The sequence below is a fragment of the Ictidomys tridecemlineatus genome, chromosome 4 (assembly GCF_052094955.1).
Source record: "Ictidomys tridecemlineatus isolate mIctTri1 chromosome 4, mIctTri1.hap1, whole genome shotgun sequence".
In the NCBI taxonomy this organism is placed as follows: Eukaryota; Metazoa; Chordata; class Mammalia; order Rodentia; family Sciuridae; genus Ictidomys; species Ictidomys tridecemlineatus.
The window spans coordinates 159,329,606-159,586,836 of NC_135480.1; the positions used below are offsets into that span (position 1 = coordinate 159,329,606).

Genomic DNA, 257,231 nt, shown 5'->3' on the forward strand with positions numbered 1-257,231 from the left:
TTTTCTCCAATTCTGTAGGTTCTCTTCTAGTTCTTGATTGTTTCTCTTGCTGCAGAGAAGCTATACCATCCCATTTATTGATTCTTGATTTTGCTTCTTGCACTTGTTTTGTTTAGGAATTCGGTTCCTAAGCTGACATGGTGGAGATTTGGGACTACTTTTTCTTCTAGTAGGAGCAGGGTCTCTGGTCTAATGCTTAAGAACTTGATCCACTTTGAGTTTTGTGCAGGGTGAGAGATAGTGGTTTAATTTCATTTTGGTGCATATGGATTTCCAGGTTTTTTGGCGCCTATGTCTAGTATGAGATAACTTTATTTATGTGGATTTGTCTCTGTATCTTCTGTTTTGTGCTACTGGTCTTCATGTCTGTTTTGATGCCAATACCGTGCTGTTTTAGTTATTATTACTCTATATAGTAATAAGAATGTAATTGGAATTTTAATAAGAATTGCATTAAATCTGTATAGCATTTTTGATAGCATGGCCATTTTGACAATATTAATTCTGCCTGCCAAAGAACATGGGATATCTTTCCATTTTCTAAGTTGTTCTTTAATTTCTTTTTTTAGTGTATTGTAGTTTTCATTGTAGAGGTCTTCTACCTCTTTTGGTAGATTGATTTCCAAATATTTTATTTTATTTTTTAGATTATTTTTTGGTGAATGGATAGTTTTCCTAATTTCTCTTTCAGTTGATTCATCACTGATGTATAGGAACACAATTGATTTATGGGTGTTAATTTTATATCCTGCTTTTTTTGCTGAATACATTTATGAATTCTATAAATTTTCTGGTGGGGTTTTTTGAATCTTCTAAATACAGAATCATGTTATTGGCAAATAGAGATAGTTTGTGTTCTTTTCCTATTCATATCCCTTTAATTTCTCTCTTGTTTCTAATTGCTCTAGCTAGATTTTCCAGGACTATGTTGACTAGAAGTGGTGAAAGAAAGCATACCTGTATTGTTCCAGATTTTAGAGGGAATGCTTTCAATTTTTCTCCATTTAGAATGATATTGCCCTTAGGATTAGCATAGATAACTTTTACAATGTTGAGATATGTTCCTATTACTTCTAGAGTTTTGAACATGAATGGTTGTTGTATCTTGTCAATGTTTTATCTGCATCTATTGAAATAATCATGTGATTCTTGATGCAAAGAATTATATTCATTGATTTCTGTAGGTTGAACCAATTTTGCATCACTGGGATGAACCCCACTTGATCACGGTGCACACTTTTTAATATTAAAGTTTTTGTGTGCAATTTGCCAGTATTTTATTAAGAATTTTTGCATCTATACTCATCAGGGATATTTGTCTGATTTTCTTTTCTTGGTGTATTCTTGTCTGATTTTGGTATCAGGGTGATACTAGCTTCATAGAATGAGTTTATAAAGGTTTCCTCGTTTTCTATTTCATAAAATAATTTGAGGAGTATTGGTGTTAGTGGGCTTTTCTTTCTTGGTAGGCTTTTGATAGCATCTTCAATTTTGTTGCTTGAAATTGATCTGTTTAAAGTTTGTATGTCCTCCTGATTCAATTTGGGTAGATCATATGTATGTAGAAATTTTTTGATGTCTTCAATATTTTCTATTTTATTAGAGTATAGATTTTCAAAATAGTTTCTGATTATTGTCTATTTCATTAGTGTCCTTTGTGATAGTTCCTTTTTCAACACGAATTTTAGTAATTTGAGTTTTCTCACTCTTTCTCTTCATTAACTTGGCTAAGTGTTTATCAGTTTTATTTATTTTTTTTAAAGAACTAACCTTTTGTATTGATCTTTTTGGATTGGTTCTTTCATTTCAATTTCATTAATTTCAGCTGTGATTTTAAATATATCATGTCTTCAACTGCTTTTGGTGTTGATTCGTTTTTCTTTTTCTAGGGCTTGTGATGTAATATTAGGTTATTTATTTGTTGACTTTCTATTCTTTTAATGAATTAGCTTAATACAATGAACTTTCCTCTTAGCATTGCCTTCATAGTGTCCAAGAGATTTTGATATGTCGTATCACTATTCTCATTTACCTCTAATTAAAAATAAAATCATTCCTGATTTCTTCTGCTATCCATTTGCCATTTCAGTAGCATATTATTTAGTCTCCAGGTGTTAGTGTAGGTCCTATTTTTATTTTATCATTGATTTCTAATTTCATTCCATTATGACCTGATAGAATGCAAGATATTATCATTATTTTTTTGGTATTTGCTAAGAATTGCTTTGTGGCATAAGATATGGTCTATTTTAAAGAAGGATTCATGTGCTGCTGACAAGAAAGTATATTCATTCATCGATGTATGAAATATTCTATATGTGTCTGTTAAGTCTAAATTATTAGTTGTACTTTTTAGTTCTTTAGGTTCTTTATTTAGTTTTTGTTTGAAGAATCTATCCAGTGGTGAAAGAGGTGTGTTAAAGTCACTCACTATTATTGTATTCTGGTCTATTTAATTCTTGAAATTGAGAAGGGTTTTTCTGATGTATATAGACTCTCCATTTTTTTCTGTTGCTCTCTTATTTTCAACTTCATTAATTTCTGCTCTTTATTATTCTTCCCTACTTGTTTTAAGTCAATTTTGTCCCTTTTTTTACTAGTTTCTTGAAGTACAAAATGCTATAAATTTTCATTCCAGAACTCTTATATATGTAGTCCACATATTTTGGTGTATTGTATGTTATTTCTCATTAAGTGCTATACATTTTTACATTTTCTTTTAGACTTTCTGTGGACCTAGATATTATTTAGAATTATGTTATATAATTTTCACAATGTTCAGAAATTTTGCTAAATATCTGGCATTGATTGCTTGTTTGATCAAAAATTATACTCTATGATTTTATTCCTTTTAAATTTATTGATGTTTATTTTATGGCCAAGGATATGGCCTATTTTGTTGAATTTTCATATGCTTTTAGAAAAAATGGAATGTTATGCTGTTGTCTGGTGGAATGTTCTATAAATTGTCAATTAGAACCTGAAAATTGATTGTGTTATAGATGTCCTATATCCTTGCTTTTTAAATTTTTTTTCTGTAGTATCATTGCTGAGAAGGGACTATTGAAGGCCCAAGCTATAACTATAGATTGTTCTTTCTCCTTTCAACTTTATTAGTTTTTATGCATGTGTTTTACCGCTCTTTTGTTTAGTCCAAACATGTCTTCCTGGTGGAGTGAATTTTTTTTATTATGCAATATCCCTCAGTTTCTATTAATTCTCTTTACTCCAAATCAACCTTGTCAAATATTAATGCTATCATTCCTGATTCCTGCCTTTAAAAAAAAAAACAGATTGAATCCAGGGCCTTTTGCTTACCAGGCAAGTGCTGTACCACTGAGATACATTCCCAGCCCTCCTTCAATAGGGTCTTGCTAAGTTGCCCAGGTAATTTCAAACTTGTGATCTTCCTGTCTCAACCTCCTAAGTAATTGGAATTATAGAGATGTGCTATCACACCTGGCATTTCTGCTCTTTTAAGATAGTTGTATGACATGTATTTTTCATGTTTTTCTTCTCAATCTACATGTCATTGAATTTGAAGTATGTTTCTTGTAAAATCAACATATAATTGATTTGTGAGTATATGTGCATTTATCCACTCTGCCTACCTCTGTATTTTTGCTAGATTATTTACAAATTTAGGATAGTTTTTGGCAAATGAGCGTGTAAGTGTGCCATTTATTATTTGACTTCTCTTGGCTTCTACTCTTTACCATGCCTCCATGCTTCTTCCTTTCAAATGCCTTCTATAACTCTTTACTCCCAAATGTAATTTTCAACCCTGATATCTCCCCTGGACTACAGATTCATCTTCCTTCCTAGTGAAATCTTCACTTGATTATCTGTCATCTCAAATTTCATGTCTAAAATTGAACACTGCATTTCCACCACTCTTGTATATCTCAGCAACTGGCAACCCAAAACTTCTTTTTTTTTTTTTGGTCAGGTCAAAAAAATATGAGTTGTCCTTGTCTTCTCTCTTTACTACAGTCCCATCAGTCTGTCAGCATAATCTGTTCCTCTTGCCTTAGAATCCAACAGTTTGTCACCACTTTCCCCTTTTTTATGATAGTTCAAACTGCTAACCCAAACTCTTGCACTCACTTTAGCTGGTCTCCCTGCTTCAGTTGTTGCTCTAATACAGAATATTCAGCATTTTTTAAAAAACACAAGACCATGTTATTGCTCTGCTCATAATGCCCCAAATGATTTCCATCTTTCTCAGAGTAATAGCCAAAGTCCTCCCTGTAGCCTTCAAGGCCTCATGTTTTGGACATGAGTTACCTATTACCCTTCTCCTTCCTCTTCATTTGCTCCCTCTGCTCCATGTAATACTATGTTTGCAGGATGGGCTAGGCTTTTCCTTAATAAAATATCAATGGATTTTCACAGCAAAATTTTGGAAGATACTATTCAACCTACAACACCTGTAATACTATAAATGTGACATTTTTGTTGTTGGGGTCTCCTTATTCTATGCTCAAATCATGGCTCTATGCTCAAGAAACAAAAAAATTTTTGCTCATTATGTATTTAGTTAGTCCCTTCTATATGACAGGAACTAGGATTATAGCCATAATACAAAATGAACAAACAAAATCAAGATCAAATTCTTGCCATTGCAAGGACCCAGAACATATTATCCCTAAATATGGCACTTTGGAAATTGAGAAAATAGAAGACACAAAATGTTTAGTCTCTGACCATCTCCTACCTTTCTATGTGAGAACTGACCATTAAGGAATTCTCAGACCTTCCTTCTCTGAAATCAGGACATAAGACCCTCATGTGACAGGTGTCCTTCCCTGTACTCAGAGGAAAGTAATGAAAATGTAAGAAGCACCTGAATTAACAGTCCTTTTTGAGCTCCCTCACTCCACTTTATCATCATGAGGTCAGACTCTCTTTTTGTTCAGTTGCATTGCCACACAACTTTTCATTCTTTATTAAACTGAAGCATAAAAATATCACTATTTTTCCAGGATCTTTGGGTGGTTTTTGAAGTCTCTCATGTCATGCAAAATTTTGGCTAAATAAATTTGGTATAAATAAATTTGGTAGACTTTTCTCTGTTAATCTGATTGTATTATAAGGGTGTTAGACATGACTCTTGGGATAGCTGAAGAAAATATATTACTTTTTCTCCCCTACCATGTCATGTGCATACACTCAACTCCTCTCCCCATTTTAAATTTGAACTTAACATAGTCTTCACTATGAAAAAAATTCCAACAATGTTTTAAAATATAATTGAATATAACTTTTCTAAGTGTATTATTTAAAATTTTGCTTCTTACAGGTCTTACTATATATTAAATTAGAACAGATATAAAAAAGAGGTCATTGTTCTAGAATGCTAAAATTTTAATTCATATATGGATTGACACATGGTAAATGTATGGGATGAAAGGAGACCTGCCAGGGCTCTCTGAGGGTCAGTGTTTTTCTACGCTTGCCAAGGTATATGATCCTGGATCATGGACTTCATCATAAAAATAAAATTATGTGTTTATTGGATTTGTGTGACCTTTTCCTCCAACAATTTCAGGGCACCAAACTTTTAGCATGTTCATTCCTTAAGTAATTTTAACATGCAGAGAGGATGAGAAGGTCAAACAATTACAAGAAGTCTGCTAGCCAATGTCAGCAAAATGCATTAGGTGTCAGTAGAGTTTCTATTTCAGATAATAACAAACAAGACATAACACTTCAGTGTAGCTGGGGTGAAACAAAAGGCCTGCCAGAGAATATGCTAAATGACCCTCGGGAATTGAACATTGCAACTAGCCTTCTTAGATTATAGGAGAGAAAGCAGTAAAAAGGCAATGCAATGTTTTCCAAACTAAAAACTACGATTTTTACTAGTAAATATACCTCACATAGTGTCCTTACTTGCTTTCAAATATTTTGCTTATGTGAATTCAGTCATTCATAAGGATAGGAAACTATTTTTTCCATTTGCTTCCTTAATTACTATTGTCCCCTTTCCCTGAATAAATTTTTGCAAAATTTTATGAAATTTTTCTTGGTTGGACCTTCTGTAATAGCCACCCACACAGTTTTTCGTACTGGAAGTGTATTCATTCCAGAGAACAAAACTACTGTGAATATTACAGGGACAAAATGATTTAATGAAGGATTGAAGCCATCACATAGGTAGGATAGCCAATGGAAGGAGGTTCTGAATGGCTTCCAGGAGAGCATCAGAGAACTGTCCCCTAATGACTTCAGCCTGCAGAGCTGGAACAGGGAGGGAAGATGTTCTAGTCACAATGTCCTCTTGAGAAGAATAGTTTAGCTTTCCAAATCCCCCACAAGTCCCTCTCATTGGAAAAAATCAAACATGATTCCCACCTTAGGTGTGGGAAGTGATACTGCTGAACTGACCAGAGACAATTCAGCATCGGCAGCTGCACAATGAGAAGGGAGCCCTATTTATTGAAAATGAGCCTGTTTATTTTAACCAATAACTGATGGACAGGCTAAAACCACAAATTCAGTTCACTACATTGCTCAGTTCAGAGCAAACTATTAACTTACGTATTTAAATTATACCTGAAATTATTTCTATCAGATTTTAGCCATGGTTTTGCAACCAAGGAAAGAATATGGAAGCTCCCTAGCCCTGCCTTATGGCCTTGGCAATGGAGACCAGGCAATGACAATATTTTGAGTGATTTTTTTTTTCAATAACGACATTAATTGTTGCCTATTCTAGTGGTTCTAAAATGTAATTTAGGTCTGAGGCATGAAAAATTCTGTAGACTGTTATTTGCCCTAGAATTGAAACTGGATTATAATACAATCTTGTAAATGAAATGAACCTTTAAACTATCTGCAAACAATTTAACTAGAGAAGGCATAAGGTGATTGTCAAGGTGAAATGAAGAAGAAGGAGGAGGAGGAAGAGAAGGAGGAGGAAGAGGAGGAGGAGGTGTCCACAAGCTTTGATTGTAGGTTCTGCAGCTTTGGCATTTGAGTCCCAAATCATCAAGATTTCCAGAAAATTAAAGAGGCCTCTTGTGTTTAGAAAAGCCTTTTGGAGTGAGGATATGAACGATTGGAAGGGCTCCTGTGGTATGGTTGCAAAGAAAACTGCAAAGGCCCAAATGGAGCAACTTAAGTTATAAGGGGGCTAAGAGAACAACCCTATGACCAGGTTCTGTGAAAATCTGAACAGAAATGTGATTTGTCTGGTTCCAGTAATAAAGACTAGCAAGATCTTGCCTATTGCATAATTTCTTTCATACTTAAGCGTAGTTATATAGACAATACTTGTTTAACTTAATATAGGTTTTAAGTCATTATTTTAAAGAGAGAAGCCTGTTCCTTGAATAAAAACCAATCACTATTTTTGTGTCTCATTTCATATTTAGGAACAGCTTTTTCTCCTGAATGATATGGAACTCTGCTATCACCAGGTGGCAACTCACAACTTTGCAGGTAAGAGAAAGAGTTAAAGGAAACCATTCCTTTCAAGCACCAAACAGCACTACACTTATGACTGTCTTCGATATTGCAAGCCATCACTGTCAGGACAAAACATGTTTCAGAGTTTAGGGTTGCTTTGATGAGACCTGAAAAATTAATTATTGACAGTTTTTTCTAGAGTTTCTCTAGATAACTGCAAATGATTACTCACTTATGACTATAGCATTTCAAAGGTTTAATTTTACCCTTTAAAATTCCTGTCACCACTAAGAAAATTGGCTCTCTTTCTATATTATTTTTATCAGATTGCACTGTAGAATCATGACCTCTTAGTTGAAAGATGAATTAATAAACATCTGTTTACAACGAGACAAAACCCTCTCCCAATTCATTGCATTTTCTACTACGATTTGCAAAGTTGTCTTAGTTGCTATCTCCTGTCTCCTATGACATAGAAGGCCATCTGTCTCCCAGGGATTGTATAAGGATTAAGAAGATAATGCATGAACATGTCCAGTACCATCCTGTCACATAGAGATACCATTTAAATGTCAGTTGTTTTCCTTCCATACCTGCAATTCTGAGCATAGAAATAGGGATGGTATCCAATTGCTGAGCTATGAACCAAGCATTTTATCAACTAGTTTAATTCCTAAAACAGCTCTATAAGGAAAATGAGGCTCAGATACTAACTTGCCTGAGAATATACAGCCAATATATGCATGAACAACCTCAGGACTTTCAATCCCTTTACCAGTATGCCATCTTAGCTTTGATTCTTCAAATCAACATGAAATTCCACAGACCTTATGCAGTCATTAAATCACTTGGGGAACTACACTCCTGTGGAAGAAAGATTCTCTGAGAATCTTTAGTGTTTTAGTACCTTAAGCTTTTGAAACTACAGTACAACATTGCCAACCTATAAAGCTTGAGATTGACTCTGACAAGCAGTCCTTACTAGCACACAAACAAGAATGGGGCTGCAGAGGCTTCTTTTGATTTTTCAGTGAAAAATGAATTTGAAGATTACCTTGTGTATTACTTGCTTTGTTTTCTTTCCTTATGCTGTAGAGTGTTCTGTGTGAACTTTTGCCTCAGATGATCATTGTCTGGCATTTGCCTGTAATATATGAGACTTTCAGAACTTTTGCACTTACATGCTAAGAATTGGTTTATCTGGTCTCTTTTTAATCTCTTAAATGGGACCCCATAAAGAAGCTTGGGCCTAAAACAGGAATCGATTAGACCTTGCATTAAGAAGCATTCATCAATTGAACAGATTCCTCCATTATAGTACTGACCCCTGTGGATCTGTGCAAACTTCTTTGGTTAAAGAACATTAACAGTAGTTTTTACTAAAAAACAACAACAACAACAACAACAAAAAACACCTTTGCTTTTCTTCTTGAAAATATTCCTTTATACTTACTTCAAGTAAGTGTGAAATATTTTCCTAAAATGAGAAAGAAATAGTTTTCCTAAAATTAAAGAAATGGTCTTTGTAATTCTTTTTTTTTGTAATTGAATTGTCTATATATGATTCATATCAATCAATAGTAACTGGATATTTAATTTAATTAGAACCAAATATATGTGTGTTTGTACTTATTTATTTATCAAAAAAGGGTTGTTTCATGGTGTTATGAAGGCTGAGAAGTCCCCCAATCTGCACTCAGTAAAATATAGACCAGGGAGAACTGATGTTGTAGTTCTAGTTTAAAAGCAGATGATGTTTCACTTGGAGTCCAAAGGAAGAAGACCAGTGTCCCAGCTCAAGGGAGACAGGCAGAAGGGGTTCCTTCTTCCTCAGTCTTTTTGCACTAATCATGTCTTCCTTTGAGGTCACCCACATTAGGGAAGTCAATCTGCTTTACCCAGATCCAAATGTCAATCTCATCCAGAAACAATCTCACAGACACACCCCAGAATAATGTTTGACCAAATGTCTAAGTGCACCATGGTGTACTCAGGTTGATACAAATAAACCTTTGCAGTATTCCATTACCAGTAACATTTAATTCATCTTAAACTTTGTTCTCAGTTTCTAGTAACATCCATAAAAACATGGACATTAACATATTTGTATAAATTTTAAATCTCAAAACTAAAAAGTTTTTTCTCAGCAAAAGAAACAATAAGAGAGATAAATAGGGAGCCTACATCCTGGGAACAAATCTTTAATCCACACACTTCAGATAGAGCCCTAATAACCAGAATATACAAAGAACTCAAAAAATTAGACAATAAGATAACAAATAACCCAATCAATAAATGGGCCAAGGACCTGAATAGACACTTCTCAGAGGAGGACATACAATCAATCAATAAGTACATGAAGAAATGCTCACCATCGCTAGCAGTCAGAGAAATGCAAATCAAAACTACCCTAAGATACCATCTCACTCCAGTAAGATTGGCAGCCATTAGGAAGTCAAACAACAATAAGTGCTGGAGAGGATGCGGAGAAAAGGGCACTCTTGTTCATTGCTGGTGGGAATGCAAATTGGTGCAGCCAATTTGGAAAGCAGTATGGAGATTTCTTGGAAAGCTGGGAATGGAACCACCATTTGACCCAGCTATTCCCCTTCTCGGTCTATTCCCTAAAGACTTAAAAAGAGCATGCTACAGGGACACTGCTGCATCGATGTTCATAGCAGCACAATTCACGATAGCAAGATTGTGGAACCAACCTAGATGCCCTTCAATAGATGAATGGATAAAAAAAATGTGGCATTTATACACAATGGAGTATCACTTTGCATTAAGGAACGACAAAATCATAGAATTTGGAGGGAAATGGATGGCATTAGAGCAGATTATGCTAAGTGAAGCTAGTCAATCGTTAAAAAACAAATACCAAATGACCCCTTTGATATAAGGGGAGTAAACAAGGACAGGGTAAGGACGAAGAGCTTGAGAAGAAGATTTACATTAAACAGGGATGAGAGGTGGGAGGGAAAGGGAGTGAGAATGATATATAAGAGGAAAGGAGGGGTAAGACAAGATAATACAAATGGAAGAAATGATTTACAGTAGAAGGGGTAGAGAGAGAAAAGGGGAGGGGAGGGGAGGGGAGGGGGGATAGTAGAGAATAGGACTGACAGCAGAATACATCAGACACTAGAAAAGCAATATGTCAATCAATGGAAGGGTAACTGATGTGATATAGCAATTTGTATACGGTGTAAATTTGGGAGTTCATAACCTACTTGAATCAAACTGTGAAAGATGATGTATTAAGAACTGTGTAATGTTTTGAATGACCAACAATAAAAAAATAAATAAATAAATAAAATTGTATCACTTCAAAAAAAAAAAATGGCCTGAACATACTCCCATCCTGGCTAATGACTGACTGCTGCTTTCTTTACCAAATACATACTTAGCCTCACTCTGATTTTCCCTCTTTCTAGAAGGCACTTATTAAGATACTCAATCATAGATTTACCCCATTTCTGATAGAATTCAATCCAGAGCAAAGCCCAACTTCCTTATACTTTTGATAAATTCTATAGTAAGTTCTTGTGACACTTCTAAATGTGATACCCATGGTGTGTGTTATCCCTCACTGTAATGAGTCATAATCCACTATATTCAATTATAGATGAGGTCCTTGTGATCCTTGACAAAGATGGAACTTTGCTGAGCTTCATCTGAAGACTCATTAGCTAGGTAGGGCCTCAAATCAGTAATAGTGTATACATTGAAGTTTTTCTTCTCTCTCTCTTCTCTACCTTCCTCTGCCAAAAAGAGAACTTTGCTCTGACTTGAGCTATGTTATTCACTAAAGCCTTTTCATTTATTTTATATTCCTGGGAATAAGGTCTCTTTTTATTTTTTATTTTTTGTCACTTTTTTCTTTCTGGATTTTTTGTTGTTTTTACTTGCTTGCTTGTTTTTTGCTTATCTGGTTGAATTTTAATTTTTCCTTAATGCAATTATTTTCTTACTTTGTGTCACATGGCCTTTTGTCTTGTCTACTTGTCATGAGTATCTTGAGGGTTGTTTGCCTATAGGGAAAAAAGTCTCTTTAAGTACAGGATGGACATACATCTGGTAATTCTTCCTTGACCCAGCCATGGGTACTGAAGAGTTTAGAAGATCTCCTAAGACTTGTGTTTGGACTAATTGCCTGACCTCATCAAATCAAAACCTTATAAGCACTTCTTCTTTGTCAAATCTTTGTGTCCTTATGAATGGCTTTGCTTATATTTGTCTATTACTGGGTAGTTTTTCTGGTCCTTTTGGTCAAATTCTGAAGACACAAAATTACACAAACATCAACCTTATAGAGAGGACCAATCAGTCCTTATGGAATCTCCTCAGTGTAAAATAATATTTCTTCCAGCTAACATCTGCTTCCTTCATCATGTTGTTTCACTATAATACTAACTTGTACACGGATGTTCTTGATGGAACTCTTTGGAATTGCAGTGGTCACTTTTGAAAATTTTTGACATTAACACGATTGTTCATTTGAGAGGTAGCTCGGCAAAAAAAAAAAGCAAAGAAATCTTCTAATAGGTGTCTTGCTTATTTTATTTAACATTGGTATTATCCTTTTGTTTCCACTCTTCAAGAATTAATAAGTGATGACTTTAAAATTTTATAACTTGACAACTTTGATAAAATTGTCAAGGGCTCAAATTTTGTCAAAACTAAATATATGTTACTTTTTTTGTTCTATTTGCTTTTCTCCTTTCTCACAAACTGTGAAGACTGATTAAAATTATATATTCATTTTTAATGTATTGTAGAAATATCTAATATAAGTATTTTCTAACAGAAAGAAAAAGTCATTATTTTTATAGGTACTGGAAAATATCTTTATACAATATTTGTTTTTATAGCTATAAACCAGTAAGAAAAATTTTAATTTCAAGATAAAAGAGGAATTTTTATGATTTAGAGTCTCTAAAATTTTTGACCCTATAAAAATACTGTTATTACAATATTATGATTGGTTCAAGACTAGTGTTAAATTTCTCATAATTCAAATTGTCCTGTATTGATTTTATGAGTTAAATGAACTATCACTATTTCCATAGCTTTCTTAAAATTAAAAATCACTTATTTTTGCACTAAATATAATATATAATGATAAATAATTTTTTAAAATTCAATATTATGAAAACTTGCAATGCTCTAAATAAAAAGGTATAATTTGGCTAAATTGCAATTTCCAGATATAGCATTAAATTTAGGATCATAGAAAAATGAGTAAGTACAGTTAGAAGTAATCTTTAAATACCTGAGCAGTTCATAATATACAAAACACTAATTACTGAATGTAATTTGACCCAATTTCTTAAAATAATAATAGATTAATTAAATATTTGGATAACTATATTTTGTGTACCTATAAGACATATATATGTATATATGTGTGTGCACGTGCACACGCATACACACACACACACACACACACACATATATGAAGAGAAAGAGATCTTTTTTGTTTCTAGAAATGGCCAAAATGATATGAAATAAATGCTCAGAGCAATAAAAGACAAGAATAGTTAATTTTGTCTAAAATTTCCCAAACTTTAGCTAAAGTGTCATAAAAAACTTTATTTACCAGGCTTGTATTTAAACTGATAAGTTATAAAGAGAGTTTATCTTCCTAGGTTAAATAACACAAGTTAAATATTCTGATACAAATGTCTTTCAGTTATTGAATATATTTATACATTTTTTTTTGGTACTAGGTATTGAACTCAGGGGTACTCAACCACTGAGCCACATCCCCAGCCCTATTTTGTATCTTATTTAGCTACAAGGTCTCACTGAGTTGCTTAGCACCTCACTGTCACTGAGGCTGGCTTTGAACTTGAGATTCTCCTGTCTTGCCTCCGAAGCTGTAATTACAGGTGTGCGCCACAGAGCCCAGCTATTGAATACTTTTGAATTAAAAAGAATATCTCATGATCAAGCACAAAGACTAAAACAATAACTGTGTAGCAAATGATTTTCTAGAATTCTGGATTAACAAATAATTTTGTTATAAAGGTTGTGAATATATTGAGGGATTCTAACATATGGGGATCATTAGACATCTATTGTTTCAGTCTTTCATTATTACCTCCAATAGCTAAGTCACATACATCTTCTTCAAGAGCCAGCAATGGTAAAACATGTAAAAATTTTAATTAAGTTAGTTCTAGAATCTCCACTGGAAAAAAACTTAATGATTCTTATGCTTTACAAATTCTTCTACTTATAAAAATGTTCATAGTTTTTCTGCTGGTCACTAACCTCAGGAACTGCTGCTGTTACTTTTTCCTTTATGTATCACTGCCTATTGCTATGATACTTCAAATCCATTCCCTCTTCTTTCTTTACCTTCAGAAGAAAAAAAATTATCCCATTGTTTCTTACCTCTGTTGGGGAACTAGCCTTTCTTGAGACTCCCCTTTGATAATCTTTATTTAACTGTTTGTTAATTATTTATACTTTAAAAAAACTAAAGCTTTCCAAGCAGTTTATATTAATCAAAATTTAAACTTATGCTTAACATATGAAGTCTCACTGAACTTAGTTAATAAATTGTTTTCCATGGGGACATACATTAACAATTGTGATATTACCATAAATGTACTCTGGAACTAGAGAATTAGTAAATGGATGGCAGTTGGTGGGAACCAGGATTCTCACTATTGGAGTGGGAATTTACATATAGTAAGGGAGGAGGATAGAAGGATCCAAGGGTAATGAAATAGAGTTGGAGACATAATATGAACCCAGATGAGAGAGTCAAGAAACAATGATGCCCAAGTAACATAAAAATGGCCTAGCCCCCAGATCTTGGTTTGCAATAAAAGGAGCCAGTGCTCTTGGAGGAAACGGTTGATTCTAGAACTCAGGCAAGAAATATACAGGATGAGCCTGGAGCACTGTGTAGCAGAAACTAAGGAAGTGCTCAAGAAAGAAGAAAACAAAACAAAAAAGGTACATCCATAGAGGTACATCAAAGAAACACAGGAACCAACTTAAAAAGTTCCTGGAACAATTCAATAAAGTATCAGATAATAATCCAAAGTATAAAATAAATAACCGTAAATCCATATGGACAAAAATAAATGATTGAGTAAATAAAAAAATGAATGGGGGAGATTAGACCAATAACACATGTAGAAAAATACCAAATAATTTATATAGAATTTCTGTCATACAGAAGTGGGGACAAAAGTTTCTCCTTATGTATGGTCCATAGGTATTTGACTTCTTTCTGAAGAATACAACATGGAAAGTCGGAGGAAATTGTAGTTTTAGAGTGGAGAAACCTGACAAGAACTACCTCAGCCAGGTGATGGAGTCAATGTCAACAATAACAAATCATGTTGATGGTATTACCTCAATATAACAGGATGAAAGTGGAGCTTCATTTCTGTGGTTTGCTCCCCAAAACCCATAATAACAGTTTAAATGAGAGGAAAATGTTAGACAAATTCCAGCGGAGAGGCATCCTACAAAACACTTGATCATTACCCCTCTAAACTGTCATTAGTAAACAGAAACAAGTTTGAGAAATTGTCACACCCAAGAGTAGCCTAAAATGGTATAATAATTAAATGTAGCATGGTATTTAGATGGGATTCTGGAATAGAAAAGGAGTTAGTGTTTGGGATGTAGCTCAGTGGTAGAGCTCTTGCCTGGCATGTGAAAGGCCCTGGGTTTAATCCCCAACACTAAAAGAAAAGAAAAAGGACATTAGGTAAAAGGCAAGGAAATCTGAACAAACTATGGACTTCAGTTAATGTTGATACATTAATTTCAATGAATGCTCCATACTTCCAATCCAGAGCAAAGCTCCTTTTTCTAAATCTTGAATACAATACTTCCTTTTTGACACCCTCTATTGGGACACCCCACAGTTCCCTGTGAAATACGTTCTTCCTCACTTCAATGTAAGTAACCCAACTTGTTCAATTTGGTGTATTTCTAGTGATCTTTAGCTGGAAGACATTGGCAAACCCCTCATGACCATTACCATGCTGATAGTGGCAAGTTTTAGATGCATACTTCCTGAAATAAATTTTTGTTTTTTACTTTGTATTGAAGTATTTGCTTTTAAAACTTCCTTCCCCCAAATCATGGTCTTTTTATATGTCGTAGATTCTCCAAAGAGGCTAAGTGTTTCTCTAATTGACCTCAAGATGGCAGGCTTGAATAAAAGATATTTCCATTTTTATGTTTTGGGCTTCTGAAAAGTTCTCTTTGAAGTTGAAATTACAAATGGCATTTTCCTCTCATTTCTTATGGGCTTTTAAAAAACTTATCTATGTTTTTTTTTGCTATTTGTTTCTTAAAGGGTTAGGGAATTTTGCTCAATTTTTTTTTCATAGAACATTAGAGCCAGTCATGACAATCTGGAAGGTTTTTAAAATGGAGATAAATGGAAAAATACATTTAGGTAAACATTGTACTAAACCAGTGATGTGCACCCCTACACTGTTCCCTAAGAGTGCTACTTTATTCTTGGTAACATCTTTATTGCTAATGGTCTTACAGTATTAGTTCTTGGTTACTATGATGCATTTACAGTAGTTTTATTCTAAATTTTCTTTTGGATGAATTTATCTGCTGTACCAGCTTGCCATTGAAAAATTAGGCTGAGAATAGAACCTAACCAATGGTTTAGTATCATCATAGTGTCTATAGTTCTACCAAAGTAAGTAAAATATGTTTTGATTTGACTTAGTTTTAGAAAATTATAGGATAGTATTTCTTCCCCTCTTTTAATTTTATTAGAAAAAGCAAGAAAGCATGGTAATTAATAGGTTTTAGAGTCAGAAAAACTAAATTCAGACCTAATTCTGACTCTTATGGACACGCTATTTAACTTTTTTGAACTTCATCTGTAAAATGGGGAAAATAATTATTTCTCATAGGTTTGATGTAAGGATCAATTCAGACTGTGAATACAAAGCCCTTAGCACAGCTCACTAAATAACAGGCAATATTATTATTTGGCGGGGAGGAGGGAAAGGTGAGGAAAGACTTACTAAAACATAAAAAACAGAGAATAGTATGAATTATGAAATCAACTCCAAAAAGATTAATAAAATTAATCTGATTCTTTAAAAATATGTGAGTTTTCACCTGGCACACACCTGTAATCCCAGTTACGAAGAGGGTTGAGACAGGTAGATGGCAAGTTCAAAACCAGCCCAGGCAACCTAATGAGACTCTGTATGAAAATAAAATAAGAAGAATTGGGAATGGAACTCAGTGATAAAGTGCCCTGGGTTTAACCCCAGTACCAAAATAATAATAATAATAATAATAATAATAATAATTATTATTATTATTATTATTATTATTATTATTATTTTCACGAGCAGTCAGAAGACCCAACTTTTAGCAATATTCTACTAAGCATTTACTGTGAATTCAAAGCAAATTATTTAATGACTTTATTATATATTTTCCTCATCCATTCCCATAGTATATCTATGACCACAGATTTGGATCAGAGACCAGAAGGATTTTGCTGAATGTTCTGGTCCTTAGACCCTCAGGCAATGCTGGGGCTAAATTTGGAGTGGGGCTTATTGGAAATCTCAATAAAAAGCCTGATTCAAATCCCCAGCAGCCTAGCAGAAGAAGGACTCAGAAACATTAATTTATAATATATATGTTTACACATATACATATATAACATTTATACATCTAATTATTGTACATTCACACCCATACATACAGACTCAGATTTCTTTTATAGTCTTTTTACAGCCTCTTATGTGCATAAGGAATAAAGAAGGGCATTGGTCAGTTGAGTGTATTGTGGTGATTCAGCATAGTTGAAGGGGCATATGCAGAGAAGTGTGACGCTTTTACATCTAAACTGTATCTTTGGGGGATAATTAGTGTCAAAAATTTTACACAGGAGTCAGAAGAATCTAAGGAAATACCTAATTATTATTTAGATCTATATGTTACTTTTTCTTAAAATAAGCATTGTTGGTGAGTGCAGCTCACCCTCTACCTCCACCAGATCTCTCACCAGCCATGCTAACTAGTGATCAATCCATGAACTGTTCATTTGTTTTTGTCAACTCCCAGAGCAGAAATGCTAACATCCAAGAGCCATGTAGCCAGAGAAGAAAGACAATTAGACCTTCCTTGTAGAATGGTGCCTGAGAAGTTTTCACAGGGGTACTTTTTCTTTTTCAAATATTGCCAATTTTGGAATACCCTAACAAGACTTAATATTCAGAGCAACCCTTGAGGTACCTAATACTCATTCCCAGGTGTGCTTTGTTGAGTTGTTGTTGTTACTCTTGTTGCCTTGATTTGTAGATTCACTATTCTGAATACTAAATTTTAATCTAGGAATACAGTGAGAACTTATTGAACATTGAACAAAACAAGCCATCTTCATCAAAATTAAAAGAAAAGAAGGCATTACTAGAGTGCTATTCTTTTAAAATAAAATGCACTGTGTCTCCAGGCGTGTTGGTGCATGCCTGTATTCTCATCTCCTTGAAAGGCTGAGGCAAGAGGAGCATTTGAGCACAAGAATTAAGAGACATCCTGGGCAACAGAGCTAGGTCCCTGTCTTATAAAAATAGAAAACAACAAAAAAGAAACAGAAACAGGAAGGAAGGAAGGAAGGAAGAAAGGAAGGGAGGGAGGGAGGGAGAGAGGGAGGGAGGGAGCGAGGGAGGGAGGGAGGAAGATGTGAAATATCAAAAATGGCAATGAACACTGGGGGGCAGTAATACATAGCATATTCACCATTTTTTTTTTTTAGTTGTAGTCGGACACAATATCTTTATTTTATTCATTTATTTTCATATGGTGCTCATACATGCTAGACAAGCGCTCTGCCACTGAGCCACAGCTCAGCCCCTCCACCATTCTTTTCTTTAAAAGAAAATAATGTTTTTCTAAATCCCCACTCTGAAAAGAAATTTTCTCAGTAATTGCTGTTGTTCAAAAGATACTACACAATGTTCTGTTGCCCCAAATGCTCCTCTGGACCTTAAGTGAATCAGAAGATCTTCAGTTTGTGAATTCAGTAGTTATCCTGACAGTGGATTGGACTTTGTAAATTAAGTAATAAAATTGTTTGCCTTTTTAATTCTTAAAGATGCAAACTTGAGAAAGACTTTTTAAAATTGGCTTTTTTCTTTTTTTCTTTTTTTGCTATTTTGTCTCACTTCATGATAGAATGACCAAATACTCTGTTTAATTGTTTATATCTGGTCTGAACATCAGACTGTCCTGGTTTGAGAGGGATGGGATGGACTGGGTCTGGGATTGTGTTCAGATGGTTTCCCTGTGTGTCACGATGGGCTGGTGTACAGAGGTGAAGGGGATGGGGCTTCTGTTTGACAACTGTTTTAGGGTTGTGGTCACCCTGTAGCAGATGTAGCCCAGGCATCATACAGAGGAGAGGTAAAGAGACCTAGAGGTGCCTGTGATTTGTGAACAGATGAAGGATAGAAAAAGTCTGAAACTCGCCATCCTTGGAACTTTGACAAGGTGGAAAGGCAAAGGGTCCCTGTGAAGAGCTGGCTCTGGCAGGACTCCCCAGGGCATCCATGTCCTGGCTCTCCTGTCATGGTCATGCCCTGGAAATTTCAGTAATTCTCAAACATGACTGCTACCTTCATCACTCTACCAATCGCTGGCTTAGTTTTTCAGACTCTAAGGACCTAGAACAGAGACTATCACTAAAGTCCAGCCAGAAAAAGGAGATTATGAAGGTTCAACCTTTGGGAAAGACTTTGGCTTTTACAGAGTACAGATGAGAAAGTTCCTAAGTATCTGATACTGTTTGAAAATTAATATAAATTGCAATTTTATCCTGGAAAATAGCTACATAATGATAGTTGCCTGTACAGAGGCTTAATGGGGGTCAGGCACTGTTCAAAACTCATTTAATCAGCCAGGCGAAGTGGCGCACACCTATAATCCCAGTGGCTCAGGAGGCAGAGGCCTGAGGATCACAAGTTCAAAACCAGCCTCAGCAAAAGCAAGGCACTAAGCAACTCAATGAGACCCTGTCTCTAAATAAGGTACAAAATAGGGCTGGAGATGTGGCTCAGTGGTCTAGCACTCCTGAGTTCAATCCCTGGTACTGACCCTCCAAAAGAAACCCTCATTTAATCTTTACAATTTCCCTGTGTGGTATGTGTCATAATTATGCCCATTTTCTAGATGGGGAAGTTAAAGTACACCAATGTTACATGTTTCAGTTAAGGACACACTAGCTGTTAAGCACCAGAGCTCAGATTTGAACCCATGCAGTCTGGCATCAAAGGCCACATTGAACCATAATGGCTGAACCCATTATGTTATGTTTGCAAAATGAGGGATTCAAAGTCTCCTATGAATGAAAGGAAACTCTTATTTTGAATTTCAGTAGCTGGATTTGAAGTTAAGTAATGTTACATATACTATAAATTATCTTAATGAAAAAAATGCTATTTTATAGTGAATTACTAAACTCTTATTTAAAATCTACAATGGGACTTCTGCCTTTATTTAAATCCCACTCCGTAGTCACAGACACTATTTTGTTTTGTTAGCTTTTATATAACCTCTGTTAAAAATCAGACATCTTTGGAGAGAGATTCCATCTTTTTCATTACCTTTTTAGCATCTGTCATATTTATCATGGGATCTAACCCAGAGAAAGTGTTCTGGAAATATATACAGCTGGCTGAACAACTTCATAAATGTTTTTTTTTGTTTCAGTAAATATTCATTATGGGTAAAAAGTACACCTACCAGAAATATTCCTTATATTATACATCATTATAGGAAAAGAAACTTGACGAATTTTCTAAAGGATGAGAAAATCTATCAGCAAAATAGATCTTAATCATTAACACATTTTTAGAAATCATTGATAGTACTTTAACAGATTAGCATACCTAGTAGTAAAGAAAGAAGTAACAATTATTAAAATAATAAGTTCAGGATTCTTTTTTTAATACTTATTTTTTAGTTTTAGATTGACACAATATCTTTATTTTATATTTATGTGGTGCTGAGGATTGAACTCAGTGTTTCATGCATACTAGGTGAGCACTCTACCACTGAGCCATAACCCTAGATCCAAGTTCAGGATTCTTAAACGAAGACAGCTAATGCTGTATATAAAGCAATAGGTGAGGCACCTTCCTAATTACCTTGTTTTATTTAGTGTTTCAGGAATTCTAAAATAAGAGGCTATTCTATTATTTCCATTTTACAGATGAAGAAATTTAAATTTTAGGTAGGTCAGGTAACTTCCTTTCTAAGTAGTCACAATGTCTAGTTCCAAACCTATTTTTCTTTCCATTCTGTGTTATGTAATCAAATATGCATTCCTCAGTAGCAGAAATTATTGAAAATGGCTTGAAACAGTAGGGTTTATTTTATCACCTAAAAGATGTCATCGTTGGACACAGTCATACACACTTATAATCCCAATTACTTGGGGAACTGAGGCAGGAGGATCACAAAGCCAGCCTGGGAAACTTAGGGAGATCCTATCTCTATATGAAAAATAAAAAGGGCTGGAGATGTACCTCAGTAATAGAGTATCCCTAGGTGATTCAGTCCCCAGTATGCCCCCCACCCACCCACACACAGAGGCAACTGGCTGCTGGCCTTGGCCCAGTGACTTGGAGATTTCAGGTTAATGGTGATCTTTTCCTGGCCTTTTTCCTCAGGGTCACAAGATTTAAGGGAGGGAGGGGAAGTAGGAAGCCCTTCCACCTCAAATACAAAAGCTTTTTTAGATCTCCATAGCTGACTTCCATTTAGACCCCTGAGAGGGAGGCCGGTGAGGGCCAGGCAAGCCAGTGAACAGTTTCTGCACAGACACACCATGTTTTCATATTAGATTATATGAAGTTATCTCTGTGGAATCATGCAGAAATGATAAAGCAGCTGCTCATCTCTAGGGAGGAAGTCTTTGTCATAGAACTGAGCTTCTAGGGGGAGACTGGGCTACCTGGTCTACTAACCCCTGCCAGCAATAGTCTTGTGCAAGTGTCACAGAGAGATCATGCAGTTAAATGCTGCTTCTACTTTTCATATGCTTTCTAGCAAGTTCCATGTCTATAGCTCAACACTGTAAAACTGTGGGCCACTGGGCTTTTCTTTGGTCTGACTCTTGGTTTTTCAGTGGACTGGAGACAGCATCAGATAAGGAATCAGAAGACTTGGATTCTAGTCCTGTGTATACTACTACTGAGAGAACTGGAATAAATTCTTAAAACCCAGGAGTTCTTAATAATTTTTTTTATCTGTACAAGGTAGTGATAATTTTTTCACCTGTTTATCAAAGTTGCAGAATATACAAGTAAGCACTCTGAGATTGCTGAGTTCTTATATAAAACAAATTGTCATGTCATTGATATTGGAAGGTGCAAAGGGGCCTTCTGGATTCAAGGATTGTGATACCTCTTGGGTCATGTATTTTATGAAATAAAGACCCTGTGGATTATATGATTTAAACAATGTTCAAGTAAAGCACTGAAAAATTATGTGCTTGGTTTGGATTAGGGATGCCTTTTCACTCTCACCATTTAAAAGTACCATCTTTATTAAGATAATTCACATACCATTCAAGTCACCCATGGAAATGGACAATCTGGACTTTGCACAGAGCATATTCACAGAGCTGTGAATAAAAATGAGAACTCTTGGATCACCTTACCTTTTCCATGAAAAACTTACTCATTAGCTGCTTCTTCCCTTCTCTTCTCCTCGTCTCATTGTTCCCCTTACTCCAGCCCTTGAAAATATCTAATCTACTGTCTGTCTTGATAAATTTGTATATTTTGGACATTTACTATAAATGGAATTGCATAAAATGTGGTCCTTTGTGACTGGCTTCTTTTACTTGTCATGATGTTTTCAAGGCTTATCCATGTTGTAGCTTGTATTAGTAATTTGTTCTTCAATTGCTGAGTAATATTCCATTGTATGAACACATACCATTTTACTTATCTATTCATTAATTGGTGGATATTTAGGTTGGTTCTATTTGGAGCTATTATGAACGATGCTGCTGTGAACATTGATGTGCAAGTTTCATGTGAACATATGTTTTCATTTCTCTTGGGTAGATAACTATGAATAGAATTACTGGATCACATGGCAATTCTATGTTTAATCTCTTGGTGAACTGCCAGACTGTTTTGCAAAGCAGATGTACTATTTTACAGTCTTTTAAAAACTTGGAATCATTTTTAGTGTCATAATACAGGTGAGCATGTGAAGTAAAGGTGGTAATTGGCTTAAGATTTAGACATGTGAAAAGAAACATAATTTTATCTTATTTTTAAGTAGAGTGCATCTAAAACTCATGTACCATCAGCAAATCTTTCCAGAGATGGGACTACATGGTGCCAACTAGCTTGCTAATAGCAGAGATAGGATTCCTTGCATTTAAAGTTGCCTTCACCAGAATGTCCTTTTGAGCTGAAATTACCCTCTGTCAACTGTCATGCTTCTTATGAGGAGTTTGAAGGATGGTAATGACCTGACTTGGTCCAGCCACTCATGAGGCCTCTTTGTGTTGTTCTGCCTCTGGAGTCAATGCTCAGCCCAATTCTATGCTCATTGATTTTTTTTCCCCATAGTGAATGACTGTAGTAGTGAATTATATCACAGGGGAAAATAGAGACAGACAGACAGACTATGCCAGGAATAGGGCACCTTATTCAGAGTGGTTAGAAGGAGGGGGTAGAAAGAAAAATCCATTTTCATAACTTTAAGGTTTTAGATCTCTGAATATATAAACTATAAATGCAAAATTCTGGGTGTCATTATGTTGGCTTGCTTTCATAATTAAAAAAAACAGAAAGAAAAGAAAAAGATATCATTTTCAGTTTAAGCTCAATCTTTTTTTAGACTATATATATCTCACCTCTAAGGATACTGAAAGTAGATGAATTGCTTATTTTAGTAAAGAGGAGAAAAAGTGTTTTTCTGATTGTTCTGTCTCCTTAATAGTATTGGAAATTACTTGGACATGGCTTTAGGAAACTGATAATATATTTTAAGACCTTCAGAATGTTAAAATTACAGCTGAGGCAACTAGGAAACTTTAACTCCCAGAGAAATTAAGCATGTTGTCCAAAGCCCCCTGGGCAGTAGCTCCTTTGGAACCATGTCCAGAGCTTTGACTGTCAAGCCCAGCTGTCCTTGACCCTGACTGTGTATGAAGGGTGGCAAGAAAGAAGCCTGCCAGGTAGAGTGTGCATGAGCCTCTGTCCTCTAGTGCTGGCCGCTGTGTCCACACATGGTAGGACCCACAGCAGTCATTGAGTGCAGAGATATGGGGTAGGGGTTCCAGGATCATCACGGACCCGTGGACCATGATGATCCTGGCTCATCTGTGGACCACATTTTCAGAAATGTTGCCTTAAAGTCTTCCATGTGCCTCAGCTGTCTAATCACTGTGTGAGGGGCCACAATTTAATCTATTTCTAAGGAATAGGGTCTTATATCCTACCCTCTACTTTGGGACCACTATAGGCATAGGCAATGCCTTTATGACAGAAAAACCCATCATTCCTTAGGGTGAGGAAAGTCCTGTGCCAGGGCTTGGGAGTGGTGGGTGCATAGGCTTCATCTCAGCCCACTTGTGCCTTTGCCTGGGAGTTCTTATGCAGGGCCTAACCCATACCACCATGCAGTAAAAATCCATTATTTTTCAAAGAAACTCCCTTTCCTCATCTATAAAATAAGAACAGTAATAGGAGTTCTCTAGTAAGGATTTGTGACAATTGATTGAGACCCTGTTGATGAAAGTGCTTGGTAAATCAGAAATGATCATCAGAGGATAGTTATAACTGTTTATACACACACCCACACACACACCCAAACACATATTAGTTGGCTTTTGAAGTTTTAAAATGCCTAAAATGGTAAGTTCTTCAAGTTCTGAAGCCTAGTAAATGGACCTTTGTAACCAGTGAAGTGCTGTTGGTTCTCAGTATAGAGAAATTCTCAGTAGGTATCTCAGCAAAACATAAAAAACAAAATGAAATCATGTCCATAAATCTCTTTTTATTTTTCAAGCCTGAGTGTAAATTAGAATAATCTGGAGAATTAAAAAACACCCAGGTCTCAACCTAGAGATTCTGTTTATTTGGGGGGTGTCAGGGATAGAGTTTTGTATTCTGAAGTGATAATAATGTATACCCAGGATTGAGAAACAACATTCACTATTCATTAATCATCGTAATTCCTGGATTCTTCCAAGGAGATTTTGTAATCAACAGCCAAGCTCAGTTTTCTCCTGATGCTTCCTGAAACCTGCCCTGTCATCCTGTGGTTGAAGTGTGATTAGATGATAAACTTAGACTCACAATTAAATAAAGGGCCAGGTGTCATTTGAGATTTTAGCCATTGATAATAAGATAATTATTAACTATTAATTAACTATATTAGTTTATAATTAACTATATTAGTTTATAATTAACTATATTAGTTTGCTAGGGCTACCATAACAAATACCACAGATTTGGTTGCTTCAACCACATAAATTTTTTTTCATGGTTTTGAAGTTCTAGGTTGGATCCCCAGGATCACATAAAAAAAAAGTAAATAAATAAAATAAATGTATTGTGTTCATCTATAATTAAAAATAATTTTTTAAAAAAAGAATATGCTGATAAGAAGGCCCTGATATCAGCATTGCTCTTGGGAAGACTTTTATAATTTATATAATGTAGATCTTGGATTTTCAGGACACTTCATCTACTAAGTGTTAACAAAATATAGCTGTGGTTGCAATGTGTCAGCAAGGATGCCAAGGAGGAAGTAAGAGAGTTGAATCTGCTGGAGCTCAGCTTTTTAACTTAGGCAGAATTGCTAGAGTCTTAGTGGTTCATTCTGTTTGGCAGCTTAGCGAGTCATTCAAGTTCAGAACTAAAAATGTGTGGGCTGAGGGGAAGGTGACAGGGAGAGGTACCAATTGGGAAAACCAAAGCCTGGAAACTTCCACATGTATCTCTTTATGTGATTCTTGGCTAGAGTAAGAAAACAAAAACAAAAGTCATCTCTCTAGTGTTTCTTAAATGACGTTTATCTAAGAATCACTGGGTGCTTGTTAGAGACTCACAAATTGTTTAAGCCTGTGCCCCTTTGCAGAAACCAACACACTACTTCCTGGGGTTGGGCCCAGATATCTGCAGTTTTACAAGCATACCAAGTATCCAGGGGGTCTGTGGACCACATTTTCAGAAATGTTGCCTTGAAGTCTTCCATGTGCCTCAGCTGTCTAATCGCTGTGTGAGGGACCACGATTTAATCTATTTCCAAGGAATGGGGTCTGGAAGTAGTTGCTCTCCTCCCACATTCAATCTGTCATCTCCTTCTGCCACACTGTTACAACGTTTTCTTCTGTTCATACCCCCTCCTTCAGCTGCTCACCCAAAATCATTATCTACACTGAAGGCATTTCCCATAGGGCTCCGCTCTACAGGAGAAAGATGCAGCAGGGACCTGGGCAACACTTCTCTCTTGGCCTGAGTCACTGCATCACTCAGTTGGCCAGAAGTGCCAACATGATGAGCAAAAGCTCAATCTTACATTTATTTTCTTCTGTTTTTAAAGTATGAGTTTCTTGCCAGTATTTAAAAATGTGAGGACTGTTCCCAAAACATACAGGTGTCTGGCTATTATTTTCAAAAGATATGGCCAGTTTGGACCCTTTCTCTAAGGTCCCCTGCAGTTGAGAAGAGGTTGCCTCCCACTCTGCATAGGCCCCACCCAGCAGAGGTAGGTGTATGGTAAAGATAAGGGGCCTAACACATCAGGGCCCTGATCTTCCAAGGCCTGCTGCCTAATTTCACACTTGCAATTTTGTGAGGTTTTCTTAAAGAGGCTCACAAATTGTTTAAGTTCAAGATTCACCTCTTCCACTCTACTCTATGTACTTCCCACACCGAGGTCAAGGTTTTGTTACCATTTATCACCAGTCTTGTCAGTAGATTTTATAAAGTGGAAGAAATAGTTCTCTGAACTCATGGGTCTATAAAACCAGAAGACAAATAGAAAGGGCCTCGTATTTCAGAAAAAAAGTGAGTCTATCTCTTGGAGGATGTGATCTGGCCCACATCCCTGGCATTTATTTCATGATCCTTGGCTGCATCTAGTCCTCCTTCTACAACTTGTGATTCCTTAAATTCCCCATAGCTGAAACCATTTTTGTACATAGTAATCATGTGTGCTTTCTTCTCCCTTTCTTCAAAGATATATTAAATCCTATCAATTTAATCCTCATGGTAAAGAAAGGCTGCTCAGAATCCCCATGTTAAAGAAAAAAACAAAACAAAACATAGTATCTGTCCATAGAAAGAGAGTGAGCTATATATATCTTGGTCTTTGAAATGGAATGTCCTAGGGGGAAAGGACTGAATCTTTTCTGCATTTTTTACTGCAAGTGTTTGCAGGCATGGCTAAATGCTAACTCAATAAATATTCATTGACACTGATGATAAGACATGTATGGAACAGAGCATATGTTCTCCAGTTACCTTCTAGGATATGTGTTTTCTGTATTGGTCACTGTTTGGAACAGATCCTTTTATCCCATGGTATTAGAGCTCTGTGGAGATATAAATATTTTGTTGTAATAACAGGCTGTGATAGGGAATTCAATCATTACATTTCCCCCTTCCAAGATACTCTTTGCTTGACTTTGATATTTTTTGTGTTGTTCATGATGCATTTTATAGCCCCATTTTTCACTCTCAAGATTGTTAAGGATTTGGTGATGTTTTCGGTGACTATATTTATTACTTAGCAGACCAGTGCCTCTGCTTCTCCCCAGGAATGGGGGGAGAGGGTGGGGAGTGGTAAGGAGGCATGGATTATAGATCATCTGGCAGAGAGTTTTCCCTGAACCATTTATTTGAAGCTCATTTTAACATTCCCCTTTGCAGACTGTTAGTCTTCTTTTTTTAGACAATATCTTTGAAGATATACAAATAAGACTAAATACAAACAATAGGGCATTTAAAAAATGTGGCTCTTGCCTTATCTATTTTCTAATTCTTCCTGGCTAAAGAGTAGAATGGGGGAAATGTGACATATTTCTCTAAATCTAATCCATTAGCTATTATTACTATTATTAATTTACAAAATAATAGTTTCGGAGCCAGTGCACATCAGCCATTGTGCATATTTGTTGGTCATGACTATGGAGAAATTTTGGTGGGGGCGGTGTACTGGGGATTGGACTCAGGGGCACTCAACCACTGAGCCTCATTCCCAACTCTATTTTGTATTTTATTTAGAGACAGAGTCTCACTGAGTTGCTGAGTGCCTCTGAGTTGCTGAGGCTAGCTTTGAACTTGTGATCCTCCTTGCCTCAGCCTTCCAAACCACTGAGATTACAGGCGTGCACCACTGTGCCTGGCAAGGATGGGATATTTTAACATTAATTAATGTGAGCCTATTTTTTCAGAAATTTTCCATTTTACTTATATTTTGCCTACACAAATGTCAATCAATATTTTTCTATATTTAAACTGGTTCCCTGAGTAACAGCTGCCCAGTTTGAAATCATCTCTAATCCTAAAATTTAATTAAGATGATTCCAGAATATTTGAATCCTCTGATGTCTGAAATAATCCAACAAAATTTCTGAAAAGGGTATTATGAGAAAGGAAAGTGATTGGCCAATTATTCTTATAAGCATATATACAAAAATCCCAAGCAAAATAAAATCAAATCTAATCAGTTTATTAAAAGTGTATATAAAATGTGACCAAGTTGTGGTTTTCCCAAGACTGCAAGGTAATTTGGATATCTGAAAATCAATTAACCACAGAGTAAAGAAGAAAAATGATTATTTCAATAAATAAAGTATTTTAATGGGATTTTACCAAGTTCATAATAAACTCTTAGCAAACAAGTAATAGACATGACTTTCTTAAACAGAATAAAAAATACATACAAAATGAACTCAACATGCTGAAAATATCCTGAGATCAGGAAAAAGAAAGGATGCTTACTATAGCTACTACTCCTGGACATGGCACTGAAGGTTTTAATCCTGTAGGTTAAGGAAAAGAAGTAAGGTATTGGAAAAGAATTGCCCTTCACATGGCACAAATTTGCATATAATATGTTTGCATTCATAATCCAAGGATTCATTAGAGTATTATAATTAATATATAAATTTATAAAGGTCATTTCATAAAAGTATCATATAAAAATCATTATATTTTATATATTACCTCAAATAACTGATAATGAAAACTTGAACATAGATAGGAATGTAGCTAAGAAAAGATAAGACAGAAGGAAACCTAGAGAGAGAAGGAATGAAAAATACAAAGCAAAAGGTAAAATACAGAGGGAATATTCTGAAAAGGACTAAGCCATGAATAATTGCAGTCCCAGAAAGAATGTGGCATAAGTAATGACTGATGAGATAATGGCTGAGAAAATTCCCATGCTGGTGGAAAAACCTCAAGGTATAGATTAAGAAGTCTTACAAACTATCAACAAAATAAATAAGAAGAAATACATACCCATGTGCATCACATGCCAAAAATAAATGACAAAGACAAAATCTTAAAAGCATCCAGGAGGTGGAGTGAAGGAAGACTGAAGACATATTACCTTTGAATTATAAAAATTACACTGTGAGCTGACTTCATAAGAGAAATAATGGGAGCGAGAAGAAAATGGGGAAATATAAAGTACTTTAAAAAATAACTGACAATTTAAAATTATATTTTCATCTTTAAAGAATACAATTGAAATGGAGACATTTTAAGAGGAAGGAAAACAGAAGATTTATCACGAGCACACCTATTTTCATGAAAATCCCAAAGGATAATTTTTTTTAGGCAGAATAAAAATGTTCCCAGATGGGAGAAGCAGGAAGAAAGAGAACTTTATGAATATATCTAAATGAATATATGGCAATAAAAAACAATACTAAAAGTGTCTTTTGATTATAAATCATGAGTTAGGTAAAAGGAGTTAAAGTATTCTAGGGTCCATGAATTGTCCAAGAGTGGGGTGAGAGTATCAATAAACTCTATATTCTAATAAGTTCAGAATGTATATTGTAATCTCAAGGGTAACTAAATGTTAAAGAAATTGAAGAGGATTTATAATTTTGAAACTAATAATGGGAAAAAAATGGAATAATAAACAACAAGCAAATCCAAAACAAGTTTAGAAATCAGGGACAAGGAACATAAAGCAGGTTAAACAAGTAGAAAATAAAAGGTAATTTTTTTCATTTGAAATACATATACACCATTGTGTAATGGTTAGCAATCTGAAATACAAATACGTCAGCAATTAAATGCTTTAATTAATAAGAAAAAATCCAGAATAAAGAGATTTATGAGGTAGGTAAGAGACCTACCTAAAGCATAAGGGTTTAAAAAGGCTGACATGAAAACTTTGCCTAACCAACACTGAATACATTCTATGTTTTTACTATAATTCACCATATGCTGGTCCCTCAAGCAAATTTCAGTGAGCATAAAAAGGTTCACATCAGAGTGTGTTCTAGATCCACAATGCAATTAACTACAAAAAATATATATATAAAATTTTCATATACTTTTATACAAGCCTTGATCAAAGTAGAAATAATAGAAATTAGAAAATATTTTGTACAGAATAATTATTATGTCTTAAAACCTGTTGGATACAGCTCAATTTTTTTATAGACAAATTACAACTTCATTTGCAAGGAATAACGTCTGAACATTGACGTATTAACAACTCATCTCTAGAAATTTGCCATGCTTTGAATGTGCCCCCTAAAATTCATGTGTTTCCAATGCAACAGTGTTAGGAGGTAGGGGTTGAGAAGTGATTATGTCATAAGGGCTCTGCCCTCACTGATGGATTAATATCATTGTCAGGGGGTGGCTTACTTATGAAGAGAGTGGAGAGCAAGTCTATCACCCTCTCTCTTGCTTGCTGTCCTACAGGTTCTCTTGTTCTTCAGCCTTCCATCGGGATGACGCAGGCTGAAGGCCTTCACCAGATGCCAGCACCTGGATCTTGGGCTTCTCAATCTCCAGCCTGAGAAATACAAGCAAGATACTTATTTCCCACAGTAAGGCAAAATAAGTATTTTGTTTGTGTAAATTATCCAGTCTATGGTATTCTGTTATAATGACACAAAATGAACTAAGACAAAGTTAGTAAATAATATCAAGTCAAATTTAAAGCAAATAATAAAGATAGCAGAAATTAATGAAACAGAAAACAAATAATAAAAATTAATAAGCAAAAAAATTGAAATTCCTCTTTTAAGAAACTAATAAAATGATAAACCCCTCTGAGACTGATCAAGAAAAGGAAAGAAATAAAAAAATAACCAATGTCAGGATATAAATTCCTTGAAAAAATACAGAATAGACTTTATACAAGAAAAAAACAATTGTTCTGAAAATATCAAATATATTAATTCTATAATTTAAGTTTGCTTTAAGGAAAGTTTTGAGCCTTAATGGCATCAGCAGTGAATTTTACTAACCACACAAGGAAGAAATAACACTGATATTACAAACACTTTTTAGGAGAATAAAACAAAAAAACATGCCCAACATAATTTATGAAGCCAGCATAATCTTGATACCCAAACCTAAAAGCACACTATGAGAAAGGAAAACTATAATCCAGTCTCATTTTTTAAAAAAGACAAATAGGCTAATGAAATAGAGAAAAACTTTCCTGTGACATACATCACTGACAAAAAAGTTGATTTTGAAATATATAGAAACTGTCTACAAATTGACAAAGAAACCTTGATAGGAATATAGGCAATACCTCTGAATGGTCACTTCACAATAGAGAACATTCCAATGATTAATAAAAAATATGAAAAGATGCTCACAACTTCACTACAAAATACGAATTAAAGTCACAATGAGAAATTAACTACCTATTATTGAGAACCCAAATGAATAATGGCACCAAGTGTCGAACACTGCTGGTGAAAGTGTAAATCAGTACAAACAGTTTGTAAAACTATTTTTGTTATAGACTAAAGCTGAACATGGAATTGTGATTGAGTAATTCTACTACTGGGTAAATACAGGACAGGTGTGTGTGCATAAGTGTGCCAAAGCATTACATATAAGGATGTCAGCAGCATTATTCAGAGTAGTCCCAAGCTGAAAGCAGCCAAATGTTTATCATTAAGAGAATAGAAAATATGAGATTATTGAATACCTAAGAAATAGGATTTTCTCAGTACAAGTATTTTTAAGTACTTTTTAGTTGTAGATGGACACAATACCTTTATTTTATTTGTTTATATTATGTGGTGCTGAGGATTGAACCCAGTGCCTCATATGTGCCAGGCAAGCGCTTTACCACTGAGCTACAACCCAGCCCCAGAGTATAAGTCTTTTTATCTCTGAAGATTTGTTCTTTATAAAATTTTCTCTATATAACAAAATTTTGTTATATGTAAACCAGCAATAGATCTGGAATAAATCAATACAAGAATGTGATCCTATGAAAGTTATAGCTATTCAGATAAATTTTCTGGGATATTACCTTAAGCTTAAGATATAACCATGATCATATTCATACATATAGTAAATTTTTTGGTTATATAGATTCTCACTGGAGATACAGAATTTAGATAATATCATAAATATAATCAGGATAGAAAGCACCCATAAAGCTTGCCACTCTCAGATAAGCACTAGTCATATTTTAAAATATTTTCAGCTATTTTTTGTATGCCTGTGTATGTATATATTATTATGTGATTGGAATTATAGTGACTTTTCACTTTTATACATACTTATTGTCAATTATGATATTCTGAAAAATTTGAAGCACCAAGAAATGTTGTTCAGAAATTTTATATTCCCTAATTTTGGATTTTAGATTGTTTCATTATTTTCCTGTTATATAATGCTGTGATGTTTTAACAACAATTTTATTGAGATCTAATTCACACCTCATACAATTCAATCACTTAATTGAATGACTTTTAGTATACCCACAGCATTGTGCATCCTTCACCCCAATTCATTTTAGAATATTTTAATTACCCCAAAGGAAAAAAAAAAGTCACAAAGTCTACTCCCTTTAACCATGATCACCCAAATTCTTCCACTCCCTGTCCAGCACTAGGCAACAAGTAACCTGTTTTCTGTATCTACAGGTTTGCCTATTTAGGAAACTTAATGTAAATTGAGTCATACAATATGTAGTCCTTTGTAATAGACTTCTTTCATTTAGCATAATATTTTTAAGGTGATCCATGATGTAACATGTATCAATATTTCATTTCTTTTTAAAATTTTTTTGGTTGTAGATGGACACAATATTTTTATTTTATTTATTTATCTTTATATGGTGCTGAGGATGGAACCCAGTGCTTCACATGTGCTAAGCAAGCCCTCTCCAACTGAGCCACAACCCCAGCCCACTTCCTTTCTTTTATTGCAAAATAATATCACCTGTGTGTTGATACCATGTATTATAAATCTATTCATCAGTTTATGGACATTTGGGTTTTCCACTTTTGGCTATTCTAAATAATGTTGATGTAAACATGCATAGATGTTAGTGTAGACATATGCTTCTATTTCTCTTGGACACATAATTGGAGTGAAAATTGCTGAATCATATGGTAATTCTATGTGTAATTATTTCGGAATGGTCAGACTATTTTCCAAATGACTTAATCACTTTATATTCTTACCAACAATGTATGAGTGGAACTTCCTGTTTTACTACATCCTTACCAACACTTGTTATGATCTACTTTTAAAAAAAATTATAGCTGACCTGTTAGGTATTAAGTACCATATCTTTGTGGTTTTGATTTGCATTTTCCTGATGGATGATTGCCTGAAATTCTATTTGATAAGGACATGTTTTGGATGTAAAATTACTGAAATATGGGGATAATTTTTAAAGGTTGAGATATAGTGCCAAACTGCTTTTAAATAATAAAATAATTACATTGGTTTTACTCTGCCTAAAAGTATGTAGTATTCTCATTCCATAAAATTTACATTAAAATAGATATTTAAATCCTTGCTAATTTAGTCAAATTGATAGAATTGTAGCTCCATTTCTTGTGACATGGGGCCTTTTTATACACATGATAATTATCTGGAGGCATTTGTACCTCCAGAAGGCCCAGTGTGAGAGATGAGCAGATACTGAAGTACTAGTCCCATCTTTCTCTCTGATTGTTTATAATCAGGGGTCAGAAGTTATTTATGTAACTACAGTGAGCAGCTTATACACTTTGTACATTTCTCTATTGGGTCTAAGTTTTTCCTTGTATTGTGTTACACAAACTTCTTATGTTAGTCATATTTTCCATAAGCTATTTTTAAAATATCTTGGTTTGAGAGATTATTTTTAAAATACCTTGGTTTGAGAGATAATTTTTAAACTAGCTTACATTTATCTTAAATAATTTTTGTTAGATATGAAATTTTTTGAGTAAATTATCACTTATAAAAATACTTTGAGAAAAACTAATGTTTGAGAGTCCTTGTTTTAACCAGACTATTTTCAAAGTTTTAAAAGAGATTTAGAAAATTTTTAAAACTATATTTATTAGTTTAAATCATGAAAGCAATTAGGTAAATGGAGACTAAGAGAGAACATTTTGGTTACATAAGACATATTAATGCTTCTCCCTGAATCTAATTGAAAACTAGATGATAGTTTATATTCAAAGAAATGTCGAAAATTAGAAGTGGTAATTATTTTGGGGTTAATCCTTTTCATTTAGTTTCTTATTCACTTTTATTACATCTCTGGAAACAACCATAGGTTTTGTTATATGGCCCAGAGTCAAACTCTGTTTACTTGTATTTAAAAGAATTTCATGACAAAAATCTAGGTCTGAGCACTCTTTCACTTTCTGGTTTGCAGCATTTTTACACAGAAACCATTGAACAGTAAATGCATCCTCAGGCACTGGTACCTCCAGAAGGCTGAGTGTGAGAGAAGAGCAGATACTGAATTACCAGTCCCATCTTTCTCTCTGATTATTCATGCTCAGGGGTCAGAATCATTCATTAAATTATTACATACATTGTCAGTTTTTCTTTAGGAAGTTCTGTAAACCTAAAGGGCTTACCTAAAATTGTAGAGTAGTTCTGAATTTATAATCTGAATTAAGTTCTGTCTTTTCAGGCCTAATGAATCTCCCCTTCTATCCACAGTGTTTGTATGTGACTTAAGCCAGAAGGGGCAAAGAGTAATGTAGGAGAGGTGCCAAATATTATCTTCTTTTCCGTAAACTATATGTTTACATGGTTGGATACTGATTAAGTCAATAGGAAAAACCTATTATGTTTAAATGTGTCAGAATGGAGAAGAAGGGTCCCTGAAAATTTTCTAAGTGAATGTGTGTAATCATTATTGCTTCAGGGGGACACACTGTGTGAAGGAAGTAATTTATTCTTCCTTGTTAGTTTTATCATCAGTGGCTTGAAATGTAGAAATCTGTGGAGTGTCTTTGTGTTGTTGTCTTTGGCAAGGTAACTTAAGAATGCTAAGGAATGAGAAGTATAGATACTCTTTGATGAAGGTTACTCCCTCATAAACCCACTATAACTGGAAAACATCACAAGTATAAAATGAATTTAACACACCTAACCTACTGAAAGTCATAACTTAACCTAGTCTACCTGAAACATGCCCAGATACACACAGAGAATAAAGACCAGGGGAAGACAGAGGCAGAGATGCATCTGTGAACTAAGGAATGCCACAGATCACCAGATGCTAGGGGAGAATCATGGGACCTATTTTCCCTCTGAGCACTCAGAAGAAACCAACCCTGCAGACACTTTGAGTTCAGACTTCCAGAACTTTTTTTTTTTAATATTTATTTTTTAGTTGTAGTTGGGCACAATACCTTTATTTATTTTTATGTGGTGCTGAGGATCAAACCCAGGGCCTCGAACGTGCCAGGCGAACACTCTACCCCTGAGCCATAACCCCAGCTCCCAGGCTCCAGAACTCTGAAGTAATAAATTTCCATTGTTTCAAGCCATCTTGTTACAAAATTCCTATCAAACTAGAATAGTCCCCAAATCTCTTAATAACCAAACTGCTTAATAGCCTTGTTTTAATTGCTTTACTTGTGGAAAAGAAGTAATCCCAGCCGATTGTGAGGATGCACAGCTTCTTCACAGGGACAGTTTTTATGTTTGGTTTCCTGATGCTTCTGGTCCAATCCTCCCTCTCAGTGCAACCTCTGCAGTTTAGAGGCCTGTGGCTCTTGAACCAGAGCATACTTGGAGGTCACACTGCCTGGAGGTTGGTAAAGCCTGAAGAGCTTGTTAAAACAGATTGGGTAGCTCTTCCTCTGATGCATGGTCATTCTGTAGGTCTGGGTGAGGCCTCAATGATAATTTGTTAATCTAACATGTTCTCAGGTGCTGCTGACACTACTGGTCTGGGGTCCACATCTTGAACACTATGGAATCAGATGCTTGGAGAATATTTATAGGGGAACAGTAGGAAAGCAAGTTTTAGAAGTAGTCCTGAAAGTTTTGAGGGCTTTGCATCATGTGTAGATGACCCTTAAAATACATTATCAAAATGGGTCCCAGCTACCCACCCTTCATCTACACTATAACACCTGAAAGTCTAATACTATCTTATTAATTATAAGTTTTTTTCTCTGTCTTCATTCTGAATTTGGAAGTTATTTCCTTTTACATTATGGGCTTGGACTTGAATGTCTACCTATTTTGTCATCTTGAGCTTCTAGTTGGTGAAATTTGAGATCTGATCCAAAGTGAATTTCAGGATCTATTTTCTCACTTTCCCATGAAGTCTTTTCACCATGACTACTTCATTAGCTTCATAACCCATACTTTCCATATTTCTTATTAGGTTTTTAAAAAAAATTTAATATCTATTTTTTTAGTTGTAAATGGACACAATAACTTTATTTGTTTTTGTGTGGTGTTGGGGCTAGAACCCAGTGCCTCATACATGAGAGCTAAGTGCTCTACCACTGAGTCACAACCCCAGTGCCACTTATTAGGTTTTTAATCATATATTTCATTGGTGGATCAAGTTTTAATGTAGCGGTCATTGAGGTCACTGAATGACTTTCTTGTTGATTTATGGGGCTCCAAATAATATTGAAGATTTAGGAAGCTATGCCATTATTTTTCCTCGGAAGCACCTGGCATTTCTCTTAAGTTTTACTAAATTTGTCAAAACTTCTCCACCTATTTATTCATTCGTTTAATGCCCCTTGCAGCACCTGCTGTATGTCAAGCTCTTGTTTTCTGCTGGGTAAGCAGTAGTGAACAAAACCCAACCTCCTGTGTGTGTTCCTATGGAGTTTGCAGAATAGTGTGGTGGGGGTTGGGGGAGACATTTAAAAAAAATTAGTAATATATGCAAAATCACAGCTGTGAAAAGTACATTAGAGGACAACAGCACTTCACTCTAACACACTGTAATGGTGAGACTTGACCCTATTAGGGAGATCAGAGAATCTTTTTGAACAGAATTGAGCTGAAGGATGTGCATGGAATTAGCCAGGTGTAAAGCAGAAACAAGCAGACAGAGAGAACAGTATGTGTGGTCCTGATCAGATGAAGAGGTGCACCAAGGACTGATCTTTGAGTGCAGGCATCAGGGTAAATCCGAGGTGCTGGGGAAGGACAGTAGGGAAGCAACCAGAGGGCATGAGTTGTGTATTCTCTGTCTGAGCAGGTGTGGGTCATCAGGCATCTCCTTTGTTTCCACCAACTGCACCCCACTTGTCACCAGACCTCCTCCCCTCATCAATATGGTGCCATCTTTCTACACCTTGCACCAATATTCTGTATTAGGGGAATATACATCCTTTTCCTTTTACCAGGTGACTTCTTCCTTTGGCTTTTCTTCCTTCCTTCCTGCATCCTCCAGTGACTGAGCCTCTAAGTCTCCAGCACAACTCATGTCTGTTATTTAACTGGCTTCTTTCTAGGGTTCTTAACATGCCCAAATCTCTCTAGTTGAAAAAGGAAGGAAAGAAAAGGAAGGAAGGAAGGAAGGAAGGAAGAAAGGGAGGGAGGAAGGAAGGAAGAAAGATAGATTACTTATCACATCCCTTGCTATACCTGACCTAACAACTGGGTTGTCTCTTCTCATTGTGGAACTGGAGGGACATCTGCCTTTGCTCTCTCCTTTTCCTCTCCTTCTCTGACCTCTTAGTTCTGCCTGGATGGAGAGAAGACTCTTTTCACTGGTAAGTGTGTTCATTGGTCTTGATCTTGCAGGCTGCAATGGGGTCTCCTCCCTGCTCACTGTAATACACCTTTAAAATTCAGGGAATCTTATGATTTGCGTTTCAAATTTCCCCAATTCAACTCTACCCACAGGGAACTAAAAAATATTTTCAAGATCTTTATTTAAGGAATTCCCTACTTGGCAAACTTCCTGTGACTGGACCTTGGGGGAAAATGATATTCCTTAGAAGGGGGTGTTTCAATGCTAATTTAAATGTTTTAAATGCAGTTTTAAAATGGTGAGTTATATCAGATTTGTTGTCAATGAAGTCAGATTTATATGTGTGGATAAAAGGCAAGCTGAGCACATTTAATAAAATGGCCTATCTAAAAAATAGTTGAAAAGGAAAAACAAAAGCTCAAAACCAATCAAGGATAAATGATCTATTTAAATAATTGTACATTGTGTATCATTTCAACGTATATTTTTGCCTTTTTAAAAACATAGTAGAGGGGCTGGGGATGTGGCTCAAGTGGTAGCGCGCTCGCCTGGCATGCGTGTGGCCCGGGTTCGATCCTCAGCACCACATACCAACAAAGATGTTGTGTCCACCGAGAACTAAAAAATAAATATTAAAAATTCTCTCTCTCTCTCTCCTCTCTCTCACTCTATCTTTAAAAAAATAAAATAAAATAAAAACATAGTAGAATAAATACATTACTATTATTTCCATATATAAAGCTTATGGTGATAGAATAGTGAAGGTTGTACTCTAAGTTCTTAGTTTTGTTGACAGGTTTGTTTTAAACTAAATTATCTCTCTTTTATCACCTGGACATTTCTGTAATCCAGAGAATGCAACCTTGACATGACAGGACAAAATACTGTGACTAAGAAATAGTTTTTCTGTGCATAGCTAACTAGCTACTAAAATAGCAATAGAAGTTGTCCTCTTTAACACAATGCTTTATCAGGCTGATCCCATGTTCAAGGTTAACAGCATGTCTTCTGCTTCTTTAATGGTAATATATTCATGCAACAATCAAATAGATAAGCCAGTGGTAAGGCTGCCCTAACAACTTGCCCCTAATTAAGGCTATTCTCATTCCAGAAGTGGGCACTGTCATGTCAGAGTCCAGTTGCTTGGCATTTATTTACAAGCAATCAGCTGTCAATTCCCAGGGGCTGGGGAGGTTCAGGCCCTGGCAGCCTGACACATACTAATCAAATAAACAAAAGGTTTGGTTTGTAAATCAGAATGTCAATGTCTTACAGGGAGAATTGACACTTGCTAAAAGACTATATTCCTTGTCACTCAATCTGCCTACCCTTGTCTGAGAGGGAAGCCTAAGATAGTGGTTAGCATGAACAATGATTTCCTAAATCTCTGTAGTTAGCCAAATGAGAAATGGAGCTGAGATTAGAATATTATTGCAGGGAGGGAGATGGGATATGCTTCACTAAGAATTAGTTGATTACAAACAACAGAAAGGAATATTGCCTGACTGAAGCCAAGGGGTTTCATAAGAAGGATATCAGGAACTCTAAAAGTTGACAGAGCATTGGAGACTCAGGCTACTGAGAGAGTAGCAACCATAACTATTGAACAATTTGCTCAGATGGAGAGAAGCCCAGCCAGTTTCATTCTGGACTGCTTTATTGATTTTTTAAAAAATAACCTTTACTTTTTATTTACTTGTTTTTTTTTTTTTAATTTAGTGCTGAGGCTCGAACCCAGTGCCTTACCCAGCTAGGCAAGCGCTCTACCAATTAGCTACAACCCCAGCCCTGGGGTTAGCTTTTAAAAGTTCATTAGGCTTTTCAAATTTCAACTGGTCTATGACAAGTGGGTATCTCTTATTTGCTAAGAGTTAAAAAAGTAAAGATAATACCCTGTACTGGAAGAGGTAAGAATCTAACTATATACAAATTCTACAATACACATTAGACTGAGAACAGAGCACATGTGCACAAAAGTGCAATTTGAGGGCTCCAAAGTGAAGACTAATGGGGAAAGATTTCAAAGCAAAGGTACTGGCGGTGGGTATTACAGATGACAGGATTTTGCTAGGGAAGTTGGAAGCATTTCAAACTGGGATGTAAGTAATGAGCATAGTCCAGATGTAAAAGGCTGTGAGTCACTCATTTAGCTAAATCCCCTCCTCTTCCTCTGTGACTGGGTTAATAGGGTTTAGCTAAGTGAAAAGAAAGCTTTTGAAGAAAGAGGCCCCTGTGCTTTAGAAGAAGGTGGCCTATGTTGGAAACAAAGAAAGGAGGCATCACTAGGAGAAAGACCTACATATGCTACCTCAAAAAGAAAAAAAATAATATACCACTCCCTATGTATGTGTTGGAGGGGGGTGATTGGTGATAAATCTGGAAGCAGAGAAACTAAGGTATTCTTTCCTTTGGCTTCTCACCTCTAGGAAAGGGCTTATTATTATTATCCCTGCCCATGCTGAATAGGAACCAGTGCACCTGGTAGCATCCAAAGACACAAAATGTTAAGTGCCACTCACATCCAGAATAACTTTGGTTCCTGCACAATTCAAATTTAAATACAGGATAATCTGATGAAGATTTTTGAACATCAGATTCAATGTGGTAGGAGGACAACATTGGTGACACTGATGTATTGTGCATCCCCTCTCCATTGCTTCATTCAAATCTATATTTATTAACACTGACTAGAGACTCTGTCCTGAGGTGAGACTAGAGGTTAAAGTATAAAAAAGGAAGGATGAATAAGTCACCTTCTTGAACTGCCTTTCTTTTCTCATTTGGAAAATAGCTTGGGATGCAATACCTTTGCTTTGCTCTTTCCTATGCTTGTGAAGCTTATACACAAGTCTGGAGCAGTTTGCCCTGTACCAGTCAGATGGGTGGGCCTGATGGGCAGAAAAACCAATGCTTTTCTTCTACTCTTTGGAACTAGGAGTCATCTGAAAGGTACCAGAGACACAGCAGCTCTGAGCAAACTAGTGGTCTGTATGTGCCAGGAGATTTGGCATAATGCTAGGAGAAATAGTGCATGAATGATGTGATGGAATTATAGCTGACCATAAATTTACTTCCCATTATTGAGATGGTGCTTTGTAGGGGTTTCATTTAATTGGGACTTTCTTTAGCAGATCTAAGTTTATTTACCCTTTTACACTGAAATTATCACAGGAGACTATAGGGCAATATGTTGAATCACAACAAGTTTTGTCAAAGTTCTTCCTCATTGACCTTTGATTTCCCTTTCCCTGCAGTATGCTTCTGGATTTCTCTGAAGTCTCTGTTGCAGATTGTTTGTTACCAAAGAGGGCACCTGTATTTGGAATTTTTTAGTGCCTGCTACATTTGTTCCTCTGTATTCCAGTCACAATAAATGTCCATAGAAAGGGTTTTCTGAATTATTGGCCTGGAAACTCCCTGTTGTGGCTCAAAGTCCAGTCTTGCTCTACCATCCTCCAACACCTCCTACTATGATGCCTGTTAGTAAGAAAAGCCAAAAAAATCTCTTCAAAGGTAATATCTGAAAGATTTTTATTGGTATAAATTGCAGCTTCAATAGAAATACTGAATTTAGGTGAGATCTAGGAGATACCCAGCAGAATTAACAGTGGTTACAAAAGGATTCAAAGCTCTTTAAGTAGTTTTTTCTCCTAAGGTAGTTCCTTTGAAGTTTAGCAGCATAAGCCTTCTAAGTTGATGGATGAAGAACCAGGGAAAGGGAAAGTCCAGCTTTTGTTTAATTTAGGTTCAATCAGGTATTAAAAGTTCTGAGGAGACTCTTCAGGTCTCTATTTCACACCTTTCATAGTCAGAAATAAGAGCTCACAATCCCATGCTCTCCACTTTGTAGATTAATTGTTCTAACTCTTGGCAACTTCAATCAAGGCCCATTCTTATATGAAAATGCTCTGCTGTTCAGATCTGAGACTATGTGGTAAAATCTAACTATAAAATCTTTCTTCTTTTGGATAATAGGAAAACATTTTGGAAATTGGAAAAATGGAGAAAAATCTCATTTCTATCAACCCCAGCCCCAGTGGATTAAAATTACTCAGGTTTATTTCTTGTTCATGTTAATGTCCATTTAATGTTAACTTGGAACTTTGCCCTTATTTGTCCTCACTCTGAATCCTAATTGACAAACTACGACCATCTAAAATGTTGTTGCAGAGGGGAAAGAGGGCTTTGTGTGTATCTTATACTGATGGTTAAATTCTCTGCCAAGAGCAATAGTCTTTTTCTTTCCTTACCTACTAGCCAGAATTTGTCATAGTGCCTCACTTAAGGGGTTTGGAAAGTGCACTGGAAGGTGTATGCACATAAGAACTAACACTGCTGGCCTACCTTTCTGCTTTTCTCTGCAAACTGGGCACATTAGCTCTGCTTTAATATCCACCACTATCTGTTTGACTTTGCCTTTATGTGTTTTGTCTCTCACTAGCAAGGACTATAATTGAAGAATAGAATCCCTTTGCACAGGTGTTCACCCTGAGTCCAAATAGCAATGGTTAGAAGGGTGGGGTTGGTGGGTGAAAGAGGGAAAGGTATTTCTAGGAATCCCATTCTGCTATGCTTCTTTACTCATCCTTGGCAATTACTCTCATTTTGGCTTCTGTCACTCTGGCTTCTCTTCCTATCACTTTGGTCCCTATGTGGAGACAATGTTCAAGTTCTTCTCATAAGCTCTTAAGTACTAGAAAAACTAGAGGAAATGGATAATTTCCAGAACGTGGAAGGTATCTGATGAGGCTCTGCTTCCTTCACCTAATTCCATCAGTTTCCCTTAGTCCAGCCATGTGTACTTAATTCCATATTTAGTATTTGACAATTTAGTATGATTTTTTTTTGAGATTTTTTTACATTAAAGATTATTTCAAATTGGAAACCCTAAATCCATTACCATAATTGCATCAAGGCCAAGTTCACACTTTGGGCCTTTTCATTTCTGTAAACAGAAGATTAAATGCTATTATTATAACAATGTTCAGCTTTAAGTGTTTTTCTTCTTAAGTCGTTAACTTGTATCAGACCAGATAAAAAAAAGCCGTTGGTGGTTTTCCCTGAGGTAACATAGGCTTAAGAGATATTGAAACCAGGGCAGATAAGTGTTTTCTGGGACAATCCAACCGGGGGCAAGGCATAAAAGGAGCAATGACTTATTCATTACTCCAGATAGACCGCCTCTCCTTTTCAGGCTGCTGAAAGGCCGGGCTCAAAGGGCGGGCAGGCTGTCTGAAGGCAGCGCCGCTGCGGCTACCTGGAACCCCAGCAAGTCACCTGAGTCCTGCTAGTGCCTGGACTGCGGAGCTGCAGCAGCCTGTCGGCAGTTCGTCCGGGGTACTAAGGAACACCCTTGTTCCCTGGGGGAGTACGCCCTCAGCCGCCTGATCACCGAGTAGGTGCCAAGGAATCTATAGTCCGCAGCGGCCATCAGCGCCCAGGTACCGTGTGCTGCAACACCTGCCTGGCCAGCCCCGCGCCTGGGGCGGGGCTTCCCGCGTCCCCTTTAAGAGGCCGCATCACCCGCCCCTGACGTCAGGGTGTCTCTCCGCACGAGCCCGCGTCCGGCTCCGCTCCGCGCCCCCGCGCCCACAGCCCCGGCGGCTGCACGAGGAGCGGCGGCCTGGCGACGGTGCCGCCCCGCTGAGTCCACCGGTCCCGCTCCATCGCCGTCTCGTTTCCGTACCCGCAGCTGCCCCGCCGGCGCGACCTCTTGCACCATGTCGGTGGCCGGGCTTAAGAAGCAATTCCACAAAGCCACTCAGGTAAGGCGCGTGACAGGTGCGTCGAGGAGCGGTCCCTGTCTGAGCCGCGAGGGGCGCTTGGGAGCTTGGGGACCCCAGCCCAGCGCTGAGTCCGCGTTGGCCGCGCCCCGAATCTCCCGCCTCTCTCGCGGCGGCTGCGGGACGGTTGATGCGGAAAGCCGACCCCCCCCACCCATTGACCCCGCCTCGGTGCGGCGCTGCAGGCGCCCGCGGGTCCCTGGCGTTCCGCCTAGTCTTCCTGCTCGCCGCCCCCGCACCGCCACTGGCCCGTGCTGCAGGGAGGGGACCGCAGCTGCACCGGAGCGGCGCTCAGGTGCCCCGGCGCCGCGGCAGGCGGGGATTATGTAAAGTCGCTCCTTCCCCAGTGACCTTGCGGTGTCGGTGCGCCCGACTGTCCTGCGATGTGCTGGCACGAGTGGTTGTCCGCACCAGGAGTGGCTACGGAGGTGCCCGCGGGATCGCTCTTCTGAATTCCTCCCCTGCCCGCGTCCTCAGGCTCCAGGGGAATGGAGGATGGGGGCTTTCTTCAGTGAAGCATTCATTAACTTTTCCGTGGAGAACTCCCTCATAAAACTTCTTTGAGGCCTTGACTTGACCAACACTGTACGTGTCTTGTAACATTTCCCATGAATTTTGCTGTCATGGCATAACCTAATTGCTGAAACTTAAAATCAAATATTTTGAAGTATTTTTAGTGAGCCTTTTACATCACAGGTGTGTCCATTTTCCCTTAAGTTTCCATCATAGTTTAACTTATTTAATTCAAACTCTAGTAATTTAAATCATATTGGGCCCAGATGAAGAATCTCACAGAAGGAAAAATAAGTGAATACTTACATGATGTGACCTATTTTTTAAAAAAAATAATGTATAGGATTACCCTTTAAAAAAAATTCTTCTGAAACAGAGTCAAGTTTAAGGAATCTTTAAGGACTTTTTTGATTTACCTGTAAATTTTTTCCATGCTTTAAAGGCGTTTTCATAGTAAATTAATAGTAAATTTCTCAGAAGTAGTGACGTTTTTCCCAGGCTGCCATAATAGCAGTGTATGTAGGAACTACCTACAGAAAAGGTGAGGATTGTGTTTTGTAGAGCATTTGTCAAGTTAGGATGACAGATGCAACATGAAATTCATCTGGGGTGTGTGTGTGTGTTTACATGCAAGGTGTCATCTCTATTATCACTGCCTTTATAAATATAATTGCCTTTATAAAATTAGCTTTGTCAGTTTTAGGAAGTCAGGAAAATCCTTATTTTTGCTTTTCTAAGGAAGCTTTCTGTGACCTCTCTGCCAGAAATGTTTGTAAGCTTAAGTGCATTGATGATTTAGATAGGAAGGCATCTAAGCTTTATATTTTAACTTCCTTCAGATTTACAGGACCAGCATATGTGCTGCTCCTGTTATCCTTTCAGCAAGACTTCTTTGATGTTACTAACCTTTTTTGAATTTCAGGTACTTATCACCTCTCTGTCAGACCTCAACAAGGCTTCATTTTTTTTTTTTTTTTTTTTTTTTTTTTTGCTAAAAGGCAATTAGAAATCCTGGCTTTGGAGTGGATAAGGCTAAGATTTGGTATCCCAACTCTGTTGCCTCTGACCTTGAATGAGTTAACTTCTGAATCTGTCCTTCCTAAAATGAAGATAATAGTCATTGCTCAGGGTTGATATGAGTATAAATGAATTTGTAGAACATACACACGCACAGTCACACACACACAGACAGAAAGTGCCTAATAAACAATAGCTGTTAACCTTGAGGATAATTTCTTTAGTATAAAATACTGTCCCTTATACCAGTAATGAGACATGAGGAAATTATTGAAGCTATAATTTTTAGCTTTATTACCTTACAAAATAATGACATAAGTCCTCATTTCAGCCAAATCGTGAGGTCGTGTGTCACGCTAAAATTTGGGATAAAAAAGTTGGATTACAATATGTATGAACTTTTACATGGTTGGAGGAGGTCTGCTTGTGGTAAGATTAGCATTTTATCATACTGAATCCAAATGAGGAACTACTGCATTATTTTCTTTTGCTGAAAAGTCTTTTATTTCAAAATTGAAGCAACATAGTCTCTTGTTCATAGCTTAATGTAGAACTGTAGAAAACTTAAGGCAGAGATTACTCTTTTCATACATGTATGTGTATTTTGGAGGGTATGTAAAGGGAGTGTTAATGTTTGTATGTGACAAAGATATTAGGGAAACAGTTGTGTCTTATTTTTGTAAGACATTTTTCCCATATAGGTTCATGAACCTGATCTTATCTACCAAGGAAGCTTTAGACCTAGAATTATTTTCTTTTGAGAACTGGCATGCTGAATTATGTAACCTGTGTGTATAAATAGAAGGCAAACATTTTTAATTTTTACAGAACTGAGATTTTTGCTTATGCTAATGAGGGTAGTATTTGTATTAATAAAGCAGTGTACTTTTAGTGTTTGAAATATTAATTTGGAATTTGTTTACTAAAATGTGTCATAACTATGGTCTTGTATTAGAACTGATTATTTCTGTCTTGTTGTCAATAGTCATTTTAATACCTTTGCCATTTGGAGATGAAAAAATGCTTTTGCAATAAACTATTTCTGCATGAGGATATACTAAAATAGCAAAAAATCACCATCTTTTAATATGCCTTATTAAGTTCTCATAAATATATAATTAATTAAACTAACTTTTAAAGCTATATAATAGAGCAAATCAGCATCTGTTAGTCTGTTCATTCATTTTGAGATTTTGTTTTATCAAGAGTAATGTCAGATTTTTTCTGTGTGTTTTAAACCTGTAGCAGTTTAGGGGGAAAATAACCTCAGTTAACTTGCTGCTTTTACAAAACCTGTACTTTTTTTCCCTTATTTTTTAACTTCAATATACCATGTATTTTATGTGTATGTATCTGTGCATGTATCTTACTTTATAGTAACATAGGAAATTCTGTTATAGAGTAAAAAAATATTTGTTCATTGTATTAGTTTGCTAGAGTACCACACACTGAGTGACTTAAATAATAGAAATGTACCACCTCATACTTCTTGACTGAGGGATGCTAGATGTCTGAGATCAAGGTGTGGGTAAGGCCACACTCCCTATGAAAGCACTAGGTAAGATCTGCTGCAGGCCTATTTTATAACTTCTAGAGCTATATTTAAGGCAGTCTTTGGCCTTCTCTATATTGTAGATACATCACCTTGATCTTGCCTTCATGTTCATATGGCATTCTCTCTATATCTATGTCTTACTTTACATATTTTATAAGAACAATCATATTGGATTGGGGGCCCACTGTCCTCCATGTAACTCATCTTAACTTCAGTAATTATATCCACAGTGTCCTTACTTCTAAATAAGGTCACTTTCTGAGGTGCTGGGTTAAGACTTTAACATATACATGTTTTGAGAGACAAAATTCAATTCATTACACTTTTTTGCACTAATGGGTTCATTGCAGAATCTACATGTTGCATTTGATTCAACATTTAGAAGGACGAGTCAGTCTATAAATATTATATAACTTTACTATGTTGAATGCAGTATACTTTATTTTTAAAAATTAGTTTGGTAGGAATATTGCTATGGTTTGCATTTGTCCCCATCCCAAATTTTGATTTTGAACCTGTATTGCTAATGAGGTAGTATTAAGAGGTAGGGGCTTTAGGAGGTAATTCATTACTGAGGGCTCTGCCCTCATGAGTGGAACTAGATGAAGGGAGTGCCCCATCCCATTTTGCCATGTGAGGGTATAGAAACAAGGTGCCATCTTTGAAACAGGGTGAGTCTTCACTAGACATGAAGTCAGCTGGTACCTCGATCTTGGACTTTTCAGACTCCAAAACTGTGGGAAATAAATTTCTATTATCTTTAAATTATCCATCCTAAGGTATTTAGTTATAGTAGTCTGAAGTAAGGCAGAAATATACCTATTGTCGTAGTACATTTTCTGTTGTTATAACAGAATACTTGAGACTAGGATGTTAATGAAGAGGTTTATTTTGGCTCATGATTCTGGAGGCTAGGAAATCCAAGATTGGGTGGTCACTTATGCTGAGGGCCATTCAGCTTAGAATGGCATGTGTGTGGTATGTGTAAGAGGCATAGTACAAGAAGTGGTCTTGCTTTTTAACAGTTCACAGTCTCGAAACTATCCTGTCTCTGGAGAGTGACAACTCCTGTGAGGAAGATATTAATCCAAGTGGTTTTGGGGCTCCAAAACCACTAGGCTCTACTTCCAACACTGCTGTCTTGAAGAAATAAACTTTCAATAAGTGAACTTTGAGGGGACACCCTGAAACCATAGCACCTATTGTAGGCTATATCTCTTTTGACTTTTTAAAATGATAAAACTCATTTGGATAGGTTGTGTATTATGATACAGTTTTTATGCATTTATTATCACACTCAGATTCTACACCTGGGAAACTTTAATTACATTTATGTTCCTTGCCTTTGTGTTTCAACTAATTTCTTCATGCTTCCATTACTTTTAAAATGCTGTATTTTTCTGGATTCTCTGCTCAGGAGAATATTATATAAATCTATTCATGCATTTGTTGGTTATTAAAGAATTTAATGAAATATATAATTAATTAGTTGTGATTGAATCAAGTTCTCAATTCCTTAACTGTTTGTTCTAAGCACTAAAATCTCCTGTGCCTTTAAAATCTTGAAGTGTGGCTTCTTTCTGGACATTTCTTAAGCCTGTTTCCTTTGCCAGGTCTGACAGTAGTAGGCTTCAGGGCCCTATATATTTTCTGAAATTATATGCCGCCACATTTTACCTATCATTTTTCTGAGGGAGAGGGTCTGTAGTGTATCACCAGGTTCTTAAAGGAATTTCTAATCACTGCTGTCCCTTATCAAGTAAAAATGTAGTGCAAGTAATTGATCATGTAGTCTAGAGGAAATAGTGTGCTTCTTACAACAACTGTCACTCCAGCCATTCTGTTACTAAGCTCGAGAATGTCTCATCAAAATGCAGCCTTCCCTGAACTATATTTAGGGGCAATCAAATATTTAAAAACCTCTCCAGAGGTGTAAGGATTGAATGAGAATGCTTGTGAGAGTATCATGTGTGTACAACAAGAATAGATTGAACCATGTTAAAAAAAAAGTTGTTAATATGCTAGCTCACTAATACACTTGGCAGTGGACTGGGGGTGTGTGAAAGTAAACGAGTGACAGAAAATAATTTCCCTCGAAACTGAGATTCTTCTTGCCTGAAGGTTTGGTTGTTGATACAGTTATATTTTTGCAACTTCCCCCCTGCTGCTCCAGTGATTCTTTAAAGTTTTAAATTGTTTTGATGAATTTTGGTTTTAATCTAGTTGGAACATTTTAATACATCTTCCAATTTAGTTAGAGGTGTCATTGAAAATGGCAAGATGTGGTTGGGGGAAAATGGTGACGGTTTTGAAGACAAATGTCATGGAGGGAGAGAGGGACTTAATATTCACGGAAAGGGACCTGAATCTTACAGAGCACATTCTATTCTTTTAAACCTCTTGTATGGCATAGAGTCCCATATAGAGAATCCTAGAGGTAGCCTGAGAAAGTAGACTGAGATGGATAATGAAAATTGGGCAAGGAAGTGGTGTTAAAGGACTGATTAAAGGGAATGCAAGTAGGCAAGATACTGGGTGGGTAAGAAATCAGTGAATTTCCTCGAAATCAAAACCACCCTAAGATACCATCTCACTCAAGATTGGCAGCCATTATGAAGTCAAACAACAATAAGTGTTGGCGAGGATGTGGGGAAAAGGGCACACTTGTACACTGCTGGTGGGACTGCAAAATGGTGAGGCCAATTTGGAAAGCAGTATGGAGATTCCTGGGAAAGCTGGGAATGGATCCACCATTTGACCCAGCTATTGCCCTTCTTGGACTATTCCCTGAGGACCTTAAAAGAGCGCACTATAGGGATACGGCCACATCAATGATTATAGCAGCACAATTCACAATAGCTGGACTGTGGAACCAACCTAGATGCCCTTCAATAGATGAGTGGATAAAAAAATTGTGGCAGCTATACACAATGGAGTATTATGCAGCACTAAGAAATGACAAAATAATAGAATTTTCAGGGAAATGGATGGCATTAGAGCAGATTATGCTAAGTGAAGCTAGCCAAGCCCTAAAAAACAAATGTCAAATGTCTTCTTTGATATAAAGAGAGCCACTAAGAATAGAACAGGAAGGAAGAGCATGAGGAAAAGACTAATAGTAAACTAAGACGAATGGGGGGAGAGAAAGGAAGAGAGAAGGGAAAACATATGGAAATGGTAGGAGACCTTCAGTGATACACAAAATTATAAGAGGTTATGAGGGGCAAGGGGGAGGGGGAAAAAGGGGAGAGAATTGAACAACAGCAGAGGAGGTAGAGAGGGAAGATGGGAGGGGAGGGGAGGGGAGGGGGGATAGTAGGGGATAGGAAAGGTAGCAGAATACAACAGTCACTAATATGCCATTATGTAAAAATGTGAGTATGTAACAGAAGTGAGTCTGCATTATGTATTTGGGGAGTTCAAAACCCAATTGAGTCAAATGTATGAAAGATGATATATCGTGAGCTCTGTAATGTTTTGAACAATCAATAAAAAAAAATGGAAAAAAAAAGAGCTTCCCCTTTTTAAGTTTTTTCTTCTATTTTTTTTTTTAATCCTTTGCATCCTTGTTCTTTGCTCTTTTATAAGGTGGTCAGTCAGGTATGTCCACTGGAGGGTATATAGGACAGGCTCAGGAAAACAAAGGTCGTTATACTCTCAGGTCCTAGAAAGACAGAATCACTGTATCCTGGAAAGGGGGAGGCACATGGTGAGCAGCAGGGGAGCAAGTCATCTAAGCAATGGGGAGCTAAGAGTGAAGGAAGACTCCTGGGCAAGTGTCTTTAATGGGGATCATGGTGGCATAGACAAGAGAAGGCAGGAAGGAATTTCTTTTTTTTCCACAAAACATTGACTTAAAGGCCACTTATCTGCATCCTCCAGCCCCCCTGCTTTTTTTTTTTGTTGTTGTTGTTCTGGAGACAGGGCTCTGCTAAATTGCTGAGGCTGGCTTTGAACTTGGGATCCTCCTAAGTCACTGGGATTACAGGTGTGTGTCTCTGTGCTCAGCACAGGAGGGAATTTCTTTGGTATGTTTGTTATCAGGTCCGGGAGGGTGGGAGGGAAACTAGTGGAAGGGGTCAACTTGATCACATTTGTGCACCTGGTCACCTGGATAGGTGCTTACAGCTTATTATATGTTTGGGGATGTTGAGGTAGCAGAAGAAAAAAATAAAAGTTTTAAAAGTCCATAGCACAGACCTTGTCAATGTTTTGTTTGTTTGTTTAGTTTTTCTGTTTCCCTAATGATTTTGAGACCTAAATACCCCAGGGGATTTATGTGGTCTTTATGATAAAGCCTAAGAAAAGAGCTATATCGCTGTTTAAAAATGTCATAGTGGTGAGACCCAGTCAAATCATCTTGCAGACTATCAATAAATTCTTAGTTAGGATACTAAATCATTAGATGATGTCCAGTGGTTCAGGAAACAACATTTTACATTTAGTATACCTTCTAAATTCCAAACATGATGCACTTTTCCTGCCCCATCTCAGATTGCATGTGGCCTACATGAGTGTGGAGACGCAGCCTGTGATACTCCAGGAGAACCCATAGCTTTTAGCAGGTTTGCTTAATGTTCTGAGGCCTCTGAAAGATTTTGAGGCAATATGTTCAGACCTCTTTTGAATTGTGATATATGAAAGAAATAGAGATATCTTCTTTTTTTAATAATTTATATTGAACTTTCCCTTGCTGGCAACTTTCCCATAGATCCTAGCTGGAGCAGTTTTAGGTGGCTAAGAAGTATCTCAGTATCAGGTATAATGCTCATTAGTGCATGTAGCAAATAGTCTGTTTATACTTTAAAGTGAAATGTACAAGAAATGTCCACAGTGCACATCACAGTGAAAGACAAGAATGGGAGTCATAGGCAGTTATGTCCCTTAGAGTGCTGCTACCCTGCTCCATACACATTGTGAAGTCCCCAATCCCTAAAGCAGATGAAGTTCCTTGATTTGATCTTCACTCTGCAATCCGGGTAGAACTTTTGTTCTTATATTTGGCCAAATCTAATGAAAGTGACAGATTTTGGGCTCTTTTGGATCTACATTACATTTGCATTCAATTTCTTATTTATTTAAGAGTTGATTTACAGTTACAGGCTTCAGACTACTCACAGTTTAAGGCTGACATGGGCAATACAATTCTCTCAAAAAGGCTTATGAACTGTTTTCTTCTTGTCAGTACTATTAACCAATTATCACAGTGGAAATTGTTTTTTGGATCTAGTTTTCAACCAGTAGACTTGGTTGTGTTAATGTAAACTTTGTACAACTTAGTTGTAGTTATTGAAACTTCTTGGTTTAAACAAAAAGTCTTAATGGAACTTTGTTGCTCAAAGAAAGCCCTTTTCATTCTTAATTATTATTATTTGTGTCCAGGATCTAAGATGAATCTGGATGGGTTCTGCTGCCTTTAACACTTAATTTTCAGAGTTGCTGAATGGAAAGAATATGCTGGGAAAGCATGGGATATTTTCATGGATCAGGTCTGGAAGCATGTATAGGCAGAATGCTAAGACCCTCAATGACTCTCGTTTTTTTACAGGCCCTGCCTTTTGAGTGTGGGTGCAACCTTCATTATGAAAAGATGACATTCCTGAGATTGTTATTTTATAAGGAAAAAGAGAGAATATGTAGTTATATGAGTTATTTAAAAGCAGGGGATTTTCTCTGGCTGATAGCAGAGGAGGAAGTAAGAGAGGGTGAAAGAATGACTGGTCATGCTGTGGTTGCCTTAAAGAAGGAGGGGACTGTAGGAGCAGAGAGCTGCTCTTGGATAAAGGAAAGTAGCTTTCAAAAGACTGGATTCTGCCAACAACCTGAATGGAAAAAGATGCTTCCCCAGTGCCTCCAGACAGCAGCCCACTCCAGCCAACACCATGATTTTGGTGCTATGAAAACCTTAACAAAGAGCCTTGTTGAGCTGGCCCAAACTTCTGATTTGTAGAACTGTGAACTAATAAATGAGTATTGTTTTAAGTTGTTAATTATGTGATAATTTGTTATGCAGCAGAAAAAAAGTCACTTCTGTTTGTTTCATTGGTTGGGACTTGTAACATGGCCACTGTCTGTCTTTCATAAGTACAAAGGAATAAAGTGGAAGAAGTTCAGCAGTGTGCTCAGAACATAGAAGTGGGTTTTGGTGTACACGTGTACATACATATGCAACATGAACATGTACACATATGAACCTTAAGTCCATTTTGCTGGATCAACCTTTTGTAGGTTCAGTGTTCCATTTATATTTTTAAATACATTTTATGTACCTTATAGGTTTTTTTAAAAAAATATGTAGATGCTTGTGTTTGGTGAAACACAAGTATATTCTGTGTTCCCTGATCAGTTTAAAAAAAATTTTTTTTGTAATTGTAAATGGACGGAAAGCCTTTATTTTGTTTATTTTTATGTGGTGCTGAGGATGGAACCCGGTGCCTCATGCATGCTAGGCAAGCGCTGTGCTGCTGAGCTACAGCCTCAGCCCCCCTGATCAGTTTTAAACAGTGGCACTATTGAGTTCTTTTTGAGAAGCCTCTTAGCTTGGTGGACTAGCAGACAATGACAACCTCATTACCTTGGAATGGAGATACTGAGGAAATGCAAAGAGGTTTTTTGAATTATTAGTCTTCAACAGTACACAAGGAATTTTTACCAGGAAGGGTAGAGTGGTTGTTCACTGGTTTTGTGCTTGAGGAAGGCTGATGTCAACAAAACACATGAAATGCCCTTGTTTCAGTCTTCCAGAAGGCTGCATGGCAGTTTGAAGTTGCTCATGACATTGTTATTGAGGATTACAAATCTGTGCAGCACACATGAACAGTGCAAGTTGTGTAATCAGAAAGGGTGACTGCAGTATTGAGCTCTGTAGCCTGTGGATGTTATTGCCATGCTCTTTGACATGATTTGCAGCCCAATAGCTCTGAACAGTTTTCTGGGTGCAAATGGTGGAGATAATTCTGAAAGAATGAGTTCTGGCACCTTCAGATGTCACTGTTGAACAACTCGGCCAGGAAGAGAATAGTCAAGCATGGTCTGTGTAATAAATAACCTTAAGGTGAAGTGTCCTGTAGGAATTGATTACAGAGTGGGTACAGCGTTCACCCTTGTCATTCTCTGCATATACTACTCACTGAGGTGACCTTGGTATGCCACTTCTCTTGAGTACATGCCCTGTGCATTGGCTCGATGGCCATATTTATACCACTTTTAACTGCTTAAGTGGCTGCATCTGGGCAACAGAGTCCTACAAGGTCAAGCCCTTTGCTGTGGCCATCCCCCATCATTGTACACCAGCTGAAGGAAGTTTTTTTGGTAGATGTTCATCATCAATACTGTCATCAAGATTTTACTCATGAAAGTTAATATCCTTTTATCCAGAGATCCAGTTCTCTTCCCTACACTCAGCCCCATACTGGGTTGTCTCCAGGTTCACTTTTTAATTAAGTTTAACAGGCATAAAATGGTTTTCCATTAAGCTCTTTTCCATTCATGTCATCCAATATGCTCTATCTTTAGACCCTTTGAAGGTCACAAATCTAAAATATTTTATATGGTCATTCTATTCACATTAAACCCAGTCCAAATTTTCCATAGAGATATGGTGCTTATTGTCCATTTCATCTCCAAAATTCTTTTTTTAAAAGAAATTTGTAATTGTAAATAGAGAGAATGCCTTTATTTTATTTATTTTTATGTGGTGCTAAGGATTGAACTCAGTGGCTCACGCATGTAAGGCAATTGCTCTGCCACTGAGCTACAGCACCAGTCCCAAAATTCTTGATATAAACACAGATAAGTTCTTTTTCCTACCTTCATCAGAACCTAGGAAAGCTTCTCATTGTTTATAAAACTTGAATTGTTCAAGTATTTAAGATGCATTCAATTCCTTTCACTAGCTATTTCAGCTACTTTCGGGAGTCTCAATGTATACAGATTTAAATAATGCCGACTAATTTTTACCATAAACTACCTTACATGAAAGGGCGGTCAGTTTCTGTAGGCTCTTTCCATATGGTGGAGTAATTGGACTGTTTCCTAAATCTGTCACTCAGTTCTGTCTTCATGACTTTTCGGGCTCTTGTATTCATTTTTATATTACTAACTGTATAACTCAGGGTTCTTTAGCAAAACAGAAACCAGTAGGATATAGGTATGAAAAAAGATTTATTTTGCTTATTCTCTGCAAGCTGAGAACCAGGAAATCTGGTGGTGTAATTCAGTTTGAATCCAGAGACCTAAGATTCAGGGAAGCAGAGGGTATAACTTTCAGTCCATGGCTGAAGACCTGAGAACTTGAGGGATGCTGGCATTTAAGTCTTGGAATCCATAGGTCCAAGAATCCAGAGTTCTGATGTCTGCAGGCAGGCAAAGATGCAAGTCCCAGCTCAAGAGGAGCTGCTTGCCCTTCCTCTGCTTTTTTGTTCTGTCCATACCCTCAGTGGATTGGATGATCTTTGATTAGCCTAATGATTCAAATGCTAAATCTCTTTGGATACCCCCAGAAAATTGTAATGTTTTACCAGCTGAGTGACTCTTAACTCAGTTAATTTGACATATAAAATCAACTGTTTTAATTTAAAATCATTTTCATAAGTGGAAAAACCACAATCATTTATATAAAAAAAAGTTAAAGTTCTAGCTGATCTTGCTTAAAATCTTGTGAATTTAAGGTTTATTCTGCCTTGGTTAAGTTATCAAGTAGACTTTCAAGAAGAAATAAAAGGCAGAAGATAGATTAAGTGAACGCTATCCTTTTTGAAGGATCTAGTATTATTGAGGACTGTGATATTGTAAAATATATATTTTGCCCTTATTCTAGTTTCCTGGCAAAATAAACTCCCAAGACTCTTGAAATCTCTGGTTAATAGGAATGTCTCTTGTATGTAAATGTCACATGACTGGGGACCCTAGGTATCAGGATGAGACTGGTCCAAGGCATGATTAGAGGGTTGAGACTTTCAATACTACCCCAGACTTCCAGGTAGGAGAAAGGAACTGAAAGGTAAGCTGATCACTAGTGGCCGGTGATTTAATCAATGATGCTTGAAATCTTAATGATGCTTGAAATCTTGAGAGGCCTTCCTGACAGTTAGACATGTGGACATTACTGGAAGGCATGTTGAGAGAGGGCCCGGAGGCTTCCTGTGCTCCTTCTGCCATTCCAGCAGCACTGAGTTATAGGTTCTGTGCTTCCTGTTCAGAAGGGAGGTAGGGGTGTACTTTAAGAGAAACTCTTGGAGTAATGTAGAGAATAGAGCCAGGCCATCCATCATCAGGCCATGTAGAACATCATCAGCCAGAGCCCAGAGTTGGAAGCCCACAGGTGAGAAGCCCTATACATCTCTTCCATGTGTGTTACTATTCTTTATAACAAGTGAATAAATGTAAGTAAAATAGTTCCCCAAGTTAGTTACTTAGTCCTAAGGAAATCTATCAAGTTAATTGAACCCAAGGAAAAAGTAGTGGGAATTCTCATTTATTGCTGATTGGCCAGAAGCATAGCCATAACCTGAGTTTGTGATTGGCATCTGAAGAGGGGGCAGTTTAGTGGGACTGTGCTCTCAACCTCTGGGATCTGATGCTATTTCCATGTAGATGGTGTCATAATTAAATCAAATTAGAGGGTGCTGAGCTGGTGCCTGTGGTAGAATAAACTGCAGAACTGATTCTTAGGGGTGTGTTACCGCTTGAGCCACATCCCCAGCCCTAAGCTTCACATTTTTGAGGGAGAGAATTACACTTCTTTTGGTGTGGATCACATGCCTATCCATGTACTATGAAAATTTCCCATTGTAGTTCTGCAAGCATAGCACTTGGCCCACTTCTCTTAAAGCACCTGTTTCCTTCTTAACATCCTCCAAGAGAGGCATAAGGAGAGAGATCTTTGTGTAGTTCATTGTTTCTAGTGTCTGTGCCATAGTGGGCATTCAGTTGATGCTTGTTGAATGAGTACATATTTCCTGTGTGTGTATTGTCCTAGGCATATATTTTTGAAGTGTATTTCTACTTAGGAATATGTATTTTAAAAAACTTAAGTTTTTAACTAGAAGTTTAAAACATTTTTTCATAGAGTTGTAAGTTTACAGGTTTAAAACTAATATCCTTAATTGTAAAAATGGATGGTTGGCTAGGTACTGTTTTAACTTTTTTTTATTACTCACACTAACCCCATAAGTCTGCAGCATTATTATCCCCACTTTTAAGATGAGGAAACTGAAGCCCAGAGAAATTAAGTTGCCCATAGTTACATGGCTATGGTGACATAATCAGGATTTGAAGCCAGACCAAATGGTTTCAGATCTAGCAACTTTCAGTAATTTTCAAGCATGAATCCTGTTCTAGCCTTAAACCAACAAGTATCCCAAAGCTTTTAGCAATCGGTAAGAAAAAGATAAATACGTTGTAGAAAAATCAGCACAAGAATATGCAAAGGCAATATGTGAAAGAACTATGAGACACAGATGTAAAAACTATGAAAATCAAAGGATAGTATGTTGCATTTTTGATTATTTAGATAGAAAAACATTAAAAGATAATTACATTGTATGTTAACAAGACAGAACGTGGGTTCTCATTTGAAGCATCAATTCACTTCCCTGTAATTTTGTATTTAGTTATCTATCCATATAAAATAATTGTACAAGCATGTAAAAGTCATATACAAGATTGTTCGCTTTAATAGTTATTGTGGTAAAAGATTAGAAACCACCTAAATGCCAACATTTAGGGGATGAGAACTAAATCATGGTAAGTCTCTATAATGGAATTTCCATACCTGTTTTACACATACAGCAGTATTTATTGATTTAGCAAACATTTGTAATTATTGCTAAGTGGAAGAAAGCAGGGCAAAAAACATATATGCAATATGCCTAACATTATAAAAATATATTATGAAATAACTAAAATACTAAAATATTATAAAATAATATATAATAATATAAAATAACTAAAATACATGGAGACTTGATATGCCAGCTAGTATTCTGTATTGCTACTATAAAATTATTTTTAAATGAACATTTAATTAGTGATTATTTTTGATCAGTGGGTTTATGAGTAAGCAGTTTGTTTCTACATGTGTTTTCTTGTCTTTAGTAATTAGATCTACCAACAGATTTTCTTTCCAGTTCATTATCTTATTATTCCTGCCCCAACTTTTCCATGTTAAGTTGAAAACAAAAGTAGCAGAATTTTAGGAGCCACCACAGAGATGGGGAGCAAACCCAGTTTCTAGCCAAGTTTTAGAACTATAAGTAGATGTAGGTTTGCTCCATTATTACATATTGAGCTTCAGTCTACTGGAACACCTGTCTTGCTCTTTGTAGAGCCCTGAGTTAAATTGTGCTATTGGTCTCCCATCCAAGTACTAACCAGGCCTGACCCTGCTTAGCTTCCGAGATCAGACGAGATCGGGCGCGTTCAGGGTGGTATGGCCGTAGACTAAATTGTGCTATTGGGATTTCTTCCGAATGTATGGCTGCTTTTCCTGTTTCTCCAAGAAATGTAGATACATCGTAAATAAGCTGCTAGTGACTTCTAGTGACTTTTGTTGGTTTTAATTTTAGATAAAGATTTTATTTTCCAGATCTTTATTTAGTCTTATTCTGAAGAAAAAGTGTCACAAAACTGACCCTGTGCTTTGCACACAGGGAAGGAGGGCAGTTGGGACGTGCATAGTATAGAGCAGTGCTTCTGTGAGATTGTAAGATAATGATGATTTGGGGTGAGCTGTTCCACCTCATTCTCTTGTTCTTAAATGGGAGTCTTCTGGGTATTGTCATGTCTAGCTTATTTTCAAAAGACCTATTGGCATTGCCTATCAGCAAAGAAGAGTGAAGTGAAGACACTTTTAAAAAGTAGATAGATATTCCCAGGGATCCCTTTTGAAGGTGAATGTAGAGTATTCTTAGTAGCCTCTGTGGGCTTCTATTTAGAAAATTCAAAGTTTAGGGAGCCATGAATAGAAAAATGCTACCCTTTCTCTGCACCTCAAACAAAATGTAAAATCACTCCTATGAAACATAGCCACTTTCAGCTTCCATCCAGAGAGGACACATCTGGCAACATCACCCAGAACACTGAGGTTTCTGCTTGCTGGGCAAAATTGTGCCTTTATGGATGGTTTGGCTTTTTTCAGGGCCTTAATGGCTTCAATGACAAGTACTTTGAACTCCAAGACAAAAAATCCATGAAGTTGTTTCTGGAGTAAAGCTTATTTTTCCAGCTTCTGGAGAATCTCTTGAAATTTCTGGAGCCAATATTCACTTGTAAGTCAAGAAAGAGTTGGAGACTCTATTTTCAGAATTTTGTTTTTCTGAATAGTAATTTTCTGGAAGCTTATATTAAAAGGATGCTTTATTTTATACAAAACTTAAGATTTTGACCCTTTTAAAGTATTGGAAAATAATCCAGTGTTTAACATAATCACCAGATAAGAGTGATTTCTGAATTGAGGTAGAGGCGGCATAATAGAACATTGTTGCCTACAGACTCTGCATTGTGTGCTTCTTAGATGGCTCCTATGACAAAGGGAGGGTTGTGTGGGATGCTTCTCTTATTATTGGCATTGCTGGTGGGAGGTGAGGTGTTAGATTTGTGAGTTTCTTTTAACAGGTTATTTAAGTATGCTTTTATGAGCTACTTTATAAATTGTTTTGATTTTAAAACTCTCCTTAGGAAAGGTAGAGTTGTAAATGTATTGTTGTTTTACTCTCCTCTTGCTCTTAAGAAGACTGTTGTAATCATAAAGTCCATCTTGATTTGTGGCAAGCATACTGACTGAGAAAACATATGTGATTGTGTTTCTGTGGATTAAACTCCTTCACTTTTTTTGCATTATAATTTTAAATATGTTTCACCTTTTTCTCATGCATCATTTGGCAGGGGCTCAGACCCCAGCCCATAGTCTCTGCTAGTAGCTTAAAATCATGTCGGCTGATGCAGTGACACCCCAACTGAGCAGTACATCATCATACTCGGTTCCTGCCATTTGGGAGGCTGGGGAGGGGCACAGACACTACACAAACAAACCCCCAGCTCCTCAGCTTCAAGCAATGCTCTCCAAAGAGTCTTCTATAATAGATAGAGTATGGAGAAGATATATGAACAGAGGCCAAATAGGTTTGTGAAATACCAGAGTAGATAAAGTTGAGCACATTTCTATACTTCAGGATTTTCAGAAGCCCAAACATAAAATGTTCAAATTCTTGAAACAGGATATTATTATGTATAGTTTCCTAAATGAAATTGGTTGGTAAATCCTTTTTAGACTGACTCTCCTTCTCTTTTTTCCTCTTCTTTTTCATTCATTTTTCCTTCCTAATTCATCCTTTTAAAAAACTTTCATAATAGATTTATTATAGATCACCTATACATCAAATGAATAGTGATTCTCCCTGAAAATTTTTTAAAGCTTGGTTTTTATATTCGTTTCTTTAAGTGGGAGCATTACCTTTATTTTGAAACAGTTTTAGGGTCTTTTTTTTTTTTTTGTTGTTGTTTTTGGTGCAGAGGTTAAACCCAAGACCTTGCATGCTAAGTATGCAATCTGCTATCCCTAGTTCCACTGTTAGGGTCTTCTGAGCAATCTGTCCTGCCAAAAATAAGTTCCTTATTTAATATGTCAAATAATGAGGCCATTGTGATTTAACTCTCCCCAGTGGCTGCTATGATATATGCTTCTCTGACATTCATCTCACATAGGAAACTCATATTAACCATTCCCTCTTTGTTGATGAATGTGGAGCAACACCATATTATCTTATGGGGCGTATATGGTTAATTATTGCTATAGTACCTATCTAGGGAGAAACCTTGTTAATATTAAATCATCCCTATGGGAAAAGAGAAGGTGAGGAAGTTGGCTGAAGTGATAGAATTGTGAGAGTCTGGAAAGATCTTATACATTCTTCTTGGGCCCAAAGATTACCAGCAGTGCCTGATGTTCCTATGGCAGCTGTGAGGAATAGGAAGGGAAAGAAGTGCTTTGCAGGAGGGTAGTGGAGTGCTTGATGGTGTGCCCCAATGCTACATGTGGCAAGGAATTTAGGTTGTATTTCCCTGCCAGACAAACCAATCACAAACAGAAATTTGTGTCCTCATATTAGAACTTAGTATGTAGTAGTATCCAATAGCCCTTAACTGCTGGGTTGGTTCAGGTTCACTTTGCCATGGTTTGTGATTGCATGTTAATTTTGTGGCCATTAGATTAAATGTCTATTTCCTGAAGGCAGGGATCAAGTCTGTACCTACTTTTGGGTCTGATGACTAAGAAAAGTGACACATACATAGTGCCGACCATTTAGCTTGATTCTTGTAATAACCTATTAACCAATGAGGAAGGCAGAGAAGTTAAGAGCTTCATTCAAAGTACCATAGCAGTTTGTTACTGTGTTAACAGAGGCAGAATTTGACACTGGCTGTGGATGGTGGGATAGGCTTTAAGTGAATCATTTAATCATTAACTCAGTCAATGTAACAAAATTGAAAGTCCAGTAGTGTATTTGTGGCGATTTGGTATATGATAAAGGCAACATTTCAGATCAGTGGAGGAAAGAATGGATTATTCAGTAAATGGTGTGTGGACAGTTAGCTGTCTGCTGGGAAATAAAAATGGATCTTTTATCATACCTTTTACCAAAACATATTTTATGGGTTGTAAAAATATGAAAATAAAAGATTATAAGGTAGTCAAAGGAAAATATGGGTTCTCTTGAGCTGTAGAAATACTTTCTGAACTTGACTTCAGGTATAAGGACTCTAGAATATATTGGAACGATCTTTGATACTTAAAAATGAAGAACTGCTGGCCAGCCAGAACATCCTAAAGGTTCTGGAAATGACTAATGGAACTTAGGGCTTTGCCACATGGAACTGAAAAATAATACATAAAAAATCCCATGTGTTCTATGTCCTGCAGGTCCTTCCTCTCTGGGTGGGCCATGTGTGTAGATTCCATTTAAGTCACCTTTAGGCTTTCATCACAAGTAGAATACCTAGATGTGTGTGCACAGACATTCCAAATATGTTGCTGTGTTAATAATGCAGCATTATCTGTTAACACGTTGGCATTCTGTGAGGCAATTAAAGTGATGTATCTATATCCCTGCGAAAACCTTTGCTAGATAAATTTGGGGCAGGGGACAGATTTTAGCAAGGCATTTGTAAAGTGAACCTGGATGTAATATTGTGAGTGTGGCCTGTATCTGTTCATGAGCATAAGTGACACTGTGTATCTTTATTTTTTTCCTTATAGGAACAGTTATCTTGCTTATGAAGTACAAAAATTAAGATGTTTTATTGTCCTTTCATGTTTACATTTCTTATTTTTATTTTTTTGCAGTGCATGGATTTTGAACCCAGGGACTTGCTCATGTTGGCAAAGCACTTTACACTGAGCTAAACCCTCAGCCCCAGTATTTACATTCTCATAAAACTTATTTTTGCTACTAAAAGTGCTGTTCTCACTTTTGGACTTCTTAGTCACTGCATTAGAAGTGTTTGAAATATTCAGGACACTGAGCAGCAGTTTCAACACAAAGAAGGAAGCAAGGTGCAGGAGCATGTTCATTAAAATTGCATGAGTGCTGGAGTTTATTCCACGGCACAAAGCCTTCCTCGATGAACTGGATCAATGTTTAATAGAAACACAGCCTTTTCAGCATCCCTGTTCTTAAACCCTTTTGTTTTTAATTAAATGTCCTATGCTCTTCAGCCTTAAAAGAGAAACAAAGACAAAGGAGGAGGGGGGAAAAAAAAAAGAAACCTGAAAGCATCAATGATAGTATAATGTTGAAGGAAGAATTTCACATCACCCACCTCCACACATACCTCCCTCCAATATTAAGCTGCACAGCTGGCTCAGGTTGCCATCTTTTCTCATCAGCTCTTCAGAGAACAGTTTAATAGAGTACTAATTATGGAGCAGCCCTGCACGCACTGTAGACAGGGTGATCTAGCTGCATAATTGTGCTAAGGATATATGTACCGGATGTGATTTCTATTCTGTTTTGAGGTATTTGTTTGTTCTGTATTACTAGGGGAATACTGATTTCTGAACTACAAAGAGCATTTTAATATTCAACACATTATCTGGTTCTATGAATATTTAGCACTATTTTGGATTTTGTGGAGAATGGACTTTAAGACCAGTTTCATGGTAATCCCCAATGTGGGGACTCATTTGGGATTTAAAACAACCTCTTGGCCTAGTATTCTAGATGAGATTTTTGGAAGGCTGAAGAGAAGGAAGAAAGGGATAAAGTTTATGTAGATGTGAAATGTCAAGTGAATTTGGAGTTTACGGTTTCGGGTTTGGTGATTGTAGCAAGAATTGGAACTTTAGTAGGTAGTGGAACTCTATAAATTTTGAGGTTATTTTCCCTATATTAACTCTGTGACAATTACTGCGATCCACCCACTTAGTCCAGGTGGCCTCAGCGTTTCTAACCCTTGTGCACTTGTGCTGCCCAAGTTTTTCCTTGGGATGCCTGCTGTTCTCTCATGTCTCCTTATTGCACAGCTCGGGTCTTGTTGGGGCTGGGTGAGCATGTCAGGCACAGGTTCATCTCTCTGGGCTTATTGGAGCTCACATTGTCTTATGTAAGTAATGTTTTATTTTTTAATCAGAAGAGGTCTGTTACCAAAAGGACATACAGCAAAGTGGAGAAAGGTGGAAAAACTAAACACGGGGCTCAATGTTCAGAGATATTTTTAGACTTACAAGCAGCTTGCTGCTTTCCATGAAATAGCTGAGTATAATTAATGACTCACATCTCCCATTTTGGTGTTTTTCCTCTAAAGGGTGAAATACTGGTTTCAGCTGCCTGTGTGTATTTGTGTGTGTTTCTCCAGGTCCACAGGAGTGTGTTTGTTTTGTTCAGTGGCCATGTGGATGACATTCCCTTTGTCTTTGTAAAATGTCTTCTTTAGTCATTATGGAAATCAAATAATCTTCCCAAGTACGCTTCAAAAAAGGTGAAGTTACATGTTAAAACAAACTATGACAGTAACTTAATTTCCGTATTTTCGGGGGATGAAGGAGGAAGTCAGTGAGTGGTTAAATGAGATTGTAAATTTTCAGTCCCATGGAATGCTTAAGTGGAGCCAGAAGTAATTTTTAGGTCATTTTAAGTTGCTACACTTTATCAGGCTACTGATTAAATCCCCTCTGGGAACTTGGAATGTGGCCATTAGAGAGAGAATCTCAGTGGTGGGAAATCTTCATCTGCCTTCCTCTGTAGTGGATTCGATTCTATCAAATCATGAGAAGTAATTATATTCCTAGTGGTTATAAAAGAGAAATGATCAAACTTGGGAGAAATCTTACAAATCATTCACATCTGTAACCACTATTCTTAAGGGCATTACAGAAGTCTGGCATAAGGTAATAAACAACTTTTCCTCCCCAAAGTGCTTTTCCTACCACTTGAAAACCACATGGGCACTCTTTATAAAACGTCTAGAGAATGATCAATTCTATTTATTGGATAGATAGATTTAAAATAGGAACAATGTCAGTCAGACATTCCTCTTGTTTGTTTCCCTTTGAACTCAAGGCAGAATCCTATTGGGTCCCCAGTTCCTCACAGAAGTGATCTTAATTCATGGGACCATACCCCACCTGGGGCCTTTGGGCTCCCATCCCTCATGCTTTTCATATTTTGTTTGCAATATCTTTGATTTTTAGCTCGGTGTGAGATCTAACAAGCCAGCCCTGTCCTCTGTCCCTTCTGACTGAAGTCTGTCTTGTTTACAGGCTGCTTGGGAACATACAGGCTATTAGAGGTGGTCCTGTACCTGATGGGCCTGCCTCTCCAAGGATTCTGCATCATATACAGGGTTATTTTTTACTTTAGCTTGTTTACCTCAAAATCCCAGTCAATGGAGCACAATTTTAATTGCTATTGTCTAAAATTTTGTTTTACTTAGAAAATCGATATTAGATCGTAGCTAAAGTCAGTACCTTTTAATGGCTGTGTGATCATGAAACTTAGACAGAACTTTTTCTTACTCGGCACATTTTAGCCAGAACATTTTTTAAGATGTATGTTTCTTATTTTGCAAGTGTTTTATAGCACATTCTAAATACAGAGGCTGCCAGACACCTTACCTTCTCCAATAGTCTCCTGGACATTGGTCATAGTAAATCATGCCTTCCAGGTGAGACTGATCCCTAGAGTGAGGAGCGGCCAGGTTCCCTATAGGCCTAGCAGGGAAAAATCTTCTGAATTATTGATTTTCAAGAGAAGGGCTAAAGTAAATGTTAACAAGATAGTTGGTTGTCACTTTTTCTCTTTATTGTTCTGTTTTTGAGGATAATGGGGTGGAAAAAAAGGTAGGGAACACCTGTACCAAAATGGAAAAGTTTCTTTGTAAAAATAACAAAACATTTTTAAAAAAGTTTCAGCTAACGACAGGATGGTTAAAAGAAGTACTATTAAGAAAAAGCCACCTTAAATCCCCTGCAAAGTGCATCCAGATCTTCCTCTGTATAGTACTTTTTAAAGAGATAGTTTTTTTGGGGGGGTGGGGGGTAATGTGTTTTTATTGTATTTTTTAGTTATAAAGAGCTCAACTTAGAGGAGCCTGGCCCCACTAAGGGAGCAATGCTGTGTGTGCCTGTGTGGCATGCTCTGTTACTCTGAGCATGTGCCATCAAGTCTCCAGGCCTCTGCTCATGGAGGCCAGCTTAAGTCAGGAATGGCAGGTTTTGATTTGTTTATAATAAATCTCTACTTACGTTTTTTTTTTTTTTAAAAGAAAACCCTTTAAACATGAATTGAATTTATTTTGTCTCATTCATTACCCAGAGACATTTGACACCTGTGTTCTGAGCAACATTATTGTCAAGAATCGAAAGGTAGAAGCAGCTTTCAGTGTCCACAGATGAGTGGATAGACTGTGGTGTACACACACAGTGGAATATTATTCAGTCTTAAAAAGCGGGGAGATCTTCTCACATGCTACAGCATGGATGATCTGTGAAGAGATTATGCTCAGTTAAACAAACCCATCCTAAAAACACAAATACAGTGTGATTCCACTCATGAGGTACCCATTTATAAAGATAGGAAGCAGAACAGTGGCTGTAAGAAGAGCATGAGGGCACTTTGCCGTTTAATGGGTACAGAGTTCCAGCTGGAGAAGCTAAAAGTTTTAGAGATGGGTGTTGGTCATGCTTGCATAAAACATGAGTGTACTTTTTGCCAATGACCTGTATACCCTTGCAGATTTTATGCTATTTATATTTTACTACAATTTTAAAGACATACAAAAGTAAACCAATCTCAGAGTGAGTCTGATTTTTAAAAAAATTTTAATGTATTTAAAATATTTTGGGCTGGGGTTGAAGTCTGATGGCAGGGCACTAGCCTAGCATATGTGAGACACTGGGTTGGATCCTCAGCACCACATAAAAATAAATGAATAAAATAAGGGGATTGTGTCTATGTACAACTAAAAAATATATCTAAAAGTATTTTTAAAATTGGCAATTTTTATTCTGGGTAAAATATACACAATGTAGAATTTACTATTTTATCATTTATAAGTGTGATTTGGCATTTCTATTTCTGGAACTTTTTCATCATCTGAGACTAACTCTGTACCCATTAAACATGAACTCCCTTCTCTTCCGCTCCCTAGCCTTTGTTAGCTTCTTTTCTATTTTGGCTGCCTCATAGAAGTGGAATTGTACAGTATTTGTCCTTTCATGTCTGGCTTACTTCACCTAGTATTTTTTAAAGGTTTTTATGTACCATAGCATGGATCAGAATCTCATTCCTTTTTATGACTGAATATATTCTGTTGTATGGATGTATACCACATTTTATCTATTTACCTTTGATTGGATATGTGGATGGTCTCTACCTTTTGACAATTAGGAATAATGTTATTAGGAACAATAATGTACAAATATCTGTTTAGGCCTTTGCTTTTGATTGTTTTGGGAATGAAGTTGCTTGATTGCATGGTAATTCTTTTTTCATTTTATTATTATTATATATATTAAAACATTGAGGATATAAGTTAGTGGACTTCACTGAAGCACTCCATATATGCATATATCATGCTTTAATTATGCATTCCCTCCCTTCTCCTACTCTTTGTTGTTGTATCCCCTACCCCTTTTCCCCATGATGCCCTTCCCTAGACTCTAGTAGTCTATTACTTTCAGGTCATCTTTGTTCATTTTTTTTTTCAATTTCCACATGAGACAAAACATGTGATACTTGTCTTTTCTTTGTCTGGCTTATTTTACTTAACACCATGTCTTCCCCTTTCATTTATTTTCCTTCTAATGGAAGGATTTCATTCTTCTTTATGTCTGAATAATACTCCAATGTATATAGATACCATATTTTCTTTATTCATCTGTTGAGGGGCACCTGGGCTGATTCTGCATCTTGGCTTTTGTGAATAGTGCTGCAGTAAACATAGACATGCTGTTATCTCTTTTGTGCTGGTTTGATTTCCTTTGGATATATACCAAGGAGTGGGATAGCTGGATCATGTGGTAGTTCTATTTTTAGCATTTTTGAAGACCCTTCATTCTGTTCTCCATAGTAGCTGTACTCATTTATATTCCTTTCAACAGTGTAGAAGGGTTCCTTTGTTCTCCACAACCTCTCCATAATTTGTCATTTTTTTGGTTTTGTTTTTAATAACTATTATAATTAGGGTGAGATGGGAGCTCAGTGTAGTTTTGATTTTCATTTTTTGGATGGCTAAAGATTTTGAGCATTTTTTTCCTATTTGGTGGCCACTTGTACTTCCTCTTGTGTAAAGTATCTATTCAGATCATTCAACCATTGATTGACTGGATGATTTGTTTTCGTTGTGAAGTTTTGTGTGTTCTTTATATATTCTTGATATTAATCTTTTGTCAGATGAAGAGCTGGTAGAGATTTTCTCTCATCTTGTAGGTTGTCCTGTTGATTGTTCCATTTTCTGTGTAAAGTTTTTTTTTAATGCCTTCAGCCTGTAGCTCTTTCCCCTTGTTTATTCTGATTGTGGACACAGTTGGTCCTTTAATGGTGTTCCCGAGATCATATATGTTCTGTTCCTTCTTTTTTTTTTTCTTTATTGTAGTCTGAATGTGCTATTTGATCAGACTTGTTTTCAAACTCTTAATATTATTTCTTCTTCTTGATCCATTCTGTTGGTGAGGCTTTCAACTGAGTTAGTTTTCTTTTTTAATTCTGACTCATTGATTTTATTTTTAATTTCCAAGATTTCTGTTTGGTTCTTTTTCAAAGGCTATATCTTCTTATTGAATTACTCACTCATATCCTGCATTGCCTTCCTTAATTAAGCTCCTTTTTTTTATTCTCTTGAATTTCATTGAGCCTTCTAGAAATCATTTTCTGTCATTTTATCCACTTTGATATCTTTGGAATCTATTACTATAAATTGATGAACTTTAGGAGGTGACATTTTTACCTAGCTTTTTCATATTTCTTGTGTTTCTATGTTGAGACTTGCCCATCTTTTGCTTTTTGGTGGCCTTCATAGTATGTGGCTTTCTTCTGCCAGTGTGTCTTGGAGTACTGATTTCTTGTGTAATGTAGAGTTTATTTCCTGCTGGTCTCCTTGGTTTAATCTCCCTGTAGCTTCTTTGGCTCTAATTTGTAATTTGGTCTTATTGTGCCTTATTGGGATTGGAGTGCCCCACTGTCTCTGTAAATCTGGAAAGAATGGGGACACTCTGGTACTTCAGGATGATGTGTAGGAAACAGTATGTAGGGGGTGCCTTCTGTGGTTACTCCTACCATTTCCACAGGCACTGTTGACAGTAGCTTCGTTTCTTGAAAGAAATTCTGATGCTGGTTGCTCCAGTCATTTTGAAGGGCCTGAAGCTTTTGTCTTCTGATTGGAGACAGGTGGAAATCTAGGTACTCTGTGGGGAGGGGCAGGGACTAGAGTCATAACTTCCCCCTGTAGGACTCCCATTTAGACCCACCAGCCTTGTTGCTCTGACCTGATGCAGCTGTCATCACTGTAGAGGGCCTGTGTAGATGTGGTGTCATTACCATCATGTTCTTCCTCTCTGCTGCTGCTGAGGGGTTATCTTCCCAGAAGCAGAGCCTCAGAATTCCTCAGTCTGTGCCACCTGGGGACCAGTTGACAGCTGAGAGCCTGTGTTTCCCCTTTAAGGGTGGCAAATATGCAAGCCTGGAAGAATCCCAGAATGTCTCTGAGGGTGATGGGAACCCTCGAACTAGAGTTCTGTACTGGAGCATCAGTTGCAGGAGGCAAATGATTTGTAGTCTCAATCCCTGCACCTTCAGACCTGGCCTACAAATGAAACCACATGTGACTGGTGTCACTTCACATCACAGAAGGCAGGATCATTAAACTACTGATGTACCTTCCACTCCAATCCATTGCAGCTTATGCTTCCTGCAGTCTAAACCCCTCAGTGAGTTTGTGTAAGAGATACACCCAAGACTCGCCTGTCTCATGTGGCTACCTTCTAAGTAGCTGTGCAGCAGGATTTCCACAGGGACCCTGAGACATCATTCGGCCAGGTTTTCTGATCCTCAGAGCAGTGTAGTCCCTAACAATAGGACACTTTCCAAGATGGCACGTGGTTGTATCATGCTCTGTGTTTGCTCAGAGGTACACTAGATTTCTTCTCTAAAGCCAGTTTGTTGTCTAGATTCCAGATCACCTATTTGTTTAGGATATTTGACTTTGGGGTACACCCTTCTGTGACTTCTTCTTTTTTATCCTCTTGGAAGGGATAGTCCTGACTGAGGTGCTAGGAGCTGGGGTATTTTGCTTCTCTTGCTTTGTTATTCTCTCTAATCTCTGGAATCCACCAGGTTTCCATTTGTGTGTCATCTGTTTTCAGTGTTATGCTACCCACAGCCACTCACCTTTAGGAGCAGTTACTCACCTGTTGCTTTGTTTCTCTCCTATGAAGGAAAAAAAATAGTGCTGGGGGTGTCAGCCATCTTGAATTTCCCCTCATTTTTTACTTTTTTTAAAGCTTCTCATTACAGTGGGATGAGGCTTTCTTGGTCCTGTGCATGATGAAAAGTTATTGTTTGGAAGGGATCAACTGCTCCAGTGCCTTCATTTTATAGATGAGAAAATTGGATCTCAGAAGTGAGGTGATTTATGCCCTCATTGGTGTGAGCAGTGCCCACACGGGGCTTACCCAGTTTTCTGTAGAAAACACTGTGTGATGTGCAGTGTATAGTGCAGGTGCAGGAAGAATTCTGCCTGGGCTCCACTGTGGATCCACTACTTGCTTGTCAAGTTAACCACAGGTTAACTTCTTTAACCTGCTTCTCCATCTGTAAAATGAGAATATCACTGTCCTGTGGGGTTGTTAGGAAGGTGAATTGAACTTATCCATATCTGACACCTTCCATAGTATTTTCTCATACAATAAATAAATAATGTTATTTTTATTATTGTATTATTGTTGCTTTTCCTGGTATGTGCTGCAAACAGGACGTGGGGACAAATCTTGGAATTTTGAGGCTCAATGGCAATCCCTTGTTAGCTCCCTATTCTGAACTACATGTTCCACTTATCCCTATTAACCAGCTGTGGCACAAGAGTCAGTGAATGCCTGTCTTACTGTGGTGGTTGTGAAGGAAGAGAGTGAAACATCCAGCATAGGGGTCAGTTTTAGAGGGTAAGGGTAAGTCGCTGCAGGGAGGAGGCTAGGCATCTACAAAGGTACAGTGTTCTTGATCAGTGCCAAGAACAGAAATGAGGGACTCTGGTCTCTAGCTGCATGTGTGGGGATGTTCTCCTGCATCTGAGGAAAAGGTCAGCTGTCTTCTCTAGGTTAGTTGTCCCCAGAAGCCAGACAGGGGTCTGGAGGTAGAGCTTAGTTTGAGGTAGAGACAGAAGTATCAGTATTATTTTACAAGGACTTTTTTTTTCTTTTTCTGACTCCAGATGGTAAACCTCCCTTAGCTGCTGAATCACTATCTTGTTGGCTCTTTCCTAGTTGCTCTTACCAGCTTCTGGAAGAAGACTTCTTCCTGTTGACATTTCCAGGAAGGCCGTGTGTGCTCGGGAAAATTCATCTAGCAAATGTGCTGAGCAATGTGCTGAATGGGGTAGCAGGCTGGAGATAAGAGCGGGGTGAAATGATCCTGTCCTGGAGGGGCTCAGCATCTTTCAGTATGCAGTCTTGTACCTGAGAGCTAGAGAGAACTAGGCAGAGGTGTCAGCCTAGGCAGCGCCTCAGTGAGCAGTCATACTGTTTGTTATTTAAATGTGTGTGCTTGTGTTGCATGTAGTACACATGTTCATATGTAAATGAAAAGTATGATACACTGCATATCATACATATGATACACTGGAATTAGGTCCATCAAAGTCAGTACATTTTTATCTGCTTTAAAAGATCTATGCTTGATCACACGATCACTTTTATTAATGACTTCTTATTTTATATATGTAGTTAAATTCAGTTCAACTCAACCATGACTACTCATTAGCTTCACTTGGGTGAGTCTTTTTCAAACAAAACAAAACAAACCCCACTAGATCCCACTCCTCCCCAGACCAAGTAACTTAGAAATTTCTCAACTGATGCCAACATGCAGCTTGAGCCTAAATCTATTGCCTGTCCTTTGCTCGAGTAGCATCTGCTTTCTGTTGTGATTGGTGTCAACTCTGCCAATCTTTGTTCCCGTATCAGTTTGGTGTCTTCTCCATCCTGAAAGGTTTGAACTAGGAAATAAAAAGCTAAAGCAATTTTAAAAGCTTTCATCAGATTTAATTGGTGTTCTCTGGTGAAGTGAAAACTTGATATCCTCCCCAGATCTGAGCTGCCTAACATTTTCTGTTTGACATTTTCCCCAGCTCCTATATGGGAGTTAAGGAGGAATTTAATGTCAGGAATTTCCCACTCATGTCCTAGAATGCAGGAAACCACCACAACAGATGAATAAAATTAAATAAAATTTCCAAATTCAAGCTGTATTTTGAGTAGCTCTTTTTTTTTTTTTTTTTTTGTCAAGGCAGGTCCTTGTCTAGTGGTGAAATGATGATTTAGAAGCAGAGGGTCAGCCGTTGAGAAGGGGCCTCCTGTGATTTCCCATGAGTTTAGGTGAAAGATGGAAACACCCCACAAATAATGATTCAAAGAGCATGTTCTCCGAAGGGAGCCCCTTTTCTCCTTGCAGGGGCTGCTGGAGAGAAAGGCTGTGTGTCCACGCAAGAACTACTTTATGATGGTTCCTAAAATGATGGCATAGTAACAATTAAATCACAGTAAGGTTTTTCTAAAGTATTATTTTTTACAGGCTCACTGTTTTATTGTGCATGTAGATATTTACATCACATGCTTATAATTGTAGTTTTGACTTGTTTCTTCAAATTTTGAGCGGCTATAACTTCCAGCAGGCTCCAAGAGCTTGTCTTCTGTGTTTGTTTCATCTATGGCAGAATTGCCTAGGTTGAAACTAAATGAAAATAATCTGTAATGACAACCTGATCAAACTCATGAACCAAATGCATTTCATTTCATGATTTATTGAAGATTTTCATCCCAAATACTGGTGCCCATGCTGGAATATGATGATATGAAATGTTCATTATCTTGGAGAAGTTCAGGATTTTTCTTTGCTTTTAGCTCTTCTGTTGAAATTAAAATGGAATCTTTATTTTTGGGAGGCCAGTTTGCATTTGCATGTAAACAACTGAGAAAGTTAAGTATTTGGGAATAAAATCTTTTTTTTTGAATTTGGAATTTGTAGGCTGTCCCCTTTAGGGTCAAATGTTATTGCAAAGGCCTATTTTTTTTTTTTTAGTTGTAGGTGAAAATAATACCTTTATTTTTTATGTGGTGCTGAGGGTCAAACCCAGTGCCTCAGACTTGCAAAGCAAGTGTTCTACCACTGAGCTACAACCACAGCCCTGCAGAGACCTATTAATGGAAATTCTGATGAATAAAATTAACAGATTTGATTCTTTCTCACCCAAATAAGTTGGAAGCAACAAGTATTTTGATTTTGACTTAAGTGAAGTGACAATTTGTTGATTCATGAAGTACAGTGATATTTTAAGCTGCTTTGACATTCTCTAAGCAGAGTGTTGTCAGGAACAGAGCCCTGAAATTTGAAAGAATTGCAAATGCTTTTGATTTTTTTTAAAACTATCTCCCCTTACATTATTGTTTCAAGAAAGCCAATGAAATTATTCTTCAAGGCTCAAAGCAAGGAGTTGTCAATGGGATTTGAGGTTGAAATTAGATGGAGAAATTAGATGATTTTTAGTAACAAGTGGAAATATGACTTAATCAATCTTTTTAGTTTTGGTGAATGTGGACATAAAATTCCACGTAGATGGCTGCATGGCTCTTTAGGTAAGTATGTTTTTGAGTAAAGCAGCTCTGGTTTAGTGGTTGGAAACCTGTATACATATAGTAGATCTGCTTTGTCACTGTCTGCATGCACAGTGGTAAACTGAGCATTTAATGAACAGCAATTCTCATAGCCCAGTGAAATAGTTATTTATGGTGTTCCCATTTTTAGGTGAGGAAATGGAGGAGATATAATAGCTTGCTGAAGATCATAGTTTGTAAGAGGGAGTATTAGAGCTCAAACCTAGGTAGTCAGGGTTGTTCAATGCAAGCATCAGATAAGCAAAGGTTGAAATTTTCCTGGGATGTCGCCAAAGAGAGTTGAGACTGAAGAGGAGGAAAGAACAAAGATGCTCAGCCTGTTCAAGAAGATTATCAAAGGCTGTTTGGTTTATCGTCTCTGTATCCATAAAACTCTGGCAAGTGCAGAGGCTGTAAATCAGATGCCTGTGTAAGCTGAGCAGGTAGAGAGAAGTCTGCCAGACAAGATGGGCTGTGGAGAGCTGGGGACCTTGATGGGTGACCTCTGCCAGCTGGAGCCAGTGGGAAGAGGAGCCCAGGGTGGATGATGTTTAGTAAAGGCCTGAAAATACCTGTGTCCTAAATGGATCTTCAGGTCTTATCAGGTCTGTGAATACCTAATGGGCAACCTCTGAACATACCCTTGATATGAGTTTGGGGAGAATTATTGAGAATTATTGGGCCCTGAAAAAATATTGTAAGTCACATTAAAGAGCCACTGTGGAGCAGAGGCTGCCTCAGAGAAGGGCCCAAGGTCATCTCTGATGAGGCACATTGATGAGCAGGGTGGGGTTGGATGTTCTTGGAAGCCCCAGCAAGATGCACCATACCTATGTTCTCATGGAATCATTTTTGTGGCTTGTGAGAGCTCCAGACATATGATTGGCCACTGTCAAAGGCACTTTCTAAGGCAGATGAATTGCTGAAGTATTGATTGGCTACATTAGGGCAGAGTCCTTGATACCACCAACTTGTGTTTCCCTAACTTGGTCAGTCTATTAAATATCACCTGTATATAATTTTAACTCTGTGGGCCTGAGTTTGAATTGAGGACCAGCCTTATTCTAGCTGTGCAATTGTGGGAAAGTTGTACCTTCTCCTGATTTGTCCTCCTCAGGGTATTGCAAGGATTAAACACCAAAATGAATGCAGGTTAAGAGTCTGGTATATAACAAATGACAGCTTCCTTTGTTTTCCTAATTTTAATTGATTGCTTAATTGTAAGGAAGTGATAACAAATGAGCTTTGTGGAGATCAGTGCTGTGTGTGAGCATAGGGCTCAGATTCCTTTCATGTATTTAATGAACAATATTAAATAAGCACCTGCTCTAGGGCATTAGGGTATTGAAGACCTGTTTCTGTTCTCAAAGAATTTATGGGTTAGTGCCAGAGTCATGAAAAAGCCGATATCTAAATGTTAACTTGGTTTAGGTGGTTAATACTGTGGAATGAATGACTATTTAATGTAGGTGAGTGCTTACTGTAATAGGAAATTCATATTTTAAACAGGGTGTAAATAGCACAGAAATTGAATGATGTTTAGATTATTTTGTTGTTGTGTGGAACAAAATTTTCAAAGTAAAGCCTAAGAAGTGTAAATTTTCTTAAGTTTTTTTTTTCTTAAAGCTTAAGTTATGTTCTATAAGTTAATTTTTGCTGACTTACAGGCAGAATAAAAATAGGAGAGTGCCCTCTCAGAGTGAGATTTTCCCTTTTGTTATAAGAATATCTTTTTTAATATTTATTTTTTAGTTGTATTTGGACACAATACCTTTATTCTATTTATTTATTTTTATGTGGTGCTGAGGTTCGAATCCAGGGCCTCACACTTAAGTGAGTGCTCCACCACTGAGCCACAACCCCAGCCCTGTAGGGATACTTTTTAATGAATATATTATACTTATTTTATTTTTAGGTTGTAGACTCTCTAAACTAACTCTAATACAGTTAAAAAATTATTGCCTGAATAAAGAGAAGAAAGATGTCAAAGCCAGTGTGTTAACAAGGCTCTCATTACTTTCTAGTGAAGGTTCTTTTTTGAATTTGGAATTAAAATTGTATTTTCTCTGTTTCTGTAAGATTTATTTGACAAATTTCAATTCCTGAAAGATGTAAAAAATCTCTTTAATTTTTGATGTTCATATAATAACCTTGAAAATTAGGAAAATATAAGTGTTTCATTTCATAAAAATTAACAGTTCTTTTGCTGTAAGAAAATGTTTTCATCAGCTTTTTCATCACTGTGACCAAAAGACCTGACAATAATAGTATAGAGGAAGAAAAGCTTATTTGGGATTATGATTTCAGAGGTCTCAGTTCATAGGTAGTCTGACCATGAACAAAATGTAAACCTCAAAGGTACGCCCTCAGTGACCTACCTCTTCAGCCACTCTCCACATACCTCAGTTACCACCCAGGTAATCCGTAGCAGTGCATTAATCAGTTGATTGGTTACAACTCTCATAATCCAATCATTCCACTTCCAAACAATTCCTTTGTTGTCTCACACTTGAGCTTTTGGGGGATACCTCATATCTAAACCATAATAGGAAATATATAGGTAGAGTAATGTTATCTGATTTTAAGACTGTCCTGTAACATTTAAATGCATCATTCTTTTTTTAAACAAGTCTCTTAAATCTTGTTTATGAAAGTAACTTCCCTTTTCATGGGATAAACATGGGTACACAATAGACACATAGTATATTTTGGTTTCTTTTTTCATCTTTTTGATGAGGTTGTTCATGGAAAATAAAATTTATTCTATATTCTACAGGGAAACAAGTATTCTATTCTCTTCAGAGCACTACAATTTAATAGAAAGTGAAGCTCACATAGAGCTTTATTGGCTTCAGTTCCTTCTGGCTATAGCATAATTCTCAACCTGAGTTATATTGTCATTGTGGTAGTGTGTTTCATCTGAGTGTGAATCAAGCATGGACGCGTCTGAGACTCCATGGCTGGTAACAGGAGCTCCTCATTATTAACTTTATGATCTCACAGTGACTTTGACTCAGATTTTAGTGGATCCCTGAGACGTGCACTAAGCTTTTATTGCTTTTCAGAAGGTGCTGGTTATCTTTGGCCACTGAAATTCTCCTCCTCTGCAAACTGGGCTTATCCTCACTAAACCCCATGGGGAAGGCCCATTGCTGTGACCTCCATCTTCAGTGCCACAAAAGTAGGCATTAGGAATTGCCCTGCAGAATTTGCCTACTGCTTTGTCTTTTGTGTCTGGCAAGGAATGTCTTGAAAACTTGCCTTTGTCAATGCTCTTCTCTTACTACAAAGCAACATACTGCTTTGTGCTTCTTTAAGCTCTTTTGCATCTTTTCTCACACAGAAAACAACTCTGTAAAGTCAGTAGCTAACAGTATTAGGTTGGGTTGTACATCTGAGGACATTCTCAGAGGGAGCAGGTGCCTGGTGGAAAGTCTCTCAGCAGCTGAGCAGGCATAGAACGTATCTGGAACCTGCCTGGGTGTGGAAAGTCTGGCTTCCCAGAGTAGCATTACCTCTTTTCAGGTCTGTGTTTTGGAAAACAGGGAGGAAAAAATCCTTCCCAGGAGTGTCCTAGGTGAGGCTTATGGGTAGTAGCTCTGCTCAGTGCTTAGCACTTAGGATTTGTTACGATCCTGGTATGTGGTACAACCTTTGGGTGTGGGACGACCCATAGCTAGGAATGTAGACTGTCAGGCTCCACCTCAGAGATCAAGAATCATTATCTGCTCTTCAACAAAATGCACAGGTGAGTCTTACATACAGTAAAATTTTCAAAGCACAGTTCTAGAATTATAGAGAACAAGCAATCCTAGAGAATGAGGTAAATAAGTATTCTGTTCTCTTGAGGAGAGAAAGGGAAGCCGGTGTGTGTACAAGAGAATGACTAAGAAAATGTATTTTGTTTGCGTGTATATTTGTAAGTAGGCAAATATGTTCTTATTTTTCTGAAATTTTATTGAGACATAATTCACACACCATACAATTCACACTTAGTTTGCTTTTAAATAGTACCCTATTTCCTGGCTTTAAATGTATTCACGGACTTGTACAACCATGACCAGTCAATTTTAGAATTGTTCAGTTACATGCAAAGAAACTCCATACATATTAGCAGCCATATGTCATTCCCCCCGCAACCCTCCCCACTTCTAGAAGCTCTTGACCATCATGGATGTACTTCTGCTTCTGTGAATTGGCAATTAAATGTTTATTCTGGACATTTCTTATATGAATGAGATCACACTGTATGTGGTCTTTTCTGTCAGAATTTTTCACTTAGCATAACATCTTCAAGGTCCATACTTGTTTTAGTCAATTTTTTCTCTGCTGCAACCAAAAGACCTGACAAGAATAATTTTAGAGGAGGAATAGTTTTATTTGGAGGCTCATAGTTTAAAGTAATCAGTCCATAGACAGCCTGAGGTGAGGCAGAACATGGTGGAAGAATGTGGCAGAGCAAGGTGAATGGGAACACGCTACCAGGAAGCAGAGAGAGAGGTTCTCTCATGAACAAAATATAAACTCTGGGCATGCCCCCATGGACCCACCCCCTCCAACCACACCCTGCCTGTCTATAGTTACCACCCAGGAGGTTAACACATTGATTAGTTAAGGCTCTGCTAACCCAGTAATTTCACCTCCAAACTTTCTCTCATTTCTCACACATGAGCTTTTGGGGGCACCTAATATTTAAACCATAACAGTTCTGTAGCATGTATCAGTGCTTTGTTTCTTTTCCCTGCAGGCATTTTACTTGCCTTATGCTTATTTTGAGCATGAATAAAGAAAATTTTGTCCTTTTTCTTAGCTTCGATGAAATTGAGGCTGTCTTTCATTGTATGGTAATATTAAATGAGAGAAGTTGCTATTCTAATGCCACATGCTTTAGGCTCTTGAGAGCTGTGTCCCAGTGAAGGAGTAATGGCAATATTAAATGCATTCAATTGAAGAAATAAAACATTGCTATTTTCCATTTTCTTTGCATGAGAAGTTTCAGCAACTTCATTTTAACCACTTTTTGCATAAAAACAGTGATGTGCCATCCAAGCTCTGGCTGACAACTATGTCTGCCTTTACCAAATATCCAGCTTATGTTGCTGAAAATTTAAATGACAAAATATTCTGTTTAGATAAATAACAACAATGGTTATATTTTTGGCAACAAACCACAAATCCCTCCCCCAGCAGTCTGTTCCCTGCAGTTCTGAATATTTGTTAATTTAATTTGTTAGTGCTGCCCCAGAGAAAGGCAGCTTCCTTTGCTTTGCTGAGCTCTCAGATTTTTGTCAAATAAAGAACAAATTAGTTTTCTTCTAGATATGTAAGTCCTTTTTAAGACAACAACAACAACAACAAAAAAACCAAATCTGACCTGCTGAATACCTTACTGATTAGAGAAAATCTTGGCTTGTTTCTTGGGGTTCCCAATGGTCACTTTGTAATGCATGTAATGTGAGGTGAGCAGGAAAAAAGTGGTCAGTTAGCAGATGTTTTCCTGTGCACAGAAGTATTTCTTTCTTTTTAGCATTTCATTGCTTTGATGGCGTTGACATGGTCATTCGGAAATTCTTATTTTGGTTTTTGCAACATGAAAAGCTTTCCTTTTCCCTTTTCCCTCCTTGCCAACTAAACTCATCTTAATGGTACTAAATTGCTGGCGCCTTATTTGGCAGGCTGCCTGGTAAATCAAATGAATGACGACAATACTGGAGATCTGTGTGGTCACTTTCTAAAGGGTTTTGTGCTTCTTTTACACTCTTGTCTCCTTCTCCCTCTTTGGTGGGTAGACTCAGTTATTTGACTCTTTTTTGAGAAAGCTCTGGGCAAAATGCCATTTATCTATCTTTTCAACCTTAGGGGACATGTTTTCTTAACAGATTTCTTTGGGTTGTAAGGTTCTTTCTGTGACCTGATTACTATATTTTTAGGTGCTGCAAAGTGCTGATCATTTGTAGCAAATCTCATGCTTTTCTCAGAGTCCTGACAAAGTTGCTGTTGTGTGTGTGTCTGTGTGTGTGTGTGTGTGTGTGTGTGTGTGTGTGTGTGTAAGAGAGAGAGAGAGAGAGGGAGAGAGAGAGAGAGAGAGAGAGAGAGAGAGAGAGAGAGAGAGAGAGAGAGAGAGAGAGAAATGCATGGTTTCTGAAAAGAGAAAATAATTAAAATTCTTGCCCCTTTAAGATTTGGAAATTTGACTGGGCTAGTAAGATCTCTCTGTTGGAGGAAATGGGAAAGATTGGATTGAGCCCTTATGTCAAGGAAATTGACTTGGCAGGATTTCAGAGAGCAGGAGGGGCTGGCCCACTAAAGATCTGTGTCAGAATCTTTAGTGGTTCTGGAATTGGGACAGGATAGCTGTTTTCCATAATAGGGCAAACTCAGGGGGAAAAGGGCAGGCAGCCAGCACCCAGTGGGAATCTCCAATGTATCAGAGAGTATTACATTAGCATCATGCACATTCTTGCATAGAGTAGCAACCCTACAAATTGTGTTTGTTGTTGTTATTACCACCACTGCTTTGTAAATGGAGAAGCTGAGGTTCAAGGAGATTAGGGAAGTTTCCTAAAATTTAGCAGGAAAGTAGGCTGTGGAATTTGCTGTCCCCAAAGTTGATATTGTTTCCTATGAAGTGAAGTTGTTCTTTGCTGTTTTTGCTCATATGGGGCAGTTGTTACAACAGGAATGTGGCTGGTGGAAACACAAATGGACATGGGCAAAATTACAAAGTCTCTTAACACACTAAACTTTTCCTAATAAAGGTGATTTCACAACAGCATTTTCCAACATCCACGGATGCACAGAAGTGTCCACTACCACCTATCAGTATGAGCACCCCATCCAGTCCATCTGAGGATGTCCTAACCTCCCTCCTCTATGTCCCTCTGTCCTTGGCCCTCCCTACTACTATAGACACTAGTTGTGTGCCACCTGCTTTCAGCTGCTAAGGGACCACCAGTGAACTACTACTGAGTGGTTATTGAGGGGTTTGGAAAATCAAAGGTCTACCTCCTGGCGAGGATCTCCAGAAGCCTAGGCTATGAAGCTGCGTAGGTGTGTTTTCCATGAAGTGTTTACTAGGACCTTTTAGCAATTCACAAATAAAACCAAATGATGGACCATGTGTATTTTCTACAAATAATTTGATCCTTTAAAAATATATAATATTTTAATCTATCAGTTTTCCCTTATTTTTAATTTTCCCCTATTAATTCATGTTTATTGTAAAAAAATTAAAAGTTAAATAAGTGCTGGGGTTGTGGCTCAGTGGCAGAGCACTTGCCTTGCACATATGAATCACTGGGTTTGATCCTCAGTACCACATAAATAAAATAAAGATTGTGTCCATGTATAACTAAAAAGAAAATTTAGACAAAGTTGAAAAAATTTTAATGCTAACCATTATAACTTAGTAATAATGGCAGTATAATTATTTAAATCAGTTGATAATTTGTTCTAGTAACTTAAAAATAGTTTTGTATCATTGATTTATTGTATGAAAAGTTGTAGATCTATATATAAGAAATTTAATATTAGTGCTCAGTAGTAGGTATTTATGGGAATATCCAGAGAGTTATTTATGGGAATCATGATTCTGAGGAAGCTGGCCTTCTGCTTTCTCCGGATCTCCCTGCTTAGGAGGCTCTCGGTAGTGGAGAGTTGCCCATTGTTATGTTTAGCCTACATCAACCTTATGTGTTATGGAAAATATTATTGAAGCTATTTTGTGTATATTGGATCACACATTGGATAAACTCTTAGATTTCAGGGAAAAGGATAAACTAGGAAGCTTGTAGATTTTTATTAAAACAAACACAAAAAGGGACAGGGGTAGGGGGAATAGCTCAATGGAAGAGCATGTACTTAGTATGTGCCAAGCCCTGGATTCAGTTCTCTGTGTCAAAACAACACCAGCAACAAAATAAACAGAACAAGAGCTACCAAGGTAGCAAAGACTACATGATGTGATGCACAGTGAGTCAGGGACCATCTATCATAAAAGTGGCAGCTGCATTTTTGTTACATTGAGGACAAACACAGCATATGGGTAGAACTTCCAACTCCAGCTCATTGGTTGTAGCAGCACTTTAAAACATTGGAACCAACAAGGAGAAATTTGCCAGAACTAATTCTGTATGCACTGAACTAATGAAATAAACTGTTGTGTTTTTTTATGGAGGTGTTTTATTTTATTTTTATGAAATAGTATAAGAGGGAGAAGGGAGATGTCTGCACGTAATAGAACAAATTAATAATGAGATTGTCTTTATGAAATCACAAAGCAGAATAAGTAGTTACAGCTTTATCAAAAATTATTTTCTCCTTTATTCTTAAAAAACAAGAAGGTATCAGTGTACAGAATCATCATTGATATAGTAAAGTTCTTTGACATTTTTACTCATAGCCTATAGAGTATTACATTCTAATGTTTTTGATTTTTATTTTCCAGAGATTGGTAAAATTAGTTTATATACTTATTTTAAACTTAATTTCCAAATATATAATACAGTTAGGCTAGTGTAAAAGGTTAAATGGTGATGTCTGTTCTGCTCCTTCCCTTGTTTTCTTCCCTGGAGGTAACCAGTGTTACTGTCACATGTTTCCAAAGTCTTTGAAAAATGCTCCCCCTCCTCTCCTTTCTTACACCAGCAGTGATGATCAAATATGATATTCCATGTCCGCCTGTTTTTTTTCACTTCATGCACTGTATAGACCCTTCTGTTTCAGCGCTCGAAAAACTTCCTCAACGTTTCATGCTTGGATAATGGTCTTGTGAATTAATATGTCATGATTTACTTAACAAATATACTACTAGTAGATGTTTTATTTAATATGTTTCCATTTTAATCTTTTGACTAATGCTATAGTATACACATGTAGTAGATATGATGTATAGTAGTAAAACTATACACATAGTAGATTTGTTTAGAAAGAAATGGAAACCAATAGCTTCAAAGAGGGTTCCAGAATTGCCCCTGAGTTTTCGTCTCTGTTCCCCAGATTAATGCTCCTTTCCTCATCAGGAAAATAGACATTGTTGGAGTAGAAGGAAGATGGGATTTCATGGCTAAATAAATTGGTGAAATGCAGTGTTCTTGATTTATCTCTCGGGCTGTCATAAAATAATTAGAATGTTAAAGACTTAAAGTATTCATGTGGTGTACTGGGGCTACACTACACCAACACACCAATATGCTGTCAGATTTGACTTTTCAGACCTGCTTGGGCATCACGTTTTCAAGGTGCCTCACTGGCATGACAGTTCTGGGAAGAGCTGACCTTTGTGATTCTTCCTGTCTCCTGGAAACTAGCTAAACCTTTGATTTTTCAGCTGACAGATGTCCTGCCTTTGGAGGCATGTTCCTGTTGTCTGCAGCTTATTCACTCACTCTAGTGTGAGAAATGGCCTATTAGGAAGGCTGCATATCACAACCATGTTCTGTGAGCATGAGAGAATGTGGGATCTGATATTTTGGGTAGACCCTGGTGAGAGCTAAAACAGCAACTTATAAAAAGAATGTTTTGATAATTTGGGGCAAAATTAGAAAAGTCATTTTGGTGGCTTGGAGACTAGCATGGAGAAGAGGAGAGGGGTGAGACTTTCTGAAGTAAACAGTATTCCAGCAGAAATTTGCAGTTTGTGGTTCTCTTGTGGAATCTGGAGCAGAAAGTGGTTGTTTGTTTGTTTACTTACTGTTTTGCAATAGGGCCCCGATTCTCAGTAGGGATAATTTTGGCAATGTCTAGAGACATTTTTGGTTATCATGACTGCAAAGGTGCTATTGACATCTGATAGGCAGAGATCAAGGGTAGTTCTAAGCAGTCTTTCAGTGTACAGAACAGAACACCCCTATAAAGCTTTATTCAGCCTAAGGCATCAGCTATAGCCCCAGTACATCCTGCTTCAATAGAATATTACTAGAAGTGAGGACTAGGAAATGGTCATCTTTTCTCCATGCATCCAAGGTGGCAGAAATAGCTCATGTGCTGCAGACATTATCTAGAATTGATAGGATAGATTCATGACTCCTAATTCATAGTTGAATTTATAAATTCAAATTTATAAAGCTCTGAGTAGGTAAAGTTTCTACATACAGGAATCTTTGTTGATAGGTAGGTATTTATAGTCTTGATTTACTGGATTTTGTGTAAATGTTTATATGTTTGATTTTAGGGTGTTAGCCTAGACCTAGTGAGGGATTTCATATAGCATGGTCAATACACTGTTATCATTGTTGAAAAATCTGAAAAATTCTGGTGGTTTGCTTGTTTTGTGGTACTCGGGAATCAAAAACAGGGCCTCATGTTCTTTTTTTGTGTTCCAGAGGTTTCAGAGAAGTGATTATGGATTTATATATTGATTTGCATTCTTGCTTCATTTAGTTTCTATTAAGATATTCAGAACTTTTATTAATATGTATTAGTTTTTTAAGCTCCCAAAACAATTTAGGATCATCATGAAGAATCTAACACAGAAAGGTAATAATATTGTCAACACCTGTGCAGTGTATTTGTGTGCCAGACACTGTGCTTGGTATTTTACGGGTGTTAATTGACCCTTAAACTTCTGTTATACTTACAAGTTCGCAAATTGTGGAAGAGCAATTTGCCCAAAATCTGAGATCGATTAGATGGCAACTAAGGTTTGAACTCTGGCATAGAGAAGAAAACCATCTGGATCTGAGTGGCTAGAGAGAGCTGCCTTTGTTCTTGAGTGTATTTCCTTATAGCTTTTATTTTTTTGAACCTCCTTCATGTTGGAAGAGTATTTCCCTTATTATGTTACATATTTTTCAAAAATCTCACTGTTAAATTGCTGCTTAAAAAATTACAAGAATAGTTGAGTGAACCAGAATTTATTTCATTCATCTATTGGCATTTAGATTATTTCCAATTTTTTCATAATAGAACATTGGCATGAACACATTTATATATAAATATTTGTCCTCTGATTGTTTATTTTTATTTTTTTTCAGTGCTGGGGATAGAACCTAGGGCTATGTATATGTTAGTAAACTCTCTATCCCTGAGCTATACCCCCAACTCTAGGGAGTATTTTTAAAGGGAATCAGAGTATATAACTTTTTATTGACTCTTCATATACCCAACAAAATGTATTGGTTATTTTCCCACTAGAAAGCATGGGATGTTAAAAATTTTCCACCCGATTTTTGAGTCTGTGATGTAGTCTCTTGATGTTTTCTGGGAAATTAAGCAGATGGCTGGACATTTTTTTAATTGGTCAGGAAACTAAGAGTTAAACATTATAAAAAAAAATTTAGGGTAAGAATACCCAAATTGAGTAGTCGGAACAATCTATTTATTTACTTATTTATTTTTAAAAATATTTATTTTTTGGTTGTAGTTGGACACAATAACTTTGTTTTATTTATTTTTATGTGGTGCTTAGGATCGAACCCAGGGTTTTTCACACACTAGGTGAGCACTCTACTGATGAGCCACAACCCCAGCCCATGGAACAATTTATTTTTTAAAAGTTTAAATTAAAAAAATAAATTTTAGAGCCATTTTCTTTACATCTTAATCCATGAAGTTAAATTGAGGCTTCATTTCACATTTTAAAAAGCTAGCAGATATACAGCATTAGGGGTTACTTTTGCCAGAATCTTATTGGCATGTGATTAGTGCATGCCTAAAATAGCCATTCAGTGAATATTTATGAAGTATCTTTTATTTACCACACACTATATTGTTTATTGCAGATCTAATAAGGAATAAATTTATAAAAACAATAATTGGAAATGTTTGTATGGTTCTTAAGTGCCAGGCACTGTTTTAACTTTATATATGTTGCTCATTTAACCACCCAACAGCCCTGTGGGTAGACACATTATTGTCTCCAGGTAATTGATGAGATTGAAGCACTGAGAAGCTAAGTGATATGCTCATGGACATCCAACCACTAAGTGGCAGAGCCAGGTTCTAAGTCAATTCCTGATTCCACACGGAATGTTGCCAAGAAGTTTTAGAAATACAATCAGATAAAAAAAAGTGGGGGGGATTAAGATCATTGCTCTTTAACTTTAGACAAGTATTGATGCCTGAAGGATGTTTAAAGTGACTTTGAGATTAAATCTGCCTAAAACTGGCCAATAGCTAGGAGGGCACTGGACCTATCAGGTGTGTATACTTTCTCTGATTCTGTGATAAATCATAGAGGATTAAAGCTATTATGTGCGTAATTCAGGACAAAACCAAATTTTACTTTATTCCTTTATTTGGGGCATAGGTAGGATGAGTTTTGAACTGGAATTATGCCAGTAATTGCCCCAGTTTTCTACTTTATTTTCTACTCTGCTGTGCTCTCCAACCTCTATAATGTTTCCACTTTGGTTTTCCATAGCCCTTGTCTCTCTAGAGCCATGGAATCTTTCAATTTTTCACAAACGTAAATTTTGGTCAAACTAGGAGGAGGCTATTTCTCTATTTGTCATTTTGGCATTTTCTGCAACCTTTTAATGAATATGCATTATGAATTGATTTGAAAGTTTATTGTTTAGGGATTATTTATTAGCCTGGTTACTCGCCAGAGTGACACATTAAAAAAAAAAAAAGTTTGTCCACCCATCTGCTTCTTCCCATAATGCCCCCAAACAGTCATCAACTGGCTGAATTAGAATATGCAAATAAGCCATCTGCAGTGTCCAAAAGGGAGGATTGCTTCCAGTTTTTAGGCAGAAATTTGCCAGGGCTGGGTTGTAATTTCAGTAGCATTCCTAAAAAGGGATGCTCCCTTTAGAAGTTTGAAATGCTCCCTGGTAACTGGGACACTGGAATTGGGTGCCTAGGTCACTTGTGAGTGAAAACCTCCTGTTTCCAGATCCAGCCCCACCTGTGAGCTATCTAAGTTCCATCAGAGGTGTCCTCAACTTTATTCTTTTTATCCTCTACAAGACAAAAAAGTGATACCAGGTGTTTCAGTCAGCTTTTCTTGATGCTGTGGCTAAAGGACCCAACCAGAACAACTATAGAGGAGGAGAGGTTTATTTGAGGCTCACAGTTTCATACTTAGTCTATAGTTAAGCTGGCTTCATTTCTCAGGGATTGAGGTGAGGCTGAACATCATGGCGGGAGAGTATGGCAGGGAGAAGATCACATCATGATGATCAGGAAGCAGAGAGAGACAGAGACAGACACAGACACAGACACACACACACACCACTCACCAGATACAAATATATACCCAAAGCTATGCCCCAATTTCTACCTCCTCCATCCAGACCCTACCACTTTAGCTATCACTCAGTTAATCACTATCGGGGGACTAAATCATTAATTGGGTTAAGACTCTTACAAGCCAGTCATTTCTCCTCTGAACCTTCTTGCACTGTCTGACAGGTGAGCTTATGGGGGATATTTCATATCCAGACCATAATACCAGGTAAAAAGTTGTCAAAGAATATTAATTGGGATTGGGCAATTAATATTAATTGGGATTATTGTTTTCTGTTGCAACCCTGGACCTGTCCTATTCCCTGATATAGTGAACTAGCAGGAAGTCCCAATATTCTGAATTTTGAAATGAGGGAGGTGAGAGGCAGCCTTGATAGTGAAGAATAATGGATCCCCGAGTCTCACCTGCTGGGCACTCATTTAGCTGGGTATTTGCTTGTGACATGATAACGAAAACTTGAAAACTATGACATTCGTTGCTTTGGTTTCTTAGAATCTAAGAACTTTACTTACTACAGCATAGAAGAGTGAAATTATACTTGTTCTTTTTCAATTCTTCCCTTTATTTTGAGTAATTTAAAAAATAATCCGTCCTTTCATTCTAGCTTGCTACTGTTCCAGGTGTGAAATACAGCATTTGTTTTCTGGCCCTTCCATCTGAGTGGGCCTATCAGTCATAGGGGTGAGGAATGAGAGGGTTCTTTGGTGGGGTTTCTTTGTTAGGTACCCAGATTTGAAAGCTGAGTCTTGTCAGTGAGACTGTGGATCTGAGCAAGATTCTAGGATCCTGCATAGACAAGAGACCCACTAATTTTAGGAAATGAATTGAACAGAATTTACTTCTAGAAGTCAGAGAGAATGTAGGAAATTCAGAGGAGAATGGTGTGCTGGAAGGTAAGCTATGGAGATATTTCAAGAAAATGTAATCAGAATATGAGAGAACAATGTATTTTTGTTTGATTTTACTTTCATTTAGAAATAATTTCAAAGGTACACAAAAGGAGTACAAAGAATATCTATGCATTCTTTCCTCAGACTTACCTGTTGTTGTGTTTAATCTCTTTGCTTTATTATTTCCTACAGACACACATGTATAGATATGTGTGCATGTGTATGCACACACACAGTATTTTGGGAATTGTTTTGAGGATATATTAATATATCATAGCTCTTTACCTCCATATTACTAAGTATTTATTTCCTAAGAATTGAGATATCCTCTTATAGAACCACAGCACTATTTCAACTCCAGTAAATTACATTGATATAATTTTTAAATATAAATCAATTCTCACATTCATATGACAACTTGACCAGTTGACCCAGTGATGTCTTTTATTACACTTTCCCCATAAGTACAGACTATGGCAGGCGTTTTTATATCATTGATGAGTTTCTTTTAAACGGAATCAGTTGCACAGCCTCACTTTACTTTTTATGACATTGATAATTTTTAAGAATTCATTCTTCCCATTAAGATCTACAGTGGTCTTCCATTGGGGTTGTTTGATATTTCCTCATGATTGATATAGGTTATGTATTCTCAGTTGGAATATTGTAGAGCTGACATTGTGTCCTTCTCAGGGTCTCACATCTGCAGGTAAGGAAGCCTGATTGATGGGGATGCCTTTGATCATGCCATCAGAATGCTGTTCAGTGTCTCTACCATTTAATTGTTATTATTTTTTCTTCACTTGCAAGTCTATGGGAGATGCTTTAAAATAATGCAGATAACTCTGCTTCTCATCAAAATAAGTACAAGGTTTAACATCTATTGATGATTTTTACTAGATCCAGTATTTGCTGTGATGGGTACAATCAGGGTTTTCTATCTTAGTACACCTTCCATGTGCACAGCTGCCCTCAGTGTTCTGTAAGCAAGAGTCCTTCATTCATATTTATTTAGTTATTAATGGCATGGACTCATGAACTCCCATCTCCTGTTGGTTTGCGATTCATTGCTGTACTCATTTGTGCCATGTAGCCTGTTCTCATGCCCACCCCCAGATAACTTGTTAGTTTTTTGAGAACTCTCTGGTATAGCAAGATGTTCAGGCTCATCTTGTATATACTCTCCCCTGGCCCTGGAATCAGCCCTTTCTTTGAGGAGCCTAGATTCTTTTTAGTGGAGAAAAAGTGAGGACTGGAAACTTTTATATTTGAAGGGATTCTCCCTGCTCTATGAAGTAAGAGACCAGACTTGAGAAACCCTCCATTTTTTGGTTGGTGTTTAATCAAATAGAAACCTTGATGTAATGAGGAAGAGCAATTTTGATTTGCAGTTGTTCAATTAAGCATATATATTCAGAGGATGCCTGAGATGAAGATTGCTTTTGTATTTAATGTCTTTGTAAGCCATGGTTAGTGGTGGTCCGATAGGTTGTGTTCCCTCCCCTCTAGTCATCCTCCTTGGGAAGGGCCTGGCATGCACTTTAATAAACATGCATGTTCTGGTGCTCTCTTGGGTTTTCACTTGTGTTGTTACCCAGTTCTTTAGCTCCACTTTAACACTGTTCCCCATGTGTGAATGGGGGAGAGGAGGAGGTTCTGACTCTTAGCAGGAACAGCCTGCCAGGGCACTTCAGTCTTCAAGCGGTTGAAGCAGGACTGCATCCTAGCTATTGTGTCTCTCAGCTCAGTACTCCTTAACCATGGTCTTGGGCACTTGAAGACTGAGGAGTGCAAGCGAGCTTCTAGAAGCAGCTTAGGTTCAGAAATTGGGAGTAGGAGGTGGGATAGACGTCTTTATTCTAAATCAGGTTCCTATGTGGAACTTCACTTATTAAGGGTACACTTTTTTAAAGTGAGAGATGAGGTCACTCTGTATCCTCATGAGGAACCTGCCCCAGGAAGTCTGTCCTAAGCTGTAGGGTCACCCCAAGGGAGTAAAGGAAAATGTGCATAGTGGCATCAGCTTCACTGCCTAAAATCAGTGGAGCAGGGCAGAAAGCTGTTCTCTTCTTCTTTGTTTTAGACTTCCTCATTGGATTTCCTTCACCTGAGCTAATGGACCATCTTGTGGGGGTGGAAAGGTGTCATCTTGGCTTTCTGGTTATGGTTCACAGAGGGGGCTCTGCCACAGCACACAGCAGATGGAGCCTGCGGGAGCCTGTGTTTGTGTGCTCGGCAGGTGCAGGTCTGGGATGGTTTCTGACCTCTACTTGGCACCAGTTCTTTTTTGCCTCCATATGTCAAGGGAATCTCAGTCCATGTTAGGATTTTCAGATTGCTCTGGCCTGAGCCCATGTTTGGGAATGGACAGTGCTGTAGAGGGTGAGCTTTGTGAGGGGCAGTTGGGGAGATAGCTTGAGGTTATAGAAACTCGAGGGTGCCCCTTGCAGAAGCCCCTCTGAGCTTCACACAGGCCTTAGTGAGTCATGTTCTCCTCTCTCATATTTCCTCCTTCATGTTTGTGTTTGCTGTTTTATTAAGGGCTTCATGCTCATGCATTTTTCAAATTGTAGTATTGTTTTTTTTTTTTCCATTTGTTTCTTAAAAGTAAAATAATGTCCAGCTAGTGCAGTTACTACAAGGCATGTACAACTAACCTCTACTAATAACACAAAAGCAATTACCTAAGAATTCTTTGTGGTCCCTGGATATCCTGGAATTAAACACAAAATATTATTTTCTACATGAATGTGTTTTTATGAGGAAAGGCCTCCACAGCCTTCTGCAAATTTTTGTTGACAGGCATTTGACAACCTTTCAACTGCAGCATGGCCGCCAGTACGTCTTCTTCACCTTTCTTTGAACGACTGGCTTTGCCTTCCACATTTCTCCCTCATGGGTTTCTGAGCACTTTAATTTGTGGAAGAGTCAAGGGAAAGGAGGACTTGAAAAAATGACCTTTTATTACTTCAGAATTCTGGGGCTGCCCTCCCTCTTCAGCCTACTTCCCTGGGCCAGGATGATCTGCTTTAACTTCCACTGTATGTCAGATCCTGGATTATATGCTGTATGTACCTTCTCGTCAGCTAATTCTCAGGACTTCCCTGCAGTGTAGGTATTAAAAGTTAAATAACATGTTCAAGCTATTAAATAGAAGAATAGGAACTACCAATATAATCAGCCAGATTCCAAAACCAGCCTGTATTCTTGCAGTGCACTCAAGGAAGAAAAGGATCATCTGTCATGTTTCTTAGCACTCACCACAGAGACATCCTTCTGTCTTGCTCATGCTACAGAGCTTCACATCACCCATAGCATAGGTAGTGACCCTGGCTGCTCTCAGCTCACCTTCCTGTGAGAGGCAGACAATCAGTTTGCACTTTGGGGAAAAATGGTGTAGTTCAGAAGGTCCTTGATCCACAACAATGTTGCGGGTCATTCCTGTCCCTGATCAGAGCTCTTCTGGGCTGAGATTCTGAAACTCTGGCCTTCTCACCTAAAGTGATCTCAGTTGGGGAAAGAAAAGTAACAAGGGAAGTTTTAGCAAGCAGATTCTGTTATCTGACTTTAAAAGTTAGAAATAGTACCGTCATCGTAATTACAAGGGGTTTTAGATTTTACACTGGCATGAAAATTTTTATTTTTATTTGAGAGTATAATTTGCATGTAATGCTATGAGTATCAACAATTAAAAAACTGGAGTGCCTGTGCTCTGATGAGAAGATATTTATTATTCTACCATGTCCCTTCATCCCTCTGTGATAATGTGCAAACAAAGGGTAAAACCTAGGTAAACCTTCTGAGATAGATGTTCCAGAGGCATTAGCAGGAAAGAAACCTGGGGTCCAGGGTGGCTGTGTGGCTCTTTATACACAAACTGCAAGGGTTGTTGATTTTTACAGCTCTGGTGACTCAGTAATGTCATAGTGATCTGGGTGATTGGGCTTTAGATTCCCCTGCTGTATTTTGACCTCTTCACATCTCAACATTTCTTTCTTGTTCTGTTGTACAGGGTGGTTTTGAAGAGGAATGTATAAGAAACTTAAGAGTTCTGAGTTGATTTTGGTCAAAAGAGTGATGTTCCTTTGAGTTGGTATTTTGCACTATAAAGCACAAATCACTGAACATTAGAGATGTGACTGTGTACACAGCAAAACTTACCCTCTCCTCAGACTCAGTTTCTTCTTTTGAGCATGATTCCCGTCATTCAAACCAATATATTTATTTAAAGTGGAGCCAAAATAGATCAAGTATTTAACATTGTTACTAGCACATGGACATTTTACAAATATGTAACTCTTCTAACCCCTTTACCTCCCGAAATGCTCCCCCAAATTGAATAGAATTTTTTGATAGAAACAGAGTAGCCTCATTGTTTTTCAAATGAGGTTCCAAACTTAAATGCAGCTCTAGTTCTGGAGACAACCCAGTGTGTATATCCACATTTATCTATTGATGTAAATATGTGTAACTCTGGGTCCCACCTAATGCAATGCAGCATGCTTTGGTGACTTAAGACATTTTTAAAAAAATATTTTTTAGTTGTCAGTGGACCTTTATTTATTTATATGCCGTGCTGAGAGTTGAACCCAGTGCCTCACACATGCTAGGCAAGTGTTCTACCACTGAGCCACCACCCAGGCCCTTAAGACATCTTGACTGATGTGAAGGTCTTAAGGTGAGACATGACACAGTAACAACATATATCTGTAGCTGGAAGCTTTAGTAGCTTGGAAGTTTTTTTTTTTTTTTACTATAAGGGGTAGCTCTCCTCTCTCCCTTCCCTACCAGTTTCCTTCCCCACCTTCTTTTTTTGCTAAAGTTCTTAGGACCTTGCTAAATTGCCAAGATTGGACTCAAACTCACAGTACTCTTGCCTTAGCCTCCTGAGTTGCTGAGATTATAGGCATGTACCACTATACCCAGCTTTCCTTTCCCGCTCAGCTTTAATTTTAAGCTAAAAGTTCTGGTTAGAATTGTCCAGCTCAACAGAGAATTGTATAATGGGCTCTAACTATTAAGGGGTGAAATCCTGCCAGCTGCATTTTTATAGATCTTCAGAGTGAAGCAGGCTTTGTATAGGTTGCCAGCTAAGAATCGATCTCAGATCCAATTCCATCAGAGAAGCTTTAATATTTTTAGAAGAAACATTCACCCTAGCACGACATATGGTGGTGTGTAATACCAGCTGTTTGTAAAAAATCCATGTTTTAATTATTTCTAGAAAATTAAATTGCCCTTTTTCCCCTGATGCTTTCTGTCCATCAAACTGTATGAAGCTGCTTCAAAGTTCCGAATGTGGCCTTTGTTGAGGACTCAGAGATGAATTGGGACATTGACCTTTAGATGTGATGATTGCATGAAGACCTGGGTTGTAGCTCCAGTTCTGCCTTTTATGACAGGTGTGATCTAGGCCTAGTCATAAGGCTTTTCTGGGCCTCAGGTTGTGTGGTTAGTAAGCCAAGGGGTCCTATGATATCTATAATCCCATTGTTATAATTGCAGTGAAGTGTTGTTATAGCTTTGTTATAAAAATGAAATACTTGTTTGAAATCTTTTTCCTGAAGTTGTGCTGTCATCTCTGTTAGAGCCATGCCACTTAGTGGTTCTGAAGGATAGTTTGGGTACAGTGATACTTACAGATCCAAAATACTGGTTTTGGGCAGTCTAACACTACATCCTGCCCTGTTTAGTAGGTCCTATTATTTTATATCCAAAGAGCCTTTTTGGCTCACCTTAAGTCTATTTCTTTCCCGTCTGTCTGTTTCATTTTCACCGATGGTCTTCTGAAAGATCTACCTTCTGTATTTGCTTGTGTCCAGGTGTCTTAGTCCCCTGAAGTCCTATAATTTTGTTCTGACTACTGATTTAGACTTTTAGGTGCTTCCTTGAATATTTCTTTCTGTATAGATTGTCCCTTTGTTAGTCTGCTGTTTAAGATGTGTTCCCAGGCAACCTGCTGTGGAGTCACCTGGATGTGCTGAAGAGAAGAGTGGATTTCAAGTTCATGTCCTGTTCTACTGGAGCCAAGTCTCTTGGGGGCAGACATAAAAATCCTCATTTTTGACAGCCTTCCCAAATGACTTTCAAATTTAAACTGGCCTCAGCATGCTTGTCTTTGGGAACTGGGACTATGCCTTTGATCATGTTTGCTGGATCTAACACATAATTGAAGTTAAGTGTTTTTTTTTTTTTTTTTGGTAACTGGATTAGTGCATTACTGGGTAGATTTGTGGTAATTAATTGGAAAGCTGTAATATATATTTACCAGCCTTTTTAAAAATGAAGCCTCTGAAATATTTAATGAATGAATAATGCTGATAACAAGATGGTGGAAGTCTTTCATTCACAAATTTCTAATATTACCTTTCATTTCATAATACTTTTCCAAAACAGTATGTCCCTGTAAGACTATCATTATTATTGTTCTTGCTGCTGCTGCTGTTCTTTATTTTGTGGTCTGGGGCTTCATCCCAGGACCTTGTGCATACTTGGCAAGCAATCTCCCAGCCCTGTGTTAGACTATTGATGAGTATGTATTGGACACTTCAGAAAGTAGCACAGGTTGTAAGACCTTGAGTTCACACACATTTGTCCTTGTGAGAAGCTCTCAGGAGAGCACCTCACAGGGTTTCAGTGTCAGAAGGACCACCAAGTGTACTGGAAGGGAAGGGCAGACTGGTGGGTAAAAAGAAAAAGACACATGCTTTGACTCCTTGCCTTTTCTTGTTAAGACCTTTGTTATAGTTACATTATTGTAGTGGGGCTGGAAACTAGTAGAGGTCAAAGATGCACTGATTAAAGACATTAATGCTGATTAACATTCTCTGGAGCTGAAATATTCTTCAGTTTATTGTATTTGATACCAAGACTTTCCAAATTCCGTTTGCAGATTGGGAGTGTGAAGTCCCATCTATGCCTGCTGCTTTGTGGGCATGGTGGGGCTGGACAAGTGATGAGTTTTTGGTCATGGCTTTGTCTTCTGTAGACTATAGAGGATTAGGACACTTTTAGAAACACTTGGGCACTTATCATATAGATCCAATCAGAATGATGAGAAGGAAAGATAAGTACCAGCTGATTTAATACATGATCCTTGATTGCATTAGAAAGTGTCCAGAGCCTGCCTGTGTATGTTTATCCTTTGAGACTCCAGTTTTGATTTATGGCATAGAGGTGGTGTTTCTGTGGAAGGACTGAGAGGAAGAATTGAACTAATCTTTGTCCTTCACCTTTATTCTTCTGGTAATAAAACAAGCCCAAGAATGTGAAACATGCAAACTTAATAGGTAATGATGTACACATAGCAGATTATTCACTGTTCTCACATTTATTTTTAAGTAATTCATTTTTTGGCACAGCACAGAAATCCACACTGGCAGTTGTCATGGAACTGGCGAAACTACAGGTAGCCCAACCTTCAGATACAAATAATGTTTCTAAAATTCAAGTTCCACCTATGCCCAGCACCATTCTATAGCAAGTCAAACAGCCGAATCTGTCTTCAATAAATATTAAAAGGGGGAAGGAATAGAGACAGGAAAATAAATTTTAAAAAATTAGTTTTTAAAAGAGAAAAATGAAGGGATTTTAGTAATTCATTATTCAGAGAGTAGGTAGTATCTAGCTCTTTCCCCGCTAGAATTCATGATAAACCTCTTCACACAATCACAATTGTTGGTATTCCTAATATATATTGTTTTTCTGATCTTCTGGAGATCTATTTTCTGAACTCTTGAAATCAGATTTTTATACAGAAATGTGACCATAGTGGCCTTTTCCAGCTCTAATAGATTGGGTAAAAGGCTTTATTTTCCAAGTGGCTCATCACTTTAATTAAGGTCAAACTTTACTTTTAATATCTTGGCTTTCTTTATATCTGTAATAGGTTCCTGATTTCTTTTTTTTTCTAATTTATTTTCCTATCTCTATTCCTCCCCCCTTTTAAATATTTTTTGACACCAGGTTCTGCTGTTTGACTTGCTGTAGAATGGTGATGGGCATCAGCTGGAACTTGGATTTTAGAAACATTATTTGTATCTAAAGGTTGGGCTCTCTGTAGTTTCACCAACTCCATGACATTTGCCTGTGTGGATTTCTGTGCTGAGTTGTTCCTTGCACTCAATTGCACTCAGGTTTCAGTGCTGTGACTGCCTGCAGGGACAGCAGTGCCTATTCACAGGAATGGTGAGGACCAGGAGTCTGGACCCTCAGCTACAATTCTTTCTGGTTTTGTGCTGGATGGCTCCTGTGACCTAGAGTAGGTCACTGTCCCCTTCCTTAAACTCCTCAGTGTGACAGTGTGAGTGTTATAATAGGTGAACATTGAAACAGATCCTTCAGTGCTCAGTGTGGGTGCTTCAAGTCACTGAAGTATCTTCTTCATTGTGAAGGAAATCATACTAGCTATAGTTTGAGTGTAACATGAAGTTTTATTCTAATTCAATAAAAACTTCTCATTCAGTTGTGGCATAGAATAGATCCACATTGAACACACAAGGAAATATGGTGATTTGGGGAAAACATTAGAATATAACATTTCTATATTTTTTTAAGCTTAGAAAGTTGTATTTTAATTAGTAAGATGTATATTACTTACAAATAAAACTATCAGTGGCCTGCTTACTGAAGTTTTCTTTATTGATTGGAGTTTATATTCAGTTAGGAGACTACAGGAATAGATTATATGCTTTTTTTATCCAAAAAATGTGTTTAATTAGGACATTCTAGTTTCTGATTGCTAGGGAACAGGATCTTCTCCTTTCCTTGGGAAAGATGATGACATTCAATAATTCTGTGGGTGTGTCCAGTTCAGCAAGCTTTTATTTGATTGTTGCATACCTTGCTGCTGAAAGAGGAGTGGGTTTTCAGAATGGGTTTCTTGCTTTCACAGCATATAGTTAAAACAGCAGCCTAGTGTTTTGATACTCGCTCTTGTTCATATTTTCATGGTCATGTTAGCATAGGATGGATTTGATAAAGCTTGGCCTTTGTAAATGTCCCTGCTGCTGTCTCTCTTGGTGTCCTTTTCTGGATTTTGTTATAATGTAAGCTCACCAAATACGACTTCTGGCAGTTCTATAGATGGGAAATGTGAAGGCTTAATTTTTAGTCACTAGCTTCTGTCCTAGAGAAAGCAAATCCCAGCACACTGGATAGTCACATCAGCTAGGTTGGATAACAGGGTTACAAGTCAGCACTTTAAATGGGTTAAGTGACTAGAGTTAAATGTTTGGAGTACAAACCCTGGGTGTAGTATGAAGTTCCAAGGGACCCTAAAACATTTTTCATTCTCTCTACTTTTCGTTATCCTTAACGTCATCTATGCTTTTTTCACAGTCTACAGCTGTGGGAGACTCACTTTGAAAAGTGGAGAGTTGGCTTATTGATGGCTTGAGGCTGTTTCTGGCTTACATGCTTATGTTTATATTTTTGAAATCAACCTGAAAAATATTAATATTTTGTTAGTTTTGAAATTAATCTGATAATTCTTTTGTGGGCATGTTGAAATCTTAATTTTCTTGGCATAAGCATTTTCTTTTTAGGGCTGAGCTTCTTTTCAGGGTTGTTTCTAGGAAGCTTTCAGTACAGCTTGAAGGCTTTCTTAACCATTTGTGACATTATTTGCTCTCTAAATTTAGGGGGAAAATTTAGTGAAAGGGTTAATGTGACACTAACAAGTGACTGTTTCCAGTGAAAGAAGCAGGAAAAATGACTTTGCACACTCTGTCAAGTCACAGAGTTTGAGCACCAGTTAAATGCTAGGTACTTCTTTGGCTTTGGGAACTACAGGATCAAACAAATAGGTATGCTTCTGGCTTATGGAGCTTGCAGCAGGGGTCCTGATAGGGAAGGATCAGCATCTTTATGCTATGGTATGGTGACAGCTTCTGAGGGGGAGACAGAGTGTCCTGTGAACATATTTATATGAATGCATCTAATTGGAATAAAGTGGAAAAAGAAAGGGGTGGTCTCCAGAGGTCTGGGTTTGAATTGCTCCATCTGTAGGAATTCGATTTTATGCAGAGTAATGTGCTTAAAAAATGGGTCTAGCTGGATTCTCACCTGAGTTCTACAAGACCTTCAAAGAAGAATTAACACCAGTACTCCTCAAATTATTCCATTAAATAGAATAAGCTTGGAATGGTTCCCTCCTTTTCTATCAGGCTAGTATCATCTGATACAAAAACCAGACAAAGATACATCAAGAAAAGAAAAATTCAGATCAATATCCTTGATGAACATAGATGCAAAAATTCTCAATAAAATTCTGGCAAATCAAATTCAAAAACATATTTAAAAGATAGTACACCATAATTAAGTGGGTTCATCCCAGGGATGCAAGGTTGGTTCAACATATGGAAATCAATAAATATAATGCATCACATCAATAGACTTAAAGATAAGAATGATATGATCATCCCAATTGATGCAGAAAAAGCATTGACAAAATACAGCACTCCTTCATGTTCAAAACACTAGTAAAACTAGGGATAACAGGAGTATACCTCAACATTGTAAAAGCTATCTGTGCTAAACCCAAGACTGCCAACACTCCAAATGGAGAAAAATTGAAAGCATTCCCTCTAAAAACTGGAACAAGACAGGCATGCCTTCTTTTGCCACTTCTATTTAACATAGTCCTTGAAAGTCTAGCCAGAGCAATTAGACACATGAAAGAAATTAAAGGGATACGAATAAGAAAACAAGAACTCTAACTCTCATTATTTGCCAATGATATGATTCTATACTTAAAGGATACAAAAAATTCCACCAGAGATCTTCTAGAACTAATAATAGAATTAAACAAAGTAGCAGGATAGAAAATCAACACCTATAAATCAAATGCATTTCTATTTGTTGATGAATCCTCTGAAAGAGAAATTTAGAAAACTACCTCTTCACAACAGTCCCTCCTCTGCAAAAAAAAATAATAAAATAAAATACTTGAGAATCCACCTAACAAAAAAGGTAAAAGATCTCTACAATGAAAGCTACAGAACAATAAAAAATTAAATTAAAGAATACCTTAGAAGATGAAAAGATCTCCCTTGTTCTTGGATAGGCAGAATTAATATTGTGAAAATGGCCATAGTACCAAAAGTATTATATAGATTTAATGCAATTCCAAGTAAAATCCAAATGACATTTCTCATAGAAATAGAAAAAGTAATCATGAAATTCATTTGGAAAAATAAGAGACCCAGAATAGCCAAAGCAATCCTTAGCAAGAAGATTGAAGCAGGAGGCATCACAATACCTTATTAAATTATACTACAGGGCTGTAGTGTAAAAAAAAAAAAAAAGCATGGTATTGGTATCAAAATAGACAGTAGACCAGTGGTACATAACAGAAGAATAATATAGTTATACTAGACAAAGGTGCCAAAAATATACATTCAAGAAAAGATAGCCATTTCAACAAATGATACTGGGAAAACTGGAAATCCATATGTAGCAAAATGAAGTCAAATGCCTATTTCTCACTCTGCACAAAACTCAAAGTGTATCAAAGACTTAAGCATTAGAGACTCTGAGCCTAATAGAAGAAAAAGTAGGCCCCAGTCTACATCATATTGGCTTAGGCCCCTGACTTCCTCAACAAGACTCCTAAAGTGTAAGAAGTAAAATCAAGAGTCAATAAATGGAATGAATTCAAACTAAAAATCTTCTTCTGAGCAAGGAAACAAACAATAATATGAAGAGAGCTTACAGAATGGGAGAAAATCTTTACCACATGCACATCAGATAGAGCACTAATCTCCATGATATCTAAAGAACTCAAAAAACGCCAAAATAATAATAATAATAATAATAATAATAACAACAACAACAACAACAACAACTCAATCAATAAATGGGCTAAGGAAATGAGCAGACACTTCACAGAAGATATATATAATCAATCAACAAATATATGATAAAATTTTCAACATCTCTAGCAATTAGAGAAATGCAAATCAAAGTTTTCTAAGATTTCATCTCACTCCAGATTGGCAATTATCAATAACACAAGCAGCAATAAATGTTATTGAGGATGTGGAGGAAAAGGCACACTCATACATTACTGGTGGGGCTGCAAATTGGTGCAATCACTCTGGAAAGCAGTATGGATAAAAAGGCACACTCATACAGTACTGGTGGGGCTGCAGATTTGTGCAATCACTCTGGAAAGCAGTTTTCCTTAGAAAACTTGGTATGGAACCATGATTTGACCCAGCTATCTCCTTCCTCAGTCTATACCCCAAAGACTTAAAAATAGCATACTATAGGAGCACAACCACATCAATGTTTATAACAGCATAATTCACAATAGTTAAACTGTGGAACCAACTAGATGCCCTTTGTAGAAGAATGGACAAAGAAACTTGGTATATATGCACAATGAAATATTACTCAACCTTAAAGAAGAATGAAATTATGGCATTTGCAGGTAAATGGATGGAGTTGAAGAATATTATGCTAAGTGAACTAAGCCAATCCCCAAAACCAAAGGTCAAATATTTTCTCTGATAAGTAGATGCTGATCCATAATGGGGGTGAGCAAGGGAAGAATAGAAGAGCTTTTGATTGGGCAGAGGGGAGTGAGAAGAGGGCAGGGTTTGGGGTTAGGAAAGATGGTGGAATGGGATGGATATTATTACCTTATGTATGTGTATGATTGCACAAATGGTGTGATTCTGCATTGTGTACAACCAGAAAAATGAAGAGTTGTGCTCCATTTGTGTACAATGAGTTGAAACACTCTTTGCTCTCATGTATAACTAATTAGAACAAATTTTTAAAAAATGGGCTTAGCCACCTGTGTTCTGGGGCTGGGAGTGCACATTTCCTGCCTCTCAGAGCATCCACAGGCTGAGAGGGCAGGTGCATGCTGAGAAGGACACAGGGTACTCTGAGTATATGTGGTAGAAGAGTCTGGTAAATGTGTGTTAGCTCCTTGAGATGTCTCTTGGAAATTAGCTGTGCTGCCCCTGGGTGCTTAGGAATAAGGGAGAAAAGCAAGTGGACTACTAAAGACTCTCCAAGGAATTCGTGGTTGCTCTGGTGTCAAGGGATATTATTGAAAAGTTTGGAAGAACAAAAGCCACACAGTGGCAGTTGCTATTTTCTCTAGCTGTCATTTATCAGTCAGATAATGACATTAAGTAACAGGGTGTCAATTAATTAGACTACATGTAGGCACGTGACTTACCAAGGCAGGCATAGCAACACTGAAGCTTTGCTTCTTTGGCACAGGTTTGGTTATCTTGCCTCTTACTTCCTTTGTGAGTTCTTATGAAGTTATCAGTTTGCTATGGTGTGGGGTTCCTATGTGTATACATACATGTGCAAATGCCCATATATGGCGTATTAATGATGGTCTTTAAAAAATTATAGTTCCTTAGAAGTACCTAGCAAGACAGCCATGGAGGGAAAAACCTTAGCTCATTTTTATCACAATACTTCTAGATGCCCACATAGCACTTGCTACTGTAGTCAGCATGGAAGTGTTCATGAGCAACATCGATCTATGTGAAATCCACAGCATTTTATCACACACCTAAACTCCTATCCTTATAAACACCATTGTATTGCCTTTTCAGCTGACTATTCATTGTGTGAGGAAACCTTATTATACAGCATTCAGGACACACAGCCTGACGTATCCTGACTCATTATTCCTTTCTCTATGCTAATCATAACTGCAAAGTGACCTTTTTCACTACTGGAATCATGCCACAGTTTAGATATTTTGATAATATTAAAGAAAAGTAGACATCAGGGTTTTTTGGTAAGTCCATGAAGATTATTTTCTAGTTGTTGAAGTTTTACTAGCCATAGAGTTAATGATCTTTGTCATACATCAAGGCAAATATTTAACCTATACTGGGCAAGAATTTAAAGTAGACAGTTAATTCAAATAGTTTCTTTTGTGTCCACTGAATTGGCTCTAGTTACCTTATCCTTAACACAGTCTTTAAAACCAAAATCAAAACCAAAGTTAAGGCCAGTTGTCTCCTTTTCTTTTTTCTAACAATTGCCTGCATTATTTTTTCTGGATGGTTTTCTTAGTGTTTTTAATTTGTTATGAATGGAGATATTCAGTTCCTTTATGCTTATGAATGTGTTGATATTGATAAATATTTCCCCTGTTTTTCTTGTAGTATAATACCTGTCCTAACCTGCTAATTACCTGGAAGTTTCAGACCAGAATAAAAAAAATATGAACTAAATACATGGAGAATTTGTTGCTAAAATGGTCTCTTTTGTAGTAGGCTTGTTTCCTGAGAACCAAAATTGTTGGGTGGAATATGGAGTAAACTATAGAATTTTGGTTTGATAGCTTTTGGACATGAGAGTTAACATTTATGTAATGTCATGCTATATTTTTTGCCTAACAGTTAAGACCTTATCAGCCACTTATTTATTAATGACAATTACTACTTAAGTCAGTGTAGCTGGTTGATGGAAACTGGTTGGGATATGGCTGTGAGAGTCAGGCCCAGGCAGACAGTTCTCTGGTCCCTCACCTTGCGTAACAGTTGCTTTGAGACTCTGGGACCTTCCATAAAGCCTCTGCTCATAGCTGCCTTATAGCACCTGTGCTGTATATTATCTATGGATGTGTCTGTTTCTAACTCAGTTGGGAAGTCAGCAAGTACTGTAACATCTTTGAATGGATAAATTGATAAAAAAGACAAATTCCACATTGGCCTTTGTCCACAGGATTAAAAAAAAACTGGAAAAAGCATTCCTTTTGGACATACAAGTTTGGATTGAGTCTGGTCTCATTTTTTTACTACCTGTGTGCCTTCAGGCAAGTGTCCTGTCCTTTCTGAGCTGTATCTTCGTCAGTTAGGATAATAAAATCAGAAGCTATTGCTGTGTGTTCAAAACAACTGGAGTCATTATTTCTAACAAACTAGATCAACTGTAAAATTTTTACTCCTTCATCAAGCTTACCTTTTGATCCTAAAACATTGATTTCATAGGCCTGATTGTTTTTCAAGATGTCCCACGAGGCCCTTAGAATTTTCTCATTTCTCAGCACATTTTTCAGCTCAGTATCAAAAAACTCCTTATGCTATTGGATGTTCATTTTCAAATTCTTCCATTATGCAAACATTTATTATCATTGTGTTTTTTTTTTCCCCCTGCATTCTGGTCCTGGACTGGGAGCTACAGATATGTAAATCAGCAGAACACATGAGGTCCCTCTCCAAATGAAGCCTCTTAATTATAGTAGAGACACAGAAGTAAGCAAATAAATGAAAATGAAGTCAGTTGTGAAGAATGTCTTACAGAAAGCCAGATGACGAGATGGAGAATAGTTGGAGGTGATGGAAAACTGTTTTTGACAGGGTGGTGATAGAATGTCCCTTGGCAAAGTGATATGTAAGCTGAGATGTAAAGATTAGATAGAAACACCACACCCATCTTCTCTGTCGTCTTGGGAGATGTGCAGGATAAGGCCCTCTGCTGTGTGGGCTCAGCCTGAACCACCAGCCTCCATGTGGCCACAGCACCTGCCTTTAAGCCAAGATCAACATGGAGGTGGACCTCCCTTCAGCGCAGTTGCCACTCTCTCCAGGTGGAGCTGTCCTGCTAGATGCCCCTCCCCAACACCCTGTAGGCTCCCACCTCCAGACTCGGAAGTCTGACTTCTCTCCATTTCCCTGGGTCTTTTTTCTTTTTTGAAAATATTTTTAGTTGTAGATGGCTACAATACCTTTATTTAATTTATTTTTTATGTGATGTTAAGGATTAAACCCAGTGCTTCACATGTGCTGGGCAAGCGCTCCACTACTGAGCCCCAGCCCCAGCCCTCCCTGGTTCTTAATGGACATCAAAATCCCTGGGGTTTGTCAGAACCATGTTGTTGGACCCACTTCCAAGGTTTCTGACTCAAGTAAGCTTGAGGATTTTCATTTCTAGCAAGTTCCCAGTTGATATTGAAGCTGCTGGTCTAATAACCTTGTTTGAACAGCCACCAGTGGCTTTGCCCTTAGACAAATAGGTTTATGTCTATCATCTATTTTATCTCCCTATAAAATAAATATGGGAGAGCAGAAAATTACAGAGTTTACTGTATGGCATGTGTAACCTAAATGCTGTACGTATGTTATATCATTAATATTTAGAGTATCCTTTGAGGTAAATATTAATATTTTTCTTTGTGTTACCAATTAGGAGATGGAGAGATAGATAAGTGACTTCAAGATCACATAGCTAGGAAATAGTGAAGCTGAGCTTTGAACAGAGATAGTCTAGTTGCAGAGTCCATCTCCTTAAACACTAGGCTAAGCAAAAGTAGCAGTACTAGTATACCTCCTAGGGCTTTTTAAATTAAGATTATATGAGATAAGCACTGGGCTGGCACATGTATTTTTTTAAGGTCTCCTTTTCTTAGATTAGCCTCCACTGTTATATGTGGAATAAGTCTATCTCAGTTATTAAACCTCATGGTACTTTAAAACACTGATTAGGAAGTGAGTTTTGGCCAAATAGGCCTCTATCAAGTATAGTTTATTTGATAGTTGCTTTATGATAGTAGATTGAATGGCCAGTAATCAGTGAGTTGGGAGGTTGAGGCAGGAGGATTTCAAGTTTAAGGCCAGGTTCAGCAACTTAATAACATAATAAAAAATACAAAAAGGGCTAGAGATATAAGTTCAGTGGTAGAGTGCCTATGGGTACAATCTCCACACCGGGAAGCAGGGTGAAGTATGTTGATTGAATATCTGAATTCTGAATTGTAAGAATTGAAGTGAAAGCCTTGTCATTTTCTCTTGTGACATACAATATTTAATTAAGCAGCAATGTCTTAAAAAATATGCAAAAATCTTGACCTGTTAAAAAAATGCTAAAATGGGCTTCATCAAAATTTAAAACTTTTCTTCTTTGAAAGATATATCTGAAGAAAAAAGGCAGGCCATACATACAACATGAAAAATATTTATAAAATTAATCTGATATAAAGCTTGCATTCAGAATATATAGAGGACTCTTAAAACACATTTAGTAAGACAGCCCAATTAAAATAGGACAAAAGATTTGAAGGGACACTTCATAACAGAACATACCTAAGTGACCAATAAGCACATGAAGAGATGTTAACCATTACTAGATGTCAGGAAAATGCATATTCAAGCCACAGTGAAATACTACTACATTTCCATTTGATAGTGAAAGTTAAAAAGATGAACAGTATTAAGTGTTGGTGACAATGGCGAGCAGCTGGAGCCCTTGGATGATGATGGTCGGAATGCAGATTGGAAAACAGTAAGGTACTGTTTATAAGATGAACATAAATTTTCCATGTAAACTTAGCAATCCAACTCCATGGATTTTTGAAGAGAGATAACCTATCCATACAGACTTTTATGTAGAAGTGCATATCAGTGTTATTCATAATAGTTCCAGCTGGACACAACGTGATCATGGTATATCCATGTTATGAATATTGCTTAATACTAAAAAGAACAAAACACTAACATGTGAAAATATCTGTTGAATTTTAAGAAAACTTAAAAAAGTTATGCTGCAGGAAAGAAGTCCAACTCCAAAGACCAAATGTTGTCTGAATCATTTCAATGAAATTCTGTAATTTTTAAAATTAGTGGTAGGAAGAAGATCAGGGATTTCCTGGACTGGGAGTTTGGCTGACAGTGTAACTACAGAAGAGTACCAGGAAACTTTCCAGTGATGGTGTTGTTGTATCTCAAAAAATGTAGTGGTGGTAACAAGATTGTATCAATTACAAAACTTAAACTTTACAGTTAAAATAAATGACTCAAAACTTATTATCTTAATTGCACTTAGGTTGTGAAAATATAAATTATACCCTAATAAAGTAAAAACTTCTAAAAATATATAGCCTCTTTGTGGTTATCTCATTTGCTTCTACTAATGAAGCATTCTGTGGTGTTTCTCAATTAAATATGATAAAGGATTACTTTTCTAAGCATTTTTATACTCTTATTTATTTACTAGTCATTGTGTGGCTAGAGAGTTTGGAGAGAGGTTACATTTTTCTTCTCTGTTTTATAATAAATCCTATTTACCCAATCTGTATACTCTTTTTCCTTTTCCAAGAGAATTATTTCTGCCTGTCACCAAAAGACTGAACAGATTTATAGAGTACATTTCCTGAAATCTTTATAATGTTAAAGACAATCAACATTTGTTTTTATTTTAAAGGATCTCTCTCATGTGCTGATCCTTAGACCAGCCTGTGAAATAGGACTGTGGTGCCCGTCATGCATGGCTGTTGAGAAGACAAATTGAAATGATCTGTGTCGGACAGGACGCAGCTGTGCTATGTCCAGTGTTGTGCTCTGTTGGCTAGTGGCTTTTCTGGGCTTCTTCTATGGTTTTCTCACCACCCCAAGGACAAGGAGTGTTTTGAATTGTTTACTTGAAAAGTTTTATTTACTGTGGCTATTTTATTTTTTCTTTTATATACTATTGCTGTGTCTTTAAAATGAAAGTTCTGTTATGCAAACATGCAGATAATTTTTAACACATCATTGAGGACTCATTAGAATATTGTTTTCCTTTCAGTATTTTGCCTCTTATAATTGATAGTATTTTAATTTTTTTAGAAACGATTTCTAAGGAAGAATGTAAATAAAGGAAAGCTTCCTTTTAGAGGTTTATCTAAATATGCACAAATTCTAAGTAAAAGCCTGCATTTAAATTTAGATATGTAATTATAGAATCTTATAAAAATTACAAATTGAAAAATATTTTCGTTTTTTACCTGGAGGAGATTGTTTAAAAAATGTTATTAAGCTTCTATAAGGGAATATTTTTTTAAGTTGACTGCTGATTATTTTATCAGTTTTCCAATATTAATAACTCTGTGCTAGATTTGAATGAGTATTACATTTTAACTTTCTAGTTCCCACTGGTGTGTCCAAGAAAATAGCTTTTCCAGTCCCTCTGAACATAAACTCAATCATCATTTCCACAGTGCTTCTGCAGTATGTTTGCTTATGGTAGCAGGTAAGGGAAAACCAAACATGCTTTGAATTTAGTTTCGTGTTTTCTAATGATCTGAAGTTACAAACTGCATCTCTAAGTTGACTTGTAAAAGAAACTTAGTTTTTTAAAATAGGGAATATTCTCTAATAAGCAATATATTTTTGTTTCTCCTATGTGCAAAACACTCTGCTAGATGCTGTGAAGTAAGATTAACAGTTGGTACTTAGCAAGTTCTCATTATATATCAGATGCTATGCTTAATGCTACATATGGTTGATTTCATTTAAGGCTACCATAGCTCTATGAGAGAGGCCTTGTTTGTTGCACATACCCATATACACACATTTTAACATTTGAACAAACTGCTGATTTAGGAAGATGAAAGTGGTAGAGCTGGGATTCACATTCAGACCATAGAGGTGTTGTTTTTACCTCTCATAATTAACACTCCTCATCTGTATAGAATAAGCATAACAAAATGGTTGGTGGCAAAGGTTAAATTAAGTGATGTTATAAAGCCTTTGGCACCATGTAGAAGCACTTAATAATAGTAATTAGTGTGGCTATCCTTGGGGAGGGATTGCAAAGATGAAATATTGCATAAAAAGCATTTAGCACAGAGTAGAGAATTCAGAGTGTGGCATTTTAGCACTCAAAGAGACATCTTTTAAAATTAGACCTTGAAAATTGACTTCTTACATAGATCAGTACTTGGAAAAAAGAGCATGATCAAGATGAGGAGAAGGCAAGCTTAGTGGAATTGAGATGGGGTTAAGGACTAAGTAGTCGGCTTAGCTACATTAAGATGCACAGGAAGTTGGAAACTGGGTTTGAAAGGAATTGGAGGCACATCTTTACATATCTGGAGTGCCAAGCAAAGGAGTTTGGTTTTGTTCTTATGGAAAGTAAGTATGCTGATCTTTAACTCACTCAGTGATACAGTATTAGCTTTTTAGCATAGGTAGATTAATCTTTAGAAACTTGAGAGCGAGTGTTCCCTTGGAATATTTTATTGTTGCCATTATTATTTAGTAAATTCATGTCCCAAAATGTACTGAGATATAGTGCCTCAGAAAGTTGCTTAGAAAAATAAGTCATAGTCTTCTTTCAGATAGCTTCTCAGGATTTAAAATTTTTGTGTTGACAGATTTCAGATATTATCGTAAGTCTGTCTTTTGGTAAAGGTGGAATGTTCAGAGGAGTTTCCTGTGATGCATGATGAAAGCACCTTCTGGAAAGGGCTGGCAGTGTAGTTTGCATCCTACACCCAGAAGCAAAGTGCTATAGAATTTTCATCACATCAGTCCAGTTTTTCCAAAATCACTGCAGTGAGATCTAGATGCAAAGAGCACATCTCTCTCAAGGGTTTTGATTTATTGAGTATAATCGTGCTTCCTGATATTGTATGTTAGCATATGTGTAAGAATAAATATGTTGGGCTGGGGCTGTAGCTCAGTGGTGGAGCACCTGCCTAGCATGTGTGAGGTACTAGGTTTGATCCTTAGCACTGCATAAAAAAAAATAAAGGTACTGTGTCCATCTGCAACTTAAAAAAAAAGAAGAAATATGTCAATATAAGCTTTTATTCCATTTTTGCTTAACTCAAGCATTCATGAGGCTCTATAGTATACATTTTTTTCAAAGACACTGTTACAAACTATGTTTTGGATTAAACTCACTTTCCTTCATAAATATTGCATCCTGATTCAATCAAAATGTTTTTATTTTCAGTACAATTTAAATGAAAAAGTAATAATTGTATGGTAAGTAACCAAGTGTATGATATTTGAAAGGGCAATGGGAAATGCCATGAAACTCACCTTTTCTACTTCAATTGAAAAATAAATTAGTCTACCAAATGGTATTTAACTAAGTTGGCTTGACTGGACATCACTCAAACGATGCAGTGTTTCTTCTCTCCCTCTCTGCCTCTCTCCCTCCCTCCCTTCCTTTCTTCCTTTTTTCCTTCCCTCCCTCTATTCCTTCCTAGGGTGTTTTGTTACTAGCTATATTCCAGCCCTTTTAAATATCTGGGACATTTCATGAACTTGAGTGTCTCCTTGCACTGTGGCCATGTTCATCTTTTATGTCATTCTAATTTTAGTATAAGTGCTGTCAAAGTAAGCACTACATTTTTCTTTTAATAAAAACATATATAAGTCATCATTTTGAGGATGGGGAAAATAGTCAGTGGTATGAGTGTTAATATTCTTTTTCTCAGAGAAGTCATAATACATTTTCTTGCTATGCCTAGATATTAAATAAACATTTCAAACCAATTTGTTATACATCTGTTGAAACAGAAATTAAGAAGAGAAATCATAGTTAATAGTTTTGACAGGTTTGTTGTACCAAAATGATATTTAATATGTCCTGATGTTCTATATAGAAAAATGTAGAATAGTGCTCATGATTTAATATAAAATAAAAATCTTCATAACCACCAGTTTTTATTTAATATTCCATATATCTCTAATATACTGACAAGGACATTTTCCCTGGAGAGAGTAAAGTTGATATCATACCAATTCTGATAAGAAGTTAAACTAAAAACAACAGTTGACGATGTTATTTTCATTTATATTCTCAACTTAGTTATAGAATATTTCAGGTGTTATATATTAATACATAATAAGTACAGTGTGATCAGTTCCAGGATTTTACTTAAACTAGGTATAAATGACATCTTGTGACAATTTGAAATGTACAGTGGAAAATGGCCCACATTTTCCTCAGACCTTAATTAATAATCATGTTGCTCTTACAGATTGGTTGAAGAGTATTGGAGGTGAGATTCACTTGATGTTTTCATGGCCAATGAACTGAAGCATATTTTTGTAAAATCACAAGTAAATGGCAACATGAAAGATAAAGAAGTCCTGAATCCATGGAAGATTCTCTCTTGTTTGGAAATATTATTAATATGTTAGATTCCTTATGGTGCTTCTTTCTTTTAGAGTGTTTGAGTCTTACACTCCGGGTGTCCATTACAGAGTCCCTTATCTGGTCACCCTAATGTCCTAGTTATAGAACCATGACTTCCCTTAGGCCTGAATTCCGACACCTGTAACTGACCTCAGACATTTTCTCTGGTTCACTCCTTTTCTGTGTGCATGTGCCCATGCGTGCATGCATGCATATGTGCATGTGTTGTGTAAGTGTATGAGAAGGAAGTAGAACATGCATTCTGTTTCTTGACTTTGCTTCTTGATACTTCTTTTAACTGTTCTTAATTACTGTAACATAATATCTGGCAGGATAAGCTCCTTCTAACATTGGCTTTATTTTCTTCAAATACTGTCTCAGCTATTAATTCCCCCTCCCATGTACATTTTTAGAATTAACTTTCAAGCACCATCAAATTCCTAATGAGATATTATAGGAAATGCTCTGAAGATATAAATTAATTTTAGAGAGCATTGGCATCTTTAAAATGTTAATTTATTCTGTCCATAAGCATCTTCTCTATTTATTCAGGGATTTTAAAATATCCTTTAAGATTTTAAGTTTCCATTGAGAATTTTGTGGAGTCTTTAACAGGTTAATTCCTAGATACATTTTTTTTTTGCCATGCCTGAAGGATTATTTTTTGTTTTTATTTTTGCTTAGTGCTAAATTTTCCTGATTGGTTATTATAATACAGAAAAATTGTATTGATTTGATGTATATTGGTTGCGTCCCTGATAACTTGGCTAAACTCTCCTATTAATGTTCTCTGTTACCTAATTGGCTGGATTTCTTTGTTTGATTTCTAGCAGTCTGTGGGTAATGAATTCTTTCAGCTTTTATTTTCTTAAAGAAGTCTTCATTTTGCCATAGTATTCGAGGATTTACTGCTGGGTAAACAATTCTAAGGTGATTGTTTTTCCTATCAGCACTTTAAAGGTGCCATTTTGATATTTCCAGCATCCTTTCATTTTATTATTTCACTTGTTTTAAATTTCTAAGAATGTTTTCTCACTCATTACTTTCATAGTTTTATCCAATCTCTTTTTTTAAAAAAACTAATAATTTTTTGAACCTTTATTTTATTTTTATGTGGTGCTGAGGATCAAACCCAGTGCCTCATGCATGCTAGGTGAGTACTCTTTCTCTGAGCTGCAATCCGAGTCCCCAGTTTTATCCAGTCTTAAATGGTGTGAGGCAGTGATCCCTTCCTCCTGCCCTGAAATCCTGCCTGAGGTTATTCTAAACTATTAGTCTGTCTAAGCTCTACTTGGTGGTTTAGTAATCAATTCAGTTAATTGGTTTTCCTGTTCTCTGATATCTACCTTTGTTTTTATTCCCTGAATTCTCATTTCTAATTCTTCTCTTGGTGAGTATTTACTTAAGTTAATGGCTTATTATTTTAGTCATTATTTGCTGGGAAACATTTAAATTCTTAGGTTTTAGATGAATCTCATAAAGTTTGGCATTCCTTCTCATCATACTTTAAGGATTTTGTAGTTTCTCTTATTATTTCTTCTGTAAGTCATTATTGGGCATTATTTTTACATAGTACATATCTAGTTTTTTAGATTTCAGATTATAGAATCTTCCATTTACCTTTTATTATTTGTTCCTGCCTTTATTATATTGAAATAAGAACATAATCTGATTCATGTTTTAAATAACTTTAGAGATTTCCCTTTGGGTCTGTGAATGACCAGGTTCATGAATGTTAAGAATAAAAATAGGTTGTTTTCTAAAATTCTAAAGAAATCATTTGAAGTACATCACTATAAGTAGGATATTTACATCCTCATTTCTGAGAGGAGTGTCTTCATATTATACCCAATAAAACATTTATTTAAATCTTGTGTTTCTATGGGGAGCATAGTAAATTATCCAATGAAAATAGTTTATTTATTCTAGTAGATCTGTTATTTATTTTTACATTTTGTGGTCACATTTTTATGTACACATCCTTCTGTGAGTGTTGTATTTTTGTTTCAGACACAGTTCCTTTTAAAAGTACATAAATTCTGTTTGTTCTTTTTTTCTTACCTGGGGAAGTGAACCCAGGGGTACTCTACTATTGAGCTACATCTCTACCCCTTTCCATTTTATATTTTAGACAGGGTCTTGCTAAGTTTCTGAGGCTGGCCTCAAACTTGTGATCCTTCTGCCACAGCCTCCTGAGTTGCTGGAATAACAGGCATGTGCCATTGTGCCTGGCCCATCTGTTCCTGATGATGTTTTTGGTTTTACATTCTATTGTCTGATAATAAAATTACCTCACTGTCTTTCTTTGATGAGTTTCTTACAAAATATCTTTCATGCTTTCATATTGACTGTTTGAGTCATGATTTTTTTAAGAAATCCTAGTATTGAGGAGTGGCTCAATAATAGAGTGCTTTCCTTATATACATGAGGCCTTAGTTTCAATCCCCAATAACATTAAAAAAATAAATAGATAAATAAATAAAATAAGATTCAATTTGAGAAATATATTGGTAGTATGTTTCATTCATTTACTTTAATTGTGATTTCTGTTCTACCAGGCTTGTTTTTGCCATATGATTTTATGTTTTCTAATTACTATACCTGTTTTATTCCTTGCTTTCTTTGATTTCTTCCTTTCTCCCTTCCTGTGGAAACTCTTTAAATCAGATGTTATTCTTTGTTTTCCTCAGTTCTGGAAAAATTTGGGGGATTATTTGTTCAGTCCTTTTTTTTTTTTTTTTTTTTCAATCCATGTGTTTTTCTTTATTCTTTTGAGACTCCTTGTCCCACTCCTCTAGCCTCCACATCTCCTACCTTGAATCTCCTTCTCCCTCTTCTGGGCACTCTCTGGAACCTTCATCTACCTCCATGCTCCAACACTAGCTAGGCTGTTGGAGCTGCCTTCTCTGACCAGTGGTGTTTGTGCTCCTCTGAGGCCTCAGGCTTCTCTGAACTCCTGTTTAATCCCCTAGAACTTTGACCTGCTGCTGTGGTTTGAATGTGTCTCCTCCTAGATTCGAGTTTTGCCAATGTGATCGTATTAAGAGGTGGGCCTTTAAGGGGTGATGAGGCTGTGAAGGCCCCTCTTTTCATGAACAGGGTTAAGACTTTTATAAGACAGACTTCTGGCAGTTGGTGGCAGCACATGATAATCCCAGAGACTTGGGAGGCTGAGGCAGGAGAATTGTTAAATTTGGAGCTAACCTGGGCTACACAGTGAAGCCCTAGCTCAAAAAAATGAAGTGAATATAAAAAGGGCTGGGGATGTAGCTCAGTGGTAAAGTGCCCCGAGGTCAATCCCCAGTATGAACTAATGAACAGATGAGTGAATACATACTTATATACATAAGATGGATTTTGAGCTTGTTCTTCTCTGTTTTCTACCTTCTACTGGGCAAGGATGCAGAGTTCCCTCCCCTCACCCCAGGGATGCAGCACTCACCAAATGAACCTACTGGTGCCTTGAATTTGGACTTCTCAACTAGAACTGTGAGAAGATAAATTTGTGATCCATATAACTTAGCTAGTCTCTTGTATTCTGGACTCATATACCTTTCTTTGGTTATTATGTCTGCCTGGGACTAGAAAACTTTGATAGAAAAAAAAATACAAGAAAATCTGGTTGATTTTCATTATCTGTCATTATAGGATAGTTCATTACAGATCAAGGAGCAGAGATATAGAGTATGAAGATCTACGCAAGACATCAGAGAACAGAATCCACTGTGTTAAAAATGGATTGTGTTAAAAATAGTAAAAATAAGAATACAACCTGACCATGTGGAGAGCTGTGCTGGAGAAACATGTTTTCATATTATTTTCTCACTGGTGGCTGAGATTGAGAACCACTTAGCCTTTCTCTAAGAGAGAAATAAGGCCTTCTCTGGAGCAAACCTGTGTGATTATATGAGAAAATTAACTTGAAGTAAGTTAGGTGTCTCAGGTAGGAAGAAAGGACATTCTCAGTCACCGAGTTCTTTCTGTGTCTCGCCCTCCATGGTGGGCACCATCCGTGGTATTCTTACTGAGTTCCTGAGGTGTAGGTAGCCACTGTGCTCATTTCCCAGCAGGACTAGAGAGAGGCTGACTGAAGGTGGCAGCAGCAAGGTGCAGCCCCTCGCCAGCTTCTGGATGCACCAGGCCATGATTGTAGGAGTCATGCTGTTGGAGAGGGCACACTCCCTGGGCCATGCTGAGTGACAGGGCTTGAGGAAAGACCCATGTGCTGAAATGACCTTTGCTCAGAGGAACTTAACTAGGGGAAGCCTGAAGGGTGCTAGCAGTTCATTTCAAGGGTGGTTGAATTGGGTTGTCTTACAAAAGAAGACAACAGATACTTCCTTTGTGAATATTCATGGGGACATTCACAGGAGGCTGACATGGAGGGCTCATGATGATCCGGATTCAAATGGGTAAAAAAGATCAAATTTATAACAAGGAAATGACTAGAAAGATTTTTTTTAATGTTGAGAAAAGTCATGCAGTATATTTCCATAGCAGCCTTCTGTCATTATTCATTTCGCATTTTAAGCTTTGACTTTACTCTGGATTCTAATTAGCAGCTAGCTTCTAGAAAGTGTCATACCAAGGAGAGATTCACAGGCTGCAAAAGGGCCAAGGATTGAGAGTCAAATGAGAATTCTCTTCCTAGTCAGAGGAGGAAAATGTTAATACTTCCCTGGATGCTACTTGCTGACCGCTGCTGTGCTGCTGAAGAATGAGCCACCCTTTCTCTATCTCGTGCTTATGTATTTTTTTAATATGTCTTTATTATAACATGTTACTATTATGGGTTTCTGCGCTGTTGCCGCTGAATAACTGCACTCCTAGAGAGAAGGGGTCTGCTGTAGTTTTTCCTTGTATTCAGTGAAGCTTTGTTAACCAAATGAATGGATCAGTCCTCATTGAAAATGTAGCAGTAGATATGAATCTGCCTCTTGGCTAGACAACTGAGGCTTGATTTATTTATAGAACCCTGTCCCTGAGCCAGCATGCCTGTCAGTAAGGCTAATCCGAAAGCATAGCTTAGGGCTTGGAGTGGATAGAATTTAATGATGAAAGTAATAGGTGTCATAAGAAGACATTGTGAAAGAGAAATGTATGAAAATAAAGATGTAGGTAAAATTAATTTAATCATCATTGTATTAACCAGTAGCTAGTGTGAACAAGAAATAGTATACTGAAGGGAACAATAATATATTATTATGTGACAAAAGTATGATACTCTACTGCAGGAGATTTAGACTGCAGTGTATAGAGGAAGTGAGGTAATAGTAAAAAAGAAAAGTAACACAGACATTTTCCATCTAAATTCTTACCTTACTGACCATCATGATGCTCATGGAGGTTGTGATAGGAGCTCTGTGGGAAGATTAAATAGGTCCTGGAAGAAAAAAACATGGACTTGGTTCAATGTTCTTCAGATATTCATATATCTCACTGTTCTGTGCTGTTCTGTGAAAAATCCCTCACCAGAGGGAGGTGATGAGGAGGAGTTAGATAGGCATACATTTTCCTTTCCCTCTAGAAATGGTTTGTGCACCCAAGAGGTGTCAAGCCAGGGTCCATGATTGGAAAAGTGAAAAGTGATAATCCAGCATGTCAGAAGACTGTAATTTCTTTTGAAATTTCATTATCTTGTCTTTCTTAATTCACACAGCACTTGCTGTCTTAAGGAGCTGTGGAAGGGTGGCCACTGAGCTTCACTACAGGCTTTCCCCTGCTTCCCTACGCTTGACCCCTAGTGACATGATCGGGTGTTTTACTGTTTCCTCTGGGCTGCCTCCCTAATTTTACAGCTTGGGAGGTACTGATATGCACTGAGTCCATTCTACTAAAATATACAACACCGACTTACTATTTCACAGTATATTTTATGTACCTTGTAAGTTGAGTCTGAATAGCCAGAATTACCTCAAGGGATTTATTTATTTATTTAAATGTATCACTTTAAAATATAAGTGTTTTGAACCTGTGCCTGCAGCATTTTTTTTTCTTTGTTTTACACATGGGCTAAGGTAGTTGCTGTCCTTTCTTCTGGGCCTCCTCTGGTCTTCTAGCCCCATGCTTTGTTTTTGAGTGCTTTGAACTTATGTGATTAGTATAGTCTGTGGTCACCACTCCATCCCATGTGCTTGCCTTCAGCCAGAACCCCTCCTGAGTCAGTCCTAGCCTGCTGTATCTGGGGAAGAGGGCAGAGGTGGACCCAGGCTGCCTTTCATAGGGATGTGCATTTCTTGACCTGGAAGAAAAGTGTTTTTAAAGCCCAACCTGGCCATTTTAAGTCAGCATTAAACACTTGGTGGTTGGCTCATCTCTTAAATTCTGTGTTGGTGTCTTGAAATCTTTTATGGAGAGAAGTATGGGTATGTGCTGGTTTCCAGTAAGATGCTTTTATTCAAATACAGTTTTGGTTTAGCGGCCATATAAAAATGCCTGTGTGTGCTCTGACCAGGTCTGAAAGTGTGCATGTCCAACATGTGAAACTGCAAATTGGTTTGTAGTATTTTCAGATACTCAGTTATAAGCTCAGCTTAATTCAGTAGCAATAAAAAATTATATTAATACTTTATAAAGTTCAGCAGTGGCTTCGATGTAATATTTACCTTAATTTATGAGCAGATGAACTACTTCATACTAATTCTAATGATGATAATTTAATGGTAATTTTGTTCCCTTTAAGATCAGTGCTTATATCATAACTTAAGGTAAGAAAATGAAATGGGAAATGTCTGTGGCTAAGATAATAAAAAAGTCTCAAAAATAAGTTTGAATTATTTGAATAAATGGTTCTTCTGTCCCACCCAAAAGCTTCAGTTGCATGATTTTTATGGTCATTAACTGTAATTCCTTTTCTAATTCTTTTTTTTAAATAAAGAGCTGTTATTTTAAAAAATTATTTTCCCATTTTTTTTGAGGGGTATTCTAATTGTATGGATGGTGGCCTTTGTTATTACATACATACATGCATTAACTATAATTTCTTTTAATGTGGTATCTATTGGAATACAGTGCCAGCTGAACTCAAAATTTCTGTGATTTGTCTTCAGTTAAAAAATAGAATGCAAAATAAAAACTCGTTGTGATGATATTTCAAAGAGAAAATTTAAGAAACTCTGATTAAAAAGAGGGTGAGGGGTTGGAGGAGAAATGTGGTTAAAGTGCAAAGCCACACTCTCTCCCTCCCTTTCCTGTTGCTCTTGCCCAGAGTGCAAAGTGGTTGCAGAACTGAGAAGTGTGGTTTCACTTTTTGGAGTAAGGAGCTAAAACTGTTTAGAAATCTTTGATGGGCTTTCTAAAAATAATTTATTATTTAGGCAGTACTGTTTTCCATATCAATTTCATGATTTTTTTTATTGGAACATTCTAAAAATTATTTTGATGGACTGGTTTATAATAAGAAAGTTAATCATATAGTTACATTAGAGGACATGTTAATCTTCTGTACTATGTAATATTCTTCAGATAATTGACTAACATGTCATAAAGTCAGTTGAGTGACTACTGGCCTTATGAAATGTCCTGTTGGTTGAAAATTAAAGTTTTTCACTAATGGCAGATATTGAGAATTCCATAAATTAAAAAAAGAGATAATTCTATAACATTGCTTTGTAGATTGCAGTGACAAGGATAACCTTGCCTCTGATGTATTGGTAAAAATTATGTGTTGTATTTGCAATATAAACATCACAGGTAGTCAATAACAGATAATAAATTGTTGAAGTATATACCTGTGATTGGTATCTTTTATCATAGTTATATCCATGCTATTAGTCATGAAAAGTAATAACTTCTAGTGTTAGCTATTTAAATTATGTTCAGCTCTCTTGAGAAACATATTTGAACATATTTTATGCTTGCTGAAAAAGATTTTTCAATGGATTTTTTTTCTTTGCTTGAAGAATATGTTGGATCACTGATAAGTTAAATAGTACACAATTTAGTTAAGGAAAATAGAAGTAAAAACCAAATATATCCCTATTTTAACTTCTTATGGTAAAAATTGAAAAACTCAATTCATTTAATGACTTTCAAGAAAAGAAAAAAATATTGAGTGGTACATAAATGTTTGAAGTGTAAAGTAACCAAAGCACTCTCTGATATTAAAGACAGTTGGCTTCTGTGGTTGCTTTGGATTCTGATGTCAGCCCCTGTGATTACTTGACCTTTAGGTGAGTCTGTTTTCTCATTTATGAATTGGGGTCAGTAGTAAAAATACCTGCCTCCAAAGGCAGTTATGAAGAAGACAAGATGGGATAATGTGTTTGAATAAGCTTTGTAAACATGGTAGACATGTATACAATCGGTTAACATTCTTGGCAATCATTCCGTAATTTGGGGCTAGTTACTTTATTATGTTTGGACTATTAAAGAGGGATAACAGTAGTTGCTCTCACATAGGGTAATCATGAGGATTAAATGAACTAAAATATGCAAAGCCCTTGAAACAGTATCTGACCCATACAGGTAACTTTGGCTGTCATTTTAGTGACCATTCTTAGAGAAGAAGAGGTTGACCCAACCTCTCCGTTAACCTGGTGGAAGGTTTTCATGGTACTCATTCTACAGTGTTTTGAATATTAAGATTCCATTGGGATTTTTATGGCTTAATAAAAATTGTATGTTCTTAAACAGCTGTTGTGGATGAGCGTCTAGAATTGGATTACGTGATTGCAAGTAGGAAGTAAAAGGCAAGCAGGCACTCCCTGTTCACTCGTGCTTAAGGCTGAATTGTTGGAAATGCCTCTTTCTGGTATTCAGGCTATATATTCTCTGTTTGTAGATACTCCATTTAATGAACACTGATTAAGATACTGTCTTTTTGACAGTCATGCAAAATTATTAATTAAAAATCTGTGTCTGGAATGTCTGCTGCTGTTACCTCAGATGCTGAAAGGAGAAACTGCTTTTGTTCTCTGTGAGGTCTGTGTAGTGTCAGCACCAGTTTTCTCTAAGTGCTTTTTCCTTTTACAGAAAAAAGTAAAATTCAGATCTATTTTTTTGCTTAGATAACTAAAGCAAACAAAATAGCTGTTTGATACCTCATATTAGTAATGAATTATAATGTTTCCATTTGTTTGATTTCTTGTAGTGACATTTTATATGCCCTCTCTTTGGGGACTAAAAGCTGGTGAAAATATCATCTGAATTTCACTAGGTCATTGCATTGGGTGTGTAAAAATAGAATAGGAATTAATAAGATCAGTAACAGATAATATTGCTTATTAAACGTCTGCTATATATGCCATTCATAATGCTAGGCATATGTAATGCGACTCATTCATGAACACTGAGATGTTCACATAGTGTTTTTTTAACTTGAACTGAGTATTTATTTGAAGGTGGCTTTAAGTGACATTTGTAAAGCAAGTGTTTTTGCAGTGTACTTATTAGTTGGGATGCTGTGGGAAATGATTGGAAGGATGTGCTAGAGTTCTTTCAAGCTATCGCCAGAGATTACCACCACTTGCCCTGTCAAATACCAGAGCATCCACCATGAGAAACGAGTCCTTTGGGTCAAGTTGTTCATCTTTAGGAATCCATGGAGTTGTCCCTGGAGGGGTAATGGATTAAATCACTGAACACCTAAATTAAAATTCAGTTGGGAAATTATTTTCCTCTGAGCAAGAAAGGAGCTGAAGTGGTGTTAGCCTCCCTGTATGATTTTTCACAGTGGACTGGCCTCATATGACCCAGGGTCCTCATCATGGTATGTCCTAGAGAAAAGAGGAGTTAATGTGTTGGTGAGATTAGGTCTTGAGATATTTTCAGGCTGCTTGGGGAAAACTATTAGTGGGAGAAATAGAAAAAGGTAATGGAGGTATTAATTAGATAGTCTTGCATTATAACTCTACCTGCTGTTAGCTTTGTGGACAACTTTTTTCTTTGAGTGACGGTTGCCTCATTCATTAAAACTATGGCTATGATAAGATTTAATGAGAGGATGTGTAGAAAATGCCCTTCACAAGAGTGAAATTGCTGTGGAGATGTAGTTTCTTTGGTCAGGGCTCCGTTGAATTTGTTCGCTGATACATTTCACTGTAATAATGTGGTTTTCAGAAATGAGAAAATGAGCAGCCTTGGCCCTCACCTCTGGCAGCTTCTCTGGGTGGGATGCATTCACTTTTCCACATATGGTGGCTCCCTACTGTCTGAATCTTACCTCTTCATTTGCTTTTGTTATCTAACTGACATTTATTGTTTTGTCAGTAAATAAGATTTTTCATTAAAAAAAAAGAAAAGCATGCAGCACTGGGCACGCAATAGAGCTCTTTAAATATTTTCTTCCTTTTTTCTTTCCTGTCAATGCCACTGATGATGTAGTAAAGGGAAAGTTTAAATCCAAGAGATTTCAGACCCGAAATATTAAACAAAATAGCTGTTTCATACCCCGTTTTTGTCTCTGATAGCCATGTGACTAGAGAGAACCACTTAATTCCTAAATCTCACTGTTTTCCTAGGGACATTTCAGGGTTTGGATTAGCTCATTCTCAGGATTTCTTCTCGTGATGAACTTGTTTGAAAAGTGATTAAGTACCGCACTTGAAAATATTTTATTTGTGAGATATTACAAATAAATAGTCAAGTATGGATTATAAAAGCAATCTTCAAAGTTATAGGTTATTATAATCTGATAAGCTGAAGAGTTTCTTTTATTCCTGTGCTGTTGAAATTTTTGTTGTTATCAGGATAAAGTTCCTAGGGCAGGCCTCAATGTAGCAGCTCTGTGAAACTGAGAGGGAGACTCATAGGATGGATGACAGCCTGAGGATGTAAAGATATTTTGACAAAAATGGAGCAATGCGCCATAATTGAACAAATATCAGTGTGCAAGACTGTAATTTAGGTTTGAAATCAGTGGTACCAGTAAAGGTAGGGAAGGAAAAAAAATCTTAAGAGTAGGTAGAAAAAAAGAGCTAGGCTTTTAGTTGCAATGTTTACTCTCAATGTGCGTTCAGAGCCATCACCATGTCACATATAGAAAATATTAGGACTTCCCCTTATTTAGATAAGCAACTTTTCAAAGTAAGTTTTTTGTTGACTTGCCTAGCAGGATGATTGTACATGAATAAAAACAACACTGGAGGCATTAGGGGTGCAAAATTAACTTAAAAACTTAATAGGTGTGATTAAAAGTTTTGGAGACTGCTGGATTGGAAGTTCTATTGTCAAAGAGGTAGCATGATATAGTGGAAAGTATACACTTTGCAGTCAGACAGTTCTGAATATAAATTTGGCTTTAACACTTAATGATTATCTAACACACCTTTTTGAGTCTTGTTTTCATTAAATGTGGGGTCGGTGTTGTGATATTTCTCTCATGGGTTTGTTGGGATTATTACATTGAGATGACTTTCCTATTGGCTTTGGTTAATTTCTGGTTTGATTCCACTATAGTTAGAGTATAAACTCTGTGTCATTTTATTCTTTTAAATTGCTGAGGTTTGCTTATGTCTAGGTTGTGATGTATTTTGGTGACTATTCCATGATCCCTGATGAGAATGTGCATTCTGTTATAGGGTAATGTGCTCTATAGATGTTAAGTAGACCCAGATGGTTGATGTGTTCTACATGTCTTCCATCTCCTTGGTGATTTCTATCTTGTAGTTCTATCAGTTGCTGACAGTGAGATGTTTAGCCTCCTTGTATGATTTTTTTCACAGTGGACTGGCCTATTATGACCCAGAGTACTCAGCATAGTATGCCTAGAGAAAAGATGAGTTAATCTGTGGGTGAGATTAGGTCTTGAGATATTTGTAGGCTGCTTGTGGAAAATGAATGGTTGCCTCTCTTTATTCTGTCTAAAGATACAACAAACGCAAAGAGACTGTAGGGGAGAATATTTGGCTTCAGGCAGTAGAATGTGTTCTGATCCTATGACTTCCCATAAATTTAGTAACACAGTATGTCACCGTGACTTCTTGGGGTTTTGGGAAATTATTATTACTCCTTGGGTATATATTCTTTCATCTTCCTCACAACTACCAAGCAAGTATGCACACCAGACCTCCAGTTTGGTCTCAGGGTGCATTCATTGGGCTGGGACTCTGAAATTTAGCTTCTCTTTCACTCAGATACAGATATAAGTGTTTGACCCTCTTTTTTGGCATGTTATCATCCTGATTTCACATTTTGTAGTGACACATATAAAGTTATATGCTTTCTGTTCTTTGGCTAAATCTCTTCTTAATAAACCCCTTGGGGAAAATATTTTCTAGTGGAAAAGAAAGGAGTTCCCTGTTAAGTGACCAAAAAAAAAAAATTTGCTGTAGGCTATATGTCTTAACAAAGCTACATGCCTTTACCCCTCATATTCTGGAGAAAGTTATCACATTTGGGGGCTTCCCCTCCCTTCTAGACTAGCTCTCTTTAGGAAAAACTGTTAATAGCTAGGATTCTTTTAGTGTCAAAAATACATAAATGTGATCTTCTCTTCAAGATCAGTATTTAGTAATAACTGGAACAAAGAGCCATTCTATTTTAGATGTCTCTTTTAAATAGCATATTGCTGGCATTAAAAAACCACTCAGATTTGATCTCAGCTGTTAATTTGAGTATAGAACAGAACACTGTGATGATTGTATGTTGTTATTCATATCCTATATCTATAGTTTTTTCTTCCATTTTTAATTAACTTTTCTTCTTTACTATTTATTTTGCTGCTTTAATCTCTTTTTATTCAAAAAATTTTCATTATTTTCCTTCTACTAGTTTGGACATTATACATTCCATATGTTAGAATTAAATTTTAACACATACACTGGTTTAATATCACAAAAATATATCTGTATTTTCATAATTTTGTGAATCAAAGGACTATTAATTTGTTTGGGAATGAAATAAATCAAAAGACATGACCAACTCAGGATTCTGAAATCTAGATGTGCTATTGTTCTGTGATGCTAATCTGATATTTCATAGCTACTTGCTAATTATATTCTTATTAATGGCTCTTATTAATGATCCATCCTGTAGATGTCAAAACTGAGGTGAATCCGGTATTCCACAATGTAATCCAGGTATCACTACTGTAGCTTTACTGTGTGTGGTTCTGTAATTACAGTGAAGTTGCTGCCAGTGACTGAACTTGAGTTAGGATCTAAAATCATAGCAAAAAAAAAAAAAAAGGTAAAAATGAACCTCTTAAGATGAAATTGAAGAATATCTATTGGAATAACTAAAAAACTTGCTGCTTCATCAGTGAAATTATTATTACTTCTTGGGTATGGAGAGGGACACTTTTCTAATCATTATCTCTTGATTATTTTACCACCAGTGTCAGTTTAAATTTTAAAAATGCTGAGGGAGAAAAATAGTGAATCAGAGAAAAAAGTTAAAAAAAAATTGTGCTTTATAAATGGTCTTTAATTTTTTTTTCTTAACACAAGCTTTCATTGAGTGTAGCTAAATTAAATTACTAGCTGTAAAGGCACAGCTGTTAGGTGTTCTATTAGGCTTAAATCTCTGATTAAAATATGGAAATTATTTTTCCTAATTTCCTTTGGGTAAAAATGCATTACCATGAATATATTAACAAAGTGTGCTTCCCATTATTATTTCTCTTAATATATATAACATCCAGATATATGTTGATGAGAAAGTCAAGCCAGGGTAGTTGTAATGTGGACACTGGATTAGACTTCTGGAATCTTCAGTTCTTAACTTGTTTTGAATTATTCACTCTGAGATATACTCACAGTTTTACATCTCTTTGACTTAGTTTGTTGCTTTTCAGAAATGAAGGCATAAATCTTGATTTCACATGGTTGTGAGAAAGTTAAGAAATTTTGAAAAAGACAAAAGTTTTGCATTTAAATATATGTTAAAATGTATTAATGTTCAATTAGGAAAATGATATTGTCTCTCTGATTGACAGAAATACACAATTGTATAGAAAATTCAGGAGTGCTTTTTGTAAGAAATCAGAATATTTTCCAAACACTTATACAAATAATGTTTCTTTCTTACCTCCTCTTCTTTTTTCCCCCTTTAATTTCCTCAGCTGTAAAAGAGCATAGTGACATTTCATTTATTTAAAACATAGTGCAAGGTTTCAGAAGATTTCCTTGGCTTGAAAAAAATGTGTGTGTGTTTTTTTTGCTTCAATTGTATTTTAAAGAAAATGACAGTTTTTGCATGACTTTTTTTCATAGGAAAGGCAGCAGCATACAACAGGCACTAGTATAGCAGTATGCATAAACATGGCTGTATAACCAATGTGATGCTACAATCTGTACACATGGTAAAAATAAGAATTCATACCCCATTTGAATCAAATGTATGATATATGATATGTCAAGGTCATTGTAATGTTTTGAGCAACCAATTTAAAAAAAGATGTCAAATACAAAAATTCCAGTAGCATAAAAAATTTCCGGATGTGCTTCTTACCCAGATTCATCACTGTTTCACTGTTTGCTTTCATTGGCTTTATTATTAGCTCTTCTCTCTTTACAAACATATTTTTCCTTGAATCATTTGAGGGTCATAGACTAACCTGACACTGTTTCAGTGGATATATCATAGGAACTAGAATGTTTTCTTATATAACTTCTGTGGTAAAAATCAGAATTTAAAATTAGTTCAGTCTGAACTTGAATTTTGTTTATTGTCCCAATAATGATGTTTATATAGAATTTCTCCCTTTGGGTCCAGGACCTACCTATATTATGTTGTATTTAATTTTCATATCTCTTTTGTTTCTTTTAATCTGAATCCAGTCTTCATCCTTACTTTTCTCTTTCATGACCTTAGTGTTTTTGAGGACAACAGGCAAATTTACCATATACAACATATATTCACAGATTTCTCTAAAGTTGTATTTGTTTGCTTAGTTATTAACTTACTCATTTACATTTGTTACAGACTCAGCATTTCTTATTCAGTGGATTATAAACCATTATCATTAATATTTATTTTAATGTACAAGCTTCCAAACTTGGCCAGTGGGATCCTCCCCAAAGTGGCTCCTTCTTTGACATGCCACTGTCAGTCTTTCTGCATTGCCTTTCTTTCAGACACAGTATTATATTCCGGGCTTCTCTTTCTGCTGTGGGTTCTGCAAGGAAGTCTGGTTCTTTTTAGTCAGGAATGGTATTTAGATCGTGGTGCTGGGGTGCCCTTTGCTATCAGATTGCCATAACTTTTAGACCCTCTTTGAGGTTAAAGCCAGGGAAAAGAAAAAAGTACACAAATAAATCCATGTCCATTCATTTTTCCATTGATCTATCCATCTGTTCAAAGTGTGGCTTCTTCCTAACACCTTTAGTTTCAGTTCCATTCCACAGGGTTCACACTAGTATATCTCCTTTCCATGTTTGTAACTAAACTTACCATCTGTGAGAAGGTGACATTTATTATTGTCAGTATACTTACTTACTTGTTCAATTAAACAAACATATTTTTAGAATTTCTTGCCTGTACTACTGTGAAAAGAAACCTACTAACTACAGTTCAATGTTATTTATGGTTCTTTTTATCTAATACTGAGAGTACAGTCCAAAGTACCACATCAAATGATTTGGGTTAGTTCCTTTTATCCATCTCTTTGATGTGATTATGTTCTTTATCTGCAATAGTTAGGTTCTTATGTTTATGTTATATTCTTTTTATTTCATTTCATTTATTTATTTATTTTAGTCATTGATGAACTTTTATTTTTTTAAATTTATTTGTGGTGCTGAGAATCAAACCCAGGGCCACACATTCAAGGCAAGCACTCTTCCACGGAGCCACATACAGCCCTATGTTTTATTCTGTTGTAGCATCCTTCCACCCATGCTTGCTGATTTTACTTATTGGTTATATAAAGTAATATGGTTTCAAGACTAAGATGTACCCAGAAATGCCATGACTCCAGTTTTTCCTACCCAGTTTTCACCTTGTTATTAGTTTCTGATTTATCCTCCTTATATTTCTTTTGCAAAAATAAACCTATTGTATGAATACAAAAATTTTTCTTATATTTAATTAGCTTTTATTTTATTATGTGTTAACTTGAACATATTTTTTCACATGATTAAATACCATTTTCAGATCTTTTTGTAAATTATATTTTTCCCATTCTTTCACACATAAAGGTAACATGAAGTGTGTGTGTATGTGTATGTGTGTGAGAGAGTGAGTGAGTGAGCACATGTGCAAGAGTGCTTTGCCTTTTTTCCCATATGACAGTATATTCTGGGTGTTTACATGTCAGTTCATAGAGACTGACCTCGTTTTTTTAATAGTTTCCAAGTATTGGACATCAGGTAGCTTATGTAGCCATCAGCATTTAGATTGTTTCCAGTATTTTGCAACTAAAAATGTTGCTGCAGTGGATAAACTTGTGTATGTGTACACACACACACATACACTCCCATACATTCATAATGTTGGAAGTGTATATTTAGGGAAAATTCCTAGAAGTGGGATCACTAGGTCAAAAGGTAAACAGAAAAGTGAATTTGATAGATATTGTCATATTCCTGTCCATACAGACTGTACCAACTTTAGTTCTCATCAGTAATGAGAAGACCCATTTCTTCATAGCATTCTTAATAAACTGTATCAAATGTTTTTAAGTTTTACTAATCTGAAAGATGAGAATGGTATTGTGATATAGTTTTAATTTGCTTTTATTTTATTATGTGTTAATGTGAACATATTTTCATTTGATTGAATACCATTTTTAGAACCTTTTTGTAAATTGTCTATCTGTGCCTTTTGGTTGTTTTTTTTTTGAATTTTTAAAATCTCTTTCCCCTCCATTTGAAACATTCTTGATACGTTAGTGATAATAGCTCTTTAGCTGTGATATGTAGTACAAATTTTTTCTCATGGTTTTTCATTTGTCCTTTATTGATGAGGACATAATTCATATATCATAAAATCCATCTATTAAAAGGGTACAATTCTGTTATTGTTTTTTAATTAAATTTACAAAGTTATGCAACCATCACCACCATCCAGTTCAGAACATTTTATTACCATAAATAGAAACCTTAGGCCCACTGGTGGCCATTCTCCCTACCCTTTAAATAGCCTGTCAGTCACTAATCTTTCTGATTGTATAGATTTACCTATTTTTTGTGCCTGGATTCTTTTAATTAGCATAATGTTTTCAAGGTTCATCTATGTTATAGACATATTAGTACATCATTCCTTTTTGTGGCAGAATAATATTACATTGTATGGATACAAAACATTTTCTCATCTGTGAACAGACATTTGGATTGTTTCTACTTTTTTGGGTATCACCAGTGATGCCTCTATGAACAATTGTGTATGTGTTTTTGTGTAGACAAAAATTTTCATTTCTACTGTGTTTACGTGAGGAACAGCCAAGTCACACTGTAAATTTGTGTCTAACCTTTTGAGGCTCTGCCAGAATATTTTTCAAAAACTTGTTAAGTAAGATTCTTTGAAGCACCAAGATTTTGAATTATGATGAAGTACAACTTACTAGGGTGTTTTTGTAGTGGTGATGGTGGTTTGGTGTCATATGCAAATGCTGTTGTTTAATTCAAGTTGACAAAGATTTATATCTATATTTTCTTATAGTTTTATATTTGGGTCTTTCATCTATTTTGAGATAAATTTTGTATAAGGTATGAAGTAGTCAACTAGCTTCAGTCTTTCACCAGTTATCCCATCACCATTTGCTGAAACTGTCATATTACATTTGTTGCTAAAAGTAAATTATTCATAAATGTATGGGTTTGCCATTTGTCTTTTGAATTTGCTTCTAATTTTATAACTTTGACCAATAAAGATTTCCTTATACATGAACAAATCTGTCAGTCTCTCTTATTTGGATTCTGAGTCAAAGGAAGTCTTTTCCTATACTTAGAATTCATACATGTTTTTCTTTAATAAGAGTATCTCCCCCCCCAATCAATGCCTATTGAATCAGAACCATTTATTTTTTTTAATTTTATTTTTTCAGTTCTGGGTATTGAACCCAGGGCCTCGCACATGATAAAAAAATGCTCTGCTACTGAGGTACAAACTTAACCTTTGAACCATTTATTAAATGTCCATCTTGTTCAGTGATTTTATGTACTATTTAGATGATACACAGTTTTCATGTAAGTAAGTCTATTTCTGGATTTTTCTAGTTTGTTCCGTTGATCTGTTCATGTACCAATATCATACTTTATTATTTTTTTGTGGTACTGATAATTGAACCCAGGGCCACTCGCACACTAAGGGAGCATGCTTTCACTGAGCTACATCCCCAGAACCCTATACTTTTAAGTTGAAATTTTAATTTTGTACAAGTTCAGACTGTCATATAGTTGTGAGAAATAATAGAGATTCCTGTGTCCTTTGCCCAGTTTTCCCTTATGGTAGCATCTTGCAAAACTGTTGTATAATATCAAAACCAGGATGTTAACATTTACAACAATCAGATTATTTTCCATTTTCTTGAACTCATTGTATTTTTTTTGTGTGTGTGTTTTAGCCATTGTATAGCATGTGTATGTTCCTGTGTTCACCACCAGTCAGCATGCAGCCCAGTTTTATCACACAGGGGTACTCACGTTGCCTTTTTATAACCACACCTACCTCCTCTCTCACCCTCTCTGCCAGCCACTAATTTGTTCTCCATTTCTGTAATTTTGTCACTTTAATACTATAATTTGCCTTTTATAATACTATGTAACCTTTGGGGATTGGCTTTCCCCTTCTTTTCTCAGCATAATGTCTTAGAAATTCATACAAGTTGTTGTATTGTTCATTCCTGATTAAGTCCCAAGCTTGTCTACTCAATACTGATAATTGAAATCTTGTCATAACAGAAGCAGATCAAAAAGTAACCTCATAAATACTATTTCACATATGTTCATTGTGTGTGTGACTTTGTTTAACCATTCACTTGTTGAAGGACAGTGGGAATATTTCTAGTTTTTTTTACTTATAAATCTGCTATGATAATTTATATACAAGATTTTTCTAGAGTAAATGCCCATGAGAGTGATTGCTGAGTTGGGTGATAATTGCATGTTTTGTTTGTATAAGAAACTGAGAAACTGTTTTAATTATAGAAGCTTTTTAGTATGTTTTCATATCTGGTGGACTAATATCCCCTGATTGCTTTTGTTTTTAGGTATTTTTCAAGCTTGAATGGGGAGAAACAATAGCATTACACCAACATGTTTTTGTCTAATTTATACTGTTTATTAAATTACAAATAGATCATCAAATAGTATTTTCTCTATTTCTCTTTTCTAACTTCTACTATGACTAGGTTTAGTGTGATTTACCTTGGCAAATTATCATTTTAGTATGCTGCACATTTTGTACCTTTTCTGAATTTTCCATTTGTTGATTTATTTATTTACATGCGTGACAATAGTGGAATGCATTACACTCATTATTACCCATTTACAGCACAATTTTTTGTAACTCCGTATATAAAGTATTTTCACGCCAAATTATGCCATTATACATGTACTCTTTTTTTGCATTACAATTGTTAATACACATATGTACCACATTTTATCATATCTCTGTTTGTTATAAGGTATGTTGACACCAAATTCAAATCTTCATACGTGTATTTTGTATAATGATGACCATCACCTTCCACCCTCCTTGCTATTCCCCTTCCCCCTCCCTTTCCCTCCCACCTCTCTTCCCTATCTAGAAATAATCTTCCTCCCATACTGTCCCTCTCTACCCCACTTTGAGTCACCCCACTTATATCAGAGAAAATTTTTAAGAAAACAATGTTATAGAATTATTTCTCTTCTGTTCCTTTTTAAATCTATTTGAAACAAAGGAATTTTCATATATATTAATGATTCTTAAACTTCATTGGGTGACAGAATCACCTCCTTGTTAAAACACAGATGACTAGGCTCCACCCATAGAGATTCTAACTCAGCAGGCCTGGGAGGGGACTGATTGCATTTCTACAATTCCAGGCCAGGCTGAGGCATTGGTCTGGGGATCACAATTGAAAAAAATCACTGGTCTGTATTAATGAAATGGAGCACAAGTTATCTCAGGGAATATTGCTGGGCATTATGATTGGTATTCTATTGATGTTTATAAGATAGGAGTGATCATTTCTGTTGCAACACAAGAAAGTTTGATATTTAAGTCATAGATCTGAAAGGAGATGGAAAACTCTAGTTTTAAATCTTCTATTTATTGAACCCTTCATTTATTCATCAGATTCCTTATCTTCAACTATATTTTCAAGGCAGGGAAAGGGAGTATCTTATTTAGAAAAACTTAATATTTTCTAAGATCCTATATTCAATTAACAAAAAGCCCTTGACTTCAGAATTCATTGAATAACATTTGCATCTCTGTGTCTCTGTTCTTTACATAATTAACTGTAGTGAAACTGAGAGTTAAAGATGAAATTTAGTTTTATAAACTTAATAATGGCCTTTATAGCTGCCAATTACAACTTGGTTGCCTTGAAATAATAAAACTTTTGGTTGAATTAGTATTTTTTTAGGTGTTTATCTTGTCTCATGACAATCGTGTTACCTCATCACAGATTGTATGCATATCTTGACTGAATTGAAACTATATCAGTAAATTAATCCCATCTATTATGGAATTGACAGGGAGATGCCTAGTGACTAATGTTGGAGCCTCATATGTCACATGAGACTTAATTGGAAACTGACCTTGGCAACCTGATGTTTTATTTTGACCTAAATCTACTGTGGTATGTGAGATAAATACTGTTATTTAAAGATCTTGAAAATGTATATGCTAAATTTGCCCATTATATAGTTAATTAAGGTGATACATATATTGAAGTTTGTGGTTTGGCAATAGTTAAAATTGAGAACAGAGAAGGAAAATTTGAAAATCTTGGTTTCCAAGCAACTGAACACTTGTCGTCAGATGTGTGTACCACTTGCTTAATGTTAAGATGCCTGGGGTATAAATAATTGATTGAGCAAGGACTACAACAGCATAGGCAGCCGAATTCTAAGCTCCTTGACCTAAGCTCATTATGATCAGATTAGTGAATAGGGTGACTGAATTCATCAAGAAAAGGAGCCCCTATGCATATATCTGTCATGTATACATTCTGAACATTCCTTCATTAACACAAAAGATCTGGGGGGACACCTCACATCCAAACCTAATGATGCCTCTTTTAATTCTTTTGCATTTAAGGCTTTGTGCTGGCTGTTTTAGGATGCCTTCCTTGATTTGTGTTCCCCACCCACCTACTACCATCTCTATCATGTTAGCAAAGCTGACTCTTATCTCCTTGTCTACTTATTGAAGTCATCATTTAGGTTCTTAGAATGGGGAGTCTGTATTTATTTCTGTTTTTTATCATTTTTGACCTTACCCTTCTTGCTGTTTATCTTAATTCCAGATATTAATTCCTGATCTGGCATCTCACTGTTATTTTTTTAATTTCTTTCCTTTCCCACCTACTTTATTATGAAAGCACTTAAGCATGGATTATGGGAAGAATTATTTTTGCCAAAACTTGAGTAAGTATGTCACAAATGTCCTTACACTTTCTGCCTTAATACATAATTGTGCACCTCTAAAAGTCCCGTTTTTCTACACAGCCTCAATGTGATTTTCACAACTCAGCTTTGTCCTCTTAAAACAAGAATGATTATACCATCTTCATCAGGTAATTAAACTTGTGGCTAAGAAGAGACCAAGGCCAGTCTGCATGAGAACCTTTCGGAGAAGTCTCCCTCCTTTTTTGCAGTTACTCTTTCAGACTTAGGGATTTCTGCAGGGGCAAATAAGGTCTTCTGTCCTCAGAGCACCCACAGATTCTGATTTGTTCTGTGTGAAAAATTTTAAAACAAAGATGAATTTGTGCCAACCTTATAACCCATTCATTGCTTTCCTCTTTTCTGCCCAGCCTCATGTTCACATTCCCATGCAATTTTATTTTTAACTTATGTTTGATCTTTGTAATAAGACATGGATTGTATAATTTTTGTAGTGATGTACTTTGACATCACAAGGGTGATAGTTCAATATTAATTTTATTCTGAATGCTTTGAGATATCAACTGGAAGCTTTTAGTATTTTATAATCTTCTACTAAGCATGTATTTTGAAGGTCAGAGCTTTTCTCTTAATGTGTTAAATGATAAGTTTTTATTGCACACAATTCATAACAAATCTTTTAGCTATCCATCTATCTATAAGCCTCAGAGGTGACTACATTAAGATGGGAAAACTAGGCAGAAGTTTATGGAAGGTACTGTAAATCAGTTTTAGGAAATGTATTACTCATAAGCATTTGGTTGGGGGAAAGATAAGTGGAAAATAAATGTCTTATAGTCAGTCTGAGGATTGCTAGTGGCACTTTTTAGTATTACCAATCAATGCTGGTATTTTTGTTACTGTTCCTTTCTTTTTCTGTGACCTCATCATGTTGTCCTTTATCTACTGCTAAAATAGAACCACATTACTAAGTCTGCTGAAGGGTTTCCTATGACATAGTCATATGTGACCAGTAAGTATTTAGACTCCAAATTAAGAAAACACGAAGTCAAATGAGATACAAGATCTATTCCTCCTTTGCAAAACCCATTTAGTTTGGATTCATTCTAAGAGGTAATATTTTAACTAGAGTCTCCATCACTTGCTTATCTATTTCTAATTGACAAGCTGGCATGATACATGTGCATTCATATATTTCAATCTCTTAAACCTTTTGTGTTACTAAAACCAATCAAAACTCTCATATGATCAGGATTCTGCTAGGTTGTATAAAGCCAGAAGAGCGTTGCCTCATTGTTTACAATAGTAAAAACCCCGAATAGTCTACAAAATTGCAACTTTTCTGGAATACTCAAAGAACTTAGGTTGCAGGACAGTCAACTAACCTGTAATCTAAGGAGAAATAAGAGCCTCCAAGTAGACAGGATGATATACGTACCTGGAGCAGAAGCTGGATGTCATATAAACTGGTAAGAAAAAAATTCAGCTACATTTAAAGTAATGAAAGCTGAGTGACAACATGGAAAGAGCAGTGTGAGAATTCAGTCATGGGTGTGCAGGCCACAGACTTTACCAGGGGCTCTAGGGAGGGAGTGAGCTGGTGGCAAGGCAAGTGACTGAAGAATGCCTTTCTTGTGAACAGAAACCACTGTAAGAAAGGCAGGAAGCCATTCTGGGACTGCCCCACCCCATCCCATCTTTGGAACAAAAGCCTTAGGTTCCCAAGGGAAGGGCAGGCTTGGGGTACAGGGAAGACCGACTTCAGCAGGGGAAGGAATAGGCAAGTCCCTCTATCTCTGGAGGAGGATGTATTACCAACCCTGACTATTAGAGCTCCCTAATATTGGAGGAGGGTCAAGATCACTGGGAAGGGCCGGGAAGGGCCCACCCCCAACCCTTCACACACAAATCCCGTGTAAGACTGAGTTGAACCAGGATAAGAAAATACCTTCTGTACACATACTGGGTTAGCAAGCATGGAGTGACAGTAGGGACTGTCTACTGCTAGGTGACAGGAAAGAACATGGAGAGAGGCCCTTCGTGAGGTACAGGCATAAAGGGATAGAACAGAAGTTGAGGAAAACACTCTGGCAAGCCAGTCCAACTCTAAGCATGGGGTAACATTAAATCCATATAAAAACCTGGGCTGAGCAGAGGGTAATACCCATAGCAACAATAAATCCCAATTTGAATTCTCAACTTCCAACTAGATTCAGTCAATTCCATAGAGAAGATGAGCAAAAGAAGACATGTGTTCATTTTTAGGCACTAATACTACTTATGTCAGTATGCACAGGATGTGTCTGGCTTTCAGCCCCAAATTACCAAGACATCCAAAGAAGCAAAAAAACACCATACATACAAGAAGCAAAGCAGTCAATAGAACCAGACTCAGAGGTGATCCAGATGTCAGAACGAGAAGAGAACTTTAAATAACTGTGATCCATATGTTAAAGGTTCTAGTGGAAAAGGGGATAATATTTTTGAACAGATGGGGAATTTCAGTAGAGAAGTGAAAATTATAAAAAGAAAGAAATTGAAAATGCTAGGAATGAAAAATAGTAACAGAGAAGAATGATGTCTTTGACAGCCAAAGAAATAATAAGAGCACATGAACACAAGTAAATAAAAAAACTTTTCCATGTTGAAACACCATGGAAAAAAAAGGGGGTACCAAAAACCGAAATATTAGAATCTCTAGGAACCTTGAGAAAATATCAAATAAATATTTCATATATATATTATATACTGTAACATATAAATAATATAACATATAATATAACATATATATATATAAATTAGAATCCCAGGATGAGAAGAAATAAAAGATACAGAAAATATTTAAAAAGATAATGGCAAAGAATTTTCCAGAATTAATATAATCAAGTAACAGATCAAAAATCAGTAGACAGCGAATAGGATGAATAGAACGCAAATACCATATTAAAACTAAAAAAACAAACAACCCTCCCCCCACCAAAAAAAACAAAAACAAATTTAAAAAACTCAGAAAACCTCAAAGGCAGCCAGAGGGAACAAAGACATTGTAAAAAGAAAGAATCAAAGCAGATTTCTCATCATAATTTAGGCAAGCCAGAAATGCAAATCATAAATTGAAAATCCTTTGTCCAGCAAAAACACTTTCTAAAATGAAAGAAATAAAAAAAGCAATTCAAAGTCCTTATTATTCTTCATTTCACTGATGACATTAAATGTCTATGGAAATGAAGGTAAGAGCCACGTTGAACTTTACTATTGTGACAAACCAACTATTGTGTCTCAACTCCTGGTTGCCTGTGACTTTTTGAGATTTGTCTGATCTTAGTTCACTGTTGTAGCTTTGATTGTTTTAAGGTAAAGTGCTCGGTATCTGTGATAGTTCTCAAGAGAAAAGGAACCAGTAGGATGGCTAGGGGAGTGTGTATAGATACCAGGAGATTTATTTAAAGAAGTTGGCTCATGTGATATGGGGACTGACAAATCCAAACTCCATGGGGACTGGTCAGGATGGAATCTCTGATGCTGCAGTCTTGAGACAGAATTTCTTCAGGAAACCAGTAGTGTGCCTTTAAGTTCTTTCAGTTTATTCCATGAGCCCTATTCACATTACTAAGAATAATATCCTTGACTTAAAGTCAACTGTATGTGTTATTATCCACACCTTCACAGCAATATCTGTGTGCATGCTTGATTGAATAACTGGTACTATCGCCTAGTCAAGAGGACACCCTAGTCAAGAGGACATGCAAAGCTAACCATCACAGGAGCCATTCATTACTGGACACGTGGGAAGATTAAAAACAGACTCTTAGCAAAATGTTGGAATCACAGTGGTGAACTACATCATGATCATTTGTATTTTTAGAGAGGCAGAGAGAATGATCTGAGACCAAAGATGCACATTAAATAAACTTTCTGCCTCAAGACCATTGTTATGCTGAAAGCCTCATAATTTTTTTTATCCTTATTGAACTAGAGAGAAACAAAGATGTGAATCTTAAGGAGTTATATGGAAAGGTCTCAAGGGCTACTTATTTGTAAGAACCGAAGACAATGACTAGTATTCAAACTTATTAAGCCTTTAAGTGTGCTTTCTCATGTAATGTTTGCTTTTCATTAATTTAATGTCTAGAACCACTTAAATATATTTTGAATGATTTTAGTCCAAGAACTGTCCTGTCATTAACTATGTTGATATAAGACATTGAGAGCTTGAACTTCACTATGACTCCATCTGCGAGTTAACAAGTATTCTGGGATTTCATGGGGAAAAGGGCCTTAAAAGTCATTGTAGTACAGTATTGTTGCAGTGTTGGAGGGAGATTAGGCTAAACGATGACACTGAGGCTCTATTTGAATATATGCATGTTACAGGGTACATAGTTTAAAAAATGGACTTTCAAAGCACAGTAAAAAAATTTAAATTGTAAACAAAATTATAGATGTAAGAAAGTAGTTAGGAGTGTGTGTGCTTTCTAGCATAGATCTGAACTCACAATGATAAAAATGAGTTTTTAAAAAGAGAACTGTTGGAAGTCATGTCCTTGTAGAATATAATGGTATTTCTCAATTCTGATGATAATAAAGCCTAAATATTCTCATAAATGAGGATTTTTATTTTTCCTGAAACCATTATTATACTGAATATGTCTTATAATTACTTGTTAAATTAGAGAGAAGAATGTGACTTTTAAGGATTTGTGTGGAAAGCGTCTCCAAGACCACTAATTATCTGGGATCTGTAATTTAGAAAGTAACAATATTTGCGACTATTTCAAAGATTGCTGCCTAAAGCCAGTTTTGTTATGTTATAGAATTCATTTGAGAGGTGACTGATAGTGTCTCTATAATTTTAATGTATTTAAAGGACACAGATCAGATGTATTACATAGTTCAGCATGGGAGCAGCAGATTTTCTGTCAGGTTAGAGTTAGTTTTCTGCTCCCTGAACTCACCAAATTCATCTGTTCCAGTCTCAATCTACTTGTGAATTCAAATACTCCTGAACATGTTTTGAACTTGTTACAGTGACTATAGATGCCTGCCTTATGTAAATGTTACCAAGATCATTTGTATTATTTGTCTTTCTACTATTAAGGTAGTACTGTATTAGTCAGCTTTGTATCATAATAATGAACTAACTGAGGTGATTAACTTAGAAAGAGAAAAGGCATTTTTGGCTCTTGATTCTTGAGGTTCCAGTCCAAGATCGAGCAGCCCCATTGTTTTGAGCCTTTGGGGAGGACAGTATGTATCAGCCAGAGCATGGTGGCAGAGCAAAACTTCTCATCTCGTGAACCAGGAAGAAGAGAGAGGCAGGGAGAAACTGAAGTCCTAAAATCTCCTTTGAGAGCATGCTCATAGTGACCTGAGGCTCTCACTGAGCCCCACCTTACAAATGTTCCACCACTTCCCAAAGCAATACCCTGGGGACAAAGCCTTCAATACACAGGTTTTGTGTATTGGGGGACATTCAAAATCCAACCAATAGTGTTACCAAAATTATATAGTTCTATTGAGCTTGGTTTTATGGAAGACACTGCAGCACAAGAGGTCAGCATTTTTTTCATTGAAATTTTCAATCAGTAAAATTGCCTTTAGAAAACATGTTTTTTAGTTATAGATGGACACAGTGACTTTATTTTATTTATTTTTATGTGGTGCTGAGGATTGAACCCAGTGCCTCATTTGCTGGGTTAGTGCTCTGAGGCTCAGGCACAACCCCAGCCCCTAACATTTCCTTTCAATGTGATTTTCTATTGTATTTAGTATTATATATGGATTGCTTTAATTGATTGTTGAAAATATCACATCAGGATAGAAATTGGGTGAAAGTATAATATTGGTTATAAGAGGAGAAGTAACATTTTCTTTAAAAGGGGAAATGTATAACTTATCAGTAGAAGAGAAAAGAAGGTAAAATCCACTGTTTAAAAAATAGCAGAGATCATAAGTACACTCAATGCTCAGATCTAGTTTCTAATAACATTCTCCAGTAAAGGGAGCCAGGGCATCTTGGGGAAATGGCTGATTCCAGGACTGGGAACAGGAATCATGCAAGCTGAGTCAGCATTTTGTAGTGCTGGAACTTAAGAAGTCATTCAGAAACAAAACATTTTCATGGGAATGTGTCAGAGGATGCAAGACCAAGCTTAAAGAGCTCAAACATCTGATGTGTGTGTGGCAAAAACTTGCCCCCAAAATGTGGGCTCTCTCTCCTCATTGTTGCTGAGAAGAAGTTTTTTAGTTTGACTACATCCCAATTATTAATTCTTGATTTTATTTCTTGCGCTTTAGGAGTCTTGTTAAGGAAGTCAGTGCCTAAACTGACATGATGAAGATTTGGGCCTACTTTTCCTGTTATTCACAGGTCTCTGGTATGATTCTAGTTCCTTGGTCCACTTTGAGTTGAGTTTTGTACATGATGAGAGATAGGGTTTTATTTTCACTTTGTTGCATATGGATTTCCAGTTCTCCCAGCACCATTTATTGAAAAGGCTCTTTTCTCCAGTGTATGTTTTTGGCGCCTATGTCTGGTATGAGATAACTGTATTTATGTGGGTTTATCTTCATGTCTTCTATTCTGTACCATTGGTCTACAAGTCTATTTTGGTGCCAATCCCATGCTATTTTTGTTACTAGGCTTTGTAGTATAGTTTAGGTATTGTGATGCCTCCTGCTTCACTCTTTTTGCTAAGGATTGCTTTGACTATTCTGGGTCTCTTATTTTTCCAAATGAATTTCATGATTGCTTTTTCTTAAGGAATGATGTTGGGATTTTGATTGGAATCGCATGAATCTATATAGCGCTTTGGGTAATATCGCCATTTTGACAATATTAATTTTGCCTATCCGAGAGCACGCACGTCAGATAAGAACTTAAAAAAACTTGACACCAAAAAACAAACAACCTGATTAATAAATGAGCTAAAGAGCTAAACAGACACTTCTCAGAAGAAGATATACATTTGATCAACAAATATATGAAAAAATGTTCAATATCTGTAGTAATTAGAGAAATTCAAATAAAAATTAAGATTTTATCTCATGCCAGTCAGAATGACAGTTATAAAGACTACACACAACAATAAATGTTGGCGAGGATATAGGGGAAAGGGCACACTCATACATTGCTGTTGGGACCGCAAATTGGTGCAACCATTCTGGAAAGCAGTATGGAGATTCCTTAGAAAACTTGGAATAGAACCACCATTTGACCCAGTTATCCTACTACTCAATCTGTACCCAAAGGATTTAAAATCAGCATATTATAGTAACACAATCACATCAATGTTTATAGCAGGTTGATTCATAATAGCTAAACTGTGGAAGCAACCTAGATACCCTTCAATAGATGAATGGATAAAGAAACTGTGGTGTGAAAAAAAAAATATATATATAATACACAATGGAATTTTACTCAGCATTAAATGAAAATAAAATTATGGCATTTGCAGGTAAATGAATGGAGTTGGAGAATATCATATTAAGCAAAGTAAACCAATTCCAAAAAATTAGGACAAATGTTCTCTCTGATAAGTGGATGCTGATCCATAGTGGGTGGGGGGGCATGGGAATAAGGGAGGAACTGTGATTGGGCAAAGGGGAGGCAGGTGAGGGAAGGGGGTTTGGGGGCAGGGAAGTTGGTGGAATGAGATGGACATCATTGCCCTAGGTACATGTATGACTGCACATATGGTACTCTGCTACATCATGTACAACCAGAGAAATGAAAAGTTGTGCTGCAGTTATATACAATGAAACAAAATGCATTCTGCTTTCATATATACCTAATTAAAACAAATTAATTCATTAATAAAGAGCTCAAACAGAATAATTTGAGCAACAAAATAAATGAAATAGTATCATATCAAAACTTTCAAATAAATATCCATGAGCCCATGCCAATATAAGTAAATGATTGAATGCTTTAGTAAATGGAGAAGAGACAAGTTTTCTGTGCAGAATAATTCTAAGTAACCCATGCACTCTTTCCTAAAAGAAAGGGAGTATGACTCTGTATGTGTTTGGTGTATGCTGCTCATAGAGACTTCTGTCAATGAGTACAGCATGGAAAGGGGCAGGGGACAGGAAAGAGTAGCTTCGTGGTGAGAAGCCTGGAAAGCACTGTCCAGCCAGGTGATCCAGGTCCACATCAATAGTGATAAATTGTGTTAGCATTTTTGAACTTTTATACTACTAAACCCACAATCTCTAATCAAGAGGAAAACAGAAGGCAAACTCCAATGATAACATATAATACAACTGACCAGTGAACCTTTAATTGTGAAGGTCATTAAAACAAAAGTGAGAAACAGTCACAGCCAAGAGGAGACTAAGGAGATATGATAAATAAATATAACATGGTGTCCTAATGGGATCCTGGAACAGAAAAAAAATGGGTAAAAAAAGGAAGCAAATACAGATAAATTACACTTTAGCTAATAATGTCTCAATATTGGCTCACTAATTGCACCAAATGTGCTATGCTAATGAAAAATAGGATCAAAACATTCTGGAGCTCACTGCACTGGCCCCTCCAGTGGAGTGTCTGTACCATGGTCTAGGAGGCCCTGCCTGGTCTGGCCACTTCTCTCTAATTCCATTTCTTACGCACTGCCTCCCTAGCACTGCTCCAGCCACACTGGGGTTGCTGCTGTTCATTAACTTGTCCAGGCTGTTCCTGCTTTTCCTTTGCTGCTTCCTCTGACAGGAGCTCCACAGGTATTGCTCAGCTCACTCCAGGCTTTTGGCAAATACCACCTCATTAGAAGGGTCTTTTCCTAACCATTCTGCTTAAAATGGAATCTCTACAGTCTACAACCACCAAGCCTGTATTCTTTCTCTTTATAGTAGTATTTTATGAAATAATTTATATGTATTTTTACTTTTCTATCCATCCCACTAGAAATTAGGTTCCATGAGATGAGGAACTTTGTTAGTTCTGTTTATTCTTAACATCTGTAGCAACTCCTGTCACATGGCAGATAGGCGCTCAGTACATATCATTATAATTATTCAGTTCTGCTTCCTTCCTTTATTCTACAAGCTTACAGCCCATTCTCTTTGCCTCTCAAAAAGTTGTCCTCTGTTATGCATTAGCATTTGTATGTGTGAAACTTTGTTTCCCTTCTAGACTGCTAATACTGAAGCAGTTGTGCTTCTTTGATTTATCTGTGTACCCCACAGTGTCTAGCTCACTGCCTGGCAGGAAATTACATAATGGCATTTATGGGATAAATATTTGTGTCTGCTTTGCATCTGTCCTTTAACTGCTGTCAGCATTCCCTAGTGAGAGGCCTCAGGCACTGCATAAAATGCTGGATGCCTCAGACTTTGTTCAAGGGACTCCTCCAGGACTTACCTCCCTATCTCCATCGTCCCTTGATTCTGACTTGCTTGACTTTATCTTGGTTTCCTCTGCGTCACATGTCCTCTTTACAATTTTGTTTTTCTGTTAAATATTTTCCAAGTCCCTGGCCTAGAAACTTTGTAGGATGCCCCCTCACTTGCCCAGTAATTGTGGTTATGAAGCACCAAGCTCCTGTGGCCAGCCAAGCCTAAACAGATGTTAGCACAGCTGTCGAGGGATGGAGTGTAACCTCAGGAATGTACACTGTGGCTTGCATGAGGCAGGCTGCCTAACAGCACCCTGATGTTCTCCTCCACCTTTGCTAGCTCTCACATTTACTAGGAATAAAGGCAAATTGCCAGGTACTGTGGGCATTTAGATAAATAAATATAATACAAAGACATTGAAGAACTCATACTATGAGCAAATGGTCCTTATAATGTAGATTTCGCCTGAATTAATTGTAGACATAGTGATTAGCAAGAAGTAAACAGACATCTGCATCCCAACCTCTCAAAACCTGACTCAGTACCCCACACCTGACTCCAACAGCAGTGACAAATTTTACATTTTTAAATTAGCCCCTTCTATGGAGAAGGGGGTATTCTTTGTAGAGTGGAGACTTTGAAAACCTTGTGTGACCAGAGACTTAGCAAACTAGTTACAGTTAATGATCAGTGCATTCTTGGTGGATGTAGCATGCTCCATGTTTTCTGCCATCTAATGTTTATTTTTTTGCTTTCACTTTATGCTAAGGGGTGACAAGTTCTTTTGAGGTTTCTGAACGAAAAGTGACCAACAGATTAAGATTCCCGCACACTTACCTTCCCTACTTTAGGATGAATTTTGATAGGGAGATTTATTCCAGAATTTCAGTGAATTTGATACTGTGTTTTTTCATCATCTTGAGACCCAGACATTTTTGAGAACATTTCTGAACACAAGAAGTGCCCCTTCAACCAAGAGGCCCTGTAGTTAATGCTATCCCTGTGTTTTAAGACTGCTATTAGGACTGCAAGGTGCCAGGGTTGGTTCATAATAATTTTTGCAATTGTAGAAAGCAGCTTCAGTATAACACAACTGCATTTTTTTAAACTGGGAATTACCCTTGTGCAAGAGGCGGAATTCTGTTCAGCTCATTCTTTTCCTAGGTAATTTCTATATTGGGATAATTACTTATTTCCAATTTATAATCTTAGTTCCTAATTCCCTAGGAACTAGAATCTTTTTATAAAATACAGAAATGGCAAATTTGACCTTTAAAAGAGCTTTTCCTCTCCTTATATCTTTAGCAGAGAAACAAACCTCCATTTCTTTTGGTATCTCATTTCTTCAGTTCTCCTTTAGTTAATGAGAGAACTGTTTTCTCCAATAACCTCTGGTAGAATAGAAATGGAACTTGAAGAGTCCGCTTAAAGTCCCTCTTCACTGAGACAAAAGCGAAGCTGTTTGGATAGGGAAGTCAGCATCTCCCTTTTTTCCAGATATTAGAATTAATCAGCCTTTGATTATTTTCTAGGATTTATGAATATCTTTATTTAGTTCAAAGGGACAAGACTTTAAACTCCTTGAAAGTTCCTACCATTTTATGACAAATTGATTAGATTTATTATCTGCATTCACTGGGTGCTGACGCAGCGACTTTCTGATAAAGAAGTATGATTTGGGGCTGTGGAATCATGCTTAGTGAGTGAGGATGATCTGCTGGGGTTCTGGGAAGATACCCAATTCCTTATTCAGTAATGATGAGCACCTGCCTGTGTCAGGTATATTTTGGATCCTCTGCCACAGTGAAGAACCCCACCCCCTAATATCATGGAACTTCTGTACCAGAGAAAGTTAGGCCTGGGAGAATACCTTATATTTCTTCATGTGGCCTTAGACTCACACTGTTTCTCTCTTTACCAGTTTTGCATGGGATGTTAGATATTCTAGTGCACACACTTCATTAAATAGAGGCAGAGAATGTGAAGGTTTTTTAAGTGGAATCATGTCCAGATACTTTTTGATTTTCTTTATTCCCTTCTCTAGGCATTGCTTTATAGCTTCTTGCCACACCTTTGACCCTTATCTTTAAGACCTAAATTGCCCTTTAAATTCCATTCAGTCCATTTGTATTCTGCTTATCATTTCAGAAAACACTTCTGCTAATACCAATAAAATATTGTTTATCCCTTTAAATTTGTTGAACAAATAATAGAAAATTGGATATTAATATATTACTTAGAAAATGTACTTAGAACATTTTTAAATAAATTTTAGTTTTTGAGAGTAGTTTACAGATGAGTCCCTTTATTATAATTGGTTTTTCAGGGTTTATCACATTTTAAGTCTCTTCTTCAGTTTGTTTGCATGTGACCTCCTATTCATGAACAGAAATACATAGTTTATTGAATCTATGAAATATGACTGATTTTAAAATCTACAAATAAACTGAGTTTCTTTATCGGTAATTTAATATTCCTTCTCCTGACAAAAAACAATGGGATTTGCCGTTAGAGAAGATTTTACACTAACACAATTGGAATTTTATTAAAAGATACAAACTTGTGCTAGTACAGTCTGGATTGTTATTTAGACTTCCCTCTTTCTGGAATATCACATTTCACATTGTCATTACTTGATTTGAACTTTCAAATTAATAGTTTTGTATGCTTTTGGCAGTTGTTATAAAGTGCTACCTCTTCCACATAAACAGCCTGATGTTATTTGCGGGTTTGTCCTGAAGAGCTATTTATTTCAGTCATTGAAGAATGGAGGAATAGAACCTAATTTGGTAATATTTATCAAAATTACAAAAATAGTCTTTTTTTGAGAATTCATTTATGAAGTATACTTATATGTAAACTAACCTATGTTCAAAGTTAATAAATACAACATTTTTGAAATGGCAAAACATTGGAAAGAGACGAAGTATATGCATATTAATAGGGTACAGATTGATGGTGCATTTATTCAGTGTAACACTGCAGATGTTAAGAATGCAGAGTGGGTTTGCTATGTATTTATGTAGAGAAAAGCAAGGTATAAACACACTTATGTTAGCTTTTGTGTAAGAAGAGGAGTGGCACATTTTGATGTTTTAATTTGTTGCCTAAAGAAACCCTTGAAGGATATAAAAGAAACTGAAAATGTGATTGCTTATAAATATTACATGGAGAAAGTAGGGCAATTGGAAGCAGAGAAAAGTGAGAAACATTTTTTACTACGTACTTTTTAATACCGTTTAGTTTCTTTGAGCCATGCTGTTTATATTGCCCTTTGAAAATAAAAAAAAAGGCTTTTTATGGAAAGTTTGGGAATTTTCATGTATACTAATATTGATCTTGGGTTTTTGGAAATTTACTGGATATTTTTTTAGCAATAAAAGGTGATATTTGCTGTCCTTCTTCTGAGGGATTTGGGTGATGGCGATATTTTTTCATTGGCAAACACTAGAGCATATCTTCTGGCACAGAAATCCTGCCGGCAGGAAACATGATGGATGCTCTTTCAGTTATATTAGATAGACTAGGAAATGGAGAGGTGAACTGAAATACATGGTTTCTGCTTTCCAGGAGTTGCCATTACTTCTGTCTAAAATGGGGGTGGAGAAAGTAATTTTGTTTGCAAAACTGAATGGTGTAAAATGCTCTACAAACACACAGATGCCCACACAAAAATAAATGGAAGGTTGCTTTGTACTTTACCATTTTTTACAAAGGCCTTTCTACAGACATATGAAAAGATAGCAGTATTTTCACCTGCAAATTTGTAATTTTCTCTCTAGTTATATTATTTTGTAAGAACAGAATTGGAGTTACTAAGAACTTCAGTTCTCATCTGGGTAAACCAAACAGGGAGTAGAGTGCCTGGCAAAGGCACTGTTGGGAGAGGGTTCTCATTTTGCTGTCAGAAATTATACGTACATCAGTATAGTTAGAATAATAAATATTTGTATCTTGGATAGAAGTTTCCTGGTAATAATTTCTGTTGGTAGAAGAGTTTATTGATGAAATCTAGGAAATTTATTAATGACTTAAGTTTATATGAAATACTTGCTAGATTTTATTTTTCTACGTTCTTTTGTACCTTTGAGTATTTTTCAAGATTTTCATTGGCAATAGTTTTTTTTTTTTTTCCTGGTTGGAAACTTCCATTTATTCAGAAGGGAAAAATCCTGCTAAGGAAATTGGAGATGGAAGCATATCGTGGAGTATACCAAGAGTCTGATTTTGATTGCCTGATTTTTGTTTGTTTGTTTAATACTAGCAAGAAAGTGTTAGTTCTTTTTCCTGGAGAGATGTTTCAGTTGTTCTATTCTAAAAGCAACTATTGCTTTTTTAAATACTCAGATCACTGGGTTTTTTATATGCAAGGTATGGTGTGCCTGTAACAGCTAATAGTATTAACTCTCATTCATCCTTCAGAACTTAATTTATTAAATGTCATCTCCTACCCACTCTCCCCAGTCCATCAATTGAGATAGTAGAGTTGAAACAAGGGAGAAGAAAGCAAACATTTGAGGGTCTGAACGTTGTAAGTATGGGACAGCTGGCAGTGGAATTGTGGACCTCCGGATGAAGTGAGAGAAGCCATCATTTTCTCTTGATCACTATGTACCAGTGACATGGGAAAGGTGATTTTCTTAAGGTGTTTCTGTTAACTATTAACATAATTGGGTTAAATACCAAACTTCATAGAGCCTACTAAGATCTTTGTAACTGAGTGTTTATAAACTGGACTTTGTGGTTTTTGTTTTTGTTTTTTTGGTAAGGAACAGAATGGAGGAGGCATCACCATTCTTTGGTGATTATCTTCTTACATTGTAACCACAGGTTTGAATTTTAAAGAAACCTAGTAAAAATTATGAAATTTCATAAGATGAATAAATAATTAAGAAAGAATAGAAAAGAAGCCAGAGATTGCTGTAAGGGAAAGAGGCACTGTGAAGATTATTAAAAGGGAATATGAGGGAACAAAATAATTTCAGATCTCACTCCTAGCTGTTCTTTTTGTGGCTCTGCTCAGTGGGTACAAATTGTGGAGTGTTCAGTGGTTACCTCTTAGCTCAGCATCTTAGGAAGATGTTTTCATTTTCTTAAACTGAAACACAATCCCTCTGTCTCCTTCAGATGACAGGCACATGGTGAAGGATAGGAGAGGAACTCTGGGCTCCTGCAAACTTGTCCCTGCATGACACACAATAGATTAGATGCCTGAGGTGTTGGCAAATATTGGAGATATTTATTTCCAAGAGGTTAGAAACTTTACCTAGCTCCTCTCCTCTGTGCACATAAGGAGTAATTGGATTATATTCACTGAGTCAATAGGTTTTTGGTGTCACATAATCTCAGGGCAACAAATGTGACTGCTTAGATCTTGGTGCACTCCTGCAGATGGCAACTTTCAGGAGGTGACCAGGAGGTATTGAACTCCCTATGAGCTCGCCTGGGGACTTCTGACCTTCTCTATAAAAAGCCCTTGCTGTATTGATGCTCCCGGTGGTGGTGGTGGGTCGAATGGCAGTTACATAATCACAGTCCCTTTTTCTGTCAGGGTGGCCATTATGCAGAGAGCTAGGGCTGGATTTCTTCTTGGCAGGAATAAGCAAAGAAAAATCTGGTCACTTTTTTTTTAATGGAAACATCATGAAAAAAAGCTTATTGTCTCTGAAATTAGAGAATGGAATTGTATCTGAAGGAATTTGTGGGGAACATTGGGGTTCTGCGATCTGACCTTAGTGAGTAATAGAGACCTTTTTGTACTGATATTGCATTTTAAAAAGACATTTGACATAGTGGGGAGAGAAGATACTAGGCCAGAAGAAGGTAGGCCTGCTACTCCTAATTCAGGCTGTGTGTTGTGTAAGTTTTTCTACAGTCTGATACAGACCACATGCCTTCCCTGAGCTTCTCCTTTCTGATCCCTTCAGTGAAGTTCTTCTGTAATAACCAAGTTCCTTCCAGTTTTGAAACCTGGTGTTTTAATTAGGGAGCTGCTTGAGGGCTCAGGAAGACCCACGTTACTGACATTTAGGACTTTTTTTAAATAGGAGGACATCTTTTAAAAGTATCTTTATAACTGAGAGAAGAATATTTTCAATGCAAATTACAGTTAAATTTGAATTCTCTAATTATGCTTTCACTTTTATGTTTGTGCCCTGAAGCAAATTGACTGTAAAGAAAACAGTTTTATAAACAAAACCAAAGAGAAAGAATATTTGCATATTTTGCTGCAGAAAAATGATCACTTTACTCTTCAGGGTTTTGGGTCCTCCCTCCTGTTTCTGGTTTTTCTTACCCCAACATATTTTGTGTGGATGCTAAAACTAAACGTGACTTGCACATACCTTGGCACTGGATCTCTGTCATCCTCCTCCTTCCTTTTTTTTTGTAGACTTGTATTCATTGAAGGGTAGTTTGGGGCAGACTGGACACATGGAAGGCTTCATGCTTCTGGCAGACAAGGGATGTGCTCTTTGTGGGGGGATTATGAAATCCAGTGTTGGAATCTTGATGCTGTCAGATGCTGTCATTTCCTTTTTAGGGATTAGCCCCCTCACACCAGAGGTCCTAGAAAGGCCATGTGGGACGTGGAAGCCCAGGGCTGAGCAGATACTGCTAACAATAAACATTGTGCTCTTTTCCATGTTCCAAAACCACCTTTACAATTTGACCTTGGACTCACCTTCCAATGAAAAAGTTCAATCCAAATAATAATAGCTCTTGTGTTCACAATATGACCTCAGGAATACAAAGCTATATCTCTAACCATCTAGATCAACACGACTTCTAGAAACATTGTTTGAAATCTCCTAGTGCTCAATTCTGTTAGTGACTTTGTCAAGGAACCCTACCTGAGGATTTCTGAGCTTGGAATGGACCAAGGGAATATTTAAACTGCTATAGTATTTTATACAGAAACTGCTAGAATTATAACCCTAGGACTCCTGTCTTCAGCTTGGGTTGCTTCCCCTACATTCTTCTCCTCTTCTCATTTGCTCTGTTGTCACAGTGTTGCTTGAAAGGTATTAGTAAAATCAGGTTGGTGTTGAAAAGCCAAGATCTAGAATATTCCGTAAGGATTTAAAAGACATTCTCTCTCTGATTTCCCTCTTTCTGTACACTTTCTCTTATTTACCCCAAATCTTGTCCCACAGCTGGTCTTCTAGGATTTTTCTGGCCTTAAATATACTTTTTAAAAACTTTGTTGCCTTAAATATACCCGATAGGGTATTCCCATAGAAGACCCTGCTAATATTGCAAGAATCGAAAGTTGACTATTATGTACTTTTGTAGAAATAACACTAGATAGGAAGAATCTACAGACTTGGGTCCAAGTTGGATACAGCGAGTAATTTGTGACATTGGTCAATGTCTTCATCCCTCCAGGCCTCAGCTGTCTTGTTCAAAACATGGTGCCTTCTGACTCTGAAGTTCATAGAATGACGACCCATGGCACATTGTCAGTGATGAGTGCTCTTACTGTCAGCTTTGTATGTGGGTAGCTTTACAGATAGCTGTTAAATCCTGGATTATATAAAGACAGACTTATAGGCAGAAGGATGAATAGATGGATGGATATCTGGAATGTTTTAGTGAATGGGAAGGAACCAGGAGGAAATCCCTGGGAAGTATGTTTAAATTTGCATGAACATGTTTATATTGGAATAGTTCTAAACCCCAGGCTTCAGATAAACTAGGAAAATAAGACACAGTATGAAGAAATAAAACTTAATTTGCTGAAATTGATGAGTAATAAACAATTTCAAAAGAAAAAAAGAAATAAAGAATTAAACTAGGTAAAATGACGTTAGCTTAGCTACTTAAAAAACTCCTTGTCCTTGTTTCTGCATAATTAAAGGAATTGGACTAAATTCTACTATATATCCTCTTCCATGTAGGTAACAAGTATAGTGGAGATGTTTCAGACCTTGACAGGAAGTGAGAGATTTAGTAATTTTTTTTCCTTTTAGTTTTTGATCTTTTCCTAGAGGTATAGTGTAGGCAGTTTACTAAAACTCAAATATAGAAGGACATGGGGAGAAAAAGCCAAAATTCTTGGAAATATTTCCATATATATATATATATAACTATGATTGACTCACTGTCAATCATTTGGTAAAGGTACTATTAGATTTGTGTATAAGCAGCAGAAACTGTTTCATAACATTCAAGGTGAATGAAATAAGCTGTTACCCTTATTTCTCCAAACTAAATTTAAACCAAGTGAAATACATAGTTGCTAGATTGACAGGAATTTCAATATCACTTTCCAGGTATGTCCTTTCCTGTACCCAGCTTCCCAGCTCCCCTCTTCAACCACCGCTACCAAGTTTACACAGCCCAGAAAGGACTCTCTCTGAGATCTGCTTTCAAGTAGGGAAGAGCCTTAGTATTTGTCTGTCTTCTGTGTTGTCCTTTCTCTGTAGCCTCACTGTCATGTCATGTGGAATTGTTTGGGTATGAGGTATACCCCCAAAGCTTCTGTTAATGCAGGCATATTCAGAGGTAGAATTATCAGATTATGAGAGCTTAACCTGATTGGTCCATCCTAGTTTGAATGGACTGACAGGTGGTAGCTGTAGGTAGGCGGGCGTCACTGGAAGTAGGTAGATCATTGGGCGTGCCCTGGAAGGGTTGTTCTTCCTGAGGCCCCTTCCTTTCTCTCTTAGTTCTGCTTTCCGGTGCTTCCAGGAGCTGAGCAGCTTTCCTCTGCTGGGCTTTTCCCCCAAGATATATTGTCTCACCTTAGGCCTAGAGCAGTGGAGTTGGCCATGTGTGGACTGAGACCTATAAAACCATGAACCCCAAATGAACTTTTCCTCTCTAAATTGTTCTTGTTGGATATTTTGGTCACAGCAGTGCAAAAGTTGACTAAAACAAGGTCCCACTGTTGAACACTAGCCCCACGTGGCTGTTCAGCAGTGCTTGCCTGTGGTACTGTGAAGCCTCATGAGCTTGAGACCATATGGCTTTTTGAACAAGGGCACCTCTATTAGTTCAGTGCTTTATCTATTTTCTCTGTCACATGGTATGTCATTGATGACATGTGTCATTTAACCAGTCACCTAATGGTGAATATGTAGGTCATTTCCAGTGTTTATTATAAATAGTGTCATGATGGACATTTTGTAAATGTTCTTTGAATGTCTTATTTCTTTATACCCAGGTGGCATGTTGCTGTATTAAAAGATAGAATTGTTAAATTTTGACCCATATTGCAAATTTGTGTGCTAGAAGAGATGTTCTAGTTTATATTCTCGAGAGAGCATCCAAGTGCCCTTCCTTGTCATTCTTGCTGATGATCTCTGTGGAAAAGGAAAGTAGTTTGGGCTACCACGATCTCAGAAGAGCAACATATGGCCATACACATGGAAAAATTATCTCTGGAGAACTTGAGTTCCTCTTGTGTTCTGGATCCATCTGCTAGGGATTTATTATTTTTCGTGTTTTATTTTTTTTCCCAAAGTTTGTGTCGAGTTGGTCATGTCGACCCATTTGGATTCAGAGACTGAGCCGTATGTCATATACTATCTCATGGTATTTGAAGGAATGACCAGATTTTTCTCAGTCTTTCAAGATTTCTAATCTTTTTGCTGTGTTTTCCCACATATGTGTGATTTACCTAGTAGCATAATTAATTCAGGATTTTCAGCTAAAATTTCCTAAAGCAATACTCTAAGGTTCATTTGTGAGATGAAAATCGATCAGAACTCTAGAGAAGTAAAGAGATGTCTCCTTGGCACCTTTGTTCTATGGTTTCCTGATATACATTGTTAGGTTAGCTAGTACTGATTTCTGAATCTGTCTCAGCTACCTTTCTGAAGATAACCAATTATTGTCCACCTTTTGTTCTTTAGCCAGACTATTTTTTTGCTATTCTGATTTTTTTCCAGGATTTCCCTGTATTTAACTCTCTTTTTTAGAAATATTTCTATATTCTTTGTTTGTGATTGATTTAAACAGTCTTCTAAAAATTGCAAAAGCCTGTGTTAAAATCCTATTGGCAGTAAGATCACATGATTTCTGATATATTAAATCAAAGTCTGAGGACTTCAGCATATGGTGTAAAGAAAGCTATACAAATAGTTTTTCATACAAGAATCATATCAAACAATAGCAGATGAATGCATCTCTAAGGTTAAAGAGATAGATAGAGCTTTCAGCTGTGTCTTATCATGCTACATGGAGTGTGTCTACCCCAAGTCATTTTATATTGGGCCTTAGTCCCAGTTGGTAAAAGTTCCAAGCTGTCACTTTCCATTATTCCATAACCTCTCAGCTTATTTTCCATTATTCCATAACCTCTCAGAAGTGGGCCCACAACCAAAGAGAGGGAGGCACTGAAAATGGAGTCACAAATCTAGCAAAGACTCCCTCTGGTGTCTGAATTAATCCTCTGTACACAGGGGAAATCTATACACAATGTTCCCAGAGGGATAAGACAGAAAATTTGAGAAGCTTTTGCAATAAAACACCTAGAAATTCTGGGTAAAAACAAACAAAAACAAAACAAACATGTGCTTTCATGCATTTCAGAGCTGCTTGGAAAGCAATATCAAGAGCTATAATAGAGAGGGAGCCAAGACCTGAGCTTCTGTAAGAATGAGGGTAGGTGACAGGCGGTGGAGAGTAAGTGTAGGACTTGGATTACCATGGATGATTTGGGTCTCTTTTAGGGGAGAAGTTGGAAGAGAGTCACCCTCTCATAAAGTCAGGACACTAAAACAATATCTTTAAAAATTGCACATGTATGTGTTTAGAAAATTCTAAGTAAAATAGCCAATAACAAAATGTGAAAGCCTAAAAACAAAATGTTACCTAAAACATAATAGAATTAAGACTGTACTAATGCTTAGCAGTTTCCTAGGGCTGCTGTGATAAATTGCTGCAAATTTGGTGGCTTAAAACAATGGAGATTTATTTCCTCACAGTTCTGCAGCCCAGCAGTCTGAAGTCAAGGAGTTTTCAGAGTATTAATCTCTGAGGACACCAGAGGAGAATCTGTTCCTTGGCTTTCTCTTAGCATTTGGTTTTGCTGGCAATCCTTACTATTCTTGGTTGAGAAGCACCACTGACTTCAACCTCTATCCTTATAGGGAGTTCTTATTGTGTATCTATCTCTATGTTTCTTTTCTCTTTCTCATAGGTTGATCAGTCATATTTGATTAAGGGCCAACCTCATGTAGTATAACCTTATCTTGACTACATCTGCACATGATTACCAATGTGACCTTGTTCCCAAAATAGATTATAATCACCAGTTCTGAGGGTTAGGACTTCAACATATATGTTTTGTGGACACAGTTGAGCCCATATTATGTTATCAACAAAAATTAGTGGGTTAACTTGACTAATTAGAAAGTTTTGATTTGGCTTAGAAAGCAAGAACCTCCTCTGTACTGTGTGTGAGAGATACATCCAACAGTGCAGTGCTTCAGAAAGGTTGAGAATCAGTGCATCAGCAGTGGTGTGCAAGGTAGATATAAAAAGGAAGGGTTTTGAAACAACTATAAAACAAGATTAAATTGAGAGTAGGAGGCAAAAAGCAAAGAAAAAAGGTGATCTTTTTTTCTTTTATAGAAGAATGCCATCTAGTTAATATATAAGGAATGATAAAATTAGAAAATCACCATTTTGCAGTCCCCAATTGTGGTGGTGGTGGGGATTCTAGCAAAGGGCCTCTCAGAATGATAAAGGTATTAAAATATTTTCATAGTGTCAAAGTGTCACTCCAAAAAATTGCTGTTAAATGAAAAAATGAAAATGTCTTTATAATGGAGGAATCTGGTGGCTACCTCCTTAACCAAATGATCAGTTGAGCATGAGTAATAATGGGATAGCCTGGTATGATGCCTTCATTCAGGTTGTACTCACCATAATTTATGAGTCATTCTTCTAAAAATAATGAACTTTGATTTCACTGTCTTTTTTTAACTTTTGAAAAAAGTTTATTCATTCATCGAAAGACAATATTGGCAATAGGTTATAGGAACATATTCTAAGTTTAAAATTAATCTTCTCTTTTGAAAGTTTCAGAAGTTTGCCTCTTCTTTCTAACCATACTCACTCCAACAAAATAGTGGACAAATAAAAGTTTATTTCCTTACTTTTACTTACATTCATATTGGGACAATTAGAATTGGTTCTTCAATATTTAGGTATCATTTATAATCAAGAGATTTAATCACAGAAGGGCACATGTAAGAATATGACAACGCCAAAAAAAAAAAAGTAGTCTTTATCTCTAACTTTTGAGATCTCAGATAATACAGGCATAGAGAAGCAAATCAAGTTACACCATCAGGAGGAGCCTGTAGTGTGGAACACTGCCTAAACTGCTGGAGAATTCTCCAAGATATTGGCCTGGTCTCTTCAAAAGCCAATGTCATGGAAGGAGAAGGAAGGAGGTGGGGATGGGGGATGTGTTTCAGGATTAAAAGTTAGCTGTAACAACCAAATGTTGTGTGTGAACCATCACTGGATTCTCATTTGAAAAATGAGTTTAAAAGACAGGATGAACCAGATATTAAATGATATTAGGAAGTTATTACAATTTTTTAGGTGGGGACTGGTACAGGTATTGGTATTAAGTGGTTATTTGAAATAATGTGCCTTAGGAGAAGATTTAGTATAATATTTGCAGGTAAAGTGTTATAAATAAATAATTTGCCCTAAAATTACTAAGTAAAAAGATACATGTGTGTACACACACATATGACACAAATACATAATTTTTTAATTTTTTAGATATTTAGGGATATGGCTAAAAATCCTTGCAGTGTTCTTTTCACTATTTTTATAACAAAATGTCATGGTTATATCAAATTGAAGTTACTTTGGTTCTGCAATAATGATTTATTGTCAAGGAAGCTCTAATACAATATGCTATCTTAGGTGTAAGTTGACATATACAGTTACATCCATCAGTGCTAAGTGCATTTGACCAAATTCAGCCTCAATTCCTTATAAAAATTCCTAATAGAAATTGATCAGCGCTTCCTTCATCTGCCTTAACCTCACAAGCCAGATCACACCTCAGCACTGAAATATTCCCCTTAGGGTCAGGGGTGCAAGACCATCTGACCTTTGTTGTGGAGGTTCTCTGTTACCAAGGCAGTTCAGCAAGGAAAAGAGTACAGTATAGACATTGGGAGAAAGACAGTTAAATCATTGTTATGAGCATACATTTTAACCTTTAGAGGATCAATTGAAAGACATGAAAACAATAAGCACATTTATGTTTTAACACAGAGAACCGTTAACATGAAGAAATAGGCTATACAGGAACAAACAACCACCAGATAGAAGAATAGTGGAAGAAAAGACTCCATTTGAGGTAGAATGTTTTTAAAAAATAAATGCCCAGGTATAATTAGGAACAATTTTTCCTTAAAGAATAAAAACAATGTAAGTACATATAGAAAGCATTCTGTTTTGAAGGGAGAAGAACAGTATGATAAAGGAGTCAGTCTTCTACGACTAAGTTAAGCTAAAATGTGATAATTGAAAAAAAAAGAAAGATACTGTTTTTAACAAGATAAGCTGATAATAAATTGTGTGCAAAGTAGTTAAATATAGCTAAGGGAAGTATAAAGAACACATGTGAAACCTTTAATGCTTAAAATACTCTGTTCATTAAAAAAAAAAGATCAATGCACTAGAATAATTAGTCCATAGACCCTAATGCATATGTGAACTTAATATAAGGTATATGTGGATTTCGAATCAGTGAAGACAAATAGATGCTTCAGTAAATGATATCAGAACAAATGAGTAGTTGTCATGGATAAAAAGTAGGTAATATCTTACACCAGGATAAGTTCCAAATGGAACAAATAAAGGTTTATCTTCTAATTAATGAAGACTTCTAGGTCCTAGAAGGAACCAAGAAAGAAAGTAAATAATTTGGTTTGGTGAAAGCTTTTCTAATTATGACCCAGGGAATGTAAAAGAAAGAATTATATATATAAAATCACAATTGTACTGCAGAAAGCTCCTGTGGAAAACATTTTAGAAGATGGAAAAGTAAAGAGAATAGCATAGTAAACCCTCATGTTCTCATCACCAGTTTTCAACCATTATCACCTCATGGCTGAATTTATTTTGAAGTTTATCATATCATCTTATCTAAAAAAATCTCTTTGTACATGTGTGTGTATAAAAAACATTTTTCCTTAACACATTAAAAACCATTATTACAACTAGAAAATAATCCCTTAATATTCATGCTTATTTTTAAGGCACAGGAAAATGAATCTGCTGGCGAATAACATCCACATAGACATACATGCATACACAAGGCAAGTCCTGCAATTTTACAGATGTTTAAAATAAAAAGAGAGGAATATGCTGCAGAAATTCCTATTGAACTAAATTTAGGTACATTCCCCCAGTGTGCAGTGTTCCTAATGCTCTGAATCTGTTAATGCCTCACTGTCAGCTGGCTGTATCCCTCGATTATCCTTTTGTTAATCCAGGATCTTGCTCTGACCTGAATGTTGCCCGTTCTTTAGCTTTCTCTTAGAAGTCACTGAGGACTGTGGCAGATGACATAGCAGCCTGCTAAACCCTGCAAGGTGTGTACCTTTCTGACCTGGGCAGGTGCCCCAAGGACTTTAAGGAAGAGTCAACCCTGATGAAATGTGAAGGTAGTAAGCTGGCTGCCTCCAGAATTTCCCACCTTTCCACAAATGAAGATGGCTGTCTTCTATGGGCAGGGAATGATTTAAGGGCATTTATGGCTTAAAGAATAATAATAAAATATTTTTTGAACAACTAGCCGAAGTGAATCACTTTTCATAAAGATGCTGTGAGAGCAACTAATTATGAGACTGATGACCAGATTTTAATGTTATAATCATTAATTTTGCTTTTAATATGACTGTATTTAGAAAAAACTTGTGGCAGTTTTGTTCAATTTGTTTTAAAAATAATGAAAAGATTTTTGGAGATCTAGAGCTGAAGACTGATCAAAACAACATTAAAAGTTTTAGTAAGCAGTATCAAAGTAATATATCTGTATATCTGTAGTAAGAGGTGTCACAGTAATATATTTTAATTAAAACTTAGAACTGTGTCATTTGAGAGATTACATCTTTTATTCTGTTGTAGCTGAGGGACTTGCCCAAGACTGGCCAGCAGGGCCTGGACCCTGTTGCCCTGATCCTGTGTTCTTTTCATGTGGCCTTGCTTCCTCCTTTCATACGTCTGAAAAGGTTATTCTCATTCCCTTAGATTATGCATTGGCTATTAACCAGGCATGAAAGGCATGGATACACTTTTTGCTCTTAATTTAAACTCCCTTTCTCCCATTGCTTATGATGCTAGCTCCTGTTCATGAACTTTGCACCAGCCTTTCAGCTCAGCCAGATGCCTTGGAAGCAATTGATATTCCTAAAGAAATCCATAGTTCACTTTTATTTTCCTCCGATCTTTTTCTTACCCTGGTAAACTTTTTTGGTCATTTATCTCAGTCATAAAGATGAATGGATGAAGTACCTTAATTTTTTCTGTGTTATATGATGTACACTATGTTGTCATTCTTGTTTCTTTTGTATCAGTGTACATTTTGTTTATGAAGGAAGAGTTGAATCTTTTTTTTTTACTCTCTCAGCTTTTAATGTCTCATAGTTGGATAGTGAAGGGTCTTGGATCTTCCTTGCATTTACTTCTTTCCTGATGTTTTAGACTTTATTGTCATGAGAGAATAAAGGGCGATGGAAACAACTAACGATATTTCTTTAACCCAATAGAAGATAGTAAAACCTAAGAGATGCTGGGAAAGACTGTGCACCCCATAGTACTCAGCCAAAGAGGAACCTGGAAAGGACCTTATGCACCAGGGGATAAAATGCTGATTGTAACTGCTCTGGGGGTGCCTGCTTACCCATGTAACCAATATTGCAGGATCATCAGTATAGTCTCACTATTTTTTGCTAAAAAAACAAAAAAAAGACTATTTTTTATGCCATTAAAATGAATAATGGCACTTTAAAAATAGAATCCTGTTTCTTCACATAGAAGAACCTTAATTAAGAGCCAGGGAAGGCTAGAGAAAGCTGCTGTAGGATTTTGCCTCAACAATAGAGTATTAAGAGGAAATTCAAGCAGTATGCTTTGTAGGAGAATTGCAGCAGCATCTGAGGGTGGGAAGGATCTTTTAGGCAATATTGATGAATACAGACTTGATGTAGAAAGCCCCTAAACGGCTAAGAGGTAGTTGGCTAACCCCTACTTGACCCACATTGGAGACCAGAAATTTAGGAGAGTAGCCTAGAGCTTTCAAAAGAATTTGTACTTTTGAATCTGGCCAGTCTTGTATCCTGGGTTCAACATGCTCTGTAACCTTGGGCAAGTCCCTCAATTCTTTGATCCTCCATTTCCTTATCATGATTTCATTAGGCTGTTAGAATGATATGAGATAGCAACAACTGGTGTTCTCAGCCAGTCCATCACGTTACTTGACACTCTGAAGTTGAGATGAAATTTGTCTTCTATGAGTTCTCAATCTTGCTTCTGAATCTGCCTCTTGGGGCCACACATAGCATGTTTGCAATCTCACTAACTACCCTTCTGAGGCATTTAATTTTAGGTTTTAGCTCTCTGTGGGCAGTCTGTTATCCTTTGTGTGCTTGAAAGCTGTGTATTTGAAGGACAAATGCGGACACAACAGTGGTAAGTAGAAGGCAACTTACAGCATTCTGTACCATCTACCTGTCTTACAAAACAATCACATTTGTGAACTTGGTATTATTACTCAAATTAAATTTAAATGTTTTACTTCAGTCTTCAATTAATATGAGAAAATCTTTATTTTGGGATGAAAAAGTGTTGTTTCAGTAAAGGAGAATGAAACTTATGAGTGACACCAGCCATTTATTTACTTTACAACTGTTAGAGTTTACCCTTAATTCCTTATCTCTAAGATATGAAAATCTTTCTATGAGCTTGTTTACTTGCTAGTGATGATCAAAACCCTCTCCTAACAGAAGCAGGTCATAAGGTAACCTCTTGAGCATCTAGTGTCTTACACACATCCATCATGTGTTTTATTCTTCATATCCTCCCCAAATGCAAGGACCTGGATTTTTTTCATACTCACCTCTTGGACGCACGCAGATTTTGTGCATGATGTTTCTGTTGTATTAAATAGAATGTACACAGATAATTCAGCAAATCCTTATCTTTCAGCATGTCTATTATGAGTGGTCTGTGCTTCGTTGCTGCCCTCAGGCCTTTGAGATGGGAGGGACAGTCTATACCAGGTCTGAACTGTTCTCATGCTCTTGGTTTCTTTCTTCCCTCAGGGTCCCAGTGCTCTCCCATTTCTGCGCCTGCTTCTTGATATTTTTATTGCCACCCTCACTCCATGCTGCTTCCCCTCCCCAATTTTTCTACAATCACCTGTATTTGGTTTGGTTTTCATAGACAGTTATGCTGAATTTTGCTTCAGCTTAACTGATGAGCACATTTTGTATGTTTTATTTACTGAGCTAGATTCTTGATCTCTCCTTCATGTTAGATGTGTCTGTTTAGAGAAACCACCTTGGGAAATTCAGGGGTTCAACTGTAGCACAATTCCAGTCTGAAAGTATTCTAATCTCAGCTTTTAAAACATGTACAATTTGAGGGTAGAACCATGAGAGCTTGATTTTCTTAGAAATTCAACAACAAATATATAGGTAGCAAATATGTATTTGATTATGTTACATTCTACTCACAAATTAAACAATCTTTCACCCTGGGCATGTGGTTAGGTCCCCAGAGGCTTATAGACTAGTTAGCACCCTGTGCTAAGATACTGCCCTTTCTTGTGCTTTGAGATTGCTCTGTGAAGGAGGTCCACTTCTGGAATCTGTTTAAAATGTGCTATTTAAGTTCTGCCTGGCCCCATTTAAGAAATTAGGCTATGCAAATCCAACCTTATCACAAGATTCAGGTTTAAGGAAATTTGAAGTGCATTTGAGATTCCTTTTTACCACAGGTTTTAGTTTTTACTGGAACTAAAATAATGAATTTTAATGTTTTACATTTGAGGTGAAAAGAATTCCATTTCTAGCACCAATGTATTTTACCTTTAAATCTGGGTCCTAAGTGACCATATTTTTTTCTCTATGTTCAATAGTTTCTGCCATGATTATTTTATTATTTAATTTAAAAATCATTTAATTTGCTTTACTGGGAACTGAATGCAGGGCATCGTGCATGCTGGGCAAATGTTGTATCACTGGGCTACACTCCCCCCACCTAGTGATTCTTACTCCCATGAAAACATTTTGTTTGTTTCTAATGTAGGTAAAGTGTTTAATCCAGAGGTTCTCCTGATATAAAAAGTTCTTAAAGTCATGTGTGATGGAATGTTTTCCAGGGCTTGTTCATTTGTGGCCCATGAGGCATTCATTAGACCTGGAAGAGTCCAATTTTTTCACTTGCACCTATTTATAAGAGAGGGCACTCCTTTATCATTACCTGTCATGGTCTGAGTCTGAGTGGACTAGCTCAAGAACAGACTGTCTGTTAATATTTCTGTCACCATTTTTATCTGGTGACAGTACTGTCTGGAAAACAAGAACTTTTTTGGAAAACTTGACATTTTCCTTGACTAAGGAGATTCACAAAGTTCAAAAAATAAGCAATCATCTAATGTGTATAGTTAGAAACTGTTATTTATTTTAGTTCAAATACACTTTCTTCAGGAAACCATTATCCATGCTCTTTCACCAGGCTGGACTGCATGCTGAGATTCTCTTCAAATATTTTACCATTAGACAGTGAAACCATTTTTGGTCCATGCAAGAATGTAAAACAGAAGTCATACATATTCCTAATCCCAGTTGCAAGAACAGTTTCTTGTGTGTCATGTCCATGAAATAAAGATGTGTGGTCCACATGCAGATCCATACACAGGTGTATTATTCTACTCAGCAGAGAGAGGGGGGTGGGGCTAATTGACATGTGGATGGACCATGTGTCATTAGCTTCTTTTTCTCCACAGTATTTAGTAGGACCCCAGACAGCACCATAAGGAGCTTATGACTGAAAATGGAAATAACATGTGAATCAGTACATGTTACATGTAAAGAGAAAAGGCTTTTTTTGTTATGTATGTCTAGCAAAACTGACATTCATTTAAAAAATGTTGAGTTTCTAGTATGTTCTAGGCACTGTGGAAGAGTTCTACAGATATGAAGAATGAAAATATAGATCTTGTTTTCAAGTAGCTTACAGTTTCTTAAGGGAGAAATATATACCAGTGATAACAGAGCAAAGGCAATACTAATAGAAGTATGGTAGGTACACTGTGCTTTGAGACCTTGGAGGAAGGAGCGGAGTCCTTGGGGTGGGAGTACAGTTGTCTGGGAAGGAACTCTATGTTGAAGAGTTTGAATTTCATGCTAAAGTCAATTAGGGAACTGTTAAGGATCTTAATTCTCAGAGCGACATGGTCAGATTTGCCTTGTGGAAAATTTATTTCTGTGTACTAGGATTTAGGAATTGAGGTTATGGTGATTCTGGAACAAATTAAACATAATTACCATATGATCCAGAGGATTTACTTCTGGATATACAACCAGGAAAAAAAAAGCAAGAACATAAAACAGCTGACAAAAGACCAAAAGGTAGAAACAATTCATATGGTCATTGGCAGATGAATGGAAAAATAAAATGTGGTATGTGTGTGGTTGAGTGCATGCATATACAATGGACTAGTAGTCATCCTTGAAAGGAAATAAATTCTGATAAATCCTGCCATTTACATGAACCTTGAAGACATAGCAAATAAAATAAATCATTCTTCATCCTTGAAGCATGATGATAATAGCACCACTTAATAAAACAGGGCAGTTGTTCTGAGTAATATTTTGTCCAGTTCATTTTGAGGATGCCTGAAACACAATAACTTTTCAGTGTCAGTGTCTGCTGATTTTTTACAATTACTGCTATTGTTGCTACTGTTTGTTTGAAGCAATAACATAAGGATATGGCATAATAATATTGTTTCCTTGACTTTGATGGGATTTCTTATATTTAACATCTGTAGTACAAATTGACATACAATAGCTGTACAGTAAAAGTTTTGACATGTGTATACCTCCCCGAAACCATCACTGCAAGCCAGAAAGTGGACATACCCATCCTTCTGTTTCAAATGTCCATTTGTAAGTTTTTTCAAATCCCTTGGCAATTTTTTTTCTTCTGTCGCTGGCCCCTTCTCCTTAGGCAGCAACTGGTATTCTTACTTTTCTGTGTAGATTAGTTTGAATTTCCGGAGTTTTATGTAAATATAATTACATAGTATTATGTAATTTTTGGTCTCACATTTAAGTCAGTAAGTATTTAGAGTTTTATGCATGTTTATGTGTATATGAATAGTTCATTCCTTTATATTGCCAAGTATGGATACACCACAACTTGTTATTTATCCTTATGCAGCCATTGATGTATTTTTAGGGTTTCTAGTTTGGTATGATTACAAGCTTTTTTTTTTAATGCACATATGCTTTCTTTTCTTATGGGTCTATCTAGGATTGGAATAGCTAGATCATATAGTAAATTCATGATTAATATTTCAAGAAAATACCAGCATAATTTTACAAGGTGGGTTGTTCCATCTCACATCCCAGTAGTGGTGAGTGAGAATCTCTGTTGCTCCACACCCTCATCAACACTTTGGTATGTCAGGTGAATTTTAGCCACTCCAATAAGCTGTATAGTAATAGTTAGCTGTACTTTAAATTTTTATTCCTAATGGCTAATTGTGTTGCACATCTTTTCATGTGTTTATTTGCCATTCTCTATATTTTCTTTGATGGTGTTTCTGTTCGGATGTGTTGCCCATTTCTTTATTGAGTTCTTCTTAACTGAATATTGAGAGCTGCTTCTGTCACATGGATCCAAGTCCTTTATCAGATATCTGCTTTGTGAATATTGCCTCCCAGTTTATGGCTTGACTTTTCATTCTTTTAACAGTGTCTTCTAGTAATTAGAAGATTTTAATTTTGATGATGATTATCTAATAAGCCTGTTGTTTTTTGTGCTTTTAATGTCATAATCTGAAAAAATCCTTACCTAATCCAAGGCTGTAGAGATGTTTCCTATGTTTCCTTTTAGAAATTTTAGATATTTGAGTTAGATCTATGATCAGTTTAATTTTTGTATACTGTAGAAGTATGGATTGAAGGTTTTTTTCATATAAACATCCATTTATTCTACATTATTTGTTGAACACTCTTATTTGTTCTTCACTAAATTGTCCTTTCATCTTTGTAAAACTTATTTCTCCTCTGTGTCCATGTTTATTTCTGGAGTCTCTATTCTGTTGCACTGATCTATTTGTCTATTCTGATGCCAGCAAGACTTTGTCTTGTTATAGAGGCTTTATAACAAGTCCTCAAGCCCCTTTGTTAGCCCTCCAACTTTATTTTTCTAAGTTGTTTTGGTTGTCTGTGTCCTTCATATTTCCATATGGGATCAGCCTGGTTTTGTTCATACACATTCACCACTCCCCAGGTAGGATTTTGATTGGCATTGTATTAATCTATAGATCAAAGTGAAATGACAGAGTAGAGCTCCCCATTTGTTTAGATCTTTTACAACTTCTCTGCCCAGTGTTGGTTTCACAAGTATAGATCTTATACATCTTTTTATTAGGTTTATCCCTAAATATTTTATATTTTGATGCTATTTTGAACATTACTTTTATGCTAATTTATGATTATACATTACTAGTATCTGAAAATATAGTTTATATGAACTTATAGCCTGCAGCCTCAATCAACTCCTTATTGCAGTAGCTTTTTGTAAATCACGTTAGGTTTTTATTTATTTTTCCCATGTTTTTACTGGTGTATTATAGTCATACATAATGGTAGGATTTGTTGTTACGTATTTGTACGTGAATACCATATAGCTATATAATTTGGCCAAAATCATTCTCCAGTATTTACTTTCCCCCTTTCTTCCTTCCTTCCCCTGATCCCTTTCCTCTACTCTGCTGATCCCTCTTCAAGTTTTATAAGACTCTCCCACCTTACCTTACTTTTCCTGTTTTCTTTATAGCTTTCACATGTGAGAGAAAACATAAAACCCTTGGCTTTCGGAGTTTGGCTTATTTTGTTTAATATGATGTTCTCAAGTTCTGTCTATTTTCCTGCAAATGAAATAATTTCATTTTTTTAACTGAATAAAACTTCATTATGTATATATGCTACATTTTCTTTATCTATTCACCCACTGATAGACAACTAGGCTGGTTCCATAGTTTGACTGTTGTGATTGTGCTGCCATAAACATGGGTACACATGCATTGCTATAGTATGAAGACTTTAATTATTTAGAATAGATATTAAGGAATGGTTTAGCTGGATCACATGGTGGCTCCATTCCTAGTCTTTGGAGGAACCTCCATAATAATTTCCATCGTGGTTGTACTAATTTACAGTTCCACTAACAGTATGAAAGTGTTCCTTTCTACAACCTCTTCAGTATTTATTATTATTTGTATTTTTGATTGCTGCCATTCTGTCTGAAGTGAGATGAAATCTCAGTTAAGTTTTAATTCACATTTCTCTAATTGCAATGATGTTGAGCATGTAGAAGTTGTTTTTTTTTAAAAAACTTGTGAATTGATCTTATTATTTGTGTCATTCTGAATTAGTATTAATTGGTCAGTTTTCTTCAATATGGATCATATGTTGGAGTGTTGACCCTACATTTTCTTCTTGGAGTTGCATAATTTCCTGTATATTTCTTAGGTCTTTGATTGATTTTTAAGTTGATTTTTTTGTGTGTAGGGTGAGGAATCCTCTCATTCTTTTACTTATGGATAACCACTTTTCCTAGAACTTTTTGTTGAAAGTCTGTCGTTTCTCCAGTGTGTATTTTTGGCACCTTTGACTGTATCTGAGCGGGTGACTACTTTAGATTTTATATGTAATTATGTCATTATTTTGGATGCCTTTTATTTATTTTTAACACTTTGTTTTCTGCTTGTGTATCCATCTGTGGGTATTACTATTCATTATAACCTCTATTACAGTGTTGAGTAGAAATGATTAAGTGTGAACATTGTTGTGCATATTCTTGATTTGTGCTGATGATGAGGGGCATTCATTCCTTTACTATTAAGTATGACATTAACTGTAGGCTTTTCTTGCATGTCTTTTTTAACATATGGGGCATTCCTTTTGGTTCTGAGAGTTTGGGTCAGAAGTAGATGTTGGATTTTGTTGAATTCTTTCTATACATTTGTTGAGGTAATCATATGGATTTCCCATTTTAGTTTCTTAATAGAGTAATTGATTTTTTTAATATTAAAAATATTCCTAGACAAACTCCACTTACTATTCTTTAGAATTTGTAAAATTTGTAGTGATATCAACTCCCTCATTTCTAATAGTACTAAATTGTTAATTTCTGTCTTACTTTGCTCCTGATAAAAATACCTAGGAATTTATTGATGTTGATTCTCTCAAAGAGCCTGCTTTCCCTATCATTTTTCTCCTTTAAATTCATTGTTTTGATTTGAATTTTATTTCTTCTGCTTACTTTGGGTTTATTTTGATTTTCTTTAATTTCTTAAGGTAGAAGGCCCAAGTCATTTTTTTGGTACCTTTCTTTGCCTGTAACATACTTGTCTAGTGCTATAATTTTCTTCATAACAACACTACTTTAGTGTCATCTCACAAGTCCGGTGTTGTACTTTTATTCAGTTCAGATTATTTTCTAATTTTCCTTTGATTGCCAGTGTGGTAATTAGAAGTAGATTATTTACTTACTTCATAAGAATTTTGGATTTTTCTAAGAATTTTTCTATTCTTGATTTCAAATTTAATTTTATATGGCTGGAGAAGACACCTCGTATGACTTGAATCCCTTCAAATGTATTGAGATGAATTTTATGGCTGAGATTATTCTATATCTTGGTAAATATCCCATGTATACTTGAGAAAAATGTGTATTTTGTTGTTGAAGTGTTCTATATATGTTGATAAAGTCAGTTTGGTTGATAAAATTCATTTTTCTGTTTAATTTTTTTATATTCTCAATTGCTATCTTAAATGTCTCTGATTTTTTTCTCCCTCATTGTCTCTTGGTGTTAATACTGTCCTATATCTTGTTTTATCTGTAAAATTATAGTTAGAAACCTATAATATTATCTAGATTGATATCTATTCGTTCTTTATCTCTATTTATCTTTTTAAGCATATGTAGTATAATTATAATTTCTTTACTCTCCTTGTGAATTGATCTTATTATTTGTGTCATTCTGAATTAGTATTAATTGGTTAGTTTTCTTCAATATGGATCATAGTCTTTATTTGTTGCTTCTTTGTATCCCTAATAATCCTTCTTTGCATGGTGTTATGAATTTTCCCTGAATGTTGGGTATTTTTATATTCTTATAAAAATTTTGAACTTTGGGCTGGTTGAAATGGTGTATACCTGTAATCCCAGCCACTCAGGAGGCTGAGGCAGGAGGATCACAAGTTTGAGGCCAACTTGAACATTTTAGTGAGATCCTATCTCAAAATAAGAAATAAAAAGGATTGGAACTGTAGCTTAGTGATGGAGCACACTTGGGTTAAATCCCCAATACTGAAAAAAAAATTCTGAACTTTCTTTTTGAACAGAGCAAAATTACTTGGAAATAGTTTTGTCCTTTTAGATCTTGCTTTTAATATTTATTGGGGAGACCAGAGCAATGTTTAGATATAGCCAAAGTGCATTGCTTTGTACTTCTAAGACTTCTTGAGTTCTCTACTAAATTCCGTGTCAATTATGAGCTTTCCCAACATATCTGGTGGGAGTAGGTATTATTTCTGGCTCCACATAAGTGCTGGGCATGGTTCCCTCTAATCTTGTTAGATGATTCTTCCTGCAGTGTTGGTTACTTTCCTCACATGGATTTGCTTTGCTGAATAGTCAAGAGACTCTCTAGAGATCTCCAAGATGTTCTTCCTGTGCATTGTGACTCTGCCCTACAAATTCTCGTTGTCTTGGTCTTCTTAAACTGTGATCTCTAAGGCTTTACCAGTGTCCTTGTATTGTGGCCTGGAAAAACCTCTCAGAGCCCTAAGTTGGGACAGTGTAGAGATAATCTCATTTGTTTCCTGTCAATCAGGGTTCACTATTTATTTGCTTGATACTCAGTCTTAAAATGATTGTTTCTCATATGCACGCACATGCTGATTGTCTTTGGGAAGGAGTACACACACACACACACACACACACACACACACACACGCTGATTGTCATTGGGAAGGAGGATAAATCCAGTCTATTTTACTCTGTCTTGCCTTGAAGCTGCAGTTTGATGACCTGCTTTGAAATTGGTAGAACCTGTTAGCTAAGTGGTCTGCAGAATCTTCCATTGTGGTACAGTGGGAATGGTGATATAAGGCTGAGGGTTTCATTCTGTTACTACCAATCACCAGCTATGTAAAATGTCTCAAGGGACAGACTTATGGAGTCTCTAATTAAAAGGAACCTTTTGGGTCATGTGGCTCAGCCTCCAACTCTGAATAAAACTCTTTCTGCATATTCTTTCCTGTATTGTTGTATTAGGCAACTCCCATTTGAAGAACACATTTCATATTTTAGACATTTCTCACTATTAGGAATTTTTAATATATTAGCTGGAATAAATCTTCCATTCAGATTGTTTAGTGAAGTCATGTGTAGTTAGTCTAATCTCCTCTCCATACCATAGCCCCACTTATATTTGAGGACTTATTGCTCCCTTCCTTCCAAGTCTCTGTCCAGAATTATAACCTCTGGTCTCTGTAAGTCTCAATTGTTTCCTGTTTCTGCCTTCTTTATGGAGCTAGAAACCATGCTAGATACTAAGGATGCAGAAGAAAATATGCCATCTCTCCTTTCCAGAAACTCATAGGCAAACATAGGGAAGAGAAGAGATAAAAAGATAAAAATACAGCACAGAGATAAAGATGCTAACAGAAGTGTGTGGGGTGTGCTGGGCCCTTCACAGGATTTTGGAGATCAGCTTAATGAAGGCACGCAAAGTGTACTCTGTAGAGACTATAAACATGTCTGGTATTATTAGTGGTAATAGTCAAAGATGTGTCCACAGTTGATCCATTCCCTTTATTTTCCCTGAATCATGTTATGCTTCTGACCTTTTCAGTTTTAACGTTCTGCTGGAAATCTCTGGTTTCCACATAATTAATGATTTTTAGTGTATGATGGTGCCCACAGGGGTGGAAGCATGCACTAAGTTCATTTTTCCTCCTGCTTGTTGCAAGTCATTTTTTTCTTGGCTCATGAGAAAGGCAACTTGTACTCAGTGAATCTTCGTGTGAATTGGAATCTTGTGAGCTAGGGGCACTGTAAAGCTCTACTGATGTTTTATTGCTTAACACTTTACAACTCCAGATGGCAGTGGTAATACTTTAGCATTTACCATATGGAGAAATAGAAAACAACTTTTAGAAGTGAGCCACAGCAAATTCAGATCTCATAGTTTTGTAGCACCAGATCCAACTGTGCCTCTCTTGTAGGATTTTGGAGCTTCTAATTATGATTTTTTTAAGCATCTCATTACATTGCCAACAATACCACAAATTAAATTAAGAGGAAGAACTTATACATTGATATGACATGTTGCTGAGGTTGGACCTGGGAGGGCACAGTGTGGCAGCATTTCTTATATTCAGGGAATGTGTTAAGAATGTGGTTCCAAACCCTACCTTCAAATGTCATCAGAAGTTCAGGAAAGTGTAGGAGGCAGTGGCCTTTTAGTTAGTCTCTAGATGGCTTTGCTGCAACTGGTGGTGGGGACTGATCCTGTGAAATGGGAGTACCATATTCCCTTCTTCTGTCTGTGGCTCTGTATTTTTTCTGCCACCCTTCCTTCTACTAACTTATAAGGGTATATTTTTATCAGAAATTTAAATTCTGAGTGTCAAAAAAAAGTGAGATAGACATTTCTCTTCTCAAAGTCTTCAGTATAGCCTGTCTCATTTGGTCACTATAACCATGGAACCTTGAGTGTGTTATTTTGAAGCTCACTGAGTGTAATTGAGATAGCACAGTCAACCAGGTTGAAACAGGTTAAAATCAAATTCCTTCCCACAATCGTAGCTAATGTTCATCATCTTAGAGAAGATATTATGCCAAATATTACTTCCTTCCAAAGTGGTTAAGCTAAGTAAGACCCTAACCTTTAAAACTTAAAGAACTGTGTATGTGGGTTTACTGTTTCTAGCCTGTTCATAGGAACTGTTTCAAAACCTTATTCCAGTCAATGTTTTCATGATGAGCTTATAAACATGAAGGTGAAACGGATTCTTACTTAAAATATGAAGTTAAGCTTTTGGAGTCAGACGCATCATGTCTTGCTCAGCACATTTTTAATACCCTTGTGCTTGTTGAGGTTTAAAGGATTTAGTACTATGTGAAGAATCCATCCTGCATTTGACTGTATCTTACCTGAATAAGCTATAAGTTGTATATCTTTTTAAATGATACATAGTCATTCTGTATGTTTAAGTACATTTATCCATTGTGTATGTCTTTTTTAGTATGTAGAATTTCTTTTTACTTTCACTTGCAAAATTTCCAATATATTTTTGATATGTTGATTATCCTTTTTGTAAAGTATAGTAGGCCAAAAAAAAACCCCACAAAAACATCAATGTCAATTGTAGGAGTATTTGTAGATTTTCAATAAAAGGAAAGATGTTTCAATTTGTTGGGATTGGTTTTAAAATTTTAATTTTAGCAGACTCTCCTCCACATACAGAAATATTAATTCAATACTTAAGACATAATACAGCAAAGAGATTACCCTGCCAGTGAATTAACTGCATGATCTTCTACCTCTTCAAAGATAGGAAAGAATAGAAGAAATAAGAAATTTACTTTCTAGTATGCTTTTGATACTTTAGGTGAAATGCGATCTGAGCAAATGTGAGAAATAAGAATTAGCACTTGGTGTTCTAAATTTAACTCTAAAAGAGTTAAATAATCTTGGAGATTAAAAATGCACAGCTCTGGTAGTTCTTGATTTATGAATTGTAGTGTGCATTTGTGCTATGACCTCTTCACAGATGAATCACTGAAATTTGATCAGTGTAGACAGTGTTTGCTTCAGTAGTCACTAAAATATCTTCCAGAAGGAAAGCTTTAATAGACGGAAAGGCAGTGTGTTGTGCAGCACTGTGCACCTGGTGGCAAATAAGAGATGAGTCACCCTATTGGAAGATTAGATTGGTAACAAAATGTACTTGGTACTTCTGGCCATACCCACTCTGCTTTCTGAACCTTCCTTCTCTTGTCTGGCTCATTTTTCCAGTTGCTTGGCTCACAGTCTCTGTACAACCTTCTGAGACTGGCAGTTTGGTAAAACTGACTGCTTGGAGTTTGATTCTGATTTGGGTCCGGATGCAGGCCATCTCAGCCCCTTATCTGGATTAGGAAATTAGTATGGAAGTGGCCACACTACAGGTTTCCATGGAACTTTACCATTTCAGGATTTCTTTAAGGATTACAAAAGAAATACTCATTCTGGAAAGTAGAAGCAAACAAAAAATTAAATAGTTTATAATTCTTTTAATGGAGTTAGGTTTGATATTTTTGAGGAATTATTTATCTCATCTCTATACATACTATTATTAACAGTTAGAATCATACAGTTTTAAGGCTAATTTCTTTTTACTTTATGTTTAATGATATGTATTTCTATCATTTTTCTTCTTTTTTATTACTATTTTTTTTATCCTAGCAAGGCACACTTTACTTCTGCAAAAGGGTGTGCTACCCAACAAAGTCTGGCAATCAAGCACACTTGGATGGGCAGTCCACCTGTTTTTATCCCTAATGCAGCACTGTCTCTTGTTCTGATAGGAGGAGATGGGGGTCTCAATCTATGTGATTGGCTGATTTTAAAATTGTGGAGGGCAAAGGCAAGGGCTATAGTTAAAAAGACTATGATTGAATCTTACAATCCAGTTAAGGCTACATATTATAGTCTGTAACTGGACCACTCTATTTTCTATTTCTCACAAGTCTCCCTTTTCTTTTTATACCTTTCTCTCATTTTTGTTCTTGTACCCTTTGGTATTGCCACCCATCTTAAACATATTAACTTTTTAAGATCTAAATTGTCCATAGTATGACTTCTCTTTTTAGTAGTTTGGACTGCCATTCCAGTGATTAGGAGCACTTGGTGAGGTCCTTCAACTTGGTTGAACCTAGTCTTCTTTCAGGTTTTGATTAAAACCAAGTTGCCAGGCTGGAAATGATGACTTGTGAACTCCAGAGGAGGAGTCTAAGCAACAGATCATAATAATCATACCAGCAAAACCAACAACAAAAACAGACACAGATCAAGTCCATGTATACAAGAGGTTAAGAAAATTTATAGATCTCCAATTGACTCAGAACAAACTTGTGACTCTGACAGAGCTTTTTGTGATATTTCTCAGACACCCCTTTATAAATACCCTTCCTTTATAACCCCTTCATTTTATTTATTTCCGGAGGAATAACACAAATATGCATCTCAAGTTACATTAAAAGAACCATTTTCTTTCCATTTAAATGTCCATGTCTGTGCTTTAGTTATACTCTCCTGCCAGGTGTTTAAGATTGAGATGGTCAAAATTGACCTTTTTCTTGTGTGCAGTTAAGAATCAGCTGAGATTTGTCAGGGATCACTCTTGGGAACTTGTAAAAAATCCCTTGGCTCTTTAGCCTTCCTCTACTAGTGATGCCCTCTGCCAGAATGGGTCAGGATTTTGCTGATCACATATGGACGCATCAAGGACATTTGCCTCTCCCTATTTACAGAATGTGCATTGGTTGGTTTCCTGTTCTTTGGGGTCCTCACGATCCCCCTGATCAAGAGGAGGTCAGGTGACTCACTGGAGTTGCAGGGCTCCTAGAGGGTCCCATCATTCCCTGAATTCTAACTGAACTTAGAGAGAAAGGGCAAAAATACTGACTGATTTTTCCTTGTCCCTTTTACTTGCTTGATTGTGTTCTCCAAATTTTTATTTTAAACATCTAGAAGGTCAGTTTCACCAGTCTTGAAGTAGGAGTACTGAGTTTTAACTTTAATGTTTATAATTACTTGGGGTCCATATTAGTACTGGAAGCTGGCATTATATTCTATCTGTGCCATAGATGATGACTTATTTCAAATTAACTCAGGTTGTTCTGTTAGGGTATTGCAGAAACATGGCTTCTGACAGGAAGCAGTTAAGAAATTTTACAAGGAAAATACAAAATGAAATTAACAAAGGCAAAAACATACTCAATTTGCATAATGGCTATGAACTAAGAAATATAATTTATATAATCCTAAACCTTTATTTAGTTATGTATTTTATACCCTGTTTATTTTGAGATCACATTAATCTTTACAACAATAAACCTGTCTCTTGAACATAAATTTAAATGTGCTTAATTCTGGCCTACTTTGGAGCCATCCTTACATGAAATAAGGTAAGAGGCAATCATAACTTAAGGTGAGTCTGGGTTCTTGAAAATTCTTAAACTACTTTATTTCTAAAGCTAATTTTTGCCTCTTTCTTACATATCATTTTACAAAGTTATTACATATTATTTACTGAATCTGTCTGAATATCAGTTAACATAATACAACATTATGTCTGAAACATTAATCAAACAGAAATGCTAAGAGAGTTCATAACTTAAATCATATTTTTCTATTTACCTTCCAAAAGTACATTTAAATTTGTGAAAAGGAACATAAAATTTTATATATATGGATATATAAAAACTTATTGATAAAAAATTACATTTACTCAGTTACAAAACATTAAATGACATAAATACTACCCAGATTGGTTATTTCTATATAAATCTGAAGAAGAATATTGCTATAGACAGTTTTAGTTAGGACAGAATTTTACCAAGCTGGTATTATCCAAAGTTTTACATTTTAAAAGTCTTGTGCACTTAAAGAACATGAAGACATCTAAAATGCAGGGCAGTTAGTAAAGGTTAGAGTCACAGTTACACAGATATCATTATTAACTAAGTTTTACTTTTACATTAAAATTTAGACAAGGATTCATGTGTTGTTGAGAAGAAAGTGCATTTGCTTGTTGATGGATGGAATATTCTAGATATGTCTGTTAAGTCCAAATTATTGATTGTATTATTGAGTTCTATAGTTTGTTTAGTTTTTGTTTGAAAGATCTATCCAGTGGTGAGAGAGATGTATTAAAGTCACCCAGTATTATTGTGTTGTGGTCTATTTAGTTCTTGTATTTGAGAAGGATTTGTTTGACACATATAGATGTCCCATTGTTTGGGAGATAGAAATTTATGATTATTATGTTTTGTTGTCATAGGAATCCTTTCAGCAGTATGAAATGTCCTTCTTTATCCCTTTTCACTAGCTTTGGTTTGAACTCCACTTTATCTGATATGAGGATGGAAACCTCTGCTTATTTACATGGTATATTTGAGTGGTACATTTTTTCCTACCCTTTCACCTTCAGTCTGTGAATGTCTTTTCCTGTGAGATGAGTCTCTTGAAGACAACATATTGTTGGGTATTTTTTTTTAAATCTAATCTGTCAGTTTATGTCTTTTAATTGATGAATTTCGGCCAGTCACATTCAGAGTTATTATTGAAATATGATTTGTATTCTTGGACATTTTGTTTTATTTTTGGTTTTAAACTTGACTTAGTTTCTCCTTTGATTGGCCTTTCCTTTAGTGTAGCTCCTCTCTTTGCTGATTTTCATTATTGTTTTTCATTTCCTCATCTTATAATATTTTGCTGAGGATGCTCTGTAGTGTAGGATTTCTCATTGTAGATTCTTTAGTTTTTCATAAAAGTTTTTAAAATCAAATCTGAAGCTTAATTTTGCTGGATATAAGATTCTTGGTTGACATCCATTTTCTTTCAGAGCTTGGTATATGTCATACCAGGATCTCCTGGCTTTGAGGGTCTAGGTTTCTATACATGAGTAAATCCTCTGAAAGAGAAATTAGGAAAACTACCCCATTCATCACAATAGCCTCAAAAAAAAAAAAAGAAAAAAAAACACTTGAGAACCAACTTAACAAAAGAGGTGAAAGACCTCTACAATGAAAAGTACAGAACACTAAAGAAAGAAATTGAAGAAAACCTTAGAAGATATGATCTCCCATCTTTCTGGAGAGGCAAAATTAATATTGTGAAAATGGCCATATTACCCAAAGTGCTATACAGATTCAACATGATTTCAATTAAAATCCCGATGTCATTCCTTATAGAAATAGAAAAAGCAATCATGAAATGCATTTGGAAAAACAAGAGACCCAGAATAGCCAAAGCAATCCTTAGCAAGAAGAGTGAAGCAGGAGGTATCACAATACCAGACCTTAAACTATACCCCAATGCTATAATAACAAAAAAGGCATGGTATTGGCATAACTACATAAATATAGTTATCTTATACTAGACAAAGGCGACAAAAACATACATTGGAGAAAAGATAGCCTCTTCAACAAATCGTGCTGGAAGAACTGGAAATCCATATGAAGCAAAACTGAAAATAAAACCTTATCTCTCACCATGCACAAAACTCAACTCAAAGTTGATTAAGGACCTAGGCATTAGTCCAGAGACCCTGTGCCTAATAGAGAAAAAAGTAGGCTCAAATCTTCATCATGTCAGATTAGGCCCTGACTTCCTTAACAAGACTCCTAAAGCACAAGAAATAAAATGAAGAATTAATAAATGGGATGGATTCAAACTAAAAAGCTTCTTCTCAGCAAAAGAAAAAATCACCGAGGTGAAGAGAGAGCCTACATTTTGTGAGCAAATTTTTGCCACACACGTCAGATAGAGCACTAATCTCCAGGATATATAAATAACTCAAAAAACTTAATACCAAAAAAACAACCCAATCATTAAAAGGGCTAAAGAGATGAGCAGACACCTCTCAAAAGAAGATATACATTTTATCAACAATTATACGAGAAAATATTCAACATCTCTAATAATTAGAGGAATGCAAATCAAAACTACTCTAAGATTTCATCTCACACCAGTCAGAATGGCACAGCTATCAAGAATAAATGTTGGCGAGGATGTGAGGAAATAAGGCACACTCATACACTCGGCTACCTCAGTCGTGGAGGATATAGATGTGGAATCAATGCAAGGACACCAGAAGCTTAGTGAGAAAGCTGGCTGATGAGAAACCGTAGTGGACTTTCAGCAAGCTCCTGTTTATTTTTGGAATGCATACAGCTGTTATAGGACGGGTAGGGCGTGCCCGCCAATCACACGTAAACACCTTAATATCTATAAGTCAATCATCTTTTGCCTAATGTAACTGCACTATGAGGAAGCACTAAATATTGCTGTCGTGATGGAAGGCAGTCTGGAAGGGTCTTTGTCCCTAAGGGAGGGGGCTATGAGTTGGGGGGCTACATGCCGTGAAGCACTTGACTCGGTTTCCTGACCTGGTAGTCTGGTACCTTGGCAACGCTGACCACAAGTACTGAGGATGTGGTTTCACAGACAGCTTGCTAGAGCAGAGCACCCCGTCTTGCAGGTGTGCCTGTCAGGCCTGTACAAGATTAGGTTTCCCTAGCACTCTGAGCTGCTCATAGCTACTAGCTGTGAACTGAAAGTTATTCCAACACCACTCCTTGGTCTACCCAAAGGACTTAAAGTTAGCATACTATAATGATGCAGCCACATCAATGTTCATACCAGTGCAATTCACAGTAGCTAAGCTGCGGAAGCAACCTAGATGCCCTTCAATCGATGAATGGATTAAGAAACTGTGATATATATACACAATGGTACATTTCTCAGCATCAAAAGAGAATAAAATTATAGCATTTGCAGAAGCTGGAGAATATCATGCTAAGCAAAGTAAACCAGTCCCTCAAAACCAATCCCAAAACACCAAAGGCCGAATGTTCTCCCTGATAAGTGGATGCTGATCCATAACTGGGGAGGGGGTGCATGGGAAAAATGGAGGAACTTTGATTGGGCAAAGGGGAGGGAGGGTGCATGGGGGCGGGAAAGATGGTGGATTGAGATGGACATCATTACCCTAGGTACATGTATGATTGTACATATGGTGTGATGCTGCATCATGTACAACCAGAGAAATGAAAAGTTGTGCTGCAGTTGTGTACAATTAATCAAAATGCATTCTCCTGTCATATATACCTAAATAAAATAAATAAATAAATACAACAATTTAGACAGGCTCAAACCATTCTCAGATGTATATATAACAGTTGTTTATTTAACCAGTATGAAATTATCATTTAGAAGACTTTGAAACATTTAAAAACCTTAATCCCTTTAAGATTTAGTTTCCTTAAGTAATAAAACCTAACAGACATAAGAAATTATCATAAGAGCAGATCAGTGGTTTGAGGAGCCATGTTCCTTCTAAACATAAAGAATTATTAGCACCTTAACTGTTAACTTTAGGAAATAAACCTTCAATAACTTTAACTGACTATGCTGATTAGAGCTGACTAAATCACACACAGAAACTTTTTGAGATTTACCTTCCACAAATCTTTTGGAACTTACATGGACATTCTACAACTTGTTTATTCCACCATAAAAAAGACTGTCTCATCTGGAAACATTTCTTTTTCCTTCAATTTTCCATTTTGAAATATATTTCTACACCATAACTTTCTTATGTCTCTCTTTTTCCAGTTGCTGACTCTTAAATTTACATTCTAAAATAATCATTATGAAATTTTGGAATTTAGAAAAAAAATATTTCTTTTAATAAGTTTTTATAGCACTTTAATTGAAACATAGCTGAACCTTTTTTATTCTTTGCATATAGAATTACCTGTTAGAATTTTAACTCTTAGAAACCTTGCTTTTGGGTTAAGACCCAGAAACAAGCATCTCACTGTTTTCCCTCATTTATAAATTTATAAAACACTTTTAATATACTCAAATATATGTTACCTTTATGGAATTCAAAAAGCCGAGAATACCTGAATTTATACTTAGTTGATGTGTTAGTATTTTAACTTTGCTAATTAATCAGATGTCTGTTCTAATAAACACATTTGTAAAGATTAATCCCATTTTCATTAAAACTAATTTACTATGCATGTTACCAATGAAAACCAAAGTATTAAACAAGTCTAGTTAACACTTTGTCAGTTATTCTTGCCATAGAAAAACCTTTAGAAGCAATGGTCATTACACTTTAAACATTTTATAGAAAGCAACAGTTTGATTGGCTGACAACCTAGAAAAATGCATGCCTTAATAATTTCAAAGGCATCTTTGCCCTTACCAATTTAAATTGACCCTTTTGGTTAAAGTTTTACTTAAGTCACATGAACTTAAGGCATTTGGATTCATTCTTTAAATTTATGAGTAGTCATTCATCTGTAAGCCAGTACATGTAAGCCATACCATGTACATGATAAAGGCAGAATCACGTGTAGAGATATGACATACAATACACTGGTATGCACTAGTATATGTAAAAAAACCAGGAAACTAAGATTTGGTAGCTCTTTATCAGCTGTTAAATGCCTACAGGTAAGAGGCAAAAGAACTATCAATTTTAACCCTTTGGAAATTGAAATAGAGCCTGTCACAGATTTTTACATTGTGATTCAGACATGGAAAGGGCCTGTGCTTTCCATTTTCCTTCCCTGTTCCTATGCCTACAAGTTTTCCTGGAGATTTCTTATATACCCCAAGCTTCTTGTGTGCTCAGTGAGTCAAAATAAAACAACAGTATTTTTATTTTTGGTTTCTTTTTCCGTTTTGTCCTAGGACTGTCTTCCTATAGTTTAACATGAGGGCCAGAGGTATTTGAGGATATTTCGCTGCCTTTACCCTGCCAGCCTCCTCTTTTTCTAGACTATTTTATTTAAAGGCTCAATTTCCACTCTGGATGGTTTTTGCTCTTCCCCTTCCCTCTGTTCTGTGTGTGATCTTATATTTCCGAATACTTGCTCCCCTTTACCCTTTTCGAGGTTTCTTTCACTTGTGTCTCAGTCACACTCACAAAATCTCCAGGATGTCCTAACCACCAAGGAAGCACCTTTTTCTTGAGAATAAATTTTCTTATCTTGGTCCATGCATGGAGTTGCCTGGTTGTTGTGTTGCTTGCTTGGGCCCTTCACCACCCCCCCCCCCCCACTTTCAATGTGGGGTCCATTGTCAGCCTTAGGAGTCACAGATTTCCTTCCCTACTCTGAGGCTGCCACATCAAGTCAGCATGATGGTCTTCTGTGAGGAGGAAGACTCCATGACCCCTGAGACAATACATGTTGTTCCATGTCGGGCACCAAATTTCTTAGAAATACCTGTGTGCTGCAAGAAATCGAATTAGCTTGGTAAGGGCAAACTGTACTTCTGCAGAGGGCATGTTACCAAACAGTCTGGCAAGCAAGCACTTCCATGGTTTTAAGTGTTGTTGTTTTTATTTTGTTTTGTTTTGTTTTTTTTTCCATTTAGACAGATATACCATATTTTACTTAACCAATCTGTTGTTGTTTTCTTAATTTGTTGGGAAAGTTTCTCTTAAATGGCCCATTACATTTCTAGTTACACTTGTATTTTTGAAATACATGTTCCTCAATATGTTTTTGTACCTTTGACTACACTGGTGGTTAATTTTAGGTATCACCTGACTATGTTAAGGGATAATCTTATAGATGGTGAAACATTATTTCCATTAAATCTTTGGAGTTGTTTCTGGTAGAGATTTGGCATTTGCACTAGTAGATTGTTCCTAGGGACCTTCCTTATGCAATCTGAGCCCAAACCATCTAATTTCTGAGGATCCAGATAGAAAAAAAGACAGAATAAATATGAGTTTGTGTTTTCTGTTTTCTGGAGTTGAGGCACCTATTTTCTCTTGTCCTTGGACGTCTGAGCTCCAGATTCTTGAGTCTTTGGTCTCTGTGATTTGCACCAGCTATCCCTTGGGTTCTCAGGCCTTTGGTCTTAGAGTAAGAGTACACCATCATCCTATCATTTTCTGAAGCCTTTGGACTTGGATTGGACATATTACCAACTTTCCTGGTTCTTCTGCTTCTAAACAGTGCATCATGGGACTTCTTTGTCTCCAGTGCCCTTAATAAATTCTTTATTGTATATTCTATTGTTTTTGTTTCTCTTTGAGAACTTCAACTAATAGAACAACTAATAGGAAAAATAGGACAGTGAGGCAGGGACGCTTTGGAGAGTAGTGCAGTGAGGTTTGTATGAGGATGTCAGTGGCAATGCGGGTGCCTTCGGTCTGCGTCATCCCAGATGATGTCTTACCAGGCAGACAATGAAGCTGCAAGCTGATTAAGAACCTAATGCCCTTCATTATGCATTTATACAATAGTAATTACTATTAACTATTAATAAAATATTAATAATGCATATAATGTATAATAAATAATAATATTATTAGAATTATAGCCAATATTTACAGGATTAACTGAGTTCCATGCACTAGTCAAAGCACTTTCACACACTTTTGCTTGTTTAATCTTTATAGCCATCTTATGGAATGTCTGGATCCCCAAACACAGCAATATAAGGGATATTTCAGATTGCTAAATCACAACTCACCCCTAACTAGACAAGATTAATCAAATTTTTATATTCTCTAAAAGTCTGTACTATGAAAATTGATGATATTTTGAGTAGAGATGGAGGTCAGCACCACAGAAATAAGAAGACCTTTCTGCACTGAGCATCTTTGCACTAATTGCTGCATCAGTGAACTCAACAAGGGAGGAAAATAGAGGTGGAAAGCAGATAAAACACTAGAAATATAAATTTCTCACTAGTAGTTATTTTTAAATGCCCTGATTACAGAAGGGCAAGATTTTCTCAACTTTTAAAAAAGAAAAAAAACCCAAAGTTCTGATGAAGTGATGGCCTGGTTGTGTTCTTAGTGCCATTCTTAACCCCCGTCCAGTGTTGTGTAACTGAAGACTCATGTGATTTTAATAACAATAGCTAAGTATGTTCTCTCACCTAGTTTCCATGTCCACTCAGAAGCATAGTCTATGGACTTTATTTTGTAGATGAGGAATCTCAGAGCATTGAGAAAGTGGAACACCTGCCCAAGGCAACATAACCAGGAAGTGGCAGGATTGATAACCCAGGAAGTGTGGCTTTGGGACTTCTTCTCATTATTTAAATTAACCTCATTCTGGTCTGTGTCTTCAGGAGAAGGCAAATGTGATTATGAAAATCTTCTAAATTAGCTTTATTAATTTCCATTTTTAGCACAAAATATCAGTTTTTCATACATGCAACACCAACTTATAGGTTCTAAAATGTTTGTGTCTTTTATTTTCTCTGTGCTGACAAAAGCTTGTTGGAGATGGTTTTAACATCCCATTATTCAAGAGACAACATTTTCTGCATGCAATTACATTCATTTTCTCTTGAAAATATTCATTGTATAATTGTAATCTGATCCTTTGGCTATGGAGTGTGCAGTGAAATGTTGGTTTACCAAAATTCTTCTGTTTGTCAAATGGCTAATTACTATTTTTACACCTTGGGTTCACTTACTATCATTGTCTAATAGGGATGCTACATATTTTCTTTATAAACTAGCCATTTTCTTCTGCCAGTAATTTATGACCATATCTGACTACAACAACTAGGACTAGTAGGCTGTGACAGGGGACATGCATAGCCAGGTGCTGGAAATCGAATAACTGGTTCTTAGTTTACTACCTCAGCTTCCCTGATGTATTGTGTCCCTTTCTTTCACAAATGTCTTTTATCTAAATAATCAGTGCCAGATAATTTTGCTTCAATTGTAAAAGATAAATAACACTCTACAGTCAAAGCACTTCAAAGTGCACTCAAAAAACAACAAAACAACGTTTTTTAGGATGCTAACACAAACTTATTTCATTGTAGCAAACAAATGTGTTTTTTAAAATATTTCATTTGTGTTATTTCTGCAGCAAAGTTTTCATATTGCCCCTCCAAAATCTCACCTCGTGTAATTATTATTTTTAATTCATGTTCAGAGACCCTTGTAATATTTCTTGTGCCCACTCTTTTTACCAAGTTTTGATATTTTATGTTTTCAACAAAATATTTGAATTAATAAATTCTTTGGTTGTTTTATGCAATTGGCATCATATTATTTTGCCTTCAGTACTGCTTGCAAGTTTAGTCACTCATTTTTTAAAATTTAACTAATGATTCTCTGCTTCTTTTATACATCAACTTTAAATTCACAATGATTCACTGGCATATCTGGTTGAACAGAGATGAAATAGGTGGGAATGTCTCATAAACTCCCAAATAATGTACATGAGGGATTTTCTCTGCTTGACCTTTAATAGATAAAAGCTTTGGACAAGTAATATCTGTGTTTTCCTTTATCACTCTCTCTCATTACTTCCTTTTTGCACTGCCCTCTTTTAACTTTATTTGCCTGAGGATTCCTAGTAGCCACAGGACTCTTCTCAAAAACTTTTTTCCTGGATTTTCATGTCTCCTAAAATAAATCGATTTCTTTCAGCATGTTAAATGTGTCCTGCCACTGCTTCCTGGTCCTTATTGTTTTTGATGTGAAGTCTGCTATTAATCTTATTGGGAGTCCATTGTAACACAATGAGTAAACAATTTTCTCTTGATTTCCCAGAGTTTCTCTTTATATTTGGCTCTCAACATTTTGATGTGTTAGGTGTGGTTCTCTCTGAGTACACTGAGTTTCTTGGAAGTGTAGATTAGTGTTTCTAATAACCTTGAGAAGTTTTTAGCCATTATTACTTCATTCTGCTCCTTTCGTCTCATATTTTCCTTATGAATTTCTCGGTGTTCTTGATGGTGTGCCGTATTTCTGAGATTCTGTTTATTTTTTCTTTACTCTTTTTTTTTCTATTATTTGGTTTGCTTAATCTCCACTCATATATTATCAAGTAGGTTGATTCTTCTACCATTGCAAATCATTGCTAAGCCCTTCTAGTTAGTGATTGTTTAATTTCACTTATCATACTTTTTAACTTCAGAATTTTCATTTTTAAAAATGTCTTTTATTCATATTCTCTTTGATAAAATAATCTATAAGCATGATTTTCCTTATTTCTTTTAACATATGTATACTGGCTACTTTCATGTCTTTGTAAGTCCATCATCTGGGCCCTGTAAAAGTAGTATCTAGTGCCTGTTTTTTTTTTTTTCTCTCTGTGTATGGATCATATTTTCCTGGGATGGGAGTGTGTGTGTGTGTATTTTTTGCATGTGTCATAATTTTTTTTGTTGAAAATGGCACATTAAGATAACACAACATCTCTGGATACTGATTCCTTCTTGTGGAAGAAGTTTATTGAAGTTGTTTGATAATTTGTTTGGTGACTTGACTGAACTAATTCTTTGAAGTCTATTTTCTTCCCAGTGTGTATATCCTCTGATGTTCACTAGTCAAATTTTCTTTTTCTTCTATGTCTGTATTAGCTTGGTTTCCTAGGAGTCCCATCCCCTACCATGTTTACCTAAACCTTTATTAATCCAATTTCTGCGTAAGCTGCCCTGGGCAGTTGGGTATGTGTGTGTGGTTTCCATATTAGGAAAATCTATGGTTTGTGCTGAGTTCATCCAGGTTCTAGTAGCTCAAGAGGTTCTCTCTCTGGTTTCTCCTAAGAAAGTGCAGTGTGGACTTACAGTCTTAAAGACCACGAAAGATAAATGTGATTTTATTTTTAAGCTTGACTTCCCAGGGGTTACCCCTGAGCTAAAGTAACTTAATGTTTATTTGATCAAAGGCTGTGCTTATACCTCTTGAGTCAGTAAGACTTTTTCATTTTTCTGATGGGTCTGTACTTGACTTAAGGCATTTTTTTTCAGGTCTCCTCTATATTCCACTCTGATTATTCCTGATTAAAAATAAAAGTGATGTGTGCCTGGGTCATGTGCTTATTAGTCTTTTGGGCCCCTAGAGGTGAGTGTGACCTCAGAAACACTCTTTGGATGTCTTGCACATTCTGTTAAATTATGGTTGTTTCACAATTTTACTTTTTGCTACTAATATGCAGCTAGCTAATTGCTTGCCACCACAATCTCCATTGGTTTTGATAATGCCCCTAGGCATGATCTTCCCCCCTTTGCATTCTAAATAAAGTCAGTCCCTTCAGGCAGTAGTGAGCTCTCCATCTTTAGGGCCAGTCTCTCATCCTTGACAGAACCTCTATCACTAAACCATTTGAAAATAGGAATAGTAGCCTGCTTCTCCTAAGAACGACCCTGTAATATGAAGACAGTGGGAGGAGGAAGATGGAGTCCTTTTAGTAGCACCTGCTAGGAATTACTCTTCTGCTTTGCATGGTTGAGGTTAGGGGCCAATAAGGGACATTGGCAGCTTCAAATGAAGCTGGAAAAGAATATTTCACCTTCAGATGAAACCATAGCCCTTACACTAGGAGTTGGGAGGCCAGGAGTCCCTCTGTACTTGGCCATATCTGCCCACAGTGGAGCTTCCTTTACACACAACTGGGGAAAAGGCTAGGAGCAAGTCACAGCCCCCATGGGACTTCATTCTTATCAAGGTTTAGTATGTTTTATTGAAGAGAAATTTCTCCATTTGCTGTGGGCTTTTAGGAAGTTTTCTAGGGACTTGAAATTTTTTTTTAGTTTATTTTCAATAAACCTTACCAGTTAAATAAATGGTGGTGGTGCCAGAGGGGGTGTCTACTGATTTCACTGCCACTCTGGAAGGTCCCTCTTTTTTCCTTTATTTCCAAAACTTTTCTCCAAGTGAAGTGACATTTAGCTCACCTGGAGGACTAATCTTTCTTTGTCATTGAATGTGGTCATTAGATTGTGACCTTCTATATCTTTGTGTTCCTTGTGTATAGTACTAGGAATGCTGCTTAATTGTGAGCTCTCAATAAGTGTATATGAATGAATGAGTAGATGAATAAACAGGTTTGATACCATATTTTCCAAGTCATGTGTTAAGTTTTTACCCAAAGGGATTGATACAGCAGTATAGGGGTTTTTGTGGCTATGGGGACGATAGGTCTAGATTCTGCTGAACCAGCCCAGTCATAGCTAGCCAGAATTGTCAAAAACAAAGGGAATGTGAAGAACTGCTACATGGTACATGAGTAAGAGAAGACAGCCCAGTAGCAGAAAAAACAATAGTAGCAATAAAAAAAAATAGATACATGATGTGCAAAGGCATCCGTAGACTAGGAATCACAGGGAGTTAGTTAACATGAAAAGTTGTTGAATCTGTCAAGAGTATGACATTCATAATATGATGCACTATAACCCATATTTGCAAAAACAAGGCTAACATAACAAAGTATTGGGGAAAATATGGAGGAACAGGGAATTTCCTGCCCATGGTGCCATAAATTGGTAGAACTACTTTGGAGAGTGATGTTACAATATCTAAATAAGTTCTATGTATAGTATCTTTGACTTATGTCAGTAATTTTACTTCAAGGCACAAATTCTGGGGGATATTCTCACTTGTGCAGCAGGAAACACAGAGGCATGCTTGTTACTGAATGTTTTTGAAAAACATAAAATACCCCTAATATATATCAGTGATGAAATGGAGAAACAAATTTTGATGTATTCTTTTAACGGATAACTATGTAGTAGTTAAAATATATGACCTACTTCTACTTATAGCACAATTATAAGTTAGATATGTAATAAGTTACTGGAAGGCATGTACAGTATAACATATCATTTAACAAACAGATAATAAATCCTTGTTTATCCTGGATACTATAGCACAGGTATTAACAGATTGTGGCCTGAGGGCCAAATCTGATCCATGGGCTGTTTTCAAGAGCCACAAAAAAGAATGATATTTATATTTTTAAAGTATTGTAAAAACAACAACAACAAATAACATGTGACACAGACTGTATCTGACCCTCAAATCCTAAATGTTTCTGTTTGTCCCTTTACTAAACAAGTTTGCAGGCCCCTACCGTACAGGTGGGCTTGTGCCCACAGCTACATGACCTCAGTCTGGGCTTGGTGGACAGCTCCTGTGTCCCACCTTCAGCCTTTCTTCAGGAGTTTGTCCTATGCCTTGGAACTTCAGCTGTTCTTGGGTGCATCCCGAAATGTCAGGAGTTAAAAAACCTCAAAGCAATCTTCAGCCAGAGGCAACGTGAATCAGCTAATGAAGATTGCCATAACTTCCTGTTCATCCAAAAGCCCATGCTGAGGTGTGTCCATGTGGTGCTTTACAGGGACCCCAGCAACACTGAGCCACGTGGCCTAAAGTGGTGGTAACCAGCTACAGAACACACCCTACCTTGGCCTTACCTGTCCTGCCCTGCCTTTCCTTTGCTTGCTCACACCTCAGTCCCAATAATCTGCTGTCTCTTCATATGTGTCCCAAGTTCTGCTTTGGAGAACACCAGAATGAGGCAGATGTGGGCAGGAAAAGAACAAGATTGCCTATGGGAAGAAGAGTGGTTATCCCAGAGCAGACAAGCAGAATAAAAGGGACCTTAGTTGAATTTATTACCTGCTATTTCTTTATTTGAAAATATCTGTAACTAATATGGCAAACGGTTAGCTTTATAAAACTTAATTTGTTTTTTCTTCAAGAACCTGATACTAATTTTGCTTAAGCTCTGGTTTCTACCTTGGCATGGTTATCATATCTTGAACAAAATTAATTTAAGAATCAAAGAAAGTTGACTGTATTTAACTGGTAGAAGAGACGATGAACCATATAGTAATTAAATTGAAAGGGGCTTTCCTCCATTTTCATGTGCACTTCATAGTATCGCTTTCTCTTCTGGTAGTAGTATGTATCTAAAACTTTCTGCTCTACTGAAGAGATTCCTCTGAGATTTAAACAAGTAGAACAGGCTCTGTCTAAGTTGGGAAATATTACATAAGAGTGGATGGTAATTCACTCGAGAGAAACACAGTTTGCAGAAAACTATAAAATAGCTTATTGGGAAAATTTCTCTTAGGTTCCAGAAAATTAAATCCCAGTAGGAGATTTTATATGCTATGTAAGGAGGAGAACCAAGACCAAAAGGAAAAAAAATAGGAAAACAAAATAAACCAAAACAAAAGGATAACATTTTAAAAAATGTGTTTCCTGAGGTTGCTTAGAGAACAGGATGTTTTTATTAGCAAATTTGGAGCTTGAGGTATGCAGGGCTTCTTACAGAGAGAAGCCATATGTTCTTTTGTGCATGCCAGCCTTGTGACAGTCACGACTCTGAGGTCCTGCAAATGAAAGCAAAATGTGGCAGAGCCCTTATGACAGGAATGGGATCTCCTCTCAACACAGCACGCTGGGCTCTCATTTGGCCAAGTGGCTTTGCACTAAATATATCTCAAATGAAGCGTTTACATCATAAATCCTGCTATGTTTCTTCCTGCTATGGTCTGAATGTATGCCCCCAAAAGCTCTAACTCCAGTGCATATTTGGAGATGTGGTCTTTGGTAGGTAATTAGAATTAGATGACATATTGAGAATTGGTTTTTATGATAGAATTAGTAACATTAGAAGAAGGTAGAGCATTCTCCACACAACCATGAAGGAAAGGTCATGTGAGAGGGTGGAGTGAATAGGCAGCTCTCTGTAATAAGAGAGTCCTCACAGAGACCCAATGTGCCAGCACCTTGATCTTGGACTTCCAGCCTCCAGAATTTTGAGAAAATACATTTTCATTATTTAAGTCACCCAGACTATGATATTATGTTTTGACAGACTGAAGTAATATAATGCCTCATTGCTCTTAGGATAAAGGGCTTTATTTAGTCTGAAAGAACTTGCACGATCTGGCTCCTGTCAGCATCTCCAGCTGCATCTTGATGACTTTCTCCCTCCCCTCTCTGAGCATCTTCTGTGCAGGCTTCTTAGAGGAACTGTGCTCCCCTGATAATCCCTAGGGTCTTTGCACATCTTCCTCACAGTGTCTTTGGTGCCTGACTCATAAAAAGCATCCAGTAAACATTTCAAATGAGTAAATGGCAGAGATGAGAAGGTAGCTGCATTCTAATATGATGGTGGTTGTGGAGATGGTGTGATGGGGGAGCAAGTGTTAAAAAAAAAAAGTCAACACATCTTCATGTGTATCCACAAGGCACTAACTTAAAAAATATAAATAGAAGAAAGATCAGTGGGGTAGAGGGAAGGGAATGGAGGTGAGAAGGAAAGAGGAAGGACTTACCAAGGGGGGGAAAAGGCAACACATTGCTTTGTCTGACTGTTAAGTGATTTCTCCTCTTACCCTGATTTTTCTGCCTTGTTTTCATCATATGCTTATCAAGAGTCATGCCTACATATTTCCTTTTTAAAAGAACCTGTTTAAGGGACTGGGGTTGTGGCTCATGGTACAGAGCTCACCTAGCACGTGCATGGTGCTAGGTTTGATCCTCAGCACCACATATAATAACTAAAATAAAGATATTGTGTCCAACTACAACTAAAATAATATTTTTAAAAAAGAACCTATTTAAGAAAATATTGTTGGAGTATGTGACCAGAATTTCTACTAATTACCCTGTTTTCTGTAACCACCTCTTGTCCTCCTGCTTTGCCACTGGCAGATGGGTGTTTGGTGGGGAAGAGAAATACTTTAATGCAGGGATTATTCAGGGAGTGACTTCTAAGGGGTTTGAGTAGAAAAAGGAAGTGGAAGAAAATCTGATGCAGAGTTTGGCGTCCTGTTGCACTGCCTTCTTGTCTGCTCCTACACTGCAGACCACGTGCCAGAGGTCCACTGGATTCTGGGAATCAGAGAACAAGATCAAATCATTGCCTTCTAACTGGTTGTGTAGTACACACATGTAATCCCAGCAACTTGGGAGGCTGAGGTAGGAGGATCACAAGTTCAAGGCCAGCCTCAGTAACCTAGTGAGGCCCTAAACAATTTAGTGATACCCTAACTCAAAATAAAAAATAAAAAGGTCTGGGGATGTGGCTCGATGGTAAAGTGTTCCTGGGTTAAATATCCGGTACAAAAACAAAACAAAACAAAACAAACAAACAAAAAAAAAAACAGTCACTGCCTTCAAGAAACTCCAGAAAGACATTCAAACAAACCATGATGATAAATACAGTCTAACAAATACTGTGAGCCTACCATAGTTAGGTTCAGAGGCTGTGGAAGCACAGAGAGGTTTAGAAGTCTTCAAAGGCAGGATAGGGTTGACATAGTAACAATAATAGTGTATAGACAAAGGGAGAGGGCTTTAGAGTTATTATTGAAGGACAGTAAAACCAAACTGATATTAATTCTTATCAAAATGTTTGCCAACAATTTTTAGCAACATAAACAGTATGGAACAGTTTAAAACTTTAAAGAACTTTTGCACAATAAATTTGCATATTGATTATAGTCAACCCAGATAGTTAATCTTTTTCTAGGAAGGAGATAGATATTTATTGGGTGTGGAATCAGGGCCCAACTTTTAGTGCTAACAAAGTCCTTGGTACATTAATTTGTGTTCTGTTTTATTGATTTCATCAATCAAAAATTATTTGTTGTCTTTTTTTAAAAAAAATATTATTTGCTCCCAAATAACCTTGATGTGAAAGGAAAAACCCCTAAATATCATAGAATTCTCTTTTCAAACCCTGCATCATTTTTTCTTTTTTCCTCCCTCTCCTGATTTCCTACCTTTGTTGAAATCCAAGTAATATCACAGAAGGTAGAAATTGTATCATCATTCTTCAAAGAGAAAGAACCAGCTGGATAGGGATGTGGGTATACAGAGAGGGAGAGAGTTCCATGTCATAGAATTAGCTCATGCAGTTGTGGGCATTAACCAGTCTAAATTTGTAGGGCACACCAGCAGGCGCAGGAACTTGGGCAGGAGTGGATGTGACAGTTTTGAGGCAGATAATTTTTCTCCCTCAGAGTAACCTCAAGGTTTTTTCTTAAAGCTTTTCCTTCGTTTGGATGAGACTCACCCTCATTATTAAGGATAATCTCTTTTACTTAAACTCAACTGATTGTGGATTTTAACCATAGCTATAAAACATCTCCACAGCAACACCTGGTTAGGTTTTGATTGAATAAGTGGGTACTGTCACCTACCGACTGTCACAGAAATAGGCATCCAATTTTAGTTGTACGGTGTTTTAGAACTTTTTTCTTTTCTTTTCCAGTGCTACCATATCTGGTCCCATTTCATGGTTGAGGAAAAAGGCCCAGGGATGTTTATAGATTGTTCTTCAAAACTGGCTAGTAGAAAAGGGCTTCCTAGGAAGTTTCTCTTAACAATGAAAGCCCAGATCATCTCCTTCTTTGCTTTATCAACTCATTTATCAAGCAATAGGCTCTAGACCATTTGTTAATTAGATCTGAAATCTCAATTTAATTATAAGCACCCTTTTTCTCTTCAGGAATTCTGTTTTTCTTTTTTTAATTCAAGGGAGTTTGTGACAACTTTCAATAGAATTTTTTAAAAACTAGTACATGATATAATTTCTGCCTAGAGTCTTGGAGTACATTTTTAACAGATATTTTCACCTGTAGTATCTTATTGCAGTGGACTATGACAATGAAAAAAAAAATTCTTCCTACTCCCCGAGAGGAGAAACATTACAGAAATATCATCTGCTCTAGTCAATTCCCCTTTCCAATTACCCTTTATCTGATGAGGAACCAAAAGTCTGAATATTGTACACACTCAAAAATTTTTCTACAAGACAAAAATAATAAGATCACTTGCAAATGATAGCACTTATATGGTATCACTCCAGTGGGGTGTCAAGAACTCTGAACGATACCTATAAAATAAAACTTACCAACTTCCTTTGAGGGGTATCTGTATGTAATTAGCTCCATGGTTGTTGGGAAATTTCACTTTGGGGAGGTGGGGATTAGAAGGTTATTGCCTTTAACCCAATTGAGCCACACAAAGAACAATTAGAGTTACATACAAATTGATTTCTGCATTTTCTATATGGTATTTGACAAGGAACAATGTAGGGTGTGAACTGGGAAACAGGCCAAGCACTTAGCTCACTTGAACTCATTTTAAACTTTTTAGCTCTAGATATTGGAAGATAACCAATCTTTATCCTGTTCAGTTTGGGGGGAGAAAATCACTGGTTTTCATGTCAGAAAAACTTTTCTAATATTCTTCAATGTATAAATACTGCTTGGTACTGGGAAATGGTCAGAATTAGTTCAATTTAGAAAGACAAAAATGCCTTTGCTCATTTTCTAAGAAAATCTTTAATTTCTGGATAAGGAAAAAATAAATTTTTCGAAATCCATTTTCAAAACATCCTGGCATTTAAGCATTCCAATATAATGACAGCTGAGAAACACTAGTGTGAAATTCGTCTCTCATCAACTGAGGCCCCCTTCTCTTTCATATGTGGAGTATCACCATCTGGAAAATTGAGATCTATATGTAGTTAGCCCAAATGAATGTGGAATGGTTACAATGAAGATATTGGAAGATAGACATTTTTTAGGCTTAACTATAAATAAAATATTATATGTCATAGCTTATTGAATTTTCTAATTTTTTGCTTATTTATGATAAAGAGATACTATATTTAGAGGGAAGGTTACACACTTATAAAGGAGAAACAGAACCAATGCTAACTCATAATTAACACATTCCTTTAATTTACATGCAATTTTTATCTTAGAATACTTTATTGATAATTGTTTTTTTCTGCTGTGCATTGTAATCACTGTTAGATACTGCAATGTCAGACATTTTCAAAACACATTCAATGTCATTCCTGCTTTAGCATTTTATAATTCAGCTGAGCAAAATTCTTCAGCAATTTTGCTCCTGAAGTATTTAGTTCAAGGTAGTCTGATAGATAATGAGTCTCATTAAGAGTGCATAGGAAGTTTGATAACTTCTAGGTGGGCTGTGCACTCACAGATGATGGAAAAGGTGATATCTAGACATGTAAGACAATTTGTAGGATTCAAAGCATACAAAAAGGAAATAGGTCCAAGTATAAAGTGGTGGAAATAAATACAGTGCATTTGGTAGATAGTAAGGAAACCTGGATTTGTGTGATGAACTGTGTGAGATAAAACTGAGCAGAAACAGGGAAGTTCAGAGGTAAATAACTTTATAGATTTGGGAGTGTGGGAGTGAATTTGGTAAAGTCTATTGAATTTCACTGATGATGTCATTTTCAAGGAAATCTTAGTTGGAGATACTGCAGTTGGTTCTTAAAAGGGTTTAGTAAATGTAATACAATGCTGAGGAGAATCAGAGCTGCAGCTAGAGTACAGAGTGTCTTCTGCCTGGAGGTGACAGATAACTCGGGGGTGGATGAGTCATTGCTGGAAAGCAGTGCAGCATCCTTTAGGCTGGGAACAGTGGTCACTTATTTAAGATGTGTCTTGATGTTGGCTCTCTTTGACATTTTTCTTACTTGGTATATAGAGGAAAAATAGCATGAGGCAACAACTATTGCAGACTTGAAATGAAGACTATTGATGGTCAGCTGATTGTATTATTCATTTTCTCTTTTGAAAGACTCTCCCAGCTATGGCACCTTTCAGTCACCATAATGGCAATATTCACAAAACTACATTGCTGTTCGGTTTTATAAATCTTTTCTTAGTACCTCTTGTGAGGAATACAATGAAGAATAAGATTTTAGGTTTGGTTGGAAGACAGTGTAAGGGAAATGTAATGGCAGATAAAAACCTCAAGCTTTTAATGTTGTATTAAAGGTGCCATTGAACATCTTGAATCCTCAATTTTGGAGGTATTTTAGGTGATACAGGAGGATTTGTAGATGATTCTGAGAGACCTATGGGTTCATTTCTACTGTTTTGCTTTATACAAATGCTTTGCCTGAAGTTTGTTCAAATAGGTAATCAATTTATCAAATGGCAAGCACTTAAGGACTACTAGATGATTCACAATATATTCAGAACTGTGGAATCCTAGGTTTGGAAACCATCTCACTGGAAAATAATAGAACAAAATAAATAGTATCAGGTAAGAAAAAGAAAACTGTGGTCCTCCATATGGATTCAGGAACCCTGTATTCCTCACATGGATTCTTATGCATAAAACAAAAGAAAGTTTGAAATGTATTAAAATAAAAGGAGGACAAGATCTTTGCCATACTCCTAAGGAATGAGTCAGTTGTTATTTAGCTCAATGTTTTATTCAGTGCCTTGATATATTTAGATCCTTTGTGACTTGGAAAAATAGCCCAGATAACAAAGTAGATGTAATTTTCAGTAATACCTTTTTCCCCTTAGGAACATAATTAGATAAGGATTTTTGTATCAACCAACCAATCATGCCAGATCAGTATCTAACTGCTAGCATCGTTCACCTTGTTTAGTGAACTGTTTCTCTCAGAGCAAATGGCAGCTTTTATAGAGAAGAGAAATTATGTTACATTCTCATTCTCACTGTTGTGCTCCCTTTTCTTTCTCTCTTCCTCTCTTCCCACACAGTTTTTGTTTGTTTGTTTGTAATTTTTTTGTGCATGCATTTGTAAGCTAAAGCGTTAAAGCCTGTGGACTGATGAATTTGCCTCAGTGTGTTTCCAGTTGTCAGTTCTAACCTAATGATCCCAGTTTCTCATTTGATACAGTAAGCCAGCTACTGTGGTGCTGAGTTTGTGATGGTTGCAGAAAGAAGGGAATTAAAATTATTCTCCTTTGAGCACTGTGGTAATGAAACTATGAAACAGACCCTTGGGATTTGGATGAGGGCCATGTTTCATTCCCTAGGACTGGTCAAAATGTGATTATACCAAGATTACCCTGGTAATCTCTAATATTTCTATACATGGTGGCATTTCTCAGCTGGCTGATTTTTTGTATACGTTTTGCAAATAAAGTTAAATGTCTGATCCACAAGTCATGTGAGGTGTCTAACTGTAATAATTCTCTTTGACAAAAGTAGAACTTTAGTGCTAAGCGCCACAGCCAAGTAATATGATGCATGGCACTTTTGGTTGTAAGGTGACGCCAGCTAGCCATTGAGATGATATGATTATGTTAAGATTTACATTCATATGGATATTGGACTCCTGTTGTTCACCTCGGCCTGCTAAGGGACTCCTGGAGAGTTCCCATTGGTTGGGGAAGTACAGTAGGAGGGAATTCCGGGGGAGGAACAGGTCCCCGCGTGTGGGGATCGGCTTCTTCCCAGACGTGTACGGGGTATTGGCGGCATTTTCAAAAATAAAGTTTGTTTCTGCTTGAGTGGCTCGTGATTCTGTGCCCAGCCAGACTGTGGCACTTTAGGATATAGTGAGTTTCTTGATCATGGAGACAGTTCTATAAAATGGAGATGACAACTGAAATTGTGTAGCAAATATGTATTTATTGTGAAAGTTCAACAAGATTTGATTTTCACAGCCCAAATTTAATAGTAAACCATGTACTTCAAGAACAAGATGAAAACTCAAATTGACTTCCATGCATATATGAATTTGTTGGGATGAACCCAACTATTATTCATAACTATAAAGCTCTAATAAAAAAGAATACAATGAAGAGTAATGTGAATTGAAACTGTTTTCATTGAGCAGATGTGAGAGAGGAAATTAGTGTGGCACAGTAAAAATTTGATCATAGGGAAATTTTGGTATTAATAACCTTTAAGGTCTCTCTCTTCTATTCCTAACTTTCTATAATTTGAACATGAACTTGTAGATCAAGTCCTGGCACTTGGAATTCCACTGGCAGATTCTAAACTGGATTCTAGTTCAGAACCTCTTCCATCTCTCCCTTCCATTTTATGTTTGGCAAAAATCCTTTAGGATGCAGGTATAAAAATACAAAACAAAACAAAACAAAACAAAAAACTAGCTGCTGAGCTAGATCCCATTAGTAAGATCGATGCCAGACAAATCTTGGATCTGTGAAGACTGCTTAAAGAATTGGTAATCAGCTTATTCAGGGCACAGGGGAAGAGGCTGATGTTGAATACAGAAAGTTAAGGCAGGGAATCTGTATCTGCCCATCTGGTGTTCTGATTGAACAGCAGGCAGAGAAGGACAGCACCAAGGACAGCTCTTCAATGATGTGATGTGAATCTGAAAAATCCTGCGAGTTGATGTGGAAAAACTAAGGTTCAGGTCCTGGTTCCACCTCTGCCTAGCTAAAAATGTCTATAACTGGCAAGTAATTTAATTTATGCAATCCTCAGTTTGCATAAGTTTATTCTACATAGTTCTTGGGGAACACATTAAATGGTAAATTACAAATGAAAGTATGTGTCAGTGATACAACTTAAAGATATTAATATTGTTTTCATTAACCTTTCAGTTTGAATCATAGACCTTTACCTAACCTAAGATTGAATTGTGTTGGAGAAGAAACTAGCACTTTTCCTTAAGTGTGAAATGACAGTTAAATAAACTGATAGAAAAACCAAAATACCACAAACAACTACAAGCTTTATTGGTGAGAGACGAGAGCTACGATTTGCTCTATACATTGTGGGTTCAGATATAGGTTCTTTTGGTTATTATGCCACATAATTTTCATAACAACTCCATGTACGTAGCAGAGTAGAGGAGTCAGTTCCCGTGCTCAGCCCCTACACTTTATTCCTTCTGTTATTATTAGGGGTAAGGGAGGGGAAGGGATGGCATCTGATATTCAGAGTGATAGAAATCCAAGTCTCAGCTTTCCCAAAAGTAGTTTATTCTGAAGGTTTTCCTATGGCAGAAAGAAGGTAAGAAGGGTAGAGAGAAAGTGAGGGTAAGAAAGACACCTCCAGCTCCAACAATCATTTATCAGAGCTTCCTTGGCAGGAGCTGGAGCTAGATATCAGAGGCCTCTTTAGAAAGAGATGAGCCAAGCTTACTAGGATAACCCAAGTTGCTGCTGACATTACTGTTCCTTAGTCATGGTGGGGATCCTCCACAGTGACTCTCAGCCCAACAGCCAGTGAAGGAAATTAAGAACATAATTGGTTATCAGTGTGAGATAGCTATGTAATATAATGACATCTTAGGGAAATACTTCTAACTACCTTTACACTTAGGGTATTTTAAGGGAAAATGAAGTCCTGTGTAATCAGTATTCAACTTTCTTTCCTATCTTCAGTGAAATCAGAGTATTTTTTATTATCCTTAATTTGAATAATTATTTCAGAAAATATCAGCTTATTTTTTATGAACATAAATTACACGTGGAAAATGATAATGTGCATGTGTTAATTTATAAATATAAAATGTATGATAATAGGAAGTGATTGGTTGCAAAGAAATACCTTTACTATATCTTTCCATATAGTTTGCCTTCTGGATGTGTAGAGAGCTACAGGGAGCTGTGAAAGATAGGTATTCAAGTCCTTTTATCTGAAGATCAAGTAGACTGATTTCTTTTTTTTGTTGTTTAATAGTTTGATAAATACTTGTGATTATCTGTTCAATAGCCCACTGAGGAATAAGTTGAAGGAGTAGCAATTTTCTACCTAGAGAGCATTTAAGAGCCATTATTGGATGGAAATGACTATTATACGATACTGCTCCTTAGAACTTCCATAAGGAAAATGTTAGTGATTAGGTATATTTGTATGATGATTTATGTAGCAGAAAGAGCACCAGCATTGAAATAGGAAGATAGAAGTTTAAAAACTTGCTTCAATACCCACAGAAGGTTGTTTTTAAACCCTCTGAACCACAGTTTCTTACTATGAAAATGGGACTATCCACCTAATTCTGAAAATGATTGTGAGAGTGCATTAAATGATGTTTCTTTTATTTTTTAAAATTTTTTGAGCCTTTGATGACAAAATGATGTTTCTGAAAGTGCTTAATTACATCTTTGTAAAAGAAACTATATTAATTTTCTTGTTTTTTTTCCCCCTGCAGAAAGTAAGTGAGAAGGTTGGAGGAGCTGAAGGAACCAAGCTAGATGATGACTTCAAAGAGATGGAGAGGGTAAGTCCCCACCACCATGAGTTTCCTTTGCCATAAGTTTTCCACCATTAGATGGCCAGGGGGAGCTGCTCTCTACTGATATCTGAGAACACATTTCATTGTTTTCAAAGATATTGTCCTTTTGAAGTGTATTCCAAAATAGGAGATTTTAAGTATCCTATCATCCCTCAGTGCTGTGCTCAGTGAAAAGTAGAGTGTCATAATGCTCTACTCCTAGTAGGTCCTATCATCTCTTTTCTACATAAGGATTATGTGGAGCTGATGGTTGAATGAGGGTAAGGTGGGAAGAAAAGTGGAGAAGTTGGAGAAAGATGTCCCAAATGTTTTTGGGAGAAGCTGAAGGCTGAGTCACTTTCTGACTGTAGAGGACTTTCTGACAGGATGGTGCCATCCAGATCCAGCAGGGTAGTATGGACAGAATGCAGTTTTGGAGCATATCTGCCTTGGCTCCAACTCCATTTCCACCGCTTGTTGCAAAGTACATTTATTGCTCAGAGTGTGTAAATATATAACATGAGAATACTTATACCCACTTGGAAAATTTTTATTAAGGATTAAGACCAATATAATTAATTTAGGGTTCTGCCTAAAAGATCACAGGTTCTCAATAAATAAAGGTAGAGGTAATGAATAAAATGTCTCATTTCATTTTTCCTGGGGTATAAGCTGTATTTTCTCTTTCACTTTGAGGCTGTTCATAGCAAGTGGTATTTAGGCTTATGATGAAGAGTGTGTATTGAATTGTGCAAATATCTTGGGTTTTCAATTGTTGATGATGATGGATCTGGGAGTACAAATCCTGTACTTGATAAAGGCTATCCCAAGCCTGTATAATACCTGGAAAATACATTTAAGCATAATTAAGAATTTTGTTTCTGTACATTTTTATAAAAAAGCATTTTTTCTTTATATTCTGATTTGCCTATATCAGAAATATTTTAGAGGCCTGAGAGATAGATTTAACTTTTTTTCATTTTGTCCACATCATTTCCAGTGACTGTCTCAGTTTTGCTATTTTTTGTTTGTAAAGTCTTTTTAATATTTAATTGATTTTATTTTTTAAATACATGACAGTGGAATACATTACAATTCTTATTACACATATAGAGCACAATTTTTCATGTCTCTGTTTGTATATAAAGTATATTCACACCAATTCATGTCTCTGTACGTGTACTTTGGATAATGGTGTCCATCACATTCCACCATCATTGCTAACCCCCGCCCCCTCCCTTCCCCTCCCACCCCTCTGCCCTATCTAGATTTTGTCTATTTCTCCCATGCTCCACCTCCCTACCCCAGTATGGGTCAGTCACCTTATATCAGAGAAAACATTTGGCATTTCTTTTTTTGGAATTGGTTAACTTTACTTAGCATTATTTTCTCCAACACCATCCATTTACCTGCAAATGCCATGATTTTATTCTCTTTTATTGCTGAATAATATTCCATTGTGTATATATACCACATTTTTAAATCTATTCATCTATTGAAGGGCATCTTGGTTGGTTCCACAGTTAAGCTATTGTAAATTGTGCTGCTATAAACGTTGATGTGGCTGTGTCCCTGTAGTATGCTGTTGTTGTTTTTTCAAATTCTATTAAGAGGTTAACTCATTGTTTTTATTTGGTATCAGAAGAACATACAAGTCATTATTCATTACTAGATGCTGGGAGAAAAATTTACATTGAAGGACTATCAGGCTTATTGGTACAATAAAGATTTACAATAAACACATCTTTAAATTTTTTTCTCATTTAATCTCTATTGTAAGAAGCCTCATTGTTTTTTTATTAGTTGCTCAAGACAATACAATGATCTTGACATATCATACATTTGATTCAAATGGGTTATGCTGTTTTTAAGTCCTTTGGGTATAGACCAAGGAGTGGGTTAGTTGAGTTAAATGGTGGCTCCATTCCCAGTTTTCCAAGGAATACTGGAAAATACTGCTTTCCATATTGGCTATACTAATTTGCAGTCCCACCAGCAATGTATGAGTATGCCTTTTTCCCCACATCCTCACCAACACTTATTGTTTGTCTTCATAATAGCTGCTATTCTGACTTTAGTGATATCTTAGAGTAATTTTGATTTGCATTTCTCTAATTGCTAGAAATGATGAACATTTTTCCATATATTTGTTAATTGATTGTATATCCTCTTCTGAGAAGTGTCTGTTCAGGTCCTTGGTCCCATTTATGGATTGAGTTATTTGTGTTTTTTTGTTTTGTTTTGTTTTGTTTTGTTTATTAATCAGCAGGGACTAAAATGTCTGTGTTGGTCCCTTTTTTTCATCTTATTAATACCACCTATCTTCAGCCAAAGCTGTCAACCACTGATATTTATAGTTCTGGGAATAGTATTCTGCCCATCCTTCTACAGCATCTAAGTCTCTAAACACTGACACACATTCCCAGAATGTCTTGACTTCTCCACTCCTAATAGTGGAGTTCTTACCCCTTCTAGGAACAGCCACAGGGCTGTGTTAGGCCCAGCCTCACTCTGTGCCCAGTCTTGCTTAGTCCTCCTTTTATCCTTTGATTCTCTTCCTGAGTACCACATGGCCAGGGCTGTGCCATTATGACAGATTAGGCAGGGATTTAGAAGTTTGAAACTAAGTACCAAGTGTTGGAAGTTGGTCTTGATTTCAGCATCTTGCAGGACTAAAGCAAATAAGTCACATAGCTCACTGTCTATGTGAAGACAAAATTTTTGTTTCTTCAGTGAGTCTAAAAAGAAAAGCAAATCTGAAGAATAGAGTTTATCAACAAGCAATTCATTAGACCTTTTTGGAGACTTATTTTGCTATGAAACCTATGTGAGTCTTACAAGCTAATTAAAATAAAAGGGAATCTTACAAGTATTTTATTTAGGCAAGTACAGGTGTCCCTAGAGGATGAAGATGAAATGTAGGATTCATTTCTCTTATTAAGGAAGTTGGGGCCTAATCCCACATGATCGATTATATAAAGTTTCTGAAGGTTTTATTTTTAAAATCCAGAGTTCCTGCAACAAAATAAACTTCTAATTATTTAAAGGACCTACTAATGATTTTGCATTTAGGGTTTTATCTAAGTAAATTCAGAGATTTAGATTTCAGTTCAGTGTCGAAATTATTTTACTTCATCTTATTTCATGCATCCTTTGTCTCATCTGTGACTCTTTCAAATTTTGGACTCTACCCATAATTGATTTACTTAAGCTATAAGATTTGCACTAATTGAAAAGTACTTGCTTTGGATTTAGAATCTCAAATCTTTTCTTTCCGGTTAATTTGTATATTATAATATTTTAGCTCAATGTTCCCAGGTCTTCAGAAGAATTGTCTACCCTCAATTGGTTTTCTGATCATCAAACAGTTGAGGTAGAGAGCCCTTTGTTCAGCTGTATTCTCAGATGTGCAATTAGACAACAAAACGAAATAAATTAGAGGTCTGCATTAGGCATCGCTGCTACTGGGAGAGAGAGGTAGATATTCCTGGAGGTTGCTTCTTTAATTGCTGCCCCACGCTTTCCTGCTAAGATGCAGTCAGATCCCCTCATGTCTCCCAGCCTTCCAGCCTAACCCTCCCTAATTTGGGGGAGCCTGTGGCTATGTTGCTCTGCAGGAACCCTTTCCATAATGATCTGTCTCCTCCTCTTAAGTACCTTGAATGAAATTGGTTCTGTTTTAGGCTTAAATGTTATCTGTTGCTTACAAGCTTCATTAAACACAGGCAAAATTCATTACTATGGTACAGACACTGGGTGGGTTTGTTCCTTGAAAAGCTATAGATTTTTTAAAAATGAAACTTCTAGAATTTGAGGGCTCTCTGATTCCTTCTCAGATTTTATTAGTTACTGTAATGATTCTGTGTTTTTTTTGTTGTGTTATTATGTTTATTAATTCACTTGGAAAATCTGTAAATGATAATGTGTCAGGCATTATACTGGGTACCAAGTACAGAGATAAATGAGGCTCAGTCACTGCTTGAAAGAGGCTGCCAATTTGGAGGGGAAAAAAAGACACATACATTTGTAGCAAATAGGACATAGTTCTTAGTGCCATGGGGAAAACCTCTGTAGATCTAGGATAGATGCCTAACTCGATTGGATAGATCAGTGGAAGCTTCCTAGAGGAGAGACTACTTGAATTTTTCTCTTGTCTCTGAAAGTATGGATAATGCAGAATTCCTAGCCAAGGGATTTATTGTTATTTATTGTTATTTTTTTGTAATGGAAATTCTCTATGTTTTAACTAGAAGAGGTTCTATGGTTAGAAACATGTTTCTAGGCCCTTTGGTAAACAGAATTCTTCTTAAGGGGCAGCCTCAAGTTTTAATAAAAGCAGGATGTTGAGAAAGAACAAGAAGACTGTCCTTGCAAGTGAGAGTGAGAAGGTGATGATTGCTGGTAGAGTGGGATGAGGGGAAAGGCTGATAGGACAGTGTCTTTGAGTTGGAGAGGGGTTGAACCCCAAGTGGGAAAACTGGGATTAATGGGTAGAAACCATGGGTAGACAGATTCTGGCTCAATATAGAAAGAACTTTTGGCTATCAGAGGTGTTAAAAAAAAAAAAAGACCCAGAAACTACTGAATTCCCTATCATGCCCACATTGAAACAGGCTAAACCCATAGTTCCTAGCTGTATTGTGAAGAATGCTAGTCATCTCTTGAGTTTCATAGCAAGTAATGCATTACTAACAAGATCTCTTTTTAATGATGTCACTCTTACTTAGATTCCAGAGATGTCTCTCGAATGGGAGCAAAGGAATAAAAGTGCAGCCAACATGTTTAGAGTAGCACACATCTCTGAGTGGGCAAATGGGTGCCCACCATGCCAATTGTGTATCCTTCATGGAGTGTGGTGACAAAGATGTGGCTCATGGGACTGAGATACTCAACTGCTTGTATAAAGCTGTGAGAGGAACGGGAGTCCCACAGATGATGATCTTCAATGGCATCTTTCTGCCTGGCCTAAAATTTCATGAAGACAAGCTTCCTTTTGACTATGTGTTTATAGTATATTTCCAGACTATTTGTATTAAAGGCAGTGCTCAAGTAGATTAGCAAAATAATGGTAAGAATGATAATGGTCAATGATAGAATAATCTCAACTTAATACTTTCTTTTCTTTTTTTTTCACCATCCTTCTAGTAACCACACCTTTGCTAATATTATATTTTGAAAACACTACCAAACTTTCTGAATACATAGGGTATCTTCCTTTAAGCAAGGAAGTTGGGGGACAGGCACAACTACTTCTTGCGTTGTAGGAAATGATTAAAAGCCTCACTGTTGGATCAGCCTGGATCTTCTTGCCAACCTTTCCCAGGTGCTGTTTTATTCATGTCTCTGTGACCTGCTTATTCAATTATTCTCATTCCATGGTTCTCAAGTAAGTGTGTATACATTCCTAATAGTTGCATTTTCTTAACTTTGGTGATAGAAAACTTAAGAATTTGAAAATATTTTAATGTTCCATGTGACATTTTAACTTCTTTCATGTAACCACCATTCATTACCCCATATCCAAGTGGGTGCTTAATTTACCTATTTATTATCAATTGCCAAACCCACAAACTACCTATGCTCCATTTAAGACGTCTAACATTCTCTTAAACTCTGATTTGCTTCCCTGTGGCAGCATCTGTTATGACTTGGCTTAAGACAGTAGGAAATCATGTCTTGCAATACTTTTGTTGCTCCATAAAGAATGCCACATTGTTCGTGTGTGCACCCTCTGAGTCCAGGAAGCATTGACTTATGTTTTCTCTAGGAAAGAAAGGTAACATTTAGGCGGCCCTGGACCAGTAACCCCACTCTGGTCAAGTCAGTGTCTTCAAGTATCTGGTATCTTGTCTCTGCAGACTGAGACAGCTGGTGAAACGATCAACTTCATTCATGGATTCAGTATGGCATACTTAGTGAAACTGGCACTGTGGATCAGGGATGAACAAGTTGTTTGGGCTTTTTAGGGCCGAGGGCCTCTGAGGTCTCTTTTGCAATTCCTCATCAGTGCTTTGAAGCACAAAAGCAATCATCAAGAGTGTTTAAATGAATGAGTGTGATTATATTCTCATAAAGCTTTGTCTGAGGACATTAAATGTGAATTTATAGAATTATGAGCAACAGACAATGAAGACAAAGTATTTCAACTTGAAAAGAACATAGACAGCTCAGCAAGACTGTGAAGAAACCATGAGCAGAACATCCAAGAAATATGGGATAACATAAAGAGACCAAACTTAAGAGTCATTGGGATACAGGAAGGTATAGAAGTCCAAACCAAAAGAATGAGCAATCTATTCAATGAAATAATATGAGAAAACTTCCCAGACTTGAAGAATGAGACAGAATCCCAAATCCTAGAAGCCTACAGGACGCCAAATGTGCAAAATCATAAGAGATCCACACCTAGACACATTGTAATGAAGATGCCCAATGTACAGAATAAGGAGAGAATTTTAAAAGCTACAAGAGAAAGGAAACAGATTACATTTAGGGGTAAACCAATCAGGATAACAGCTGATCTTTCAACACAGACTCTGAAAGCTAGAAGATCCTGGAATAACATATTTCAAACACTGAAAGAAAATGGGTTCCAACCAAGAATCGTGTATCCAGCAAAATTAAGCTTCAGGATGGAAGATGAAATTAAAACCTTCCACGATAAACAAAAGTTAAAAGAATTTGCAGCTAGAAAACCATCTCTTCAAAACATCCTCGGCAAAACATTACAGGAAAAGGAAATGGAAAATAACAATGAAAACCAACAGTGGGAGGTAGGACAGTAAAGGGGGGAAAATAATCAAAGAGAAAAACAAACCATATTTAGTAACATAAATAAACAAATATGGCTGGAAGAACAACCCATATCTCAATAATAACCCTAAATGTTAATGGCTTAAACTCACCAATTAAGAGACACAGGCTAGTAGAATGGATCACAAAACAAGACCCAACAATATTCTGCCTACAGGAGATGCATTTGATAGGAAAAGACATACACAGACTGAAGGTGAAAGGTTGGGAAAAGTCATATCACTCATATGGACTTCGGAAACAAGCGGTAGTGTCATATCAAATAAAATAGATTTCAAGCCAAAGTTAATCAAAAGGGATAAAGAGGGACACTACATACTGCTCAAGGGAACCATACACCAACATGACATAACAATCATAAATATATATGCCCCAAACAATGGTGCAGCTATTTTCATCAAGCAAACTCTTCTCAAGTTCAAGAGTCTAATAGACCACCATACAATAATCATGGGAGACTTCAACACACCTCTCTCACCACTGGACATATCTTCCAAACAAAAGTTGAATAAGGAAACTATAGAACTCAATAACACAATTAATAACCTAGACTTAATTGACATATATAGAATATACCACCCAACATCAAGCAGTTACACTTTTTTCTCAGCAGCACATGGATCCTTCTCAAAAACAGATCATATATTATGTCACAGGGCAACTCTTAGACAATATAAAGGAGTAGAGATAATACCATGCATCTTATCTGATCATAATGGAATGAAACTGAAAATCAATGATAAAAGAAGGAAGGAAAAATCATGCATCACTTGGAAAATGAACAATAGGTTACTGAATGATCAATGGGTTATAGAAGACATCAAGGAGGAAATTTAAAAATTCTTAGAGATAAATGAAAACACAGACACAACATATCGGAATCTATGTGACACATTGAAAGCAGTTCTAAGGAAAATTCATTGCTTGGAGTTCATTCCTTAAAAAAAGAAAAAACCAACAAATAAATGATCTCATACTTCATCTCAAAATCCTAGAAAAAGAAGAGCAAAACAACAGCAAAAGAAGTAGAAGACAAGAAATAATTAAAATCAGAGCTGAAATTAATGAAATTGAAACAAAAGAAACAGTTGAAAAAATTGACAAAACTAAAAGTTAGTTCTTTGAAAAAATAAATAAAATCAACAGACCCTTATCCAGGCTAACGAAGAGAAGAAGAGAGAGAACTCAAATTACTAGCATACAGGATGAAAAAAGGCAATATCACAACAGACACTTCAGAAATACAGAAAATAATTAGAAATTATTTTGAATCCTTATACTCCAATAAAATAGAAGACGGTGAAGACATCGATAAATTTCTTAAGTCATATGATCTGCCCAGATTGAGTCAGGAGGATATAGACAACCTAAACAGACCAATATCAATTGAAGAAATAGAAGAAACCTTCAAAAGACTACCAACTAAGAAAAGCCCAGGACCGGATGGGTATACAGCAGAGTTTTACAAAACCTTTAGAATTATGAGCAATATAGTAGTCTTATTTTAATTTCTTTTTCCATTTAAAAAATGTAAGACTAAATAGTGACCAGCCTTATCTGATTCATTGACTACAGTTTGCCAAACTCTGACTTAGCATGAAGACAAAACTATTATAGTAAGTAAAGAAAATTGACAGCTATTTTTGTTCCTCTCTGAAGTTGTAAATTATAAGACTGGATAGTAGAGAAAGGACCTCCTAACTCTAAAATATTCGAAGTTGCTAAAATCTTGGCATTGAGAAAATTGAAGGAAAATACCCAGAATGTATGCCCATGATTTTACCTTTAGGAAAAAACCTTATTTCACTCAAAGGTTTTTATTTCCTAAAAACATGCCTATATTTACAGATATTTATGTTTTCACCTCCTTTAAAGAGCCTTACTCTACCATCCTCCTTACTAGTCCCAGGCAAGAATAGTTAGCTCAGGAGCTCACAAAAATGGAAGTTGCTGTAATTTAGGATGATCAAAGCTTATTTTTAAGTAATTGGAAAATTGGGGAATTGAAGAAATAAAGAACTATATGTCATAATTTCAAAGTTACACTGTGTTTTTCTTAAGTGAAAATAAACTCTTGCTTATAATAAATGATGTAAGGGTACATCTTCTTCATGTTCATTTTATCAGTTCTGATAAGAGAATATGTTCTTGCCAGTTAAGGTATAGCTTTCCTAGCCAGTACCTTGCAAGGCACGTTTAGGATTGTGATCCATGGCTTGTCTGTGGCCAATACAGTATAACCTAGCAAAAATCCTGAACGTTATTATTGAGGACAGAGATGGAGAGAGATGAGAAGTTAGTCAGCCTCCTCCTGGCAGATGACTCTGGAATAGCAAATGGTCATGAGACAATTCAGCTCTAGTACTCTTTCTTAGAAACCTAATCCAGGACCTTGAGTTTGCTTCCCATAATAACACTAGCTATGTGACCCTAGGGAGCTCCTTCCCTTTTCTAGGCCTTAAGACTCTCACTTTTGAAAAATCAAGGCTTTTGACTAATTGTGCTTCTGGTCTCTTCTTCTTATGGTTATTAACTTAATCGAGTGATTATCTGTCAGAGTACATAAAGATCAAGGGCCCATGAATGGATTTGCTAAAAGCTGTTCCCTGTTGGTGTATGTTGTGAAAAGAAAATACACAAATAATTCTACTGGATAAAGTTTTTTCCCCAAAGATGGACTTACAAAGAAGCCCATTTTATGCTCTGATCAACAGTGCTTGGATAGAGCTGGTTCTGTATGATGCCTGGATTAGGTAACCAGAGAGGTTGAAGGAGTCAGCCTCAGTGGACAACAGGACCTGTAATGGTCCTGGGAGACTTTAGTCAAGTCATCAGTAACACTGGAATACTTTCTATTCCCAAGTCTTTTAAAGGTTGAATCCACTCTAGGTACCCAAAATGGTACTCTAATATTGGTATCTCCAAGATCCCTGTGCCTCTGGGACTACTGGCTTTAACCAAGTGAATGGCCTCTCTGTAGAGAGCCTTAGTAGTTAAGCTCTATATTTACAAAGCTTGGTAGGGCTAGGGGTTCCCCCACTTGAATGACAACTACGTTTCACAGCCTTCCTTGCTGAATCTCCTGTGGACAATGTGAGGTGTGTGCTGTTGGCACCAGCTTCTGCAGAGGCACCTTTGGAACTGAGAATTTGTGGCTCAGCAGCTCAGCATGGGAGAGTCCTCCTTCTGTAGGGCTCAGGGTGGAATAATTTTGTGATTGGAGCTTTATAGAATTTGAGGACGTTCAAAATGAAACAGAAGATGGGATGACAGCTGCTTTCCTCCTGACCTTTTTGGTTGACTGCTGTCAGGTTCTTTGTCCATGTGGGGGAGGGTACAAACTCCTTCTCAACTCTGACTTGGTATCTCTCCTCAGGCTGGGGCCTTCCCCTGCTGCCTGTCCTCTAAGGAAGATATAGGGTAGTGTTTAGGAACACAGTCTCTGAAGCAGGTGTCCTAGGCTCTATTTCCTCATCCATGTAACAATATTTAAATCCCTTAGACTGGTTTTTGACAAATAGAAAACATCTTGTGATAGTAATGGTTATTATTATTATTAAGGACAGAGAAGGAAGAAAGTTAGAAATAATTGGTCTTCTAGCAGCAGAAGACATCAGGGTCATCTGACAGTTCCAGTCTTCTGGCACTCCTTCTTAGAAATCTTGATTTTTGGAACTGTTTCCCTTCCTATCATAGCCAGAGGATTTCTGGATATATCCAACATCTTCTTCCTTAATGCCTGATATATAGTTAGCAGGTGATCTGCATTTGTCTTCCTACCACTCATGTTCTCTGAAGCTTCTGCATGTTTGTTCTGCATATACCCTTTGGATTCATTGTCCTGACCCTAAACCATTCCATGACTTGAGGACATAGATACTGACGTTTTACTAATACTACCAGGACCTCCATGTGTGGTAGCAGAAGGCATGCAGTGCATAACTCCAAGGGCTACTGTTCTTTTTAGAACTAATCTCCGAACTATATGTTCCATCCCAAAACTTCTTAAAAATTTGAGTCAATCACTCAGAATAGCCAAAGAAATCCATAGCAAGAAAAGTAAAGCAAGAGGTATCACAACACCAGACCTTAAATTTTACTGCAGATTGTTCAGGTCCTTGGCCCATTTGTTGATTGGGTGGGAGGGAATGGGAGGGAGAAGGGGAATTGCATGGAAGATGGAAGGAGACCCTTATCGTTATACAAAATACATGTATGATGATGTGAGAGGAAAAAAAAAGAAATGTGTCACATTGGATTGGGTAGAAAAAAGTGATGGGAGGGGAGGGGTGGGGAAGGGGCGTTAAGAAGGGCAGCAAAATAAAATAGACACTAGTATTGCTGTATGCATATATGTGTCTGTATAACCAAAGTGATTCTGCAACCTGTACACTCTGAAAAATGAGAAATTATACCCCATTTGATTCAAATGTACGATATGTCAAGATCATTGTACTGTCACGTGCAACTAATAAAAAATAAATAAACAAATAAAAAATAAAAATACACGGTAGACTAGTAGAGTGCAACTGAGATGGACCTTAAGTCCTTCTTGTCAATGAATATTCACAATTATCTGTAAAGCCTAATAAGTTATTTTCCCTTTTTTCTACTATATATCTGTATGATGCTGGATTTCCTTGATATATTTCAGCACAAACCAGTACATTGCAACAGACTGAATGTGGAAGCTGCTAGAAGATTCCAGCTGACTCCCATTAAGGAAGACATTTAAAAGATTTGTAAAACTGCCACTTTTTTATTCACAATATCTTTTCTGAAAATACAGATTTTTTTAAAAAAAGTGTTACTTATGCTTACATTCACTGTCTATATTATTGTTATTTCAAAATAAATTAACAAAAAAAATTCAAAGAAAGTAGAGATTATCATGCTAAGTGAAATAAGCCAATCCCCCCAAAACAGAGGCTGAATATTCTCTCTGATATGTGGATGATAACTCACAATAGGGGTGGGAGTTAGGGAATAATTGAAATATTTTGGATTAGACAAAGGGGAATTAAGAGAAGAGAGAGGGAATGGGAATAGGAAAGATAGTAGAATGAGTCAGACATTACTTTCCTATATGCGTATGTGATTACATGACCTATGTACTTCTACAAGTACAAATAGAAGAAAGAGAAATTATATTCCATGTATGTATAATATTTCAAAGTACATTCTATTGTCATGTATAACTAATGAGAATAAATTTTAAAGAAGTTGAGTCAATCAAAAGGACTTGGTACAAGACTCATTTGCAAGCCAGTAAATCTGAAATAGTATGCTTTTAAAGATAGTTTTATACCATAATTCCTTGACAAAAGAAATTTGTTTCCTCTGTTTATCCCTGTAACAGTGCATACAAAGAGTTATGTGACTGTCATGGAATGGGAGATTATTAAGCATTGAAAACTGAACTGCAAGATGAAATCTTTTAATAGGTAGATTATGGAATACAAGGAGGTTTACACCATGCAAGGCTGATTTTATATGTGTATACAATAAACTATGGAAGCTTTTTAGATTTGAGGGAGGAGCCCTTGATCTCCAATAAACAGATGAAAAAATTTTCATGCACTTAATATCCAAATTTCACTATTAAAATTGCCTCCTATGCCTGATACATATGCCATATAGTACGTGCATGTACCTGGAACACATGGATGCATTTATTTCCATCAGTCATTTTCCCTATAGTGTGAATGAATGTACCATACATGTTGACAAGAAAGGATTTGGTGGAGCAAGGTGGAGGGGATCTGGTTGCATTGAGTAGTTTCCATCATCTCTTCCCATGGGAAGACGGGCCTGACAGGGAGGGCTTAGTGAACAGCAAGTGCTGACCACGCAGAATTTTTTTGAGATAGACTCTAACATCACAGTTTTTATTTAGAGTTTACCTTATGTTCAAGGATTGGTCAAATATGTTAACTGAAGATTTTTGTATCCTTAGGATGTTCTTAGAAGTTAAATACAATCTTTCCTTCTCACACTTGAGTAAGCAGAGTTGATACTGCATTCTTTTCTCTTTTTCTGTCATTTATTTATTTATTTAGTTGGTAGCAGCAGTTGAAACCAGGGACACTTAACCATAGAGCCATATCCCAGGCTTTTTAATTTTAATTTTTTATTTTAAAACAGGGTCTTGTTAAGTTGTTTAGGGCCTCACTAAATTGCTAAGGCTGACTTTGAACTTGTGATCCTCCTGCCTCAGCCTCCCAAGCCCCTAGGATTACAGGCAGGCCCCATCACACCTGGCACATTATTTTTTCTTTTGAGCAGTGAAATCTGCCACCATACGTGGCTCTTCATAGACATCCATTAAATGCCTCTGGAAAAAAAGTATGATTCACTGTCTCAATCTTATATTTGCCAGAAGATAATGAAGCATATTTTGAAACAAATTTTAGGCAATTACTAGCTTCCTCCTTGAATAAATATGTTTTTCAGATCTTGATAGACAGTCATTATTCCTTTTAGCATTTCCCCACAGTCCCTCACCTTCTACTGCTGGACTTGATATTACTCTATTATCCCAATAGTGGTTTTCTATAGACTTAACAAAAACACTAATGATTTCTGTCATTCAGGATGTGTATTTTCTCATTTCAGAAAGTGGATGTCACCAGCAGGGCTGTGATGGAAATAATGACTAAAACAATTGAATACCTTCAACCTAATCCAGGTAAGGGATTGTCTTACCTGTATTTAGCATGCCTCCCAATTAATCTTTAGCTTCTCTTTGATAGACATTTTCAGTTTGGTGGGCTTCTTCGTCAGTCTGCTTTTCTGGAGGTTCAGTGACATCACATATAGCACTTCAACTGGGGGAGGGTGACTTTTTTTATTTTTATTTTTATTTTTGAGAGAGAGAGAGAGAATTTTTTAATATTTATTTTTTAGTTTTTGACAGACACAACATCTTTGTTTGTATGTGGTGCTGAGGATTGAACCCAGGGCCGCGCGCGTGACAGGCGAGCGCACTACCGCTTGAGCCACATTCCCAGCCCAGGAGGGTGATTTTTTAAAGCTTACTTTGCAGTAACCAGAGGATCTGTGATATTTTATCCAACCATGGTGTATTTAACAAATGGTGTGCATGGACAGCTTGATTGACATATAATGTCATGTCTCATGCTCTTATCACTTGACCTTTAATTTGCAAGAGATGGTAAGGAATAAAATGTATGTATTTTTAAGATAAGATATAATCCCAGAAGATGTGAAAAAAGTCGGAAGGTGAATACTTTGGTGAAATACAAAGGGTTTTTGTTCTTCTGGCATCAGAGGGTTGTCTTTGATTCTGATTCTTCTAACCTTAGAGGAAAGAATTGTAATAGAAATAATGCAGCTATACTTTGAAAAGATAACCAGATAGAACTGGCTCTTTCAATAGGCTTAATGTGTAGCAAAGTAGAACAACCTATATCATAAGCCTCCTCATTATACTTTCTCTATATCTGTTCCTGACCACAGGGTGTAAAACTCAAAGCAGGGCTAAATATACGGATATTTGGAAGCATTTGATTTTGAGACTAGTTTCTTTGGGAGTTTTAGGTTGGACTGCCATGTCCCTGGTGGTTCTTGGAAAGATGGTGCAGGAGACTGTCTCAGCCCTGGTGGGTCTGGATACAGAGCCTAAGTGGGCAAGAAACAAGGAAAGTGGAGTGTTTGAGATCAAATGACGTCCCAGTGCTCCTAGTAGGGCTACTCTCTCCTGCCACCACCCCCCGCCCAGCCCCCGTGTTGCAGCTTTCAATCACATTTTGTTTACCTATGGCAGCACAGCTGCTATTTTGAAGATGAACAAACTATGTGGGAATAACATTCTGTTTTCTTTTTTTTTCTTAAAACATGCTAGAGATGAGATAATGTGAGGGTGGAAAATATAGAAAAAAATATGGGAAAGGATGGGAACCAGGAATTTAATTGATAGCAGACCAAAGAAATTTTCAAATGGTTATTGGCAAGTTACATAAAAAAATAACAAAATACAAGCCCCTAATTTTTACCCAAAGCCTTCTTCATAACCTTTTTATTCCACAGAAATACAAAGATACCTTAGCTGTATGCTTAGGCCATAATATTTAGACAACAGTAATTGGTCAGATTTTGAAAAGAGAACTACTTATCCTGCTTCACCCCAGGAAATAATTGTTTTGGGCAAGAAACTTTTCTCTTTATTTTTGCATAGGATATTAAAGTACCCTATGATTTCCTGAGATTCACACATGAATTATGCTAGTAATTCACAGTTTGGGGCTAAATATAGGGGACAGGGAGAGAAATACGTTTATTGAGCAATAATGCATTTTCAGCACAGTGCTAGTTACAGTCACTGTCTCATCTTTTAAAGTGAACATTTTCTTAATATAAAAATGAAATATAACTGAACAATTTATAGTGTAAAGAATGGACTAAAAATTCACTGTGTTAACAAATCCTCTTTGGGAACCTGTCTTTTTCCTGAGTGTACTGTGTCATGGGTAGGTGTAGGGAGTTGAATAGTATGTTCTCCTGCAAACACCCCCACCCCATTCAGGTCTACTCAGAACTTCAGAAAGTGACCTAATTTGGAAATAGGATCTTTGAAAATATAATTAGTTAAGAATCTTTATATGAACTTCCTCTGAATTTACAGTGGACCCTAAATCTAAGAACTGGTGCCCTTGTAAGAGAAGGAGAGAGAGGACACACAGACACTCAGAAGACAACTATGGGAGGAATGAGAGCAGAGGTGGGAGTTGTGACACCTTGGCATAAGCCACAGAATGTCAGGAGCCACCACAGGTGGGAAGAGGCAAGGAAGGATTTCTCCCACAGAGCATCTGCAAGAAACCAACCTTGCTGATACTTTAGTTTCAGATTTCCTGACCTGTGAGAGAATAAAGTCTGTTGTCTAAGCCATCCAGATTGTAGTAATATGAAATGGCAGCCTGATAAAGCAAATGCTATGGACAGCTTCATTCTATGCACAGAAATATCAAGGGCCAGAGAAATTAAGAAACTGTTGCAGTCACATATCCAAGAAGGGAGGAAGCTGGGCCTCTTAAGTCCACATGATTTCTGTTAACGCCCTCCTGCCCCTTAGAAGAATGAGTTCCATTTCATTTATATTTAAAGGGTTCTTTACTTTCCGAGTAGATATACTGAAAATTCAGAAGGGAAACATTGTGAGATTGAGGCTTATTTTTTATTTTGATTAAAAATGGTTAAAGGAGGATGTAATTGAGGGAGATATGTATTTTTAGAAATGAACATGCTAATTAATTGCCAATATATGGTTTTATGTCTCTTTGAGAATTGAATGGTTATCTACTGTCCAGAAGAACAATTAAGACCATCACCAAGCAGTCTCAGTTTGGTTTCAGAAAAGCATTTATTTATGGGAAAGTCACATATACAAATAAATAAGTGTCACTCCTAAACATTCAGAAGCAAATGAAATTTCATATAGTCATTCCTCAGAATTTGAACAATCTGTGTTTAATGGTTTATGAGATAGAAATAAAGTTTATCCATGTTTGGGGTTTAGATTCTCCTTGAATTCTTGCCTTGGGAGCAGACACAGCATAGAACTCCTGGAAGGTACACTGGTTATTCAGAACCCAGGTGTCCTTTTGGAGCTGGCACAGGAGTCTGGCCAACATTTGGAGGCACTCAGTCTTTGGGTACAGTAGAACATAAATAATATTCCAGATTCATGCCTTGTTCTAAGTATTTTAACTGCCTTGCTCTTAGGGACCAGAGCTGGGTCAGTAAGTCTGGATAGCTGGGTTCTGGTTCTGAATAAGCAAGACCGGGCTTGGTTCAGGACTGGAGCTGATGCCAAGTGACAAATTGACATGGGTAGCCAGTACAAGCAGTAGAAATTAATGCTTTGAGGGTACTTTGAGACTGCCCTGAAATAGAGGTACTCTCAAAGGTGCTTTCTGGATTTCAGATCTTGTGGTTGTGGAGCTTACACAACTTTTATGTTCTCAAAACTTAAGTTCTGTTGAAATGATGACCAAGGAGGTGCTGATTAATTTTTAGGAATTCATGGATATGCTCTGTGAAAGTCCCACATTTGTACTTGCCCACCTCAACAGTGACATTTTAAAAAGGCAAATCTGATCATATGACTATCTTTCATAAAACCCTCAATGGCTTTTCGTGCTTTTAGGATTAAGTTTCAAATTTTCACCATGGCTTAAAGGGTCCTGCCTTCCTCCTCATCAGCCCTTTCCCTTCCACCTTGCTAAGCTAACAGCTCTTTCAGGTCCAGGTATACAAGGCATGCAGAAGCCTTCCTTTGCCGTGTCATTGTTCTGTTCCTCTTGTAAGTTCAGCTGCTTTTCAGCAGTGGCACATGTCATCCTTATTGAAATTATGTAACATGTTTGTTTGTTTTTTCCCTCTCTGTGAGGTCAATATCACGCCTGTCTGATTCACTGCTATATCCCAAGCCCCCAGTCCAGTTCAGGCAGCCAGCAAGCTCATGGCTATTTGAATAAATGAATTAGGAAGCACAGTTAACAGTCAGTAGCTAATACAATACAACTGCTCTACAAAGGAGAGGAGGTAAAAGCTTTTCTCTACCCAAACCATTGGAACCACACATACAACAGGCATTTATCACATGCATATTCTTCTAATGGGCCAATTCTAGATGTTTCTGGGGTAAAATAAGACCCATATCAGGTCCATCTCTCTGGTACTTGACAGTGTAACAGTGTAGTTGACACACACACTCTGAGGAGGGTGGAACACGGGGGGCTTCACAGCTAATTCCTTGTGGAAATTCCAGCTGATTGATGAGGCGAGGAAAAGTGGGACACAGGCACTCAATAGGCCAGCAGTTCTTCCCTGTGAAGCAGAGCTTTCAAGGGTGTGAAACAGATCTGTAAGGTCTTCCAGCTGGGTCTGTGACATTCAGACAGGAGTAGCATAACCAGTGCCAATTTCTAAGCTGACTGGATAAGGTATTTTTAGAAAATATTTTTAAAATTTATTTTTGACTGATTCATAGAAATAAAATTTATCAATGTTCGGGGGCACCATGTAATGTTTCTATATATGTATACATTGCATAGTGTTTCATACTTATCTCTTCAAACATTGGCCATTTCTTTATGGCAACAATATTCAAAATCCTCTAGTTTTATGAACTATACAATACTACTTGTTATGTGTAGCCATCCCACTGTGCAGTAGCACTCCAGAACGTCTTACTCCTGTCTCATTGTAGCTTTGCACCCATTGATCCACCGCTCCCCATCCATACTCCACCTGACTGTACCCTTCTTCTGGTAACCACCATTCTATTCTCAACTTCTGTGAGGTCAACTTTTGCAGATTGTACATATGAGTGAGACCATGTGGATCTCCAGTTCCATTCATGTTGTTGCAAATGTCAGGACTTTATTCATTTTATGACTGAGTAGTTCCATTGTGTATCTGTACCACATTTTTTTTATTCATCCATCCCTTGATAGATACTTATTTAGTTGTTCCCATCTCCTGGCTCTTGTGAGTAGTGCTGCAGTGAGCGTGGGAGTGCCAGTGTCTCTCTGACAGGGACTGATTTCATTTCCCTTGAGTATATAGCTAGTAATGGGATTGCTGGGTGATAGGGTACTTCTGTTTTTAATTTTTTGAGACTTTGAGAAACCTCTATACTGGTTCACATAATGGTTGTACCAGTTAACTTTATCTTCACCAGTGTGCAAGAGCCCCCTTTGTAGATAAGAAGTAATTTGAACATGAAAAGTACTAGTACAAATTCTTGCTCTAAGAGAAAATATCATTGCACAAAATATAAATCAGTTTTTTATTTAAGTGTTCTGATGCCTTGTGGGGAAGAAAAAGGCACTAAATAGGCATTGTCAGTTTATATAATGCAAACCACGTATGTAATTACAAATTTTCTAAGAGCTACATCAAGAGAGTTAAATGAAAGGTGAAATTAATGACATTTTATTTAACCAAACATGTAAAATACTGATATAGACAATTATAAAGGCATTTTACATTCTTTTTATTTCCTGTCATACTAAGTCTTTGAAATTCAGTGTGTATTTTATACTTCCTGCACATCTCAGTTTGGACTAGCCACATTTTAAGTGCTCCAAAGCTCTGTGTGGATAGTGGTTTCTGTAACAGATAGCGTAGTGTCAGAGAATTCTATATTCAACCAGTTTAAAATTTGAAATATACACTACATAGTTTCATAAATGTTTAATGTGTACGTAGTTAATAAATGTTTAATGTTTGCCACCTTGGTTTATGCATTAGTATATTTTATTTTCAATAGAAAAATGAAGTGTTTAGGATCAAGCTGAAGACCATTAAGTTATTGTACTTTAAACATCCGAAAATTCATTTCATGGTAATGTTGTGGAGATTCTCCCTCAAACAGAATCACAGATTGGAGTATGAATCCTTTCCTGCTGTAGCATACTTTGTTAAGGTAGAGACTTTTTCACTTAACACTGAGAAATTATTCTGACCCTAATGTCATAAACCAATACAGATTTCTAGGCTGCTGAGAAAAAATGTAGTTTGAACATAAAAATATTATGGGTAGTAGAGATTTTCTCTACATAAATTCTAGTCCCTTAAATGCCTTAGAGGTCTTTTTCCAGTGTATCCAAGATTCAGGTATTAAATTTGGGTCATTAGATTTCTATTCAGTATTTTTAAATAATAATTTCAAATCTCATTTGTGGAATGTTGCCTTTGGGGGAAAAAAGTTAGCTGCATTAGATCTAAAACATCTCATTAGTCCCTGGAAAGATATTACATCAAAATTACACTTCTTTCCCACAGGCTGTCCTTTTAATCATCTTCTTCCAAACATGAATAAATATAATGATTATAAGATATTTTGGTGTTGGCGGAACTGAAAGGTAATGCACAGATCACCTGGCCTTTGTTTACCGAATCTTTGTTCCCACAGCACTGTATTTTCTTTATTTCCTGGAGGACAGGCCTGACATTTTCATCCAGCATCTTTAAGAGCTCTTAGGATTGTACTTGACACGTAGTTTGCCCTCGGTATGTCTGCCACATAGGTGTCTGATGAATCTGCAGCATTCACCCCTCATTTGAAGAATGAGGAATGTACTGTCTGGTAGCCAGTACCTTTTACCTTTCCAAATCCTGACACTGAAAAATTTCCAAATGAATAAAGGACTGGTTACAAAAGCAATTGTGAGGAAAATGTTAAACTTCAAAGGAATAGGGTCTCACAAGGATAACATATTAAAGAGGAAAATGTAAGTAAAGCAATAGGCAGTATAATCCATATACTGTATGTATTGAAAAGGCTGGCATGGTTTCCTATTTTTACTACATCTTTGGGAAAAATATGGAAAGTTAGTAGGTTCCTAATATACTTGAGACTTTAAGTAATTCATAATTTTAAGTCGGCTGGAACTGATGGTGGATTAATGATACTCATTCCCTATGTCTCTAAAGAATACTAAAGCCAGACATTATTTAAAATAGGGTTGCTATTGTCATCATTATTACACTGGTGCTGGGATTGAGCCCAGGCCTCAGGAATGCTCAGCATGTGCCCAGCGCTGCGCCACAGCTGAGGAGCCCTGCACCTTCTGCCTCTCCAAGCTCCTTCTCCCTCCTGTTCACCCTGGTTTCTTCATTGCCTCAAGCTCTTTCCTGGACCAGGAATTTGTGGTAGCAGTTCCCGCTTCCTGGAGTGCCCCACATGCTCCTTTTTGACCTCTGTCATCTTACTCATCCTTCCTCAGTTCAAATTATCCTCTCCACTGAGAGGCATCTGCTGCGCCCTCGTTCTGCACAGCCCCTGCAGCTTTGCCTCCTCACCACACATTTCTATCACATAAGCCCCTTCCACACATCTCTCAAGTGATTTCACATAGAGTAAAACTGAAAGCACTTACTGTTGGTGACAGGGCCTTGGTGGTCCCACCTTGTTTTCTGCATTTCAAACAATCTTCATCATGCTCCCTCTTTGCCAGCCTTGCCAGGTTTCTCAAATGCAGGCACATTCTCACTTATGTGGGCCTCGTCAGTCCTTTGGCCTGAGTCCTCCCTCTCCATGTCTTCTCAGACTCTAGACTCATGTCTCTGCTCAAATGTTACCTTGCATGGCTTTCTTGTACAACTCTTTTAAAATATCAATCCTTTCACTCCCTAAGCCCTTTTTTATTTTTCTTTGTAGCACTTATCTTTAGTACATTTACTGTGTATTTCATTGTTAAAATACTGCAAGTGGTGTAGAATCCTGAGTGTAGGATTGTTGTTGATACACTGAAAGGATCCTGATTTTTTTTCATAACTGTACTTGGAATGTTTACTTTGTATGTCATTTTATTTGTTCAATATACTACCATATTCCTTTACTCTCCTAGCCATTTCCATACATTCAAGATGTAAATCATATCTTGTCACTCTTGCTTACAACTCTCAAGTGTTTTCTACCGAAGGAAGAATAGACTGAGAATTGACACCCAATCTTGTACCTGTCTCAGGTATACTCTTGCACAGGGTTAGGGCTAGGGTTAGCTCTCAAGATAGCTTCTGCTTCTCATCACTCAACCTGCAGTCAGATGCCTTCTCCTGGTGTGGTCCTTTCCTGGCCATCCTATTTAAAATAACCTGTTTCTACTTCTTTCATTATTTATCCCTTTTGTTATTTTCTATCACAATTGAATTTATACTCCAGCTTATCTTTTTGTTTATTGTCTGTCCATCACCCCCATTTCCCATCCAGAATATAATCTCCACAAAGGTAGGAACTTGTCTGTCTTGTTTGTTAAAAAGATATATCCCTCATATATACACAATGCCCTCCATAAATATTTTGTGAATGAACCTCTCTTTATGTCATAACTCAACAAAGGACTATGTCTGTTTTGCTTATTTTATATACTGTTTCTAGCACAGTCCTTAGTGCTTAGCAATTAGATAATTTGATGAATAGCTGATTCAGATCACATTAAGTCTATTTAAACTCTACCCTGTAGGAGCCGCAAACCTTTCTGGTAAAATCTTGGTCTGCAGGCTTCTGCAGGCCAGAATCAGCTTTTAGTTTGTCTTTATAATATCTCCTTCATGTCACAATTGATATGTTTCACAAGTAATTGCTTTGGGAAAATGCATATGTGCACACTATCATGGGTGAGATTATTGGATCGAAGCTAGTGACAAAACATTTGTTTTTGTAGACCTAGATAATAGTTGTTCTTGTTTGAAATGAAAAAACTAAAGCTGCAAAATAGATTAATTTTCCCAAAATCATTCAATAGAAAAACCAGAATTCTTAGATATAGTTGTCTTTAAATTTCATTTTTTTCACTGTCTTTTTTTTTAAGAGAGAGTGAGAGAGGAGAAGAGAAAAAATTTTAATATTTATTTTTCAGTGGACACAACATCTTTATTTTTATTTTTATGTGATGCTGAGGATCAAACCCAGCGCCCCGTGCATGCCAGGCAAGCGCATTACCGCTTGAGCCACATCTCCAGCCCTTCACTGTCTTTTATGTTGCAAAATATGAAGATAACTTCAGTCTTGGTACATGGCAGATACACTCTTAGGTTGACCCCTAATACCTCACACCCATGTAACCCATATCCTTTGAGTGGATGGAGCCTGTGATTTGCTTTTAACCCTAAGTATGGCAGAAGTCAAGGGACCAACCATTCATCACTCCCTTGATTAGCTAACATTATATGGCAGAGTAGATGGGCTGTTTCTTCCATGATTATCTTCCATTGTGAGTCTGTTTTAGCCCACTAGAGCGAGAGAGATTCTCCTTTACTGACCTAGAAGAAGCAACCACCATATTATGACTGCCTAAGGAGAGAGAACCAACTGAGGTGGTCCCTTGAACCACAAGATGGCCACTACCTGGCAGCAAATAAGAAGCTAGGGACCTGTCACACAGACACAAGGAAGCATATTCAGGCAACAAGTTGAAGGAGCCCAGACGCAGCTTCTAACCCACTCAGGCTTTCAGATGACAGCCTGGCTGACACCTTATTTGTCCTACTGTGAGAGCTTAAGCAGAAGACTTCCAATTTATAGAAACTGAGATAAACTGTTGTTTGAAGCTAAACCAATACAGTGTGGCTATAGTGCATTTGTTTTCCAAGCAGAGCATGGGAAACAGAGTTGTTTTCCATGTGAGGCATATCTGCTCCTGTTAATTTTGGCTCACTGGATACAGTGCAGTGAAGTAGGAGATAGATTGGGAGTGCTTATCATTGTCTCTTCAGCTCAGGAGGAAGTCTCCTGAACATGTTAAGGAGTGGCTGGGTAATCCATTCCATGTTGAAACTAAAGTTATCTTCTTGTTTTGAACTATGATAGTAAACAACACTTCTCATAGTGCCTGTCACTTTGTAGGAACTCAAGAAATGTTACTCTCCTACCCTTCCCAGAGACCTTCAGCTCTACCTGAGAGCGTCTCAGATGTGTCCTTAGCCATTTCTCAGGCAAGACGTCTAGGGAAAAGTCCTCTGTGCAGCCTTTCCCATGACAATGTCATAAGTCCTTACTCTAAAAACTTGAAGAATCAAAGGCTCATCATGTTAGTATACTGATGCTTGTGTATTTTTCAAATTACACAAACTTTTTTGTGCTCCTGGGGTGCCGTTGTCTGCTCTCCCAGGGCTTGCTGTGAGATCTGCACTGGCACCTTGTAATACCCTGTCCTGAGATGGGAGATATTTGCTGTCCAATGTCATGAGTTTTTACAGCTGCTGACTACCACAGCACAGTGTCTTAAAAATATCTCCCTGCTGCTTCCCCCTCAGGGGCATAAAAGAACTCTATCACCTCAAAGAGAGCCCTTACGTAAATGCCATTATTTGGGTTGCAAGCATAATGATCCAGTGCTGGAGTTACCTGTTTGTGAAAGACAACAGCAGATCTTCCTCTTCCCTTTCCTCAATCCCTTAAAATACTTAATTTCAAACACAACTGAATTACCACCTAAATTTTGTGGGTTCTTTAGTAATTGTTAGTGTGCAAGATAGAGAATTACATTGCTCACAGTGCCTGGAGCATCAGAAGGCCACATATCAGACTTACAGATGTTCTGAGGTTTCATTCAGGAAAATTAGGCTGTTATACACAATCATCACATTGCCAGCATGAAAAGATGCCGAGCTCCTTGCTACATACATTTTACTGCAAATACTAAGCCCACAATTTAATGTAGCATGATTTTGGGATTTATACTCTCACTCTAATATTATGTTCTCTATTATACTTTACAAATTTATAATAATTGAGAATTAATTTTTAAATTTTTTATTGTAGTAAAATACATAAAATTTATTGTCTTAACCATTTTAAGTGAACAATTCAGTGATAAGAAATGCATTCATAATGCCATACAATCATATCACCAACCATATCCTTATCCAAGCTCTTTTCATGTGTAAAAGTGAAATACTATTGTCATTAAATAATATCTCCCTGTTTCCTCCTTTGTCCCAGACCCTAGCACCTGCCATTCCATTTTCTGTCACCAATTTTGACTACTCTAAATATTCAAGTGAAATCATACAGTACTTGTCCTTTTGTGACCAGCTCATTTCACTTGGCACAATATCCTTATGGTTTATTCATATCATAGCATATGTCAGATATCCCTTCCTTTTCTCTTCCTTTCAAAGGCTGAATAATATTCCATCAGATATTTGTACATGCTGCGTTTTGTATATCTGCTCATCTTTTAGATGAACACTTGGATTCCTTCCCCGTCTTAGCTGTTGTGAACAATGCGGCTGTGAACACATGCACAAGTATCTCTTGAGACCTTGCTTTCCATTCTTTTAGATATATACCAAGAAACAGAATTGCTGGATCATGGCAACTTTATTTTAATGTTTTGAGGAGCATGGCACTGTTTGGCATGGTGGTCCTACCATCTCCTGTCTTAACAGTGTGTAAGGACTGTAGTTACTCTGTATCCTTATGGACACTTTTTCTCTATTTTTGGCAGTAATCATTCAAATGGAGTGTAAGATGGTATGTCACTGAGGTTTGATGATGTTGAGCAGTTTTTCATATGCTTATTGGCCATTTTAAAGTTTTCTTTGGAAAAATGGCTGTTCAAGTCCTTGACCCATTTTTAAATTGGGTTGTTGGGTTTTTATTGAATTTTAGGAAACATCTGTATATTCTTAATATTAATCCCTATCAGATAATATTTCCAAATGTTATCTCTATTTCCTTGGGTTATTGTTTTAGTGTTTGTAATGGGTTCTGATGCACAAAATTTAAAAAATTTTCATGAAATCCAGTTTTTTTCTTTCTTGACTTGTGCCTTTGGTATCATATCCAATAAATCATTGTCAAGTCTAATGTTATAAAGCTTTTGCTATGTTTTTTTCTCTAAAGGTTTTATAATTTTAGGTGTTGCATTTGGGTTTTTGATCCATTTGGATTTAATTTGTGTAGTACCTGCCTTGCTTAAATACGTCATCTCATTCACAATCACAACATTTTTTTCTCCTTTGTTGCTCTTTTTTTAAATTTCTTTTTTACTTTTTATATATATATGACAGTGGAATGCATTACAATTCTTATTACACATATACAGCACAATTTTTCATATCTCCGGTTGTATACACAGTATATTCACACCAATTCATGTCTTCATTCCTGTTCTTTGGATAATAATGATCCTCACATTCCACCATCATTAATAACCCCTTGCCCCCTCCCTTCCCCTCTCACCCTTCTGCCTTATCTAGAGTTCCTCTATTCCTCCCATGCTCCCTCTCCCTATCCCACTATGAATCAGCCTCCTTATATCAAAGAAAACATTCGGCATTTGTTTTTTGGGGGATTGTCTAACTTCAGTTAGCATTATCTTCTCTAACTCTATCCATTTACCTGCAAATGCCATGATTTTATTCTCTTTTATTGATGAGTAATATTACATTGTGTATATATGCCACAATTTTTTAATCCATTCATCTATTGAAGGGCATCTAGGTTGGTTACACAGTTTAGCTATTGTAAATTGTGTTGTGTCCCTGTAGTATGCTGTTTTTAAGTCCTTTGTATATAGACTGAGGAGAGGGATAGCTCGGTCAAATGGTGGTTCCATTCCCAATTTTCCAAGAAATCTCCATACTGCTTTCCATAATGGCTTCACCAATTTGTAATCCTACCAGCACTGAATGAGTGTACCTTTTTTCCCACATCCTCACCAACACTTATTGTTGTTTGTCTTCATAATAGCTGCCATTCTGACTAGAGATCATCATAACATTTGAACCTAGTCCTATATTATTTCCTTGATATAATGTATACTTACATTATTTAGCAGAAAATGATTATAGATTGTGTCACTGGAGAAAGCAGTTCTAATTTTATTTTAATCTTCAAAAGGAGGCTCTATTTCAAAATTTATATGTCACTTTTGGTCCTCTACATTTTAACAATGCTTGTTCACAATGCTATTTGTCTTTAGGAATTAATTATCTCTAATGAAATCTGACAGTTTCTAGAAGGAAGAATAAGCTACCTTATTGTTTTCTTTGACATATCCACTGGGGCTTTAAAAAAATTCTTTCTTTTGCTCAGACCTGTACAAAGAAACTATATCATTAGAAAATGGTCTGGCTGTGGTATACATTGATGTGGGGAAAAAAATTAAAGACAGATTTTAAAAAATAGTTCATTGGAGTTTTAAAGTGATAACTGTTTCACTCTAGGTAATGGTTTTATAAAGGATTGTGGTTTTGGGGTTTTGAAATTTTACATTTAAATTCTGTGCATCGAGATAGATACATCTATTCATTTGCAAATAATGTAGTCCACTTGTCCTGGAAGATTTTCATGGAAAGAATCAGAAATTTGGGGATCTGAAAGGCACTGTAATGTGTGGGGTAAGCTAGTCTTGTGTTGAGTGAAGAAACAGAGGTCTGAGGTTAGGCAGGTCACCAAAGGTCTGAGGTTAGGCAGGTCACCAGAGGTCATAAAGGTTTCAGAAAGACCTCCAACCTCTTAATGCATGCCCACTTCCTGAATGATCATACTTCCTCACCTCTGTATTTTAAAACATTTAATGCATGTAAGTAGAGTTAAAGCTTTGCATTCTGCTACTGCTCCTTCCTAATTTGACCTAGTTTAGAGAAGGTCTAATAAAGCAGTGAGAGCCAGTGCAGCATTCTGGGAAGACCTAACTATGATTCAAGGTCTGGCTCTGAGGCTTTGTTGCTGCATTTCCTTGGGCAATGACATTATTTTTATGTGCTTCATTTTCCTTTCCTGTAAAAGGGAGAAACAAAACTTGTTGTGTCATTGCTAGGATTAAAGAGATGATGTGGGAACTACAGAGAGTAGATACTTCTGAAGTGATAGCTGTAAATGAAATGTGGTCGTGATCTTCAGTTTCTCCAAGATATTTTGGGGGATTTTTCCAAGTTTTTAGACCAGATGGTAGCATTTATGAATATTAGAATAAAATCATTCAGCATTTTTCCTGCTAAGGAACTCTGCTCTTGGAGCAATGAAGCTTGGCTTCATTTCTGTAATGTAAATAAAGGTGACAAAAGAATTAAGTCCCTTTAAGCAATAAAAGGCTCCACAAAACTTGTTCCAGGTCTCTGGTGCTTCTGTGGTAAGTGCTAAATCCATCAGGTTTCCTCACAGACCACGAAGATGTGACTCAGTACTGTGGCCACCTGCTCTGCCTGAATGTGTCTGCTGTGTTCATCAACATGAGCCAAAGGTGGGGGTGGATTTTCTTCTCCCTGTTGTGATGCACAGATATCCTTTCAATATATTTTCTTCTTTGAAATTTCACAGTTGAAGAGGGAAGAAAACCGTACTTGAGAGCATAACAGCAGTATAAAGTAGGTTGTATTTTTTTCTTAAATTTATAAATGGTCTCTCTCCAAACACTTCTGTCGTAATCATTTGTGGTGGGAAGGAAGATGGGGTGCAGAAGGGCAGACTCACCCTCTTCCCTGCTCCTTCAAGCATTAGCACTCATTTGCACAACCCCGTCCCCTCCACACTCCACACTCCACCCTGGCCTTGGATTTGTGCTGGACTTCTCTATTCAGTCTTCTTATTCCATGGAGACTGCTGGTTTCCAGAGCTACAGAACTTCCATCCATTATAAACTTTGATTTTGAATTATTTGTAAATGAAACTTAAAATCAAAAAGGTGTCATTAGAACCCCCTATTTTTTCCTTAGGAATAGGAGCAATTCAACTCTGACATTATTGCCCTTGGGACCAAACCCCCTTAGAAAACATAATTTGTGCTTGGTCCTCTGAGGCTTTTTTTAAAAAAGCAAATATCAATGTGTTTCCAACAAATTATATAAAACTTCAACACTGACTTATTTATGAGTGTGCTGTACCCTATTTTAGAGACACAATAGATAGAACCACTAGCAAGAAGTACCTGTTCAGAGATAATCAGGAACATGGTATTCAACAAGGAACATCTCAATAGTGTATGTATATGAGTGTTATGTTATTTTTGATACTTCTTTCATGTGTTTGAACTATTTCATTTTTTAAGCAAATAGTATAGCCAGCACAGATGAGAATTGGAGAACATTAAAATTCTCCTCTAGCTGGAAGGTTAATCACTGCTCAGTGCTTTAATGGTGCTAATAGTTTAACAATCTCTCTAGAAGAAAAACTTTAGTTTGTGGCAGTTGCCAGTATCTGTGTTGCAAAGTCTCCTATGGCCATTTTTAAATTGCCAACAAGGTATCACTAAAGGTAGACATGGAAAAACACACTGTCATTTGTCTCTCTAAAGCACTGCTGGATGAATCCAGAAATATCATAGCCACAGAAAAGTAGTCCCCACAGGGAAGTAGGCAGCAGATGCCCAGAGAATACCTTGAGATTGAGGCAAGGAGACCTTCAGAGCAGGGAGGATGTTAGGGACCTGTCTCTTTTGTATCTGTGAAAACCTTAGATCACACATTCATTCATTGATCACATTCTTGTGTTCTTATGGAAATAAAGCTTCCATAAAAAATTTATTATCCAAGAAATAAATAAATCACTTAGAAATCAATATATTTTTTTATTTTTATAAGGCTTCTTTCAAAGTTAATTTTTTTAGTGGCTGAATCCAAGAATAGCAACCCCAGATGGAATCTTTAAGAGATAGAACTTTAGAAATCCATGTGAAGTGAAAATTATAATAAATGGTTTTATCATAAATGTAGCAATTCAGCAAGTTCATAAAAATTACTTTTATATCAAGTTTGCTAAAATAATCATATAAAAGACAGTATAGTAGCTTGAATAGTATTCCTCCTAAATTCATGTCCCAGAACCTCAGACTGTAACCTTTGTTCCCTTGTGTTGTCATAGATGGCTGGCTTAAACAATAGAAAAAAATGTTTTCTCATAGTCTTGAGGCTGAGCAGTCCAAGTTGAAAGTGCTGGCCATTTGTTTTTTGATGGGGGCTTTCCTCCTGGCCTGCAGCACATTCACCTTCTCACCAAGCTCCCATGTAGCCTTCTTACAAGTCTTCTTATAAGGAATCTCTTCATAGTTTTCTCATACGTTTTACAAGGAATAAATCCTAAAATCTACTTTATACGTAATTTTCTATATTCTTTTTATTTGAAACACAGAAATTAAAGTTGGTGCATGTTGCTGTTTAAGAACTCATGTGTTTTGATCCTGTTTCTAGAGTTCGTCTTTCTCCTTTGTGTTTACTGAACAAACTCCGTTCTTTAAAATACCCAGAATAGAGTACACATAACTGAATTATAATAGCTATTAGATGAGGATCTCAACCTTATGGCTTCATTTAATCTTAGTTAACTTCTAAAACTCCTGTTTCCAAATACATGAATTTTGAGGGAACACAATCCAACCCTTAGCAGCCTTCTTACCTTTTTTACATTAGTCACTTACCAGCTTCATTCTATTGTCCCAGATTGAGCTCTCTTGTCCCTCTCCTCAGTGTTACACCACAGGCAACATCAGATGTTTACACCTAAAGCCATGTTTATTCTGCTGTGTAAACTTTCCTCTTGTCAATGAAAATCTTGGAGTACCACATCTGTTCATCTCAGTATCCTCATTGTTCACCTAATTCCATACCACACTGACTTTGTTGTGATGGTTGTAACTTGTTTTAATGAGTATTTCTGTTAAGTGCCAAGCTCAGCCAGGACAGACATCATTTCTGGTCTTCACATTAAGGAAGCTTTGACTTTTTCCACTTGGGGATAAATAAAGTCTTCAGATTTTCAATTATTTGCCAAATTTACCTTAAGGCAGTGTTCTAAGCCATGGGCATACATTAGCAAATGAAACAAAGCCCCTTCCCCAGTGGAGTGAGGTTGATACAGAATAAAAATTTAGTGTTAGGTGGTTCTCAGTGCAATGAAGAAAAGTGAAGAGTAAGGAAAATAGAAAGTAACAGTCTAGGAAGATGGTATTCTTGGTGTGTTCAGGAAGTAGTAAAGAGCTATAGCAGGAGGGGATGTCCATGGGGTCAGAGCCCATAGGACTTCAGAATCATTGTTGGGACTGGGCCTTCTACCCTGAATGACCTGAGAACACATTAAAAGGTTTGGGGAAGAGTGACACCTGAATGACATGAGAATACATTAAAGGGTTTGTGGAAGAGTGACATGATTTACACTGAATGGGAGCACCCTGACTCTCATATGGAGGATAGGTTCTAGGGGGCAAGAATAGAAGCAGGGGACATATGTTAATGATCAAGGCTGAAGATGACATGGCTTGGACCAGTGTTAGCAGAGCAGTACACAGATCAAAAGTATGTTACTCAGTTGCATAGTATAAACTGATGATCTGTACAAAGGCAACCAGCTCAGGCTGAATACTCAGGATCCCAGAAGCTCTTCCTGATGCCAGCTTCCCGGCTTCCAACACCAGACACTTTTGTCTGTCTTATAAGTTCACTTAAATAGAACCCTAAGCACATCAGGTGCTCCTGTGATTTACCTTTTTCTGTTTGACTTTGTACTTGCTATTGTGTGTAGTTATCATTTCCTTTCTCATCTCTGAATGTTCCCTCATGGGAAAACGGACTGTTTATTGTCCATTTTGTCACCAGCAAAATAAAGGTGTTTTCATCCTCTGGCTACTTTAAATAGTCCCTTTTTTGTACTATGTGTACACACCTCTGGTGGACGTATACCTAGAGGTGGAACTATAGCTTGTAGTTCAGGTCAAATCATGCTGCTAAGTGATTGTCCAAAATATTCTACCAGTTTGTCTTCCTACCTGCTGTTCTTGAGAGTTTTGGTGGCTCTGCACCCTCTGAACACTTGATGTCTTTTTCTGGTGCCTTGTTTCTTTTCTCCAGATGCTGAGAATGGCCTTTCCCAACTCTGCCTGTATAGTGGACTCTTTCAGAAAACACAGATCAGATCAGTGTCACCTGCTTTATTAGCTTTCCCCACCCTTACTCTTCTAGGGGAGCTGGTTATGTCTTCTCTGTGTGAATTTATAACCTCCCCTAAAGCATGGCCCTACCTTTTACCTGGTGCTGGGGAATGAGTTTTCTGGGTCTCCAATGGATGACGGCTCCTTGGGGTCAGAGGCGGGGCCCTTCTTGCAGCAGTCTCCAGAGCAATCTTCTTCACATAGCAGGTGTTATTAAATACTAATTTTATTATATTCCATGAAAAATCCTTTAAAAACATATTTTTGGTAAATAACAATTCAACCAGGCACTGAAGTTTTAGAATTTTCTTTTTTGTATAAAGGGTAGTAATTTAGTTTCCAGTGTAACATACTCCCCCACCCCCCGCCCCGTGGACACAACATCTTTTTTTTTTTTTAATTTTTATGTGGTGCTGAGGATCAAACCCAGCGCCCCGAGCATGCCAGGCGAGCATGCTACCACTTGAGGCACATCCCCAGCCCCAACTTATTATTTTTTATTGGATCTTTTAAAAAATTATTTTAGCTAGAGCCCTTCATTTAGCTTAGGAACCCTCTCTGGTTAGGGGAAACGAGAGTCTGTTCCCTAATTCAAGGAGATTGTGAGATCAATTTTTGTCATTCTCACATAAAGCAGAACTTCATGGTATGATTTAAAGATGAAGTGTTTCAAAAATCCAGGTTGCTCAGGGAAGAGTAGTGTGGTTAAGTGCCAAGTCGTGGCTCTTAGACCACCTGAGATATAGGACTCTACCCTTCTGTACCAATGGAGAAATGGAGAGGCCTGGCCATCTTGGGACTCATACTGTTTAATGCATGTAAGGGAAGACAGGCAGGCCAGTTGCCCAAAGCCTGACCCATACTCCAGCCAGCCCATCAGACAGAGTTGGAGTTATAAGACTTGACCAGCAGCCACTAGCTCCATTTCAGAGCACAGAGGAAGGTCAGGGTGCTTTTGAATAGGGAGGGAGGCATTCTTTAATGATTAGAAAAATTGATGTGTACAGAAGAATTTTATGAGAAGATTAATATTTTTAAATGAAATTACTTGGCTCACAATGGGAAACATCATGGACAAACTGTAATCCATTCTCTCCTCTGCATCTGTCTCTGGCTCTTTCTTCCAATGACAGCCTTCAAAGTGTCATAGTTGCCACTTTACTTTTGCCTCCCAGCCCTTGCACAACCTCCCTTTGGTCCATGGAAATAGGAACTCTCAGAAATGTGGTTCCCTGCACGACTAAGATATCCATGGAACATTGCAACACATGCTGCCTGAGGAGAGCCTGGTTCTCTGTTTATTCTTGAGTACTGGTGACAGCTTTATGAATGAGATAATTTTCAGGGATACATAGCTAACAACAGGATTTATAGGCTGAATTTCTACCTATGTCTGCATGTGTTCAAAACTAATGCTTAATTTAACACACTCTGCTTCTTTCCATGAAAGACAAGACCTAATAGTGATTTATTTCCCTATTCATTAATTTAGATGAAGAAATAAAAATCTTAAAAACTAAGAGTTAGCAGAGATACTGGATGTTCAGCATTTCCGGCTAGTTGCTGCATTGGACAGGTAGCTTTAGTCCACTGACTCACGTGGACACTGCTTTTAGGTCAGAGGAAAATAGCTTAGGCAAGGCATGTGGAGCTGCTGTCTAACTCCCAGCAGAGCCTTGACTTCCCTTTGGCTGTTCCCAGAATTAGAAAGATGGTCAGGGTGCTGCAGATTATGCTTCAGAGTTGGGTGTTAATGAAGATTGAGGCTTAGGTGCCCTCATTTGTCTTCCTTAAAAGATAGCATAGATTTTGAGCATAGTTTCAAAATAGAAACTGTCCTGTTTATCTAAGTAGAGCCCTTTTTGGTTATCCCATTTTCACTTCCTGCTGTTTCAGTCCAATCCAAAAATTTCCTTCCAGAATTCACTGTAGACATCAAATCCTCTCTCCTGATGGTGCTTCCTGATAAGATTCTACCTGTCAATCCTTATTAACTTTTCTCTTCCCAGACAATTGTCTTTATACCAGTGAGTATATGTTTTCATCAAACCTTTTGATTGAAAGGTCCCTGAGGTTGGGGCAGTGGCCACAAGGCAGAACACTGTTTATCTACTTCAATCACTAGATGAGGATTTGTTTCATTTGTCTGTCTGACTGTCTATCAATTCAACTATCTGTCAGTACCCAGGGACACTCATGGACCACTGAGCTGCATCACTAGCCCTTTTTATTTTTTATTTTGAGAGAGTATCTTACTGAGTTGCAAGGCTGGCCTCAAAGTTGGAATCTTCCTGCCTCAGCCTCCCAGTTGGCTGGGATTACAGGTGTGTGCTATCATGGCCAGCTGAGACTTGACTTTTCTTTCTTTTTTTCTTTTTTTTAGCTTAGTTCTGACAACTATCCCCCCAACCCTCTTTAACTGAGGACTTGTTTTAAACATCCTTTTTCCCTATGGGAAAAATATATGGAAATATTTTAAATTTAGTTCTTTAGAATAGAAGTAATACACAAACATTAAAAAGCAAGTAGTTTACAAACATTTTATAAAACATAGTAGTCCCCCCAGGATTACAGCCCTTCTCCATTTCTGTTTCACAAAGCAACAGTTTGAAGGCTCTTTTGGCCATTTCTTTGTTTGTTTGGGTTTTTTTTGCTTGTTTGTTTGTTTGTTTCCAATCCTAAAACAATATATTTATGTTGCTCCTGCTTAGTTTTCCAGTTTTAGATGTTTTCCATTTGATTCCCAATTTGGAAGATTGGAATCACTTGTTTTTTTCCTACCTCCCTATTTTTCACATACCTCTGTTCTCTCATTTTTCTGGTATGTTTGTAGCATAATTTTTGTTACATCAGTATTTAATTTTTTTGTCCTTATAAACTTTATACAAAGCTGAGGCATGTAGAATAATATAATAGTATTTTCTTTCTCATGTATTTTTTTGGTTTTCATGGAGCTAATCTTTGTCTTATTTTTAAATTTTCAGAACATTTTGTGTACCTTTCACTGATTCTTTCCCAAGCTGTGCCTCACATATGAATTTCCTCACAAAATATGGTGAAACCCATCAGGTGTTCATCATCTTTGAAACATCTGATGCTGTACTCTGGATTGACTACTCCCTTAGTTTGAGTTCCTCAGAAGCAAGCCACAAGACAAGGATTTAGCACAAGTACTGGTTTTCAAGGTGATTTCAGCAAACCCTGTGAGGGGAACAGGGAAGAAGAGGAACCCAGTAAAGGGGACATTATAAATCATGGTATGACGGCAGGCAACTGCAGCATGATGATCCCAGTGGGAGCATAGGAGCAAAGAAAACTTCAGAATTAAGCCTGTGGATCCACAGAGATTGTTGCACCTTCGCAGCTCATGGCTCTCAGGGCTGCACACATTTGGTTATGTTGGTCTAGTTGCCTGTGGTGCCTGAAATATTGGGACTATCTTTTTCTTAATCTTTTTTTTTTTCCCCCTGTGGGGATGGGTGTACTGGGGATTGAACTCAATCACTCAGCCACATCCCCAACCCCATTTTGTATTTTATTTAGAAACACAGTCTCACTGAGTTGCTTAGTGCCTCACCGTTGCTGAGGCTGGCTTTGATCTTGTGATCCTCCTGCCTCAGACTCCTGAATGCCTGGGATTACAGCCATGTGCCACCGCACCTGCTCTAGGACTGTCTTTATCTCCCTTTGCAGTCATGTTGGGATTCCCTCTGTCTGCTTCTTTACATTGGGTTCCTGTTTATTTCCTAGGTCTCATACCTATCCCTTTTCATGATTTATAATTTCATTTTAGTGGAACTCTTCCATTAGTCTGGGAAGGGGAAAAATTTGTGACCTTCCTTTTGTGTGTTTGAAAATGTCACTGTTTGACCTTTATTTGTCATTGATAATTCCAATATAGACTAGTATAATTTTCCTTATTTTCTCTAAGAAATTTGGAGGTATTGTTTCATTGTTTTCTAAGAAAAATTCTGTTGCTCATGCTGGTGTGGTCTCTGGTGAGGGCAGTAGATTAGAGCACATCATCTTGGGAGCATGTGTAGAAAGAAATGGTTACCTCTCAAGTCAGAGCAGGAGACATGTACACATACACTCCCAGTGACCAAGAATCTTCCACTAGACCCCCCTCCCAAAGTTCCAACACCTCCACATAATGCCAGCCTGGGGACCAAGCCCTTAATATATGGACATTGAGGGATACTACCCACACTCTGAACACATCAATTGGTGAGTCCTACAGTGCACATAGTGACTGCCACAGAATCCTAGCTCACAGGGTCAGGGGTTTTCTTTAAAAAAAAAAAATCTGTTGAATTGCCGTACCTTTTATTTGTCAACCAAAGAAACAAGGTTCTAATTCCCATTGTTGTGCTTCAGGGAGTGGTCAGCACGTGAGCGGTCCATTTATGCAAACCACTACTCTGCTCTGTCTTTTCTAGGATGGTCTTCTCATTCATTTCTTCATGCCTTCAGCAGATGTGTTGAACATCTCCAGTGTGCACAGCTTTGTGTTGACCCTAACTGGGAGATACACAGACCAATATGCCAGGGTCCTACTCTCATGGCCCAGGGGAGAGATTGCTATTAGGATAGGAAACCACTTTTTCAGTAAACCCAAATGAACTAAGATAGTGATGGTGGGAAAGTAAAGGTTTGGCATATTCAGAGAGAATATAACCATTTGTAAGAAAACCAAGTGATGAAGCAGGGGAAGTTATTTTGGAGAATAGTCAGGCCCCTTTGGAGAAAAGGGATTTAGGTCTCCAGGGTCACAATACAACTTGGACAAACAATCCAGGCTGAGGTCCCATTACAGGAATTTTAATGTCTTATATTTGTATTTTCCAGGCTCATACTCAGCTTCCTTTAGAAAATCATTTGAAATGATTGTTAACATTTATATATATATATATATATATATATATATATATGGTAATTTCAAGATCTGATGTTATTTTTCAAGAACAGAGAGTTTTTACCAAACCAAGGTTCTTAATAAAAATTTAATGAGTTTGTGAATGAACTTAAAAGCCAACCTCTTCAAATGTGGGCTAATAGTTTTTTTTAGATCATTTGAATAAATAGATAAAATAATAAAATATGGCTTTATTCTTCCTTGTTGTAAAGATGTGGAATGTATCAAAGATGTTTTTAAGTAATTAGTAAGAGAACAGGGCTATTCATAATTCAGCAACAGTCAAAATGAGGAATTTTAAAATCAGCTACAATATATTAAACTGTTTAAAATTGCTTACCAAAGACAGTTTTTAACAGAAGAAGGTATAACACTAACCAATACCCAGCTTTCATAAACAGAATATATCTGTGGAATGTAAAATGTTCAAAACAGGATTTGAAGGCTTACCTTACCCACCAGGGGTGGTTTTACTACTCTGTCTTTGGTCTCTGTTCCATGTGTTCATTCTGTGTGCCTTATTATCAGGTGTTGGCTTCTTTCTTTTATTTGTACGGATGTTACTACTTCTTCATTTTCCCCATCCCCTTGTGTGTATCAGCCAGTATAATATCTATCCTATCAGACTACTGCCTGTCTGCCCAACTCCTCAGTGTTCAGTGAACACCGTGAGGGCAGGGATTGTGATTTTCCTGGGTCTCAGCCGGGGCTGATTACAGAAACAGCTCTGCAATTCCACTTTAATGACAGTTTCCTCTAGTAAACGGGTGATTATGAGACTGTTTTAATTTTAAAAATTCAACATATCTGATACACTTTTCTTTGGAAAGTGGAGGTAAATAAAAGGTGAATTTTACATTTTTACAGTCACCTCCAGCTTTGCGTGTGTCGTTGGTCAGCCTGTACTCTCTATGGTTCTATGCTCAGTGAGTTGTTGTTTTCAGAATCCTTTGCAGTGTCCCACCCCACAAGTTGGACAGTGCCATGTTCCTATAACTCATAGAAGTCCCCCATCATGGCACTTAGTATGTACATGTCACACTAATTACTTTTAAAATAGACTTTACCCTCAGGTCCTTATAAACTGTGACAGCTGTGGCCTTAATTATCTCACTCATTATAACGTCCCTGGGCAGGGTTGGGAAATCCTCCCCTGATAACTCTCTTATCTCCAGTTTGTATCATTGAGGCCCAGAGTTTAAATAAGAGTCTATTTGAACTAGATCAGCCACTGAATGCCAGAAGTACCTTTAGATGTGGTTCTGACAGGGGTTTCCCTGCAACTGGGATCTTAGGCACAATCCTGGGTTAATGTGCAATCCAAGCTCTAACAATGAGCCTAAGGAACCCAGGCATTCTAGAATAAATTAAACCATAGCTTTAATATCTTGGTAATAAAGCCATTTCTTCTACTAAGATTGAAGCTGCTTTCCAGGCATCTTCTTTTATAAAAATAAAAGCCAAATAAATAATTGAAATGCTATCTTTGAGGCATTAAACTAATTTTCAGATGTAACTATGTGCAAAAGAAGTAATTAATTCTTAGTGAGCACACTATGTTTCTTCTTCATGAATCTGTTTATGGTCATAATCTTAATTAAGAGACTATTTTGAACATACTTCTATTTTATAGATGATGTCATTGAAACACGGCATAAAGGCTCACCCTTCAATAATTTACCATTGATTTTGGACTTTATTCCATAGACTCCTAGAATTGAGATATAAAACTGGAATAAAGTTAGAGATCATCACATAATTCAGGATTTTCCAAAATGGTCTCTGTGGAGCCACCAAGTGCCACAGACTCTCAGCTGGAGCCACCAGAATGAAGAGGGGACAGGGACAGATGGGGATAGGATCTGAGCCTCTACTATTGCTTCTTTGAGAATAGCTTTGCCTTTTCTTTATAATTCCTCATAGGACTTTAAGGGAAAAGAGAGAGCTTAGCGATTATATATCAACACAGTCTATATTTATTTGCATATATATGTTATATTGATATCTTTCTATCTCTATTTATCTATGTCTCTATCCATATGTACATCTATGTCTATCTATACATCAACACCCACATATTTCAAGTAAAGCCCAAACCATGAAGGATAAAGGTACGGTTTTTGATCATTAAGCCGATTATAGGCTGGTCTGAGGTCTGCTTCCTCATCTGTCCCTGTTTCCACTGTGCCACATTGCTGACTTCAAAAGCCTGTTCTCTCTTTGCCTTCAGCATCCAGAGCTAAGCTCAGCATGATCAACACCATGTCAAAAATCCGTGGCCAGGAGAAGGGGCCAGGATATCCTCAGGCAGAGGCGCTACTTGCAGAGGCCATGCTCAAGTTTGGAAGGGAGCTTGGAGATGATTGCAACTTTGGTAAGGAGTGCCATGCTTTTTCACAGTGTACTTACTCTGGTTAGCCCTGGGGGCTGTATTGCTGGTAAGAAACTCTGTAGGCAGTTAGTCAAGCTATTTTTTGTTTTAGATCTTACATATATGAAACAATTTTTTTTAAATTTTCACCTTTTTTTTAAAGGTGATTTGTCTTTTTTTGGTTAGTTTGTTTTTCTTTTCTATGATTGGATCCAGTGCTTACAACAGACTTCTAGAATTGAATATTTTCCTTTGGTTGACATACCCAGGTGCCTCTGTACTTTCTATTTGGTGTGTCTGGGAGGAACTGAGAATTGAGATAGAGGAAACAGTCACAGCACAAAGCAACATCTTGCCATTTAGGCTTTCTCTTAGATCTTAGCTCCTTTGTATATGTACCTAATCCCACTTCTCCAAGTGAGACAGGGTTTATTCCTTCACTACCCACATTCTCCAGTACTCAGCGATGACACTAAACACCTCTTGTCTTCCTTCACCCCCTTGTGATGTGGGACATGTCCTTCTTGACATGATGATTGTTCTTCCTGATTGAACCTGCTTTTCATTCCTAGAATTTGCTTCTTCTAAATACATTGGTCTGAAACTGGTCCTCTATCAACAAGAGCTGGTACTTCCAGCAGAGGGCAGAGAGCCTCACAAATTACTTTTTAAAAGTAAAGTAAAATGTTACATTCTTGATGATAAGGGTTATTCCCCATTAGCATGGGGCTTTGAGTCTGGTTCTCAAAATGAACATCCTAAGTGGAAAAGACATTACACATTCCTTCTGGTCTTCGTCATCTTTAGGATGTGTAATCCTGAATTTTCATCTGTGAATGCCCTATTTTTGCAAGTGTAGCTCATCTTTGTTCTTTGAGTTAGAAGAATTTCCTTCTCTCCTTCCAGGTCCAGCACTTGGTGACGTAGGGGAGGCCATGCGGGAACTTTCAGAAGTGAAAGACTCTTTGGACATGGAAGTGAAGCAGAACTTCATTGACCCCCTTCAGAATCTTCATGACAAAGATTTAAGGGAAATTCAGGTATGTGCAACTAGTCCTGTAGAAGTTGTCCAGATGCTCATTTCCTTTAGAAAACATTTTTGAAGTTAATATTTATGTTGACAGAACTGGGCACATGAAATTCAAAACAACAGGGCAAGACAAGAGAAATTAGAAGTGTAATACCTTTCTGCCTACTGTTGTGATGTGCCACTCTTGTGTATTACATGTGACTTCTTTATGTTCAATTTCCACATTCGTTTTTTCAAACATTTTTCCCTCTGGAAGCATAATGGACTCAACCTGAGAAAACATAATTTTATCAGTTGGAATGATTTGCCAGACTGATGTCACTCCCCAAATGTAGTTGGACTATATGTTAGTTTAAGTAAATATTCTTTCACTTTTAAATGTATTTTTTAAAATTTTTATAAAAAATATGATTGGGATTGATCAGGAGTAGCCAATAATCCTCTTTCTGAAACTTACAGAACCATTGAGCTATTTCTAATAAATTCAATGGGCTTTGTCTCTGACTGGATATATGATGTTTGCTCATTCAATCACTGAACCTAAAACTGAACAATTAATATTTGTTGAACCAGATGTAGCTTAAATTTTGTTGACTGTCAAGTGGACTTCAATAGCTTGAACTCGGGTTCTCTGGTTCTCCCTGTTCTAGTGTAAGTCTCCTTCAGCCCTACTCATTCAGGGTCACCCAGTAAATGGTGGACTGGCACTCTGCATCCAAACTGTAACTGATACCATGCTCTACCCCACAGCTGGCTGAAAGTTCAGATGTTTTAAAAACAGAGGAACAGATATCATTTAGTTTGGATCAGCCATGGACTGGGGGCAGGATATGAAGTGGGAGGGAAGGATATTTTTCATCCTTCTTTTTTTCTCAGTTCTTTGTCACTCCAAGCTCTGTTTTCTTTTTTTTTTCCTTCCACTGCAGACATATCCAGAAAAAAGGGAAAGTCTAGCATTTTCTTCCAGTCATTAGTAATAGAAGACTGCAGCTCTCAGGGTGGGGAAAGTACCTTTTGACTTTGGAAAGCAACTTGCCCACCTGGCCACTAATGGTGCTGGGCAGAGGCTGGGCAGCCTGACTCGGGGTAGTACAAGGAAGAATTGAAGCTCATTGTGGAGCATTAGATGAAATCCTTCCGTGTGAGGCTTTCTGATTGAGTTGTATCACCTGTCAGGAGGAGGCTTAGGCTAAATCAGGACATCCCCAAAACCTGCCACAATCAACTGGAACAAGGTTAAGATAGAGATTCCCAGGCCCAGCCCTCGATGTTTTGATTTAGGTGATTAGGAATTATTTATTTTATTGATGAACAATTTAGGTGATTCTAACAGACTGAATGATTACAAAATCAAGAATTCCATTCCTTTGCACATTATTTCAGGGAAAGTGTTTTTGCCCTGCCTTTTCCTGAGATACAGTTTCTCTTGAAGATGGAGACTTGTGGGCTGAGTATATCCTTTTAGTATGTGTAGGATATGCACACATATTCCCTTATCATTGTGAGGGAAAGGCAAAGTCCAGCTTGACTTTGGCCTGGCAAAGGCAGAAAATAAAGGACAATGTCATTTCCCACAACGTCTTTCTCATTCTTAATTAGTTTTGAAGATATTTCTCCACATTTGGAAATATTTGCCTCCTTAATGTGTATTTTTTTTTTTGTTTCTCTGGCAGTGTGCCATTTTGAAATGTAGCCTGTCTTATTTTGGAGGCTGATAGGCATGACGTATAAGTGAGCTGCAAGTGGACCTTTTCTGTAAGTCCTTTCATAGAATATTCATGCCCTTGACTTTTTCAGCATCATTTAAAGAAGTTGGAAGGTCGACGCCTGGACTTTGATTATAAGAAGAAACGACAAGGCAAGATTCCAGATGAAGAGCTCCGTCAAGCTCTGGAGAAATTTGATGAGTCTAAAGAAATTGCTGAGTCAAGCATGTTCAATCTTTTGGAGATGGATGTAAGTGACTCTTCTGTGGTTTTTAATTAAATCCTATCATTGAGGCTGTAGATTAATGTGTTAAAGAGCCTGATATTAAAAATGTTAAGATTGGATTATACTATGTGGTGAGAACACATAGATGCTTATTTCTTTTAAATAATTTTAAGTGATAAAGTATACAGAGAAGTAGTATTTTCCTGCACTGTTATAGTTTGATTTACCTAGATTTTTTTTTCCTGATGAGGAATCTTAAAACATTACTAGTAGTGCAAAGAGAAAAAGAATGTTGGTAATGATTCATGAATAAGTCCAATATTTGAAAAAATACTTTGTTAATACAAAGTATATTGATTTGAGATTATGAAATACATTTAGAATTGAGCATCTAACATAGATTAAGACATTCTGCATTTTGAAGTAAAGTTGACATTGTCTTTGAAAAGGTAATTTTTATTGAGAATGATGATTGTAGTATAGGTATTACACTTGGGATATAGATGAGATGGTTTAAAAGCATACCCAGGGTGCTAAATTATTGTTTATTGCTATAGACATTCTGTTAAATTCTTTTAGCTTTGAAATTACAACGAAAGATCCTCCTTCCTCATTTCACTTGTGCAATAAGACCTGTTATACCAGCTTTCCTGTCCTTGTTCATCTCCACCTCCTACCCTATAAGCTGCTCAGCAACTTTTGCCAAAATGTTCATAGATATTATGTATTTATTACTTAGGTTAGGGTCTCCAGAGAAATAAAACCAATAGGATATAGGTAAAGATACAGAAGAGGGAATTTATCAGGGAAATTGCACATGAAATTATAGTCTCAGAAGTCCCACAATATGCCATCCAAAAGCTGGAGAACCAGGGAAGCCAGTAGTAACATGGCTCAGTCAAGCCTGAAGTTGTGAGAACCAGTGGAGTTAATGTGTAATTCTCAGTCTGAGGGTAGAGTCCCAGAACCAGACAGAGGTGGAGAGCTAGTGGTGCAAGTCTTGGAAACCAAGTCTGAAGGCTGAAGAACTGGGAGCTCTGATGTCCAAGGGCAGGAACAGATGCCTAGTTTCAGGAGCTAGTAAATATTTTCCTTTCTTATGCAGTGTTACTCTGTTTGGACCCTTAGCCAAGTTGATGGTGCCTGTCCACATCGGATAAGGGCACATCTTCCTTACACATTCTGCTGATTCAAATGCTAATCTCTTCTGGAAATACCTTGACAAATATACCCAGAAATAGTGCTTTGCTTGCTATCTGGGTCTCCTTTAATCTAGTTGAGTTGACACCTAAAATTAACCATTACATCACTTAACTGCCTTCCTCCTGTGGCAGGGAAGGCATATTGAACAAATCTGGTCTTTTTCACCATCCGGAAGTGGTATAGGTTTGTGTTCATGTGAAATAACTTTTGTCCACCTAAATACTCAGGAGGAATAACATAGGAAACCTGAATCTCAGGGATCTTTCCCTATACCTCAAATTCAGGGTAACATCACCTCTGTTCACTAGGAGGCTACTGCTCATGTCAGAACACAACAGGAGATTCAAAATGAAGAATAACTAAGGGGCTGGGGATGTGGTTCAAGCTGTAGCGCGCTCGCCTGGCATGCGTGCAGCCCGGGTTCGATCCTCAGCACCACATACAAACAAAGATGTTGTGTCTGCCGAAAACTAAAATAAATAAATATTAAAAAATTCTCTCTCCCTCCCTCCCTCCCTCCCTCCCCCCCTCTCTCTCTAAAAATATATTTTTTAAAAAAAGAATAACTAAGGATGCTAAGAATATTAGAGCTAGAAAGAACTCAAGATGTCACATAATCAAACCCCTTTGCACTACAAATGAAGCTCTGAGAGGATCAAAGGTTTTCCATCAGACTATATTACCTCCATGGTGCCTATGTGAGCAGTCAATATTCACATTTTTATTACAACACTGATATTAACTTAGCATAAAAAGTATAGGGAACAAAGAGTCCTTTAGTCAGTGGATCTTTTTCCTTTAAGAAATCAATAAAGGAAGCCACATCATCATCAGAAGGTGGTAACTAGACATCAGACTGTTTAATAGAGTGATGTCATCTTCACAGGGTTTCTTACTTATGCTGCTCTTCCTGGTACTGATATATGTGGTTCTGAGAACAAGGATGCTTTCTTATCTGTAAGGAATTTGGAGCCTGCAGAACATCTGTCTTAGCCCGGCCTGCCACACAGTCATCAGCATTGCCAGGCACAGTCATATGTGTGGGGCAGTAAGTAGTAGGAGCTTCAGGACAGTAACCTGGTAACTGAGGCATGATTTCCCCTCTATCTGAAGATTGAACAGGTGAGCCAGCTCTCTGCGCTTGTGCAAGCCCAGCTGGAGTACCACAAGCAGGCAGTGCAGATCCTGCAGCAGGTCACAGTCAGACTGGAGGAAAGGTGGGTAACACTTCCTTGCATTTCTCATTCACATTTCCTTGATATAAAATGATGTAAAGAAACCGAAATAATAGAATACATTTGGAGACAAAACTTTTGCCAAAATTTTTGTTGATCCTACATAGACATCTTGTGGATTAATTGTCTGTGCTTCATTTTACTTTGTTCTTTTGGATTTAGGCTTGGGTTTATGATAGGTTGGATTCTATACTGACTGTCACAGATGGACACCTGGATACTGTTGATGATGATGGATGCAGTTTGTGAGCAGATGTTCAGCAAGAGACTTAATGCATATAATTATTCTAAAAACATCCTTGTAGTCTAAGTAACAGTTGATCAAACTGAGGTTTAGGGAGCCCATGGCCACACTCAGTGGTGGATCTGGGGCTCACTGGCAAGTACAACCTATTTGAATACCTGCATCTTTTCATATCAGGTTTCTTTGAATGATAATAAAGTCCTAACAGAATAATAAAGTCCTCTCTCACTAACAGAGAAAGCCATTTTCATATACCTGTTCTACTTCCATAGATACACTTCAAAGAGACGTATAGTAGTTCTCTGTGCAAATGGGCTTTCTGGATTTGGGGACACAGCCTGCAGAGCTACATGCAGTGACTCTACACTATCCTATAGATGCTGCTTATCTGACTTACATTGGGATGATAGTCAATAAACCCAAAGTATAAAAAGCATTTAATATACCTAAGTTATGGAACAACATAGCTTAACGCACAGTGCACTTTAGAATAGGGATTGTTTATATTTGTGATTATATAGCTCACTGGGATTTGTGGCTCCCCTCCCCCGACTCCTGCCCTCAGCATTGTGAGAAAATATTGTATTGCATGTTGCTAACCCAGAAAAGATCAAAATTTGAAGTGTGGTTTCTATTCCACCTGCATCCTTTTGGCACCTTCAAAAATCAAAAAATTATTGAGTCAAACCATTGTAGGCTGGCAACTATATACATGTGTTATTTTACTTAGCCAGATGAAGCAGGATAATCTTGCTTAAAAAAAATATATATATATATATATATATATATATACCTTAAAAGATCATCCAGCAGCCTTTACTCTCAGATTATGGCCAGATTAGACTCACATAGCTGAACAGATAGATGGCTTAGTGCACAGTAAATACACCATTGGTATTGTGCTGCACTGTTGGAAATGTCACTTGTTGGCATCTGGCTAGGCTCTTCCTCTCCTCAGTATCTTCTTTGGTGCTTTGATCATGCAGCTTCCTTTGGTACACTGTGCCTTGTGGGAATGTATGTATCGCTGAAGCCTCTAGAAAGAGTTAAAACTATACATGTCAGACTAGTAAAGAAGTATGTGCCTTTGTGATACCTGTTGAACATAAAGGGACCAGTTTCCTTTCTTTCCTCTGAAATATGTTGAAAGTCAGTATCATTCTACAGTGACCATACCCTTAGCCCCTTCCATGCTTGCATATCTCTGGTGTTCTTTGCTTATCGAGTATCTAAAGCTGTGGAAAATACTTAGTGGTATGCAGAATGTGTTATCAGCCATACCTTTCCATTTTTCTCCTGCTTTCCCTTATTCCCTTTCCCCCACTATCTTAGACTGCTCACTCCTCTCAGTATTTCCTTCTTCCTTCCCTTTAAACCTGCTCTTGTTCTAGAGTAGCTTTCTTCCATAGTGTTCTTTTGGAAATAACTCCTAGGGATCTTTTGCATCTTTCCTGAAACTTCTCTACCTTTCCCAGGTGAGGAGGACTGCTCCCTACCCCCAGTCTCACCCCAAATTCCACAGCACTTTGTAGATCTCTCCTTGACAGCACTATTATAATTTGATAATCTGTTGTGCTGTTCCCTACAGAACATAAATTGCTTGAGGGCAAGAATTGTATCCTAATCACCTCTCTGTTCCTGGCACTTCACACAGTGCATAGTGAAATAAATCACTGAATAAAGGAGGGAGGAAGTGAGGGACTGATAGATGAATAAAGACAGTGAGGATAACACTGAAGGAGGACATCACCAAGAGCACAGGTGCACACACAGAAGGAAACTACGGCTCCTTTGATTTTCCACATTCTGTCATAGTAGACTGGCAAGTGGCCCAACATCTTCTTGATTTTGTTGCTTTCTGTTTTTGCTCCTGAATCAACCCAGCCTTTTTTTTTTTCCTCTCCTCTCTCTCTTCTGTGCAGAATAAGACAAGCTTCATCTCAGCCTAGAAGAGAATATCAGCCTAAACCTCGAATGAGCCTGGAGTTTTCAACTGGAGACAGCACGCAGCCCAATGGAGGCCTCTCCCACACGGGCACTCCTAAGCCTGCAGGTAAGGAGCACACATCACTGACCTCACTACCTAGGCTTTGGACACATGGCTAATATTTTTCCAGGATTTCAATCTGCATGAGAAATGTACGGTAACACAAGTCTCATGGAGTGGCTTGCTGGGTAGAAACTGTTAAAGGAATCTTTTTTCCTTTTCTTTTCCTCCACCACTTTTCTGCAAAACTTCCTTTGCATGACCCTTTTCTCTTACTCAGCAGTACACACAGACTTCCTAGGAGACACATTTGATTGTGGGCCTCGTTTTGTGGTGGTCAAGTACCACAGGAAGGTGCTGGGCATGTCTTCTTTTTTCCCTGCCTTTTCCCTCCTGTGCATCCAACACATGAAAATGAAGCCCCTGGGCAGTGTGCACCCACATATACCCCACATCACCCAGCGACAGCAGCTCCAGGAACGTGTGGAGCTGCATTTCTTGAGTCACAGGAACATATGGTTCAATATATTTGCAGATGGATGTATTTTGAACCTCAACACCTGCTAGGTTTTTTTTTTCTACTCCCACCCTCTACCAGTTCGTGGTGGGGTGGTAACTGAGGTTGGTCTTACGAAAGCTAAGTTTTGTTTTCTCCAAGTAATATTGATGCACACCCAGTAACACATTCTCTCAGTTATCACGATCACTCTCCACCCCCTATCCATAGGACAGACAAATTCTGTGCTTGAAGCATTGCTAACTCCATGACACGGCTTGGTTAAAACATGGGAACTGTCTTTTACTAGATACAGAATTTTCGATATATGCAGCTTTATCCTATTTTCTATGAATCTTCATTGCTTGATGTTCTTTAGGAGAAAACTTTGGATAGATGTTCTTAGGGAGCTGAAAAGGAAAGGAGACAGAAACCCGCAGATGAATCTCAGCTCTGTCCTTGCTTTCACCTCTGCAACTCTGAGCTGAGTTCCCTGTGTCAACAGCAGTGGCTTCTGGCTACCAGGACTATTCATATAAATTATCTGTAACAGTGCTTCTATCCAGAAACCAGTAGTATATTTTGCTTTTCATTTGAATTTGGGGCTTTCTCTAAATAAAATATTAATTACCTTGTTTCTCTGCCAAGACAGCTAGTTTGTATGGGAGCTATATGTACTTGGGTCCATATTCATAAGTATATGTGGGCTATATTAAAATATTTGGTTATTTCGTGTATACACACACACACATACAGACATATACACACTGTGTGTGTGGTGCCAGGGCATTGTGCATGTGAAGCAAGCACTCTGCCAACTGACCTATATCCCCAGCCCCAGAGAGATATATTTTAAGATATGATTCCAACCCTTATTATTTTACTTAAAGTGAAATACATTATTTTTATCTACCATCATAGCTCTGAGCTTCAACATTTTACCAAGAATGAATTATATTTCTTTTAACATCATCTCATTTAGTAGACATAATCATATGAAGTAAATTCTATTATTAATTACAATTTGGAAAAAAATGAAACCAAGGGTGACCTTGTGCAAGGTCACACAGAGTAAGAACTTGAACCCAGTGTATTTTATTATTGTGCTTTCATTACAATACAGCAGTTTTCCAGAGGTGAGGTTTTTTTTTTTTTTTTTTGACGAATGATAACTTAACTGTTATTCTGAGGATGCAAAGCATTGTACATGGAGTTAATTGTCCTATTTTGAATGTGCAGGGATTTTAAAGTGCTAATATAACAGGATTCTGGCCATGCTGTGTTACTAACCTAGATCTCATTATAAGCTTCCCAAGTCATAGGGTCTCCCATCTCTGGGTATTGTCGAGAAGGCAAACCTTAATGAATGCTGCTGTATGTATCACAAGAATAGATGTGGCCATTTTTTCATATTGAGAATAGAAACAGGAATATCCAACAACTTCCAAAGATTGAAGTAAGCGTCTGAAAACTGTTAGGGTCAAGATGGCCCTAGAGCGATGCTGGAGTCTAGTAGCAAGAGGGAGCATTGGCAGGGAGAGGTATATGGGAAGGAAGAAGGGGAACAAGAAGCCAGTTGGATGTAGCAGGCAGTAGATACTGCAAGTTAAATATCCTTTGTGTTCTTCTCTCCTGTTCCTACTCCCAGGTGTCCCAATGGATCAGCCCTGCTGCCGAGCTCTGTATGACTTTGAACCTGAAAATGAAGGGGAATTGGGTTTTAAAGAGGGTGACATCATCACACTCACCAACCAAATTGATGAGAACTGGTATGAGGGGATGCTTCATGGCCAGTCAGGCTTCTTCCCCATCAATTATGTAGAAATTCTGGTTTCCCTGCCCCATTAGAAAGTTATGCTGGCTGGCTCACCTTTTCTTGACCCAGATAGTTAAGTTTAACCACTGCTTTGATAATGCTGCTTTACAACACATCTTGAGTGCAGGCCGCAGTGGACCAAGTCATCATGCCCCACAAGTATTTTGGGTTGACTTGTGTGCTCCCACAGGAGCCTTGGTGACGGATGGTATCTTCCAAGCCTAGTGGGCATGGCATATGCTTTTAAACACCATCTGAGACTAGCTAGTAGTCACAGAACTACTGTTTACCCAGTTCTCAGGAGGCTGTGGTTTCTTAGAATATGACTATGAGCCACATCACAAAAAAACATCCTACTGAAGATATTGTCTATCACCTAGGGGCCATTCAGGCCTCAACTTCTTCATTCAAAGAGGAGAAAGTTCTTTCTTTTTCACTTTGTCCCTTCCTAAATATGTGAGGCATGGAATTGTCAAAAAAGCCTCCCTCACCAGCAAATTGTCTTCTGGTCTGAATGAATAAGTTTCCTGATGCCAGCAGTAGAAAAGTATTAATGGTGGGCTCATAGCATTCCTCTGGAAACAGTCACCTTTTTCTCCCCATTGATGCCTATTTCTGAGATACAGCCTGTTTTCTTTACTCCCTGTTATTAAATCCAGTGGGCCAGGGGAGAGAGATACTCATTTATTTTGAAGTGAGACAGCAATCGGCATATTGTAGAAAGGGCTGAAAAGATGAAGTTCTCCATTATGAGGAATTGGGAAAAGGTCTGGTTTTCAAGCTCAAATTTCTTGCTGTACAGAAGCCATGTACATAGTTAGACCATATCTGGAGGGTACAGGGAAGGGGGAACAGTTATCTTCCCTTCAGTTTTATTCATGAAATATATGTTTCATCACATAAATTCTTTAGGCACAGAGATACAAGGAGAAAAATACTAGTAACCATTTCCCACAACTTCATAGACCAAGAAACAGTAAATGTCTTTCCTTTCCACTTTTACCTTGTGTTCCTTGAACATCATTTGTGTGAATTTGCCCTCAATGAGGACCAAATAAAATGATTTTTGTGCTTAGCGGTTTAAGGTTTGTGACTGCATATGCAAAACCTCTCCCAATTCAGTCATCACATCTACATCTGTCCCTTCTATCCCATCTCCATCTGGTGTGTACAGTGCTGTGTGTAAACTTACCAGTGTTGTTTTTTTCCCCCCTATATCAGTCATGAAAGTCCTGTTAGGTATCCAGAGTTCTATTTATCTAGCTGTACAGACTATTTCAGAGATTTAATGTGTTGCTTCCGATGTGCCACCTGCAGTAGTGGATCATGTGGAGTGAAAGGCAAATCTTACTTACTGCTTAACGTATAAACTCTCACCCGGGAAGCATTGCTGTTTCCAATAAATATTGCTGAAAACAAACACAGAGGCTCTGCTTCTTCATTTTGTGTCCATTTTGAGGGTCTGACAGTGGGTAGAAGAGGACTCACTTCAGTCTCCTTTATCTCCTGTTGCACCCAGACCTGACTCCAGCCACCTTTCTATCTCACTGTAAGTAGGAAGGTTCCGGCAGCAAGAAGCCAGCTGGACATTGGTAACTTCCATTAACTCCAGGAAGGAGAAGAACTTGAGAGATGAGACAAGTGAAGAGGGGAGGTCTCAAGATCCCATAAGATGCACCAGTGGCAACAGCAAGATAATAATACAACAAAGGGCAAATGAAATATATCACATCAACCAGTCTTTTTATTTCCTCTCATACATGAAGAGAAACAAATATATATTGAAAAACAATTGGGTCAAAGTCCAGCATTATAAAATAAATTAAATTAAATTAAAAAATCCAGCATTCTTTTTCTCTTGTTGTGTTGTGTGTAGCAGCACTGGGCAGGTGGCAACAGGGGAAGTTGCACACAGAATAGGTATTTCCAAAGCTTCCAAGAAAATAAACATGCTCTTTGTATATTAGGCACCCTTTAAATTATTTTATGCTCAGACTAGTAATCCAGATTTTTGAAACTAATATGAAGAGTTTTAATAACTTACATATGTGAACTAACCTAACAAAAACAATGTTTTCGGAAGCTACATGAGTTCTAGATTATTAAAGATTAATTCAGTTTTAAAAAACTACTAATGACATTGTTGTGAATGTAGAAATCCAGAAGGATCTCAAGATAAAATGTTAATAAATGATTTTTATAGGATTACTCTGTATAGGATGAAAATTTCAATTAAAAAAATTTACAGAAGCATCAAAAGGTCAAACCTATAGATAGAAATCTAGCAAGATCTCTGCATATGAAATTATGGAATATGTTTTAGGAAAAATAGTGAAGAGGTATTCTGTGTTTCTGGATTGGAAAAGTCGGTTCAGTAAAGGTAAGATATTTCTCCAAATTTACCTGTTGAAATATTCAATGTGGTCTCAACCAAAATCTAAGAATGTTTGTTTCTTTGTATTCAGTTTCAAGCCTTATAAAATTTACATGTAAAAGCAAAGGGATATTTTTTCTTGAAGGACAAACTTGGAGGACTTACCCTATATAAATCTAAAACATCATAAAGTTTTAGTAATTAAGGTAGTATACTGTTAATGCAACAGTAGAAGCATAGTCTATACAGAATAGTGAATCCAGAAAGAGACATTCAATCATATTTGAACCAATAAAGCATTCCATTATCTTTAATGTGATATAGTCATATCAGCTGTATCTGTCTAATGTTATTTTTGTGACCTAAAGGATAACGAACATCAAAACCTGACGAAATAGAGTAATATCATTATGAGTCAATATGAATTGAAATAAAAGTGCCCTGACCATAGATTCCAGGATCCAAAAAACCTTTTTTTTCAGGGAGTCTTCTGGAGATTTATACTAATACACTTAGCAGATTCATAACTGTTTGAATTTCTTATTTTTATTTAACTATGTAGTAAATAGTTTGTAATGAAATCATAAATATAGAAAAGAATAGACAACTCTGTGGACTATCAGTGGAAGTTAAACTTCTCCAAAATACTTGCCCTTCAAAGTAATCACAGAACAAACTTTCAGAAATGGAAGTGGAACTGAATTAAACTGAACCTAAAATGGTAAACAAGTTCAGTGGGACAATTGTCTCTCTATTTTTCAAATAGGTTTAATAGGTCTTAAAGAGAAAACTCTGGAAACATAGTCCTCCCTCCCACACTCAATTTATCTTCTTTGTAAATAAGTACACAATAAGAATATGACCAGAAATGGAAACTTCTGTGGGACTATGTATATGTGGTATATAACCTGGAACATCACTGCATATATTGCTTAGGAAATCGGTGTTTTTTCAGGCTGTTACTTCCAGGATAGCATCTAACATACTGGATGAAACCATGTGGACACATTTTAAAATCCATTGTTTCACCAGCCAGGTTAACAACTGCTTAACATGCCCACTGCCCTTCATCTTCTGTGGATGGAGTGGAAGGACAGACTTTAAGATGAAGAAAGAGGCGTGACAGCTGCGCTAAGAACTCTGGGTGGTGGCTGGGAGAGAAGACATGCAATACAACAAGGCCAATACCAGCTTTTTCTGGGCGCCACTGTTGAGACCTGTTCTGACTCCAGGTTAAAGGAGCTGTCAAATTGACCAGCAAAGCTGTTTTTAAGGGCTCATTGAGTGCTAGCTACTTAAAGTTCAGGCCCTTGAATGTCACTCAGTGCAAATGAGTAGATGATGGTGACCTTTCACTTAGAGAAGGCTACAATGCTTGACAAGTGAAATTGTCCACATTAAAAGCAAAAGCAAAGAGCTTCTCAAAACCATTTGCTTAGAACAGAAGGTGGATTCGCTGGAGTTTGGAAAACGTGAGAATCTATTTTTAAAAAGCTCTACCAGTGATTCTAATGTATATTTCTTATCCAAGCATCTGCCTTCATCAGAACTCAGGTAGATAAGAGATTAGGAAGGGACCTAGAGTACCTCAACCTTCCTAAAAGTCGCACCTGGGGTTAATTGTACAAACTGAATTTCAAGGTTTTTGTTCCAGATGCTCTGAATCAGAGTTGCCCACAGAGGGGCCTAGGAAATTATATTTACCATCAGAAAGGTTTAGGAAAAATCTGCAGTGCTGATGTGAATCAGTATTCTAAATAAGCAGAATCATAGGTCTTGTTAAAGCAGATGTCTGAGCCCCACCTCCAGAAACCAGTCCTAAGTCTGGAGCCAGAACCTGAGAATTCACATTTCTACCAAGCTCCATAGTGTTATTGCCCATCTCTGGACAACACTTGGAGTATCACTGTTCTACTAGATCAACTTCTTGTTTCCTGGTTTTTAATTCCTGCCTGTGGTGTTGAACATGATAAGGAAACATTGACACACTATTCACTATTATTATTTTCCCCAAATAATTGTTCATTGTGCTCTCACACACAATAGAATTTTCTATGTAGAATGACGAGTGGGGAAAATCCAGGCATATTCTGCAGACCTGAGAGGTGGCACTTCAGGCATGCTTTGGTGGCTGCTTCAACATGCTCTGGAGAGTCCCAGTCTACTTCCCAAATGACTCAGATTCCCACAAGTTTGGGAAGTACTCCTCTAGATACAAATGTTCTAAATAAGCAGGACACTGCTCACTGACTTTTTCTTGTTAATTTTTTGCTTTAAGGTATTCATGTTTATTGATTCAATAATATTTGATATATGCTTTTCTACCCTTACTCAAGAGTGGTTTTGCAAATTCAGGAACTCCAGTGATTTTTCTTTTATTTTTTTTTTAATTGAGGACAAAAGGCATCCTGATCTGAGTCTGTGCTGACTTGGAGTCTCTATCTTCTCTCTTCCCTGCCATTCCTTGATGCCTCACTGCTAACTTCCTGTATCCTGAGGGGTCAGGAGAAAGGGTTGTCTATAGTAGTCTCAAAAGCCCCACATGGGGCCACTGCCAGAGTTCTTGCTTTTCTTGTTTAGATCAGTGGGTCACATGCTTCAGTGCATATCAGAATCACGAAGGACGCATGTTAAAATGCAGATTCTTGGGTCCTGAGCACACCAGGAGTAAGGCCAGGGTTCTCATGTTTTACAGCTCCTGTCCCACCCTATGGTTTGTTTGCAGGTCCTGACAAAGCCACACTCTGAGAAACCCTGGTTCATTCTTGGGAATATTGATTTGTGAGTATGTTGGAGGAGGATCAATTAATAGACATGGGCTGGCAATTGAGGAGAAAGAAGGAACCAGCTTCCTCTCACCTTGTAGTGCAAGTGATTTCCATGACAAGACAGTGAAAAGCACTGCAGAATGCACAAGTCAGCTCCGGATGCTGACAGCAACATAGCCTCTTCTCTTGGTTTTTCTGTTTAAGAACATCAAGGACTGTCAAGATGGCACAGGCCTATAATCCCAGCGGCTCGGGAGGCTGAGGCAGGAGGATCGTGAATTCAAAGCCAGCCTCAGCAAAGGCAAGGCACTAAGTAACTCAGTGAGACCCTGCCAATAAAATTAAAATAGGGCTGGGGATGTGGCTCAGTTCATATTAGGGATATCCCTAATACCGCCCCCACCCCCCAAAAAATCAAGGATTTGAAATTGTTGCGTAGGAAATAGCAATTGGGCGGAGGAAGATAGTTCATGAGTCTGCGGAAACCTGGATTGACTGACATAATGTATCCAAACACCAACATTTTAGTGTCATCTGATGATTATATATTTTATATCCTCCCCGCCTTTCTCTTATTTTTCCTGTAAGTAGTTTCATGGAGCCTAGATTGCCCTCTGCTGGCAAAAAAAAAAAAAAAAGTAAAACTGACAAATTCCCCTGGTGGTTTTAAAATCCTCAAATGTAGGCAGTACTTAAGATCTCCCTTTTCCCTGTCATATGCTGCTGAAGCCCTTGATCCTTTAACAAACCAATTTTATCAGGTCTGCCAATAAATCTTTCCCAGTTCAGCCTTGTATTCCTAATTCCCATCCCCAGTTCACTCTCCAGAAATCCACTCCCACATGTATAACTCGTACCTATTGGTGTGTATTAGTCTCTTCTTTCTTCATGGTGTGGATTATTTCTTGCAGGGAAGACACTGCATCTCTCTGCTGTGGGTGACTAATCTGTGACAACATTGGCCCAGAGGCAGAGAGAGGCAGCAAGGGCTGAGATTTTAAAACAGCAGCCTGAGGGTGGAGGAGGATGGAACCTGAGGGGCTTCAAGCAAGGGGAGGGCTGGTCTTCCCTAGAGAAGTAGAGGGAGAATTTGTCAGGTGGGATAATTCAGAAAAACCCAAGTTCAAGATTCTGGGCCTCATGCACTTAGCCAGTTCCATTGCTGTTTTCTGGGTTCCACTTTCCCTGACTTCAATGTAAGATACTATTAAAATTGCATATTCCATTTTCTTTACAGTTTTATCTCAACAGATTCTGATTTAGATTTCTATTAGAGTCTGCTTTGCTGCAGAAGGTAGAGACCTCCCAAAGGCTTCCTTAGAGGTTCTCTGGCTTTTATAGCTCATGGTTGGCTGACCTGTAGCCATCATTTTTTTTTCAGGATATTCAAAGCAATTACCAAAATAGTGCTACAGTCTTTATAATTACAGTTGCCCTATACCCTTCAAGTCCCATGTGTAACTTCACCTTCCCTCTGTACCTAATCCTAACCCCCAAAGGAAAATGTTGATAATTGTGATTATTTGTCCATCAATGACCACTACAAATGGTGTCCTTATTGCCACCTGATTGGTGGGTAATCATCTCCAAAATTCCATTCTGAGTACATGCATTCTGGGACCATTTCTGGTACTGCCTTTCTCAGGTTGGTCCCCCAAGCTGTTCTAGAGGTGTCATGTTTTGGGAACTAGTACTAGATCCCACTGGAAAATGCTGAGGAGGAATATTTGCTTGGGGAGTGAAATGGGAAACAATTGTCTTTTGGCTCCTATCCCTGACACTTCTGGGTATCTCATGGCTGAATACAAGAGTAGGTTTCCAAGAATCAAGTAGGCAGCCCTAATATAGAGCAAGGCACTAGCTGAATCTGTACAAATCAGTGAAACTTGCATGCAAGTGTATGCCGCAGCTTGGCAGGAGTAAGAAGTAGGGCCAAGAGGATTTTGAAGTGATGCACAATATATACCCTACCTCCTACCGCAGGCAGCTCATCCTCAATCCAATTCTACCCTTCTCCACAGATTTTGCAACTCTTGTTATATCAAGGATATTTATCTGTCACATCAAGGGAAGCTGCTTACCTAGAGGAAGTATATTCTTGCTGGCACCTTGTGAGCCCCTGAGACAGCTCACTAAGCATTACCCCTGCAGAACTTCTTCCTATGACATTTTTGCACCTGCTTGGCTACTTTGGACCATCCCTAGATGCCTTTTGAGCCTGAGGATTATATCTCTTTTCTAGCTGTGTTCAAAATGGCATTGCCCCCACCAATTTTATTTCCATTCATCTTGTTTTGTATGATATCCTGGAAGAGGACTAGAAAATTTCTGTTTCACTGCTGTCTTTATACCAGAATTCCTATTCTAATTCTTTAAATCACAAGGAGATGGAAATGTCAGGTCCATGAGTGGGGGATGAATCCTAAGCCTCACTCTCATCTGGGTTACTCTCTATCCAGGGCCAGATGCTGTCCCATAGCTAACTTTGCTGATTTTAACCCCCTGCTGAAGAGAGGATGTTTCAATCGTCTTCATGGTCCTGACCCAAGCTGGCATGATTCTCTTGGTGGGCTGTGGATAGAAAAGGCTTCTGTCTGCACACACAGCTGAACTTCTGCATTGGCCACTGGTAAGTATTCTCTGGGAGAGAGATACCTGTCTGGACACATTATTTTTCTTCAAGGTAGAAATCATAAGCCTGGGGTGGCATCTAATTTCAACTCTCTTTCTTCATTTGTGGCAGATATTTCCTTGTCCTAAGAAAGTCGCAAATGCCCCTGTATCTTGCCTAAAAATATATAGGGCATAGTTCATTTGCTTCACAGAGGTGGCAGGGGAGGGGATTTTCTTGAGCATTTCCATAGATGCTTGACATATACTGTCTCGTGTAATTTATGCAACAAACCCAAGAGAAAGGTGTCAATTTTACATATGAAGAAACCGTGGCTGAGCATTATAGCACCAATTTTTTCTGACTCCAAAGTTCAGGCTTTTCTTGTACAACAGCAGTTATCTAGTAACTCATATTTTGTAGATGAGGAACACAAGTCCTCAAATTCAAAACACAGAACCTCTCACTCCTATTCAAGAGCTCTGTTATACTGAGTAAATGAGACTCTCTGAGCCCCAGATTCCTTCATCGTAAAAGAAGGGATATAATAGCACCTTCCTAATGGTTATGGTCATTTGTTGAGGATTCAGTGATTTCATACATGTGAAGTATTTAAAATACTGGAATACACAGTATAGGCATGCCATGTGGTTTAGTGAAACAAAGCCCAAACAAGGCTCACAGATTCTGGGGCTAGAATCAGTTCTTCTAATCCCCACTCTAAAGTCCTCCTTTATGATACATATCTAAAATGGTAATTTAATCTATGGGAAAATGAATTTCACTTTCCAAAATACTCTTTATACACCTCTTTTCAGCCAACATGATATTAAACAGTGACAATTCATGGTTTTGATTATTTGTAGACTGCAACCAGTATAGACTTATTAAAATTCATTCCCTTGGGCTGGGGCTGGGGCTGGGGCCCAGCAGTAGAACGCTTGCCTTGCATGTGCGAGACCCTGGGTTCGATCCTCAGCACCACATAAAAATAAATAAGTGAAATAAAGATATTGTGTCCAATTACAACTAAAAATAAATATTAAAAAAATTCATTCCCTTATTCTTTAGGCAAGGGAAGCAGGAACTCATAAGATTCGAGCCAATCAGACTTTAAAGATGGGAGATATCAAACTGGAGAGACCAAATAAATGGATGTTGATCAAGCAGGAAAAGTCATGCCTTGTGAATCTTTGGGCTGAATATAGCTCATACATCTCCTATTCATTACAACAGTGAAGATCTTGATTGCAAGTGACAATTACCAACATACACTAAAACAAAACTGAACAAAAAAGGAATGAGTTGGTAAATGCAATTGGTAGACTTTAGGGTAGAATTCACTTTTGGACCAGACTAGAAGTAGCTGGGTGTGGTGGGTACACACCTATAATCCCAGCTCCTAGTGAGGCTGAGGCAAGAGGATTGCAAGTTTAAGGCTAGACTAGGCAAATTAGCAAGATTTTTGTATCAAAATAAAAAATCAGGACTGGAAATGTAGCTCTGTGGTAGAGCGCTTCTGGGTTCAAAGCCCAGTGTCACAAACAAACAAACAAAAGCAATTCTAGGAACTAAGAAATGCCATTGGCGCTTATTGTTCTCTTAAAAAAAAATTGCCAGGGGGCTACGGGGATTGAACCCAGGGGTGCTTAAACACTGAATCATATCCCCAGCCCTTTTTAATATTTTATTTAGAGACAGGGTCTCACTGAGTTGCTTAGGGCCTCGATAAATTGCTGAGGCTCGTTTTGAACTGGAAATCCTCCTGCCTTAGCCTCCCAAGCTGCTGGGATTTCAGATGTGTGCCGCTGCACCTGGAATTTAATTTTTAGGAATTTTTTTTTAAAAAAAATTTCTCATCTGTGCATGTTTCCACTCTTTTTTAATGTGTTGGCTTAATTCTCATCTGCTGTAGACATCTTTTGCATGTCACGAGAAAGATAATTGCTGACAGGTACAAATCTTCATCCTTATAGGAAGAGAGTCCCTTTTTCTTCCAAATAGAAACATCTCATGGGAGAACTCTGATTGGCCCCACTTGGGTCTGTGTTCATCATTGGGCCAGTTTTTTGGTTCAATCTCTCTTGTTAGGTGGATGTGGCCCTATGGTAGTCCCGTAATTGTCATTGCTCTCCCTTGTGGAATAGGAGGTTTATGGTTTGGGGATGGAGAAGCAGCAGCTCCCAAAGTGAAAGCAAGAAGCCATACAAGCAAAAATCAACTAGTGTCCACCCTGCCACCTCAATCTCAAACATTCTCAATTGTTCCCTTCCTCTTTCCCCTCCAGTCTAGGTCCCAACCAATTTCTGGCTCTTGGTTTTTTTGCCATTTGTAATTTCATTTACTTTTAAGTTTAATATTTACATTTGATGCCCTGATGCTTGTCTCCTGGCTGTACCTGTGGGATTATGGTTCAGATGTGCTCCATTACTCTCCCTGCACTGGCCAACCATTACAGACCCAGCTTCTAGCACTAGTTTTACCTTCCCAGCCTCTTGAGCTTCCCAGAACCAGACCTCTTGGTGATATCTGAGTTGCAGCATCTTAGGGCTCATGTGGCTGATAGTAAGCAGTTTATACAGAGCACTAAAGGGAATGGGGGAGGGTTGGTATCTCAATGTTAGGGAAGGATGAGAAATATTAGGGTAGGAGATAGGACTGGAGACTATCAGTGTATCGGAGTGGAGCATTGCTTCAGTTCAGATCCTGGGAAAAAGGGAACTCTGAGGGATTACTCCAGGGTCAATGAAAAACATGGATGTCCTACTTTCTTTTATTTGTGGGAGGGTTGATAGTCTCTTAAGACTCAATCTGTTCTCACTCCATATAGTTTTCTTGCCATTTGATGAAGGCATGAAATCATTCACTGCAGAGCACCCCACAGTTTTTAGTTTTCTTTTGCATCCCCGTGGTAGTGGTATGCATGTTCCTGACATCCTCTTTGTTTCTAGTAATTAGGAAGTTAGATCTAGAGAAGGACCTTGAGTTTTTTGCAACACAGGCCCTTAGTGAATTCTTTCATTGAGTGACATTTAATCTTTGATAATTTATTTTTCTGTGATTTGGCAGTCTCTTTGGACACATTACTTCATCAGGAATTGCAAAGTAATATCCTAACTTATTTATTTTTCATTTATTTACTAGAATACTTCTATAAAAAGAAACTTCCTTTTATCTACTACTTGTTTCTCAGTGGTACAGACTATCAAAAAGTAGCATAAAATCTGGAATTTTTTCCTTCTGTTTTCCTGTTTTGAAAACAGAGTTCATTCACTAGCATCTCTAACAGTGACCAGTAAGTACCATTGTGAACTCATGGATCTAGCATATTTGATATGCTTTAGTTATTCTTACTGATACTCAAATTGCTACTGTTTGGGCCAATGTGAAGTGTGACTCCATTTGAGTTGAATTCTGAGGTTTTTCCATACAACCCTAGGTTTCCTACCTATATCTTCCTTGCTTTCTGGTGAGGTGAAAGGTGACACATCTGGTAGATTTATTGCCCTGGAACTACAATTGAATATTTATTCAAGGAATCCTGTTTCCTTTGAGCAGGAGATAGAGTCTTAAGACCTCAGACTAGGTACCAGAGGGTCATTTTGTTTTCTGCATTAATGAGAATGCCATATTATTCAATTATAATTTATATAAGCAATATATAAGCTCTGACTGTTGCCAATTCCCTGACAAGGCTTTATAGATTTTAGAAAATTTTCAAGTTATGTTTGACAGTATGTTTATGTTTAAATGGTTTTGTGGAATCCGCACCTCCTCCCCCATTATCCTTGGGGGCTTCTCAAAGATATCAGCTGTTATCCTCCCAAGGAGCTGAACTTGAGGCCTGATGAGAGGCCTGTGGGACTGCTGACCACGTGAGATATGCTTAATGAACAGAGAAATCAAGCTGTGCTTTCAAATATAAGTCTAAAATTGAAGTCACTAGGCCAGATGCTTTGAATTTCAGGCACTGATTTGTGTGAGCAAGCTGCTTCTCACATGGGCAGTCCTGTGTAATAGGCCTCAGGAGGACTGGCGGCAAGGATTTATTTATTTAACGATGGTTCAACATTCATTCAAGCAATGTGGGATGCCAGCTGGTGGGGAAATGCTCGCAGAGGCTGGAAAGGCCAAATCATCCGATCCGAGTGTTGTTTGTATAGCTGAGCTGTGCAAAAAGCTAAATTTTAACCTCATTGTGCTTAATCTGATTTCAGATAGTCATTAATCATAAGGTTCAGCTTTTCTGATGGCCTGATGCAATTATTTCCACCTTGGGGGCATTCCTACAGGAGAGCGGGAATGTATCTTTCCATCTACCAAGCTCCCCTTTCCCTGCATATTGCTGGAGACTGTTGTGTAAAAAGCAAGACTCCTCTTTGTACATCAGTTACCACCACTACCTCCCCTTTTCTCTTAAAAATATTGCATTTTATGATGCAGCTTAACTAATGGGTTCTGTAGTCAGAGGAGTTCTAGGCTTTATACGCAGCACTACTTGGGTCCTTATCCAAATATCTAAAGAGGATTGTTGCCTTTACTTTTCAAAATAAAGTCGCTTTCTTCTTCTGAACTGAAAATGTGTAGAAGGAACATCTGATTCACAGAGCTAGCTGATTTTTAGGTAAGAATGACAAATTACCTTTTTAGGTTTGGGACTATCCTCAGGTCAGACTAAGGGTAGGGAGTGATTAAATCCTAATCTGTTAGTGAGACCCTGAGATATTATGACATTGTATCATTTGTCAGCCAATATTAAAGCAATACAACTCCTAAGCTGTACCCTTGCCATGTTTTGAAGTCTCTCTAGATCATGACATGAATATTCCTATGATACTTGTATTAGGGAGGCTGGCTGCATGCTTTCCCCCCCCCCCCTCTGGAGAATCACACAACTTTCACTTTCATCTCATCTACTCCTTTCATTTTCTCCCCCTTTATGAGGAGAGGCAGCTTATTTAGGTAAAAACAACAACAACAACAGCAACAACAAAAACCAACACAATGAAGGTACCATATGTAGGAGCGTAATGATTTTCTGAGTACTAGGAGGAGACTGGAGGTGGACAAGACATGGAAATTCCAATCATTAATGGAACCCTCTGGTGGTTCCCTGGGGAATGTGGAGTTGTCTATGTGATAAATCTAATAATGCTGACTTCCCAGTTCTATGGGCTATCAGTATCACCCAAAGAAGATCAGGTCCTGCAGGCTCGAAGAATTAGCATCTTTGTGATAACCACTGTGGTCAGCAATAGGAGTGTCCATCCAGATGTTTTGATGCTGTGCTGGGACCCTTGCACGATCCTAGGGAAATGGGTAGCTCCAGTATAGATTGACTGAACTTTCCTTTAGAGAGTTGGATTTAAGTTTCTTTAGAGGGAACTGCAATCTGAAATTGTTCGCAAGGCTCATGCCTCCAACTCCCCCCTGAATCTTCAGGGACCTCACTCCATCAGTTGCCACCTGTATTCCTCTCAAACATGCTCCACCCCTTCCAGTGCTTCTTTCTCTTCAATATATAAACACACTCAATTCTCCCAATCTTGAATAGATGCCTTTTCCTGGACCCCATGCACTCCCTGTCTTCAATCTTCCTCCTTCCTTTCATAGAAATCTTCTTAAAAGAAAATCTACTAGAATGGCAATTATCAAGAATACAAGCAACAATAAGTGTTGGCAACGATGTGGGGAAAAAGGTACACTCATACATTGCTGATGGCACTGCAAATTGGTGCAACCACTGTGAAAACAGTATGGAGATTCCTTAAAAAACTTGGAATGGAACCTCCATTTGACCCAGCTATTCTACTCCTTAGTCTATACCCAAAGGACTTAAAATAGCAAACTATAGTGACATAGACACATCAATGTTTATAGCTGCTCAATTCACAATAGCTAAACTGTGGAAGCAACCTAGATGCCCTTCAATAGATGAATGAATAAGAAAACTGTGGTATATATACACAATGGAATATTACTCAGCATTAAATGAGAATAAAATTATGGCATTTGCAGATAAATGGATGGAGTTAGAGAATATCATGCTAAACGAAATAAACCAATCCCCCAAAAACAATGCTGAATGTTCTCCCTGATAAGTGGATGCTAATACATAATGTGGAGTGGGAAGAATGGAGGAACTTTGGGCAAATGGGAGAGAGGGGAGGAAGGGGACACAAGAGTAGGAAAGATGGTGGAATGAGACAGACATCATTACCCTGGGTACATGTATGACTGACTGTACATATGGTGCATTTCTATGTCATATACTACCAGAGAAATGAAAACCTGTGCTCCATTTGTGTAAAATGAACAGAAATGCTGCATGTATAACTAATTAGAACACAAAAAATAAAAAATAATAAACTTAGGTCAGATTCACTTCATCTTTTTTGCTTAACTCACTCTGACTTCTGCACTTAGCACTCCACAGAACCACTCTGGTGAAGGTCACCATGGTGTCCTTTTCTGACCCTATTTCATTTACATCCTCTGAAGTAGACGGTTTCCTTGTGGAAACTGTATTTACCATTGGAGGCATTTTTTTCTCTTTGCTTCCTCCCTTTGTGGTTTCATAGTCTGTATGAGACTTTCCTTCTGTCTGAGAATGTTGGTCACCATGAAGTCTCCTTTCCAACTCAGTCCTCTTGTCTCCCTCTCTATACATATGCTCTAAAAAGACTGAACTTTTTTCAGGGATCCATTTACCATGTACATGTTGATAACGTTGAAACTCTGTACCTCAAGTCCAGATTTTCTGAGCTCTAGATATAAGATTAAGCTGCCCACTGGACATTTCTTCTGGGTTCTTCAAACTCAGTATGTCCCAAACAGAATTAATCATTTCTATCCCATCCTTGATCTGGTTCTTCTTCAAAAATCTAAATCACCAGGATATGACTCATCCACCTATGTAATTACCTAACCTCTTAATTCTTTCATTTATCTTACCTACTAGTTCTCCCACCAATGACCACATCTTGTCCATTTTACCTCTAAAATTGTGTGTATGTGTACATCAGTTCAAAAGGCCCTAATTTTTGCCTTCTTCTCTCCATCTCTATGTACACCATCATAAGCATCCTAGTTGGTCTTCTTGCCTTTTGTCCCATTTTGTTTAATAAATTTTTCTGGGTCTGGGGATGTGGCTCAAGCAGTAGTGCGCTTGCCTGGCATGCGCTTGCCTGGGTTCGATCCTCAGCACCACGTACCAACAAAGATGTTGTGTCTGCCGAGAACTAGAAAATAAATGTTAAAAATTCTCTCTCTCTCTCTCTCTCTCTCTCTCTCTCTCTCTCTCTCTCTCTCTCTCTCTCTCTAAAAAAAATAAATAAATTTTTCTGCTTGTTTTAACCTGGACTCTCTGAAATACAAATTTCATTATATTACAACCTTTTAAAATCAATCGTTGGTTCCTCATGTTATGGAATGTGAGCATGGCAATGGATATGTCTTGGCTACAAATAATAGAATATCTGATCAAGAGGCTACTTTATTTTTCCCCTTCATAGTAAAATATCCAGAGATAGGTGGTATCAGGGTGATTCAGTATCTCCATGAGGCCACCAAAGATTGCCATCTCCAGAGTGTTGGTAATGTCTCCATTCATGGTCACC

General features: G+C 37.1%; 1 protein-coding gene and 1 non-coding gene across 6 annotated transcripts; one reads left to right on the forward strand and one right to left on the reverse strand.

Annotated features, from left to right (window-relative positions):
- The first annotated feature begins 43,184 nt into the window (after positions 1–43,184).
- On the forward strand, positions 43,185–243,279 carry Sh3gl2 (SH3 domain containing GRB2 like 2, endophilin A1). Of its 5 annotated transcripts, XM_078047682.1 has the most exons (10): positions 193,354–193,422; positions 204,884–204,971; positions 206,845–206,917; positions 221,033–221,079; positions 231,776–231,919; positions 232,823–232,956; positions 234,744–234,902; positions 237,195–237,298; positions 239,483–239,613; positions 241,692–243,279. In XM_078047682.1, the coding sequence occupies exons 5-10, from the start codon at positions 231,796–231,798 to the stop codon at positions 241,889–241,891; spliced, it is 852 nt and encodes a 283-aa protein (XP_077903808.1). In that variant the 5' UTR covers positions 193,354–193,422; positions 204,884–204,971; positions 206,845–206,917; positions 221,033–221,079; positions 231,776–231,795; the 3' UTR covers positions 241,892–243,279. The 5 variants fall into 5 exon arrangements, with proteins under 5 accessions (XP_077903805.1, XP_077903806.1, XP_077903808.1 ...); XM_078047679.1 differs by lacking the exons at positions 204,884–204,971; positions 221,033–221,079 and adding an exon at positions 43,185–43,376; XM_078047680.1 differs by lacking the exons at positions 204,884–204,971; positions 221,033–221,079 and adding an exon at positions 45,315–45,353.
- On the reverse strand, positions 107,914–108,017 carry LOC144377469 (U6 spliceosomal RNA). Its single transcript, XR_013438468.1, has one exon. It is a non-coding gene; the product is annotated as a U6 spliceosomal RNA (small nuclear RNA).
- Positions 243,280–257,231: the final 13,952 nt, after the last annotated feature.

Coding starts and splice junctions, on each gene's coding strand:
- Sh3gl2 (XM_078047679.1), top strand. CDS start 43,332: ATGTCGGTGGCCGGGCTTAAGAAGCAATTCCACAAAGCCACTCAG. Junction 231,920..232,822: donor TGGAGATGATTGCAACTTTG/GTAAGGAGTGCC, acceptor CTCTCCTTCCAG/GTCCAGCACTTGGTGACGTA. Junction 239,614..241,691: donor GGGCACTCCTAAGCCTGCAG/GTAAGGAGCACA, acceptor TCCTACTCCCAG/GTGTCCCAATGGATCAGCCC.